Source organism: Microtus pennsylvanicus, chromosome 7 (genome assembly GCF_037038515.1).
Source record: "Microtus pennsylvanicus isolate mMicPen1 chromosome 7, mMicPen1.hap1, whole genome shotgun sequence".
Classification (NCBI taxonomy): Eukaryota; Metazoa; Chordata; class Mammalia; order Rodentia; family Cricetidae; genus Microtus; species Microtus pennsylvanicus.
This window is the reverse complement of record NC_134585.1, coordinates 102,223,496-102,511,853: the sequence shown is the minus strand read 5'-3', so window position 1 is coordinate 102,511,853 and position 288,358 is coordinate 102,223,496. Positions and strand designations below refer to the sequence as shown.

General features: G+C 36.0%; 1 protein-coding gene and 1 pseudogene across 3 annotated transcripts; both read left to right on the top strand.

The window, feature by feature from the left end:
• Positions 1-51,174: 51,174 nt before the first annotated feature.
• Col11a1 (collagen type XI alpha 1 chain) lies at positions 51,175-216,636 on the top strand. Of its 3 annotated transcripts, XM_075981553.1 has the most exons (69): positions 51,203-51,274; positions 51,467-51,655; positions 77,652-77,819; positions 83,524-83,737; positions 88,060-88,222; positions 102,527-102,655; positions 108,812-108,928; positions 109,153-109,305; positions 109,494-109,586; positions 111,237-111,491; positions 112,270-112,332; positions 113,580-113,621; positions 114,297-114,359; positions 115,754-115,828; positions 116,871-116,954; positions 118,632-118,688; positions 121,716-121,769; positions 124,483-124,536; positions 124,648-124,701; positions 124,864-124,917; positions 126,024-126,077; positions 126,192-126,236; positions 127,366-127,419; positions 127,838-127,882; positions 128,079-128,132; positions 128,744-128,788; positions 133,168-133,221; positions 134,666-134,710; positions 135,028-135,081; positions 135,163-135,207; positions 141,734-141,787; positions 143,733-143,840; positions 145,208-145,261; positions 150,670-150,723; positions 150,849-150,893; positions 150,999-151,052; positions 151,166-151,210; positions 154,359-154,412; positions 156,881-156,934; positions 160,992-161,045; positions 162,046-162,153; positions 163,047-163,136; positions 163,456-163,509; positions 168,595-168,702; positions 173,638-173,745; positions 174,573-174,626; positions 175,896-175,949; positions 176,419-176,526; positions 179,633-179,686; positions 181,553-181,606; positions 182,877-182,930; positions 185,524-185,577; positions 186,172-186,279; positions 186,494-186,547; positions 187,432-187,485; positions 188,632-188,685; positions 196,040-196,093; positions 196,217-196,324; positions 196,801-196,854; positions 203,968-204,021; positions 204,886-204,993; positions 205,475-205,528; positions 205,617-205,652; positions 205,745-205,798; positions 207,282-207,531; positions 210,312-210,424; positions 211,461-211,529; positions 213,209-213,442; positions 214,988-216,636. In XM_075981553.1, the coding sequence occupies exons 2-69, from the start codon at positions 51,553-51,555 to the stop codon at positions 215,132-215,134; spliced, it is 5,571 nt and encodes a 1,856-aa protein (XP_075837668.1). In that variant the 5' UTR covers positions 51,203-51,274; positions 51,467-51,552; the 3' UTR covers positions 215,135-216,636. The 3 variants fall into 3 exon arrangements, with proteins under 3 accessions (XP_075837667.1, XP_075837669.1, XP_075837668.1); XM_075981552.1 differs by having other exon boundaries at positions 51,175-51,655; XM_075981554.1 differs by lacking the exon at positions 109,153-109,305 and having other exon boundaries at positions 51,175-51,655.
• A 61,615-nt stretch (positions 216,637-278,251) lies between these two features.
• LOC142853849 (cytochrome b-c1 complex subunit 10 pseudogene) lies at positions 278,252-278,659 on the top strand (annotated as a pseudogene).
• The last annotated feature ends 9,699 nt before the right edge of the window (positions 278,660-288,358 follow it).

Sequence of the window (288,358 nt, the reverse complement as noted above, 5' to 3'; positions counted from 1 at the left end):
TTTCAGGGGGTGAGGTGGCAGCACAGACTTGTCAAAGGCAAGGTAGTTGTAGTTATCATAATAAGCAGTATAGACAAGGCAATGTCTTAACTTGTAATGTGTAGCACAGGCAGAGTAATTTTTATGGTGTCATGATTTGTATGGCGTTTTGGTCCCAGTGAATCAATCATGGTGTTTCCAGGCATAGAATAAGTAGGAAGGCTTTTGAATTTTTGTTTGATCTGTATGAGCAGAGGAATTCTTAACCAAATGAAAGAAAAGCTTCACTGGATCATAGCAAAAGAAACCTAAGCCTGTGAACCAAGTTCCAGAATTGAGCAGGTTTGCAGACCTAGAACCCCTTGAATTAAGGACAGCCAGGATCTTCTGAGAAGTACTTTGATAAAATACCATAGAGTTTTACTGATAACCCATTCTTCAGTCCTTCTCAAGAGGGATATATGGCCTTTTGCAAGGGTAACTCTATACTTGGGGAAGGAAGTAATTCTGGAGATCACTGAATACTGGTTCTGAATTGATGCTCATTTCTGGAGACTCCAAAAATCATTGTGGCCTTCAGCTAAAGTAGGGACTTATGGTCAGGTGATTAATGGAGTTTTGCCTGAAATCTGACCCTATTTCCCGTGTGTCTCTGAACTCATCCTATGTCTATTTCCCTAGTCTCAGAATTTATCACCGGTATAAACACACTTAAAGGTTGGCAGAATTCTCACATTGGTTCCTTGATCTGTGGACTGAGGCCTATTGTGGTTGGAAAAGCCAAATGGAAGCCTTTAGTGTTGTCTCCGCCAAGGAAAACAGTAGCTCAAATGTAGTATCATATTCTGAAGGAACTTGAGAAATTAGTGTCATCATCAAGAACTTGAAAGATGCAAAGGTGGTTGTTCCCACCACATGTTCCTTTAAGTATGGCCAGTAAAGAAGACAGATGGATCAAGGAGAATAATGGATGACTATCAAAAACTCAATGAAGCAGTGGCTGCAATTGAAGGGGCTGTGTCTGACGTGATGCTTACTTGAGCATATCAGCACTCCTCCTGGCACATGGTATGTAGCTCTTGATCTAGCAAATGCCTTTTTCTTGGTTCCTGGCCATGATGACCACCAGAAGCAATTTTCTTTCATTTGACTAGGACAGTAGTATACCTGTAAATAATTTTACCTGGAGAATATTTTTACTGTGCAGCCCTGTATCATAACTTCCATTAGATGGGATCTTGATTGTCTCTTCCACAACGTATCACACTGCTTCACTATGTTGACTGGACAAAGTGAACAAGAGAAATCAAACACTGTGGACTTATTTGATAACAAATATGCACATCAAATGATGGGAAAAAATCCAACTGGAATTCAAAGGCCTTCTACCTCAGGGAAATTCTTAGGAGTCCAGTGGTGTGGTACATGTAGAGATATTCCTTCTAAGGTAAAGGAGAAGTTATTTGCACCTGGCCCCTATCATCACCAAAAAAGAAGCCTTCCAGTATGCAGCACCCCTCCATGGCCTCTGTACTAACTTCTGCCTTCAGGTTCCTGCCCTCTTTGAATTAACTGTACAGGCTTTATTTAGTGATGTGGAACCAAATAAATAAAACCAATAAATAAAATAAAGTGTAAACCAAATAAATCCTTTTCTTTCCAAGTTGCTTTTGATCACAGTATTTTAACACAGAAATTGTAATCCTGAATAGGACATTTATGTCATATTAGATATTTTATAAAATATCAGGAATGGATCAATACATTTACATTTGTCAAAATGACCATGAGAAAAGTTTTTTATGCAGTGCCTTTACAGCTAAGAAAGTTGACAGTTACAGATATGAGTTGGAATATCTGTGCCAAAGACAAATAAATACCAGAAATACAAACTGAATTCATATTTTTCTTTCTTTAAAAACTACATTCTCAAGATCTTATTCAGCATAAATTCAGGAATATGCAATCTTAACTACTCTGTGGAGGAACTTCTTGGCAAGTGGCACCACACCGATTTTTCTATTCTATTTCCCAGACTTCTTCATTATTTATCTTAAAACTTCAAATCATCCTGAGTTCTTGGTTTTATTGTTAAGGAGAAAAATAGAAAAAAACCCACTATTTTAGTAATTTTTATTAACTATTCACTTGAAAACAAAAGAAAGGCCTGGGGAGAATCCAAACAGAAAAATAATATCAACTATGGACTTTTGTCTAGACTTAAGGAATCTTTGTTTTGGGAGTCATTCATTGTATTTTCACATCCTAATTAAATTCATACTATGAGATTTTTGAATAGAAACGTTTCCAGACAAAAGCATTCCTTTCCCCGTCAAACACTGCAGACAGCCATCTTCTTGGATTTAGAAGTATAGTTTTTGAAGACATTCTGCATTTGGAGGGAGATTGTTGGTACCTAGACCTTCAAGCCTTTCTGGAAAACATTAATTATCCCCTTATCTTTATGGCAATGATCTTTGGTGTTACTAAAGCCTCTGAAAGGTCACAAGCCTAGACGATAATATATTATTTTTTTTACATCATTATGCTATGATGGTCCAAAACCTCAAAACTAACAGAAAAGGACCAAGCCAGGAGATCATTTTCCTGGCCACTACATTTTCTCCTCTGTTGTAGAGGGAAGCCAATATTATTTTAGAGAAATACTCATGATTACCTTTAATATCCTCTGGATTTCATCATCAATCTTGCATGAATACGAGCCCTTTAAAATTGAAGACATAATTCTGAGTAGCTCTCCTCTTTTCCATCACCCTGCAGGATGATGGCTGCATCACAGCTGTTGTGTTCCACTCACATTTGTGCAAGCAGAAGAACGTAAGTTATTCACTGCAATGTTTTGTGGGAACTGATACACCTGCTATGTTAAATCAGATGATATTCTGTACTGTGATTGAGGATTCAAACTAAAAATGCAGAAAGGTGGAGATGAAAAGGTTTTCATATGTGAGCATTTCTTAGTTACAAAGGAACTCACCTCCAGGTCTATTAAAGTTTATAAATTTTAGTGTACTTAGTAGTTTTGAAAATTAAACTTCCCATTATGGTGTTAGTGAGAAACTTGGCACTAGGGAAATTTCCAGGAATCCACAAGGATGACCACAGATAAGAATCTAAGCAATAGTGTCTTAACGGCCCTTTCTATGTAATCAGATTGATGACTACCTTCATTGCCATCATAGAACTCCAGGTGGCTCTTCATAGGACTTTCACCCAGTAACTGTTGGAAGCAGATGCAGAGATACACAGCTAAGCAGTGGGCCAAACTCCTAGAGTCCAGTCGTAGTAATAATATGAGCAAAGGGGTCAAGACCCTAATGGTGCATGAATTGGCTCTTTGGAGCCATTCCCTATGGATGAATACCTGGTTCAGCGTAGATACAGGAGAAAAACCTTGGTTGTGCCTCGGACACCCCATGTGAGGTCTCACCCTCTCTGAGGAGTGTATGGAGGTGGGATAGGTGGAAGGTGGGGGTAATGGGAGCAGGGGAAGAAGAGGGAACAGGAATTGGTATATAATGTAAGATTGTTTTAAAACTAAAAAGAATAATTTTAAAAGGAAAATTAAACCTTATTGAGCAAATTCCAAAGATGTGTCAGTGTATAAATTGCTCATTGAAAGGCCATTGCAAACCATTCAAAACAAACCTTCATGGCAAGTGAGTGATTTTATTTATTATTACAATGGAAATACCCATGGTAAATCTATAGAATGCCATACAGGAGGCATCTGTACAAGACTAAAGAAGCCCTGGAGTTAGAGGCAAGAATCTACTCACCGCTTTCTCCAAGATGTGAACGTTAACTCACATTTTCCTGAACACTACAGATATATGCAAACCTGGACAGGATCAGCAATACTTAATTTATGCATAAACCTGTGTGAACTATAAAACAACTGGTGCATACTATGTGCACATTTTCCTGTTATTATAAACAATATTCCTTCAAATGGCATAATAATCTGATATCTATCATTAATTTAAAAATTAATATTCAATTGATTTCCACGTATAATATATTGCAGATCTGACTTCTTTACAAAGGATCAAACCTTTGTCGAAACAGTTAACCACTTTCTTTCGTCTCAGTATGCTGTAAACACGGCGGACATTCACATTATCATCTTAGCTCACCCTCTCCCAACCCTCGCTAGCTAATGCTCTCAGCCTCAACTTCTGCATGTGTGCCGAGGTTATTGTAACTTGTTATGCTGTGTTTGCTTGCTATCCATGGGAGGCCCTGCTCTTTTCTGAAGGGAAACAGAGGAAGAGTGAACCTGTAAGAGAGGGAAATGGAGGGCCACTGGGAGGAGGGGGAATCTTGAAAAAGGGGAGGGAGGGGAAACTGTTGGAGGTATTGGGAATAAAAAATTTTAAAAAGTGGAAAAAAGGGGAAAAACCTTTTTCAAAAATTTACTGGTATATATATTAACAGTAAGAGGTCCCATGTCAATTGAAAAGTTTCGCTCACTTCCTCTGATGGTAGTACCTAGTTTATTTTACATATACAACTAAAATGAGAAGATTATCATTAGTACAATCCCAAGCTTTTATTCTACCTTCACTACTTTTGTTGACTCGCTGTTATTTATTTTGAGTGTGTGGTATATTGTATGTGTTCTGTAGGCACACATGCTAGTGCATTGAGGCCAGAAGACAACCTTAGGTGTCTTGTTCCATGTCTCTGCATTGTTCTTTTGAAAATGGTCTCTGAATGACCCTGGAGCTGGATCGGTAGCATGGCCCAACATCCTGGGTTCTGTCTCTACTCCCCAGTGCTGGGATTACAGACATACACGGCCCTAACTGGCTTCTTACCCAGGTGTCAGGGATTCAAATTCAGCTTCACACGCTTGAATAATAAGCACTCTTACCCATACAACTATCTGTCCAGCCCCAGATTTCACTGCTTTTCTCTTAGTATTTTTAATTCCTTAGAGTAAAATGTAATTACATTTTTTCCTCTCTTTTGTTTCCTCATTCTAAACCTCATTCTAAACAATCCCACTCCTTGCTCTCTCTCAAGTTCAGGGCCTTGATTTCATTAATTGCTGTTACGTGTGTATGTGTGTATACTACTAAATATATAAACGCAACCTGCTTGGTTTATATAATGTTGTCTGTACATATATGATATCAGGGCTGATCAATTAATACTTGAGAACTGACCCAATTGCTCTACATTTCTATTCTTTTAATTTAATGACAAATAGTCCATTTGTATTTCAATCTCAATTTATTAAATGTGTATATTTGTGTAATCAACACAAAAATAAAAAGGATTGAATTGTCACAAAAAGTTGCTTCAAGGTGCCAAGTTGTTATTGCAGTCATCTTCCTCACAAACTTTCTAATCCTCACCAATGATCAACCTAACTTTCATCCCTATTGTGTTATTAGTCTCACGAATAGTGAGATAAGCCAAGTGGAATTAACTTTTGGATATGGACATTTTCACCCAGAATAATTTCTTTGGGTTCCATCAGATTTTTTTATATTAATTATTTATTTGCTTGTAACACTGTGCAGTATTTCATGATGTGGATATACCACAGTTTTAAATATATTTTGATTATTTTCCATGTAAGGTTATTACAAACAAAGATGATGAGATTCTTTGTGCATACCTTGTTGTTCCTGATATTTCGTTGCCTCTGGGTTTAAGATAAGTTACAAAAAAGTGACTAGGTCAGAGTTTTCTGTTAGGATTGGTGTGTCAGAGACTACCTCAGCTCTCATCCTGCTCAACTTTGCCCATCCAGGGTGCCTAGACAAGTTACAGCTTGATTTGTCTTGGTTCTCACAGTATCAGAAGGTGAAGGTGGGCTCCCAATAGAGAACAATCTCTTATCCTGTCGTAAATTCTGTGAATTACAACAGTGACTGGAAGTGCAAGCTATCCACAATGGGGAAACAGCAGCTTTTGGGGGCAACTAGAAAACTTTCTCATCTGACTTAGGGCCAGTAACAGAAGGGACGTCATGCTGGGCACCGTAAAGCTTGTGCCTAGAGAAGCTGTAGACCTTAGAGGAGAACCTATTACTGCCATTTACCTAACCAACAACATCTCTGAATTTATTCTCAACACCTATTCTTATGCTGTCAGACATGTGTAGCTTCCTCCTCCTCAAAGAATCTTTTTGAAGCAAATAGAGATTATTATAGAGATCCACAATTGATCAAAATGCAGGGACTAAGTGGCATTTGGGTTCCCAACCCCAACTTATACATCTGCAATGTAACCCTTACACTTGAGGCTTAGGTACAATCATAGAAAAGAGGTCAGAACAATTGAAAAGGCTAAATGCCCAGGATGCTTCATTGTAGATAGTATCCCTTGAACAAGAATTTTATTTTCTAATACACATTGTAATATTTAGTTCCTGAAAATATCCAACAAATACAAATGGAAAGAAGCAGTGCTTGCTATAGTCATAATCACTGGAGATATGGCACAAAATATTTCCCTTTTTAAGAACTGTACTTAATGCTCTTTGCCTATAGTCTCAGTACTCTGGAGGCTGAGTCAGTATGAATGAGGCCAGCCTGGGTATTTAGAAAGACACGGTCTCAAACAAACAGAGGTGCTAAAATAGAAAATTCACTCTGTAAAAAATAATCTAGAAATATAGTACTTTAGGCATCTGAATATGTTGGAAATTATTTGTCTTTCCTCTGAGAGTGAAGAGAGATGAAATGGGCAGTCCCTAGCTCTAGGAGTAAATAATCATAGGCTGTTGGGCAATAAAATCGATTTTCTAGGTCTAATCTTCAAAACATCTTTTAATTCAATTATTAAAATATATTGCTCAAAATTCTTCATTTAAATTATTAATGAATGCTTTGTTATATAAAGATGCCTTCTATCATATTACCTAAATCTGGAAAATATTCAGGTATTTCAAAGTTGTAGTTCCTTAGATTTTCTGTCTCAATTGCTGAGTCTCATATTGGTTTGTTGTGATGAGTCATGGTGAAGCCACTTAAATTAAAGCTTACATTTTCTGAACTTTTAAAATATGTACACTGAAGAAATGTAACAATGTAAACCATAAATTAGTCATAAACAACTTCAGCTCCTCTGTGTTTCCGTTGCTTGCTAATATGGTGGTTGTATGCCCAAGGGAACTTAAGGAAAATGTTTACCATATGCCCTGAACACTCTGCTAGAGACTTCCTGTATGCTAAGGGAAAATACTTAAGAGCACTGTGGTTGTCGCCATGACACACTAGTTTTTGTAGTGCTTTTCTTCCCAGCCCTGTGGAGGAATGCTTTTTAACACTCCTCCCGTTTGGGTGGAGTTGTATGATGAGTGTTGACTAATGTTTTGCAAATGGAAGCGACACAGGGTGTCTGGGTTTGACTGTTTATTTATGGAAACTCTCTTGGTTTCAACCAATCACACCTTTTAGTACAGTCGTTTCTCTGTCCACCTGTGTCACAGTCAGAAGATGTGATGGAAAATCCAGACAACACAGACGAACATGTAGCCGAAGTAAAAAAGAACTCTTCTGTTTAAAAGCCATGAGGCTTGTCTTCCACTGTAGTATAACCAAGACTAACATTATCTATCTAACTTAAAAGATGAAAATAACTCCCATAGCTGATAGGGGGAAAACAGACATAGGCTCTAGTCTGCTGCCAAATATGAATCTCTTTTACAGACTAGAATGTCGGTATACCTGATATTGCTTTCATCAACTCTCCGACATTCATGGACAAATTACATGAGCCTTTGAAAATACAGAAGAAATGTGTCAAAAAAAATGACTCTGGAGTGATATTCTGCTATGCTCATAAATCATGCTCAATCACCATCAGAGAAGCTTCCTTCTGCTGTAGATGGGAACAAATACAGAGACCCACAACCAGACAAAAGTAGACAATAAGAGACATTGGGTCAATTGACCCTATTAAGGATGTTTTCATCAAATCCTTCTTTTCATGGCTCAGGAAACGATGCAGAAGAGGAAGTGGGAAGAGTGGAACCAGAGGAGATGGAAGACACTTAAGAAGCAAGGCCTTCTAGACACAACAGGAATGACACAATATGAAGTCACAGAGACTACGGCAGCATGCGTAGGACCAGTACATGTCTAACATTGATGAAGTCATAGTGCTGAGAGGGGAAGTGGGCGTAAGTTTCAACCATAACCCAGAAGCTATCTCCATTAGTAGACACTCACAAAGGAAAAATCAGTTTTCTCTAATGAAGTCTCCCTGGTTCCACAAATGATACTTAAAGGCAGGACCTATGCTGAGCAATAGATGGCAAACACCAAACGAACTCAGTGATATTCAGGATTTTTTTTTTGTTCACCTTATGGATTCTTATTTTATGTGCTTATGGGATTTCTGAGTGTGTCTTTACGTAATTCTTGTTTTCAGGTTTTTGCTTGCTTTTTTCTACTCATATATATTTGTTAATTTATTTCTTAGATGACTGTGTGTTTTCTGAAAAAGGGCAAGAAAGGGCATGAATTTGGATTCACCAGGAGGTGGGGAAAAACGAAAAAGGGAAGGGTGAGAAGGTGAGAAGGAAGATGAGGATGTAGGGGGACCTGAGAGGACATGGAGGAAGGGAAACCACAATCAGAAAATAGTACATGAAAAAAACCTATTTTCAATTAACAAAGGAAAACACACGAGTTGTTTGATATTGCTGAAAAATACAAAGGCCAAATGTATTTCTCTGAGGCTTATGCTCTTAACTCCACGTCTGTGAGGTTCTGCATAAGAACTGCATCAGGAATTATGCAGAAGAGCATTTCACGGTTTTGATGTTGCATAAGTCCCAGCTGTGGCCCATATGAAGGAGCCACACAGACAATAGCAAATACAGAACAGTGAACTCTGCAGAAATATGTGGGGTTTGCCACTTGAACAAACTCAAACTTTTTCTTAATATATATAGTAAACCTTACTACCACTATATAATAAACCTTACTGTCAAAATTTAGTTAAAATGCACAATTCCTTCTCTTTTTGCTTAAACTAATGTTTTCTTTAATGGAGAGATACTTCATTGTTCTTTTGATTCGTTTTCTATTAAAATCAGAAGTTAGCGGGAAAGTGGGCATTCTTCATGGGACATTAGTAAACTTTGTTACTACACAGATTTTATTCATTTTATATTAGTGATGCTGCTTTGCATAAATGCATAAATTAAGATCTAGTTTTCACTTTACCTTGCAAAATATGAAAATGAAAATTGGAGGATGTTTTTATACTCTTATGATTCAATAATTGTTCTTGTTTAGCGCTTTAGTATACTCAACTCTATGTGTTTCACTGGTTTTTTTAGTGTGTTTTGGTTGCAAAGATATAGTGATGTTTGCATTCCCTAGTGATTATGGTCCCCAAGAACATCTCAACTGAAAATGCAGAGTCAAGAGCCATGGAAATGGACTGGTAAAAATCACTCAGTGATCAAAGTATTTTCTCCACAAGCCTGAAGGCCTGCATCCACAGAATCCAACTGACATATTGCACATGTCTGTAAATAAATAAATAAATAAAACAAAATAAAATGTTCTGAAAATTAACATGTGCAAAACATACACATAGAAGACTAATAATCAGACCATTTAGGATATCTTTGAACAAAATTGACAAACATGAAGAATTCTTAAGATGAGAAAAATCTAAACATTGATTATAGGAGGAGGAGAGATGCTGTTGAATATAACTGAGATTTCAAAATAAGCCACAATGGGCTTCATTTTATATTTATAAGTAAGAAAATTGGAACATTTGCTAATATTTAATATTCACAAGGTTAAGAAAAATAGTTGATGTGGATGCTTACATGGCTTGTGGAGTTTTCTTAGCAATTCCACATGAAAAAATTGGTATTCCATTATAGTATGGATTTGAACATATAAACATCTTACATCCAATTTCAGTTCCAAATATGTAGTATAGAAGTTTCTAGCAATATATTAAAGAAGACATATAAAATACTGATAGACTTGTTTGTAACACCACAAAACTCACAATAAAAGTATCCAAATATCTGTCACAGAGGGAATGGATAAATACAATGTGCTGTTCACACATTGTCATACAGAATAGCAGTGAAAGTGAGTCAGTCTTATCTGAGTATGTCAACAGAACTGGATCACAACACATTAAATACTGTAGACTACTACTGCACAATATTGTAGAAAATTGCTGTGTAATACATGCTTTTTTACATTATGCAAATGAACTTAAATTCCATGTAAACTGGGTGAGGTATTGTTATGAAATAACCACGTTAACAAGAGAGAAACTCAGGGAAAAAACACCAATGTACTACAGAACACTATACATTGTATGCGACCAGATCTGGGAAATTAGAGTCTGCTCGTGGTATAGATTTCAACACAAGTATTTGTGTATGAAGTCATAAATGATGCACAACAAAGAAAGGAAATGTCATCCTTTATTTCCTTTCATTTATTTTATTTCATTTTTATTCATTTGTTAAGAAAATGCCAAGCATAGTAAGTTCAGTTGCTAGCTAAAACTATACTATTTTTGTGTGTGTCCCTTTTCTAGTGTTGTTGTTACTGAGCACAAACAGAACAGTTTCAGAAACTACACAACTGAAATTATTGGACTTTAGGTGGTAGAGCTATAAACCCACAAATAAAAACTAATCTTATTACAGTTGGGAGAAGAAGTCTAAAAAAATATTGTCTTGGCCAATTTCTAGCAGAGACAAAAGAAGTTTCTGTTCTCATCAAGGCTCACAGAATGCAACAATGTGACACTGATAATTTATTTCATAATTTAACCTAAAATTCTTGGTAATCTGCAATGTCATTTACATCTACAGTTGTGTTTTACAGAATCAGGAAACTTTCAATTTTATAAATTTCCTACATGTATATCACATACATACATGCATATAATCATTCACATATATGAATTGAAGTAAATTTTCCTCCCGGAGGCAACAGGTTACCATATAAAAAGTACAGGGACAGGTTTGGGGTGCCTCCCTTTGGGATATTTGTCAGAAGTGTCCCTGAGGCAGGCCAAACAGTATAGGTTATTGTCATTTGCTCTTGATGATAGGATGATGCTACAGAAGAAATCATATACTTTGGTCACAGAACATGGATAAATCAAGTTAGTTCTGACGAAGAAGTGTCCTCCCTGCTGGCTAGTTTCCGTAGTACCATAAGGTGTTATGTAGGCATCTAGGGGAGAAAAATCATCAACCATTTTACTTAGCTTTGAATCCCAAGAGATCCAGTAATGCTAAACCTGAGAGAATATGTCATTGGATGCAAGAGTGGCCCAAAAGTTATAGGTCTCATCAACTACTCTGCTTGGATTGAAGGCCTACTCCACAAGGGAAAATGGGGAATGCATGTCTGATGCTATAAATCTGGCCAAGAGTTAAGTCCTGAGAGCTCCCAGGTCTCAAAAGTAAACATACTGCTATTATTTTTGCTAAAGATACAGAGTATCCAACTGCCCTCTACATCTGAATTTCTATACCCATAGATCAGTGCAGCTCTCAGATCTCAGAAGAGAATTTCCATTGTGCCTGGGATGATGGTTAACGCAGAAACTCAAACAGAGGTCAGGGAAAAGCAGGCAAAACAAGGTCTCTTGGACACGACAGAATCACTGCACTCATGATCTCACATCAGCAATGTCTGCCTGCATCAGGATCATGACAATCAGCATTGCTACACAGATAGCAGCGGGGTTTCCAAACCAACTCCCAGCTGAGGCGCTGTGGACAGCTGTCAGCTGCAGATGGAGAAAGAGTCAGTTGGCTTTAGGGGTGTGGTTTCTGGTAAGTCAGCAAGACTCCAAAGTCTGTCTTTAGACCCACTGGCGTATGAACAGCACAAGTTGGTCTAAATATATTAAAATAAAATAAAAGAAGATGCAAATTTGGGAATTGGGTAGAAGAAGATCTAAAAGGAGTTGTGGGAAAGAGCATGGAGTGGGAGTGATCAAAACACATTATAGGCATTTATGAATTCCTCAAAGAATTAATAAACATATCATATTTAAAACATAACAGTAAAGACATCTTCATTTAATTCATGCTTCTTTCATAATTTAAGCATGTGTAAGAGTCCCTTTGATTTCAAACATTTCTTCTACAGCTAGATTATTTTCTTCTCATTAAAGTAAAATAATTACTTCACTGAGAGAAAGATATTTGCTATTGTCTCAAGCAGACAAGTGCAAAGTGGGCGGAAGTAAAACCTTTCATGGTTTTAATCACATACCACTTTTGTTTCGTGCAATAAAAATATTTTAATTAAAATCAAACTAAAAAGAGTCATGGAGTTTTTACGTTCCATTGTTGATTACACACGTATGGGTCAAGTAGTATTATTTTCTTAGACACACAGCTGAATGTTCCCTATTTATAATACTTGGAAACTGTTTTGGATTTTTCTTTATGTTTGCAGAATGTGAAACATTTATATATGTGATATATGGACTTTTGGGAATTGACGGCAAGACTGAACACACAATTTATGCTTCCTTTATACTTTGTTTCTCTCGCAGGTAATTTTGATAAATTATCTTCATGTACTCACTTGTACTTTTATTGTTACTCAGCAATGGAGATCAGAAATACAACTTTATGTTGAACAATAAGCAAGTCCTCAAAAAATGCTGGATTTTAGAGAAAATTCGGTATTTTCCGATTAGAGATGCTGGGCCCACAGTTAATTATGTGTAGGTCGTTGCCTCCATGAGAGTAAAGTTCTGCCCTCCTCGCTCACTGGCTCTTTGAGTGAATGCTGTAGGACCATTATCATTCTCTGGAAAATGTATTTAATTTTTGTCCAAGAGGACTGTGGCTCATTTTAAGCAATGCTGAACTCTCTCTGCTAGATTCTGCTGGGCTGTCCTCCTTGGTCCACTTTTGTAAATGAAGAGCTCAGGAATAGCTTACTGAGTAAAGCTATCAGTGCATCTATCTAATGAGTCACATAGTAGGATCACTCACTATTTGTTTTTTGTCAGAGTAAGTCATATGAACAGGTCAGACAACAGAGTGAAGTCAGACAACAGAGTGAAGTCATATTCCCCTATTGCTGCCTTGCTGCATAATCCATCTGGGCAGGAACAATTCTTTCTTAGAGGAAGAATGGGATGTAGCACCATCTACTATGCCAACTTAACCCAAACATTTAGAACAACATTTATCCAGTAAGGTTATACTGAATGAATATTGCTAAAATGGATCTAAACAAGGAAATGCATAAGCTAAATATATAAATATATTTTGAAACAACTCAAATGCTGCTGACCTATCAAAGTCATATCCGAAAGAGGGTTTGCACGCATCATTGCATACTGGAAGCTCTGCAGTGAACTCCAAGAACAGCAGTAGTTTTCAGAGAACCCCACATTCAAATCTCTCATGTATGGGCATTTTTTCCTGATAATGTTCCTGCTGACGAAACATTTCCAGTATAGTTTTTCTAAATTCTGTTTGTCACGTTGCCCTTCCACCATGTTATAAAGGAAGACATCCTTCATACTTACCAAGAATCTTCACAGCCACTAAAGCCAACTTTTCTAGGAAATCCAGCAAAGATGTTGTTGCCAATCATAGCAAGGCCAGGCTTGTTTCATGAGGACAAAAATATCACTCTTTTCTACTTTGATGAAGCTCCCTTTCTGTCTCACTTTCTCCCATAATTATCTATTTTAGGATTAGAGGAGAATTATCACATGAGTGTGAGTGTGTGTGTGTGTGTGTGTGTGTGTTGGTGCATGCATTTTAAGTGAAATAGTATATACTTAAAGTAAAATTAGAATAAATAACCTCTGACATTTCTAGCAGAAATCTAAATTGATTTTGCTCATTGGTTTGGCAATGAAGAATGTCAGACTTTGTGACTTGGATGTTATTGTAGAAGTATGCTATGTATTGTATGAGTAATATTTATTACTCCAGGAACATATGAATATACAAGATGCATAATTTTTGTTGTTCTTTATTGCTGATTAAAAGGGTTTTAAATTAAAACATGACAAATGGGCCATAGGTTTTTCAAAATCCATTGAACAAAAGGCTGCCCTTATATACTGCTAACAAAAGGCTACAGCTTGCAAACAAACCTCTAAGTTCTCTGCACACAAAGGAAAACTGCTTGGTTTTGAGACTGATACCTTCCAAGGTTTTATTTTGATGAGCGGTTACAAGAGCTTCTGATCCAGTTACTTCAAAACAATCACAGGAAATGCAGTGTAATGATAAGGGTGTCACGACCATAATAGCTATACTTTTTCACCTAAATTATGTAGCCACAAGTCCTTCATAAAGTTTTCATTCACACATGCCAAACCACAATCGCAGAGCTGCAGGGGCTTGTGTTCAGCGTGTAAAGTCAATTATTTCAGGCCTGTAGGAACTGAACAGTTGGACTCAGCATCAACTCTTTTCGTTATCAGAACAGGAGATGTGGCAGTATGGTTTAACACAGCTGATTCTATGAAAGTACCTATGCTACTCAAACAATGCCTGCCATACAGGGAAACAGAAACACTGCTTAAATTCATTGATTTCCATCGGACTAACCCTGCTAGGCATTTTAGTGCATATTCTTTTACAAAGCATCGATCAGTTGGATAGCTTTACTCAGATTTTGAGTGCATATAAACTAAGATTGCTTTCCGAATTCTATAAGATTGTTCTTATGGATTCCTGTGAATTTTCCTAGCACCAGGTTTCTCCCTAATCCCATAATGGTGCCCTCTATCAAGATACCTCTCTCATTGCTCTCCCTCTCTGTTCCTCTTCAAACTTGACTTTCCTGTTCCCTCACGTTCTGAACCTCAGCTTGTAGTAATGGTGGAGACGGTGCCTGAACTAGCCTTCCCCAGTAATCGAGTTGGTGACTACCCTATCATCAAAGAACCTTCATACAGAAATTGAAGTACAGCCAAGCTCCAGGCAGAGCTTTGGAAGTCCAGTTTAAGAGAGGGAAGAGGGATCATATGAGCAACAGGGGTGGAGGAGAACAGTCAAGAAGCCACAGAGACAGTTTCCTGGAGCTCTTGGGACTCACAGACTTCAGATTAACCACTGGGGAACCTGCGTAGGACCACACTAGGCCCTCTGAATGTGAGTGACAGTTGTGGGCCTTGATTCCTGGGGCTCTTGGCTGTGGGACCAGGATCTCTCCGTGGTGCATGAATTGACAATTTAGAGACCATTCTCTATGGTGGGGTCTTGCTCTGCCTTCATGCTTGTTGGGAGGGGAGTGGCCCTGCCTCAACTTGACCTACAAGACTTTGTTGACTTCCTCTGCAGGAGGCCTTACCCATTCTGAGGAGTGGATACAGGGTGTGGTGGTGGGAGGTGGGGGGAAAGCAGGAGGAGGTGAGGGAGGAGAAACTGTGGATGGTATGTAAAACAAAAAAAAGATTTTTCTTATGTACATAAAATCTAAGCAAAATGGTATTTTAATCTGTGGTTGCTAGGCTAAATTGTATTTGTAGGTTACTCCTTTTTTTATTATTTTGTCATATTCCTTACAGGAAATTTCTAAAGTAATCAATATTTAATACTTTAACAGTATTTGATTAATATTGCTATCGTCCCTAGCACTGTGCTCAATGTGTGAATGAAATAAAGCAAAATGGATGGCTTTTGAAAACTGTGCAGTACAGAGAAACATTGTGTGAACTGATTATTTTTTTTTCCCCTGATTGGTAGCCAATATCTCTAGCAAAACAGCAAATCAATCAGTGTTTGGAACACAGTATCCAAATCCAGTCTCCATGAAAAACATGGGGTTTGAATGAAAGTTGAAACGATATAAAATAGTAGTAAAAATAGACCATTCATTCTAGCAATTACCCACCTGTGCAATGGAGATTCAAGTGCAGTTGTGTATCATAAGTGGCTCAAGAGAACTCAACAATGCATCATGCTATCATCAAGAAGTTGGACAAGATAACAAGATAATTTTAGATTATGTCTATCAGTAAAGATTGCCTAATATTGTCTAATATTGTCTCAGGTATAGTCTGAGTTGGTCTGGCTGTCAGCTATTAGGATTAATTAAAGTTGTACTTGAAGATAAAACAAATCAATATAATTAGTATTATGTACTGAACTTAATAAGTATTAATAACTTGCTAGGTAACCACCCCTTTTCCAGATGTTGAGACTATACCTGTAAGTAAACTAAATGGATTAATTGAATTATGTATGCATACTAATGGACCCAATTCTTAAATTTATCTTCACAGGACCTTTCTCCCAGAGGTAGGGTATTGTCAGAAATATTATACTAAAGGTTTCTGTTTGACTTTAATTTGTTCATAGATAATTAGTAGCTCTGTCCATATTTTATTTTTATTTATTCAGTTTTTTGAACTTTAGAAAATAAGTGTGGCTGCCCTTGAAAACCCCTAAAGTATGTCAAACTTGGGTTTTGGTGATTTTATTACTATTTGAAAGTTCTTTTTTAACTTCTATTTTCATGAGGTATTTTTCAGTATACTCTCCTATCACACTATGTAAATTAAAATATCATCGAATTGAGCTCAAAGTGGTTCTTTAATGTAGGAGTTCTTGTGAATAGATATTCTGGGAGCCAAACCCAGAAATGTGAGAAGTGAAATTTATAAGCTGAACACAAGCCAAGTGCAGACAGCAGCGGATTGTCTGTGGCTTAGGATTTGTCCTACTTGGGCATGCTTTCAATGAGCTGGCTGCTTCTGATTGACTGACACTCAACTACCTTTTTTATTTGATTGAAACACAGCTCTATGTGAAATATATCCTTATGAATCTTCCCTCTAGCCATAGTTTATCTTCTATATTTCTATCGTCTGTTACCTGTCATATATATCAGTCACCTGTCTATTTTTACATGTATGCTTCTGCTAGATAATGTATGAAACCAGGACACAATTTATTGCATAGAAACTCAAAAAGCAGAGATAATCACTTCTACTTATTTCATCAAACAGTAGGACAAAGAAAAATCAGAGAATGGAAGGAAAAGTTTCATTTTTGATGGTTGAAGTTGTCATCTTAACAACTGCATAATATCTTGGCAGTAAAGGTCAAGAAAATTGAATTGGGAACGGAAATAGTTTCTGAGCAAAAGACATCATGATAATACTAATAAGAGCCTCCAAGAAAAATATGAGAGAGAAACAGTGCCGGATAGAGTTTGTTTCCTACACTTTCAATGTGATAAGCATTTGTTCCCTGCCGGTCCTCGGGACCGGTTGCCTCAGAAAAAAATCCAGGACATATTAAAGCAGAGAGAAAGTCTCCTGAATCTGAGTCTTTTTCAGAACATCCCATTAATTTTGTGGCAAAGATTACCACCCCACGTCCAGGACTTTGTTTGCCTGCAGTCAATTCCTGTGGTTCCCATAGTTGGCAGGCAATCAGAAGAAGTAGAGCACACAGATGCTGGCCAACACTAAACTGTACTCAGCAGCAGCAGCTTCACATGTTTGGAATCATGTTGTGGTTTTTCAGTTTGATTTTTATTGTCTGTTTGGACTACACACTGCCACTCTTGTTGTGAAGCTGTGCTCCTTAATATCACACTGCTTACATACTTTATCGTCCTGGTGATTGCCATCCAGCTGGTTTTCAGACGACGGAGCATTTTAGGGAAGAATCACAGTTCCTGAGGACTTCTCTTCTCCTCTTCTCTTCACAATAGGGAAGAGTCCTAGTTCCTGAGGACTCTTCTCTCCTCTCCTCTCCTCTCCTCTTCTCTCCTCTCCTCTCCCCTCCTCTCTTCCCTTCCCCTCCCCTCTCCTCTCCCCTCCTCTCTTCCCCTCCCCTCCCCTCTCCTCTCCTCTCTTCTCCTCTCCTCTTCTCCCTCCCCTCTCTTCCTCCCTTTCCCTCCCCTCCTCCCCTCCTTTCCCTTTCCATTCTCTCCTCTCCTCTCCTCTTCTCCTCTCTCCCCCTCTCCCCTTTCCTCACCTTCCCATCTCTTCCCTTCCCTTCCTTTCTTTTATCTCTTTTCTTATTGCTTATCTCTTCTTCTGTCCTTTATTCTTGCCTCTTCTTTTCTTGGTTGTGAATCTGAGCCAGGACTTTACTATGTAACCAAGGCATATTATCTACATCTCATTAAGTAGCCCAAACTAGCCTCAAAAGCACAGTGATCCTTTTCCCTTAGCTCCTGTGGTCTAAAGGTTGCAAGTATGTCCCACTAAGACTTGGTTCATCCTGAGCTTTTCATTTGTTTGATGGGAGATAAATGTTGTCTATGGCCTAATATTTCACTTTATCTTCAAGTCAACATATTGCCTTTTCTAATTGCCGTAGATGCTGACCAAAGATATGAAGCTAATATGTCAAAAAAATGAAGTTGGTTTGTCTCAGCAATAACAATAGTTGGAGTTGGAAATCATCATTTTTTTTGTGTGTGCGTGCAGAGGAAAGGGAACCTGAACTGGCCTTGTCCCATAGTCACACTGATGAATATCTTGAATATCACCATAGAACCTTCCTCTGGCAATAGATGGAGATAGAGACAAAGACCCACATCAGAGCACTGGACTGAGCTCCCAAGGTCCAGTTGAAGGGCAGAAAAAAGGAGAAGATGAGCAAGGAAGTCCAGACCATGAGGGGTTGGTCCACCCACTGAGACAGTGTGCCTCTAATGGAAGCTTACCAAATCCAGCTGGACTTGGACTGAACGAGCATGTAATCAAACTGGACTTTCTGAATGTGGCTGACAATGGAGGATGACTGAGAAGCCAATGATAATGGCACTGTGACTTGCTCCTACTACATGTACTGGCTTTTTGGGATTCTAGTCTGTTTGGATGCACACCTTCCTAGGCCTGGATGGAAGGGGGAGGGCCTTGGACTTCCCACAGGGCAGGATACCCTGCACTCTCTTAAGAGAGGAGGGAAGGAAGGAGGGGGAGTGAAGGAGAGGGAGGGAAATGGAAGGAGAGGAGGAAGTGGAAATTTTTGAATGTAAAAATATATAAAAAAAGAAATATTATTTAATACTGAGTGTTCGAAAAACTCTCAGTCTCTGCACATTGTCCAAATAATATTCTGATGTTTTAGGTAAGAACATGGCCTAATGCCCTTTCTTGGTTTTTACTTCTGTCCTTGTGTAAAAAGGTGGTCTTATTCAGGCTTTGTGTGTTCTTTTTCAGAGAAACATTTGTAGAGATGCTTGACTATATTTTCAAATAGGAGAGAGGCTTAGAGAGTCTAAATATGTCTTTTGGGATTGATATTTGTTAACCGCTTTCCCCCAGAGATACCCCATGCCTTAGGATTCTAAGACCTACTGGATTATTTGGTAGAAAAGTCTTACTTCCTGGCTTTCACTCTGTAGAACTGGGTTTTATTTTCTCCCAATCTTCTAAATCATGTGGCACTTTCATATATTTTATGATTTCTAGAATCTTATTGGCTTGACCTGTGCATGGTTCTTCTTGATCCTCTCTTTTAGCCTTTCTTGTCTTCTGTCAATATACTTTTCTGGTTCTCATAGAAATCAATATCCAGGGGAATGCACAGCTTACTGACAAAGATCCTGAGAAGCTTTGTGTTTCTGGATGTTGGAAGTGTCTTATTTTCTGTTTGTTTTGTGTTGCTATTTTTCACGTTAGTACAAGCACAGTTACTAGTTTGTGAATTCAAGATGGAAATAAGTAGTACTAGAACATTTAATCTCCTTATTTAATCTTTTCTTTTCTCCTCTAGCAATCGCAAAGAAGACCCCAAGATACAAATGCATATTCACGAATTCCTTAAAAGAATGGCAATTATACATCTTTGGACTAAATTTAACATCTTATGATGTCATATTAATTCTTATCATGACCCTTTGTCTAATTTGTTCTGCCATTGGTCCTGTTTTCATCATAAGTGAGATCAAAGCTTTTGTGAACATTGACTAGGGCATTACATACATTTAGGTTATCTGAATATATCACCAACTGAAATATGTGATTAATAAAAAGAAAATACTAAATGTACTTACAAGTTTCTTATATGTTTGATTATTAATGGAGCAACAGACATCATTTCATTATAAACTCTTTGAATGGGAAAAGTTCAATTCATCGTAAGCATAGAAAGAAAAAGTGGCAGTTGTTAGATGTGGTGATTTTGTCAGGTTAGTGCTAGCACAGAACAGGGAACACAGAAAATGCTCAATTTTGTAAACACATCCTTATATACACACAAAAATATAAACACAAATATATTTACAAAGCTAAAGGAAGGAATTAAAATATGATTGTTGAGTTGTTCATTTTTTCTATTTCACCATTTCAGCCACCTCTCACTTCCCAGAAAATTATTAAATGGAAGAAATTATTCAGAATAATAAATTATAGGCTTATTAAAACTGGGACCATGGGAGAGAGCAGCTCAAACTTGTTTTTTACTATGGTTTAGTGTTTCCTTTCTAGTTTTTTAAACATAAAGGTACATGCAAATGCATGCAAATGGATGGAAATAGAAAACACTATACTGAGTGTGAGGTAACCCAGACCCAAAGAGATGAACATGGGATGTACTCACTTATAATTGGTTTCTAGCCGTAAATTAGGGTCACGGAGTCTACAATTGGTGAACCTAAAGAAGCTAAGTAAGATGGTGAACCCAAGGAAAAACATATAGTTATCCTCTTGGCTATGGGAAGTAGACAAAATTGCCGGGGAGAAAATTGGGATCTTGGGGGTGGGGTGGGTTGGGGGTAAGGGGAGATGAGGAGAGAAAAGGGAGAAGGGGAGGATGGGGGGAACTTGGGGAAAAAGGATGATTGGGATAAAGGAAGGTTGGATAGGGGAGCACGGAAGCACAATTCTTAGTTAAGGGAGCCAGCCACCTTAGGGTTGGCAAGAGACTTGAACCTAGAGTGGCTTCCAGGAGCCCAAGGCGATGTCCCCAGTTAGTTCCTTGGGCAGCTGAGGATAGGGAACCTGAAATGACCCTATCCTAGAGCAATACTGACGAATATCTTGCATATCACCATAGAACCTTCATCTGGTGATGGATGGAGATAGAGACCGAGACCCACACTGGAGCACTGGACTGAGCTCCCAAGGTCCCAATGAGGAGCAGAAGGAGGGAGAACAGGTGCAAGGAAGTCGGGACCACGAGGGGTGCACGCACCCACTGAGACAGTGGGGCTGATCTATTGGGAGCTCACCAAGGCCAGCTGGACTGTGACTGAAAAAGCATGGGATAAAACCGGACTCTCTGAACATGGCAAACAATGAGGGCTGATGAGAAGCCAAGGACAATGGCACGGGGTTTTGATCCTACGCAATGTGCTGGCTTTGTGGGAGCCTAGCCAGTTTGGATGTTCACCTTCCTAGATATGGACGGAGGGGGGAGGACCTTGGACTTTCCACAGGGAACCCTGACTGCTCTTTGGACTGGAGAGGTAGGGGGAGAGGAGTTTGGGGAAGGGGGAGAAGGGTGGGAGGAGGGGGAGGGAAATGGGAGGCTGGGAGAGGCGGAAACTTGTTTTTTTTCCTTTTCTCAATAAAAAAAATAAAAAAAAAGATACATGAAAACTTATTGTAAGCCTACCACATGTAGTCGCCAGTTAATTCCTTGGGCAGCTGGGGATAGGGAACCTGAAATGACCCTATCCTATAGCAATACTGACGAATATCTTGCATATCATCATAGAACCTTCATCTGGTAATGGATGGAGATAGAGACAGAGACCCACACTGGAGCACTGGACTGAGCTCCCAAGGTCCCAATGAGGAGCAGAAGGAGGAAGAACAAGAGCAAAGAAGTCGGGACCACGAGGGGTGCACCCACCCACTGAGACAGTGGAGCTGATCTATTGGGAGCTCACCAATAGCTAGCTGGACTGTGACTGAAAAAGCATGGGATAAAACTGGACTCTCTGAACATGGTGAACAATGAGAGCTGATGAGACGTCAAGGACAATGGCAAGGGGTTTTGATCCTATGTAATGTGCTGGCTTTGTGGGAGCCTACCCAGTTTGGATGTTCACCTTCCTAGATATGGACGGATGGGGGAGGACCTAGGACTTACCACAGGGCAGGGAACCCTGACTGCTCTTTGGACTGGAGAGGGAGGGGGAAAGGAGTGGGGGGAGGGGGAGAAGGGTGGGAGGAGGGGAAGAAGGGTGGGAGGAGGGGGAGGGAAATGGGAGGCTGGGAGGAGGTGGAAACTTGTTTTTTTTTTTTCTCATTTTCTCAATAAAAAAAAGATTAAAAAAAACAACTCTTTGGTGCTTGTTTTTCAAACCTAAGATGAATATTTGAATATATTATATATATATATGTCACATATATACAAACACACACACATGTATGTGTATGTGTATTTTTATGCTTTATTGTAGATGTAACCTGTGGATGTAGCCCAAGATCTTATGGTTGCTAACTGAGCATTCCTCCATGGAATTATAACCCCAGCCTGTATTATTTGCACATTAATATAAATGAGTTTTCAAATAAACTATTTCAAACACAAAAATTAAGCTTATCAAAATGTAATAAAGTTGCACTTCCTGGAACCATCTCATAATAGTTGTAGAATTTTCTTTGTCCTAAAATACTTCATCACCCCAAAAGCTTTCATCAAATTGATTATTTCTTCAATTTCATTGCCATTACCCAAGTCAGAGAGAAACCATCTCTTCCCTGGGTTTTCATAATGACCTCTGATAATACTCACTGCTGCTATGTTGTCTGGAAGAAAGAGAAAAACCTAGTCTTTGCAAAATAATTTTAAGTATTGTTAAGGCATTTTTTAAAAAAGACTTTTATACCCGAGAGCTTTGATAGTGCAGAGCTTCCAACAAAACCTTCTCATGCTGCTATGAGGAGAAGAGACAGTGATGGAATTCAGTTTCCTTCACAAGGCTGGAGAGCTGATTATTGCAATGATGATGTTGAGTTAGGGGAATTTTTGAGTCTGGACTTTATATAAGAAATTAAGTAACGGGGGCACTGTACTTGGAAGAGATTAATTCTAGTTTCTCAGAGAGAGCTAGCTCTCATGAGTAGTTTACAGAAAAAAATATATTTGCTCCATATGCTTGACCCCTGTGCACAGGACTTGGTCATTTCCTTTTTACCAACTATATTACAATACGGCAAGACTGCATTGATATGTTGTTTGGATATTCCAGTCAGAAGAGTTGAACTAAAATAAGCTTTTTTTTTTCATTACAGGATATCATTGTTAGTATTTTGATACAGCAATAGAAAATTACCAGATATTCTCTTATTCCAGTTTTACACATAGGAGCTGTATCAGGAACTAATTGCTGCTGACTTGCAGAAAGAAAAAAAAACTCAACTCTATCATTCCCTAGTCATCCTGCCTGCCTTAAGGAATTAAAATAAAGACTCAAATTCCCAGTGAAGTTCACAAGCCAGAGGAATTGGTTTACTGGAAGGCTGAAGCCTTATAGCAAGGTTATATAAGTCTGCCTCTTATTCTCTATTTTCCTACCATATCACTAAAATTCTATTCACAAAAACTCATTTTATTCAATACCACATCTGGATTTCAACAAAATGTAACCAGACATACTAACTAAAGATTTTATAGAAACGGAAATGTTTTAGAGCTCTCTCTGAGCTCTAAAAAAGGAGATTAAAAGAGAGAGAAGGTGGCACAGGGTCCCAGAAGCCCCTTCCAAGGGAACGCCACACAGTACCCTTATATCTGAGGACCTGCTTTTGATTCCTAGCGTCTCCCACACATGCTGTCAGTAAGAATTGAGTCATAATACTGAAGATGGTGGAGAGAAAGTGGCTTATTGAAAGGAAGATGCATTTAAGTTGGAGAGCTAAGTCAGCATTTTATCAAGGGACAAAATTCCTCACACATTGATCTTATAATAATGGTTTATGTTGGCTCATAGTATTCATTTTTCATTCTACAATCATTTGATCCTGTCACTAGGGGGCTGTGTTAAAATGAAATACCATTTTGGGGAGTACATTTTATGGCAAATCTTTCATAACATGGTGTCTCTGAAATAGAGATTAAAAGAGAGAGAAGACAGTCCAGGATCCCCATAGACCCACCCAAGGGTGTGCCACACAGTAACCTAAATTCTGCCGAGACCTACTTCTATTTCCCAACAGCTCCTATTCATGCTATTATGCCGGGGATCAACACTTTAATATACAAGCCTCGAAAGACATGTGAGATTGAATGTTTTTGAAGAATGGAATTAAATAATAAGAATAAGAAAAGATTTGGGGAGACAAAATATCTAGGAGGTCAAAGCTCCTGTGACGCTAAGGAGATTGCGATGTCACAGCAAGAAGCTTGATGGCAGAATAGAAAAGAAAAGGTTATTACAGCAAAGTGCGCTTAAATTTAATACTTCTAAAAGCTATCACTTTTGTAGATTAAGAATTATTTAAATTTGTCTTCAGACATGAAGAGGGAAAAGGGTAATACGTGCATTAGTATATCACCATGCCTATGAATTTGTAGTATTATAATATTTAAACTTTATAAAGGTAACATATAATAACAGGTGTTGTGGTTTTTAAGAAAACGGCCCCCGTAGCAAGTGACAGTATTAGGAGGTATAGTCTTATTGGAGTAAGTGTGGTCTTGTTGGAGTTGGTGCGGTCTTGTTGGAGGAAGTGTGTCACTGTGGGGGCAAGCTTTGAGGTCTCCTATGCTCAAGCTATGCCCTGTGTGACACAAAGATATTTCCTGTTTTCTGCAGTACAAGATGTAAAGCTCTCAGCTCCTTCTCAAGCATCGTGTCTGCCTGCATGCTGTCTTGCTTCTTGCCATGATGCTAGAGGATGAAACCTCTGAAACTGTAAGCCAGCCCTAATTAAATACTATCCTTTAAAAGAGTTGCTGTGGTCATGGGAACTCTTCACAGCAAAGGAAACCCTAACTAAATCAGCAGGTGCTATGTTAAATATATTGCTTAGCAATAAATATTATTAGTAGTATTTAAAAAAACAAAAACATAATTTAAAAACAATGTATTACTCATGCGCATTTTACTGTTGTTTAGGAATGTATATGTATACTATGTGTGTGTACGTTCTTCTGTATTCATGTTCATGTGTACATATTTGTGCAAGCACCAGCTGTCAATCTTCAGGTACTCCCCCGCCCCTTTATTTTTGAAACACACTCTCTCATTGGCCTGGAGCTCACCAAGTATGTGAGGTGAGCTGCTGGCCAGCAAGGCCAGTGGTAGAATAGGATAAGTTTGGACCATGATGCTCGTTTTTTTTTTAATTTTGTTTTTGTTGTTATTGTTTTGTTTTGTTTCCCAGGGGGGTTTGACTAGATTGAACTCAGGTTTGCATGCTTGTAAGGCAAGCACTTTACTGACTGAGCCATCTTCTAATTCCCTGTTTCCGTTTAAAGATGAAGACAAAGATATGTGCATATGTGAATCAGAACAAGAAGTTGCTATTGCTCAAGTTTAGGTAATTCCAAGATGAGAATATTTTACATTCCTTTAAGATCAGTCGTTTAAATTTTCATTTTTTTTCTGGTAATTATGTTGTTTTGTAGTGGTTTTTTTTTGTGGATCCATTTTCTTGCTAACTGTTCTGTCCTCAAATATATACAAAAAGGCTCATGCTAGCTTTATAGATATGAGGAATCCATATTATGGGATAAGTCTGGAGGCAATACACCACAGAGAGGCCTTTACAACTAGTGATATGCAATAATAAAACAGTATTAAGTATTCTAAAAAACTGAAATGTTCATTTCTACTTAATAGACATATAATTCAACTACTATAAAAACTTAACTGAGCAGAATATAAAGAAAAAATACATAGCAAAAAGAGTATTTCAAAAATTTATTGCTATTCACACGGACCAACTAATTTGCCAACTATATGGCAAGGTGGTAATAAAGGAATTAAATATTTTTTAGAATTTATTTTTATTGTTTTGTCTATAGGCATTTCTCATTACTTATAGATATGTGTGTCTGCATGTGGTTATGTGCACTTGGAGACAGATACCTGTGGAGGTCAGAGGTATTGGATGCCCTGGAACTGGAGTTGTATTTTGACATGGATTCTAGGAACTCTCTTCAGGTTCTGAAGAACAACAAGTGGTCTAAAACATCATCCCATCTTTCCAGTAACATTAATTAAAAATTTTAAAGATTTCATTACTCATTTTGGTAGAACCTTAAATTGTATTGAATAGAGAAAAATAAGAATAGAGTAAATGTTAGCACAGATGGTGATTGTAGATTTTATAATTTAGAGAAATAAAATGAATTGTTTTGTGAAGATGATTATGTATTCCCAGCCAATTTCATTAAAAAATATTGTTGTCAAGTATAACTTTTTCCATGAAAGAGATAAATGGGGAAAGTAAAATCCTAAATTAGTGTTGAAACATATACCAGTTATGGTGTTACCAGTATTATCAAAATATTAAGGGTAATGGAGAACCACAGAACTCAAAAGCTGAAAGCCTCAATGTTAATGAGTTATTCAGGAAAATACAGGAAGCTCATGATCCCCCTCATTTGTTGAAGGACAAAATTAACTACCTCCCTTTTTTCTTTTAATTGTGTGGAAAACTTGCAACCAAATGTCAGCTGGGCAAAAAGGAGAGCATATTTTGTGAAAATGATGATGAAGAATTATTCCAATGCATGAAAACAGGACTCTGCTCTGGTATCGAGGAATATGTTCCCCAGAGGATCACATATTTGCACACGTGGTCTCTCTTTGGTGGCTTGGATTTGGAGGCTGCAGGATCTTTGATTTGGGGGACCTAGATGAAAGAGGTGGGAACTTCAAGTGAGCTTTGAATAAAAAAGCTTACTATAGTTCTGGGTTAGATTGCTTCTGGTTTGAGGTCATGATATGCTCCAGTGGTTAACACTTCTGCAGAAATGAATTAAACCCTCTACTATGATGCCCTGAAATCCCCTAGAAAAACTATGATCCAGAAAAAACTTATTTTTCTCTTAAGGAATTTCTGTCAAGTATTTTGTCACAGCAAAAGAAATCATGATACAGATTCAGAAGAACACGATGTGAAGGCTTTAGAAAAGAGAAGACATTAGTGATTATGCAAGCAAGTGTCTGAAGCTAGTGCCTCAGTGATAAACATTGGAAAAATGAACAGTTTTAGCACACAAATAGGAAGCACAGGTTGTCAAACTGATGGAGGATTTTAGATGGAACATTGTCAGTATTCCTTTGACATAAGCTGTCAGTGGCATGACATCCAATAATCTAAGAAATGAGTTTTTAAAGCTTTCTTTAATGTAGTGTTTGATCATGTGACCACAAAACAATCTCTCTCTCTCTATTTCTCTCATTTCAAATATTAATGAAGCTTTCATTGACAAAAAGTAACACTTGGTTGACTTCTATACTCAGTTTCTTCAGCCATATTATTTTTCAGAGAGATTATGACTATAATCTCTACTAACCCAATGCCAAGAGTACATATTTCAAAAGTCTTATATTACCTTTAAAAGATATTTTATGCAAGTTTTGCTGTTTCTGTTGATATTTGTAACTTGAAGTTACCAATTCTTTCATAAAACCTTCATGAGTTTTCTCAGGAAGAATGAATTGTTATCCTATATATAATTCCTTTCTTTTCTTAACTATCCTCTAGTAAGCATAAAATATATTATCACGTAGTTATTTATATTACTTCCATAAGAATCCATTCATTCTTTGACAGTAGGGACACCATTATATTCCATCTTTGCCATAGTATGTTGTGTTAGAATAAGGTCAATGAATGGAGTTATGTGGGGAAATATCTGAGTGCCTTCCAGGACACTCCAAGAAAATTGTGACATTGTGACTCCAGTTTCTTTAACACAGGGAATCGTTCCTGGAATGTATTTTCGCGTGCCTCCCGTGTGTAGTGGATAGGAGTGGATTTACTTCACTATTACTCATTTTACTTGCTGTTGTTATTCAATTAAATGTTTAAGCTATCCTTCAGATGCCTCTGTCTAAAGACATGTTTTCGCACATACAACCTGTCCTTGAGCTCTTGAGAACTCATGTGACCTTTCTTAGCCCCAAGAGTATAGCCGAGGTTCTGAATAAGTAGGCTGTTACATAAGACTTTCTTCTGCCTCATTTATTGGCTCCATTCTCCCAGGTCCTACTGTCTCTAGAATGGTGACAACGTTTGAATGAATGATACATTTTAAATAAAGTGGAGAATAAGAGTTCTAAATGCAAGACTCATTTCTAGAAACTGACTGTTTTTCCTGCATAATTACTGCGATGGTCATTCTGCTAACACTGAGGTGGAGCCGCCAGCACAGTCTTAGGACTCAAAGAACTAACTGATGCGAATCTGAAACAGCACATGTTACTGCATTGAGTCTCTGAAAATTTGGAATTCAGAACTTAGGAGACAGTCATCTAATGCCAACTCACTAAGAAATACACCAGTAGAATAACTTGAGAAATTTTGTAGCTAAGGATCAAAATTCACTTCAATTTTTATGTTCCTGCTGTGTGCTTGAACAGTTTATTTTAGGATTATGAAGGGAACTGGTGAACTATTTCAAATACATACCTGTTGGATCTAATGTTGCCACAGGCATTCCAGTTATCCATAGCAAAATAAACTTCAGAATACAAAAAGATATGGGCTGGACATGGAATGATGGACATAATTACAAATATATTTTAGATTTTTGAACACAGTAAGAGCAAGTGAACAAAGTGAGGAAAATCAAGGAAACGAGACACTATAATGATTATATCACGAAATGTTGGATCAGGGGATAAATTTGAAAAGAAAACTTTAGTTTCAGTTGCATATGTAATAAAATTCATAGTATTTTGAGGGATGCAGAAGTTACTCACTACAGCCAGGTCTCAGGTAGACAGCTCAGTCTACAAATGTATAAGTAACTGTTCTCAACCACAAGGATGCCAGAGGTTAAGCCAGAAATAGAACTCAAGAAACTAAGATACAAATCCCCTTCTCTAACCACTAACACCACTCCCTTCCTACAGTACATTTAGTGTGAAATAGTTTTTAGGTTTCTATTCATGTTTGTAGGCAACTGAATTAGGGCGGAAAAATTAAAAACAGACTACGCACTACAAATACATCTTTTCTTCCATTTAAGGACCTTGAATCTAAAAAAGAAGTAATTTCAAAGATTTCATGGAAATTAGACACCCAAAATGTAGTTTTATAATAAAATACCTTTTTTTAAAAAACACACTGCAGCTCCTAAAAATAAGCCGAGAGACGTTTCTTCTGAAAGGGACCATACAACATTTTAATTTTTAGAAGCAACATCTCTTGGAGAGAAAGACTTAAATGGTTTATTTCTTCAGACAAACCTTAACAGCAACAGATTATTTTAAAGATGAAACTACCCTTTCTGTCTAAATTATATTAGACTATTAATTTGCTTCATGTCTTAATTTTTCCAGAGTAAAGGTAAATTAACACATTTCCATGCAGAGAATTCAGAGGTGAAAGGAGCTTGGAGTCTAGAGACTTAGTAATTCATGAAAGGGCCTCTTTTTCCCCCCGACTGTTTCCTGTTTTCCAACTCCTTCCACTGGTACCATTCAAGCTCAGAGCAGCACTGAGCTCCGGTACAAATAGCTGAAAGTGACGTTAATTATTGTATTTATTTACTTTGTGTTTTTGTTTTGTTTTGTTGGGCTACCTGCCTGGAGACAGAAGAGTTTGGCTGACTGCACAGCCTTACAGATTTGTTAAGTTGAATTTTTTTCTCTGAAGCAGATGATAGCTTAATGATACTAATTGAAATTGGACAGGAGAGTTGACTCCTGGACCATTAATTGGAAATATTTCTCCAACCCAATGTCAAACATTCAAAGCAAAATTTTTGTGAACATGTATTTATCACACTGGAAAACATAGATGTAGAGAAGTGATTAAATATAACATCTTTAAATTTCAGTATTGTGCCATTTACTATGCCAATGGAATTCATTTTTTTTTGTTCATAAAGACTGAAATTGCAAAGTATTTTCCATGTGACAGGATGACTATCTTCTTCAATCATGTATCACATTACCTTAAATATGTATATACTAAATAGGGTCAATATTAGTAGTAACTTATTATAAAATTTCTTTTTAAAGCAATGAAGTCTTCTTCAACTAAATACTTTTATTAAAATGATTTTGCAAGGAGTAACGTTGTGGTTAAAATAAGGCATATGAAACTGCAGAGTCATGAATAGAAGTATTCAGAAGATCATGAGTCTGGTCGGGGTTGTTTTAGGGTACCCCTGGCTTTCCCAGAGTTCACACCTAGACTAATTTACTGTGGTTCTCAAACCTCACATTCTTTTCCTTACCTCAGACTTCTAGCTCTCAAGACTTTGAATTCTTCTTTAGTAACTTCAGTTTTTCGTGTCTCTTTGAAACGCAAGTTTTCCAGGAATAGAATATTAGTACAAAGTAGGAAGCTAGTTTGATTTCATCATCAGAATGCCCCCTCATATTTCAGTTTGTCACATAAAAACTGATATTTAAAGCAATGAGATCCAATTTGCAGATGGGATGGAATTTTCCACACCCCTTACCTGCTTGGGCTTTAGTTTTTGGGAAACATTCTACTTTGCTACTTCTAAGGACTATGCAGATGTAAAGAAACATTTATTTCTGATATTAGATACTTTTCAATTGTGATTTGGAAAATTTTTGATATTATTTTTATGACATATTTTGACAAATATTTTCTGAACATAGTCAAAGATACTTGACAAGTGGGATGTGAAGAAAGTATTAACATGTTAGTGGTGGAGCTTTTCTTCCCCTTTAAGAAAATGTTCTTAGAGGTAATTCTAGAGATTTCACTCTGTCAGTTTCCAGTGAACATTTGCTTAATGTGCTAGTGAATAATATATCAGCAAACATCTTTCTGATTTTCTGATAGAGATACTTTGAGAATCTGGCTCCCGAAGCTGTTGGAGAAAGAATTTTCACACAGGATTTTAGAGTTAAAAGGACTATCGCAAATCCAGTTAACTTAATTTTTGAATGAACAAGTATTAGATCAGTTACTGATGTCGAACAAATTCACTTCTACAACAGAAAGTATTGGTGAATTTGAATTATACTTCTTATCTCTTTAAAGTTACATACATATAACTTCTACCATGGGAAAAGGTTTCTCTTCCATATTTTAGATTCTTGGAAAAAAATGTAAATTTTTACCTCCCTCCCCGTAATACTCAAACTTCTGTACACAATTCAGTATGTGAGAAGCTAAAGAAATTACTTCCTTTTGTAAAACTATATTTTTTCAGTGATTCCATGTGAATAAAAACTTTAAAGAAATATAGTTGCTTTAATTATTTCATATTTCCCCATCACTATCAACCAGTGTTTCCTCAATGGTTTCATCCAAGATTCATGTGTAAAGTTGCCAAGGCAAATGTGAAAGATGGAACAGCTTCCTTATTTTTATTAATTAAATTTGATTTTGGACAATTTCTCATAGATATAACTCACCAGCCACGCTTACCCCACACCTCTCTATCACCCTTGTTAGTCTTTGTGCCCCTAGTTCTCTCTCTCAGACATTTGTAACTATTCAACTTGGGTCTGACCCACTAAGATTAGCCACAGCTGTCTGTGTGGTTATGGGCTTGAAGCTCTACTGGAGGCTGGTGGACTCAGCAGCGGGGACATAACCAAAGGCTGTGGTTTCTCCTGTCCCAGAGTCTACTAATAGCTAGAGGTAAAGGATGGGCTCTGTGAGCCCCCTTTATGTTCGGTATGGTAGGTCTTGTTTGTAGGATGAGTCTTATATGTGCCCAGCACGCAATTTTATTACTTAATCATGTAAAAGGTGGATATGACTTTGGAAACCGCAGAAAGAAATGCAGTCTTCATGCAACATCACACCCCATGTCCATCCCCATAAGTTCCTGTCATAAACTACAGCTTTTCCCCTTTTCTATCAAACATGGCAAAATGGGTGACAGACCATCGTGTCATTGTTGGCAAGTTAACTTAAGGTTTTCTGTCAATGTAACTAGTAAGTTTTGTCTTTGGTGGTTAACCTGGGATGTATTCTGACCTCCACGGAAAAAGATGACCTTAATTTATACCATTAAATTACCATCATCTGTTAAGTATATCCATACAACAAATACTAATATGTCCTGGGAAAAATTAAAATCTCATGAAATTTTGTTATATGCCCAATAAAACTGTACTTCTCTTAGCCTGAATATGAAGACAAACTTAGTTTTCAATGAGATTTTTGTGCATTCTGCAAAGATCATTTCATTTATATTTTCTTCTGAGGTTTAGCTGGGACTCAGATATGTGAATTAGTGTTTAATACAAAGTTCATGATTTATACAATAAATAATTGTATATTTTAACATGACTAGCATTTTAAGTGGTGTTTGACATGATTGTCTTATACACAAGATTAAAATTCTTTTATGTATTCTGACTTCCTCTCCACATTTAAGCCCCAAAGTTGTTTAAACAGCTACAATGGAATGTAAGTCTGTAAATATTTCACAGTATATTTTAATCTCATACTATTATGTTTTACCTTATATTTCAACATGGAGAATAAGATACTTTGATAATAGAAAGTTATCACATCTTACTGACTAATACTGATTATATATTTGTAAACATAAACAAACCCTCCCTCTTCCTTGCCTGCATAACGGAAGGATGAGACATTCTGAAGTGTGTGGAGTGGACAGGGTAGAATGTGGCTGTGACACCTATTTTCACGTTTTGCCGACTCTCCAGCTGTCTTTTGAGGTTTTCTGAGTTCTCATCAGTACAACCATGATGTAGTTTTTCCTCTGATGAAGCACACTTTCCCACAACAAATATTCCCTCATTATCTGCCATGATTCACAGCAATAAAGCTATGTAATCCAAGTTACATATTAGATACCGTTATCTTTTCTTGAACTCCTAAGCCACTGTGTTCCAGAGAAATGTTATGTTGCCTGTCATTGCTAAGGACTCCATATTTATCCTCTCAGATATCACTCAAGTTCAATTCCTGTCCAGTGGACCTGCAGGGAGACCCACTGCCATGGACCTGTAAGTTACAAAGATCGAATTAAGCTTCTGTCTTTTCTTTGGTCTGAATTATATCGATACACCTGAGCTATCTGAATTAAACTATACCTACACTGATTCTTCTTTAAGAAAGGGAACTTACCTAAAACAATAAAACTATAAAGTTGCTAACCTGAATATTTCTTATTAGATTATGGATACATCCAGTCAAGTGATGGGTAGACTGTCATGGTAACATTTAACACATTTAGCCACTACTAATATATGTTAATGACAACCCCCTCCAAGTAAACACTGAAAGTAGCTAAATTTATAACATAGTATGTTGAAAGTATTTGCAATTCATTAGTTTGAATTTTTCCACACTGTCAAATTACTATCAAAAATATGCTTTCTAAACTGGTTTTTATTAATCTCTAGAAAATACAAGGTATCTTGTTTATCTGATGCTCCAATACTTTGATATAAAACTATCTCTTTTTGTTTTAATTGTTTGGTTTTTTTTCAAGACAGGGATTATCTTTGCAGCACTGACTGTCCTGGAACTCACACTATAGACCAGGATGGCCTGAAACTCATTTACTCTGCCTCCAGAGTTCTTGGATTAAAGGTGTATACCACCATTGCCCATAAAACTATTTATAAATAAAATTTCCTGGGGTTTTTAGCCTATTAAAAATTGGATAACTGATTATTAACATTGATGAAAATTATTCCACAAACAATTTTATCCTTAAAAGGATTTTTTGTATACAAAAGTATGGAGTCTACTTGAAATCACAGATTTTATTATTTGTAAGAATAAATTAGAGAGGATACAGCATAGCCCATCAATATTATAAGGAATTCAAGACTAATGGATACACAGTATAAAGTTAGACAAAAAGTAATAGATAGTATGATTGACTCCAATCACACTCTAGCAGGAATATTATAGAGAATATTAGTAATAATGACAAGCCAGATAGAATCTCTCTGTAAATATTTAGGAAAAGGGAGGTGCTAATTTTTATTTATGAAGGTTTAGAAGCCAGACATGGCAATGCAACCTAAGGCCCAGGTCTTAGGAAAGTAGATGCAAGGAGAACAGGAGTTCAAGGACATCCTTTGCTTCTCAGTGAATTCTTTGCCAGCTTTGGGATCATGCATAATGAACTTATCCATAAAGAATATAGTGAACCAATATGATGAGTACTTCAGAAAAACAAGCAACTGGGCTGTAGTTGCAAAGAGAAAGCAATTTAACAAATGAAAATTTGCAAAATAAGTATATAAAACATCAATGCTTGTCAGTTTACTACCAAGTAATATTCATAAGTTAAAACAATAGAGAACTACTCTCTCACAGTGATAATAATTTTTTTTGGTGAACAAAATAAACTCAGATTTTGCTTTCATTATTAAAGTAGAACCTACTTTTTTCATGCCTGGGAAGTCTTAGCAAAAGAAATGTTTAATAATCTTATCCTTAGGTCTATGACTTTAAGTTTTACAAGTATTTTTCAGTTACATAAAATTTAAAGGGGAAAGTAACAAACAATAATACTTTGTGAAATCAATTCTGTTACATGAAAATAAAATAATACATAATAATTGAAATATTATTGAAGAAATATCATAGAATAAAAAAAGTTTTGTTGAAAAGACTAATAAAAAGTAGATCTTAATAAATTGCACAGTGTCTTTCAACATTTATTTTAAAATGCTTTAGAGTTCAGTGTAAAACTACATAGGATTCTGATAGCCACATTAAAAATTAACAGCTAATATGGAATTATAGACCATTTCTACATAATCGTTTTGCTCTTGTATATTTTCTATGATAAATAAATATGCTTTAATCACTTTAAATGCTATTTCAGAGAAGCAAAAGGATAAATGAAAGAGCAGCTAAGGTAAAATAGCATCAGGAGTTGTCTGGGATTTGGATAGAGTGTGAAGGAGGCTGTTGGGAAGCAAGTGATTTTCTTGGTCACAGAGCAATGAAGGCTCTGGATGTTTCACACCATAGGAAAAGTTACTTTCTTGTGTGATGTGATCACGGGAGTAACAATTTTTGTTACCTAAGAAATTAACACTATTAGTTGTTTGTTAGAAAAGCCTCAATAGCCTTCCTGTTATTGAATCATACGATTAAAGCTCACGAGAATGAGAAATGCTTTAACTTTAAACACACATTCAGAATTTTCACATTTACTCAAGTAAATTGTGGCATAAAATGAGTCTCATTTTCATTGGCATAGCTATTCCTTTAGTAATAATAACCTGGATTTCCAAGTTCAGCGATGTGTCTGTTTTATAATTCTAAAAAGTAATATCTATGGAAAGTCAGTCATCACTTTCGCAGACAGTGACATTTAGTAACCTATGACCTCGGATTTTGTGTTGGTCCTATAACATTATTAGAGGAAGAACAGAGCAAAGAAATAAATTATAGTAGCATATATTATATATTAAATAAATTAATGTATGTGTAGTAAAGCTATTGTGTGGTTGAATGCCAACAAAAAATTGTAGATAGGAAGAATGGATCTCTCCACCTCATAAAAGAGGGTCTTTAACTGGTTGGGTTTGTCTTTTGAACTTCCAAAGAATCTCCTGAAAAGCTTAAGTTGGTAGCACTAAGGTAGAGTGTAGTTTCATTTAAATTTATTTCTCAAAAGGAAGTGGGGGTTGTTTTTTTAAAACCTGCTACAAAATGCTATAAATGAAAATATTCATGAAAATTCACATATACTTAAAATTATAGAAGTTGCCTTTGTGAAGGCTGAATGAGATGTATAATCTGTAAATATTAGTGTGTTAAAAGATTTTCTGGTCTATTCAGTTTACACTTTGCAGGCTCAAAGCTGTGTGTTAGGTATTCATGTCTGAATATAAGAGGAAAGAGAAGAGAGAAGAATGTTTTCTTCTGATTTCCAGATGGAAATGGTTTGTTTATTCTAAATATGTGGGATAATTATAGCCTCTCTAAATAACAGTTGTTACTTTAAGACATTTAATTTTTGTACTAAACAGATTTCATCTTGACAGACATGACAGATGAAGTAGTAAAACACTGAAAAAATAAAATTTGTAAGTATAAACTAACAATGAAATGCTAAAAGCTTGTTCATGAAGACTTCAAGCTTGTTCACTAGTTTTGTATATTCTATCATTTTTATTTTATTGTTTATTCCTCTTATAATTAGACACTAAGACTAATCATTATCTTTAACACCAGTTTATTATGTACCATACATAGGTTCATTGAAAATTTCCAGAAATACTTATCTACTTATTACTAAGTTTTTTCTTCATGGATTGATTATATAATCTTAGAAATACCTAAATCCATACTTAGACTGGTGATTCTTCTTGCAAAATTTAATCCAGGGAATTACTCAAAGAACTAAAGAGGCTTTGCTTTAAGGAAACTGACTTGGAGTTAATTTCTCAGCACCAGAAACACATCACATACACACTCACCCAATTTTGACAAAATATCAAGAACTAATGAGTATCAAAATATTTCTGATGAATTTCTAAGAGGAAATATTCAGTTCTGTTGAGTCATTTCAAAGCTGTCTTCATTTATTACTTTACTAAAATATCTCACTTGGTTTTTGTTTTACAAATTTGGTAATAATTGAAAATATAAACAGATTCTAGCATGAGAGATATTCAATATAGGTACATTTTTATAATGTGTGTCTCCTATGCATTTCTATAAATCTCAAAGAAGTTTAGTTGACAGAAGTTTCTGTCCTGCCCAGTCCCATAGCTGTTCAATCCCAAAGAAATACACAGAGCTTTACATTAATTATAAACAGGTTTCTTATTAACTCTTATAACTTATATTAATCACTTGGTACCTTTTATCAGTGAGGTGTTCCCATCTTGTTTCTTCTGTCTCTGGCTTCCTCTGTGCCTACTGCAGACTGAACCTTTCCTCTTCCCAGATTTCTCCTATTCTGGTCATCCCATCTATACTTCCTGCCTGGCTACTGGCCAATTGTAGAAGGAGAGAGCCTCTTGTCTGTTTGTTCATTTCCTGGCTGCCCAGACCCCTGAAATAATCACACAGAAACTGTATTACTTAAATTACCTCTTGATCCATTAGCTCTAGCTTCTTATTGGCTAACCCTTACATGTTAATTTAACCCACCTCCATTAATCTGTATATCACCTCATGACAGTGGCTTACCAGCAAAGTTTTGGTATGTCTGACTCTGGAGGAGACTCCATGGCATCTCTCTGACTCCGCCCTTCTTTCTCCCAGCATTCAGACTAGCTTTCCCTACCTATCTAAGTTCTACCTTGCTATAGGTCCAAAGCAGTTTTTTTTTTATTCACTAATGGTAATCACAGAACACAGAGGGGACTCCCACATCAGCCAATCAGTATTTTATTAAACCAGTACAATTTACAAAATTTTACAGGGTATAAGACCATTGTCCCACAACAAGTTTGTATTTATGACTATTGATTAACTCACAAATGGGTTTGGTAGTTTTGCTATCTTCAAAATGAGCAATAATAATCTGTGTTTCACCAACAAGCTCTTCATTTTCTGCTTTTGGAAGGATTTTAATTATTTGTATAACTTGAATAGAAACCTTTAAATTTAATTTTTAAAGCCATACATTTATTATTTTTTAGCTTTTCTGATATCTGTGATTAAAACAGCCTCATTTTGTGTAACAGTTAGTGCATTTTATCAATGACTTGGCAGACATTGCCTATAGAGAAGTGTTTTACTTATAGCCCTGACTATTTTACTAAAGGACTTAAGTCCTTAGTGCAATTCCAAATATGCACGTATTTTACTTAAAACTTTTGGAGATTCCACAAGGGTAGGCCTTCACTTCTCTTTGGACATTAAAGTCAGTACAATTTTAAAATTTTGTTCAAAAGTATGTCATAAAGACATTGGATCCCTCAACTATAAATCAGACAAGATTAAATATAATTCAAAAACTGAATGAATAAAGTTTTGGTCTTTGAAGCACAACAGGCACTCCAGGAATTAGCAGCTACTTCTGGTGTTATCTCAAATGCCAAGAATATACAGACACTGAAGAAAGATAACTGGTTTTTCTCTCTGATATATCCTCTAAGTGAAGCCAAGGCTTACCATTCATAATTTATGCAAGCCAGAATCAAGTTGATTGCTCAGCCTGGGAAAGGGTGCTTGCTGAGGTCATTTACCTGTGCAACTAATTTTAGAATTTCGTTCAACTGAAAGGCTCTTAATATTTCACACTGATCTTATATGTTCTTTCTTCTTACAACCCTTTCTGTGGTTTTGTTTTTCAAAATGACTGTGAAATATCTCTAATAGTTGTGGAAATAGTACAAATATGAATTAAACTTGACTTGTAGAGCATTATATGTGAGTATATTTAGGAAATGTCAGTGGTGAATCTACTCCTTTAGAAAAACACATGATGGGACACAATAAAAAGGTGAGATTTATTCTTTCCCACCTCTGAAAGTGAAGAATCTGCTGTCAGTTCACAGGTCCCAGAAGTGTTAATAACTTTATGCCATGTTTTCAGTTATGGTAACGTCATCCTAGTGTAACAGTAAAACCATACACTCTCATCCATGTTAAAACTTGAAGAATTTATCTCAGTAATGAAAACCTACAGTGGGAAAAAGGCATCTGGCTTGTGTCATTTTTTTCTATCTACTCTACCTAGTAGCTGTTGCTCAGTGCTTTGACTTGCAGAATGGAAATCAAGGGAAGAAAAGACACTGAAAATGTTTTACATAACTTAAAGCCTTCAATTTTGCCTGAGTGGTTAGCAGTTGGCTGATTATAATTGGCATTTGAAGGTAGGATGTTGTATAACACAAACCTAAACTACCTGACACTGACTTTAGTACTTATGCTGAAATGGAGGGTCAGCTAGGCCATTATGAAACTTGGAAAAATAGTAAGGAAATTGCTGTGGGAAGCTAGAGAAAGGACACTTTGTGCTGTGACATGGAAAACAAAGACACCATCATGAAGCATATAGAGACACAATATAGGTAAATCCATCATCGTACAGAATGAGATACAACATAGATAAATCCACAGTGTCTTTTACTCTCATATTTCAATGAACATATATAACATTAGAAGTTTGAATTCCAGGCTTGCACCCCCACTCATACCAACCAAACTGTCAGTAAACATTAAGTAGGTGTCTCACAATTAAACTCACTTCTGGCACAAACTTAAGATAATATCAGTCTCCACGGGCTGAGGGCATGATTCCTCAAAACTCAGCTCTTCCATTTCATAATCAATTACAAACTGAACTTTATAAGTAATTCTTCATACTAATTGACCATTAATCACATGTTCCCTCAACTCCTTTGAGTTCAATAAATTTTTCCGAGTGACCCCTATAACTTAATTTATTTCTACTCATACATGATAAATGGTATTATAATAGGTAATGATGAACAGAAGAGTAGTTGTTCTAGTTGTTGGCTTCCTTCTTTCTTTTGTCTTTTTTTTTTTTGACATCTTAACAAAAGCTGCAGTTTTATGGAAGACACAACCCCAGCTGGAGAACTGCCTCCATCAGATGGGCCTGTGGGCAAATCTATTGGGACATTTTCTAGACTAATGATTGAAGTAGCAGAGTCCAGCCCACTGTGGATGGTACCATATTTTGGCAGGTAGTCTTTGAGTAGACAAAAAATCAAACTGAGGGAGCCATGAGAACAAACCAGTAAGCAACATTCCACCACACCTCTGCTCCAGTTCTTGCCTCCACATTCCTACTTTGAGGTCCTGCTCTGACTTCCCTCAATGGTAGATTTTGATGAGGTAAATGTAAGAAAATCAACACTTTCCTCTTCCAGTTACGTTTTATCTGTGTTTTAACCCAGCTACAGAAAGCAAAGTAGGACATTTGTATACGACACTATATAGGGAAAAGGCTGTGGAGTTCCTGTCTTCTGTCTCAACTTGCATTCCGGAAAAGATGACATGTAAAGTAAATGACATTAGAAAAATAAAAGAAAGAATACAGCCAATATTATGCTCACATCACTTTGGGACAAAAAGCAGTTATCGTTGTACTTAGAAAATCCTTCTGAAAACTAGTGCCGTTTTAAGACATGCTTTATTTTATATAACCTCTGGTGCTGCTTAGTGCATTTTTGTTGTTGTTATTGTTAATTTGAGACAAACTGGGTCACCTGGAGCAGGGAGCCTCAGCTGAGAACACTCCTCTATCAGATTGTCTTGTCTGTAAGCTTCCATTTTCTTGATTAATAATTGATGTGAGAGGGCCAAGTCCACCGTGGGTGGGGCCATCCCTGAGCAGATATAAGATTGGTAGATGAGTGAAAAAAGCAAACCAATAAACAGCATTCCTCTAAAGTTTCTGTTTCAGTTTAGGCCTCCAAGTTCCTGCCCTGACTTCCTTCATCATTGATTGTGACTCACAAGTCAAATAAACCCTTTGCTCCTCTAAATCAGTTTTGGTCCGTGTTTCATCACAGCAACCGAGAAACCTAACAAGAACATTTTTTCAACTAAACAACAGGATTTATAAGCACACCATATTAAAATATAGAACTGATTATTTAGATGAAAGTCTGCATGAAAAAAACGTTACTATGGCTATTGAACTTCTTAAAAGATTCAGGAAAAAAATGGTTTTCCCCTTTGAGACAGTGAGTTGCTAGGGAGCTGTGGTTGGTCGCAAACTTTGGTAGATCCAGATTGAGCCCCCCAATTCTGGGGTCATAGGATCTGTTCCATAACATCCTGCTTTCCACACATTTTGGAAAATATTGTCAATGAATATGCCACTTATTGATCCAATAAACAGAAATGCAGGTGAAAATGAAAAGAGGCCATTAAAATGTCCCAACTGAGCTTCAGATAAACACAGTTTATGGAAGAAGCATATTCAGAGGGCTTATAACCATAATCTAAGAAGCTGTACTCAAAGATATCAACCAAATGCCACTGAATAGAATCACAGGATTAAGAGGAAAACTATTCCTAGCTTCCAGGGGAAAACAGTCAGCACGGTTGAACTTTGTTTACTCCTATGAATTAATAATTTCTTTGTTTGAATGGAAGTGTCTTGGGGAGAGCAGGTAGCTGTTTTTTGAGAACACACATTTCTGAACAAACAGGAGGAGCTCATACATTTCAAACCCATTTGTATATTTTGTTCTCTAATCTTAATAGAATATTTTGAATAGATGACACAGTTGAAGAGGTTTCGAAGGAAGGACTCAGAGCACAAAAGTCTGCATGGGAAGTCAGAGGGATTGCTGAGTTAAATCACTCCCCAAAAGGGCTACTGCCGATTCCTCTCACAATAGCATCCATGCATTGCTCTTCTCCTTCTGGTGATGCATGGCTTATATTATTATTGGTTTTTAGCTGAAGAATGTAACAGATCAAATTGCAACACATGTAAGCCTGCCTCTGAGATGCCTAAAGCTTTCGTATATTCTCTTGTAGCCCTGAAATAACGCTTCAGATGCCTGGCTATGTAGAAGGGTTCCAGTCAGAATTCAACATTTCTACCACCTCAAGTAGGGCACTAGATAGGAATAAATCCATCTTTTATATTTCAGCGCTTGCCTAGTTAGTCCCTGTTTCTGTTGGTGTGTGAGTGGCCCAGGCAGATTTTTCAGTCCCTTCAGGACTGTCTAACAGAACCTAACAGACTTACAGAATCATGAGAATTTTATTTATATTGTTGAAGCCCTTATTTATAAGTTGGCTTGTTTTGTTTTTTAAATAATTGATGCAGGATGTTAATAATGGTTCAATTATACTTGAGGACAATGGAATTCTCTCACCTGTAATTTCTTTATAAAAGGGATCATACTTATCTAGTAGACTGCCAATGGACACCCTACTTGGCTTTTATATTTTATAGTGCATTCTCAGACAACTTCGTCAAATACCCCCTTCCAACAGAAATCCCCCAAGTTCATTTGGAGACAAACTATTCAACAACTAAGTACTTTTCCGTAAAGTGGGGGATGAGTTCTTAGAATATATGCCACCGAGAAGCATTTCCTAAGAGCCTTCCGGGCTTCTCTTCTTTCAGCACTTATTTGCATGTGCTGTTGCCAGTGTCTTATTTCCTGAGCCCACATCTTCTCTTCTCATCTATTTCTTCCACTGTGCCCTAGCATTTTCCCTGGAGAGTTGCAATTTTCTCTTATGCTGATTGCTTTTCTTGAAAAATACCCTTTTATCTTTGTCTTAACCACTAAGATTGTGAGACATACAATCCTCTCCCAATTCGAGACACAGGAGAATGTCTTAGTAATACATCTGGAATGAAAATCAGAGATATCCATATGTTAATACTATATAGAGTAAGGACTTAGAAATATTCCTTGTGTATGTCTCTGAGAACTCAGAGCTCAGGTATAGTAGAAAATGAATCAGGTTTAAAAAAATCTTTTCTATTCGGCAATCAGAAACTAAACACACATTCTATACATTCATCCCAACTCCCAAATTGTCTATTGGCAAATTTTTAAATTATATTTACTTTATATTTGAAATTGCTATTTAACTGTTATAAATATGTATATGTATGTGTGATTGTATTATTAAAATATTTCTGACTACCAGATCATTAAATTGTACTTCTTATATTTCCAAATATAGTTCCATTTAAGACGACGCTAGTAAATAAACATGTATCTTGTAAATTTACTTCCAACTGTGATTTCATACATAAAGTAATTGTTTCCTGGCAGTTAATTAATTCATTATTGAATTTTCCTTCCTTGAATATAAGTAAAAATGCAGGATTTAGGCCAATTTGAAGATTTATTGAGTTGCTCTTTGTGCCTACAACATACTGCTTAGATATTTCATGCCACTTGTTAAACATATTGTATGAACACAGATAAACACCTTTTATTTGTAACTCAAATGTTTGTGATCTTAATAGGAATTCTCTGATATTTTCTTCCTTTTATTCTTAACCATATATTAAAAATTTCACAGACATTCAGTTTTAATATGTTGAATGTGTAGGCAAAGACTGTTCATTTATTTCTCAGCCAACCAGACCCAAAATAATCACACAGAAACTATAATATCTACAACACTGCTTGGCCAATAGTTTAGGCATATTTTTAGCTAACTCCTAGATCTTAAATTAATCCATAATCTTTTTCTGTGTCAGCCATGTGTCTTGGTATCTTTTATAAGTGAGGCATTCTCATCTCACTTCCTATGCATCTGGGTTATGACTGTAGACTGAGCCTTTCCTCTTCCCAGAATTCTCCTATTCTTATCGCCCTGCCTATACTTCCTGCATGGCCAATAAGTGTTTTATTAAACCAAGACAAGTGACAAATTTTTACAGGGTACAAGATCATTGTCCCACAGGACTTCCACTCCCCCCTTTCTTTCCTTTTCAAAACAAGAACTCTAAATCTAATCTCCTTTGGTTAGCTTTTTTCCTGACCATTATCCATAACAACTTGTAACCAATACTCTAAACAAAGACAAACATCCATAATTCATTTTTTGGCAATGTGGGCATAGTTTTCTAGGCTATTTCCTACTGACTGGGGTCACTGATAATCTTATTGGGGACATACAGAAAATTTAAGATTATGGTCAAGTCCTGACTGGAATATTCTTTGAGGCTTGATCATCTCCACCAACAGTCTTTAGGCTGTTCTGCGTGTAGAACTCAAAGAAAACTTCAACAGAGGCCCTCTGAAATGTTGGATCATCTGGGCCACACACTTCTATCCAAGATTTTTCAGGGGTATTCCTTAATTAAACATTATTTTTCTTAACTCCAAATGAATCCATAGCCTCTCATTTCCTGAGAAAACAAAAGCAAAACCTCTTCTCCTAAGTAATATATCTTTTGACCTAAATTTGAGGTGAAGGCATTTTCAAAATACATATGTTGGAGACAGGAGTACTGCAACTAACCATGCACTTTGGGGATCTTTCCAACCTAGAAGAAAGATTACAGCTCAACTACGAAACAGTAATTTTTCAAATGAGGACAATGAAGACAGTTTGACATTACATTGATCAAAGCTTAATGAAGTAAAAATATAACTAACTCAGTACATAAATAACCTGAAAAATCAGTTCTGCTTATAAGGATCCCATCAAATTCCGTTATCCTTCTCATAGTCATGAGAATTCTGTGTTGCTGGGCAGTGGTGGCACACACCTTTAATTCCAGCACTCAAAAGGTAGAGGCAGGTGGATCTTTATGAGTTTGAGGCCAGCCTTGTTTACAAAGAGAGTTCTAAAACAGCCAGGACTGTTTCACAGAGAATCACTGTCTTAGGAAAAAAAGAAAGGAATTCTGTGTAATTTGTGTTTATGTTCACATGAATGCAACCAATACTTACTACTACCTACATTGTCCACATTCCTCTTTGTAACTTGTATTCGTGTGCTATATGGAAGGTCCTTCTGTCTATGTGTTGCTTTTATTGGCTAATGAATAAAGAAACTGCTTTGGACCTATAGCAGGACAGAACTTAGGTAGGTGGGCAAGACAGAAATGAATGCTGGGAGGAAGAAGGCAGAGTCAGAGAAACAACGGAGCCGCTGCCAGCATCAGACATGCTGAAACTTTGCTGGTAGGTCACAACCTCATGGTGAGTCACAGTTTAATGGAGATGGGTTAAATTAAGATGTAAGAGTTAGCCAATACAGTTGGAGAGACAACTGGAATCTGGGGGCATCTCTGGGATAAACTAGAAACACAGAGTAAAAGAAACTTTGAGGCATCTAGAGGATGACCCTAGCTCAGATACCTAGCAATGGGAAGTTACGGAGCCTGAACCAACCATCTCCTCTAACCAGACAAAATGTCCCATGAAGGGATTAGGATGTCAACCCAGCTACAAATTCTTAGATCTAAAATTTATGTGGTCTACAAGATGTGGTAGGGTGAAGATGGAGCAGAAATTGTTGCTGTGACCAGTTAATGACTAGCCCAGCTGGAGACTCATACCCTGAGAGGGAGCTCACCCCTTAGGGTCAAGACTCATGGGCCAGATACCACAGAGACCTACGATAGAAGCAAACACGAATAGAAAAAAAAAAGTCAATGATATTATTCCCGATTCCTAATGATATTAGGCTATTCTTATAGACTGGGGCCTAGCCCAAACATCCTCCGAAAGTCTTCACCCAAAAACTGATAGAAACTGATGAAGAGACCCACAGCCAAACATTGGGCAGAGTTCAGAGAATCCAATGGAATTGTCAGATTATGAACTATAGGAGCCAAAAGGGGTAAGGGAAACCATAAAAAAAATCTACAGAACCAACTAACCTGGGCTCATAGGGGCTTACAGAGTTTGAACCGACAACTGGGAGCCTGCATGGGACTGACCTAGGTAAGCCCTCCTGAGTATATTACAGTTGTGTAGCTCGATTCTCTTGTGGGACTTCAAATGGTGGGAACAGAAACGGTATCTGACTCTGTTGTCTGCTTTTAAAACCCATTCCTCCTACTGAGTTGCCTTATGTAGCCTTAATAGAAGAGGAGGGGCCTAGTTTCACTACAAGTTGATATACATTGACTGGCTGGTATCCATGGAAGGTCTGCCTATTTCTGAAGAGAAACAGTGGAGGAGGAGTGGTTGGAGAATATAGAGGGGAGATGAGAGCAGGATTTGGGAACAGGAAGGAGGGCACTCTTTGGTTGGAATGTAAAAACAACAACAAGATAAACAACAGCAACAACAAGAGAAAATAGTTTTTAAATACGTTATCAAATCTACCTTCAATTTTAGTGTCTTAGCTGAGTTAATACTACTTATAATTTTTAGAATGCCTTCAGTTTCATGAAATAGTACCATATCAGTTTTTCTTAGAAAATATTAAATAAAAGCTAATGTCAGTGTTTTCTTTATTCTATAGGCTCATATGAAATCAGTTTATAATCCTTTATTCTATAGGCTCATATGAAATCAGTTTATAATCCTTTATTCTATAGGCTCATATGAAATCAGTTTATAATCCTTTATTCTATAGGCTCATATGAAATCAGTTTATAATCCTTTATTCTATAGGCTCATATGAAATCAGTTTATAATCCTTTAAAAGAGTGAAAACAGAAGATAGGTTCTCAGAATAAAATTTACTTCTCATTGATTTTTTTTAAAACATGGTGGGATTCTTATTTACTATAAATGTACACAAGATATATTGATTGATTGATTGTGTGTAGATGTTCGTCTGGATGTATATCTAGGCATGTGTCTGCTGTGGTGCATGTTGGGAGATCAAACTTATGGAAAACAATTCTCTCTTGCCAAGAAGGTGCTGAGGATCACATGTAGATTGTCAGACTTGGTACCAGCCATCATCACCTCCTGTTCTGTCTCACTCATACCAAAAGGTAAATGTTCGAGAAGAGTCAGGAATAATATTGAATCTGTCAATGGTTCTGACATTATCTCCACTATCTTATTATAAGATTCATAGTACTAAAATTCTCACTTACTTTAATATGCAATATGTAAGACATAAAATGTATTCTAAAATTGCATCTTTTAAAAAGAAAAAATTAAGAACCAAATTGTGCAAATTCAAATAGGTTTCATATATTCCATCTGTGTCTTTATTTCTAATTTGAACTTTGGATGTTCCAGATCTTATCCTTAAAAATAAAACCACTTAAGTTTCCACATTCTTACCTCATGAGGATGTTATGAAGACAAAGGAAATCATTAAGTATTTTAAATAAAAATAATGTCCTTATAATAACAAATGCATTCCACTTTGATAAAAAAATCTTTCAGAATAAATGTTACTTGCAAAATTTATGTTTATATGTGGTTCCCAGTCTTTGCAGATTAGATCGTAAAAGTTTTGAAATAGTGTCTATTGTTTGGCCATCATTTGGATATTAAATAATTCGACCATACTGGAACTGGCAGAAAATACAATATTGGGAGAACTCTTAAGTACCAAGGAGCTGTAAAACAAATTAACTTGAAGTTATTCAATACAGATGTTTTAAGAATCAGAATGATTTCCATTTTTAACCATATTTACCTATCTTAAATCTATGTGGCACTGGTTGGGAAACATAAAAGAAGGACACATAAAAGTAATAGATTCATTAGATATGATTCACAAACATTCAGATTTCCTGAAGCTGGAGTTACAGGTGGCTGTGACCAGCTCAGAATGGTGTTGAGAACAGAACTTGTGTCCTCTGGAAAAGCATCCATCCCATCAGCCCCACTGAAGGGGCTTAAGTAATAAAAAATATTAAGGAGTGAAACATAAAAGCACATAACCATACTCTTTGTGGTTCTGGAGTTCACTTATCTTTGATTTTTACCTTAGGCCCTTTTAGACAGTGTGAACCTGCATTTTCTCTCAATTGGCTTTTTCAGTGTTCCAAAAGCAGAAAACTGTTTATCTGAAAACTCTGTTAGAAATTGACCTGAATTTGAGCTCCTCTGAAGTTTTGTAAATTATTTCATTGTACAGTTACAAACACAATACTCGGTTGTCATTGCGAGTTCTTGTGGACTTGGTTATGTTATGGAAGCAAACATGTCTGGTCCCTCTCAGTTCCCACTTTGATCAAGACAATCACCCATCTGTGAGGTAAGAGGAACTAACTGAACTTTTAAAAAGACTAATTTCTTCCACTCATGTAATAGGAAAACTGTAAAGTGAATGTCAAACTGCTTTTTCAGTCTTTCCTCAAAATAATTGACCTGACGTCCAGAAAAGAACACGAAAGGCAAACTATGAGGTTTTGTAAAAGAAAGACTCCATTAAATACACTTTTATTAAATATTTCTGGCCAGTTTGAGTCTTCTCTTAGAAATTAGTACATCAAAATACGGTAAAAGCACAATTTGTATTGGTCTGAATATGTGTATCCAGATATATATATATACATACATACATACACACACACACACACACACACACACACACACACACACATCCATTCATCTATTGAAGCTGGAAGTTGAGCGGATGTAGTTCGGGGATAGAGCCCTTTGTACCTTGTGCAAGGTGACTGGTTCTATTTCCAGCACTGCAAGAAGGAAACGGAAAAGATTAAAATATGAACATGAGCAAAGAAGACTGTATATGAACTATTTTAAAAGATGACATAATTTTTATAACAGTTCCTTCTTTCCCTTAATTCTGCCTATAACAATTTAAGGATTATTGAACCGCTGTTTTACTTATGATTCTGTATGCATTAGCGATACCGAGCTTGGATAATGTGTCTGTGGTGTCTGAGTGGTTTTTGAGGTCTCAGTACATGGAACATTGTCTCGGAAACAGGAACTCTGTGAATCCTAAAATTTATGATGATATTAAGGAGGGGCTGTGGGTTTTCCATGGATTCTGAAGATTGTCTAGCACATTCTATTCTTTATCTGCCTTCCCAATCTATAACAAAAATTGCTGTTTTAGTCCTCTTGTATGGCAATATGGAAATGGTTAATTTAAAGTATTGCTACACAGAAAGGGATTAGTCTTCATCTGATTTTACATTGTTTTTATGAGACTTTCACATCAAAACTTACTCTTCAAAGTTGACAACATGCCTTTAACATTGTTTTTCATGTGACAAAATGGAAGTATATTACAAACTATGCTTCAAACCTAAGAACGTGCACCAATGAAACTGTCACATTTTATTACATTTTGAGTCTATGTATAAACAATTAACAATGGCAGGCTGAAAGGTTGCCCAGGAAATAGCTCTACTGGAAGTTCCCCAGCGTGAAGCTGAAGGCCACTTGGATGGATGGCTCTCTTTGGTTTCTGCCCTTTGATGCTTTTATCCTCGTTCATTGAGTTCATCTGAAAGTCCATGGACAGGTTTCTGGGAGACTCAACATCTGGCAGTCAGCTACAGGCTAGAGACGTTAGACATAATTATACCTCATTGTGACTCCAGAATGTTTCCTTCAAGAGACATAAATTCAGACCTAGGTTATGCTTAGTTGGGCAACGGCCAGAGGAATTCAGACCGCAGGGTACAGATGCATAAGACAGCAATAACTCTATTCACTAAAGATATTTTGCCTGAAAGAACCCTTTTACAAGCTGTGAGGTCTGAGATGCGAGCAGAAGGCAGTGGCTGAATCATTCTCACCTAGAACAGCACCAGGCTATGGAATTCTCAGTGTACCAGACAGTGAGGGGAAAACAGTTTAGAGCACTAGACATGTTGCTGGGATCTCTTTAACTGGTCAGCTCACAGGTAAGGATTCCTAAACTCAAATGTACTCATTTCATTGTTTTATGTTTAAGTGAAGACTTAGAAAATGACTTTTACATGCAAAGAGAATTGGGTAGAAAAGACAAGTTTTAAAAGTTTGGAAACCACAAATACACACAAAATTTCCATCTGAGAAGATGAGGTCTAATAAAGTTACTGAATTACTTACCAATGCAAGGTTCTTAATCTGTAGCTAGACATCCCATGCTCAAAAACAGTGTGCTAGGAAATCATGTTAGTAAAATATGTTAACAATTGTTATAATTTCAAGAACTAGTTGGCTCTGTTTCTCTGATAAATGGCATCCCAAAGATTCTTCTGATCTCATTAAAATAAATAAGACTCTGTCTCTATCTCTGTCTCTCTCTTTTTCCCCTCTCTCTTCCAAACTGTGATCTCAAAGACACTTCATGATTAGGGAATGGTTCTTTGGTGCAGAGGCATAGATAATGAAGTATTTTTAGTTGCCTTTAATACAATCTACTCCCGATTTTTATCAATTCTATCTAGTTTACCAATTATCAAAACATATGAAAACATTTGTATCTCCAATTAGGCATATTTTAACGGATCATTTAAAAAAAACCCATAGTTTAAAGATTAGAGGTAAGTAAAGGAATGAACATGCACGTTGATAAACTTAATTGAAGACCCTTGAGCGTTGATATGACTTAAATACAGTAGGCCCTGGCTTCTAGTATCTGTATCAATAGAAAGAAAAAAAGTAAGTAAGTAAATAAGTAAAAAAGAAAGAAAGAAAGTATCCATTCAAAACATCTCTATCGAGTGTCTAATACATGCTGGTACCATCTTCCTACTTCAGTCCACTGTTAGACTTGTCGCTCACTGCTAGAAAGAAATATTTCAGAAACGGATTAAAAACAGAAAGGATCAGTCAAGTTGATGGAATAATTCAGATATGGGAAAAACTGGGCAGGGAATTTAATATTTAGGATTAAGAGGGCTACCCCGAGGAGAGGAGCTTTCTTAGAAACAAGTCCCTTAGGCTTTCTCTGTTTTTGGCCCTAAGATCAGGCTCAGTATAGAAACTGTGGGGTCTGCCAGTTGGAAAATTCTGCCGGTAGCTTTCCTTCTCTACTCCCTCCTTTGCCTCTTTCATCCAAGTTCAGGGCTTAAATCTGCTGGAAAAGCAAATGACTGATATTTTAGCTTGGGCTGCCATGCTTTCTCCCTCTCCCATTTCCTCACAGTTCAACTCTGCTCGTGAAGAGTCTGGCCCCTCTGTGAGTCTTTAGCAGCTGTGGGCATTTGAGAAGCCTTCCACTTTCCAGTTCGCCAACTAGAATTTACCTACAAGATGGAGATTGAGATCTTAGGGTCCATCCACGCCCCCCTTCAGGCCTTCCTTAGTTTTTCTGTAAATAATAATTAAAAAATATCTTTGGGATCAGGCGGAGTAGAGCCCACTGATTCCATGCCTGCCCTAGGAAGGTTTTTGCAGAGGATAAGGTTACAACTGCCTGCCCAGGACTCCAGCCCTGCGGCCAGTGAAACGTGGGCCTTCTCCCGTCCTCCCACTCCCGCCTCCTAGGGACAAGGGGCTCCCAGACCGGTGCAAGTAGAGTATCTTTATTGAATACAGAAGCTCCTCGAACGCCCCGTGTGCTCCGTGGCTTCTCAGCAATTCCTTTCATTCCCAAAGGGCAGTAGCCAAGCACGGGTCCCGCCTAACTCCCTCCCATTTCTTCCTGGGGATTTGGGAAGGGAAGAAGGGGGAGGAGGAGAGCGAAGATGGGATGGGGAGGGGGTGGCCGGTGGGTTGGGCCTGCATAAGTCTGGATCCTCCGGCGAGAGACTGGGCGGGCTTGGGGCTGCGGGGAAGCGTGTGATTGGGTGTGACCTTCAGTCTGCTTGTCAGTTTCGCGGGCACACAGCGGGGAGGGGGAGTGGGCGGAGGAGGGGGCTGCCTGAGCCTCTTGTCCGGCCCACCGACAGCATGAAGCCTTTAGGGGTGCTCAGTGCTTTCAGGTCCTTTCTTGAAACCTCTCATTCGCCCTCAGTCTGAAGGTAGGGCTAGGCGTAGGACAGATCTCAGGGTCTCAGTCTGCGGGGCCACCACAAAGGGAGAGGAGGGGGCGAGAGACAGGAAGGAAGCAAACCATCAAATTGAAAAAAAAAATAGAGCCCTTTGACTTTTTATTTATTTTTTATTTTTTAATTTTTTTTTTTACCCCCTCTCCCTTCCGGATGGCTGTGTAGCAAACGTAGGCAACACCTTGGAAGGGACGAAGTTGGTCTGCAGTGGCAATTTCGTGGGTTCACAGTTGTGAGCACGGGGCTAGGAGATGGAGCCCTGGTCCAGGTGGAAAACGAAACGATGGGTCTGGGATCTCACCATCTCAACCCTCGCCTTGACTTTCCTCTTCCAAGCCAGAGAGGTCAGAGGAGGTAAGGAGAAAAAAAAGAGTTTGGGGAGGTGGGACATTGCCACCCGGCATTCTTCTTGTGCCCTTCCCCCTAGTATTCGCCCCACTTCTTTTAAATAAAATCCAGATTGTAGTTGCTACCAGGTTAGGAGTGGAAACTGGAGAGACTGTTGGATGTAGGCGGGACAGTAATGAGAGAGGAGCTAGGTGGCAGGATTAAAAGATCTGTCAGGCACACAGCAGGCTGAGAAAGCCCTCCGTCCCTTTCCACTTACTTTGCAAAAAAGAAAAAAAAATATTACTTTGAACGGGAAGGCAGTGGTACAAAGCTTTTGTTTCAAAAACAGTCTTTACTCACAGAACTCGGCCCTTTGAAGAACTCTTTGGGTTTCTCCAGGTTCTAATGGAGATATCTTTTGAAGGGTGAACTGAGGAGAAAATATAGAGAAAGGGTATAAAGTGAACTGTGATAAACTTCTTTGTCTGGGAGGAAGTGAGAAACGGGCTGTTTTTACTTTGAGGGATATAAGAGAAAGCAGGGGGATGAATTTAGAAGATTGAGAACACTGTGTGTGTGGCATTTTGAAATGCTTCTGAATGGAACACTTCACAGATGATAAAGTGGAGTTCAGGACAGCGTGTGGGGGGCACTTTCCCCGATGTTTAGCCCCCTCATCTTCTCCATGATACCCCTCACCTTCACTCATTCTCGCCCTCCTACAAACAGCTTCTTCTTGCAGGTTGAACATGCAACTGTCCTGGAGGGCGATGAAAGTCTTCAAACAAATAGGGTGGGGGGCAGACTGGAGGGACTGGGAGGAAGAAGAGTGGGCCTGGGATGGGAGGAGGGAGGTAAGGAAAAGTTCCTACGTGGCACTACCAAATATTGAATGGCCAGACCTGTGTAGCCACTGTAGCCCTGTCAGTACCGGAGGAGGGAGAGCGACTTCACTCCTCCCACCGCCTCCTCCCTCCCTTGCCTCCGCCCTTTCCCTAAAAGGCATCTGGCTGTGGCGGTCCCTTAGGTGCTGTAGACTCGGCTGGCAGGAGAAAGCCTTTGGAGTTGGGCAGCCAGAGCCGTTCAGAGTAGAAAGCAAGCTTTGTCAGGAGTGCAGAGAGAAGCCGGGCTATAGGGAGGAGAGGAGTGGGAAACACAAAAAATGCCAACCGGACTCTCGACGTGCAGGTTTAGAAGAAACCTGAGCCTGGCCATCGGTCTTATTAACCAGACTTGAGAGCTCCCTAAAGAGAGTTAGTGCTTCAGGAGGCCCAGCCCTAACCTTGGCTCTGATGTTTGTGGACTTTACGCTTCCCAGGAGCAGGCAGAGTCTCATTCAGCCCGTGTTGAGCACTGGTGACCCTAGAGTCATAGTGGAACACCGTTCGAATTTTGCAGCAGTGATTTATTTACGTTGATTCATTGCAACTTCTTGGAGGATAAACCTAAGCGTCTTTGAAAGCAGACGACCTCAAAAAGTTTGCATTTTCCCTTTGGTACTTTGTCGCCTGTTGGGTTGGTCAGCAGTTCTGCCCTCTGCTGGTTTCCTTTAGTATTCAAAATTCAAGCATCAGCCACAGCAAAGAAAAGCCTATTTTTAGTGACACTGAAAAATGTCACTTGCCGAAGGAAGAATAGATTGCTGTTTCATCTCAGCTTGTCATATACAAGTGTAGGCACGAATATACCAGTGCCAGTTATGTAAAAGCACAGAATTTGAGACATTGTTCAGCGATTGCCAGTATTATGGGTTACCTGAATGCATTATCTCCCTTTCTTTTCCATACTGGGATTTCCAGTCAGTCAAATTTCTGTGGCTTTTAGGCCATAATTTTCTATTTGCACTCTTAACTATAAATCACAAAAACATCTTTAGAAAATATTTCAGGACCACACCACTACAATTGCAGAAAGTAATGTTTCCATATTTTATAAAGCTAAAGAATTGAGAGAAAGAGTGAAGCATAGGATCAGATGTTCTTTCTCATGAAATATTTTGAAAATAGTGTAAGCCAGTAGATAGTTACATGGAAAGATTTGGGTATTTATTTTTATGAAGTTGGTAAGTTCGTGTTACTCAGTGGAAAGTTACTTATTTGTTAATCCAATCTTGTAGGTGTTCATTCTTTAAACCTATTAAAATTCAAAAAAGAAATGATAGGAAATAAATGCTTAAAAAAGAAACACCGGCTTCAAATTCCCAGTCAGCACAGAAGGGGAGAGTTCTAAAGCCAGCATTTAGAATTGTAGCTTGAAGACTGAGTGGAATTTATTATCATCGCTTTCTAAATGGAGGTATCTTATTCCAGTATCATCCTGATCGAACGAATTTTCCAGAGGTGTGCATGCATGCTTCAGTTGTTAAATCAGAAGATAATTTAAAATGAACTGGGATTCATATAAAACTGGAGCATTAAAGCAATATATATGAGGAAGATTTTGTGGATTTTCTTTGGAAGTGGATGGTTTAATGAAATTGATTTCACGTATTAGTTTGCTTTAAAAATCTAGAGTAATTTGAAAGTCTTCAACATCTGTATTATGATTTCATACAATAAGACTGTTAGTTAATGGATAGCCTTTGATACTAGCTTTTGTTTTATGTTTGGTATATTTGCTATGTTTCACCTTGGGACTTCAGGGATTTTCTATGTGCAAAAATTAGTCAATAAATTACTATAAAAACAGGTTTTTTTGAAATTTATAGTGACTCTGCTATGCCTATATTAAAATCACATCTTATCGTATGTTTTAAATCATAGTCTCAGGAAGATTTGGCTATTACTGATACTGTAACTGTAAATATCTAGATGAACTTAAAAAAGACCATTAATTATAATGGCCTTCTGCCTTTAGCTGTTAAGCCAATTGTGTTCTGTAGACTGCTGGTACTTTCAAAGAGGAATTTTAGTGGCTGCCAGCAGTGGGTAGCGAGGACTGTAGAAGAGCTGTTTTGAGTGCCCGGGATCAGCAGGTGAAACGGTACTGGCTTCCAGAGTGACTGCTAATTCAACCTGTGGGGAGCTCAGGCTTGTCTCTCTAGTTATTTAATTAGAGTAAGTTAAAATATTAGTTATGCTCTTACTGATAAGTGCAGTATTTGGTAGGATAATTAATATCGTGTCTTTTCATAAAATAAAAGGGGTTATATATCAAGGACTAGTTGGAGTGGCACATATTTAGTTAGCAAGGACTCTTTCATCTAATGCTATTTGTTTTATTATTATAATGTGTAATTTGCATCACTTTGGGGCAATTTTATTAAGTAGACAAATGAAAAATATTTAAACAAAGACAGCTTCATTGCTTACTGTTTAAATTTTTGAACTTATGACTAGAATAAATCAATAATAAAAGAATAAAAGGTCAACTTTTTAAAAATTATCTTTAAAATACAGCAAAAAAACCCCACTGATTTTTGTACTAGGTGGGTTGAATTTACTTTCTAATACTTTCTGGAGATAGATTTTTAACTCATGTTAACTTCTTAAGCATTTATTTTGTTTATCATTTAAGAGATTTAATAATTTAAGAGTAGTTTAACAGGCCCATTTATTTAAAGGAGTTAAAAGTGCACTGATAAATTTCTTTCTTGAGAATTCTAAAGTTAGAATCTAATTTTTCACTTTAGTAAAGAGGAAACTGAGGCACAAAATGGTGTTATTTAAATAATTCTTATAAAAGATTACATATAGTACAAGATTGTCTGTGTAAGATGTTCTATAATTAAATACAATTAATATGAACATAAATCTTAGACTTGATGGAATGGGCAAGTTTGTGTGATACACTAGAGTTATTATTAGCAAGAAGGTACTTATATGATAATTTAAAGAAAATCAAATCAAAGAGCAAGCATTTTAAAATTTTAATTTTTTAACTTTGGAGAAATGCGATGTCTCCTCATTTGATCATACGTGTATTACTAATACAACCAGTGAAGTGGATATCAGATCATTTGGATTGGAGTAGGAAGAACAACTCCTAAAAAAGTATGCACATTTATTGCTGGTTGGAAACAGAGTGTTCAACAATAGTAATAGAAGTCATAGCAATATAAAGCACAATTTAAAATTCTAAATAACCCAAGGAAATTACATGTATAGATCTATGTACACGCACACATATTAGATGCATTATGTATGTGAATATATTTCAAATGAGGAAATGCCATTTTGCTCTTGCCATACCAATTCTTATCATATGATATGTATGATATCATATGATATTATAAGGCTTTTATTCATAGGTAGGAATCATTGTGTTTTACTTCATACATGTTAACAACCTTTTTCTAAATACATAGTTGGTTTTCTTAAAAAATGAGAGAATATAGTAGTTCAAATTCAAATTAAAGCTTTATTTCCAAATGCTAAAATACTTGAAACTACAGAAATCGCCTTTAACTTGGGAATACGTGTGCAGCTAATTAAGGAAGTCTGAATGGGTGGCCTTGTTGTCTGTTGTATGTGACCCTAGTGTCACATACGTGAGTGCTAGGAAGTAAGGGAAGAAACTTTCCATTTTATATTGCAATATTCATTTCTAGAAATGCTATCTTCAGGAGCTAATATGTCTATTGAATTAAGACCCATTTTTTTTTCTTCTTCAGGAATCAATGTTGATAGGGACCTGAGGCTGCTTCTGTGGATTTATTATGAGTTCTTGTAATAATGTTCAACAGTGCATACATATATGGGGACTATAAATAATGAGTTCTATCCATCCCTGTAAATAATTTTGAATGATTTATTTTTAGGTGCTTCAAAGGCAGGAGTTTATTATATCCAAGTACGCCCTTCTTTCACCACTCACCTATGGAGACATAATTAAGAGCAATTGGTGCAGTCATTAGGAATGCAAGCTGAGGGATGCTCGGCAGTTCTGCTTGTATTCCTTCATGTCTCTCACTTAATACTGCAGAAATGTGACCTAGGCGCTGAAGCAGTGAGAGGGATCTCTTCCTTCCTTCCTTCCTTCCTTCCTTCCTTCCTTCCTTCCTTCCTTCCTTCCTTCCTTCCTTCCTTCTTCTATCCCTTCTTCTTCCCTTCTTCCCTCCCTCCCTCCCACGCTCCCTCCCTCCCTCCTCCCTCCCTCCTTTCCTCCCTCCTCCCTCCCTCCCTCCCTCCCTTCCTCCCTCCCTCCTTCCTCCCTACTTTCCTCCCTCCTCCCTCCCTCCCTCTCTCCCTCCTTCCTGCCTCCCTCCTTTCCTGTCTCTCCTTATTTTTCAAACCCTAGCAATTTTATTTCCTAGTGAAGAAGGCAGGGGTACAGAGACATTATAAACGTCACCACCTTCCTTAAATTCTCTTACTTCAGTCAATTTAAGTGCAGATTTCAGGGTTACTCTCTGTATACTGTCTAGATGAGACTCTTCTAGTTTTTCTTGCAATTTAATTAAAAACTTCATGGCTTTTAAGTTAATTTTAAACGATGTCTATGCTATTTGAATGTGTCTAGCACATTCATTTCTCCTTTGAGAGCTATGAAACGATTGATGTGCCCAGGTAAGAAGTTTCTTGTTAAAATTCTCCTCTAACTTTCAGTTGTCAGGACATCATGAATAATGCTAGCTCGTAGAAAAGATGAAAAGACAATTTCCAAGTGATTTAGAGAGTAATATCTATCGATCAGTTGCAGTCTCTGGCCTACGACTGACTTGGCTAATGGTTCTTTAGACGTTGGCTGATCACCAGCCCTTCTGTTATCTGGAAAAGCAAACTCTTTGCTTGCTGCGTGTGGAATTAGAGACAGTGCTATTAGTTTAGCAGAAAGAACTCAGAGAAAAGAAAGGTTATCGGATTTCAGAGTAAGAGACCAGCTTAAATACAACGTGACAAATGAGAACTAAAACAAACCTGTGGAAAAGTGCTCCGGCACAATCAACTTTTGCAGTCCTCTCAAACCTCTCTCTCTCTCTCTTTTTCTTCCTAAAAAGCATTTCTTTCTTATTTTAACCAAATTTAATTGCTCTTGAAAGGCCCAGGACTGTTCAGCAAATGAAGGTCCCTATTCACAGAACCTGAGCTCAGAGAATATCAGTAGACACTTCCTTCCTCTGTCTCCCTGGTAAACTGACATCCGGGTTTCTGGGAATGAATCCTGGATGGCACGCACTGGTTGGCTTAGCTTCCTCACTGTGATCTCACATATAACTTCCTGAAAAGATGACTGTCAGAAAGAGTGGCAGTTGCAGTCTTTGACAAGGCTAACAGGGACTCTACTACATTTTCATACTTGGTGGTCTTTCATTCTGTGGGCAAGCAATTGAAGGGGTATTGGCCATTTCTCCTTAGATTGGAGTCTAACAGGTGGACACAACCTAGTGGTTTCTGTCAAAATTCCTTTGAAATGTTGATGGTGCTTTATTTTCATTGAGCACTAAAGTTACTGTCAGAGTGACTTAGTGTGGTATAGAGTACCACTGTATGTTGTCCAGCCTATAATAAATCGTTCCTCATCCTTCCAGCCCACCTTCTTTGACCCCACATTTGTGTCATGGTATGACTCTTGTCTTTATTCTCTCTATTTTGGATCTGTTTCTCTAAATCATTTGTTTTCTTCTTGCTCATCTCAAATTATATTTTATTTCTCAAGTAACTCAAATATAATAGTCCCATAAAATTTCTCCTTGTATTTTCTGGCAAATGTAATAGTTAGGATTAACACTGAATACTTGCTTGTTATATACCAGGCTGTGCTGTGTATACTTTGTGTACAATATTTCTTTATTGTTATCATTTCCCTAGGAACAAACTGACATAAAAGACCCAGTTTATCTGTGAGGGAACTTTAAAAAAGAAAATAATTATCTTGTCTGACATCATGTAGGAAATTGTGGACTCAAGCGTCAGGCAGTCTTGTATCAGAGTCCTAGCTGGATATACTATCTTATGATTACAGTGAACTGAAGTCTAAAATTAATAAGCAAATCTTGCAGTTTACTACAGCGCACAAAATGTCAACTGTGTGAATGCCCTGAATGTCTCTAAAGGGAACTAAACAGGGCTCTTGCTAAAGGACGCTCTTGCAATTTAAGTTGCTTCTCAGCTACATTTAAGTTTAACGAAAACCTACTACTCATATTCTTGGGGGACCTAAGTCACAAAGGTGTTGGGACACCTGAAGAGGTTGTAACTCAAAGCTGTTTAGTATTTTTTGACCTTACTAATTTAATAAATGGTATCTATTAGATTCATGATCTGATTGTTTATTCAACTAACAATGATACTTAGCAATTTTTACTTCTTCAAATAAGAACCTATAGCAATAAGCACCAAGTTCTAAGAGTTGATGGTTGTGTACTGGCTTATTACCTTCAGTGTACAAATGTCTACCAAGATTAGTAACAAGACCCTTTGAATGTAATCAATATGAAAAATGTAGCAAAAGACAGAGGACTAATAAAAACAAATCATTATCATTATTTTGAAGTTCCTCATATGTCAGTTTTCTTCCGGAAGTTCCTGGGTGGATAACATCTGATATAGTTTATTTGCATTCCTGTTTTCTTACCGTGTTCACAGATAGAATGTTTAGTATTAACAATCTGCTTTGTAGTTGTCATCTTCCACCATCCAGAAGACCGGAACAAGATAAAAATTTAGTTAATTTAGATAAATAAAATGGAAGTTTGAAGACCTTGTGCAATGGTGTCAGCAATGATAAGGAAGGAAGGAAGGAAGAAAGGAAGGAAGAAAGGAAGGAAGGAAGGAAGGAAGGAAGGAAGGAAGGAAGGAAAGGAAAACTTATTGCTATAGGTTCTTATTAGAAGAAGTAACAATTGCTAAGTGTCTTTGTTAGTTGAATAAACAATCAGATCATGAATCTAATAGATACCATTTATAATACCTTCTTTCCTTCCTTTCCTTCTTTCTCCTCTCCTTCTATTGGAGAAAGGGTCGTATTATGTATTCCTTACTGACTTGAAGCTCACTATGTAAACCAGACTGTCTTCCAACTCACAGAGCTCTACCTGGCTTTGTTTAACAAGTGCTGCAATTATAGGTATGCACAACAATGTTTAGCTTTCCTTTCTTCTTTTGTGTCTATATGTGCATAGAGGAACATCCTAAACTATTATTCCTAACACTCCATCCACCCCAATCCCTATTTCCCTCCCTAATGTCCCTTTTCAAGTAGCCTAGGCTGACCAGGAACTCCAGGGATCCAACTGTCTCCACCCTCCCTCCCCTGCAGGATTACAAGCACATGTCATCATGTGTTGCTTTATTATGTGTGTTCTAAGGATTGAATTCAGTTCTATGAGCTACACATGTGTACTTTATCATTCACATGGACTCCCTTTTCTTTCCTATACTCATTCTATAATAACAAGTAAGTCAGAGCTTCTTTCTAGTGTTTTGTTTTTAAAAGTATTTCCCACTCTCTCTTCAAAGGTATCTTCAGTTACCAATCAATTCTATTGTCTTGGTGTCTGTAGCTGGTTTGAACACCTTAAGTGATGTTTTTGCTCTGATGGTGTCATAGATCATTTTTCTCCTAGAGTTTAAGAAAAGGAGCTTCAATAAAAAGGACCAGTATATCAAAACATTTGTTGAAAATATTCCCGTTATCTGTTTTATGTATTATTAGGGATTAATTGCTTTTTTTAAACTAGCAATTAGAAACATCGGTTTACCTCTATGCAATCACTTTAATAAAACAAATCTTTCTTTGGTTTATAAAATACTTTATATATTATACTTATTACTCTACTGTGAACTGTCATATTCAAGAAAGACACATCTAAAGATTCAAGCATTAAAGACTGATAGATCGTTAGTTAAATAGTTTTTGGAAGAAACCCATATATATATAATCTTGTATTGCTATCTGTTTTACGTATCAGTTACACTAAAAGCAGTAAGTCCTGAAATAGGGTCAGAAAAATGATATTTGGGGAAGGGTTGTTGAATAAAGTGAAGGTGTTGGTTACAATTCAAAATTCTGAAAATAATCTGAAAACTCAGATGTGGTTTGTATGTTTATGTATGTAAATTGCTATAGATGCTCGACCCTTGTCTCCTTTAGAAAGACCTCACTCAGTGTGAAGAGGAGGGTGGATTAAAGTGCACGACATACAAGAGTGCACGCTACCTAACCCAAGCTTAAATGCTGACTGCGGAATAATTTCATGCTGCACTGCAAGCATGATGCACATTTAAAAATCTATTTTAGAAATGACTGCCACTTGTCCTTATCTGGAATACAATAGTTGTCCAGTGAAACAGTTGTTGAACAGTTGAATAAAGCAACCAGCAAAAATAAAGAAAGGGAGTTTACTAACGTAAAAAGAATAGGTTGATGATTTCCGTTTGGAACCAGTCATTCTCAATCCTAACCTGCAGGCGTGTTTTGAATATATTTCTAATGAAGTTTAAACAATAGTGGTTTACAATGTTCTACACATTGTTTTATGTACAACCCAACCTAAAATTGCTTGTGCTAGAAAAAAAGCGAATTATCTAACAAGAATCTATTCAGTTTGTATAACAAGAAAGTAGAAGTCAGAAGGAATGTAATTATTGCAAGGTGCAAACCATTTCTGTGATATACCATTGGCAGAGCACAGTGGCTCAGAAATTTGAATTGATCTGATTAATTGATAACAACAAGAAAGCACCTCCTAATCCTGTTTTCTAGTGCATAGAATGCATTAAATGTCAATGAATGTTCCTTTTTTTTCAGCACTGAAGTCTTTGGTAAGCTAGGTAATAGTGCATTAGTTTTAAAATCAGCATCTACTGACAATTTTATGACAGTTATTCACTCTCAAGTGGGGATTTCACGTCTTTACCATACATTTCTTTCAATTCATGCAAAATATTATGGTATGAGATGGTTGAGAATTTAGTCTACTACTCAACAGTTTCAAGAATTAAAGGATTTTCCATTTCTATGTATAACCACAAGGTGCAGACAGCTATAGTGGAAGGCAGTATGCCAGGATGTGTTACCATAGGGTACGTGTGTAACTATGAGAGTGATAGTGGAAATCTAAATACACTTTAACAATTTATTCTCTTAACAATCCCATGTGAAATCACCGTTGTCTACTTTGCTAGACTGTGCTCTTTCTGACTCATTTGTTTGTTTGTTTTTTTGTTTTTTCGAGACAGGGTTTCTCTGTGGCTTTGGAGCCTGTCCTGGAACTAGCTCTTGTAGACCAGGCTGGTCTTGAACTCACAGAGATCTGCCTGCCTCTGCCTCCCGAGTGCTGGGAGACTCATTTGATCACAAGTATAGCAAGTGCAGTTTCCTTGCTTGAAATATGCTCAGGCCAGTGACTGAGAAAATGATTCAGTGTGGTCTGTTTTGGAAGGCAGTAATTAACCGATATTCACAGGAGCAAAAGTGTAGCATAGTCACAGTAGATGGTATGAAGTCCATGCCCATAGATGTACGAAATACGACATCGAAACACAGAAAAAAACAAAAAAAGTCACCCGAGAGATAACAATTGAACACTGAATAACCCAGTGAATTTATCCTGAGAAGTGACATGAAAGCCCGAGGCAGAAAAGCTACTGACACTACAAAGAACTTAAAAGAAAGCACAGGAAGAAGGCAGTGTGGGCAGAGAAGATGAAATGGGATATAATGTGAGACAGGGCTGAGAAAGAGTGTAGAGGGCACACAGTCTTACAAATACATTTTTCTGTGCAGCACAGAAGCATGTGTCTAAAAAGAAGCCTTGTATTTTAATTTTGCAGGGCCAGTTTATACTGGGTATCAGCACATGGGAGAGGAGCCCAGTTGGTTGGCACCATGGGTCCTCAGACATTCACAATATGGTGCCACATTGCTTTCTGTAGAGTAGCCAGACTACTAAAAAGCCACCCAGGGTTCTCAACTGTAATAGTCTATCTTGAAATCAAACTTTATGTACAATTGTGCTCACAATGGGCCTGTAAACATATGAATCAATAATCCTATCTTAGAAGTGAATACTTGAAACAAATGTGCCTACCCCTTTATAAAACCCCATTGTAAGACAAGTAAACAACGCAAATTTCTAAATTTTGTATGATTTTCCTTCCAATCATTCAAATTATAGCATCTTCTGGAGAAGAAATAGGCAATGTGATTTTTAAAAGAACTTCTGAGACATTGTACCTTTAAAATAACTTTGACTTAAAGAAAGAAATAATTAGTATAAGCATTTGCTAAGTTTCAGTTATTTTCTGCAGACAAAATTATATTGTTTAAAATAATCATATTATTAACTAATATGACTTTGACTAATATGGTAGACTCCCAACTCCTAAAGTTTTTTCCAGCCTATATTTCTTTCCTTAATTACAGGTTTGTAATCCTGATTGTCTATTCATCTATTTGCAGTGCCTTTAAGCTAGTTCAAAGTTCCTATTCTCTAAACTAAATTTACTCTCTTCCTAACCCTGTTCCTTTACAGTTTTCTCCGTGTCAGGTTGTAGCAATGTAGTGAGTTGCGATGTTCAAGCACAAACAAACTCTCAGAATCTGCTTTGAGTTTGATCCCTTCCTCTCATGGACCACATGAGCCCATCACTTACTGCTGTTCATGTTGTCCTCCCAGATGTTCAGAATCTGACCCAGTGATTCATCTTCCACCACCAGATTTCACCTTCTCACACTTGCAGGCTTGCAAATGGTTCTTTAAGACCATATGGCTAGGCTTCAGTGCACACAAGGATTTTATAAACCAAAGTCGTAGTAGTTTGATAAAATTAGTTGAAAATGAGCAATCTTAATTTCATCTTAGTTTTGTGAAATTTAAACTTCCGGTGGGGAGAAACAATAGTAATAAAAATTTGGAATCCTATCGCTTGTCTCCAGTTAACCTTCCACTAGTCTTTCTGATCATTTGCAATAAAATTAAGTTTCCATGGAGATCTCATAAGACATACACATCATTCCTATATCTTTGACACCCCCCCTCCCCAAGGCTTTCCTATTCTCTCATGAGGAGGCTTTGTTTCTTCTCAGTTTTCCACTGTTCGGAGTTGTTTCTTTCTTTAGGTTCTCTGTACTCATTCCCTTTGCTTCTAATCCAATTAATCAAAAGCAATCAGGACAGGGCACTTTCTCTGACTTTTCAGAATTTGCTCTAATGTCATTTACTCGCTGGATAGTCTTTCTATTTGATGTCACAATTCATGCTACTGCAAGCTTTCATGAAGCCTTTTCTTACTTACTCATTTTCCTACTATGAACCTGAAGCCTGTCACATCTAACAAATGAAGTACTAATGCTTAAAGACAGAAGTTATTTTCTTTTACAGAAAATGTAGCACTGATAATTTTGACCTATAAATGTTGTCATAAATTATTTGTGTTTTCGAGTGTTCACACAATCTAGGTGTCACACAGCCATGAGGTCCCATTGTTGTTAAGAATTAAGCTTTGTGAATTTTCACACAGTTGCTGTAAACAGCCAAATCTCAAATGAAAGTTCAGCTTTTCCGATTTGATGGGTACCATGACATCTATAAATGTATTGATGGATACAATGGGCATCTATGAATGTGTTTGGAGAGCTTGTACTGCATTAAAATTGCAATATTTTATATTTTGATTTTTAGCTGTAATGTCAGCTAACTCCAAATATTCCTAGTCAAAGAATTTGAAAGCAGGTTAAGTACTGTCGAGGATACAAAACACACTGCTTCTGTTCACAGAAAATATTCTTGATCAGGAGTAAACTCAAGAGTTTGAGTTTTATGCACTTTTCTTCACCCTTAGAAGCTATAATGAGAATAATAAATAACGATAAAGAATAAATAATGTATAGATATATTTCATTTTGATGTGATTCCCTTTTATTTTTCTTTTGTCTTTTTTATTATTTTTATTTTTTCAAAAAGAAAACAGACTATCTTTTTTCATTATACATACCAATCCAAGTTCCCACTCCTTCCTCTCCTCCCATTCCTTCCACCTTCTCCTCCATCCTATCCCTCATCCACGCCACAGAAAGGGTAAGGCACACTGTTTTGAGGAAGGTCCAAAGACCTCCCTTCTAAATCTAGGCTGAGCAAGGTATCCATTCAAAGAGAATGGGTCCAAAAGAGGCCAGTACAAGCGTTTTGGATAAATCCCGGTGCCACTGCCAGTGGCCCCCAGTCTGCTCCAGTCATGCAACTGTCAACCACATTCAGAGGGACTAGTTTGGACCTATGCTTGTTCCTTCCCTGTCTAGCTGGAGTTTCTTCCCTGTCTAGTTTCAGTGGGTGTCCTCATCATGGTCTTGACCTCTTTGCTCATATTCTCACTCCTCTCTCTCTTTAAATGGACTTTAATGCTCTGATGCAGGTCTATGCCTCTGTTTCCATCGGTTGCTGGATGGAGGTTCTATGGTGATATTTAAGATATTCATCAGTCTGACTACAGGGCAAGGACAGTTGGACACCCTCTCTATTGCGTAGGGTCTTAGCTGGGGTCATGCTTGTGGATCCCTGGGAATTTCTCTAGAGACAGGTTTCTTGCTAACCCCATAATGGCTCCCACAGGTAAGATATCTCTTTTTTTGCTCTAATTTCTGTCTTTCCTCCATCTAGACTATCCTGTTCCTTCAAGTTCCCCTTCCCCCTCTCCCCTCTTCTCCTTCCACCCTCCGTTCTCCCCCCACTCCCATGCTCCCAATTTTGTCAGGCAATCTTGTCTATTTCGACTTTCCAAGTGTATCTATGTATGTTTTTCTTCGGGTTTACCTTATTCCTTAGCTTCTCTAGGATCATGAACTATAGGCTCAATGTCCTTTGTTTATAGCTAGTATCCACTTATGAGTGAGCACATACCATACTCATCTTTTTGGGTCTGGGTTACCTCACTCAGGTTGGTGTTTCCTAGTTCTATCCATTTGCATGCAGATATCCTTGTTTTTACTGCTGGGTAGCACTCCAACATATAAATGCTCTTGTTTTTTTTTTAAATAATAGTTTTACTTCTGGATATATCATGATGTAATTTTTCTTGGCATTTCAATTATAAAATTTGTTGTGAAATAAATGAAAAACAATTTTTAAAAAATTGCAATATGTCATGTTTATTTGATTATTTGGTTTCTATTTTCCTAAAATTTTGTCAAAACAGGATTATATTTTTAAAATAATGAAATTAATTATAAAATTTAGAAAACTCCAGGTAACTAACCTAATTATTTTTGTGCCTGACATTCTCAACTTGGTGTTCTTTATTGTTTGAATATCATGCACTCGTATTTTTCCAAAATGATTATTAAAATCTTTAGCCTTGAGATCTGACATTTATTTTATTTGTATTAATTGTGTGTGAAAGTAAATATACAAGCATAGTAATATTGATGGCGATATATTTAACTTGATTATAGAACTGTTTGTGGGAACCTGAATTTCAAGTGATATTGTTAACCCATTTCCATGCCTAAGAGTAATTCATAGAAACTGAGAAATTGTGATGGTTTCTAAATGCATATGACAATATACTATTGCTTATAAACTGCCCATTTTAGCTGACACTCAACACACAAACAGATCAGCAAAAGGAATAAATGGTCTTGTCAAGCTCTTCAAGTTGATATTGGAAGTGAGAACAACAGAAACTGTAGTAATAGAATATTGCAAGCATTCATATGGGCACTGGTAGCCAAACCTTGCTCTCCTCAAGAGCACCAGGTGCTCTTAACCTCTGAGCATCTCTCCAGCCCTCTCCTCTTTTGGAGAAAAGATCTCACTCTGTAACCAAGTGACCAGAATTCATTACATAATTTAGACTCTCATCGAATGTGAGTCTTTCTGTCTCAGCTTCTTTGGTGTTGGGATTGCAAGCATGAGCAGCTAGTTAGTGTTATAACACTTAAGTCATGCTTCTGCCAATTTATATGCAATCAAAAGAAGACATGCTAATATTATTAGTATTTTGTAGTGGAATTTCATTTGTATTTTAATAAATAAAGCTTGCCTGAGGATCAGAAAAGTCACAGCCACAGTGGCCGGCCTGGCAAACCAGCCATCAATGACAGACACCTTTAATCCCAGTAGTCACACTGTCTTGCCGTAGAAACCAGGTGGTATGGTGCACACCCTTTATCTATAACTAGAGAGGATTATAAAATGGGAGGAGTCAGCTTTCAATATGAGTATCATTCTGAGGGTTTTTTTTTTTGTTTTTTTTTTTTTTTTTTTTTTTTTTTTTTTGGAGGCAGGTTTAAAATTTTCGGACTCCTCAGGTAAGAGCCAGTGGTTGACTGTTTTACTTTTCTAATCTTCAGGAAAACTTTAAAATACAAATGAAATGTCACTACAGTATTTTACCTTTATTTTGTGTTGTGTGTGGGGGTCAAGATGAATATGAAAGTACAGGTTCCCAAAGGGGTCAGGGACATCATGAGAACACAACCCACAGAATCAACTGACCAGTACTCATAGGGTCTTGTAGAGATTAGGGGGACTGTAGGGCTCTAATGTAGGTCTGACCTAAGTCCTTTGCATATATGTTATGGCTGAGTATCTTGCTGTTCTTACAGGATTCCTTAAAGTGTTAGTGGGGGCTGTCTATGACTCTTATGCTTTCTTGTGGTACCCTTTTCTTCACACTGAGTTGTCTTTTTCATCCTTGATGTGATGGTATGTGCCTGGTCTGATTGCAATGGTCTTGTTTGGTTGGTGGTGCTGAGAGAATTGCTCTTTTTTTAGTGGAGATGTGGGGAATCTAGAGGAGAGGGAAAATTGCAGGGAGAGACTGGGGAGAGGGGCAGAAAGGAAAACTGTAGTTTGTACTTACTATGTGAGAGGGGAGTTACAAAAAATAAAAAAGAAGCAGGGTGATAGTGGCGCACGCCTTTAATCCCAGCACTTGGGAGGCAGAGGCAGGTGGATCTCTGTGAGTTCGAGACCAGCCTGATCTACAAGAGCTAGTTCCAGGACAGGCTCCAAAGCCACAGAGAAACCCTGTCTCGATAAACCAAAAAATAAACAAACAAATAAATAAATAAATAAAAAAGAAAGAAACTGTAGGTCCCATACTTATTACTGTGTTAACTAATCAATTGCAATAAAGCCAAACCTAAAACCAAAAAAAAGCAAGCTAACCCCTCTAAAGAAAAAAGCAAAATAAACAAACAAAAAACGAGTGCTGTATAAATAGCAAGGCATACTTTTGTTCTTCTTTGCCTTTATAATTTAAATTTAATTTTCTGTAGAAAATTTTATACGTGAGTACTATATTTGTGCATTTCCTCCCTCCCTTGTCTCATCCCAACTCCTATATCTGTTTAAGTGCTGCTAATATTCATGACCTCCTTTTGTTTATATGTATAATATATATTTAAAGAGGCATACAAATATTATATAAAAATATAAAATTATTACACACATGTATTAGGGATGGATAGCACATCTAGGGCTTATCTCTGGAAAAGGTTTTCTTCTTCTCTCAGCAGGAATTAATATCTGTAGTTCTACATCTCAGGGTAAGGACTTGTCTAAGCCTCCCCTTGTATAATGTTAACGGTTTTGTTGTGCAGGTTGTATTTAGGTGACTGTATTTTTGAGATTTTGGGTGAGAAGCTTCCTTCTCTGTACAAAAACACAATTCTCGTCCAACAGCCTGGTACTCCAGCTCTGACAATCTCTCTGCCCCCTCTGCTATAATGTTGTTTGAGCTCTAGGTGTGGGAGCTTTGTCCTAGACTCATCCACTCAGGTTGGGAACCCAAGCTGTTTTTGGCATTTTGGTCAGTGGTGGATGTTCCCCCCTTTTAAAGTTTATTAATGTCATTTCAAACAATGTATTTTAATCATATAATTTCCCTTTCCCTCGTTTCTCCTACGTTCTCATCTCCCTACTCATGCAACTTAATATTCCCCCTCTAACTCTGTTTTTTTTTTCTCAAGAAACCTAGGAATGCAGAAATAGCAACAAAGAAACAAACAAGAATCAAAACATAATTTAATAAGTAAAGAATATCAGTAAGACCAAAAATACCAAAATAAATAGTACACACACACACACACACACACACATAGACACACACACACACACACACGCAGTCTGTTTCATGTTAGCCAACTACTCTTGAGAGTGATTGATACACTTAGTGACACTCCATGAAGAAAACTGATTTCCCCCATCCCAGCAGGTATCAATTGCAAATAGCTTCTTGGTTAGTGCTAAGACTTTGTGTTCATTTCCTTTTCTCAGTACTGGCATTTTGTTTGGTTTGAACCTTATGTATGTGGCTGCAATCTCTGAGTTCATATGTATGTTAGTACTGTGTGTCCCAAAGATACTGTTTCCTTGAAGTCATTCATCACCTATGGCTCTTAAATCTTCCCATCTTTTTAGATAACTGAGTCATGAGGAGAGGGATTTGACAAAGTCATTTCATTTTGCGCTAAGTGTGCCAAACTCTTTTGTTCTCTGCACGTATCCAGTTGTGGGTCCCTATGTTTTCACCAAGATGAAAGACCTATCTAATCTCAGGTTCTTGTCCACTTTAGCTGCATTTGATATGGATGGCATCTCATAGAGGGGACATTACATCTTATCAAAAAGTGGTTAGTTACTTTCATAACATTTGTGTTACAAGTGTACCAGTATAACCTGCATGCAGGTTGCTGATATTAATTGCAGAGTTTGTGCCCGGGTGATATTAATCATTACTGGCCTTCTCTGGTAATATTCTTAAAAAGTACCTTCTAGCCCCATTAACTCCTCTCAATAGGAGTGAAGTTTCTAGTCAGGCACCAGCATGACTTTTCCATGTCCTATGACATAAGTGTTTTCTTTAGTAATAGGGCTATAGCATCAGGTTATGGAGAATATCCAGTAGCCTTGGCAATATCCTGTGATGTTTGCGGAGGTGGTTTATGAAACATTTCTGAATAATTATTCAACAAGAGGTAATCCATTCCTGGCACTGGAGGTTTTACTTGGTGCCATAAGACGTGTAGTTGTGACTTTCTATCCTCCATTTTATGGTGACTCCATTTAAATTCTTTTCATATATGCACATTCAACTTAGAAAGCCTCTACAGTAGTAGGTTTCCAAATGGCCCTTACTGCTGTCCCTCCGCATATTCTCTCCATTACTCTGTTCCCCCACCCCACTTCCCATTTTATCCTCCTAGTCCAGTTTCCCCTTTATGTAAAAACTATGTAAAAATTAAAAGATAACATTTATATGCAAAATAAAACATGTAGTATATGCCTTTTTGAGTGTGGGTTACCTCACTCAGGTTTCCTAGTTCGGAAGTTGTAGATTCACATATGTGTTCCATTTCCTGCAAACAGAAGCTTCTTTGATGAGGTGTGAAGTCTACACTCATCTGTGGGTCTACGACCTCCCCAGACATGGATAGCTAGTCAGCTTTAAGATAAGGATCCCCTCTTATGGAGTGGGCATTCAGTCTCATTACTCACCTATTGGTCACCCCCAAGGTAAAATACATACCGCTGTTTCACTAAAGGAAGTTTTGCTGGGCTGCTCATCATTGTGGGCATAGGCTTCACACTTAGGTAATGTTGCTAATTGTTTCTTCCCCAAGCAGCTTGCAGCTTGCCTACCACCCTTGAATACTGTGAGTACAGACCCTCTTGGAGGAGGCTTTCAGGTCAATTCCAGGTTAATTCTTTCAAGTCCTATATCTAGCGTGGTGTCTGCTGCAGTAGAGTTCTACTTCCAAGTTCTGGGAGGCAAACAAAGGCATAAATTTTTGTAGGATGTGTGGTCACTATTTAGAGATAAAAATCCATTTATTATTCTACTGTACTGCAAAAAGTATTTCTTAATGTAATCAGTAAATGTAGATGACAGCAATCAGCTTAATTGTAGCTTAGGGAAACATGGATTGTAGTTAATGTAGTTGTGCTAAACATTCAGAAAGTTTGAAATTTTCAAAAAAATGTTATAGAAGTTATTTTTGATGAGTATTTACATTTCAGCTTCTTTTCTTTGGAAGTAAAATTCATTATCATGTTGCATTCTTAAAAATGAGGTTATCCAAATAAAGCAATTTGGGAAGGCTTTAAGTAGCTTACAGTCATTTAATAGCTGGGATGGTCGAAATTGCTTGGTGAAGAGAGTACTTGTGATACAACATGAAGAACCTTAGTTCAGATCTTCAGCACCCATGTACATGCTGTGTGTTGGCGTGCATTTTAACTTCTGCACTTGGTAATGGTGTGGAAAGAACGGTGGATCCTAGGAGCTCAACTCCCAGGCAGTCCAGCTCTGAATCAGTGAGCTCAGGGTTTAGAGATAGACCTTGTCTGCAGACGTAAAGAGAGTGCTATAAAGAGTCATCCCATGTTAATCTATATAATACTCTCTCTCTCTCTCTCTCTCTCTCTCTCTCTCTCTCTCTCTCTCTCTCTCACACACACACACACACACACACACACAGAGCTGTAAGCACAGGTATGCACATTAACGCACAGATGTGTGCATCCAGAAAGATCATAGCTTCTGAGCTTGAGTAAGAACTTGAAGAGTTTCAGCTGCAGAAATTGAGTTACTAATTACCTATATAATTGTCAGATAACTCTTGTTAAAGAGTCTTATGAGTTTTGAAAACTGTCAGAATCTTGGTAGTCAGTAAATTATAATATATGGCCATGTTCTTTCTTGGTTCAATAATATATCTCATAATCATTAGAATTATAATTTTCTAAAATTCTTTTTACTTATTAAATTTTACTGATTTTGGGTGTGGGGGTCAAGGAAGGAGAGGAAAGATTAGGTGGTGTACATCAGGAAATGATTCTGCAACGTAATCCATGTCTGAATGCATACAATATATAGTTACAATGAGATAAAATACAAATGAGTGTGTTACCCAAGTGAGCATGAGGCACTGCAATAGGCTCACATAACCTACAGGAACGAGTAAGATTTCTGGAATGATTCTGTGTTGTAGGGTTAGATGAAGAAGTTTACTAGATCTGAATTTACCAGATTTCATTACACTGTATATTGGATTCATTAGAGAAAAACAAAATTTATTTTTGGTGTGTCTAAGGTCTAGAAGAATGATGTTTTAGTCTGGCCTGGTGGTTTAGGCCCGTAATACCAGGTATTCAGTAGGCAAAAGCAGGAGTGTAAAATCAAGGGTCATTCTGGAAAATAAAGTGATTTCAAAGGCAGCCTACTCAAATTAGTAAGGTTTTGTTTAGGAAAATAAAACAAGAAATGGGGTTGTAGGTTAGTTGAGTGCTTGGAATATGTGAGACCCTAAATCCAATCCCAAATTGAGGAGAGAGAGAGGAAGAGAGAGAGAGAGAGAGAGAGAGAGAGAGAGAGAGAGAGAGAGAGAGAGAGAGAGAAAGCAAAAAGTTGCAAGTTGCAGATACTTTGATTTTTATGATCTGTATTAACTTCCGTGGAGCCATAGATAACTTAGCATATAAAATGAGCTAAGGGTAACAGATAAATGAATGAGTGTAACTGTTTCCCAGACTTCACAGGTGGATCCTAAGTTTAAGTTGTATACAATTCTCAAGTCTAACAAAGTCTCCTATGATTTAAAAATGTAAAGCAGTATTTATATCAGGCACTATATAAAAGTCCATGTAGGAAGGCAGTGTTGCGTCATTAGAAGTGTTCCAAGCCAGTTCTCCAAGGTGTGGTAAGAAATTCACCTGGCATGAAGGAAGGTCTTTGAGGTCAAGATTTTTATTATTGCCATTTTATTTGTTTTGAAACTCTGCACAGAGAGGGTGGTTTATTTCCGGGTGTACACACTGCATAGATACTAAATGACATAGGTGAAACTCAGAAGCAGTCAGAATTTCCAGCACTGTAACACACAGTATATAGAACATATAGAGAAGCTTGGGGAAGACATACCCAAGAAACAACACAATCAAAATATTGAGAGATGTTAGATAGATGATCCATATGGTGCTGCAGGGAACAGAAAGACAGGGTCAAAAGTCTAGGACCAAACTGCTGAATTGATGGAAATGTCCAAGAAGCTAATGGAATTCAGAAATGCAGAAAACCCATTTTTTTATAGTATTTCTGTTTTGTGTGTCTTTATATGTTGTGTACACACTCATGTATGTGAGCGTATGGGAATGTGAGGCACATCTCTGTGTACTCATCTATTATCTTTTTTTAAATTTTTTTCATCTTTTTTTTCATCTATTATCTTCTAATTAGGGAGTGCAAATCAAAGCATAGGCAAGTGAGTGTGAGTGGTGCCCCATGAGAATGAACACCCCAGACTGCAATTCAGGAGAGAGACAATGCCTTTTACAGTTACCATCTTGGTTTGCTTCTCTTCCTACTCAGGCAAAGTGCTGTTAATTGTTTCAGATAGTCCGTAAGGATTGTCTAAAGCTCAAAAGTAGACAGAAGCTTTGGGTATCTTTTATTTTATAAAGTCTCAGCTAGTATTTCCACAGCACTGACTGTGGTGGTATTTCGGGTCACTGAAACTTCAGAATAGACATGTTCTGTGGTGGGGGTGAGGGTTGGAACTAGGAGGAAAATTGGGTATGAGCAGATCATCAAGATTTCCTATGCAAGGAATGTGGAATGTGGATGCCATCTGGAAGTCAGTGGGGTTCATCGAAAGAATTTAGGCAGCAGAGTTGCTTGAACCATGGAATTTAGGAAGTTCAGTCAAGCAGTGGAGTGCACATAGATGGGAGAAGCATGGAAGCCCTGTAACTGGCCTCTGTAGTGACGACTAGGCTCTTGTATCCCGTGTTCCTGTTTAATAAACCTATGGTATACACTAGAAAAATTTGCTGAATAGAGGATACTGTACTGAGTGAGTTAGATATGACAGAATATGCTTGAAATAGGCAGAATTTCACCATGATTTCATTTACTATTCTGTTCAGTTTCAAAGAAAGAGATAAAAGAAAAAAGTAGACTCTTTAAAAGCTGAATTTCATCCTTAACAAAATTAAAAAAGACATTCCTTTTTAGAAAAGTAGTTTACATTGAAAGTTTTTTTTTTAAGCTGTGAGTCAGGGATCGAATGGTGATATTGCCTCCTGTCCCTGCGGAGAAATTTGTTGTACTTTAACGGTAGAGCCTTCGCGTTGACTCTAGTAACAGGAGGGTGCTCTTAACACATTCATTTCTAATTGGAAAGGCATAAGTTTTGTGTGCTTGTCGATGTCCTGTGGTAGTCATCACTGTGAAAAAAGGGAAGCCATGTCTCATCCGGGGCATTGTTTATTGATGCCCAGTTATCATGGAATTTCAGCCTTCTTCGTTCTGTTCATGTCTTCTCTGAAGATTTGCTCAACTGTGAGCAAGAATATCAAATAAAATAAGCAGATAATATGCTGTGGTTTTCAGTCACATTCTCTTTCAGAGTAATTGATATCCTGAAAGGTAAATTGAGTTTAATTAAAGTAAATATAAACAGCAGGAGTCCATTAGCTGGCCTGCAATAATTTCAGACTCTTTTAAGTACGTTTTAAGTTTTCTTTTGTAGTTTTCATCTGTGGGTTATTACAGCAAGAATGGGGGAGGAAAAACAGGCTTGAGATTTACACAGGTCCTGAGATTACCCTTAACTAAGTCTTTGAGGCTCAGTTCTCTCCTCTGCATAGCAGGAAAAAGACATGTAATTTGTGAAGGTTTGTGCCTTTAAAGTAATCTGGTAACAAGCCACTTATTAGGATCTTTGGACGTGGCTCTCAGTATAAATATTACTTTCTTAGTTTTATCACATGAGAAAATAAGACAGCATGAACTGCTTGAAAACAGCCCTTTGAAGCAAGATTAGTGTAAACGAGGTTTTCAAATACTCTTCAGATTTTGAAACAAATATTCAAAGACTGAATTAAAAGTCTACTATATTTGATCCTTTCAGCTTCTCTTATTTCCACAAAAGTATTTTTCTTTCCAATAATTGCAAACACCGTATGCTATATTGAATACTATAATTTTCACTCGTCATCTATATGTCATAGGAGTGCACAATTTGTTTTCAGAGAAAATTGTACTAGTGGCATCATAGAAGACAGGCTCTGCAAAATTCCACGTGTGTGTGTCTGCAGATATAGAAATCAGTTCTCCTTGAGCTAATAAACTAAGGGAATGATCATGCACTCATTTTTCATAACTCTCATTCAGTTGCTCATTCATACGTTCTGTGACGAATTGAGTGTTATTATAAGGATTATTATAAGTTTACTGAAGTTATAATTCTTGAAGAGACAAGATGCTGGGTAGTCTGTCCTTTGAGAAAAGATGCGCTGATACTAGCTCCCTGATTTTAGAATCAAACCCAGTTTCTTTCCAACCAAGCCCTTTCATAAACAACATGCTAAGAGGTGAAGAGTGGAAGTTGTGCCTATTAATAGCTCACTATTACATTGTTTTGTGTTTGTTAGAACTTTCTGTCATAGATGAACAAGATAACAGTTTTTGTGCACTCCTAATGGTAGACATGACTTCTTACCTAGTTACTGAAACATTTTAGTGCTGGCTCCGTTAGAACCTGAATATTTTCGTTTCTTTTTTTGTTGACTTTTATTGAGCTCTACATTTTTCTCTTCTCCCCTCCCTGCCTTTGCACTCCCCTTCAACCCTTGCCCTTGGCCCCCATGCTCCATATTAACTCAGAAGATCTTGTCTTTTTCTACTTCCTATGTAGATTAGATCTATGTATGTCCTCTTAGGGTCCTCATTGTTGTCTAGGTTCTCTGTGATTGTGATTTGTAGACTGGATTTCTTTGCTTTATGTTTAAAAACCACTTATGAGTGACTACATATGATAATTGTCTTTGGGTTACTTAAATATGATGTTTTCTAGCTCTATCCATTTGGCTGCAAATTTTGAGATGTCGTTTTTTTTTCTGCTACGTAGTACTCCATTGTGTAAATGAACCACATTTTCCTTATCTATTCTTTGGTTGAGGGGCATTTTGGTTGTTTTCAGGTTCTGGCTATGACAAACAATGCTGCTATGAACATAGTTGAGCACATGTCCTTGTGGCACGTTTGAGCATCCTTTGGATATATGCCCAAAAGTTGGTATTGTTGGGTGTTTGGGGAAGATTGTTTCCTAATTTTCTATGAAATCACCATACTGATATAAAAAGGGACTGTACCAGCTTGAACCCCCACCAGTAATGCAGGAGTGTTCCCTTTACTCCACAGTCTCTCCAACATAAGTTGTTATCAGTGTTTTTGATCTTGGCCATTCTTACTGTTGTAAGACGGATTCTCAGAGTTCTTTTGATTTGCATTTCTCTGATGACTAAGGATGTAGAGCATTTTCTTAAGTGTATTTCAGCCATTTTAAATTCTTCTGTTGAGAGTTCTCTGTTTAGTCTGTACTCCATTTTTCTTGGATTATTTATTATTATTTATTTGTTCTTTTGATGACCAATTTTTTGAGTTCTTTGTATATTTTGGAGATCAAACCTATTCTGATATGGGGTTGGTGAAGATCTTTTCCCATTCTGTAGGCTGTCGTTTTGTCTTGTTAATCGTGTTCTTTGCTTTACAGAAGTTTTCAGTTTCAGGAGGTCCCATTTTTAAAAATTGTTTCTCTCAGTGTCTGTGCTACTAGGGTTCTGTTTAGAAAGTGGTCTCCTGTGCCAATGCTTTCAAGTATACTTCCCACTTTCTCTTCTATGAGCTTCAGTATGGCTGGATTTATGTTGCAGTCTTTGATCCATTTGGACTTGAGTTTTGTGCATGGTGATAGATATGGATCCATTTTCATTCTTCTACATGTTGATATCCATTTATGCTGGCACCATGTGTTAATTAAATATGCTTCCTTTTTTCCTTTGATATTTTGTTTGCTTTTTTTTTATGAAAAATCAGGTGTTTGAAGGTGTGTGGATTAATATCTGGGACTTCAATTCAGTTTCATTGGTCCTTCTGTCTGTTTTTATGCAGATACCAGACTGTTTTTAATACTGTAGCTCTGTAGTATCGCTGTGAGTTTCTCTCCATTTAGTTTGATGTTGGTTGTTGGTTTGCTATATATTGCTTTTATTATGTTTAGGTATGTTCCTTGTATCCCTGCTCACTCCAAGACCTTTAACATGAAGGGATGTTGTATTTTCTCAAAAGCTTTTTGGCATCTAATGAGATGATCATGTGAAAAACTAAATATTTTATGGGCTATATATCAGGCATGCTGAATGACAAATTGGTCAGCATATGGACTAATTGGAAAATTTTTATTTATTTTTGAGTACAGAAAGAAACCAATACATCTTAGGTATATTGACATTATTGGCTTTAATGTTCGTTTGCAAACAAGCAGTACCCCATTTGATTCATTCACTGATTCACAGGATTAAAAGCTTTGTTTTGAATCAGGGATTTTAAAAGTTCAAAGCAATCATATATGTCTTTGTCTTTGTGGTTTATTCCTTGTAGTGAATGCCATGCTGTGATGGGGTCAGCATATTCCACACCCCACAGCGCTAGTCAGATGACTTTCTCTATCAGGAGTTCACTGTTTTTAATGACTAATAGAATTCCATTATATGTATCACATGTCAGTCATTCATTTGCCTCTTACAGCGGAACCGCTTTGCTTCAGAATTTTGCTATAATGAATAGTGCCATAGCGAGCATACTTTTAAATTCTTTAGACATGTTAACTATTGGGGTTTGAGAGTTATATATGCTACAATTTTATCTTGAGATAATTCGTAATATTACTATTCTAAAATTCTTAGAATAAGGAACTTCATAAAATTACACTTAAGGTGCATGTTAGGGTGCATTTGATACCAATAGATTCAGAAAGAGGAGAAGGTATCATTTGTGTAACAACCAATTAGTCAACTAGCTCCAGCGGGTAGTTCAACACAAGGGTCATACAGTTGGCTCTGGTTAAACTAAACAGGTCACAAAATCTGAGAAAGGGACTGGTAGAGATGAAGAAGGTTTGATCGAATTAGAGCATAAGAGAAGGTAGTGATAGGGAATAATCTGAATGCATTATGTTATATAAACATAGAGTTGTCAAATAAGAAATTTAATAATTAAATACTGAAACTACAAAAAGTATTTTTATATCAAAGTATTCACTTATTTTCTAAAATTTTCCACTTATCTTTCAGCTGCTCCAGTTGATATACTAAAAGCACTAGATTTTCACAATTCTCCAGTGGGAATATCAAAAACAACAGGATTTTGTACAAACAGAAAGAATTCTAAAGACTCAGACATTGCATACAGAGTTACGGAGGAAGCCCAAATCAGTGCCCCAACGAAACAGCTATTTCCAGGTACGTTCATTTTACTTTGCTCCTCTCGCTGTCATTGTCTCCTCTATTCTTTCTTAGCTTATTAGTCTTTCTATTGTGCTATATAATATTCAGCTATAGTATGAAATATAATTTTTCACATAGCAAAAATTAAAGAAACTGTAATCACCAGTAATGTATCAAAAATAGCTAACTACCAGTTACTAACTTAGCCTGGGAACAGAAATATGCTTAATTTTGAAAATTTAATAATTATGTGTGCAGTACAGTATGGGAAGGCAGTATTTTATGACTATTCCATATTCATGGATGGAGACTGAAGGAAACCTTTACTACTCACACTTGATTATGTTAATGTAACAGTCATATAGATATGTATGAATGGTTATTCCCTAGTATATAGAACTGTTTAAAATGGGTTAGGAGGTGGGGCCTTGTTGGAGGAGATATGGTCTTGATAGAGGAGGTGTATCACTGAGAGTGTGCTTTGTGACTTCCAAAGCCTACAACAGGCCTACTTTCACAGTCTCTGCTGCCAACATGTGGGTCAGATGTAAGCTCTCATGTTTGTCTTACTGCGGCCATGCCACCCTCCATAATAATCATTGACTAACTCTCTAAAATGAAGCATTAATGTTTTTTGTTATAAGTTGCCTTGGTCATTTGTCTCCTCACAGCAGTAAAATAGTAACTGAGACACACAACTAAGTTACTTCTCACAAATACTGAGTATTCAGAGATTAGAGATTTTTATAAAACTTTACCTGGGAGATTTCATGTATTACTGATAAAGTTCTGGAAAAAATCTTTTACTGTTTCTTTGAGAGATGACTTGATCCTATAGTATTAATTATGTTGAAATCATGGTAATGCAGGAAAAGATCCTTGAGTGTAGAAATGTAAATTTCTGACATGATCAAAGCAGGCAGCCCATTATTCTTGAAGTTTATACACACCAGTTTTTTAGCCTTCAGCTTAGTGTTCTCGGTCCTGTTTAGCTGAGGTGTATACTGTGTCTCACAGATGTTATTTAATTTGACCAATTATATTTAATTATGATAATACACGATGATATGAGGTCAATATCTCATATATGATCAGACTTCATTTGATGCTTTAGGATTGTCCTGAAATATTAGCATTAAATTCTTCATAATGTCTATTCTTTCTCTCCCAGAAGAGCTCAGTATTCACTTTATGAATCAGTTTTTAAATCAGCCAGAAAACATGATAAAAGAATTCAATATTACAAATAAATGTAATTTCCTTGAAGGATGTACTCCTTACCCTCTTCCTACTTCTCTTTGTTTGACTCTCTCTCTCTTTCTTTCTTTCTTCTGTGAGGAGTGTGCCACACAGGGCCTCACTCTGAAGTTTAACTTTGCCCTCAAGCTGGTAAACTTTCTCTCTTAGCTTCCTAAGGTACCACCATACCCTGTTCTAAAGTATTTTGAAAACACATCTTAGGCACACATTACAATTTCCATTATATTTTCTGGTTTTCATTAAATTTTGGTGAACAAAAGCAATATATTGAACTCAAAATACTAAAATGAATAATTATACTTAAATGTTAAAGGCTAAAACCTCTTAACATATTAACAACTTATTATATTTTGAAATTCACTTTAATTTTTTAAAACAATAGTAATATTACATTTACTTTTTCATTTAGCTATGTATCTTTTATATATAGTAGGAAAACAATAGTCTTGAAAAGGAAATAAAACAGAAAAGAATGTACTAATGGGACAGTTTTATAAACACTAAATAAGATACAGTTTACAATATTTTTATAATAGGCTCATTATCTCAAGGTCATGGCAGTTAATTTAATTAATTTGGTGTTTGATCACTTCTTCACAGAGAATGACCATTATGTGTGCATGTGGAATCTTCTTCCACTCCAGTTAGCAGAACTGATCTCTATGAATGTTTTATCCCAGTTAGCACTCTTGTGTTCTGGCTTATGGTTTTAGCAATAACTATTTCAGATAAGAAGCTACTGTGATAGGTATCTCATGTACATTCTCTCTTGGAGAGGAGAACTTCCTGCAAATTATACATTAATGATACTTAAAAATAGTAATGATAATGTCACCTTTATAGAAATCAAATTAGTGAGCATCATTTACAAAGACATGCATTTCCTGATTAACGCAGCTGGGAGACCTGCGCACCTCAGCAGTCATTATTAAAAAAGGGGAATTCTGCCAGGGAGAGAGATTAATATATTGTTGCAGAACGAAAATATTGTCCTCCAAAGCTCCAAGACGAGACTTTAAATTGGAAGATCTGAAAATGTATACTTTTAATTTAAATTAAGCTGTTGTTTTAATTTCTCATTGCAATCTTTGGAATATCTGATATAAATATTCTGCAAAAAAAAGCTTGTATGTTGACCTTCAACTTCATAACCATCAAAGGAAGTGGATATTTAAGCTCAATTTATAGATACTGTATTGGATAGAGTATTTTTGTTAGGTAGCAATGCCTACCTATGATATATTTGAATATCATTGTAGTCATTAGTCATAATATATAGAATATCATTGAATCATCATCACCATTCGAACAAAAAATTTTTGAAAGATATATTTTGCTTGGAAAAATATTGAACAAAATTTAAGCTCTTAAAATCATTGCTATTATGCCATTTTATAGAATATTTATTAATGAAGGCAAAATCTGTGAATATAAAAACCCATTTTAAGAGTTGTGACTGAATCTGTGATAATTATGATGGTTAGTATAGACACATATTCTTCCATATAAATACAAATATCAAATATGGAACTGGCACTTTCAATAATTGTCATTTTGCATGTCTTAAATCTGTATTAATATTTCAAAATATAAATTTTTAAAGTTGTTAAACTTCACATTTGATATGTACATTATGTATTGATGAATGTTGCTTCATGTAATTAATATCATGTAGTACTGTTAACAAACTAAAGTTTTCAGAACTTATACTGCACAAACTAAACAATTTCTTTTTAAATTTTTCCCCAAATCCCTTATTCCTATGTGAGTACAATTATGTCTAATGTGATGTCTCATCTTTCCTAAATATACATATTTTTTTTCACTTTTTTTTGGCAAAATGTATAAACATTTTTCTACCCCAGATCATGATGTTTTAATGTCCTTTTTTTCACTATGAGATCCTGGACAATTTGAGTTTATTTACCTTGGGCCTTCTTCAATAATAGACTGAATTACCTAACTATATATTTTAGTAGCCTATTAATTATAAAACATATTGTTAAGTAATGTGCTTTATAGCTTTTCTATCTTAATTCTATGATTATTTCTATCCTAGTGATTTCTATAATACTATTAAAACCAAATAAACTAAATTGTCTTTAACGTTAAATCAAAGTAGAAGATAGAAATATACTTTAGAAGTAAAGTTCTTGACTAGCATATGTGAGATCCTGGGTCCAATCATCAAACTTATTAAAAATTCTAGTTGATCAATATATATCTCTATATATACACATACAATATATTTCAACTGATACAAATAATTTAAAAGATAGGCTGATGGATTTTTATGATAGCTTGAGAAATTGAAAACATTTTTTATTGTGGAATATTGTTTAGTATTAACTTTTAAAATGTGAGAATCAGTCAGCATTAATTGACTCCTCTTTGGTGGTAGGCTCCTTAAATTCTTGAGCCCTTCTTTGGTTCTACATCATTTGCTCAGCTAAGAGAAATTATGTAACTTGCTAAGACCATATGGCAAGAATATTTTGTGGCCAATGGAGCTGATAAGACCCAGGATGCTTTTAGTGACATTTTATTTATTTTTTATTTATGTGCATGTCTACATTAATTTGCACAACATGTGTGTGTGTGCATGTTTGTGTATGTGTGTCTACATATAAGAGAGAGAAAGGACAGTTTACAAGTGTTGGCTTTCTTTTCCCACCATGTAGTCCTGAGTATTGAACATAGGTCATGAGGCTTGGCAACAAGTTCCTTACCTACCAAGTCATCTCACCAGCCCAATACCCAACATTTTAACTGAGATACTGTATTAGTTACCATTTCTGTAGTTTGTGCATATATGTGCAGTGTGAAAATATGCATCCATTCTACCTGTAAGTTCCCCTTTGAATACATTTATAAGATTTCCCACTCGGGAAATGTCTTTCTTTCACTGCTATTTTTAGCAGACTCATAAAGTTCTATTTTGAGTGACATTTACTGAACCAGCTTTAGTCATTTGAATGTATTTGTAAAATACATTTTTTGCCATCATAAATCATGCTTTGATGAGATGCAAACATAATATCTTTACAAATAAGCATCTGCCATCATGAACAGAAATGGGACTCTGTCATCGTTAGAATTGAATCCTATATGAATTCATGATGCCTTTAAAAAATCGTTTTGCACTACAACCTGAAATTGAATTAAGAATGAATGGATTTAATTTGAAAGTTCTTGATATTGGCTCAGATATAATTCACAAAAAAACATCTGTTTTGAAAATGTATAACATTTTAACTGAAGAAACAAATTTCTCCTAAATTATGTTATAGAATATAATATATGATATATAATTATATATATGACATACACATAGATATATATTAATAGTGATTATATTTCATATATATTGTTACTTTGAAAAATCAAACCTACCACTCAGTATGTAATGTGTCCATAATAATAGTACAAGGAGTCCAAGTATAAGAGAGATATATTGTATTCAACGCAATCCTCAAACTGACACATTTAGCAATTTTTTGGGAAGCACCTGTATAGGTAAGGCAGTTAGGTAGGTACTTGAGATAAAATCATGGAAAAACAAAACAAAAATGAGAATATGCCTTAATACCCAATAGTTCTGATTTTCAGTGGCATGTTTTTCATTAATGAAACTGAATTTTGTGATCAGAAATTTCCTAAGTGTTTACATAGATGATGAAAATAATGCTTTATTACCTCATTTCAGTGCCTTTTTACAAAGAGCCTGTCTGGGAACAGTTTGAACAAAACTAAGAAATACAAGGCTTATGTCAAAAGTAGTGGTTAAATAAATGTCGGAGGATTGTTTCGGGGGACTGGAGAGATTCCTCTGCTGTTAATAGAGCCCTTACTGTTCTTGCAGAGGAGGGGACTTTTGTTCCCAACACTCTTGTCAGGGGATCCACGATGAATGACTCTCCAGTTCCAAATAATCTGATGTCTCTGGTCTCCATGAACACCTTCTGTTATAGTTCCACACACAGAGACATACATCAAAAACAGGGACTGGAGAGCGACTCGGTGTCTAGGAGTGCACACTCTTGTAGAGGATGAGGATTCTGTTCCAGTATCTACAACAGGGCAGTTCGCAGCCTGCTGAACTCATGTGCACTTTCCCTCTCCGCTCACATACACGTAGTTTAAACATAAATGTTAAATAAAAAATTTAAATGGGTGCTCTGCTATGTTTGAAATTGTACTGCTGGCACGATCTTGTTGTCTGACTATGGGCTCAGTTTGTAATAATCATTTTTCTTTAAATGAATGGCTTTGAGTTTTAACTTGAATGAATATACAGAGAAAACTTAATAGTCATATGGTCCCCTCTACAACTACACTATTAGTTTAACCGTTTCCTGTTTGAATTTAGTTATCAGGTCCATATAAAATGTTCAGGGAAAATAGTGAGCTGGAAACAATTTGGAAATCTGAGCTTTCTAATTTATTTTTGTCTTTCCAGGTGGAGTTTTTCCTGAAGATTTTTCAATACTATTTACAATAAAACCCAAAAAAGGGACTCAAGCTTTCCTTTTATCAATATATAATGAACACGGGATTCAGCAACTTGGTGTTGAGGTGGGAAGATCACCGGTTTTTCTATTTGAGGATCACACTGGAAAACCCAGCCCCGAAGACTATCCCCTCTTCTCAACAGTTAACATCGCCGATGGGAAGTAAGTCATACAGTGAGAGAGTGTTAGCCATGCTAAAAATTTTCATTAATCACTCAACAGTCTTTATGAAGTGTGTTTTTTAGTGGCTGTTGATGGAAAACACCCAAAATGACTGCCATAAAATCCCCAATTTGGTCTAGACTACAGTCTGCAGGTAAAGGCTGAAAAACAATATTGATAAACAAGAAAACCTGTATGACTGAGAGAAAAACAAGGTAGTGATGACAACAGGAAATTAAACAGTGGTTCAACTTTAAGAACTGAGGTGAGGGAAGACCTCTTTCATATTGGAATCTGAGACCACAGTCATTCTGATAGTTCAGTAGACAAAGGTACTTATAGCCAAGCCTGTTCATTTAAATTCAATCCCTGGGACCAACATAGTGGAAAGAAAGAACATATATCACGAGGCTTGTTCCTGGATAAGACTGACTCTCCCTATCTTAGCAACTCTTAATTGCCTATAGATATTCGTCTAGGACTTGGACCTTGTGAGTATTCTCCCATACACACTGGCATGGCAAAAGTGGTATTGCCACTGTCAAGGTCTTATTTAGGGGACTGTATTTTTAAGATGTCATGCGTATGATATGATTTCTTCTTATATATAGAAGACTCTCTCTTATCACACATTTTCTGGTTCTAACTCTTAACATCTTAACACTCTTCTATGGTATTCCTGAGTTTAGGTATAGGTGTTATGTTGTAGATTTGTCAACTGGGGATGATCATGCATGGCTAGTTGTGTAGAAGATATTCTTATTACATCATATAACTGAAATGTTTTTACTTTATTCTGTCTTTTTCACTGGGTAAAAATATCTTCCTATAATCTTGATCCAACTTGATAGTAATAGATTTAAGCTTGAAAAAGTATTAAAAATAATAGAAAAATCTCAGTAAATAATTTTGAGTGATTATCAAATAGAGAAGAAACTGTATGTATATTCCCTATGATATTAAAGTATGTTTCATAGTATGTTGAGTAAATATAGGTAGCAGTATTCATTCATTTTTCTCTTTTTATTTTTATTTATTTATTTGTTCTTTTCTCAAATAATACATCCCAACTGCAGCCTCTCCTCCATCCCCATTGTACCTCCCCTCTCCCCCAGAACCACTGTTCCTCTGTTTCCCTTCAGATGAGGCATCTGCACCCCCCCCCCCCCCCCCGTGGTATCACCTGAATTCAGCATCACAAGATACACTAAGACTAGGTATATACCCTCATATCAAGGCTGGACTAGGCAACCCAGTAGGAGAAAATAAGGAGCAGGCAAAAGAGTGAGAGGTTCCCCCTCACCCGTTATTAGGCTTTCAACAAAAACCCTAAGATAAAGAAGCACAGCATGTTTGCAGAAGACCAGGTGCAGACCCGTGTAGTCTCCATGGTTGCAGCTCAGTCTCTGTGAACCACTATGAGCCCTGCTTAGTTGATTTTGTGGGCCATGTTTTCCTGGTGTCCTTGATCCCTCTGGGTCGTAAAAATCTTTCCTCCCCCACTGAGGTGGAGTTCCTAGTCCCCCAAGTGTTTGACTGTGTGTCTCTGCATCTGTTCCGTCTGCTGTTGCAGGAGTATTCAGTGATGACTGGGCTGCTAGGCCCCATATTATGAGTATAGCAGCATATCAAGGAATCATTTCATTGACTTTTTGTTTTTTGTCAGTAGTATTTGGTTTTACTCTAGATCTCTGGACCATGACTCATTTTTAGTTCATGAATTTATTAGCAGATATTTACTGTACACAAGTTTCATGGTCTCCTCTTAAGACTATTAAAATGTGGCAGATTTATTCAGGTCAAATGGCATAATAACTATTGGGATGCAAAAATAATTGGTATTTAAATATACTTTAGTTGGTTAAGAACAATCATGGATTGTTCACAACTGACCACTCATTCCATATATATACTGTCTCTCTTTATATATATATACTGTCTATTCTTTCACTATCATTCATCTAGGTACTGGTATTGCAGCCATGAACATTGCAGAAAAAGTCCCCCCACTCTTGTTTATTTGAATATTGTATTCAAATACAAATATTTATGGAACAGAATTATTGAATAGAAATAAACACTTTGTGAATATTAGTTGGGTTTCTTTTCTTTTTATTTTAATTTTCGAGACAGGGTTTCTCTGTAGCTTTTTTTTTTTTTTTTGGTTCCTGTCCTGGAACTAGCTCTTGTAGACCAAGCTGGCCTCGAACTCACAGAGATCCGCCTGCCTCTGCCTCCCGAGTGCTAGGATTAAAGGCATGTGCCACCACCACCCGGCTTAGTTGGGTTTCTTTAGCATGAAGATTTAATTTGATTCTTTTTCATTTCATTTCATTTATTCATGTGTATGTGTGGTGTGTATGTCTGTGCATGTTTGGGGGGAGAGAGAGAGGTGAATCTTTGCATTTTGATGTATGAGAGGGCGCATGTGTGTGTGGCAGTGAGAATGCCACCCAGGACAATCTTGAGGATTTGGTTCCCAGGAACAATCTACCTATTTTCTTTTCTTTTCTTTTCTTGTCTTGTCTTGTCTTGTCTTTTCTTTTCTCTTTTCTGTTCTCTTCTCTTCTTTCTTTCTTTCTTTCTTTCTTTCTTTCTTTCTTTCTTTTTTTTTGAGACAGCATTTCACACTGGTATAAGCTAGAGGTTTAGGCTACACTGGCTAGTCATAAAATAAAGCACCAGATGGCACGTGTCTCTGCCATTGTAGCAGCGGGGCTGGAATTCAAGGCTGCCAGGTCCACTGTTCTCGTGGGTGCAAGGGATTGGATTTGCATATTTATTATGCAGTAGTATCTCCTTCATTAATGTTTTGATGGTTGCTAGTGTCACAAAGGCATGAAAGAGCAGACTAGTTAGCAGTATAAGCTAGAGAGTTGATGACTTCTGTTAAGCTGAAAATCACCAGCTTTTGTTTCATCATAAAAATTAATGGTGTTTTATTGATGGCATGGATATCATGAGAGAAAAGGAGCAATTAAGAATTCAAAATTGAGTTAGTCTAGTATTATTATATTGAATGTTATATCTAATTCTATGATTTTTGTCATGTCATTAGCACAGCTTAAAATAATTAAAAGGCAATTGAGCTTAGAGTTCAGATCAGATTTTAGTCGTTGAAATTATTTTTATTTTCTTCTAATGAAAAGTACATCCCTCAAGACTAGGAATGATTTAAGTTAGCGCACAGGCTTCTTCGCGTAAAGTTTGTGTAAATTTTGCTCTCTGTGAATGAAGTTACTCCAAGGCTCCTTATATAATTCTTTGCTCTACTCAAACCTTCACTGGTTGATTGTGCTAGTGGAAATACCAAAGACTGCGTATGTATGGAAATGTGCTTGCTATGCCAAGCAGCATGAAACAGACATTTAGGAACTCTCTGCAAAGTTTCTGGGTATTTTATTTTATGGATCTACTCCTAGACACTTCTGGAATATTAATCTAGCACTTTTCATTTGGAAGAAAATATAAGCCACAGTGGCTTAAGGAATCCAAGTGAATTTCACTTAGTAGTTTCTGTTAGCACCAGACACTGTTAATAAAACCCTTTCGAGGATGCAGGGAGAGCATGCCTACTTCCAAGGGCTGGCCACATTCCGCCTTCTAAGCCTGTCATCACCGCCCTGAATTAGCTGGGGGCAGTAGCTACGGAGTGAATCGAGCCTCCCACTCCACACATGCGCTGACTCTGCTTTCTTTCAGTGTTTCTTCTTCTTGCCAGCCCTGGAAAGAAGGAGAGATATTGTGTCTCAGTTTTGGATCCTGCCCATGGTGGTGATCTATAACTGTCTTGAAATTAAAGTGGAAAAAGAACACGAAAACACTTGAAATAAATGGAGATCGGGACAGAGTAGCACATTGTGTTTTACAATTAGAACATTCAGTGCTCCAGATGGAGCAGCCATTCAGTCAAGAGACAGACCCTTTCACAGCCAGTCTCAGGGGAGCGCCAGAGCAGACTTTTCTTGTGGAATTCCACTTTGGAAGAAAGCATTCAAGCACAGAGAAACCCAAATGCATCTCAATCTCCGTCAAGTGTGCTCATCAGAAAACACAAAGCGCGGCAGACGATGGCCATGTCCTTATCGGCACCGATGCCTAATCCATCCCCGTATTTTAGGAACCTGTGTCCTTTTGAGTACCTGGTGCTGTCCTCGGTAAGCAGTACACCGTCACTAGCTAAACCACTGAGGCATAAGTGTGCCTCTGTTTTTGAACCATTTCAGCTCACTGTTGACATTTAGAGCTCAGGTTCTAATGAGTCTGTTGATTTGGCAGCCAGAGCCTTTGAAACTTATAACACAATTACTTCCTTTTTACAGGTGGCATCGGGTGGCGATCAGTGTGGAGAAGAAAACTGTGACAATGATTGTTGATTGTAAGAAGAAAATCACAAAACCCCTCGATAGAAGTGAGAGATCAATAGTTGATACCAATGGAATCATGGTGTTCGGAACAAGAATATTAGAAACAGATGTTTTTCAGGTAAACATCAATCAAGTTTCATTAAGATGAGTTCTGTTAGGTCAACTGGCTTAATGATTCTGGTTGTCATGTTGTAAAACAGAGTTCAAGACTCTAAAGGGTGACCTACTTTCTTTCTCTGTGAGTGGAATGGTGATGTTTTGTGTTGTTGGGCCAGAGGACGATTAGACAAAGGTGACCGCAAGGCCAGGGAAGCTTTGTGAAGATTGGTTGATTTGAAAACAAGTGTCCAGTTCTTCTGACAAGGACAGCCCATTTCACCCTTAAATTTTATTCTTAGTCCTTCAGTGTAGAGAGAATTACTTCTCGACTTCCCGTTCAAGAAGACTAATTCTGAGAAATATCCCAGGCATATATTCTGCCTGATTATCTTCTTCTGAAGTGTTTTCTAAAAGAGATTATGCTGATAAAGATGAACTTTAAGTTTTAAAGTCTTTTTTTAAAAAAAGTAAGGCACAAGTCATGATGGAAGCTTTTCCAAATGTATTTTGCTAGTTATTACTATACATATTCTTTTGATCTGTCAGTCATTGTATCTGGTAACTTATGTTTTGTTTTCAGGCTTTTTATTGCATAAATAGAACAGAGACCTGACTCTATTGAAGGGTACACTGGGGATTTGGAATATAACTGAATAAATCTGTATACTATGATTTATGTTTTTTGTTTACACATGCCCATCTATTACTATGCACATATGTATGCAAATATAGATAGTACATCTTTTAAAAAGCATTGTAAACTCAGGGTCTCAGCTAGACCACTGCATACACAGATCTATGAATCATTGGGGGCACAGTATTAAATACAATGAACACTCATGACATTTTCAAATTCTCTATTTGGGATACTATTCACTAATGACTTTTTCAATTACTGTGTACTTAGCCATTTGTCTCTATATAAAATAAACCCCTTATATTATGATGATTTAAGTGATGAATGAATTGTGAAAATACATAATAGACATTACATATTTCTATATTTGCATCCTGATATGATGATTATTTTCTTACAAGTTCAAAGTACACTGGACTGAAAATGATTTAAAGTTTCTCTAAAATTCATGAACATGCAATGGAATATGTTCATTTGCAGTCGAGATGATGTGGTTTTGGCACACCTTTAGAGTAATTATGAAGATTTATTCTGGATTGAGAACATTCTGATCCTTAATCCCAGGGTCTGGCTTCCTATGCGGCTCTCAAAATTTCAGTTCCTCCTTTTCAATTGCTAAGTACAAAAGAACATTTCTCACAGTAACTGAAAAAAATAATAACTGAACAGGTGTAGGTGAACACTTGTATAGTAGAGTATGAACACAGGTATATGTGTATTTGCAATTTGTAAATAATTGTGGTTTTCAGTTTACTATTGAATTAATATACCACAATCTCTTTCATTATGATTTCATGTCTTTTTATTATGTGGAATTTCAAATATTTTTGTATATTTTTGCATTGGAGTAGATAGCCATGACCTATATCTTAATGAAAATTTCTAGTGGGTCTGTTTGTTTGTCCTGTAAAGAGAAATTCTTTTGATCCAGGCGGTGGTGGTGCACGCCTTTAATCCCAGCATTTGAGAGGCAGAGGCAGATGGATCTCTGTGAGTTCGAGACCAGCCTGGTCTACAAGAGCTAGTTCCAGGACAGGCTCCAAAACCACAGAGAAACCCTGTCTCGAAAAAACAAACAAAAAAAAAAAAACAAAAAAAAAAAAGAGGAATTCTTTTCAGGTCTACTGCTCATGTATCACACATCTTAGACAGTTTAAATCTTTTGCTCCCTCTAAAGACAACAGCACCTTAGCACAGGCCTTACTAAGAGGAGGCTGGTGTGGGTGGACATAGACTGTATGTAAGCCCAAAGTGTCCACCTGACGGGTGACCAGGTTTGTCCACCTTGACACTATGCTTCTAAGACTTGAGGAAAGACTAATGAGAAAAAAAATACATCATTAAATAAGCCATGGTTTCTTAAGTTTTCAAAGCACAATCATTTTAACCTTCAGTATCTTTAAACTTTGTCAATCAAAGGCTCTTACATTGGGGTGAGTGTCCCATGAGTGGTAGGTGAATTATGGTGGCAAATTTGCAAAACCACTCAGGAAACATTAGGAAAGATTTATATTTCTTGTTATTACTACTATTGTTATATCATTCACACACGTGTGTGTGTGGGCAGCCATAGAAAGTGGAAGGGAATATCTGGTTTGGAACTCATTCTGTATGTAGGTCATGCTGGTCTCAAATGCAGAGATCCACTTGCCTCTGCCTCCCAAGTTCTAGGATTAAAGGTGTCCATCACTACCACCTGCATAAATTTATTTATTTATTAAATATTTATTTATTATGTATACAATATTCTTCCTGTGTGTATGACTGAAGGCCAGAAGAGGGCACCAGACCTCATTACAGATGGTTTTGAGCCACCATGTGGTTGCTGGGAATTGAACTCAGGACCTTTGGAAGAGAAGGCAATGCTCTTAACCACTGAGCCATCTCTCCAGCCCCCCAATTTATTTTTACTTAATACCCAGTCCTCATTAGCAAGACGGGCAGAAAGAGTGTAACAGCCAGAGAAACAGGTAGTGGCTATGAGATTATATCTCCTGGGAATGTCAGAAGGGCCATCAAGTCTAGCCAACATAACTATCTAGACACAATCTTTTCCATAGTTTTTGACTATTTTGTTGTTTGTGTTACCTCATAGTTACTGTGGTGTGGTGGATCCCACCTTGAGTCTCATGCATGCTACTACACAAGTACCCTACTACTACACCACACTCCTAAGTCTTCTCTTTTTATTCAGTTCCTTTTAATTTTTTTCTCTCTTTGCTTTTTAGTCCTGGTTGTTTCCATTGTCAGTGCTTGAACTGAGATTCTCTCCTCTGCTGTGTCTGAGCAATTGATAATTTTATAAAGCTACACTCTATTTCTGTTAGCTTTATTGATCTATAACACATGTTTTTCTTGTGATTATTTTATACCTGCGTTTCATTAGCCTTATGTGCTTGCATAAGATTTGCTTTGTTCTATTAAAACGTTAAGCATTGGCACCAGAAATATAAAAAGCCCCGTGAATTCTGACCTTGCCATATCGATTCTAGTTATGATGTTATTTATTCTCCATAAATTGCGTGTCCTTACCTAACAATATGTCTTGAAATTTTGCTCTTGAAAGGCATACATGATAGGGTGAGTAAAATAATCTGTGGGTATGTGTCAAGAAGAAAAAACAATTTGTAGTCGCATTCCATGTGAGTCTTGTGGGGAGTCTGAGAACATGAAATGTCAGTTTTGTCAGGGCTTTTCAGTTCTGCTCCCCGAGGTTCGTAGGAAGACTCAGGTGGTCTGGAATTATGCACTTACCTCCTTCTTCATAGAAGGCCAAATTGTGATCGGCAGTTCTGAATATTTCAGTTTATTTAAAAACTATTCTTTTTTCTCTCTTTTCTAGACACCCAACAGAATTACCTGTCTGGTTGTTACTGTGAGATCTTACAGAATCCCTTAACTAAAACTCACAAACCTGTACCCTTTACCACCCATGACTGAGTTTCAGTGTGATGTATAACTCCTGGGGAGGGGACAGTTTCATAAAATTTTGCCTGTTCCACAAAGGAAAGGTGCATGAGGCATGTAAAGACAGTTTTAATTTCAATTTATTCTTCTTTACTATCTCCTAAACTGATTCTAATTTGTGATACATGTTGCAGTTTTGAAGATAGTTTAAAATTCGTGTTATTAAAATATAAATTCAGTGATTCTCTGTAAATGGAGACTGTTCATTTGTTCCTGGCTACCCAGTCATGAATAATCACACAGAAACTATATTAATTACAACAATGCTTTGGCATATCCCTAAGTACCTCGAAGCAGGAAATTTTAAAGACAGTTCTGCCTATATTAGCAGTTTGTCAGTTACTTTCTCTTGTGTCCTGCAGAATGTCTGGCAGACACCCTGAAGGACTGTCTCACCTTCCTTAGGCAACGTCAGCAGTCATCTCTCTGTGGGTCCTGCATGTCCAATTCACACAGCATACCATAAAGCAGTCAAGGCAAGAGCAGTTTCATGCCCAAGTGACTAACCAATGACATAAGGAGGCTCTGCTGTGCCCATCTTCCTCTTGAAGTAGCTTCGTGCTGCCAGTAGCAGATGTGTCTACTGTCATGAAAAGTCCTATGTTCTTAAAACATTTTAAATGCCATATTCTGTAGTCTTTGAAAGGCTTGAAGAATGCCTGTGCTTATCTCAGCAACAGAAAGTAAAATAGGACAGCACTCAAGAGGACTGATTGAACACGCGGGGCTAATGGAAAAGGAACTTATTACTTTAGGTTTCTGGCAATGCTACTCTGAGGAAATATGTGGTGTTTACAAACATGAATTCTTTGGAATATTAGCTAAAGGGAAAGGGCTTTAACTCTCTCTTTATGGTTTATAAACTACATTTACAACCTTTAACAAAATCTTTAAAAGATTAAAAGCTATTGGATTATCCTAGGAAAAATTGTGTTTCATCATCTTTACTATCCTGTGTTTTATGGTGAGCACAGCATTAGTGCGAAAGTAAAGTAGTCCAGCTCAAAGCAGTATACAAGGAAGGTAATTAATTTCTGTATTGTGGAGCTACTTTTAGAACATGGTTTTTTAAAGACATAGGCTACTTCACTTATTTCTATAAATGGCTGTATATTGTTCCTGCATGAGAGGAGAGGGTGCCGTAAAGCCTAGTCCTTTAGTTTCCTCTGATCAGGCTTCTGTGGAGTGGCTCTATGAGTCCTAGTCTTAAGTACTGGTAAGCCGCTCTTCAGTGAAAGATGGAATGAGAGAATAATGACTGATATCACCTTTTTCGTTATAATATCCCAGGGACTTTTGAGTGCAAAATTCTGCAGGTTGCATCTTATTCTCTGCCATCCTTTCCAACTATAGCAGCGATTCCTTCCCTCCTCTATCCTTCCAGTCCAGTGTGTCCCTTCCTTCACACAGTCTACTCACAGCATAGTTCCTGCCTATGCATCAGACAGTTTCTGTGTTTTGAGGGTGCTGCCTGAGTTCCATTCTTTCCCCTCTATGTTCATTCCTGGTGTCCTTTAGTCTGTAACATTTTCCCTTATTGAACTAGCTATGAAACAGTATATCCTTCTGAAATATTACCCTTCTTTCTTGTTCTATGTTTTTTGCAACTGTTTCTGGCATTCTATCATTTGCTTACATATTTTCATCTTCTAGAATACAAACTTTGAGAGGGCAGATGCTTTCTGTAGTATTAAAACAGTTTGTAGTCATGTTTGCCATACATATTATCTAACTGATATAGTTTAAAAGCAAAATACACTCTCCAGAGCTTATTAATTTAAGAAACACAGGCTTCAAAGAAGTAGTGGATAAGGTATGCTACCTTTTAACTAAACATTGTGTTAATTTTACTTTTTCACTGTGTGGAGTGGATCTACATTAGTACTTATGCTCAAATAAGAACTCTTTTACCATTGAGCATATAGATAAGATAGGTGTGTACTTTGGGGGAAGATTTTCTCCAGTGTCAGATGTTTTCTGCAATGTTGGTCAATGTTTATTGAATTGGAAGTACATTTAAATAATGTAGGACACAGCCCCTTTTCATAAAATTGGTTTCTTCAGCTGGTTTTGGTGCCCTGTCAGGGTTGTGTGGGCTGCAGTCAGGACAGTGACGATGTGGTTTCTCTCATTCTTTCCTTTGAATTATGGTTCTGACGCAATATCTGGTGTGTGTTTCACTCACAGTAAAGCTCAGCATATTGGTAGCTTTCCTTCACCCCACAAAATACTTGAGAAAGTATCCCTCACTGTAAGGAATGTTTGAGAACAAAACAATGTTCCTGGTCTTACTGTCTTGGCATATCCAGAATTCTCAGTAGGTCAGAGACACAGTTCAACTGATGTGTCTTTCTTGGTCAGTACTTCAGAGTTTTAACCCCATGTAAGATCCAGTGTGTCCTCCTTCTTTCTGCGTATGCAATTAGAATCTCTCCCAAGACCCATTTGGTTGTTCACAAATTTCAAATGTAATTGGGAATGAAGGGAGCATCTATCAAATGGAGTGTGACATTGTGCTCCACCACCGCCTTCACTGTAGTGACTGCCAGACACTTCAGCTGTAGAGATTTTCTTTTTTTTTCTCTCTTACATTTTTTCTTTCCCTTTTCCTGGCATGCTGGCTTATCACTTTAAGATCAATGAAACTGATTTTCTTGGATCTTATTCATGGAGGAATTACAAGTGAAATCTACAGCCACTTTCCTTGAACTTTATACTGATAATTCAATTACCTCTAAAATTTTGAAAAAAAAATGCCTCTTACCACTTACGATTTCAAGTTTACAAATGGCCTAACTTATACTTATTTCAGTGTTTGGGAGCCACTCTAGGGTCAAGTCTCTTGCCAACCCTAAAGTGACTCCCTTAACTAAGAATTGTGGTTCCGTGCTCCCCTGTCCAACCTTCCTTTATCCCAATCCTCCTGTTTCCCCAAGTCCCCCCTCCTTCCCTTCTAACTTTTCTCTCCCCATCTCCCCTTACCCCCATCCCACCCCATCCCCAAGATCCCAATTTTCTCCCCGGCAATTTTGTCTACTTCCCATAGCCAAGAGGATAACTATATGTTTTTCCTTGGGTTCACCTTCTTATTTAGTTTCTTTAGGTTCACCAGTTGTAGACTCCGTGACCCTTATTTATGGCTAGAAACCAATTATGAGTGAGTACATCCCATGTTCATCTTTTTGGGTCTGGGATACCTCACTCAGGATAGTGTTTTCTATTTCCATCCATTTGCATGCAAAATTTGAGAAGTCATTGTTTTTTACCGCAGTGTAGTACTCTAATGTGTATATATTCCATACTTTCTTTATCCATTCTTCCATTGAAAGGCATCTAGGTTGTTTCCAGGTTCTGGCTATTACAAATAATACTGCTATGAACATAGTTGAACAAATGCTTTTGTCATATGATCTGGCATCTCTTGGGTATATTCCCAAGAGTGGTATTGCTGGGTCCAGGGGTAGGTTGATTCCGAATTTCCTGAGAAACTGAAACACTGATTTCCACAGTGGTTGCACAAGATTGCATTCCCACCAGCAATGGATGAGGGTACCCCTTCCTCCACAGCCTCTCCAGCAAAGGGGGAATACAAAAGAAGTAATGGTATTTTCTAAATATTCATAGTTATAATTTATTATAGAAAAATGAGACAGACTAATATCAGAATCAGGGAGGGAGGAGAGGTGGCTCTGTGTTTAAGAGCATTTGCTGTTCTTGCAGAGGACCCAAGTTCTGCACGTACATAGTTGTTCAAAACTGACTGTAGTTCCAGTTCCAGGGGATCTGATGCCCCTTTGTGATCTGTGGCCTCGCTGTATGCTCACGGTACTCCTACATTTATGAAGACAAAACATTCATCCACGATAAAAACAAACCTTTAAAATCACCATCAGAAGGAGATGTCTGTGTCAAGGTCCAGAAGATGAGGAACTTGTTTGCTTGCTCTTAGTTCACACATGTTGAAATGGCATCTTTTAATGATGAAAACACATTTGCCTGTAGATCCATACATTTGGTGTTTCCTGAAACCCTAGCACATGCTAGCTGAATATGGATACTATAAATATCTCAGAGAACACAACTCTTGCTTTTGTGTAGTTTACAATCCACTGAAACAGATTGTCTTCTAGTATAGGCTCACATCTTTCCTAGAAAATTACACACCTATGCTTTTTATATAAATCTTTAAGGTTTTTGTGTATGTATAATTAAAACATAAAACTATCATCATGGAACTTTTAAATGAATTCTTCAACTTCATTAGGAAACAAAAATCATATTTGCAGAAGTACAAACAGGAAAGCTAAGAATCTACTGAGTACCATTACCTCCTTGGGGGTTAAAGGAGAAAAGGAAGAAAAAGCAGTGAAGAAATGTCTTAATACTATTGACTTTGCGTTACAGCAATGAAACACTCAAGATACCCACACAAAGAGAAAGGGCTTATGCAGCTCATGTTGGGAAGTACAGAGTCCAGGGCAAGAACCATTTGTCTGATCTCTGAGGAGGACAATGGATGATAGTCCATCCTGGCTACAGTGCACATAACAGTTCAAGACTAATGTCTCAAACCAAAGCAGAGGAAAGGAAAATGATCATGGTCTCACCATCCTTCTAGAAGGAATGTTCAGAATGACTCAAGTAATACCACCTGTTCTCTTCAGCAGTACCAGATGAAGTTTTAATCTTAGACCTATTAAAAGAAATTTCAGTACTGAAAGCATAATATCCCATTATTTCTCTCTTTAATTAGCACTTTTTAATAATCAAAACTAATTTATAACCATAAGTCCCAAGTCTCAAAGTCTCTCAACTCTTTCAGCATTGCTCAAAACTCAAATTCAAAGTTATATCTGATATACAGGAAAATTGTCAGCTGTAAGTCACTGTAAAAGTAAAATATCAAGTTACATGCATCTAAGACATGGTGGGACCTGTATGAGATAAATATTGCTCCCTGTTCCAGAAGGGAGAGAGCAAGCAGTAGATGGAAGAAATTGACCAAGGCTAGACGGGGCGTTAGCAGGCTAAATGCTACCTCCTTATGTTGCATCTGTTACATACACATTGGAGACACTGGGTCAAAAGGTGTGTCCTCAAGGGCCTGAGGAGCCCCGCCCCTATTGCTGTGCTGAGTCCAATCACATCATCTTCTGGAGTAGTTTCATGTGGTGGTCACAGCTTTCCTCAGCAGCCACTGCAAGCTGCTAGAGTTTCTGACGCTACTTTAACTTTATGTTTGCTCACAGAGTTTTCCTCTGCACAACTCCATCAGCAATTTCCTCTGGAGGTTCCTTCGTTGCAGAATACTGCTGTATTCTAAGGCTTGAATAAAGGAAACTCTCTGTAGACCCTTCCATTACCCTAACTCTTGCATTTTTTTACTTGAAAACCTCGATTACATGCTATGTACTTGAGGCTTGCCATCCCATAGGCCCAGCTGCAACAGTCTCAGTGTCCTTAACCTGCTCAGTGTGCAGTGGAAGGTTTCTGAAAGAAATTTCTTTTTCTAGGTTCTTACTGTCCTATACCGGGAGTGGGGCATCATTGATGATATTTGAGATTCATTTATTCATTGCTATTGGTTAACATCTTTGTTCTTTTATTCTGTGTAGGCTGCAATATTTCCCAACATGTTTGGCTTGCCTCCTTCTTGTCACTCTAAGTGAGACTTAAACCAGCCAGTTTCCCCCATGTTACAATAATGATGCTTTGCTGTGTTCAATCAACAAGTCTGTTGTTTCGAAATTTAGCCTTCTTAGAGCACACTGACAATGCCCAGAAGAATTCTTATTTTCATATGAAATCTAACCAGGTAGACCTTCACTGTACACATCTAGGTATATACAACACATTTTTGTTATCTATTCATAAACTGAGGAGGACCGATGATTCCACAGTTTGTTGTAATGAGTAGTGACAAGAACTGTGGGTATGTAGGTACCTCTCCTGTGTGCTAAGTATGTTTCTATATGTACCCCAATTTACTCAGGAGATCTTGTCTTTTTCTACTTCCCGTGGAGATTAGATCTATCTATATCTCTCTTAGGGTCTTCATTGTTGTCTGAGTTTTCTGAGATTATGATTTGTGGGCATGTTTTCTTTGCTTTATGTTTAAAACCCACTTATAAGTGAGCACATGTGATACTTGTTTTTCTGGGTCTGGGTTACCTCACTCAGAATGATGTTTTCTAGCTCCATCCATTTGCCTGCAAAATTCAAGATACTGTTATTTTTTTCTACTATGTAGTACTCCATTGTGTAAATGTACCCCATTTTCCTTATCCATTCTTCGGTCGAGGGGCATTTAAGTTCTTTCCAGGTTCTGGGTATGAAAAACAATGCTGCTATGAACATAGCTGAGCACATGTCCTTGTGTCATGATTGAGCATCCTTTGGATATATACCCAAAAGTGGTATTGCTAGGTCTTAGGGAAAGTTGTTTCCTAATTTTCCGCCACACTGACATCCAAAGGGGCTGTATCAGCTATCATTCCAACCAGCAATGCAGGAGTGTTCCCTTTATCCCACAACCTCTCCAGCATAAGTTATCTGCGTTTTTGATCTTGGCCATTCTTACAGGTGTAAGATGGCATCTTAGAGTTGTTTTGATTTGAATTTCTCTGATGACTAAGGATGTTGAACATTTCCTTAAGTGTCTTTCAGCCATTTTAGAATCCTCTGTTAAGAGTTCTCTGTTTAGGTCTGTACTCCATTTTTTTTATTGGATTATGTGTTCTTTTGATGACCAGTTTCTTGAGTTATTTGTATATTTTGAAGTTCAGATCTCTATCTGATGTGGGGTTAGTGAAGATCTTTTCCCATCCTGAAGGCTGTTGTTTTGACTTGTTGACCATGTCCTTTGCTTTTCAGTTTCAGGAGGTCCCATTTATTAATTGTTCCTTTCAGTGTCTGTGCTGCTGTGCTTATATTTAGGAAGTGGTCTCCTGTTCCAATGCATTCAGTCTACTTCCTACTTTCTCTTCTGTAAGGTTCAGTGTGGCTGGCTTTATGTTGAGGTCTTTGATTCATTTAGACTTGAGTTTTGTGTTGGTGATAAGTATTGATCTATTTTCATTCTTCTACATGTTGACATCCAGTTATGCCAGCACCATTTGTTAATTAAATATGCCTTTTTCCATTTGATATTTTTTGCTTCTTTGTGAAAAATTAGGTGTTTGAAGGTGTGTGGATTAATATCCAGCTCTTCAATTCAGTTCCATTGGTCCTCCTGTCTGTTTTTATGCCAATACCAGAATGTTTTCAGTATTGTAGCTCTGTAGTAGAGTTTGAAGTCAGGGATTGTGATGCCTCCAGAAGTTCTTTTATTGTACAGGATTGTTTTGGCTATCCTGGGTTTTTTGCTTTTCCAAATGAGTTGAGTATTGTTCTTTTGAGGTCTGGGAAGAAATTTATTGGGATTTTGATGGCCATTGCATTAAATCTGTAGATTGCTTTTGGTAAGATTTCCATTTTTACTATGTTAATTCTACCTACTCAAGGGCATGGGAGATCTTTCTACTTTCTGGTCTTTTCTTCAATTTCTTTCTTCAAAGATTTAAAGTTTTGTCATACAAGTCTTCTGCTTTTTTGGCCAGAGGTTCTCTGAGATATTTTATGCCATTTGTGGCTATTGTGATGAGTGATGTTTCGTTGATTTGTTTCTTAACCCAGAAAATAGAACTTTTACAACATAAGAAATTCTGGTTTTAATATTGAAACTTAGTTCTAAGACTTTGAGAAAACTGAAAACCTGCAGAAAGTGCAGATACTAATTTCTTGACATTGAAGGTATCATCATATCTCAGTTGTAAGGAAGAACCAGCCCAGCATCCCATGAAGCTACTCAGTTACATATGAATGTCTACTGCCATCCCTGTGGTTCTCTTTCAATCAAATGATCCATCTAAAAATCATATCATTCAGTTACGTCATGTGTTCGTTATAACAACTTATCTGAGCCTGGATTCTCATTGTTTATTCTGTTTGTTTCACTGCTATATGGCACAGTCAGTGGTTGGCCATCTTGGAGTTGAACTCAACAAAACACTTAGTGGTCTTACACCCAGCGACAGTTGGACTTAAAATAATTCTCACATATATTAGATGGATTTTCTATGATATCTTCTTTCAGTAAACATGATTATTTATACAGTGGATCTCAACTAAAATGCTACATAGGGTATTGTGTAAGCACTTTCAGAGCAGAAAATAGAAATAAACCATCATCATGGAAATTTACTAAATGAGGTGTGGTGGTGTGTGGTGGTGGTGGTGGTGGTGGTGGTGGTGGTGGTGTGTGTGTGTGTGTGTGTGTGTGTGTGTGTTTGTGTTTGTGTGACTGAGAGAGAGACAGAGAAGAGATCAAACTGAAAATATTTAATGTGTGCATTCATTTTTGGTATGGAAGAAGCTTACATAATTATGTTTATAATTGACAGTGATAAATATATAAGTGAGAGTCTTCAACAAAGGAAAGTGCCATTCATTTGTTTACAAAGCTTTGATTTTGTTTTCTTACAATTATGTAGCCCTTTTCCAGTAAGTCCTTACAGTCTATATGAAAATTCTCTATTATATAGAACTGGTTGACACAGCTGTAGATCATGAAGTAATTCTATTATCTCTATCTCAATCTTGTCTTTTGGAGAATTATAGAATAAAGATGTGTTTTTCATGCCTCTAATGTTACAGTAGTACAGAGGCCAATTTTATTTCATAATTTAGCCTCTTTCTAGCTCTGGAAAATATTGTAGCATTAAAAATAATATTTACAGCTCATTACACCTGTTATGATACTCAGGTTTATTTATGGACTGTCATACAACACAACATATGATTAATACAAAACACTGTGAAATACTTTCTGGGAAAATAGTGCTATTGGATTTTTACAGAAATTTACAATTTTTTCCAATACTATATTTTATGGCAAACCATTAAATACTGAAATAGAAATTTATAGTGGAAACATTAGCAACACTCCATTAAAGAAGTAAAGACCTATAAATAGAATAGCAAGTGGTTGGAAAAACAATATTCCTTTCAAAATATATTTAAGAAATAGAATTAATATATGAGACACTATATTTTTGTATTTTAGCGATTAAATATGGAACTTAATAATTTGTAACTCTGGAATGGATGTTAGATAGCATTTCTCAATTTGTTCATTTCAGTTAAACTAAAGGGACTGATAATCCCAGGTAATGAGGAAAAACATTAAGAATTAGAATTTCTAATTAGAACCACCAGTGACATTACTCCTTGATGTACTAGTTGTGCCCAGCATTGCCAAATTATTCTTTTATGGGGCAATAGAATAAAGAAGTGTGCATTCAGTGTTCTCATTTTATGGGTGTGTCTTCATCTCTAACAGCCCAGATGTGGCTACTGTGTGCTTCATTGACAGCATTTCACAAGCCAAAACTCATCAATCAAGCAATGAGTTTTGGCTTGGGAAGTGCTGTCAATATAGTTTAGGTACTTATATGCCAAAAATTAGTAGTCAATGGCATAATTCATCCATATATTCAGAAAATATTGAAAAGTCATGCAGAAAAATTGTTTATTTGGTCAACTTCTTACAGTGTTTCATGATATAAGCAAGTAACTATTGGAAACATTAATAACAGTGTGACCATTAGAAGTTCTATAGTATTTTTACCTAGATGTTAACTGCAATTTTTGTATTTCATGTTCAGTGGAAACTAAATTAGTTTTTGCTTCTTATTTGGGGTGCTGCCTCTGCACACAGAGATGCATACATACATCTGTTCATACGTTCATACATACTATCATACATACATACATCTGTTCATACGTTCATGCATATTATCATACATAAATACATCTGTTCATACGTTCATACATTCTATCATACATACATAGATACATATGTGTGTTCAAAGAGTTTTTAGGAGCACAAGCTTATAAGTTAATAACAAAATGAAATTACTTGAAGTTACTTTAATAAATGTAATAGATTCTGAGTTCAGCTTCCCTCTGGTTAGAGAGAAGAGCTGTGTGTAAATCCAGTAAAGACCTAAAAAGGTCCTCGTAGCTCCTGTATTACTAATCCTGAGGCAATGCATCAAGAAAGAAGATTTAAATTAGTAGATGTCCTCTACATACAGTAAAACTTCTGAGACACTTGAAGGTTCTAGCTAGTTAACATGGCAAAAGAAAAATCCCTGTTCATTACCACATAATGGGACAGTTATTTCCATGTCCAAATTAAGAAAAAAAAATACAGCACTGTAAGCAAGCAGTACCAAATCTGTGCTTTATTATCTATATTTTCTACCATATTATGTGTTTATCGTAGTGGGTAAGCATTTTCTTTTTCTGAACATAATTCCAGATTTGTCTAACCATAACATTTTAGTGTAAACTAATCAACATTTTAGCCACTGAAGTCCAGTTTTTTCCATGTATTTCATTTGTATTTTACTATGTATATTTAATTGTGAATTCTGTAAGTCTGAATATTAATAGGTAGATTAATGTACAGTAGATTTTTTATAGCAGAGAGTAAGGTGGAATAGTGTAATTGATTATGATTTTCTCAGTCTTATGAGACTTTTCTTTATAATGATAAGCATTTAAGTAATTTCTCTTCTTTGTACACTGGAATGTAGGCTACTCTGACCTTAAAAACATGTCAAAGGCCTGTGTATTTGCCTATGCTTGACTACCTCCTCGTCTGACTCTTTGTAGGGTGATATTCAGCAGTTCTTGATCACGGATGATCCCAAGGCAGCTTATGATTACTGTGACCATTACAGTCCAGACTGTGACTCAACATCGAAGGCTGCTGCTCAAGCTCAGGAGCCACAGATAGACGAGGTGAGGATGCAGGGCACACTAGGCCCTCAGGTCCAGAGGTGGGGCTGTGACCTCCATTTAAAGCATATTTACCCAGTTTAATTAAACTATATTTTCAATTAAGAGTTCTTGAATATTTTGAGAAGAATATAGTACTTTATTTTTTTTCACAGTTAATTACTTAACACTGTATTTCAGCTCTTTGCTTTAAACAGTTAAAACCTCTTACTATGGGGAGAGCATGTTTTATGGTGTAATGGCTATTTCTCAACTTTTGGTATTTCATACTGAATGAAGAGAAAAAAAACTGATATTGGTCTTGAAGATTTTAGGCCCTATTATATAATCAGAAGCTTATTTATCTTTTAATTTTCAAAAAATATTTCTTTTCTCATAGGCAAGTAGACAAATCAAACCGGAAATAGTTGGTGCTTTAATTTATATTAGAAGTATTGTTTTTGTTTTAACATAATGTAAAACATTTTTGAGATTATATAATTACATTTCCCACCTTCCCTTTCCTCCTCCCTAGCTCTCCCATGTACTCCCCTCAACTCTCTTTCAAATACATATCCAACCTGATTGCTCCTATCCAGGACTACACATTGGTCCTGGATACCAATTGGTGTTTTATTTTCTGAGAAAACTATCTTTTCACATTTATTTTCTGAAAACTAAGGGATTCAAACTGTGAAAGGGGATTTGAATTTTGAGACCAAAAGTCTATTTTAAAAATACCTCAAGTAGTGTATATGTTACTTTTAAAATCTACACGATTTGATGCAATGTTTTGAATTTATACTACTCAGAATAAATGGACAATTTTGTTTTATTGTTATAACTAATACAAAATGTTTTGGTTTTTATAATTCAGAGTTGCAAAATTTTCACAGTATTTTAGCTTGTAATGTATCCTAGTGAATTCTGTTGTCCAAATCTTTCCCACAATTTAACATTAGTACCTTTTTTGAAATCAGGATAGTCTTCAGAGCCAGCAGCAAGACCAATATGAAAGAGTTAAGGAAAATTATTTGAATGTTTTGTTTGAGTATTGTTCAAGTGAATTATTCTTTTATATCCTTATGACTAACTAAATATAGTTTTGGTGGTTTCAATGGAGAAAAACCATTATGTTAGGGTTAGTCTCTATAGCTGATATGTCAAGTGTCTCAGTATTTCTGCATTCAAAAATAATGACATTTATTTGACAGTTGCCACTTTTATAAGTAAAATAAAATGTTATAGCAAATACATGGTTCTACTTAGTAGAAGAAGAGAAGCAGGTGTTCTGTGGAGCCATTATTGCAGCTTATAAAATAGTGTGTCAATAGTGAAAAGTTTTAGTTTAATTTTTTTGAGGAAGAATTACTCTTACTTCCCCTAATTAGCTACACTTATACTTGAATGAATTAAACATTTTATATTAATCCTAAAAAATAAAAATAAGCGATTTTTATTATAATTTTCAATGGTAACCATTAAATGTGTCATTATATACTAAATGTGTATTTTCCTAGTTAATTTTCAGGTAGTCTGCCTAAAAAAATTATCAAAGCAATGTCATCTTTTCAAGTCTAAACATAAAGTATAATGTGGAACATGGGTCAGTACATTGTTTAATATTCCATTAATATATTTGTGAACTTCCCTAGGTAAGGTGACTCAAATATGTTTTTTTTCTACCTCTTTTTCCCTCACGTAACACATCTAATCCATTCTAAACTCATCTGTGTGTGCTAATGCTGCAGTTCCATCCTCATCATGGGATGAGAGATGTACTCTCTAGATTGATTCCCATTCAGAACAAACATCTTCCTTCGGCAGTGGGTTACATTGCCTGATACAGAAGCATAAGTGATGTTAAGATTATGTCTCTTTCGGATATTCTCATCATGTTAAATTTTCTTCCTGACTTACAGACAATTGTAAGAAATTAGATACCAACGTTCTGTAGTTCTATATGGTTTTTTCTTTCTTTTTCTTTTCATATTAGGAAACCTAACTTGCTAACATGGATGTCTCCCACCATCTTTTTGTTAGTGTCTGTTGTCAATGACAGTTCTGATCAAGGCATAGGATTTTATGACTTCACATTTTTTTTTCTCCTAAACAAAACAGTGAGTAAAAAAATTTCAGAAACTTCATCTTCAGTGCAGTTCCAGATTTCCCCTGTAGTATTCATGGAGTAAATTTATCTGTCACAGCACCCTTTTTTTTGTGACTTTTTTGTTATTATTTTTGTTTTTTACTTTTTATTTTTCATTTGTTTTTCTTTTATTTTACTTGATTCTCCTCTCCATACAATACATCCTATTACAGTTTCCCAGCTCTTTACTCTTTCCAGTTCCTTACCACTTTCCTGTCCCTTTGGATCCACTCCAATTCCACCCCTTATTGAAAAAATGGGTCTATAAGAGATAAAACTAAATATGACAAAATAAAATGCAGCAAGATGAAGCAAAAATAATATATTGAAGTTGAACACAGCAACGCAACATGAGGAAAGGAGTCTGAAGAGCAGGCATAACTGTTGGAGATCCGCATGTTCCCACAGCCAAGCAATCCATAAAAATACCCAGCTAAATACCATAATAAATAGACAGAGGACCTAGTGCTGACCCATGTAGGCCATGTTCTTGCTGACTGAGTATCTGTGAGCTCAGATGAATCTCGTTTAGTTGAATCAGATGGCTTTGTTCTCCCATATCACTGTCTTACACCGTTTCTGTCCCCACTGTCCCTCTCACCTCCTCTTATGGGGGAATTACCAAAGCCCTTAGCAAAGAGACCTGATTGAGTCCTCTTATTTAATAGATTATTTCTCTGCATAATATCTGGCTGTGGGTATCTGCATCTGTTCCCATCTGATGTCAGAGGCGGTCTCTCCAGTGATGACTGGATATGGCACAGATCTATGTATATAACAGAATTATCATTGGAGCAATTTCATGATACTTTTTGTTTTGTTTAAGTTTTAGTTTTGTTTTTGAGACTAATTGTGGTTGTTTTTACCGTAAGTCGCTGGGCTATTTAGTCTCCAGCTCTTAGTCACCCAGGCAGTGTTGGATCTGGCTTCCGCCCATGGAGTGGATCTTAAGTCAATCAGACATGGTTGGTCACTCCTACCTCTTCTGTTCCTCCACTGCCTTAGCATATTCTGCAGAGAGGACAGATTGTAGATCAAACGTTTTGTAACTGGGTTAGTATCCATGCCTCTCCTTAGTGTAGCCTGTGCCAGTACCAAAGAAACCAGAACATAAGGATGACGGCTCCGTGTAGGCACCAGCGTGACTTCCCTATGTTCAATGACTTGTGTAGATGTTGTCCTCAGCAATGGAGTACCACTTTTAGTTTTCCAGATATCAACCCTTTGTCCTAGCAACAGCCTGGGTTGTTTGGGGATTTCTATGAAACCCTCCTTAGTCAACAACTCAATTGAATGTAACCCAGTCTCATCCCTAGAAGCCTTGCCTTGATACAAGAGATGGACATCTGAGACTCTCTATATATTCCGCACTACTAGGAGTTCTCATTAGGATCACCTCCATACATTACAGGAGGCTTCAACTGCACTAGGCTTCCACACCACCCACCACTCAAATGTCCCCAATTCCAGCCATGTCTCTACTCCCTCTCTCCCTCTCATCTCACTACACACCTGACCTCTCATGCTTCCATACACACCCACCTCCATTCCTCCTGTAAAATCTATTTTATTTTCCCCTCCCAGGGTTTCAGGACTTTTCATTGATCACCATCAGTACTTCTCTATACCTATTTTCAGGATATTTCAAAATTCCTTAGTGAGAAGTGAAATGTATTCTCCAAAGTATGTTGTACTGCTTCATGTAAACAAAGAATCATTTATGTATGCTAAATAGTGTTGTTGTTTTTTAAAGAAGTGCCTAGGCAGGTAATAAAATAATGAGACTTCAAGGAGCAGTCCTTTTGATTGACTCTTGAGTTGTCCCCTGAGAAAGATATGTTCCACTGCTTGATGAAGCATACTTACCAGTTGCTTTACTTCTCCTGTGAGAATTCTGGCAGTTCTAATTTGCAGAAAGATCCAGGAGTAGAGAGAATTATGAAGATTGAAAGACATTTTTTCTTCAAGCAGAAACTTGACATAAATTAATTACTGTGATAAATATTGACAAACATTTACAAATTCATCTTTATATCCAGAACTTAGCCTAAATGCTCTCTTAATAATCAAACTTAAAACTAACTTTTCATTGTTTCACTGATCGTTCTTTTATTTTTATTGTATAATTTTGTATTTTATTGTATTATTAATTTTTATTGTATAATTTAATTAGATTTAAAACTGTAAACAAAAAAATGACCTGCAAATATTTCTTGGTTTTTATATTTTATTTTAAGCCAGTCATATGTATACTCAATATTTTATATTCCCACATGAGTGATGGTAGCTACAGAAGCATTATTCTTTGGTGCGATGTTCTTACTTAATACTTACATAAATGTCTGACATGGTGGTTACATACTTGTAACCAAGATATTGCAGGGTGGAGGCATAAATATCAAGAGCTCAATGCCGTATTTGGGTACACAGCAAGTTTGAGGCCAGATTGAGGACTCTCTCTCTCTCTCTCTCTCTTTCTCTCTTTCTTTCTCTCTCTCCCCATATATATATACATACATATATATGCATATACATACATGTATGGAAAGTCTCTATGTATAGAAAGGATATACATATGTGATATCTGCATATAATATATATTTATGTATATGAAGTATATATAGACTTTTGTTGTGTATATATAGATCTCTATATTTAGAAACATATACTCTCTATATAAGTATGTTCTATATATATGCTTTATTTATAAACTTTCCATATGTATGTATATGTTTTTATATATACATAGATTTTCCATATATATATTAAATATGGAGAGAGACAGAAATTTTTCTAGTAGTTGTAGATATTTTATTTAACTCATATAGGTACAAAAGGTTTTTAAGTGTGTTTTCTATACACATTCTAAATATTAAAAACAAAAGTTAAAATTTTCATAAAGATAGCTTTGTAGATGAATACACTGTCCTCCTCCTCATCCCATAAATAGGTTGTGGTTGATATTGGGAAACACACTTGGTCCCCAATTAAATTTTTATTACAGAAATATCTAAGGTACAATGTTGTAAATTTAGTTCAAATATTTTAAGATTTGTAAACATTGGCCACTAAATCCAGCAGAAAAATAATAACAATGATGGAAATGATTTGTTAATTGAGGTATACCTATCTTTGAAAGTGTAATACTTGAGTAGTTCTCATGTTCATTTAGATTTTAGCTTAGAGCAACAGGCAGGTAGAAGTAAAATGACCCTTTCACAATGCCTAAGACAATTGGCTATCACTGATATTTACGTTATGACTCACAGAAGTAGCAAAATTACAGTTATGAATTATCAATGAGATAATTTTATGGTTGGGGGTCTCCACAACATGAGGAACTGTATGAAAGGGTCACAGCATTAGGAAAGTGGAGAACCACTGGTTTAAAGAAAATGAGAGAATTGGGAACAAATTTTAAGTCTATATTTTCCAAATACAGTCATATATATTTCACGTATATTTTCCAGTTTCCCATGACAGATGTGGACATCTCATATTTTCATGAGACTGTTCTTTATGTTTTTACTTTTCACCATATTATTTATTGAGAAAGCATACTTATTGAACCTCTGTCTTTTTTAGTCTTATCTTCACCATGCTTGCGTTCAAATCCAGTGCCTGCTGAGTGCTTGTCCAAATAGCTGCAGCCCCAGAGAAATTACTATTTTTATAGGGAGATATTTCACCGCAGATTTTTATGAATCAAAATTAGACTGGATATTTAACAACCATGTCCATAACAATAATCCTATCTTTGAATTAATATTTACTCTTTAATAAAAGTTTGAATCATTATTCAAAACTTTTATTTTTTTTCACAGCCCTAACCACTTGTTCTGTTCTTAAAAAGCTTGCTTGATAACTCCGATGTCATTAGATTCTATGTACAATAGAATAATATGCGTGTTTAATCCCAGATCTCTCTTAACATTTACTTTGAGTAAACGTTAAGCAGATGATCTCCACTCTGTTAATAATATTACTTGCAACTAACCAAATTGCCCAATATTGTTTCCTTTGTGACGTAGTATGCTCCCGAGGATATAATCGAGTATGACTATGAGTATGGAGAATCAGACTATAAAGAGGTTGAGAGTATAACAGAGACACCCACTGTCACTGAAGAAACAATAGCCCAAACAGAGGTAAACCCAACTGTCTGTTGTATGTGATGCTCCACTCTGTCCTTCCTCAGATGCACCCCATACCTGTCTTGGACTTCTGTGAATTAATCATGGATTTGACTCAACAGAGGCTGCCCTGAGGATTGCTGACCATTTTGACATCTGCACTTCTTCCCTTTCGTCCGTGGTCTTTGCTTTCTTTCTCATTACATGTTTTCCATTCCGTCTTTCATGACATTTTACAGAAAAAGAAATCCAATTACACAAAGAAGAAGAGGACTTTGATCACTAGCTCAAAGAAAAAGTCTAAAAAGTTCACATCCCCCAAATCTGAAAAATATGCATCCAAGAAGAAGAAGCGTTACCCAGCAACAACCAATGCCAAACTAGGGGTCCAGGTAGTCAGAAAAAAAGCAATCAAGATCTCTCCTAGATGTGATGGAAGATCTCTGATGAGTCTTAGTCTTAACCCAATTAGACCAATTCCAATTTGGCTAACACTCTAATTCAATTAATTCGTGATTTTCATGTACTTGAGGTTACTTTGCAAATTTCCTAACTCTCTTTCTTCTGAATTTACCATCAGGCAAATATTGTGGATGATTTTCAAGACTACAATTATGGAACAATGGAAACTTACCAGACAGAGTCTCCTAGGCGCTTATCAGGATCTAATGAGGTAATCCACTTAGGCAGCAAAAATCACCCTGTAGCTTTCAAAATATGTAATGTTTGGATGGATTTTTCTTGGAGAAGCATCTCAGTCACTGAGAACTTTGAGTTGTCATTCTTAGAGAAACAGAGTCATTAGTTCGTGAGTACTAAACATTCTGCGTTTACAGTTGATGTCAATTCAGGATTTACATGACACTTTGCGTCATGCAAATTCCATCATCACTAAACTGAATTGGCTACTATCATTTTCTGTATCGCTCCTACAGCTGAGCAAGCTTCTGTAACATCCTATGAAGAGTATTCACAGCATGATCCTTCCAAGAGAAGAATCCTCTGGTGTGAGAATTGTATCAACAGCCGATACAATTAGCTTCTTATTGCATGGGAACACTCACTGTTCATTCTGATGACAGCAAGGATTTTTAGATTTCAATAACTGTTTGAATTTTAAAATATCTTTATAATATTAATGTTAATTATGATTAAAACAATATTATTTATGCATTTGATTGTTTTCCATGAAAGTATTCCAAGATAGGTAGGCCTGATTAGGTCCTCTTAAATTTTATATTACATATATATTTTAATCATAAAATAACAATCAATAAAAATTCAGTTAATTACCATTAAATATTTTCCTCCTATTATTTATATTATTATTCAGTGAATGAGCATTAGGTAAGTGTAAGCAATTTAATTATTTTAAACTTATATTTGTCCCAATGAAATATAATTATAATACAAAAACATTCTTTAGAGTTATAAGTATTTAGGGTGTGAATAGATTTTAAATTTACCCTGTCCTAGTTGTCTTATGAGATGTTACAACAGCTCAACATGTTGACTTTCTTATCTAAATTCATTCCGGGTCTTCTACTTCAGTGCTAAGAACATGATTTCATTATAGGGGAGATGAAACTTCTTTGCAGCAGTATGTGTTCCATATTTAAGAGTACTCTTTTATGATGTTGGACTTTTTTTTACACTTAACACAGTAATGTTACAGTAATGAATTTACATGTCTTTTCATTATCATAATTTTCAATACTACTACTTATTTAGTATATATTACTCTACTATCCATATCCAGTTGGTCTTTGAGAACAAATTTGTGAATGTTCCTTATTTAATTTGAACTTGATTACAATCATAGAGCATGATAATAATGGCACTTTCTAATGGAAGAATATTTTCCATTGGTACTAATGTTTAACTGACAGGACTGAGTATCGAATTACATGGACGCATCTTTGTAACAAAGATATGCTTTACCATATTATCCAATAATATGTGAAAATTAAGCAAATATTTAGCTTTATGCTTGATTTAATTTGTTCAGATCTTACACTCTAAAGTGATCTCACTAAAGAACATATTCCCTTAAGTGAGAGTAAACACACGTGCTGACGCCGTGTGAATGTTTGCCATTGGTGGGGGAAGGTGCTTTGAAAGCAATATTTCTTTGTACATATCAGTGTATGTACAAGTATATTTCTTTCAGCGGTACTCAGCAGACTCTTCCCAGGCTCTGGTCTTGCTTGAGTAGTCAGCGCTCTTCACGTCACAAGCCATTAAGCTGTAGTCACAGATGCTTGCCTTGCTTTGCTAACAGTCAACTTCATGTTCTCCAATTCCCTGCAATTTAACTGAATAGCCAAATCCAGTTGAAGAAGGTTTCACTGAAGAGTATCTAACTGGAGAGGATTATGATGTCCAGAGAAACATTTCTGAGGATGTTCTGTATGGAAACAAAGGAATAGACGGCAGGGACTCTGATCTGCCGGTAGATGGAGATTTAGGCGAATATGATTTTTATGAATACAAGGAATATGAAGAAAGGACAACAACCTCCCCTAATGAAGAATTTGGCCCAGGTGTCCCAGCAGAAACTGATTTTACAGAAACAAGTGTAAGTCAGCATGAGGCTCTGTGCCCTGTCTGTGTCTTGGGGATGTGTCTGTGTTCATTCTGATGTGTTTTCAGGTTTAAAATGGAGTTGAGTTCTTATGTCAGTTGTGGACACTGATCATAGCTACATAGCCATGATGGATTCTTCTAGAGTGGGAGTTGACAGCTATTGTGTCTTGGGCTTTTTGTTTTTTTCGAGACAGGGTTTCTCTGTGGTTTTGGAGCCTGTCCTGGAACTAGCTCTGTAGACCAGGCTGGTCTCGAACTCACAGAGATCCGCCTGCCTCTGCCTCCAGAGTGCTGGGATTAAAGGCGTGCGCCACCACCGCCCGGCTATGTGTCTTGGGCTTTCACTGCAGTCTTCAGTTTAAAATATTATAAATAGAATTGTACCTCAAATCAAATTTCTCATTATTGATACATTTATATAATTTTGTCATTATCTTTCTGAACACTAGCTCTATTTTTTTTAGTTTAAATTACTTTCTACATTTGATTTGGTGACATTTCTAATGTCTTAGAGCATTTTTGAGGATACAAATGCATTTAAGTTTTTGTAACACAAACTGAAAGAAGTAATGATTTGTTCGTACTCAAACAGTGTGCATGTGGATTTGGCAGTATTGATATCTTTAATGCTTCTTTTGTGAAACGAACACATTTTAAAGTGTTGCTTTAAGTGTTGCTAGATGGTTAAATTATTTTTTGTTAAAAATTGAAAAATTCCTTCTTTGATTGAAAGGTATTTTGACCATTTTTTTTTATTTTTCACTTCATAGATAAATGGCCATGGTGCATATGGAGAGAAAGGGCAGAAGGGGGAACCGGCTGTGGTCGAACCTGTAAGTGTGTTTAATATGTTCAGAAATAGCTAGACTGTTTAATTTATGAACTACCATCACCAAAAGTCATTGTGTAATGCCCATGCATTTTCAATGATAATTATAATATTTCTAATTTAACACAAATAGGTGAATGGGAAAATTTTCTGAACAACAAATTTTCAGTAAAATAAAAAATGTAGACATTTATGGAGTATTGCATTTTGAAAGTAGCTGACATTTTTTCTGGTTCAATTCTCTTATTTTGAAATCCGAATTTACATATCTTTTCCTCTAGTTTCAGATGTTTGTTGGTTGAAATATCATGACTTTAGCTCTTTCATGTGTGATTTCTTAGTATGATTTTGCTGTATGATTTATATAATTACTTCATTATAAATTTACTGTTTGATCCAAATACATTATATAATAATAAAATAAACTGAATAGAAATGGACTTGGGAGAGAGATTTGTGGAGAGGCAGGTGGACTGGAATGCTAAGGAGGGGACCAGTGAGTGTGGTCAGTATGTATTATGTTCTTGTGTGAAATTACAAGATGAGAATGTTCTCTAAAACTTCATTATGTTTATTTGCATGATTGTGTGCACTCACGTGTTTATTACCCCAAATTCTTGTTCTTTTTATTTGTATTAATTCTATGAACTCTCAAGATATTGTTTCTAGAAGCAATTTTAATATCCACAATTTTCCTTGACCAGCAACTTGCGAAAAGCAATGCATAAGAAATGGGACTTGTATGCTTAACTGTTTACTTGTTATTCTTTCTGTAAACACAGAGAAATATAGTGTTCTGGAATTAAAGTGTTTAGGGTATCATTCCTTTCATTGATTCATACACCAGTTCATCCATTAACATAGAAAATGTTACTGAGCTCCTGTTTTTGTTGATTTTTCTTGTTTGTTTTATTTTGTTTTGTTAGAAATTATTGAAGTGCTAGGGAAGAGCTTGGTCAGACATTGCTGCTGCTCTCTCCACAGATGCACTTTTATCCTGTCTCTACTACATCCTTCCTCCTCCCTAATGTTAACTGTCTCAATACTTACCTGACTTTCAATTAGTTAGTAGGTTCTCTGATTGTAAGAATTATGTCTTCTATCATTTTAAATGATTCCATTTTTCCCATACAAAATATCTTAAGTGGTTTGTATAATATGAATTCAGGATTTGCTTTAAAAATCATAATGTCTAGTGTGCTCATACAGTCAGTGGAAAGGCTAAAGTTACTTGGTGATTTTTCATTGCAGGGAATGCTTGTTGAAGGACCACCCGGGCCAGCAGGACCAGCGGTATGGAAATGATTTGTAATCTTCATTTTCAAAATTACTGAATGTAACATTTCAGTCATATAGTTGACTTGTTTATATTTTAGACTGATTTGATTTTTAGAGGAAAACTGTCAAGTTCAGGATTTGGTAGACTTGACCTGTTTTTCATTTGTCTATAAAAATGATGATAAACTTTGAATTTTTTTCTTTCTTTATATATTATATTTGTGCACATGTACATGTGTCTGTGTGAGATGTGAAATTTTTGTCAAAAAATATATGACATTGTTGCTTTTAAGTGATGGCAAAAAAATATGTTGAAATGCTATCAAGCTAAATGCTTTTTTTGTTCAGCTTTCCAGCCACATTTTTGAGGTCTAGTCTTATGAACAGCCATTTCTTCAGGCGGAGCTGGGCACCAGGTTCCACAACAGCAACTTTCATTCATTCTCCCTTCCTGTTTCGCTTGGCTTCTGCTTCCACCCTGAGCACAGCCTCATAGAGGAGCAGTTGTGCTGGCTACAGAGCCGTTTCCTTTATGTCACGTTTTTACAAGAAACCAAGTAGGGCAGTTGTTTGGGAGTCAAATGTATATTTATAAAATACAAATGAAGCGCCTTTTGATTTTTAGGGGAATTCCTTTACTTGCATACTAATAAGTCAAGAAGTTGCTTCTGATCCTGTTTTTCTCTGCAGGGTCTAATGGGTCCTCCAGGTCAACAAGGCCCTTCTGGGCCCCCCGGTGACCCTGGTGATAGGGTAAGTGAGGAAGGGATGTCACGTTACTACTGTGGAGCATGTAGACTTTAATTTATCCTTCAGCTTAACATGTTGCCTTTCTTCTGTTGGGGAGAGGGGGTAAGAATTCTGCAAATTTGGTGTTGCTTAGCTTTTCAGACATGTTTAAGTGGCATAAAGAATTTCTATAGAATTCATTCAGAATTCATACAATATCATTAGTAAGCCAATTTTATTGTCAACTCCCTTATGCACACGAACAGTTAGAGTAGACTTGGTTTTTCAAATTTGACTTCAAGACTTTTGTTCTTGATCTTCCTGTAGATAGCCATTATTTTAATCCTCCTCTGTATAATTTCAGATATTTAGCTTGATGGAAATGCTTGTTTACTTATTTATTTAATGTGTGTGTGAGCAATGTGTGCACTCGTGTATCTGTCTTCACATGTTTGGGGGCACATGTGCTTGTTTACGCTGTGTGTGCGCATGAACATGTATGTCAGTGAGTGTGTACAAATAGATGCTGATGTGGTGTTTTCTCAATCTCCTCCATTTATACTTTGAACTAGTTTCTCTCGTTGAACCCAGAGCTTGCTAGCCAGCTTGGCCAAGATATTGTTTTCGTCTGCCACTTCCAATGTTCTAGAATCACAGGCCAGTAACTGACATGTTACTCAGGCATTTGTGTGGGAGCTGGATATTTGAACTCAAATCCTCATGTCTGCTTGGCAAGCACTTTACCCAATGACGTATTTCTCACAGCCCTCAATATGCTATTTATTTAACAAATCACTTTAATTGAGAGTTTGAATTGCATCCTTTACATCTAGTTATTAATTTTTATAATTTGATCCTGCATTTACTAAATAAGATTTGACTATATAAAAGTAAGTTTTCTTTTACTGATAACACAATTTTAAGTTAGTAATAACCAAACTTAATGTTAATGTTATGTTACACTTAATGATTATACTAATAAATTAACTATTGAAAAGAGGATAATTAATGTATCATGAATATAAACATAGGCAACATTTAATATTATATATTGAATAGATATTGCCTAAGTGTCTATTAAATAATACTTATTCAAATTTTGTCTAGTTAATTCTGTTTTCAACTGTAGGAGCCTAAACTATCACTTTTTCATGACACTGATACCCTTCCAGAATATAAAGTTGGTTTAAGATGTAAACCAACTTTGAACATAATTAGCATTTTAGTTTGATTGTTCATTAGTAACCATGCAATATTTGAGTTCTTTGCAACTAGTACAATATGATAAAATACTGTGTATATGTGTGCACATAAAGGATATTATTAGATTCAGAATGGGTGGTGCATACACAGCAATTTCAGATTCTTGGCCATAATGTACTGCACTAATTGCTTGCTTTTCTTTGTTTCCTTATTAGGGCCCTCCAGGACGTCCTGGCTTACCAGGGGCTGATGGTCTACCTGGACCACCTGGAACCATGCTCATGTTACCAGTACGTTTTAGAAAGTGTTTTATTAAGATAATTTGATATCTTCTAATTATGTAACCAAAAAAATACTGTAATTGAATAATTTGAGTAGAAACATTTCTGTAATGTGGGAATACGGGCAATCAAGAGCCCTTGAAAGTAGGGGCATTTTAATGAATAGAACTCTAGTAAATAAATATCTATCTCTACACTAACCCAGTTTTAATTGTCCAATAATTCTTCATTTGGTGAAATTTGCATAATCTTTCTGACATGGTAAATCCTTATTTATGGATTAACAATAGGCTATTTAACACATTAGTGTATGTTTTCCCCTAGTATTGACTACCATTGACGCTTTTTGAAGAAACTTTTAGTGTCATCATTACTCAAAAGTTATTTTATCTTAATATTGAGTCCCTTGTAAATTAATTATTTGCCACACAGCTCTGAAAAATGTTTTTATTAGGTTTAGTATAATAAAATTCAAAGAAATAATTATGTGGAGTGGAAAATTGACTCAAACAGACTATCAAGTTAAAAAATAAGATAGCATTTAAGAATTTTATGTAGTAATAATAGTATTAATAATGTCTGATTATGGGTAGATGAAAAAGACATTTATATTTTCTTTGTCTTCTTGAAAATTTTAAAAGCTTTGGTCACCAGAAGAGAACTACAGGTATAAATTTTACTGAATCTAATATACTTGGAAATCTTATGGATGAATTGATAGAGTGGGTAGCGTTTCCATTGATTAAATAAAGAATGACATTTTTAAAAAGAATATCAAAAATATAATATTTGAAATTGGCAAGTGATTTTTAGTTCTTTGAAAATGACAAAATGTATTATACATAACTGTGTGTGAGTTAGAGGAAGAATTGCACTCTCTTACACACATTTGTGTGTGTGTGTTTGTAAGTTTATATGTGTGTGTCATTATGAAGTGTCTTTGGACTTCTATAAATATTAAACTTTTAATTAACTTTTAGTCTATGGTTAAAGAACCTAATTCCATAAGTTTGTCAAAGGCTAATTTTGAGTTTGCATTATCCTTTCATAGTTCCGCTATGGGGGCGACAGCTCCAAAGGACCAGTCGTCTCTGCACAGGAAGCTCAAGCTCAGGCGATTCTTCAGCAGGCTCGGGTGAGAGATGTTAAATACATGATCTCGTGACTTATCAAAGATGGTTTGTAGATCCATGGAACAGTGTTTCTAAACATCACATGGATTTAAATGAAAAAATACTAAAAGTATATTAATCTTTACAGTAGTGATATTTACTAGTTTAATATTAAACAAATGACCTCTGTATTCCCACAGGTAATTCTGACAGTATTCTTGTTTTAAACAGAATATTAAGAGATCAATATCTATGTTCCTTCTCTTACACATCTTGATTTATTTCTACTAAGGTGTGAGCCAATGATTATGGCAATAACTCTGAGAACAGAGTATGAAAGAAGTATATTTATAAAACAGATAATTATTTTGTTTTTTTTTAGCTTTATACTGTTAGCTTTATAGCTAGTAGGTTGTGCATATGAAAATTCAAACAATAGCAAGGAAAAAATCAGAAGTCATTTTATGCCTTCTCATATGTTGATATTCTTCTGGTTATAATCAAAGAAGAAAGTAAATGTGGGATTTAGGATTGTTACGAATATGTTAACTTATCTGAATCATGTCTAAGGTAACTTTTTATTCACCCTCATATTATACATATGGTTAAATACTGAATATGTAAGTAAAAGTATTAATTCATTTTTAATATTTATGTCTTTAAGACTATTATTCATCTCAAAAGCTTATTATTTGATTATGTGATGTTGAATTATGATAAGAATATGTGTAAATTAGTTAAAGTCATACATGTCTGTTAAAATATTTATAATAACTCGTTATTTCTATATTTTCTTAAAAATTGCATTGTTTTCATTGTTTTGAAAACATAAGGCAATCATTTGAAGTTAAAAACACTTTGAGGCTGTAAACTTTGTTTAGTCCTCTTTTTCTTCTTTTTGCTGATTGATCATTTCTCTGAGGCATAATTGCCTGAACCCCACATTCCCTCCCTTCCAATTTCTCCACTAGCTCTACCATCACTGTCTTGTACTTTCGGGTGTTCATTTTGTAAACCCACTAAGTTCATTTAGTGTTGACAGTCTGATGCCTGTCAGCCCATCTCCTTGAGCATGGGTCACTCGGTTGGGCCATTTCCTTGAAGAAAGCTGTCAGTGAACTCCCTAGTCCACGCTTCAGTTTTGTTTGGCTTGATTTTGTGCAGGTTTTTAGCACACTGTTAATTTAGCTCTCAGTTCGTATGTGCAACTGTCCTGTTGTGCCCAGAAATCTCTGCGCCATCCATGTTTTCTGTCTCCTAATACCCTTCTGCCTCTTCTGCCTTGGTCTCTGAGTGAGGAGAGGTGTGCTATGGATGTCTCCTTTACAGCTGACCGCTCTTCAATCCCTCATTCTCTGCACACTGTCAAGTTGTGTGTCTCTGTGTTAATCGCAAAAAGAAGCTCCTCAAACGAGGGTTGAGAGAGTCACTTATGCTCACTAATACCATCACTATGATATAATAATGTCTTTACAGTCAGTACAACAAACTCGTTCAACATCTATCAAGTATTTTTTCTTTGTGATCTGTGTTTCAGCTTTTCAAGTATCCTAATTTAACATTTCTGTTATCATGTCTAAAGATAATGCATCCCATCTGTCTACTATGTTAGTTATGTACTACATAAGAAAATCACGTCAAATGACTCTTGTGTTACCATATATACTAAGCAAGTGTTTCTGGTGTGCTTTATCTTCTAGATTGCTCTGAGAGGCCCACCTGGCCCAATGGGTCTAACTGGAAGACCAGGTCCTGTGGTAGGTTACATAAAATATATGTTAGAAATTTCCTACTAATATGACTTCCCACATCATCTTCCAAATCCTCTTCATACCTCAGGCTAGCAAACCTATTATACATGACTGATAGTGATTCCTTTTTAAAAAATTCTGAGTTTAATTTTTAATAATTCTAATCAGAAGATTTTATGAAAGCTCTCATCAAATTAGAGAGAATAAAACATATAGTAAAGTCACATATCTGTTAATCAAACCATATTTATAATTTATTTTCATTCTACTTAATTATTAAAATGCAATTTTACATTTAAATTCTTGAAAGTTAATTATATATTAGAGTTTTCACTAAGGTGAATTTGAAATCTTTGATAATTATTGCACATTTTAAATGGTTCATTTTAATTGAAAATAACTTTTTATACAATATATTTTGATTATAGTTTCTCTTCTTCAACTCTTCCCAGATTTTTCTTTTCCTTTTATTTTCATTATTTTAAGACAGTACTTAAATTTAGATATATTTTGTCTGTATTCCTCCTCTTTCCTCAGTTGGGAAGAACAAAATCAAAGTATCTTTTTTTTGCAGATGGTAAGGTAGTATATATAAGTGACACCAGAAACTCCATCAGAAAACTCTGACAAGTGGCAAAAACTTTCAGCAGCGTAACTGGAATGAAAATTAAACTCACACAAAACAGCAGCCCTCTTATATACAAATGAAAAATGGACTGAGAAAGAAATAAGGGAAACATTATCTTCACAGTAAGAAGACAAAAGAAGATAGGAAGATGTCCCATGTTCAGAGATTAGTAGGAATAATAAGCAAACATGGCAATCAAAATAGACAGATTGATTAATGGAATTGAATTAAAGACTCAGATATATATCCATCTATGGACTACCAATTTCTGATAAAGAAGCCAGAAATTCACCCAGAAAAAAAGACAGCATAGCATACTCAGTATATATTCTTCTAATTACAATTGAATTATAATAATCATTGAGAATAATAGTATGGCAGCTAGTTTTATTCATAAATTTTATGCATACCCTTGTTATAATTCAAATTTGCAACCCCAGGTATTCAAGAGGCCGTGGTAAGTAGATTGGATGCTCATTATTTCCTGGGGTTATAGAACAAGATGAGACTAGTTTAGCTATGCAAGAAGATTCTGTCTCAAAATGAAAGAGTTAGGGAGCCTGGAAAGATGGCTCAGTGGCTAAGAGTATTTGCTATTCTTCCAAAATTTCCCAGTCTTGTTCCCAGAGCACATTGGGTTTGATCAACAGCTCAAGTTTCAGGGTATCCAACTATTACTTCTTACCTCCTGGTGTACCTGGTTACATGCGTGCATATGCACACACAGACACATGCATAGCGATGAAAGAAAAGTAAATACTTTAAAAACAAAAGCATTAGCAAGAGCTGGAGATGTTGATCAGAACTACTGCTTGTCCAGCATGTATGAGGCCCTGTACTGTAAAGACTAAATAAACTACTAAATACATCAATATATCAAAATAAAAGTGAAGATGTTATTAATTTTCATGAATTTATAATTCCTTTAACTTTAAATTTATATGCTACATAAATTTTGGAATATACTCCTCTGTGAAATGTTCAGATTACATATTCAAGAGAATTTCAATTATATACATATTGAACAGATTATCAAATTCCATCACTTATTGTTCTGCTTTTCCAAACACAAGAAATAAAAAATTCAGTGAGTCACTTAAGAAGAAATGAATTTTATTTGCATGTTAGTGATACAAATGTACAAACTCATCGGGAAAATGTAACATCTTACCACATTTTGGGATAGAAAGGAGGGTGGAAAGGATATTCCTGTTCATGTTTTTTCCCATCATTTAAGTGAATATTTTGGTTAAGGGCAGGAGAATGTAACTACAATCTTTTGAGCAAGTTATGCATATATACAGAGGATAACACAGTCAACTAATTAAGAATAAACTGACCACTCTGCAATTCTATTCAGTTTAATGATTGATAATATAATTTAATGCAGAATCTTCATTTTTACAGGAAATAAGTTGCAAGAGTTTTTTCTTAGAAGTTTTGAAGTGAACTTTATAAATTAAAAAAGTTAAAAATATGTTTGACTTAACATCTTAGCTTTCCTGTGAGACATATAGGAGTTACTTTGCTCCAAAACCACTAGGGAGTTCTCAAAAGTTGCTTTTCGGTTTAGCAAATTTTCACTGTTTCTTTTATTTTGATGTAACTCAGTTTAATAGATTGTATACTGATTTCAATAAATCAGAATACTTGTGAACATATTAAGTAAACTATGACAGCCATATTAATTTTTAATATTCTAAAGCTTTAGATAGTATGGATGACCTAGTATATATTCTTAAATTACACAACTCCTTTATAAAGCAATTAATTTTCCCTTTCCAGTTAGTCTACCAGGCCTTTATTTTACTATTTAAATTATATCAACATTTGTAAACATTATTTGTTATAATGGTTTATTTTTATGAGGAAAACTCAAAATGATATGAGGAAAATGCATCATCATTATTTCACAATAATTATAATGATAACAGTAGCATCTTTCCGAAGTAGTTTATTACTGTTAAATATAAGGCATGAGAAATATAGGTCTATAAAAGAATCAAGTTTCCAAAATCCTTACTGTGTGAATGAACTCAGAACTCGCCTGACTCTGACTCCGTGAACATGCACTGCCAAAATACTACTTTGCAGTTCACTGGTTACTCATACCTTGTTTATCAGGCAATGTTTGTCATGGTAAAATATTTAAAGAAAATTTCAGTGTGACTTAAAAGAAGGCAGCTGTTCATCTGTGAATGGAAAGTAGTGCTTTATATGCAGTTTAAATGGCATGCACTATATATGCCTTCGAGAGACACACTAGCGCAGGTCTTGAACAGCTCACTGCATTAGTAAGATCAAACTGACTAACAAAACACGTTCATTTGTTTTGAGTGAACGTAGTGAATTAAAGAGTTTAACTGACATAAATTAATGGTTTTCTGTTTTACTTTTCTCATCAGGGGGGTCCTGGTTCAGCTGGAGCCAAAGGTGAGAGTGGAGATCCTGGTCCGCAGGTAAGAAGCGATAATTTGCCTTCTTCTTTTGCTTTTTTTTAATCATCTATGTTTATATAGTAAGACAGTTGAAATGCTAAGAGTAAAGAATGCATTTATGCTACCTTTCAGCCCAAAACATGGCTTTTATTGACTATATTCCAGATAGTTTGTTGGCTTTCTATTAGTTTTCTACTTAAACAACATTTAAATTGTGGACCTAGCAGGTTTGTAAATAGATGGCATTTTCATGAGGCTATTGGATAGAGAGCCAATTGCACCTGTGTTACTCTCCTTCTTCCTGGAGCCTGTAGTTCTGCAGAGAGTAAACTTAGAATGTTGTCTCATGAAGGCTGCCTAACTGGGGCTAGTGTGTAAAATTGAAAGAAAGAAAGAAAGAAAGAAAGAAAGAAAGAAAGGAAGGAAGGAAGGAAGGAAGGAAGGAAGGAAGGAAGAAAGAAAGAAAAAATATCAAGTGAGGTAGTTCAGTCATATTTATTCCCAGCTCCTCTTTCTGTTATGACCCATGCCCACCCCCACCCTCCTACTTCCCCAACCTGATTCTTCTATCTATGTATCTATCTATGTATCTATCTATGTATCTATGTATCTATCTATCTATTTATTACTTTTTATTTTTTAAACACACCATTTACTCCAGTTTGGGCTGTTCATATACTCATGGGCATGGGTCATCTGCTGGAACATGGTTGAGCTAATAGGAGCTATACTTTTGAAGAAAACCGACTCTACTTTCCCACAACGTCCTCAGTTAAGAGTGATGGTCACTTCATCCTAGCATGTTGATTGCTTGATTGTGTACAGGCAACCACATTGGCTACGAGTTCATTCATGAGTGCAACATTATATCATGTCCAAAAGACACCAAACAATTTCCTAATATTGGCCCTTTGCACTTAGAACCTTGTTTAACCCACGGATACCTGGAAACTAGTGGTCTATTCTTTATCATGAAATTTTGTACATTTTCCAGAAAAAAATATATTAAGTAAAATTATACCTTAAAATTATCTTCTATTATTAGCTCTTTTGATACAGGAAAAGGTCTCATGTTCATACTTGAGTACATCAATACTACATTTATTTTCTTGTTGATAAATAGTCCATTTTGTAGACACTACAACTTTTGGGGACATAGCCCAAAGAAAATTGGTAACAATATTTAACTAGCTCACAATATGGTAGCCTTGCTTTGAATGCTTAGTTAGCATTTCTATACAGGCATGCACCACCACTAGCCGTCATCTTTTACTTTGAGACCAGCCTTGTCCTCTGAGTGAATTCCAGAATAGCCAAGTCTACACAGAGAAACCTTGTCTCAATAAACAAAACAAAATCAAAAACGGAAACAAACTAAATGAACAAAACAACAACAACAACAACAATAACAAAACATTACTTTGGAATGGAAGGAAAACACTGACTGATTCACTGGGAACTTTAAGAAAGTATTAAAATACATAGAAATCCTGGAAGTTTATTGTTTCGTGAAGTTTGTAAAGCTATATGTGTACAGCTTTTTCCCGAATTTATGAGTCTGAATGTGTGTGATGACAGGGTTTTAGGTCATACAGTCTCTCTTGATTCTTAAAGTTCAAAGAGGTAGGTGATGTCAAAGGGGATACTTTTCATTAAAGACCGTCCATATTGCACAGCTGGAGAGATGGCTCAGCAGTTAAGCACATTACTTTCAGAAGTCCCAGGTTCGGTTGCCAGCACCACGTGGCTGCTAACAACCACCTGTAACTCCCGTTCTAGAGCCCCAGATGCCTTCTTCTGAAGTCCACAGGCTCATGTGTATGCACGTGGAGGATTGCAGCTCATGCATATGCATGAAAGCGGTTTGTAGACTCATGCATATGCATGTACCCTTACATACACCTGGTCACTTACTCATAGAATAAAATTAGTTAATTAAGGAAACAAAATATAGTAGCAATTGTGTTGGAATACATTTTCTTCCATCCTGGCAAGATTCATGATAGACTCCTCTCCGATGGTTTCTTTAACCTATAATCTTTGACTTCCAGTTATTAAACGGTCTTATCCTTACAGTTCCAGAAAAAACACTTTTACCCGTCATTTTGCAAGTGCATATTTCCAGTTAGAAAATAATCATCCCTGACTGTGCGGATGGCTGAAGAGTCATGCGCCAGGCACTGTGCACGGTTGCACAAGGATATGCTTACTTATAGCGGATTTAGTTGAACACTTTAACGGATAATAATGTTATAGGAGATTTCACTGTGCCTCAGAGGTGATTAAACCCAATGTGTTCAGTGGATTGAGAGTTGAGTCATCTAGGAGGAGACATTTAAATAATGAAAGGAAAGGTGATTGGAAAAGGCTTGGAAAGAGAACAAAATGCCAGTGTTGATGGAGCCCAGTGATTGCTATGTAGAACCATCTCCTGAGAAGGAAATGAGTAATTGATCATAAAGGCTTAAAAGTATATCGTTATATTTCTTTTGTTTGGATGTATTCACATCTTCATAAAACATTATGCAATATAGTCATATAGTTCTTTTTTTTTAATGAAAACCACTTAAGAAATATTGCTTTTATGACCTGCTTTGTCAAAATTTTATATTGGAAAGATTTTATTGTGCTTAAATATTTACAGAAGAACATAGGGTACATCTGTTTCTAAAACCATCTCTTTTGACTTTATGGATCAAGATTTCTGCAATGTGATGTAAATGTTTTCCTATAGGGTCCTCGAGGTGTCCAAGGTCCACCTGGTCCAACAGGAAAGCCTGGAAAGAGGGTATGGCTATTTTTCCTTTTGTATCTTGAGTTGTAACTTCAGCCATCAGTTAATGTTTGTACTTACTGTTATTAGATTGCCTTTGCTTAACTTTGCTTTGGGCATTTTCAGGGCCGTCCAGGTGCGGATGGAGGACGAGGCATGCCAGGAGAACCTGGGTCTAAGGTCAGGACTTTATACCTCCGTATGCACATCGTTTATGCCACTTTATCCTTAGTAGTATCACAGTTTAATATAAAATTTCTTGATATGAAGTGAACTTGACATTAAAGTTAGAGTCCTATTCCAGAATGAGAATCTGATGGTAATACGATTGCAATTTTACAGGGAGACCGAGGATTTGATGGACTTCCGGGTCTGCCGGGTGACAAGGGTCATAGGGTAAGATAAAGTTATGGTTTTACATTTTAGGTATGATAGAAATCTTAGATGCTTAGGTAGTACTGGTATACTTTTGAGAATCAGGAGAAACAATAACACAGACATTGGTGACTCCATTTGGTAAATTTTTACATCTAAAGGATATTGAGAACATGCGGATAAAACTTTGTAGGCAGAACCAACGTTTTTTTCACTGTTTGTAGACATTTCAAATATTCTTTATGTACAAAAAAAATAGAATCTCTATGTTTACAGGTATGATAAAGATCACATTAATAGAAGATTTGGAGAATATTATTTCTTGAGTGTTGCCACATTCTTTGCGTCTTGTCTGTAGAAGTAACTCAGATGAGGATGCCTGCAGGCATCCTGGCAACTATTTCTTTGTGATGTACACTTGCACACTTCAGTGCAACAGCTATTAACTGTAAGGCTAAAGAAATCAGTGTGCTAAATAGTAACAGCTCAATATGTTCTTCGTTTTTTTAAATGGCAAGTTGGGGAGACAGTTTTTTTCCCCTCTTCTTTATATAAGTTTGGTTATTTATATGTTTCTTTACCAAAATGAAGAATAAACCTAGGACTATATTTAGGTAAATTGCAGAGTAAAAAAAAAAAACTTAATCTTATAGTCTCCTAACAAAATAAGTGGTGTATGCCTAACACATGCTAAGATGTACATATAATTGTGCTTTGTGAAAGAAATCCAAAATCCCTTTCAGTCTTTGTGAGTTGTGCTGATTTAATATGGAATATTCCAAAAATTTAGAAATAAATGTTTTGAACAACAAAGTTCACTCATTCTTAAGACAATCATTAACCAAAATACTTTTCTTAATGAATCACTTCAATACTGTCTGAAATTATTTTACCTACATTCACTTTAAATTACTTTTATTAAAACTTGCTAAACATTTTTCTACCATATTATCTTGTAAAGCTGATTAGTTTAAAATTTTACCAATCTGGACGTTACTCTAAGAAATGTAAGGGCAACGTATATTGTCCTGGACAACTGTCCATTTTCACCTGGTTGTGCTGACCGTCGCATGTATTTTAAACAATAACCTTCTTTCTCATTTATCCTGTTTATGTTTACTCCTTAGGGGGAGAGAGGCCCACAAGGTCCTCCAGGCCTTCCTGGTGATGATGGAATGAGGGTATACTAAGATTTTACTTCTTTTAAGCCCTGTTTACAGTTAGAACACAGATGACAACATGCTTCTGAAATGATACCGCTTTAAAAGGAATTCCTCCCCTTTTGTGAATGATAGGGAGAAGATGGCGAGATCGGGCCCCGGGGTCTTCCAGGTGAAGCTGTAAGCAACTGTTTTCTTTATTTTTAAATAGCAGTCTCATCTTTGAGAAACAGGGGTTGGTATTACTTATTTGGGCAATACTAACCTGAGTGAACATAGCCTTTTACACAAGTTAGCCAAATAATTTTCATATTTAAAAGTTAAGTGTATACAGCTGCCCTTCTGTTATAAAGAAAATCTTTGTCAATAAAAATAAATGTGGAATATAACATCTTGTGGGCCACAAACCTTATTACTTAGTTTTTATTGCAGATAAAAATAATTCTTCAAATACTACCCGTAACTTCAAAATTATTTTTTTGTGGGTAAATTAATCTTGTCAGAAGCAAGATACTAAGATATCATGTACTAAACACAAGATTTTATGACTTCTCTCCAGTCAATGTCGATAATAAGGAAACTTAACTGGGGGGATGTAGGCAAAGCCAGACAGGAAAACAAAACAAAACAAAACAGACTTGAAAATCTTTCCTAACCTCAGCTGTCTTTTGCCACTATAAAGCTTGCCAGGTCAACTACAGTCACGTAAGCAGGCAAAGGAATTATCACCCTAACTTTTCTAAAGCTCGAAAAGAATATTCAGCAGAAGGGGAAAGGAAGATGATGTGAATGTAAATGTTCATAGCTTGAAATTCCTCTATCTAGAAAATGGTTCTATGATCTGCTAGGATAGATACCAGCTGTTTGCTAGTAAATGAACGCTCTCCCAAGGTGAAATTTGTATAAAATAAAATGAATGAGATTCTGACCTTTTCTGTTTGTTTAATCTGTGTGATCATAACAACCAAATTGAATGTGCTAATCAAATTAGAAAATGACATAAAATATCTTACTAAAATCATTTAACTATTTTGTCTTTTAAAAACATTACTAGTGATGCATCTGTAGATGTTTTGGATCCAAGAAAGTGTCTCCAGTAACCACTGTTATCTACTTTGCTTTTTGTGTCTGTACAAACATACAATATTTCTATTACATAAGATGGTATGCTGAACATTTATTTCGTTGTTCTGAGAGAAGACGAATAAATATTTTAATACATATTTTATATTAAAATTTTTCAGCAAAAGAGGCTTGTTTTGAAGACCTCTCTTATGCAAGCTTTCTCTTTTTCTTTTATTCCTTCTAGGGTCCACGAGGCTTGCTGGGACCACGAGGAACCCCAGGACCTCCTGGGCAACCTGTATGTATTCCTGGGAGCAATCTGGGTTCTGTAGTAGAAAACTTGCTGCCAAATATTCTATAGGACTTTTGTATAAAATTGAGTACAGAATCTAGTTAACTGTCTTGCTGTACTGTAAGTTCTGTGGATGCTACCTGTCAGGGTAACTGATCATTCTCTCTGTACTTGCTCTTTCCTCTGTTTCAGTAGATCTTTCAGTTTCATGCTGAATCCCTAGCATCCAGTGGAAAATGATGCTAGATTGTTTTCAGGGTGGACATGGATGGGAGAGTACAGACCTTCCATAATTTTTGTTAAATACTAAATTCTATTTCTGTTTATTCTTACAAGAATCATAAATCACTACAGGCTACTGGCTATTCTTTATATTTTCCATTTTAATACCTAAATTTTTAACCTATTTTGTTCTTCATTGAAGGGTATTGCAGGTATAGATGGCCCCCAAGGACCAAAAGGAAACATGGTATGAAGTTAAGATCTTTAAACTCATGTCAGTCGCTTTTTGTTTAAAATTAAAGAAAATCTTACACATTGCTAAATATATTTTCCAAACTTCTTCAGTGAAAACTGATTTGTGGATGATTTTCAATAACTAGAATTAAAAAAGAAAACCCTGTAATGCAAAAGCCTTATTAAATACTTTATTTCTTCCTATACAGGGTCCACAAGGGGAGCCTGGACCACCAGGTCAACAAGGGAATCCAGGACCTCAGGTAACTCTAATCCACTATTTTCTTCCTGGGAGATGATAGGCTGAGATGCTATTGTTTTAAATAAAAGTTGTAGCGTCAGAATGTTTTGTGTTGCACCCATTATGCAACCATGACAGCTTTTACTTTTAAGAAAAAAAAAGGGACTCATAAGCATTTACAGGATGCCATAGTAAAAATCCACAGATGCAGAAGGTTCTGGATAGAATTGCATTAAAAGCTCTTTGCAAAAAAAAGCTTGTACAAAACTCCTCACAGTGCTCTGAAGCTCTCTGTGCAGTGCAAAAGGAGGGGGGCGGGAGACAGAGTGAGAGAGAAAGTGTGTGTGTGTGTGTGTGTGTGTGTGAGAGAGAGAGAGAGAGAGAGAGAGAGAGAGAGAGAGAGAGAGAGAGAGTGAATGAGAGAGAGTGTGTGTGTGTGTATGAGAGCGAGAGCGAGAGCGAGAGCGAGAGCGAGAGCGAGAGAGAGAGAGAGAGAGAGAGAGAGAGAGAGAGAGGGAGAGGGGGTGGGTACTGGTGAACCAGTCCATGTGCTTTAGATTTTATCCTCTGGTGTGAAGATGTGTGTGTCCTTATGAAATGATTCCTAACCTGAAATAAATTCTTTTATACTAGGGTCTTCCTGGTCCGCAAGGCCCTATTGGTCCTCCGGGGGAAAAAGTAAGTTGTATTATTTTTAAAATCTCTGGTAATCTAGTATGTACCCGCAACGCTCAGCGGGTGTTAGTTCTGCTCCTCTGGATATCTCCTTACATAGTATTTTATCAAAGCAGTACAGTAACCTGAAGTATAGCATAAATGTTGGACTCTCTGAACATGGCGAACAATGAGGGCTGATGAGACGCCAAAGACAATGGCACGTGGTTTTGATCCTACGCAATCTGCTGGCTTGGTGGGAGCCTAGCCAGTTTGGATGTTCACCTTCCTAGATATGGACGGAGGGGGGAGGACCTAGGACTTACCACAGGACAGGGAACCCTGACTGCTCTTTGGACTGGAGAGGGAGGGGGAGAGGAGTGGGGGGAAGGGGAGAGGGGTGGGAGGAGGGGGAGAAGAGTGGGAGGAGGGGGAGAAGAGTGGGAGGAGGGGGAGGGAAATGGGAGCCTGGGAGGAGGTGGAAATTTGTTTTTTTTTTTCTTTCTTTACTGTCCTTTTATCAATAAAAAAAAATTCCTTTACACACTTTAAGATGTAAATTAAAAGAATGTAGGGTTACTAGATTTTACCAGATTGCAATATTATTAAAAAATGGTGATTTCAGACACTGAGATGAGTGTGTGTTTTCGCTTTTTTTTGGTTCATCTTTACTTTATCATTATTGAAAAACGATAGTTTGACTCAAAGTATGCAGACTGTGAGCTTCCATACTGATAGAACTAGGCATTCTGAATGGATGCTGTGGAACCTCACTTTAATTTTACATTTTCAGTATCCAACGTATGTAATGTGCTTCTCTATCTCCAAAACAAAACATAACTAGAAAAACAGTTAATATAATCTTCATGTCTGGTTAATTATGGTATGTGATACTTTCATTTACTTCCAATATATTTTAATAAAATAATTTGAACCACTTATTTTTATTTCCTCGAGTGACACATGGACATGCTAGTTTTCGCACATCCTCATTAACACATGTCTCTCTTGTTTCTTGTTATTGACCATTCCTCTCGAGGTTCATCATGCTCATACTTAGTGTTTCCTGTTCTTGGCTGCTTTTGTTTTGACAGCTTATTGGTAATTTTCACAAATCTCTTTCCTTTTCCTTTGTTTTTTCAAGACAAGGTTTCTCTGTGTAGCCCTGGATGTCCTGGAACCCACTTTTTGAGATTAAAGGCATGAGACACCACCACCATTATTTTTTCCTTTTTTCTTTGTGACAGGACCTCACCATGTCACTCTGTCTGACCTGAAACTCTGTATAGTCCTGGTTGGCTTCTAACTCACTGTTACCTGCCTGCTTCTGCCTCCTGAGTGCTGAGAGTAAAGGGGTGCACCACCACACTTGTGCAATTTGTACCCTCCTTTCTTAAGGGATTATTGAATTGCTCTATTTATGTGGATACCTTGCAGTATAGTAGTGGTGCTGAAAATACAGCATGAGATTTAGATACATCCCGAAGATTATCTTAAGCCATTTATTTAGCCAAGCAGTATATCATTGAGCAGCACTCTCCTTCTTGGGTCTTTATTTTAGATCAGTGACTTTTAAAATTTATTACTTTTATCTTTTATCTAGCACTTCATAAACATCCCTTGTTCATTATAAATTACATTGAAATATGTTCCTATTACATTTTCAACAGAACTTTATTATGTGTTCCTTGGACTGTTAAGAGAAGTTTTCTCCTTGGGAGAATGGGTGTGTTTGAATTCCTGTTGCTGAGCCCCAACTAAGATATATGGTTTGGCTCATTGCAGCTATTGTTCACATGTAATCCAGGATTTTCTCTGTTCTGAGCATATCTTCTTGGAAAATTCTAAGACAGTCAGGCTTTTCCCATCAGAATAATAATAAATTCAAATGACAAATATATAAAAATTATATATGGCATGTACTTAATATTTTGTCTCTATCTGGCAGTATTTTATTTACTTCTCTTCTGTTATTCTGTCTAAAACACTTCTTACTTTAAACTTGGTGAATAAGAACTCTCATGTATAATTTAACATTCAGATGTGATTTATTCGCATTAGATGTTTTAATCTCTAGGAACTTTCATATAAAGTTATTATAGCTTATGTTTTATTCTATTTCTAATAAAGGTTACTACTGGTTTGCAGTGATAAACTACCTCTGCTATTTATTCTGACATTTTTGACAAGTAGAACATTTACTGTGATTTAATATGTGAGTTCAGAGTTCATATTACTCACATGTTAATTGATTTACAGAAAACAAACGATGTGTCTGCATGAGCTCAGTGAGAAATACCAAGACACAAAGTAAATGTCTGTTAAAGTCAGTGACTTTGAAGACTTCAATGTGTATCTAGATGCATTCAGACTCTGATTCTGTCATGGAATAGCAGATGTTGGTATTTCCCAGGACTCACTGAGACAAAGTGGATAATGCATATAAATTGCTTCACATCGTACACAGAAGCACTTCATAAATTTTAACTTTTATTAAAATATGAAACATATGACATTCATTCATCTTTATTTCCACCTCACCAGGGACAACACAGGGAGTTAAGGATGCAGATAAAACATTCTGTTGTCAGGAAACCTCCATTCAAAAGGAGATGGATTGAATTCAGTTTCATTAAAAAATCATCTTATTTTGCCAGAGTTTTAACATTTCTGGTATTTTCTCAAATATATATCAATGGCAAAGGTTCATGCAGCATTGCTTGCCAAGTCATTGGCACCTCTGCTGGTAATAGTAATGAATCGATTTATTCTTTGCTGGTTTGTTTTGAAGAAACAAGACTAATGTCTTGAAAATAAAGAATAATTTAAGTGACGTGCAAAATATTTCAAATAAATATTTAGTATTTTCTGGTAATAGCTGTAGAATATGGTAGGAATGCAGATTGGTGAAAGAAATTGAAATTTTAAGGCTTTCCAAAAGGTAATTTAGGGTATAAAAACGTTTCTAAAAAGGCTATTTTTTTCTGCTTTTTGGTCCACATGATTTAATTGGTGCTTTCCTATGAAGTTCTGTAGGTCAAGTCAACATGAGTGCAATGCTTATGGTCAGTAGCCTCTAATAATATAAATACTGGAAGCTGTGTTGGAGACTGGGATGCACTGATGACGTTCCTCTGTTAACTATTTTCCTGTCCTGGCTAGTTAAATGAACTGCAAGCAGTACTGCCTTGCCATTGATATATTTAATGTTCCCATTAGAATGCCTAATTTTCTCCTAAGAATGAATATAATTGTAATGTTTGTCTTTACAGTGTTTTAAATTTATCAATGATGGAGTGACATGAAATTAGACACTCTCAGGACAGAAAAAACTAGAGTGACCCATTGGGCAGCTCCAAGTTAGTTTTATGTTAGATGTGTATTAATTTATGCACCTCGCTCATAAACGTAGACGTATATAACTCCAGGACTTAATAACCGACACAGAAACCTCACACATTTACAAGAACTGTTTCAGAATCTGATACTCCACCACTAGAACTCCAAACTGTATCCATGACTATTAATGATAGTACGATCTAAGAAACTCCTTAGGCAGACGGCTACATCATGATGTGACCAGTACAAACAGCACATATACCCATCTAGTTGACATAGGCCAGTGACCTGATGCAGCAGCCTCTTGTCTGATGGAAGAGATGTATATGGGGCTGGCAATATGAGAATAATGTTTTATAGTAAACTTATTCTTCAGTAAGTAGAAGAGTTGGACTCTAAAATAAAACACTTAGTATAGTAAACATGGTAGTTATTATTGTACTCATTCATAGCCATAATCAAGTCACATAGTATATATAGTTATGTATGTACTACCCTTATAAAACCAATCGCACAATGCATTTGTGTGTATCACTACAAATACCCTGGAAATAAGTTTTTGCCTCTGATTTTACAAGGACAGCATCAGGAATTTTTCATCTTTATTTTAATCCTATGGGGCTACAATTGTATATTCAGTCCATTATTTACCAAGCGTTCCATAGAGCTTATGGCTGCACCTTACTTAGGTGTCAATATAGTGTTGTCAATGGAGTATCCAAAGCTTTGCGTTTCTCATCTTCGTTATTTGCATTTTTGCTCTGTTAACACCAGTTTATTGTACCAGTTAAAAACTAATGCGTCAACTTGAACAAGGAAAAATTTAGAATGGCTAAGCTGACTAAACGTAGCATATTTTATGTCTTTTGACATCTGTTGACTTTGCTTTTCATTTGTTTTAATAGAATGTTATCAAGTATTTAGAACACCTTCTGCATGTCTTACATACAGAAGCCACCGTCTCAAGTTCACACTGTGCTTGCTGTGCTGTGCTGATATACACAATGTAGAGCCTTTCATAATTAACTTTCTTTTAAACCGAATTCTCTCCTCTTTTTGATTAGGGTCCACAAGGAAAGCCAGGGCTTGCGGGGCTTCCCGGTGCTGATGGGCCTCCCGTAAGTCAATGCTGTCTCTCTCCCCATTGACATTTCCATATGCAGTCTTAGCAAATAAATTTTACCAGATTCTTGGAAATGATTACATGTAGGCAGTAAAAAGAAGGAATTGATCCAGTAATTATGCATTGGTTTTTTTTATAATGCAATATCATTTCTTTATGTCAGTTTTGTTGAGAACTCTTCAATAAAATCACCGTAGCCTCTAAAGTCATCCACACTCTGAACACCAGTACCTGCACAAATCGCTCGTTCCTAATTCCACATGCTCCTCTCTGCCAACTAATTCAGACTGCTTTTATTTCCAGTGATTGCGATGTTTAATAAACAGACACTAAGTGCAGTGAATGAGCTCATCCACTTTTTAACTTACCCCTCGGAGTCTGACAGTTAGGATTTTTATTGCTGTGATCAAACAGCATGATCAAAAGTAACCTGGGGAGTAATGGGATTACTTACTTCCAGGTAACATCACTTAGGAAAATCAGGACAAGAACTCAAGCAGGGCAGGGACATAGGAAAGAAATTATGCAGAGGGCCTGGAGGAGTTCTGAGCATGTCTTGCCTCGCCTGCTTTCCAGGCTTGGCACCACACACAATGGGCTGGGCTCTTCCAATCACCAATCCAGAAAATGCCACACAGGATTATTTATAGCCTTGTCTGGTTGGACCATTTTTTCAGCTGAGATGTCCTCTTCACAAAGGAGTCTAGCTTGTGTAAGTCGACCTAAAACCAGACAGCAGAGAGGCCAGGTCACATACACGGCATTTGTTAATTTCTTCACCTAATATCCACAAACATTCTTTAGACATTAGATATCCCTCAGCCTCTAGAAATGTAGAAAAATCTGTTTTCAACCTTCATTTTAAAATTATTATTGATATTTTCTCTTGAAATTTATTTAAATTTGTGATGAGCAAGAAAAAAATTATTGTGCTATTTCTATATTCAGCTATAGAATATATTTGTAATAAAACTATACATTTTTATTTATGGAATCTCAATTGTATAATAATGTGATTAGTGTCTTTGATCCTTCTATGTATTTCCAACACGTGCTACCTGCTACCATTTGAAGATTCATGTATACATCATCCCTTTATTTACATACAGAATATAAATCATATGTAACTTGCTGTGTGTGAGAATTTGAAGCTGAATTGCTAATAGCAGGATATAATACTTTGTGTGCTTTCCCCAAATTCTTTGAAAATGATTCCATATTTAATGAAGCATGTACCCGTCAAATCTAATCTTATGTTTTTCTCTAACAGGCAGTTTCCAATATTCCTGAAAGTCATGAAACTTGTACAATTCTCCAATAATTAAAAAAATAAAGCAGGCGATCTCAGACGTTTTTAGAAAAATGGGGAAGAATTTAACAAGATTAACAGACACAATCAATACTACATCTTCACCAGTGTGTTTGTTTGCTCCATGTAGGGTCACCCTGGAAAAGAAGGCCAGTCAGGAGAAAAGGGGGCCCTGGTAGGTACCAAGCATCTGTCTGAAGAGCCTGTCAATTATAAGGTCTTGTCAATATAAGTATTTTGTTATAACCAACAGGTATACCCAGGAAATAGAATTTATCATCATTTTTGTATAAATAATTCTCATGGCGGTAGATCTGCATGCTTTATATTTAGTGTAGATATATTAATTATGATGATAAATTACTTAATATTTATACATTATTTATGTAAATATTAAATTTTTGCCTACTACCTAAAATCATTATTTTCAGTATGTGAATGAGTAATATTGTCACTGTACCACATAGTTAAGTCACAATGGATCTTTTTCAGGGTCCTCCTGGTCCACAGGGACCTATTGGCTATCCTGGTCCCCGGGGCGTAAAGGTAAACCCTAAATTATTTGCACATTATTTCATTTCAAGGTGCAGTATCATTGTCTTTTAATGTTTTTATTTTATTCCATAGGGTGCAGATGGTGTCAGAGGTCTCAAGGGATCTAAAGGAGAAAAGGTAAAATATGATTTTTAGGTGATTTTGATATCCTAGCATCCAGCATATCAAATTAAAGTGCATTCAACACTTATTTTTCTACTTGAAATACACAGATCAATTACTTACTAGCCAGACATTGCAAGTATAAGTTTGTCACCAAGGCCCTAAAAATAGATGCAAAAGAATGTCAAGTTAGCCACAAATACCCCTTTAATTATATGTGTCTAACTTGATCAAATCACAGGTTCATCTGTCTGCATGGTTGGCTATGGCGTGGGGACAACTTCTAGTTATAACAGGGTTCAGTCACTTTTTTCTGTACTAAAATCCTTGAGATGCTGAACTGAAGTTAATAGAAAATATAACTTTTATTTGTTACTGTGAAAAAGAAGTTGTATGTGATGCTGCATGGTAGCAATGCTATTATTGGGAGGAAATAAAATTAAAGCCAAACAGAGGTAGAGAAATGCAGGCAACTCAGTCTGTGGAAGGCTCTGGCTCCTTAATAAGTCTTTTGGAGACTGCCTGTCTTTTTCCTAAAGAACAATGCTTTTTTAATTTATTTGGACATTCCTAAATCCTTCAAAGATAAACTTTCAGTGCTAAGAAGCTACTTCTGATGATCAGGATTAGACTAATTCATACTATAATTGCATAACTTTTCAAACACAAAGTGTAAACACAGGCGTTTTATTAGCAGTTTGGTTGAGGTAAGTGTGGTTCTTTATTTTAATAGTAACACTGCATTGGTTTAAAGGGAATGATTTATTTTTCAATCATAATATTATGAGTGATCATTGAATGCATTTGGTATTAGGTAAGGTTAGATAACTAAACATAAATTATTATTCCTACTAAAATCTATTTGGTAGAGAAAATAGTCCTGGGAGATACTAAAGGCGTGCAAGATATTAATTGTATGCTTGAAAATAATGTGTTGCACTTTCAATTAAATTAGCTACTTTGAAGATAACCCTAATTCATCTTGATCATCATTGGATGAACATGGCTCAAAATCTTTCTGTTGTGACAGGGTGGCAGTGGAGGCCTGACAGTGCTGAACTTAAATTTCTGTATTGTATGTTATCTATGCTTTGACATATGTACACGTTCATGTTAAACATTTATTTACCAATTCAATTTTCCTACTGGATTATTACGTGGACAATATTTAAAAGAAAGGTGTTTAGTTGAGGTGCCATGTGGTAAGTTTCTGGAGGGAGAATTCATTTCAAAGTGACAGACAGATAATTCTGAATGAGGAGACGCAAATGAGAAAACATTTCTGCAAATAAATGTAGCGCAGTTCTGCATTGAAACACCAAGCGATTATTGGTTACTTTGAGTTGTGTTTAGTCTAAGAAGAAGCAATAGATACAATGAAAAATCATTAGAAGTTTGAATCAGAGTGCAAATTCTGTATGCCGACAACTAAGGTAATTGAGTCAAAGGGAAACTTACAGTTTTAAGCTTCACTTTTAAATCTAAATCGTTAAATGCTCTGCCTTTGTTTCTAATTAATAGAAAATAAACCTTAATTTTGAGAATTATTGGTAAATGAATGAGAGTTTTTAAATAGAATTATTCTCCTTTACACCATGTTGCCATGAAATTGAGTATACATTCCTTTTTTTCAAAAATATAAAATTAGGTTATACAGCCCGTGATATATCAAAAGGAGACAGGTTGTTAAAGATCAGTATAGCTCAGCAGTAGATGCTTTCTGAGAATGCACAAGTAAGTGAGTGAAATCCATAACCTCAAACACCTGAAAGTAAATAAAACACCCTTCTTACTCTGTAATGGTGTTTATGCTTATGAAATGGCGAAAGAGGAAGTTAGCACGCTGACATTAAGGCTCTCTGCTTTTAATTTCATGGCTGCCCCTCCATCTTCCACTATGAAAACCAAATAAACAAAGCCGTGTAACTTTTGTTCTGCAGCTCTAAACAAATTCGACACCATCTTTTTGTTTTCCTAAAATACATTAATTCGGCACCAGAAATCTCATGATTTGACATGTTATTTGCTTAGCAATGGTCACCAACGTTGTTGGATTTTCTTTTACTTTACCTCCATGTTGGAATGCTAAAATGTAGTTTGTTTTTACTTTTAACTCCCTTGGCTCTTTGCAGGATTCTATCACCGAGCTTCCAAATAAACCGCACACAGGGAGGTTTATTATGCCTTGTTAATGCACAGTCTTAGCTTGGCTTATTTCTAATCAACTTGTCTTAATTTATCCCCTCTACCTTTTCCTTCTGGGCTTTTTCCTTTTCTTACTTCTGTACATCTTACGGTTTCCCTCTTACTCCGTGGCTTGCTGTGTAGCTGGGTGGCTGACCCCTGATGCTCTTCTCTCCTTATTTTCTCGTTCCTTCTCTCCTCCCAGATTTCTCCTCCTATTTATTCGCTCCATCTACCAACCCTGTCTATCTTTTCTTTTTTCTTGCTATAAGCTATTCTGCTCTTTATTATACCGTCAGGTGTTTTAGATAGGCAAAGAATCACAGTTTTAGAGAATTAAACAAATATAGCATAAACAACAGCAGCACATCTTTCACTTGTTAAAAAAAGTCTGAGAACATAAACAAATGTGACACACCTTAAAATAATATTCTAAAATATATTCATTACATACCTAAAGAATAATTTTTTATTTTATATTTTTAATTAATTAGGAATATTTTGAGGGCAGACAAAAGCAGCCTTCTATGTATTGATTTCAAAGAATTAAATAAATGCCGGGCGATGGTGACGCACGCCTTTAATCCCAGCACTCGGGAGGCAGAGGCAGGCGGATCTCTTTGAGTTCGAGACCAGCCTGGTCTACAGAGCTAGTTCCAGGACAGGCTCCAAAGCCACAGAGAAACCCTGTCTCGAAAAACCAAAAATAAATAAATAAATAAATAATAAATAAATGGGTAAATAATTAAACCCAAACAAAACAATAAAACTCACCAACTCACTAGGATTGTTCAAACCAGTCCTCAATACTTTTACTGAGTCTTAGACACAGTCCACAGCTTTCTTTAAACTAAAGCTGGCAACTGTGTAATTTCCTCTGTCTGAGGGGAGAAAGTCCTGACAGTAATGAATAGGCAGCCAACGGCCATCTCCGCTCTTCAGCCTCTCCCTTTGCTCTGGTGGCGCTCGGTACACAGAGCAGCTTGCTCTTTCAAAGGCCACTTCGCCACTAGAGTCTTGAAAACAGTATGGTTTACTCCCTAGGAATAGAGTCTGCAAACCCTTAATTTAGACCTGTCCCAGCTTTGTGTCGCTGCTTCCAGGAGTAGGTCTTTGTGTTTCCCTTTTATTGTAACAATTCACAGTTCTAATTTTTTTTAATAAAAGCTAAGTATTTCTTCTTTAAAAGCTACATAACATTTCATCACATGTACCAGCTGTTTTCACCTGTTCTAATGAACATCAATGAATACTTTGGTTGCTGCTATATTTTTTGCTATTTTTCTCACAACCGTAAGTGTATACATACATTTAAGATTCTGCATCCAATTGTCATGTACATACTCAGAACTGAAATTTCACTTTAGTTTGTAATTTAGTGCTCCATCCACTTTGCATTCTCACTGACAGCACACGGAACTCACCGTTTCTGTGCACTCTCAACACGCATATCCCCTCTTTGTGTTTAACAGCATTCATCCCAGGAGCCTGCATTTTCATAGTGATTAGTGATGTTGAACATTGATGCCGAACATTCTTTAATGTCTTTATGGGTCTTTCACATTTGCTTTCTCATGTTTTGTGAATTGCCTCTTTATTCCACCCTCAATGTCTTTTGATGAACGTGAAAGTAAAACAAACAAACAAAAATCTAAATAAAAATTCAAGGACGCAAAGGTTTATTGCAAGCAAGGTTTTAGCAGTTACAGTCAATCATGGTGGGGAAACTATGGCAGATAGATCTGTGCAGTGGGGCACAGCAAGAACTTGAGGCTGATTACGATCCCTCAAATGCTGCCTTAGTGAACTCCTTCTACAGGAGTGGCCACAGCTTCTGATCTCCCACAGCCTTCACGATGGTGTTAGCAGAAAAGAACAAGCATCCAACACATGAACCTGGGGTTCACTTTTCATGTAACCATAACAGACATTTTCTGGACTTTACAAATCGCCAACTGAAACTTGAATATGTTTCCATTTGTTCACTTAGTGCTTATTGAGCATCATGGATTTTAGGGTGTCAGATAGATTAATCACCAGGGATTCAATGACTAATTAGGAAAGATTATTGGTTCTACCATTTATTGGAAGCAATGTCCTATTGTGATTAACTGCAAACAGGCTTATTTTTGTCATAATAAATATATATTTGGGAGCACACAGGAAATGCAAGGAAGAAATCATGTAATTATAGTATAATTTCAAAAACTGAGTAGGAATTTATGTCTATTCATTGATTAATGACTCTGTTTTTTAAATTTAGTTCCATGCTGTTTTAGAAATTTTATCAAGAAATCTTTAATATAGTTTTATATCTAAGATGGTGATCCCTTTGGCTGTTTATTGATCTTCAGGATTGCTTTGGCTATCTTGGATATTTTATATCTCTACATGAAATTTAATATTTTCTTCAATCTCTGTGGAGAATTTCAATGGAATCACTCTTTTGAAAATATAACATAATTACAATATTCCTCCATTCCTTTTCTCTTCCCAGGTGCTCCCAGGTACCTCCCCTTTTCTCTTTAAAACCATGGCCTCTTGTTTCATTGCATGCCATTACATATACACAGCAATTGGGACTTTGGTGGGACTTTAATTGAATGCATTTTTTTTGAGACACTGGGCAGCTTCATAAATTAAACTTGCCAATTCATGAATACTTACTAAAATCTTTGCTATTAATACTGCATTTCACTGGCAATATTGTCTAAATTCTGCTGTCCCTTCTCCTCTAAATCTAGCCACTATTTCTTAATATTTATCTTTAATAGATCTTTCTTCAGTACTTGATTTGTGACAAAGTGATTTCACCAGTACCTTTGCCGAATGTAAAATAAATAATTCCACTTAAATTCAGTGATTCTTTTGTAGGAATACAGAGTATTGTTATTATAAGACAGTCATTTCCCCCAAATATTTAGGAACTATACAACACCTTGAAAAAAACCTCACTTTGAAATAAAATTTCATATATAAGCAGTGTACTTATACCATATTGACCTCCCCCATTCTTTCCCTCCTTAAATTCTTGGCCTCTTCTATTATTAGTTTTATATGCACAAATACATATACAAAAAACACCCTTACACATACAAACACAAAAGCACCATTATGTATATTTAAACATAACCTGTTGACTCCATTTAATTTTACTAAAATATATGTGTGTAGGGCAACAGCTTAGGATCATATAACTTATGAGAGGCCCTTTTCCAGGAGAAGACTGATCCTTTCTTTCTTAGCACCCATTAAAAGGCTATAACTGTAGTAGTAGTATGCTTTTTACTTTTTTGGGGGGGCGCCACCCAGCTCCCAAATAAACCACATGGAGGCTTATACTTAGCTGTAAATGTCCAACCTTGGCTTGGCTTTTTTCTTGCAGGTTTTCTTAACTTATATTATCCTGTCGACCTTTTGCCTCTGGACTTTTCATGTTCTCTTACTTCTGTAAATATTACTGTTACTCAGAGGATTGTCATGTAGCTGGGTGTCTGTCCCCTGATGTCCTTCTCCCTCTCTGGCTACTTCTTCCTCGATTTCCTCTTCTATATATTCTCTCTGTCTGCCAATCCTGCCTATTCTTTCTCCTGCCTTGCTACTGGCCATTCAGATCTTTATTAGACCATGAGGTGTTCTAAACAAGCAAAGTATCACAGCTTCAAGAGTCAAACAAATGCAACATAGCATAAACAGCACACCTCAATACAATATTTACAAAATATAACTCTTCATTTCAGAGTGAAGCCTTGTGAAAATCCCCTAACCATGTTGGCTTGACAACTAGTGTTGTCTCTGCATAGATCATGTTTATGCTACTGTAACTAATAAAAGCACACAAAAGTCATGGAGTCCTTTATATGTTAGTCAACTACTTCTGAATATGAGGATTGAGGATGATCGAGGACTGCCCTGCAGTGGTGGATAAGCTCACTGTCATTCCATTGGAGAAAACAGCAAATCATGGAAATTCCAATGTAAAACGAGTCACTTTGGATAAAAATATTTTGTCAAGTTCTTTAATTTATGCTAATGATAAGTATTTAAGTACTTACTTTTTCTTTGTTAGAATGTTTAAAAGAAATGCTATTATTTAAAAAAACGATTATTTTCTCCATGAGATAAAGAGGTAGTCATGAATATATTTGTGAAAGATTCTCTAATTTAAGCCAGTCACTGTAGAAAGATGATAAAACTCCAGGATAAGGGAATATGTCTGGAACAGAACAGAAAGTTTGTGGTTTCATGACTGGAATTTTTCTTTCTCGGGAGATTTTTCCTAATTATTAATATGAGTTTTACAACTTATTTTTAGTCATTCAAAATAATTGATCAAAATCTTTTTTATTCATAATAGGGTGAAGATGGCTTTCCAGGGTTCAAAGGTGACATGGGACTTAAAGGTGACAGAGTGAGTAAAAAGTATATAAATTTAAATGCACTTTATGTTTAGCTCAGCTTTCTACTGCTGTGATAAACACCACAAACAGAAGCAACACAAGGAGAAAAGAGTTTATTTCTGTTACCCTTCCAGGTAACAGTACATCACTGAGAAAAGTTGAAGAGGAACCTGCAGGCAGGAGCTGCTACAGAGGCCATTAAGAAATATTGCTTACCAGCTTGCTCCTAGTTAAGCTCAGTTTGCTTCCTTTCATTACTGGGACTATCATCCCAGGGTGCCCCAAACATGTCAACTCCATCTTCAATTAGAAAATGCACCACAGGCTTGCCTCCAGGCCACTCTTGTGGGGGCATTTTCTCAATTGAGGTTCCTTTCTCCAAAATGAAATGCTTGTTTCAAGTCACATAAACATTAGCTTACACCCTTTACAAATATGTTTCCCTTTGCATTAAATACAGCAAGCAAAGGTGAAGTGAAATATTATCAAAGATATCTTACTTCAATTGTTGTATAAATATTGGAAATCATAATGATAGTAGGGATAGTATAGTACCAGAGTTTTTCTAAATGTTGGGTTAAATGTTGGGTTATATTAAGAGACACAAATGTCCAAGATACCTATTATGCTAAAGGCATAGATTCAATGGAGAATGAATTTAATTCATCCTGTTTCCAGAAATAGTAGCTTTATGTTAGACACTACATGCTTTTAGTCTACTATACATTAAGGAAGTATTCTGTATAGTTTTCTTTTCACAGGGACTCCCTGTGTACTTACAGATAGCCTTGCAGTCACTACGTAGCCCAACCCACCCTAGCTCAAAACTCACAAAGGCTGCTTGCCCTGCCTTCCAGGTGCTGAGATTAAAGGCTTGCATCAACCAGCACACCTGGCGTATTTGCACTTTTAAGATAAGCTATGTTTAATAGAGATTTCAGGAGGACGTATGCACTATCTGTATTTTTTGTAGTGTTGAGGATGTAACTATGGACTTTGACAATTCTGGATAAGCATTCTGCTTATACATCCAAATACCATTTTGATAGTCTCACCTCAACAATGGGTTTATTAAGATATAACCTCAACGAAATTTCCATATAACTTACTACTGTTGTTTTTGAAAATTTCAGCATAGTATGGTCAGATTACTAGAAGAAAGAAATATGGTTTTATTTTAAATTCTGAATATATGTTGTGAACTATAGTGTTTGAAAGTCATATTATGGAACTTACGTGCATTTTAATTTTTATAGTTTCCTGAACTGCAGAGTGTAAAGATGGTATATTTGCATCTGATAGTAATATATTTTAAAGTGGATGAACTCACCTAGAGTACATTGAATACTTTATTTTATAACTCATATAAATACCCCATCTATCTAATCAAAGAGGCAGACCTCAGAGTAGCTGTGCTTCCCTAAAGTTCATGAAGGCTCTCAGGACTGGAAGCAATTCACTTGATTTTCAGCTGCCAATTTTCTCAAGATGTAAAAAATATTCCAAAATGAAGACTTTTGTGCTTCAGATGATAGTTTCCAAAACTTCTTTCTAATCTTTATTCTCCATTCTCTCCCATAAAAATCCTCATTCTGTCTCTGTCTTTGTCACTCTCTGTGTCTCTGCCTTTCTCAATTTCTGCGTGTTTCTGTCTGTGTCTCTCTCTGCCTCTGACTCTTTCTGTCCCAGATATTATCTGAGCAATATGGTAGTACATAAGGTACCATCAAGCTCCCCAAACTTTTTAATTATTTGGCATATTCAGGTATTTATTCAATAATGAAATGCTTCTTGACATCAAACTATTTTAACCCTTTCCTCATAAGAAAGCAAGCAAACCAAATACGAGACAAGAAACCAAGAGTCACAAAAGCCTGGTTCTTTAATAGACTGGAATCTCCACCTCCAAATATGGAAGTGTTTTAAATGAACAAACCATATTACTTTGCATTTCAGGGCGAGGTGGGTCAAGTTGGCCCAAGAGGAGAAGATGGCCCCGAGGGGCCCAAAGGCCGTGCAGGCCCAACTGGAGACCCAGGACCCTCTGGCCAAGCAGGAGAGAAGGTTGGTTTGCTTCCATCTCACAGTATGTGCAGTGCAGCGTGCTTCTGTGTCATTGTGAACAGCACAGTTCTTGTGTTGAGACAGAACTCAGTCCTAAGTCAGCTACATTTCTCCTTCTGCTATGGGCTAAATCAGGAGCAGCCATCCCTAAAGCTTGCCCACAGCTGATACTGAGTCTGTATGTCCTGAGCGTGAAGGAAGCCGTGAATGATGGCACACATACTGCATCAGATCAAATCAAACCATATTTGTCACCAAACAAAGTAGATTTTTTTAAATATATGAATATATTTTCAGAGGATACTATTTAAAGTATATACCATCTGTTCAAAAGATTTGAATTTAACCTGATATTAAGAAAGAATTTCCAGATAAATGCAATAGTCATTGTTTTGAAAAAAACCTGGGTCATATTGCTGTGTCAAAATGTTTCTACTATCTTTATTTTAATGTAGTAAAGAGCTTTACTGCTGATTAATGCATAATTTATTTATTTAAGAAACTTTTTACTATATTATAAACTTAAATTATTATTGTTTTGGGGTTAAATTATTATCTATTGGGGATTAAAACCATAGCCTTAACCATGCCATGCAGGAGATTGCACACTAAGCTTAAACACAGTCTTTGAATTTAATTGATGGGGAGGAAATGAAATTTTTTAAACTGATTATAATTTAACATTTTTTTAAAAAAAAAACTAACATTGAGAGATAATGCCATTGAACTGGAGCAGAATAGTTAAACATTCATGTCCCCAATTCCAAGTATAACACTCCATGTAAATTATCATCATTTGCTATTGTTCTCAGTATATTTTAAATTTATTAACTCAGATTTAACCAATATTGGTACAAATGAATTAGGAGTATCCAAATAAAGTTATTTAAATTTTAATTAATGAGAAATTGTTACATAACCTAATAATTTGATTTACAGTTAGAATATGACAAATGAGTTAATTTATCATAAAGATTTTTTTTAGTTAGAGTGGTAAGTTCTGAATATATTTCCAACTCTGTTAACTAACTTGTGTTCGTGTTTAGTTAGAAAGCTGTTTTCTATATTTATGCCTTATAATTCACAGTGGGTAAGAATTGTCTTCTTCTAAATTAAATGTCTCCAAAGAGGATACTGTCATTCACACAATGATTATTATCAGGTATCAGGAAAATATTTAAAATGTGTATGTTGTAAAATTTCATTTTCTCATAAAAATCAAAAATCTATGATGAAAATAAAGTGTGGTAAACATTTGCATTATATCAAGTATATAAATACTTTGCTCAAATAATTCAGAAAATTCTCACTGAAGCAATAATATATAGGCTGTTTATATTTACTTTTGTGTTTTTCATAATTTTTAGGGGAAACTTGGGGTTCCAGGATTGCCAGGATATCCAGGAAGACAAGGTCCTAAGGTAAAATAATTTGAATTTGAACTTTATGGACTTATCTGTGTTACACACAGGTTAACTAATTGCCTATCCTTAGAGACTTAGTTGTAGAGATGGAGAAAAGAGAGAATAAAGTCCAATTTTATTTTGTTTAATACTTATCACCAAATAAAAAACACACTTACATGTATAATGATACACACACACACGCACATTCGCTCGCTCACTCACCTGAAGTTCACGTGTTTCAGAGAGCCTGTTATGTCCTTGAGAATTTCTGGGTACAGGGTCATTATGAAAGAAAGGTTTAATTAACTCATTTGACATAATTAGAATAAATATATTTGAGAGAAAAAAATAAAATATTTTCAGTTACATTAGCTATCATGTGGAAGATAATAGCTTTTTATTTTATTTCTTTTACCCTTGTTGTCTGAACTGTTTCTCTTTTCTATTCATGTATTTACTCAAATGTGTGTGCACATGTGTGCTTAAACCTACACATCTGTGCTCACATCCCAGGTCACATATATGAAGGACAAGGAACAATTTTCTGGGATCAGTTATTTCCTTCCACCATGTGGGTCTCAGGGATCAAACTCTGGGTCACTGTTTTGGTGGAATGTGCTGGCAGCCAATGAGCCATTCCACTGGCTCTGTTCCATTATTTTTAAAAATTCTGGCTCTCATTTGCAGTAGCATTCATTTCCCCAGAGTTCCATAACAAATATCTAAAACTTGGGTAACGTAGAACAATTGGAAGTTTCACTGTTGCCTTTCTCAAGGCCAGGGGTCTGTGATCAATGTGCTGTTAGGACCACATCTCCTCCAAAACCTCTAGGAGCCAATCTGTCCTGGACTCTTGCAACTTAGGCTGCCTCCAGGAATCGTTGACCGGGGCCTGCGCCCTTCCACCCCTTTTATTTTCACCTGGGCTCTTTTTGTTCATCCTTTCCCATCTGTGTCTTAAGAATATTTAAATGATTCAGGGCTAAACAAGTGTTTACGTCTTATTACTTTTCAGTCAACGAAAGTTACATTACAAGTTTCAGAGATTTTTTTTTTTTTGATTTTTCGAGACAGGGTTTCTCTGTAGTTTGGTGCCTGTCCTGGAACTAGCTCTTGTAGACCAGGCTGGTCTCGAACTCACAGAGATACGCCTGCCTCTGCCTCCCAAGTGCTGGGATTAAAGTCGTGTGCCACCACCGCCAGGCTAGTTTCAGAGATTTTTGACATAGTTTTATCTTTTGGATACACAGAGTAATCAACTATGCTGCTCAAATTTCAGTCTCTGATATTTGAAATAATTACAAATACTTTATGAGTTTTTTTTGTGATTGCTGTTTATTTTGGAACATGAATTTTGCTTTTGCTTGTAAAAACTATCATTGGCTAGACTTGATGTACTTACTAATTATATTGATAGCTATATGAAATTAATATGTAAATGTTAATTAATAATTTGGGTAGTTATTCCTTTTTCTTTTAAAGACAGGGATTTGCTATACTGTTCATGCTGGTCACCTGCTTCAAACCCAATGTGCTTGAATTACAGGAATGCACAATTATACGTAGCTCACTTTTTAAAATATTGTACAGATACATTTTATATTGGTCAGTTTTCTTGTCTTTTCTATTTTAAACAGTAAACATAACAAGAATAACGGATATAGGAAATTTTAGTTATGTTAATATCACAAGCATGTGTTAATACGTTTCATAGATAACCTGTGGGTGACAAAACTGTCCTTCCCCAAAGTGGGGACGATAGTTTCCACTCATTTTCCTACACTGTGTATATTAATCTTGCCATGTGACATTTTTATCTTTTCAAACAGACCATTTATTTCCTTATGTAATAAGATGCATTTTTAAAATGGTACAAGTGTTATTTAAATGCTTTTCAGATCGAAAATGCTGCTCAGTTGTCTTTTACATTTTCCATCTTATATGTAATATATTGTTCTGTCTTCCATTTACATTCTTTTCAAATGTTGGAAATTAACAACAGTTATTTCTGTAGAGATCCATTTACTGTACAATCCTAAACTGTAAACTATCTCAGCTTTATGTTGTGAACCCTTAATCTGTTCACTAAGATGCACAAGAAATCATGGTGTGCGTTTATTTTGATTTAAAAATGATAGGAAACTGTCATAATGTTATTTGAATGAGCACTATCGTATCTTGCAAGTTTATATGAAATTATGATATATTCCATTTTGCTGGCATCAATTTTCTGATCAGTATTCTCTAAACTCTTATTATGAAAATCCTAGAGTTGGCAAAATGAAAGTGTTTCTTCTCACAATGAGATGATGCATTTCTTTATCCTTTAATTGCAATGTCTAGACTTGAGACATCCATATTTAATATTCCTTTTCTTCATAACTTCAATTTTTTTCCTGTAATTGAAACAATAGGTCTGTTTTAAATAAAAAAAAACAGTGATGTTCACATCATACATCAAAGGAAGCCTTAAGCCTTTTTCCTATATAGAAGACAATATTTAAAGAAAATTTAACTTTGGCTGCTAATTCTAAGTAGTTGAAGACCTGTAGTTAAACAGTCATTTGCCAATGTCATAGAAGCAAAATAATCTGGGAAGGAAAACCACCAAGTATTATAAAAGATGACAGTTGTTTTAGAACCTAAGATCTAACATGAAGTAGAATACTTTCATAATTGAACATTATACAAGATAGTTGTGTAAGTTTTTATTTGTTGACAGAATAATTTCAGCACGAATTTTCCCCTTGTCATCTTTTATTTGTTTTTTTTTTCCATTTTAGAGATAGTGTTCAGTTTGACTATGCATTGCATACTTTGTTTAGAAAACTTTACATGAAAAACTGGCAGGCTGAGAAAATTTCTAGCTTTCATATATACTACATAAAGATTTAAAGCAGTACAATTAATATTAAGCATTTCTTTAATAGTGAATTTTAAATATGGCAGTTATCTATTCTGATCAGAGCAGGCATATTCATTTGTGTATAAAATTTAGGTTACATTTGTCATTTAGATGCCAGATTCTATTTATATGTTAAATTCTCAGTCATATAGCAACTAACAGATAGGACTTCCTCTGATGCTGAAGACAAAGAAGGCAAATTGTTTTTAAAATTAAAATATTAAAATCCCTTAAAATTTTAATATACAGAGTGTTCTTCTCCATTTTAAACTTTTTATCATTTGTTCTAAAGTGATAGTCCACACAAAATATATTGAAAATCACATCACACATTCAATATTGTGTATTCTTTGGATCATTGTTTGTCCCCGTGATGAAATGGGACAACACATGCAGTTTTCTGGACTAGCTTGACTGCTAAATAGGAAAGCTTTGCTACATTCAAATGGCAATGAGCTTGTCACATTCTGAATGTGGGTGTGCAGGTGGCTGTTCTAATTGTCCATTCATAACCTCCAGCTTCCACCTGTTCTCCATCATTAAGTATATGTCACCTGGAGAGGGCTATGATTCACATATGTCCGGGGCAATGATTCCTAAGTCCCTATCTGAGAGTTTTTCAGTTTAAGTATGTCTGGAGTGCTACTCACAATTTGTATTTTTCAAAAGCATTACAGTTTATTTTGATATATATGGGCCATTTGTCACTTGGGGGACTTTGTTCTAGGGAGCAATTAGATGCCAAGAAGTTGATTTAAAAACACAAAGATAAAAAGTCAAAGAATGTGACTATATCCCCCTTAATACATAGAGATGTGTATAAAATCAAGTCTGCTCCTCTCTCAGCAGATTGTTTTATACATTATTAAATTTCATCCATGCAATGGTTTAAAATAGATTTTTTTATGAAACTCCCTCCACTTTCATGTTTGGGAGAACATTTAGAAAATTCAGAGAAAAAAATTCAAAGTTCAATTTTCTCTATTTCTTTATTTAATAAAGACTAGAACTGTTTGGATAGTGGTCAATAAAGTGTCTGAGAAGATGAGAGTCTGGGCATATGCCCAAGGTAAAATGTGGAACTTTTGTTATTGGGATTTAAGTTGTATTTCACTAGTAAAATATGCCCATTCATAGTAAGTGCACTATGGGCTTTTTACATTTTTAAACAATCGTTTATTATCCAGTATTATCACTTTATACTCCACATTTCTTTATGGATGAGACCTGAATTTTTTCCATATTATCCAGTATTATTACTTTATACTCCACATTTGTTAATTGATGAACCCTGATTTTTTTCCATATTATCCAGTATTATCACTTCATACTCCATATTTCTTTATTGATGAATCCTGATTTTTTTCCAATGTCTCCTAAACTTTAAAGTATTATGATATATTAATAATAGCCCATTGCCCTCTTTAGCGACAGAAAAATAGGTTCAAAGTGGACAATATATGCCTTTGCTTTATTTGGATGGTACTTGGGAGGCATAAGATGTGAATTAAGATCACTGGAATTCGAAACACAGAGCTTTATGTCTGTTTCTAAAACAGTAGGAAATGGAAAGGAAGCTTTTCAGGGTATATAATAAAATGCAGTTTAAAAATAAAAGTTGCTGGAGAGCCACAGCCAAACATTAGGCTGAGTTTGGGGAATCCTGAAGAAGAGGGAGAGGATGAATTGTAGGAGTCAGAGAGGTTGAGGAGACTTCCAAAATATGGACCACACAATCAGCTAAGCAGAAGCCATAGGAGCTCATAGAAACTGACTCAACAATCAGGGAGCCTGTATGGGTCTGAGCTAGGTCCTCTGCATATATGTTATGGTTTGTAACTTGGTGTTCTTAGGGGACTCCTAACAGTGGGGATGGTGATTGTCTCTGACTCTTTTGCCTGCTTTTGAGACTCTTTTTCTCCTACTGGGTTTCCTCATCCCAGTGTTGATATGAGGGTATGTGCCTAGTCTTGTTGTAACTTCTACTGTTTTGGGTTGATATTCCTGGGAGACCTGCTCTTTTCTGAAGAGAAACTGAGAAGGAGTAGATCTTGGAAAGAGGGGATGTGTAATATTAATTAATGACAATGTTTTATATTATAACTGCCATTTATGAAATGTGATTTTTCTTCAGATTTGGAGCAAATGTACTGGCTATCACATTAAAAACTATTTTCATAAAATATCCATTATCTTCTGTTTAATAATAATAGATATGGTGAATACTTTCTTATTTTACTTTTAAATTTAAATATTAAAATAGTTTTTTTTTTATCAATTCATGCTTCCAGGATTTCAGATGTCATTGTAAGTTCCCTTCAAATACAAAAAGAGATCTCGTGTAATGGCTTAACAATTATATTTAAAGATTGTATATTATGAGCGTCCAAAGCAAGGACATACTTTTTAATTAAATGCTACTATCTCTAAACACATCAATTTTTCCAAAGTAATTGGAACCTGTGGCATACAAATTGAAAACAATCTAATTCATTGTTACTTATTTGTATTATTTCAGGGCTCCACTGGATTTCCTGGATTTCCAGGTGCCAACGGGGAGAAAGGTGCCCGGGTATGGTGCATAAGTATATTGTCCAGAGATGGCTAGTGACCGTGCCCCTATATGAGTCCCTGTTTCTCACCCCCATTTACTGTGACATTATTACACACTGAAACTCTTTGAACTGTCTTTTTCAGGGAGTCGCTGGCAAACCAGGGCCCCGGGGTCAACGTGGTCCAACGGTAGGTACTTTGTTTCACTATAGTGAATGCCATTTTGCCATTAGTTTTCCACATTTGTTTTTGGATTTGCTTTGCACTGGGTAAGTTTTCTTGTCTCTTACGCAGGGTCCTCGTGGTTCCAGAGGTGCCAGAGGTCCTACAGGGAAACCTGGGCCGAAGGTATCATCCAAACTTACTGTGATTTTTGTTGCAAATTCCCGTTGATGATATAGCAATGTTGTGAGGAAGAGTCAGATTTGATTTCCTTTTCACTCTTTTTTTTTTGTTGCCAGGGGACTTCAGGCGGTGATGGCCCTCCCGGTCCTCCAGGTGAAAGAGTACGTATTACACAGCTGCATCATACACAATGAAAATTAACACTTCCATAGGCATTTCAATTCTACAGAAGGGTGTCAAAAGACACATGCACACATTTACGTACAGCTCCCAGTCTGAGTTAAGAAATACCTTTTACAGTTCCACTCCTCTGCTCTTTACGAGTTTACTAGGTAAGGTACAAGCAATATTATAGAAATGAGGGAAATAATGTGTATCTTCAGTCTGTGTTATAATACTTATTCCAACCAAAATACAGTCGTTAAATGAAATATGCTTTGATTCCTACACTTCCTTGTTTTCCATATTGGTACTCAGCTTGTAGATGGAACTGACGGTCACATTGTATTGGCAAAATACAAGTACCAGTAGCCATTAAGTCACAATCAATATGCATTCAAGGCAAGATAAAACATCTATTCCAGTAAATAAAAGAACTGGTTAGTAAATTGATTTTCAATTGGTATAACTTAAAGACAGATACAGATGAGCAACCAAGACCTTTGTTTGGCTGTTTTGGCATGAGGCAACAAGCATTATTTGAAAGCAATGGTCTTGAAATAATTTTAAATCTAAAGTTTGTATCACACCCAATGGAGTATAATCAGTCTTAATTTTGTACGACGACTCAATGTATTATTAAATTATGCTTATGCCATTCTGTAGATATTTTGTGTATGATGTGTAGTGTGTGTGCGTGTGTGTGTGTGTGTATGTGCTTGGGCATCACTGTGTGTGAATGAGGTACATGTGTGGAGGTCAGAAGACAACCTCTGATGTGGTTCTTGCTTTCTACTTTTTTCTGAGTTGTTCCCTCTTTGTTGTATTTCTGCTCTCTGTGCCAGTCTACTTGGCCTAGATGATTCCAGGGATTCATCTGTCTGTGCCATCTCTCTCCTGCTGGGAGTGGTGAGATTACAGATGCAGACTACAGCATCAGGCTTTTTTAGAAGGGAATCTGAGTTTCGAGGGTGGGTCTTGTACTTGTGGAGTCTCTTTAGCAAATTTCTTTTTTGTATATTTTTATTGAGACTTTAAAGTTGAAGTTGCTAAATTGTTTCATGAAGGAAAAACAGAAATACCTATGATACAGAACTTGACACTGAGCATGAGAATTTGAATTTCTGAATAACAAGTGGATTGAAATTTAGCTTCTGTTTGTGATAAAATAGGAATAGATTAGAAGAAAATAAGCATTTAATTAAAGTTTCTTTATGGCCTGATTCATATTTAATTAAATTACTACATCGTTTTTCTCTAGATGAACTAGTCACAAATTAAGTCCATTCATCTTGTACATTTTGACCTTATAAATAATGTACATATTTGATATATTTTATGCCTCAAGTAATGATCATAAAAAGATATAGTAGATTTAAATGGTCAAATCATTAAATTAATAGGACAATTTAGCAAATCATTGAACAACTGACTTTTATTATGCTTTAAAGCACCAATGAAAGTACATATTAATTTGAAAAATACCATGATTAAACAACCTTAGTATCTAGAAAAAGACTTTGAGAGTCAGACTGTATGTTTTGAATATCAGAACGAAGGGTTTTTGCTTTTCTTTGTTTTTTACCCCATTTGTAACCTAGAATGACTAATTTCCAATAAAGTTATCTAATTATTAATTTTCTACCTAGGGGAAAATATTTCTGCTCTTGTATGTGATAAATTGCATACATATCCATATTAACTCCCCACTTACTGGCAGCAATTTTAAATATTATTTATTCTTTTAGTATATATATATAATATTATCTTATTTTTAAATTAGAATGGAAAGTATTAGATTGTTTATGACAACTCAGAACTTGGTTTATTTTTGTTAAGCTAAACTTTTGTATTCATACCTCCCTCTTCCTTTTGAGTTTAAGATAGATGCTGTCACTTGGAAAAAGCTGTATTTATTTGTGACAAATCATTGGATTCAAAGAGTAGTGAATTATCCTGGTGAAGCAAAAACAGATAACATAAAAAGTAAAGTATCTTACAGACCGACTTCAACAATCTATTTTTTTAGCTTTGGAAACAGTAAACTTAATATTTGTTTTATTACACAAGAGATAACATATATATTATGTCCCATTTTATATGTCTTCATTTTATAGATATAATTATGTGCTTGTCAAGTACAGGCTTAACTCTTACTGATCTATTTTCCTTTTGATACCAAAACAACTCCTCTGACTCGATGTGCTTTATGCATTTTAAAGATATGTAAATAAGAACCTGAATAATAAGTATGAATAATAATATAACTAATTATCTATCAAGTTAGGAATGGTATTATAAATACATCTTGGAGTAGATTGCTAATAAGAATAATTAGAGTAAAGTTCATCTTTTCTTGTATACAAAAGAGTCTAATGCAGGGAGCAGAAACGACAAATGACAGATATGGCCACTGCATAATCGGTAAGGATAAGGGTATGCAATGCTTTCGGGACAGTTGCGTTTGCTCCTGTTGGCTCTGTATTGCTAGAAACTGTCTTCGAGTCCATTGCAGTTTCTGTTTTGCAGGGTATCTAGGTGACTTGGTTTGGAGCTGCTATTATGCTCCTGTTAGCTATGCATTGCTAGAGACTGACCTGTCTTGAAGTGCATTGCCGTTTTCATTTTGCAGGGCATCTATATGACTTGGTTTGGAGCTGTCTGTTTGAGCCTGGTGGACTCAGCAGGGAGTACCATGTAAAGAGCAGCCCATCCCAATCTCCCAGATTCTATCAATAGTCAATAGTTCAGTGGTAAAGGACAAAGCCACCCTTTCATGACTGACTATTGAGAAGGCCAGTAATGTGTGTGTGTTAATAATTGCTGTGCTTGTGAAACGTCTACTTCCTGTCCACTCTTCTTCAATATTCCTTGAGTCCTTGTTTAGGGAAATTAGCATTTTATATGAACTCTAAACATTCATAGTGCTCGTGGCATAAGAACATTGGTGTGATGTGCAGTTTCACACAGTTAAAAATTATTTGGCTTCTCAATCAGGGCTGTACACACTATTATATTGCCATGCTTTCATGACTAAAATGAGAGAAATTTGTTCCTCTAGTGTTTTGTCTGAAGAAATGAACTGCAAAATATGAAGATACCTTCTTGAAAGTTTATCATTAAATTTTCTCTACTGCTTTTTATTCTCAGGGCCCTCAAGGACCTCAGGGTCCAGTTGGATTCCCTGGACCAAAAGGACCGCCTGTAAGTGTGACAAATTCTCTTTTGCCTTATTCAATAATATTTTAATGCTTGAGAGGCATAGCTTACAATATTAGCACTTTCTGTTTATAAAACATTAAGTTTTTAATTTGTTTTACATCCTGACAGTTCCTCTCCTTGCTCTCCTTCTGTTTTCTCCCTCCTCCTACCCTCGATCCTTCATTGATTCCTCCTCTCTTTTTGTTCAGAAAGGCACAGGCATCCCGTGGGTATCAACAAAGCATGGCATGCCAATTTGCAGTAGGACTAAGCTCCGTTCTTTGTATTAAGGCCAGACAAGGCAATCCAGTATGATGAATGGGTTTCCCAAAGCCAACCAAAGCATCAGGGGCATTCCATGCTCCCACAGTTAGGAGTCCCACTAGTAGACCAGGTTTCACAACTGCCACATACAGGTAGCGGACTTAGGTCAGTCCCATGTAGGTTCCTTGGTTTTCAGTTCAGATTCTGTGAGCTCTTATGAGCCAAGTAAGTTTCTATGGAATTTCTTGTGATGTCCTTGCTTTAAAAATGTAAGTATTGTAACAAAAATCCTTATAAAATAAAATTGGAATTTAAATATTACAGAATACATTTTTAATATATTAATTTCTTATGTGTTTTTGCAACATAATTTAAATGTCTCTTGCTAAGCAATATCTTAAATAAAAACTAGGATAATATAAGTGTTAGTTGTATGATTCTGGAATTCATATTTAAATCAAGAAAAGCCTCATACCACTGCTCTTTGGCCCATTATCTCTATTCCTCAGAGCATCAAGAAACTCCAGTAAAAGTCATGGTATTTTCATTTAGATCTAGGATCACCATTTCAAAGATGATCATTTTAGAATCTTAACTATAATTTGTTCTAGTAAAGAGCAGGATGCTTACTGCTCACACTCAGAGGTTACTAGAAACATGTATAGGTCTTACACTGATCGCTATGCACATATCTGATGGAATTTTAGTGTCTTTGGGGAGGAAGCCAGGGTCATGTGTTATACTTCACCTAACATCCTATTAGTCTGAAAACTTTATAATGACCCCAGATTATAACACATTTACTCCATCTATATTAAAACAGTGGTAATTTTGCAAGTATTTTAGTTTGCTGTTTTGCAAAGCTGCATCTTGTCCAATCAACCAGTAATTAACTATGCATTTCTGTTTCTCTCTAAGCTTTGGGTAAAGCTGCATACGTTATTACTGTCTAATGGCAACTGCAGAGATAGTGGATATATGGTTTTAATCACCACATTCAGCAATCACTAATGTTAAATAAAACCTGGTAATACACATAGCAGCCTGTGTGTTGAAATGGAGTGGAAAAGGTAGAAGACATAGTCAGGGCATTGACAGGAGCAGCCCTGAAGCATGCCAACCACTCTAGGAGTCTCATCAAAGTGAAAGAAAGTTACCCACGGACGTCTTCATTTTAAATCATAGTTGTTTCGGTTTTTTGTTTGTTTGTTTTGTTTTTTGTTTTTGCTCCCAAACTGGCTCCATAAAAGCATATATAAAAATAGACTGTAGAAAACAACATTATTTAAATAATTAGTAAGGAGTGATGGGCCTGTCATAAAAATACCTTAATTAAAATGTCTATTTATCTGCATTTATTTAGAATAGAGAGAATGTATATACCTATTAAATTTGTTTTGAGAAACGAACGGATGTTGAATAGCTTATAGGAGTATAATCTCTAAGACTGTTGAGAGAACAGTCAATATCTGTTAAGTATTTAGAATGTCGAAACCTCACAAGGTTGTGTTTTTTAAGTATTTAGCTAATTGTGTCATTTCTCTCTTCAGACATGGTAAAGGGACATAGCCCCTTTGTAGAAAGCAGTAATGTGGAAAAAATTTCCCTAGTATTTCCTTCTTGGAGGATATTTCAGGAAATTGAAGGAACAATTATTCTTGATTACATCTAAAAATGAACTGTTTCCTTTACTTGAAGCAGTTTGAAAAGTAAAATGACAATTGTTTGACAGATTAGCATTTTTTCTCATTTTTGTCAGAAATTCGATGGCCACTAGAGGGCACCCGCTTTCTCTTTTATCCACTTTCTTTACCTGGAATGGAGCTGTGGAGGCTCTCTAAAATAGGACACAGGGAAAGTACAGTTTATATTCAAGCACTGGAAAACTAATGTTTTGCTACAGTAAAACTGAACTTATGCATGTATAATTTTAAAGTACAGAGGCATATGAAAGAATTAATTGAAATACAATGTGCTCTGAATGCAGTTCTATGGATTTCCCATTCATTGTCTCTGTTTTTCTTTAAGAAGGCAGTTCACAAACGAGTTTATATCAAATCAACCTCTATATAAAATCAAACAATCAAAATGAAATTTTTTGTAAAATGCAAGATAGTTTTTTTCCATATTACCCTTGAGCTTCAACATCATGGGAAGAGTTTTTATGAAGAATTTATGACTTGGGTCTTTAATGTTTGTTATTCCAGGGCCCTGCTGGGAAGGATGGACTACCAGGACACCCTGGACAGCGTGGAGAGACCGTAAGTGACTCGGTTTTTGTTTTTATTTTTTAATTTTTATGTTTTTGGAATAAAATTTGCTCCCAGACAACACGATTTCATAGAAACCTGTGTTATTATTAATAATTAAGTTACTAGTTGAAAACTAATGGAGCATGTTTCTTTTCTTTCTGTACTGATTAGTTTTATTTGATTTCTAATATCTCACTCAGTTTAATTATACTCTATCCACTGTAGTTAGCTTTTTTTTCTTTTTGCTTTCTTTCTTCCCCTTTTATAGAAGATGAATTATTTTCTCATACAACGTATCTTATAGTTTCCCTTCCCTCCCGGTTGCCTCCCACCTCTCTCTCCTCCAGATTCCTTCCTGTTTCTTATTAGAAAAGAACAGGCTTCTGAGAGATAACAGCCAAACACTACAAAATAAAATATAAAAAGATAAAGCAGTAACTACCACATTAATTTTTGACCCATCAGAAGGAAAAGAGTCCCAACAGCAGGCACACGAGTCAGAGAGCCATTCATTTTCACAATTGGAGTTCCATAGAAATACTAGGCTAATAGGTATAGTACCTACTCAGAGGGCCTGGTGCAGAGCCATGTAGGCCCTGTGCTTGCTGTAAGCTCATATGCTCATATGTGTCTTGTCTTGCTTAGCTGAGTCAGAGGGCCTTGCTCTCCTGGCTTCCTCCAGCCCTTCTCACTCTTAGCATCTGTGGAGGATTCCCTGAGTATCGAGAGGAGGGGTTTGATGTAGATATCCCATATAGATTCTTTCTTCCCATAATGTCTGGCTGTGGGTCTCTGCTCTGTTCCTATTATGCTGCCAATGAGACTGTTATTAAAATATTTTAGCAAATGCATACATAGGTGCAAGTGTTAGCCTTATCAAGTTCACTTGAATAGAGAGGATGCTCATTATTTTGAATCTTATTGTTGCTACAGCATTTTTAGAATGATCTGATAGAGATGATCTCATATTCTGGTACCTCCACAAGATGCCACCTGGATCCATATTTCTAATGTATCTTTCAAGAATCAATAACTTGAGAATTAATAATTAAGACTCCCCTCATTTCTAAATTAAATCAAAAGGGGGAGGTTGAATATGATGAAAATATATTATATGAAATTCTCAAAAGAGAATTTTAAAAGTACTTGCTTTTTACAAAGAAACCATATTATATAAACATTAAAATGTAAATCAAGAAAAAATAATTTGTTAGCTGGAGAGTTAGGAATGTTTCTATCTAGTAATTTCCACAGACAGATTAGGTTTTGGTACTTGTATTATAATTTTTACTTGAGAACAGTGAACAGCCCTATAGTTAGAACATAAGTGTTGTCTTTCACATTTTTTCCCCCGTGTTGACTAGAATTTAAAGATTTCCTGCAGAAGATTCCAAAACCAGAGTGGATATAGTTTGTAGTATATGAGTTTCCTTGTTTCAAAGAAGAAGTTATTTTGCTATATTTGAAATTCATCTCCAATAAAAATCCTTTAAAATAAATTTTGATGTCTTATATTTTGAAGCCTTTTTGTTTTTGTTGGGGTGGTTTCCCAATAAAAAGGTATTAATAGTTTTTTTATGTCTTGAAAACACACAATTCATGTGAGGGCCACTGTAGAATCTAGTATTGACCCTAAAAATAATTAAATTCCTTTTGATATTATCAGGATATAAACTATATTTTCTTGGGTATTGTAACAGAGTCTCCAATCACTCATTAATCATTGGAATTAATTAATGGAATTAATTTCTGTTCGCAGAGACGTTGGAAAACATTAATTTAACTTAAAATATTCTAAAAATTAAAACAAATGCAGTTTATAGTATGGCATTATAAAGTAAGAAAATTCATTCCGAATTATAATAATTTTCCTAATTTTATTTTATTTATATGATTCTAATGTGGAATTCATTAGATACGCATATGCTCTGAATGTTTTGTATAGTCAGGCATATGGATATATCTTCCAGCTCTCTCCAAAACCATCATTTATATTATTGAGCTAGCAGCCATGTGGTTCTTTGTATGTAAATTTTCATTTCTCCACTATTTCTTCAGTGGAGCATTGACTTTAATCAATTCATGTAATAAGCTGTTACTCTATTAATTTTGTGTACTATTGATGTTCCTGCGGTTACTAAGACCTTAATAAAATGTTATGCTTTTTAAAGGTCATACTTGCATTTTTTTCCTCTTAAATCAAACTTAATTGATCAGTAGTTTGGAGAAAGCAATACAGACCTAAGCAATAGGTAAATTCAAATAGGAAGCATATGGCTGTTTAAGAGAGAGAGGCAAGATCAATGTGTTATAAACCTACAACTATTTCCAAAGCAAAACCACACTCTAGTAGCTGCCTGAGCTGATACGGTGTGGAGATTTTTCAGTGACGTGGGTTGATATATGTATGTAATCTAGTTGATTAGATTAGCTGGTTTGAGAAGATAGTTCTGCGTAACGTAGACAAGTGTGTGAACCTGATATAAGTCTGAAGTTATCAAGGAAAGAATTGGATATAGCTTGACTCGACTGTCTACTAGGGCAGTCGGGAAATACTTTCCCACATGATGCAGTAGGTTTTAGGTGAAGATTAAAGGAAGCTTGAGAACTGAAGGTGCTTTGTTAATAAATGTTATCTATAGCATCCATGTGTTATCCAGGAGGAAAATTGCTAGGGAATCACAACAGGGAATCTATCTCCATGCTGAGGTGGAGATGGCACCAGACACTATTGGTCATGTCCTGTTGAAAACTACTGAGAAAGAACAGAGTTCAGCAATTTATTGTCTCCTATTTATAAAGATGAGAGTTTACTAATATGGAGATATAATTGCAGTTCTGGAGGTTGTTGACATAATCTGGGAAGTATTAAGTAAATGTGAATTCATGCATACAATTGTATATACACATATACTTTATGTATATTCAAGCATATGGTGTACATATGTAAATGTGCATTTATAAGTGAGTATACATAGAATGTAGTCTGACCAAAGATTTTCAAACTCATTAGTTTATTTGATACTAAATAACTTCTCTGATAATTTTCTTTAGAACAACTGTCTTGCCATTGAAGAGTATTGCAAAAGTAGAAGTCTTAAAATCAAATTTTAAAAAATAGGAGAAATACACTTCATTTCATGTAATATGAACTGCAATAATAAATACTCAGATTTTTTTATTTTCCTGCAATTTATAAATAATACTCTCTCTTAAGTTGTGATACAAGCATAGAATGATCCCTTTCTATTTTTTCCTGCTTTTCTTGTTTTTAGTGTTTCCATATTTTCTTGATTAAAAATAGTGTAGGCACTATTTGCTTTCATTGCTTTTTTTGAATACTTTTCTCTTCAGGTTTTTGTATTTATTTCTATAATTTTTATGTATATTATAAGACTTGAGAAATAAAGTTATCAAAATAAAATCACATGGAAAAGGATACCAGAATATATTCCCAAAGCCTGATTCATTGGGCACTCAGCCATCTTATATTTATTGATCAGATTATTTGCAAATATATTTTAACTGTCATTTTGGGTTCTCGAGAATAACATTTATAAAGTGGATATTATTACTAATAATGAAAAGTATTAACTTTATAAGTATATTTTATATTCTGTTTTATGATACTGTTAGAAATTTATATAGAGAAAATTAGTTAACGATCATAAAGAATATAAAGTCCTTCATACATCATCTATAAATCTTGCTTGTTTAAAATTCTTTATATTGCTGGATGAGGTAAAACAGTAAAAAGAAAACAGTTTCATTCCATATCTGTCATAACCCAGTCTCTTATTTTATTGAAAATAATATATATATATATATATATATATATATATATATATATATATATATATATATATACTGTAAAATGAAAAATGAAAATAGAATATTTTGGACATTTATAAAGAATCAATACAATAATAACACATTATATCTGAAAAGAATAATATTTAGTCAATATTAAACTTCCATTTTAAATGTTTTTCAGTTATCTTGCAGAATTTTAATTTTTTGCTTTATTCTGCCTACAACTTTTATAGATTGTACTTTACTTTCTTAGGGATTTCAAGGAAAGACTGGTCCCCCTGGGCCAGGAGGTGTGGTTGGACCTCAGGTATGTTTCTTTATTCTTTTATCCATTAATAATAAAAATAGCAAAAGTCTCATGACATTCAGAATGGCTGGGAACTCAGTATGTAACTATGAATGCCTTTGTGAAAAGAAGTGTTTGTGCACTAACGATGAGTTCAAGAATTTCAGTAATTACAGACAATGGAACTTAAAATTAGAAATGTATGTAAAAGGGGGGGCACGTGGTCTTTATCCATGGCCAGAACATGGTCATGATTTCCTCTTTATACCAAAAACAGCACCCATAGGGAGACAGGGGTACACATAGAGAGCCTCGTATTTCCCCTCAGCATTTGCTGTACCTTCCAGCAATTAGCTTTTGAGTACAGCTTCAAGTGTAAACTCAAGGACTAGATTCCAGGACCCCTTAGCTTTATTCCTTAGTCTTTGTCAGTTGAATATGAATTAACTATTTGTATGGGGATTTCCGGGGCAGGGAAATTTCTCTCCCATCAACACACACACACACACACACACACACACACACACACACACACACACACACACACACACCACTACCATCAAAAGGAAAACTGCTTCATTTGTTATGTTCCAAGTAACTTTGATTTATTATGACTCATTGAGTACCCATCAGAGTGGCATCCGTGTCTCCATATTGTAAAGCTGATTATATAAAAAGAAGAATAAGGTGAAACTGTCATTCGTAATGCAGGAATTTTAAGAGAAGTTGGACTAGCTTCCTTCTCAAGTAGTTCTAGTATTGGACAAAGAAACTATTCTTGCATACTTCATAGAGGTCCCTAGCCCATCTGGCTATTCTCACCAAGACTACAGCAAGCTTTTCAAATACTTGCTAGGTACACCACTTTCATTTTTTTATTAAGTTCTAGGAAGTATATTGTTGGGCATCATAAACATAAAGGAAAATAATCTCATGAAAGGGAGTAATCTTTGCGTTTGCTTTCTATTTATCTGGCAAAAATGAAAGGACACTCCAATACAGCTTTGCTTGTCTTATTCAGGGACCGACTGGTGAGACTGGTCCAATAGGTGAACGTGGGCATCCTGGGCCTCCTGGGCCTCCTGGTGAGCAAGGACTTCCTGGTGCTGCAGGGAAGGAAGGTGCAAAGGTAAAAGATCAAGAACAATCGCTTTCTCATGTTGTGCCCAGGTTGCGACCCCCAGAGAGACCACCAGGATCTAGTCAAGTCCAGAATGCAAAAGCAAGGTTTATTCAGAGCTCTATACAGCCAGGCTATTCGCAGCGCAGTAGGGAGGAGAGCCCCCTCATCATTTGGGTTTGACATTATATAGGCAAAAACCGCAAGCCAGGTTTACTCAGGGTCAAGGGAGTTGGCTTTGCTAGATACAGGGGGTAGCCTCTTTCCGCACAGCCTCTTTTCCCTGTAAGCAGCTACTTTTGTGCATGCTCTCCCGCCCTTCCCCCACCCCCAGCAGTTACTCCTGCTTCTGTCTAGACCACAAATCTGGGTGTTAGCAGGTGGCTAGCTGCAATGAACATTTCATGGTTTATACTTTTGCAAAGGTTCCTGTTTTCGACTAGCTCTTGGTGCTGCAAAGGTTCTCGAACCCAGTGCCTTAACTAGCTCCTGACCAAGCAAAGTTTCTTAAAAATTTCCATGTCTTTACACTCAAAACTTCCATATACTCCTCTTCAGCTACAAATGTGTTCTCTGCATTTCCTTATTACCATTCAATGTCAGAACAATTATCCAGGAAGATATTTAGTGTGAGGTTATTGTATTTCAAGACAATTACTGAGAAATAAGGCAAGAATCATTTCATTGACCATAACAACATCAGTTTGCATATGTCCTTTCATCTAGGTAGCATTATTTTATTTTAATATGAATGGCACTCCTAATGACAACCCTTTAATTAAACGAGGTTCACATTCTCCTTCCATATTTTCTTTAATAAGGATGAGCGAGACTCGCGGTTTTGCTCATAAAAGCTGCGTAGAAATTTGGTTTTGCTAATGATATGCATTTTAATCTCTCAGGGTGACCCAGGTCCTCAAGGTATCTCAGGGAAAGATGGACCGGCAGGAATACGTGGTTTCCCAGGTGAAAGAGGCCTTCCTGGAGCCCAGGTATAACCAACATATATGTAAAGCCTGTGGATGATATTTTTGCTTGGAGTCATGAGCAATAGAGGAGCTATACTTAAATCTAGGCATTTCATTCTCTCTCTCTCTCTCTCTCTCTCTCTCTCTCTCTCTCTCTCTATATATATATATATATATATATATATATATATATACACACACACACACATATATATGTATATATATACCTGCATTTGTTGATTTCAGAATATACTACCTGTCATCTCCATTTTGTCAAGCGCACATTGTCTATTTATAGTTAATTTATTTGTATTCAATCTCTTTGTTTTTTCACTTTTATCAGGGTGCACCTGGTCTGAAAGGAGGAGAAGGTCCCCAGGGCCCCCAGGGTCCAGTGGTAAGTATGATGATAATAGATGGCCATGCAAGCCATCGTTGCAAATTACAGCTCTTCTATCATTATTCTCATGCTGAGACCCCATGGTGTGCAGAAGAGAAAATAAACATGTGTCAATCAAAGCTCTCAATGCCTGGTTTCTGCTAATTGCAGGCACTAATGAGAGCAGAAGCACAAGGGTTTAGGAGGTTGGAAGGATTTGCTCTGACAGGAGGTAAAGAACTGTCTTACCACTAATAAATCAGAATTAAAAGCAAGATAATGTCATGAATAGGAAAAGCCTGGAAAGACTTTAGTTTGAATTTATTTTCTTCTTTAGTCTCTCATTCAATAATTAGTCATAAAGTATGCTTCAATTTCATGTACATCATATTCTGTCTGAATTAAGTACCTGGTGAGACTTGAATTTTTCAGTGATATAAAAATATCAAATAAAAATGAAAAATAATATCATTTCCTGTGCTAATAGTGAGAGTCACAAAACTATGTAACATCATGAAATAATCGGCACTGAGCAAGTATCAGATTTGGTCTCATGTTTATTCCTGAAGATATAAGTAACCGTGCAGAGAAACACAATACAGCCCTCATGATTTTTAAGCCATCTTCATTCTCAGCAATGCTCTTGGGTATCACTACCACACACAAGATGCCATATTTAGAAGCCTTTCTCATTTGATCTTCTTACCCTATCTGCTTGTATAACTGAATGTTTTCTTAAATCTCTTTCCAACTTCTACCCAGTGCAAATTGGAGCCATGCTAATCACTTCAAAATACTTTGCTTGTGACTTCATCACCATTTCTGCCATCATTTCCTTGGTTTGATCCTTCTGTTTTCTTCCTATAAATGTTATCTCTCCTCCTTGACTCCATTTAATTTTCTACCTGTGCTCTCACAGTTCTTTGCCATTGCTACTCCTATATCCATTTAATATACCTCCCCAACTATGCCATCATCTGATAGAACTATTCTTGTGTGTCCATACTGCCTTCAAAATCAACTTATTACTCATGGATGGCAAATCAACTTCATTGTGTGATCCTAATAACAATGGCCTACTCATATCATTACCCTTACTGACCCTTAATTTCTGCCATATAATGCTTTGACACTCTCATGTTATTCAAATCACTATGATTTTTGACAGTATTATACAATTATGATTTACCAATCATTAACTCAGCTCCAGCAGATCCACTACCTTTTTGTGGACTCTGAAGTCATTGCTGAACTCATGTGTACAAACCCAAACCACACACATAGGAAAAAAATTAGGATTTAAAGAAATAAAGCACGAAGGATTGTTGAGAGCTTTCCCACTATGATTTTCATTAATATAAAAATTATATATTATTCTATTTATTGACTCGTGGATCTTGTGGCTGTTGTTTTGTCTCTGATGGTACTTACTTTATATGGAGAAAGCATATTAGTGGAGGGAGACACAAAGTTCCCAAAATGTGTTTAACATTTTACAAACTTGTCATGTTTTCTTTACCCCATCACCATTCATTATTCTTTTGTTATTAAGCCTTACCTTAATGTGTTGGATTCTATGCCCTACTTTGTGAGTCATTTCTTCTTGTCATTTTTTCAATAGCTTACATCGTTTTTTGTCATATTCGTTTTTTTTCTCCTTTCTGCCTCTCTATTCCTAAGAGGATTGCATTGTATTTCCTCATTTTTCACATGAGAGAATAAGGATTTTGGAATATCTGCACTGATGACTCTTGAGTCTTGTGTTCCACTTAAGAACAAAGCTGTTACACCCAAGGATGGTTGATCTGTATTCAGAGATGGTGGCAAGGATTAATGACAAAATATTGTAGTACTAATACAAAACGTTCAGATGATCAATCAGAGTTTGTATTTTGAATTCTTGTAATGTTGGATGCTTCATCTGAACTTTTATTTTGTTGGATTCAAAGTTTATCACTGGGATGGTGTAATGACTTCACTTCATAGTATTCTAATGGTGGTCATTTTGGCCTTAAAAAATATGGAAATATGCACTTGTACTTTCTACCTAGATAGTTTTGCAAAACAAGAACTTGCTTGTCTTTCTGTTATTCCTCAGTGAGCTCCATTTACACTGAATGCTGATGAGATGATTTGTCTGTTTTCTGTTTTCATATACTTTACAAAACCTCCCTAGAATATGAAATAAACAATGAAAGAAGCTGATAATATATGTTCTCTACTGTCTGCTTCTGAGCAACAGTTAGAGAAACAGCCTCCATTCTCACTGGTCAAGAATCCACACCAATGTCACTGTTTCTTGTTTTGTTACCATTAATAGATTATAGGGAGATGTCACAACATTTTAGGGGATAGGTTACAGAAGGGGGGGAAATAGCATTAAAGAAAGAAATTGAATAGAAGGTTTTTTATCTTCACAATGCAAAAAGCATATTCTCTTTTAAATTTGGAAGCATAAGAAATATGTTTTCTGTAGTGTTTAATATTTAGTATCATATATATTCATAGGAATAAAGAAAGATAAACAATTTTTGTGACCTTTTACTTTCTAATCCAAAAATTACAAAAATGATAGTTCTGTGTTTCTAAGATGTTTTGGCATGTTCTTCCATGTTCAGTAGTATGATGTACCTCTATGTTTAGGAGATTCTATTGTGCCACTAAAGTACATTATACTACTGAACATTTCAAGAAACCAATCACAAGCTATTTCTCTACATATTTTATTGATGATAAAATAAGTCATAGAGAAAATGCTCCAGATCAAAAAACTGTTGGTTCCAGGACTAGAAAGAGAAGGCTCACCCTAGCAACTGACACAATTGTTTATGAAATGCTTTGTGCCAGTATCTACAAGTGTTTTGTCATCGAAAAAAATAAGAGGAAATCCCAGCCTTTGTGAGCACTATCAAGTTATCATTTTTAATGTATATATCTGTTTTAATCATAGCTGTTAATACAATAATTTTATTTACTCTGCAAAAGTAATTATATATTACTATACACGAATTCATATTTTTGCAGTTTAGATACCTAAGCTTTACAAAGAATATTCAGTGTGAGAATAAATTTCTCAAAGCTAGGACCTACTGTATTCCATCCTGGTTTCCTAGATTCTGCCACATGAGCACGGAATCCCAGTGTACAGATGCTGAATGTATAATCAGGACTTTCTTCTAAAATTTAGCTGAAACTCAAGGAAATGAGAGAGAGTGCCTTACCAGTGCTCATTGTGACTCAAGGATTAGAAAATTTTATTTGTTCCAAGCTGGTCTGAGAGTATTTACAATTCTCAGCTTTACTATACATCACTGGTTTAATCAATGGGTTCCATCAGGGATTTTCACTTTACATTTATTTGTGGATAAAATAAATTCAGTGCTGAGCATTCCATTATTACAGATATCCAGGCTTATGGAATTTCTGTAATAGCAAGTAAAAACGGGGGCTTGCCATTGTATTTTAGGGCATAGGGATGCACTGGTAAGCCTCTTTGTCTTCCCATCATTTGTTTTAATGCTGATGAAATCTGACAAGATCATGAGAAATATTTTAACTACAGAAAAGCAATATATTTTGTTATTAATTTTAATGTAGCCTCCAAAAGCAAGATGATAATCTGAAATTTAATCTTAGGAATGCTTTAAGGCAGAAAGTAAGATACTTCGCTCTTTAATAATAACATATAATATCTACACACTCTGCACACTTCCTTAGATTCAGAACTGTATTCTATCTCTGCTTAAGACACATGAAAATGGTTACATAAAATAGTTTCATTTTAAATATTAAAAATACTTTATTTTCAACAAGCACATTGTTTCCAAAATAAAAGCCATGAGTCATATGTCAATCACAATACATCAATTAGTGTGACACATATGTCTTTTAGCACAATTCTTAGAGAAAATCACAATGTTTGTCACGCTGTATAATAACCAAGAAAGACCTGTGTAAATATTACCTGTCTACTAATCAAGTGTTATAAATCATAAATATGAGAACATAAATGTGAGAAAAATTGCACTTAGTATTTTCTAAAATATATGTATGTATGCATGCATGAGTATTGTGCATCCTTACGTCTCTGTTTCTCCCTCCATTAATGCACTTACAAATCCTTACATATATTTATATGTACAAATAATATAATGGGTATATAATAAAAACATAATTTATTAATGATGTGCATGTCTCTATATACATTATGTGGATAATTGGTCTTGGTTAAAACCCGAGTTACTCAAGTACAGTCAACAGAAATTTTCAAAACATGGACTGTAAATATAATAAATGAATGAGAAGTACTCTGTCACAGAAGAATTTTAGGAAACTACTACCAAAAAATTTAAGAATATTTAAGTCTGCCAGTAGTCAGTAGAGGAAAAAAGTAAATTTACAAGTTCTGAACAAAAATTCCAAAGTCTGCGCTAATGGCGTACTTTACTGTATAATGTACACTTGAAGCCTTGTGAGCTCAACTTTTGGATTTAGAAAAAAAAATATATTTAGTGAATTTGAAGTGAAGTCCAGAAAGCACTTCAGACAGTAAACAGTGTAGGGAAATAATATGTTAACCCTTTAAGATACAAGAAGAAACTATGCAGGGTTCAATACTGGGTAGATATTTATGCAGCATTGTGTTCAGTAGTGAACACAGATTTTCAAAGCTACCAGCTCAAACACTAGAACTTTAGGGTATCTTTCATTTCATTGAAATTTCTTTAGTTTGGATTTTTTGGTTTTTTGAGATAGGGTTTCTCTGTAGCTTTGGAGCCTGTCTTGGAACTAGCTCTTGTAGAACAAGCTGGCCTTGAACTCACAGAGATCACCTGCCTCTGCCTCCTGAGTGCTGGGTTTAAACGCGTGCATCACACCTCCCGGCTTATCAAAATTCCTTAATGTCACCATCCGCACTCAATACTGGAATCAACATTTCATCCCTCAAGTGATGGGTATACTATTTCTTGAATTATTAAAATTTTCTCAGATTTCGCTTGACAGCTTTTGAGTAGATGATGTTTTTATGGTTAAATAGGTGATTTGTATAACAGTATATGTTCTCCCCACTAATGACAAAATATCCTCATTCCCCTGTTCTAGGGTTCTCCAGGAGAGCGAGGCTCTGCAGGTTCAGCAGGCCCAATTGGTTTGCCAGGCCGTCCAGGCCCCCAGGGCCCTCCCGGTCCGGCTGGAGAAAAAGGTGCTCCTGTAAGTAGTGTTGAGGGATAAATAAATGACACTGGCAACCCACACACAAGATTACATTTTATTCAGGAATATCAGCTCTTCATGCTCCCTGCATATGTGCCCGGCATGTGAAGACAAGCTCCTTGTATTCTTACAATAGAGGAACTTAAAATTCAATTAAACTGGATGGCGTTTTCCCACAAGTTATGAAGCCCTGATATCTGTGAGGGAGTGGAATGCTATTAATGGTAAAGGCTTCTAATTTTTTCATTAAAGCAGTAAAATGGGAGTTTTGATCAAACTTTATATACCTAACTGCTCTATAGTAGAAAGATGTTGAATGTTTTACCACGTTCAGAACACAACTTCCATCTCAGGTGAGTCCATGATTCACACAGGACACACTTGAGATTCTCATGTAATTTGAGTTTTGCTCTTTGGTGAGTGAAATAAGAAACATGTGATTATTTCAAGCCATATTCATCAAAGCAAACTTTTTGTATCTCAATTAGTGTGGACTTTATTATGCTTATTAGGTTTGTCTCTTTTGGTTCTGTTTTTGATTCAATCATATTGAATTTTGTAAAGCATCTTCTAAGATGAATCACAAACTAATTAAATCAATATAGATTAAAATGTGCTATGATTCCCATAACATATAACTTAATACTTTTTCCTTTAAGGTGTGAAATAATCAGTTGAGTTTGAACTAGTAATTCAAATATCTCTGTCATTTATTTACTGTCTTCAGATTCAGGACTGTAATTATTCTCATTGTCCATACTTTTTCTTACATTATATTCATGTCCTGTGACATACTGCAGTGGATAGTTCATAGTGAACAACAATATTCTTATCCATAGTGTGGATGCTGCGAAATTCAAAATGAAGGGTCTTCATCTTGGGAAGCCCTCATGTTATTCTATTCTAAGACAATGAAAGTCTAAAAGTGGGCAAAACCCTTTTATAGCCATTTACTTCTGTAACAATTCACCCAACCCATTTCTAAGGCCATCGTTTCTCTTTGCCCTGTGGAATAATATCTCTTATTAGGCCCAGCATTCTAATTATTGTATAGACAGTGATCTTTATGCTATGCATTTGGGGAACATGTTCAGACCCTGGTAATCCTATTGATGTTTTTGTAATTCAAACAGAATGTTAGAATTTGATCTTGACACTGTTGTGTACACGTTTTGCTTTCCAGCAAAGGCATATTGCATATTTTTTACTGAGAATTTTTCTGAGGCCGTATGTTTTATACTATACTCTTAAAGAAAAAGATGCTCAATGTCTTTGATTCCAGTTAATTAAAAAAATTTTAGGGCATACATAACTTGTGGAATAAAGGATGAATACAGATGAAAGGAACTTTGTTGCTTTTCATGCAAATTGAAAATGTAAGTTCTATGATGATAATGTATTCAATCCTATGATTTCAAGTGAATATATATTTTGGTTTATAAAGTAAATACTTAACCAAATACCAAAGTCAAAAAGTACTGCCAGTCATTTTACAATTTAATTTACAGAGACTTATGAAAAATTATTTAAGAAGCAGACTGAGGCCCTACAAGTTTTGAAAGTGGGTCATATCATGGCTAGTGGGACCATGAAATCCTTGCTCAACTAGGCTTTCATTTTTTTCATACCTAATACTATAAATATATTCATATTTTGTACTTTTCATTTTTCAAATAGTTAATGAAAAAACCTAACTGGTAGATACAGAACTAAGTAGTATTTTAAGGAAGATATCAGCTTGTATCTATTAGCAGAAGTTAGTTCTGGCATTGTTGGGTCACACTACCCAAAGATATTCATGAAAAAGTCTTTTGAAACTTCACGGAAATGTTGGCCAACATATTCTGTTTGCCCAAACAGGACAAATTTATAAATTTATAAATTTATATTTATCAGGACAAATATAAATTTTGTCCTGAGTTGAAATATAAAATAATTATAAAAGATATAGGTTTAGATGAAGTAAAAGAGGCATGTTAGACCATGTGGAAGTCAAGCTCATAGTACACTTTCATTAAAAACCCAGCATCTTGAAAGGAAAGCAAAATGGAAAACAAAATCCAAAACTGTACAGAATACCCACTCACAATGATAATTATGGCCCAAATATGATCTCGAAATTTTCAGTCTGTTAGAAACTCTTGGAGGTGGGATTGGGAAGGGAAGATAAACCTTTTTCAACTTATCATTTGAGGATAAATATTTTGATTATATAACTGATTCCTAAAGAAAACTATGATTTGTAAAATGCCTGCCACATCCTCAGATTATAGATAAGTTCTATTAGTTTAATATTTTTGGCAGTGCAGGTGTAGTAAGTGAGATGTGGAAACATCAGTATGAAACAAAGCAAGGTCAACACTTTAACTAAATGTGAATTGGACAGCAGGAGCCATTAATTTCTAGTAAAACCAGTTTTAGATAGTTTTTTTCTGTAATATAAGCATGTGTTTGCAGTGATTTTAGAATGGTGAGGGTCAGACTGTCAACCTGCCATGCCATTTGGAATAATAGGTTTAGAACCAACATATTCTATTTTCATGTGAGGTAGAGTAGAGATAGAGAGCAGAGATCTATAATCAAACTATAGAGGAGCATTATGGATATGCATTGTGGAAGACTCCATCAGAAGCAGAGAAAATAGACACTTGGTGGTAATGTTTCCGTATGGGTGGTCAGCTCTATGAGCACACACAGAGAAAGAGGGTAAGTGATCGTGAATGGAGCTCAAGGAAGAGTGCAGTAGTTAAAAGTACTCATGGGATTGGATGCAATCCCTCTCTTGATTAGTCAACCATGAAGACATGTGTTTATTTCCCAATAAAAATGAGATAAATGAGAAGTAAAAATTTTAAAGAAAACAAAGAATGAGAACTAAAAATATTGAAGTTGAAGAAGACTGTTGGCTTCAACTCAGAACTGAGTTGAGAGCTCTGTTCTCTTATAAATAATAAATAACTAAATAAATTTTAGTTCATAATTACATTTATGTTCTTAACTTCAGAGCCGATTTCCCATGTCTGAAAATAAGACAGTCAAAGGAGTTTGAGTGTAATGTGCAGTTACAGTTCTAAACATCATATAGAGTTGGGTTGTTTTCAGTAAATAGCCATCAGCATCACAATAATCATCACTGTGTGAACCAGAACAGTGATAAAATGGATGAAACAAAGACCAGAAAATAACATATGGGAGCTTTTGAGTGAGGAAGGATGCAGTCTAGGGGTTATGATAAAGGTTGAGTTGCATAAATTTAGCAAAACAAAAGCAGTAACAAAATTTCCATTTGTAAAATTTTACATTTGTAGCAGAGCTATGTGATTCCTCTGGCCGTTAGATGTCATCAGGTGCCAGTAAGAACTAGATCAAGGTAGTGTCTTAGTTTCTTTTCCTCTTTATGTGATAAAATACTCTGAGATAAGCAACTTCTCAGAGAAAGGATTTATTTAACTCATTGTTCAAGGAACCAACAATCATCATGGGGGAAATGAAGGCAGCAACAGCTTGAAATAGCTGATCACTTTGTACCTCAAAAAAGCAGAGAGCCAAGGGTGAAAGTGTGCGTATTGCTTAGTTAGGCATTCTCCACTCACAGTATCTACGGAAGCAGCCCAGAAATGGCGTCAACCACAGTGATAAGATTTTTTAATCCCAATTAATGTAATCAAGACAATCCCCCACAGACATGGCCAAAGCCTTCACCTACATAATTCTAACTTGTGTCAAGCAGGCAGTTAACACAAAGCATCACAGTGAGGCCACTACTCACTTCAAGGAATGATAAGCAAATACGTTCACCTCATGCTATAGGTTATATAACCTGACTGGCTCTTTGAATGTCGTGGAAAGATGATGTGAGAGGAAGAAAAAGACACGCGTGTGTGATAGCAGCAAGTTACTTTAGTAGCTTAGAGAAAGGCGATATATATTTGACAAGAACATTTATGTAGACTAATGGTCAGGATGTAGACTAATGGTAAATGGATTTTCTAGCAGTCGTGTGACCCTGAATTTGATATCTAGCTCTAATAAAATATTGTTTTAAAAAGGTAACTAGAGGCAGAACACATAAACATGCATCAGCATAAAGGGTTAGGATACTGTGAGGTAAGTGGGTGACAGAAAGGCAGGACAATTGATCACTTGCGTCTTCTCAGTTAATGAAATGAGAGAACAATCATTGCATACAATCTAGAACATTGTCGCCAAATATTATAGTATGGAAAAATACTATATATATTTTAAAGCCTGAAAGCATATTTTTTATAGCAGTAGAAGTTTTTTTTCATCAACAAGGTTCTATCTTTGTACATAAATTTACAAATAGAAAAACAATGGTACTGCCAGAGAGGAAGAAACAAAACCATAGAGAAAGAGAAAGTCAACACACATGCTGTTTGGCATCAGGAAAAGGAGACACAAAATCAAACATCCATACTCATAGAATTCACAAAATACCTGTAAAAAGTGGTAACCCATTGCATATTAAAGCACATCATAAAATTTTATGTTTGTTTAAGTCTAACATCTGCTGAAATCTCATTAGTTTGGGAAAGGCAAGGTATATGTCCAGAAAGATGGTACCTGTCTGATTTGCCAGGATTTGTTAGGAAAAAAAATATTTTTAAAATATTTTTTCAACTGTTCTAATAAATTTTATAGAGTATAGATACAGACCTATAAATTATTAAAAGTGATGCAAGTCTTCCTAGTATTATTAATTACCTGCAGAGTGCAACTCATTGTTTCTGGTTGTTCTTTACAATTTCCAATTTGTTTTCCAGAAAGATTAAACTATTTCTTTTCCAAATATAAGAACTAAAATGTGTAGAGCTATGTTTGTGTTATTTTATGTATGTATTGTTTCTAAACCGTATAGAACCTTTATGGGTTTCTTACAGCAATTAATGACATATTGTCTTTTCACCGCAGGGAGAGAAGGGTCCTCAAGGCCCTGCTGGTAGAGATGGAATCCAAGGCCCTGTGGGTCTTCCAGGGCCTGCTGGTCCTGCTGGCTCTCCTGGTGAGGATGGAGACAAGGTTGGTGTTATCCTTTGTGATAGTCTATCATACCAAAGCACAATAAGTGATTTCTCAGGCACTCCATAATTAATCAAAAATTAAATCTAACGTGGAAGATTTGTGGTTTTATCTTTTTCAGTTTTTGATACCTTTGTGTAACCAAAAATATTATATGCCTTACAAAGTTAAGAAATGTGCTTTCTATAAAACAACATACAGAACTGAAGCATAAATATGTTAAAAGAACAATAATTTCTCTTTTAAAAAACTATCTTCCTTGAAGTAGTGTAAATTGAATACAATTATCTATACATGTTTAGTCCTGAGAACTTGTACCATAAGATTTATGAATAAGCTTTAGTAGAATGGTAACCCCTTTTTATCATCATATGAATAATAAATCTCAGATTTTTATGCAAAAATGTAGGATTTTATTGTTTCAAGTTAATTTCTAATTTTACTGTAATATGTAGAAATTTTGTGAAATAGTGTTCGTATATTCTTACTATTTGGAAAACTGGGGGAAAAGGAAAAATAAATTTTGATTACCATGTGCTTATATATATTATGTATGTAAGTCAATATGCTTCCACTTATGGTGGTGATATTCAGGACAAAATCAGTTTTTAAGATGTATTTCTAGTTGTAGTCCTGACAGTTATGCTGACCTCCTCTTCCTAAATATTGGTCATTTATAGAAATCTGAGGCATCTACATTGAGAGCACAGTTTTAAGTACTAGCATGTAACTACATTGACAGTAAAATGTTAACATTGGATGATAATGATGAGATTTCAGATATGATGACTTGGAAATCAGCTTTAACACGCATCTTTCAAACCTAGGGTGAAATCGGAGAACCAGGCCAAAAGGGCAGCAAAGGGGACAAAGGCGAAAATGTGAGTTCCTTGCGACTTGGTGAGAGAACATCGTCCTTTTAATCCCTTTACATGGGTCTTTTCCATAGTAACATTTAACTCTAGCAGACTTTTGTCAAGGTTGTTATTGTTCTGTGAATTTAAGTTAAAAAAATAAATTTAAATAAGTGTGTGTTGATTTATATAAAAAGTAATCAAAAGAACTTTTACCTTAATAAAAATGTATAGTATATGGGTTTGGGGAGATGCTCCTGCTAAGGCAGGGAAAGGGAACCTATGCTGCCGAGGCTATGGAGAAATGCTGCTTACTGGCTTTCTTCTTACACCTGCTCAGCCTACTTTTTATACCATTCAGGACCAGAGGCTGAGGGGTAGCAAAACCCCTCTCATGGGCTTCACTCTCTCACATCAGTCATCAAATAAGAAAATGTCCTACCATCTTTCACAAAGTTCAGTCTTGTGGGGGCATTTGCTCAACTGAGTTTTCCTCTTTGTAAATAGCTCTCGCTTGTATGAAGTTGACAAAAGACTAAAACCAACAGACTCCATTTATCCAGAGCGTTATTAGTTAATACAAGAGCAAAAGGATGTGTCTATGCATGGATAATCCATTACCTGTTTAAATATATTGTTCAAAGTAGTTTTAGGCACTTGAATGTGTAACACATGTGTATGCACAGGAATTTTTCATGTAATAATATATTCGATGTACAGCATCTTAGAACCCTGTTGATAATTAGAAAATGGTATAGTATATTTTTATGTGCTCCTTCTGACACACACACACACACACACACACACACACACACACACACACATATATATATATATATATATATATGTATATATATACACACATACACACATCTTTCATACACACATCTTTAAATTGGTTTAGGCTAGTGGGAAGATCTCTTTTTAGATATGTACAATTTCAGAGGGGAACATTTTCATGTTTTTAGTAAATATCAATTTTATCTTGATTATACATATGAAACTATAAGTCTTCAGGTAATATAATAATTGATAACTGCTGTAGCAATTACAGCTCTCAGGAGGTAGAGGTAGGAGGATTTCTTTGAGGCTGAGGCCAGTCCAATCAACAAAGTGAGTTCCAGGACAATCAAAAAAAAAAGCCATATCTCTGAATTTCCGAAAGAGTACAGAGGTGCTTAGTAGATCTCAGTTAACCACTGTTTACTTTGGTCAGCCATTGTATTTTGTTTGTTTAATTTTACTGATCCCTTACAAGCTTTAATGTGAAGATATCTGATTTGTTTGTTACTTCAGGGCCCTCCTGGTCCCCCAGGTCTTCAAGGACCTGTTGGTGCCCCTGGAATTGCTGTAAGTATTCATACCTCTTTGATCCACAATTTAGGGACTTGTAACTCTATGATTAAATTTATGATTTAATTATGTCACTCCTATATCCAGGTAACACTGTGAAGTAATAAATTTATTCATATGCTAAACACTGAGCCACACATAAGTGATCTAATATATGTAGCCACATTTAAAAAAAATGTGGCATAGTTTAGATAAGAGTATAACATCCTTTATTATCTAATAAATTTGAGCATTATATTTTCTACTGGATCACTTTTACTGTATTTGGTGACATGATCAAATCAAAATCAACTAAACCACAGAAACAGAAAATGCTTGTGAACCAAACAATGGCTTAGTTGGAGCAAACCATGAGATTTGAGTCTCCTTTGCGATTCTTTAGTAGATTATAAATCTGGCTGCCGTTTTTATAATCACGTATCATTATGTATTCTTCAATGCTGATATGTACCTTGCTGTTCTCAAGGGAGGAGATGGTGAAGCAGGTCCCAGAGGACAACAGGGAATGTTTGGACAGAAAGGTGATGAGGGTGCACGAGGCTTCCCAGGGCCTCCTGGACCCATAGGTCTTCAGGTAAGAAACCTCTGCATGGTTTTCACTGCCTGCTCTCTCCCAGTTTCCAGGGGCAGGGAAACAAAACAGTGTCCCTGGTTTCTAAGTGAAATTAAATGCTGTGCACACTTCATGTGGGGATGGTGTGTGTGTGAGTTCACATGTATGTGAAATTGCATATACAGGAGTCTGTGTGTGCTTATATTTGTGTGTGTGTGTGTGTGTGTGTGTGTGTGTGTACCAAAGCTTTACTTCTTTTTCATTAGGAATTATTAATTTTGAGCATACATACAAATATGCATCTGCTTGATTTTTGTTTCTGACACATCAAGCTATACCTCGATTGCCCTTTTGTTTTAAACATGAAGCACAGACTTGTAGCTCTAGTAGATAAAAGAAGTCACTTGAAATAGTTCTCTAGAAGAATCAGTATTTTATATGAAGGACAAATATTTCAAAGAATATGAAGTAGCAGACTGACTGCAGCAGCGAGTGTTAAGTAATGGACAAAATAAGCTGGTATATCAAGAAAAATAGCTTAAATGATAATTCTATAGTTTATGAAATGCATTTGAAGAAAGAAATATTAAATTGTAAAATGCTATGTTGAAATAGGAGTGGCGGGGCTGCGTCCCTGGCACCCGGCCACCACCACGGCTAGCTTTACCCGAAATAATTACACGAAAACTGTATTCTTTTAAACACCGCTTGGCCCATTTCTATCTAGCCTCTTCTAGGCTAGCTCTCACACCTGGACTAGCCCATTTCTAATAATCTGCTGTAGCCCACGAGCTGGCTTACCAGGAATGATCTTAACTTGCATCTGCCTGGAATGGGAAAATCATGGCGACTCTCTGACTCAGATTCTTTCTCCCAGCCTTCTGTTCTGTTTACTCCTCCCACCTATGTTTTAACCTATTAGGACCAAGCAGTTTCTTTATTGCTTAACCATTGAAATCAACAGATTGATATATGACACTCCCACATCAATGCTAAATGATCCAGAACTTCTATTCCAATTTATCATAAAGTTCTCATGAAGAATATTGCATCATTGTATCCAGTTTCTCCTCCCAATTGTTTTTCCCTTTCAAGGTGATATTGTTGGTTCCTGCAAACCTTTGGAGCACCTGTTTATCTTATTCCACCTGCTTGTTATGTACACATCTGTTCCAATGTTGATCAATGATATCTTGATTTTAAGTGACATTCAGATACTATATAATATTTTCCTCACACTAGTTATTTTGCAAAAGGAAAACAATTTAAATCACAATACCTACGATTTTATGAAGTTATAGTATGTTAGATGAAACTGGGATAAATATATATATGTGTGTAATTTTTATATTTGTAAATATATATATTTACAAATAAAATCACAGAAGTATTGATTTTTAATATTAAATATTTTATTATATAATTTTGCTAGTTACATTTTGATGCAGTATTATAAATTATAATATATATATACACCTTTGTAAAAAAGTCAGTGAATACTTACTATGTTTCATAAAAAGTCATTATTTTCTTGTTTTTTTCTGTTTAAATATTAATGTTCTCAGATAATTATAATAAAATCCTGAGTAATGCTTATCTTTTTTCATATGTGAAAAGTAACACATTTTAAAAAATAACAAGTAGAAAATAAAGTCAGGTTGCCATAAATATGTAACTATTTTAACTTCTGAATTCTCTATTAGTTTAGCTGATTATTCTCAATCATGTAAAATTAACCTTTAAACCATAAATCTCATGGTTGAAGGTGTGACTTTATAGTTTATATTTATAGAATCAACAGAATAATCAAAATTTATAGAAAATATCTAGTTAGAAATTACCTTCCATGATGAGGATATGAAGAAACAATTTATATAAAATTTTGAAAAAATGCTTCATTATTTCAAATCAGATATAAGAACTGCTAATATAATTAGAAATTTCAAAATTACATTTATATTGTTTAATTGAATCTTCATGGATGATGAAATGTTAGCAATTTCAATAAGCATAAATAATGAAATCTTATCTAACATAAATGACTTTATACTTGAAATTTATTATTTATCTGTATATTCATATGGTTGTGAATATATGACATATTCAATATGCTTCATTATAATTTTTAAAATGTAGCAATTGTAGATTCTTGACCTAATTTATTTTTTGTTTCTCACTTATGTGTCAAATCACCTTAAAATGAAAATATTAAAACAGATCTGCTTCATCCATGAATCAGGACTAAACTAGGACCTATGAAGACTGAGGAATGGTGGGGTATCATTAGCTTAATTGTTCCATGCAACCAGATGATTTCACTCAGTATGTCTCCATAATCTCTAATAATGAGAACACCCTGCTTTAATTGGTCCAAAATACAGTCAAACATAACATAAAATACTTCTTCTTTTGGCCAACTTTATTGAACTGGTGGAAGTCACATGCATAAGTTTTTTTAAAAAGACATTTACAATCATGCTTGCAGTGAGTATAAATGAAAAGTATGTTCCAATATTGATGTATGCTTCACCTAGATATGCATAATAGAAATAGAAAAGAGCTAGCTATTTGTAAGATCAAATTTATTATTCAAAAACTTGGACTTTACTTGTAAATATAGTCAGATTTTATAATATGTAGGAAACAGTTGACTATAAGTGTTTTAATATATCTTTTTTCTAAAAATTAATTTTAAAATTCTTAATTAATTTGGTATTTACTTATTGGTATATAAATTTATTGAGAGTATTTTTTCTTGCCTTTGCAATCAGTGTATGTATGTTTGAGCACAAATGAGTATTTTTCGTTGTGTGTAGGTTTAGGTTATGGGTAACTTCAGGTTTTGTTCTGCCTTCTACTGTTTGAGACATTTCTTTTAATATTTGCTGATGTGTTGCTGCTGCCTAATAGACCAACAAAGCCATCTCCTGTCTAACCCTTCTCTCTCTAAACTGGGGTTACATATCAGTGCTAGTATGTCTGATATTACTTAGGTTCGGAGGATCCCAACACAAGCCGTCATGTCTGTGCAGAAAGCATTTTATTCTCCTAGCCATTTCTAAATCCTTCAAATGTATGTTTCTTTTAAAGTACATGAACAAGATCCTTTTACCTTGTATTTTCTCAGGGTTTGCCAGGACCGCCAGGTGAAAAGGGTGAAAATGGAGATGTTGGACCCATGGTAAGTTGAGTTTTTCAGATTCAATGGTATTGTGCATGCCAACACTACTCATAGTTTCATTACAATTCATCAATGTTGACAAAACTATTGTGAGATTGTGCTGTTCTCCTGCTAAATTCTATTTCCTATTCAGATCATCGGTAATAATCAACTGCTGATATATTTCAAAAATATTGATCTTTTATCTTCATCCACTTCAGAATAATGTCATGTGCTTGATATAACATTTGGTGGTTTCCATATTTAATGAATCTAAACCATTTGTATGAACCAATTCCATACTAGTGTCTTGTGAATCTCTTGGTTTGGAATTTTGGTGTGGAACAGGTAAAAAATACATAGCATTCAGATAGGAAGTCTATAATTACTCACTATGCAAGGAGCATCAATTTTTACCATCCTGTGAAACAACTTCCGAGTTTAATGAGGAATTTATTATTAGTTTGAGTATTGTAACAAATGTTTTTTCATAATCAACTAGGACATTTTTACTTTAAGAACTCAACCTAAACTTTCAAATATATGTAATAAGGAATAATTGCTCAAAGTATTTGAAACTTATATATGATGAGGTCCTATATATGATGAAGTCTTAATTGCTTTCCTTCCATCATTTCTGACAATTTTGCTTTACTTCAAAATATATGTTTAATATTTTTATGTTAATAAACATTTTATTCTATATAGTGTGATCATATTTGCCCCTCCCCAACCCCTTCCCACCTACCTACTCCATGCCCTCTCTCTTAAAACAAACAATGACAATAACAAAAAAAAAACAAGAAACATAAAATCCCAAGAAAGTAGAAACCAAAACATACAAGAAAAATATCATTAGGACAAAAACATGTACAAAAATACCATTGAGTTTGCTTTGTGTTGACCACCTGCACCCGGGCATAGGATCTACTCATATTTTGAAGTTTTACAGTTGGAAGTTACATTTCTTTCTCTTTACGAGCAACACCCAGATTTATTATATACTTTGAAATTATTTCTATAATCAGCAACTCAACTGGAGGAATAAATAGGATACATGGCTGAGTAGGTCATACTCTGAAGCAGCGAGAGAAACATTACAGTTCATTTTTCTAGATCGAGTGCTGCGGTTCCATGAGTTACTGATATATTCTCTTTGAGCATACTATTGGTCAGAATAGGAAAAGCTTCCATTGTGGCATTGAATTTGACTGAGATTTTAAAAAAATACTAATGACTAGGGATTCACTACAGTCTATTCTCTTTATTTCATATTTTATCATCTTATTTTACTTATTTCTTTACTTTGAACTATCTTAATTTCAACCTAGAAGTAGGGATGTTGCCAGAAGTGTTTTAAGAAATGTTCTGTGATAATTTTACTGTATATCCAGGACATAGAAACTTTATTGTAGAAATACAACTAAATATTTCCAATTCTATAATGTCAAACCTGAGAATTCATACACCCCACCATGCTACACAAATAAAAAACAAATATTCTTTTATTTGACTCCCTAGTCCTAAAACTAGTCCATCGTTGGTTTTCTTTTTGTTATTGCTGTGGTTTCAATGTTATAATTACTTTATGCTTGGGTATATTCTTTTATAACGTCACTGCCTATACTGTCAATATTATATACCAACAGTAGACTTCCTGTGCTGTGTTTCTATTCTTTTAGTTTTTTTCTGAAGTGTTAATTTCCTAGCATTTAGTAAAGGGTCATTTGTTGGTGTGATGTGATATTGTCTTCATCGAGCATGTTGGTAACCCTGGTGTTCTTTTCTGCCTGTGATTTCATAGCCTATCTTATTTATCTTAAAAGATAAAAATGTTAACCACATTTGCATGTGATCTTGGCAAACGTTGTTTCTTTGCCTTTGTAGGGTCCACCAGGTCCTCCTGGCCCACGAGGACCCCAAGGTCCCAATGGAGGTGATGTAAGTAATTGAAGTGTATGCTAGTTAATTCTGAAGGCTATTCTGTGCCAGTATTACATTCTGGCAGATGGTTTATGATATATAATGGAGATAATTACATCATGGTTTATACACAGAAGTGGAAGAGAACCCAATGATCATCTACTCATGCCATTTCAATAGAAAGTAAGAAATGGCCTTTCTCCTGAAAAATTTACCACTAATATAAAACAGACACCCAGATCACGCTTAATATATATTTATTGGTGAAAAATACCATTTGTATTATTATAAATCATATGGCTCAGAATAGTGTACTTATACTGTTGCTGATATATGATAAATGTTCTATAAATGGTTGTTGAATTCTTAAGTTTAAGATTTCTCATTGGCAATGGTGTGAGGGGGTTGTAATTGTCTTTGAATATACTGGCCTAGGTGTGTGCTCTAAACACCTGTTACATATGTATCCACATAAAAGTTTTTACCTAAATGTTTTACCTCCTGCATTTTGAGTCTATAAATCAATCAGAGAAATATGTGCATTTGTGCACTCTTTCTCATCGAGAGAAAACAGTCTCTTCTTGGTTATTTAAGGAGGACACTCCCCTTAGAAACGGATCCAGTATTCTGATGGAATATTACAGAATTTGGAAAAGTAATAATGCTTCTCTGCTACCATGACCTTCAAAGATTTCTAGTCTATATGATCTGCTTCTGACTTCATGTTTGGCAAATGAAGCCACCTGTTTTCCACATTCTTTTGGATGAGATTTATTTTCTCTCCTACGTGCCTTTAATTTTATCAGATCAGAACTGATAAAAGATATCAGTCGCTGCTCAACTAGAAAAGATATTCAGCTGTCATTAGATTCCCTGGAGGGAATCTCATGCCTAGCAGTGTATAAAGGGTTTGTTTTTCCTATGCAGTAAGTTCTTTTTAAATACAGCGATGACTCTGATTCAATAGAAAATCATATTGTAAAACTGTCCCAATTTTTCCACGGGCATAGACATTGGAATTTTGTTTCAACTAACAAATACATGGCAAAGTTTGGAAAATCTCTTTGCCTTATGCTCCAAATCCTGGGGAAGCTAAAACCTGATGTAATATATTAAATTATTTGCTGTTAACAAATGTGGCAACTGAAAAAGTCATTACTTTTTGTTTCACCCCCTCAATTTACTCAGTATTCCTGTACATAATACTCACTTTGAACACTCTAGTTATATGTGTGTGAACAGAACATTTTATTAGAAGTATAACTCCGTTTCTTTTTCTACTTCTCAGGGACCACAAGGACCCCCAGGCTCTATTGGTTCTGTTGGTGGGGTGGGACAAAAGGTAAGGGCATGCTGGCTAAAACAGCCAGAAATCAAGAGCTTTGAGCATTGCTGGGCATATTTTACATATTGCTACCGTAGGTTTGGTGCTAAGTGGTCTACATGTATTCCCAAATTCAGTATTATTTATTCTAGAACCTACACACATTGAAATTAAACGCTGATGTTTTGTAGCGACACCTGTGGCGATGAATGCTGCGCTCAGATTATTTCCTGTTTCGCGGCTGTGTTGGAGTCATTGTGCTCTCCTTCCGTGAAAGGAAAGCTGAGGCTTAGTTAATTGCAGTGATTTGGTGAATGTTTCTTCATTAGAAAGTGACAATGCCAAGCTCCACTTCAGCCTCTGAAAGTCTGACGAGACTACAGTGCCTTTCATTAGTGACACTTGGTACTTAAAAGCAAAGGAAACACTTCTACAATGGATCCACAGACGAAAGGAGTCTTTCACATCAGAAAACAATTAATCACTGATTTTTGTCACCTTCTCATTGCTACCCCTCAGCCCATCTCTGGCATTTTTCAAAGCTCTTGGCATATGCCATAACATCTGTGCACAGAACAGCCCCTTTTCCTGGTAAACATTATTTCATCTTAAAAATCCATTCTTCCTTTTTTGAAAATGTCAAAATGATTCTTTGATTTTTTTATTTATGTATTCAACTTCACATCTTAATAGAATTCTTAAGAAAATTGTCATTGACATTTACTTGAGAAAATGATTCACCAGTTTGGAAGAACAAAAAATTTATTTATACCATAAAATATTATACCGGGAAGGTATGTAAAATGGGATAGCTGTAGTGTTCTTAGTCCAACATTGAAACATGATTCTCTTCTTTGCTTTGAATTCTTTTTAACACATTTTATTTTATAATTAACTTCATTTATGTTCATTAAAAGAGTTAACCCTCTAAAAACAGTGTAATGGAATTAGACTGATAAACATCATATTGGTGTTTCCTCTTGCTTTTCACCCCAACTCTTGTATTTATAATTAACTTCAGATGATTCACTATTCAAATATCTAATAATTACTAAATTAGAAACAAATTATACTTTCTAGTTCTTAGTGGATAAAGAATGCAGTTTCTTTGACAATTGCTTTTAAGAAATTTGTTTATAATCTTATGGAGAAAGATATATGTTGAGACAGTCAGAGTTATTCCAAGAAAAATTCTTAGTGCGATTAATAGTCCTAGCATAAAAAGCATAAGACAAGACCACCAACCGAGACACCACTGTCTTGAAAAATACTACCAATTTTTCCCCTTCACCTTCTTTCTTGGAAACATATCTTCTGGGTTCTAAAGACAATTAGATTTATAATATTTTGCCATTTATTTGAATGACAAAGTACTTTGTTTCATTTCATTTATGTGAACAGCATCACCCAAAATTACTGGCATATTATTTAATCATATTAAGATAGTTTAATAAGTACTTTCTTCATATATAATGTAAATGCAATATTTTACTTGTAATATTTGTCCAAAGTACAGTATATTTGCCGCTTATGTTGGGGAAGACAAAATTTTCAGGCAATCCCATAACTGAGAAATTCCTGGAAAGTACTTGATGCCATCACAGCTATACAAATGCCTTAAGAAATCAAAATGTGGTGTATCTAAGAAGACTAAGAAATTTTGTTTGTACTTACTAAGGAAAATTTCAAGCCGATCTAGAATTACTAGTATGTGCAGGAAGACCTGTGATACCAGTGATTAAATAATAACTAGAAGAATCCCATCCGTTTCAGAATCCTGACACTGATGTTGGAACTAAGACTGTTGAATGGAACACTGTGTGTGTCTGTGTGTGTGTGTGCGTGTTCGTATGTGTATGTGTGTGCTGCGTCCCTTCACTTGAGTAATCACTGGAATAAGACACTATATTCTGTGCATCTCTAAGAAAAGCACACTAGCAGTAGACTTTGTAGCTAAATCGCAGGGAAATATTCTTTGTACATAAACCTTACAAATTGGATAGTCTTCATGTTACCTTCATTGAAATATGGATTTATGGTTCCTAAGACATTTTCTCCACTGGTCAGATGATATGGCATATATCTAGTTGGATTAGAATGAGATCATAAAGACAATTAGATTTATAATATTTAAAAATTCAAATATAGGACTTTTGATTAAGTAATTCTTTATTTTACACTAATCTTCCTAAATTCATTCTATAGTATTATCAATATAGCTGCAAGTTTTTACTGATGTATTTCAATAGCAAGAGATTTATAATTTAGTAAAAAAGAACAACTTGCATTTTAAAATTAATAATCCTGATTATAATTTGAATTTTGATTTTGCACGAATGCAAACTGTTAGAAAATGTCTGATTGTTGCTATAGCTTGGTGATAACCTGAGCTCATGTGCTAGATTTCATCTTTCCAAAACAAAGCCGGTTTTATTCAATTTCTTCTCTTGAATTATTGTGATTAATCCAAGTTCTCCTTCTTATTAGACTTTTGATGTGTTTTAAACACTAAAGGTAGAGGCTGGTCTAAATTAGGATGCCTATCCTAAGGGCATTATTACAGATAGAACGATTGCTGTGTTCTTACCATTATCTGATGCTTTCTTTGTAGGGTGAACCTGGAGAAGCAGGGAACCCCGGACCCCCTGGTGAAGCCGGCACAGGTGTAAGTTCTGTAGTCTTAAAGTCCCTTATGAGGCTTCATTAGATATTTAGGAATTCTTTTAGAGTGTTTGAACATTGAACTTGAATCCTAACAGTATTCGTTTTTACTCTTCCTTTCCAACTTACTTATTGTGCCCACAACTACAAAAACTTATTGTTTAATAACTGACAATCCTCTGCATATTTTGATTAGTATCTAAGATTTAAACAGTCACATTTGCATGAGTTTAGACTTTTAAACCTAAGGTGTTCATTATGCAACATTGTGTTTAGTGAACTGTTCATAATAGAAACAAAGCAACAATTTCCTTCCCGCATTAACTAAATATTTGTTAATTAAAATGGATTATTCTAAAATAAATTAAACTGATCTTAAAACTATTACATTCCCATGACAATCTAGAAATATTTTGAAAATCTAGCAGCAGGGTTCATGACTACTGGCATCTAATTAATTCAGTTTGGATTCTGTTAGAAATTTTGCATTGTAGTATACAGACTATAAAAGCAGAGAATTATACAACCCACAGTATTGAGGTTAAGATCTTGAAACAGTGCTTATAAAGTAATTGTTGCTTTTGGTTGTATCCTTTAGGGTCCCAAAGGAGAGAGAGGAGAGAAAGGAGAAGCTGGGCCTCCTGGTGCTGCAGGTCCTGCTGGTGCTAAGGGGCCACCTGGTGATGATGGTCCCAAGGGGAACCCAGTGAGTTTGTTATCTTTATGATGAAATTTGTGTTTGATCCTCTCCTAGCTTTTCATAGAAAATATTTGCATGCATTCTTTGCTCTTTTCAATTTTTTTTCCCTGTCTGGAGAATATATCTAACCAGCCAATACCATGACTCTAATCTCTTGAAGCACTAAAAAAATAGCATTATGAAACTTTTGTTTTATTCTATTTATTTATTTTCTCTCTAGGGGCCTGTTGGTTTTCCTGGAGATCCTGGTCCACCTGGGGAACCTGGCCCTGCAGTAAGTCTGGTAGAGAAATAAAAGGATGATTTAGTGTTGGTGTTCCCTCAGTCTACAGTAACAACTTAAAAAATTATCTTATAAATGAACTTTAAAGACAGAAAGACAAATGAAACAAACAGAAATGACACCGACCACAACATTTATATAACCGGTGATTCTTGCTCTCTGTTATGTGACTGCCTGCTTCATTTAAACAATTCTTGAAACTTTTTTGGATTACCCAAGCAAAAGTAGCAGCTATACTTTTATTATAAAGTTCAAGACCTTCCTTCCTTCCTTCCTTCCTTCCTTCCTTCCTTCCTTCCTTCCTTCCTTCCTTCCTTCCTTCCTTCCTTCCTTCCTTCCCTCCCTCCCGCCCTCCCTCCCTCCCTCCCTCCTTCCTTCTTTTCTTTTATTTTCTTTTTTATGGTCTTTCAAGACAGGGTTTCTCTGCGTAGCTTTGATGCCTATCCTAGAACTAGCTCTTGTAGACCAGGCTGTCCTTGCACTCCCAGAGATCCACCTGCCTCTAGCTCCAGAGTGCTGGGATTAAAGACATGTGCCACCACCGCCTGGTTAAGCCTTTATTTCTTAGTTCCATTTATTATGCAAATCCTACTTTGAATTGTATTATGTCTGTTCCTTGTGAACTGAAGCACTAGTCTTATATATCAAGTGAGTCTTCCTCATTTATGATTTCCCAAGTATTTAATAATTTCCCAAGTATTTATGGAAAGAGGAAGAGGTGCCATTATCTAAAAAATAAGTGTTATAATTTTATTTATCCATCTGATCACAGTTTATTTGAACACTATACCAAAGTAGTCTGTGTAAGTTTTGTATCTTTATAATAATAAGATTCAATAAGAAATATTTGGGTTAATTTTCACTGTCAATTACAGGGGCAAGATGGTGTCGGAGGTGACAAGGGCGAAGATGGAGATCCAGGGCAACCGGTAGGCAAGAAACCTTACTATTTTTCATCATCTTCTATAGCTCCGTGCATTTTAAAAAGGCATTTCAACATGGTTACTCTTCTACAATGAAAGTTTATTGTGTATTTTGTGTATGCCCTCCTCAGAGTATGCCATCATCTGTTTATGGGCTTGTCCCACTGTTAATTATTTATTTTTCTTAATTTGTCAGGTCTCCTCACATTCAATACATCTCACCAGTAACTTCCCCACCTTCCACTCGTAGTCCTCTCTAGCTCCCCTTTCCCCAAGACAAAACCCCCCTTTTTCTGCAGAAAAGAGCAGGCCTTTCAGGGCCACGATCCTAATACAGCAAAAGATAGAATAAGACAGTGCACGGACCCTGAAGTCAAGGCTGGTTGAGGTAACCCAGCAGGAGAAAAAAGATCCCCAAATCGGGCAAAACAGTCAAAGATTCCCACACTTCCACTTGTTTATGAAAAGATAATACATTGTAAACACAAATAATGAATATAAAAGTAAGAATATCAGACTGGTAGCTTGTTGTAGTTCATATGCTATTTCAGCCAAGTGGCTAAATGAAACCTAGTATAGACATTTTAATAATTTTTGTATAGACACAGAAATGTTTCGGCCACATGGGCTACTTAGGAAAGGAGAAAATATTAAAGGTGTTAAATTAAGTAGTTCTGAAGAAATGTGAGTTTCTTACAAGGTTCTGTTCCTTAGGTGTTGGAAATCTAAGGTATACTTATGACATACATCCTCACATAGTTATTTACACAGTGGAACAAAAATTACTAGTGCTGTGTGAGAAGTTTATAGGTAGTAAATCAAGATGTTAAAAGTTTGTAGTCTATTATCAAACTTATAAATGTATATGTCAAGTGTTTGCTGAATTTCTATTGCTGCTTTTTAAATGGTATAAGGTTCCATAGAGAAAATCCAAAGAACTTTCCTATATTCATGAAGAGTTTGCCAAATAAGTTTACCAGCTCACTATCTAGAAGCTATTCATGTCTCTGAATGGGGGCTGAGGGTTTTAATGTATCAATGAGATGCAAGTCAGTTTCAGCTTATACTGGGAGAAATTATGTTGGTTATGAAAAATACCCAGCCTATTAAATAGTAAATTTTATATTTATATCTAACTATATTCATTTTTAGGGTCCCCCTGGTCCATCTGGTGAGGCTGGCCCACCAGGTCCTCCTGGAAAGAGAGTAAGTTTTTCTCATTCTTCATTTGAATTGTTCCCTGTGCATTTAGATCGGTATTACCCATGCAAGCTGCCGGAAGCATCTGAGGCTGACATATAATCACTTTCTTCAGAATGTCAAAATCTTCACTTACTCAGAGTACATTTTAACCATGTTACTGTCACAGTTTGAATAAGTCAAACAACTCCTCTGTTGAGAGTTACCTGCTCCTCCAAACAAATGTTGAGGGCTGTTGAACAGTTCCTGTTCCAGCCCCTGGCATTCTCCACGAGAGTGAAATGCCCAGAGTCGAGTGTACACATACATCGTGAAAGCATGAATCCATTTCAGTAGATTCACTGCAAGCACCCAACTATATTGTAGACGGCCTTATGTTGTCAAATTTTAAGGACTTGGAACCATGATTTTTAATGAAGCAGAGTTTGCATAAAGATGATAGCAGCAAAGAGGCAGCTATGGTCACAATAACTGGTTCTGTGCAGGTGAAATATCTCAACGGGTAAAAGTCCTTATCAACAAGCCCAGAATACTGTGTTCTGTCCCCAGTTCCATGTGACCAAAGGAGATAACTGACCCCTGCAAAGCTGTGTTTTAGTCTGACCGTGTGCACATTCTTTTGTGCACATGAAGACAAACATAATGTAAATAAACACATGTAAATTATTGAAAAAAGAGCAGGATATTGACTATATACCATCTTAAAAGAGATTTAAAGATTTTGGTTTAATTAGAAATAATAATTTAAGGTATTAATGGATAAAAATCTGATATTTTAATGCATATTTACAATATACATGAACAAAACAGGTCTATGATCTTCCCTGTACTTCTTATATTTGAAGCTTCTGCCTTTGAGATGTATGTAGACTCTGTGTTAGGTTCTTGTGAACGATAGTCATCCCACAACAATTGAGGTCAATTAAAAACTAAAATTGTTATCTCTATATCTGTTTTTGTACCTGTTAACTAGTAATGTTTTATCCTGTTCCCTCCCCATTCTTCTTAGCAAAACTACCCTGTGTTCACTTTAACTGTTATATATAAGTGAAGACAAGAGCCATTTGTCTTCGGGCGTCCATGTCTACCTTATGTCACATGACATAATGCTCTCCAATTCCATTCAATTTCCCACAAATGACAGGATCTCACCTTTCTGTCTGGCTGACTTGTACCCCATTAGATATAATTGTCACATTTTCTGTAGACATTCATCTGTCTGTTGGATTCGCTATCTTAGCAGTCATGACTGGTGCTGCATGGGGTATAAAAGTGCAGGGAGCATTTGGTAGGTGGATTTAATTCCCTTTGGAAATATAATCAGTAAAGGGAGTACCAGACCGTATTTTAAATCTACTTTTACTCTTTTACATCCATTGACAATATCACATGGCTTTCATTCTTCACTGTTGTGTGCAATATATTTAGTCATTTCATATTAGAGCTGTCTTTTAAATGTTTAAATACATCTCACTTGACCTTAATGAGTAATTTTATTTGATCTTTGATTTCATTTATTGTTAATTTGTAATCCTGAATTGTGATCATCAGTGATAATATATACTTCAACTGCTTCTTTAGTGTCCTTGTCTGGTTTTATTACAAGGGCAATGTTTGCCTTGTAGAATGAATTAGGTTGTCTCCCTGTTAATCTAGGGATGGTTTTTGGATAATTGTTCTTAGTTCTTTAAATTTTTGAAAAAAAATCCAGCAAGAATGAATTGCTTGTCTACATAGGCTACTCTCACTGGAGGACATTTTATTCGTCATTAAACCTTATTACTTGAATATTTTTCTATCCAAACATCCTATATTTTTACTGCAAAGTACTTAATGCTTTACAGTTCTCATAGTGAATGTTCTATAGTTGTGTCTTTCACCCATATCTTCTTCAATGTTTTCTATACAGACTTCTCTTTTTGTCTAATCTATATGTTTATAAACTGTGTGGTTAACATCAAAATTATTTTCTCAAATGACTTGCTCTTCAGTGACCCAAAATCACAGATTAATTAAAAATACTACTTATTTCTAGAGTTATCTTACTCTTATAAACATTTTCTCTCAATGAACCTTTGTATCTCAGCAGTACAACCCGAACTGATTTTTATAAACTTTCCATTTTAAAATTTTAGATATTTTAAAATAAATTAAATTTCAGTTGTATTATTTCAGATCCCTTGGATGAATCATGATATAAAGTTACTTTGAAAATGGGTTGATTTTTTGGTGAATTACTTGAAGATAATCCTTATCAAAATTGCAGTTTATCTGCCTATTTATTTTAAATACCAATTAAAAATATGAAGGATTGTTTTTAAGCTACAATACTCACTTTGTAAGCACAATAGAAAGACTTTGAATAGATGTATTACATGTTGTATGGTATCTGTGGGGACTGCACTAAGCTTACAATACTATTCATATTCATTTTGATGTAGTGGATCAAACTGAGTGAGCACTATTGAGCAGTACGCATGCAGGCCTTCCTCCTTTGGCATGTGAAGTCATTAAATCTAACCTGAGTTCTCCTCAGCTCAATGTGCTTAATTGCTTTTTACATTAAGTTAAATTAACCAACATACTAAACTGACTTTATCTGATTGACAAGTAATCCACTTTCCTCCATCAATATAAGATCTATTTAATGGTGTGAAAAGCTACTCCATTGTCCAACGCTTTAATAATGAGATATAGTTCACCTTAACATTAAGAATTAAATATTGAGCTGTCTCTCTCTGTGTGTCTGTCTCTCTCTCTGTCTGTCTCTCTCTCTGTGTCTCTCTCTCTCTTTCTCTCGACAGGGTTTGTCTGTAGTTTTGCCTATACTGAAACTAGCTCTTGTAGACCAGCTTAACCTCGAACTTACAGAGATCTGCTGTCTCTGCCTCCCGAGTGCTGGGATTAATGGCTTACACCACCAGCACATGGCTGCTTGAACTTGTAAAGTAGAAGAAAGATGGCAAAATGATTCGGAGTGGAGAGGAACCATAGGGCAAAGCCTGCATTAAAATTCCATAAATTAAATGATTATTATTCAAATATTTCTAGAACTGACTCTTGCTAGAATAATTTCACCAAGGAGATGTAAGTAGCATGTTTAGAGCTCCAACAGCAAGTCAAACATTTGATTTTTGGTCATGTAAAGAGTGGCGGGAAGTTTCACACTATGTTATTGTAGTCTGAGATGTCCTATGTGTCAAGAATGAGCAAAGGATCTGAGTATTAAGATCTGTAAACCACAGGGGTAACTTCTTAATTCTCTGTCCCAGAGATAAATAGCCGCTGGAGGTGTGTGTTAATGACCAGCATTTTCAGAGACATGACCAATGATTTAACAACCCTCCTACACAATAACTGTAATCATTCTTCAGCAGGCTGATGAGATAGTTCAATACATTACAAACAACTCTCTTTAACCCACCCAAAATGTACAGTCTTCAGTATGCATCATATAGATATTATCTAAAGAAACATATCTTTTATCTTTAATTTGCCTGCTTTGGAGGCAAAAGGAAAGTAAACCAATAACTGATTTGCTATAATGTTTTATAATGGAAGTTGAAATTACTAGTAACTGATGTTGCCATTTTTTCTGCATGAATCTCACAAATGGCTAAGACTAATAGAGTATTGATTAGAACATTGTGTGTGACAATTATACTTAGAAACATCATTCTAATAGTTATTGAACAAGTAGGAAAATTAAGTTATAATATTGTATCACGTGTACCTTGGGTCATAACTGTAATAATTCATAACAAAAGTATACTTTCTTAAAGCACTTATCAATGACCTTTGGAATTTCAGCACACAATTTATCTATATAGTGAGTGTTCAATCCCTAGCCTTCAATTCAAATATTTCTAAAATTGATTCTAAAATTGATTCTTTGAAGAAAAGTAAACAGAATCTATAGATCCAAAAAAATAAGCCAAAATATGGTTCCACCAAGGTTCAATTAGGGGGACTATTGAGTTTAAATATTTTCTTAAAGTATTAATATAAATATACATGTATAATATTATAATATGAATATTACCCATATCAGGTACTCTACAAGTACAGTATGTGCACTTCACTGCTGAGGTATTTTTTTCAGCCCAAACTAATGGGTTTTTGGTTGGGGGGCATACAGTGTGTGGGCTACCCAGTGCAGCCACATTGGAAAGTCTTCAGGTTAGATGATGGATTGTTCCTAACTATGCATATGGGATTATCATCACCCCCTATGCACCCGTATATACTCAAGTACCCTATTACTACTGATGTTGCAGGAAAGTTAGGCGAGAGTGGCTTACAAATGGCTCTGAGCAACTAGACTCAAAAAAGGATTAAGTGATTCTTCTTTCTTACTGTTTTCTCTGATGTTAATAGTTGACAGTCCCACTCGTGATGGTTTCTTATAAGCAGACATAACCTATCTGATGAAGTTAGAGGCTGTTTTCTCTACAGTGCTATATTCTACAACACTGAGTAAAATATATTTCACTTTCTTTCTTCCTTCTTTCCTTCTTTCCTTCCTTCCTTCCTTCCTTCCTTCCTTCCTTCCTTCCTTCCTTCCTTCCTTCCTTCCTTCCTTCCTTCCTTCCTTCCTTTCCTTCTCCTTTCCTCCCTCCTAACCTCTCTCCCTCTCATCTTTTCTCCTTCCTTCCTCCCTCTCTCTCTCTCTCTCCCTCCCTCTCTCTCTCTTTTTCTCTCTCTCTTTCTTTCTTAATTCTTTTTGTATGTATTACATCCCAAATACAGCTTGTGCACCCTTTTCCCTTCCCAGTTGTTTCCCTCCACTTCCCCCTCTCATCCACTCCTCCTTTATTTTCTTCCCTTCATTCCCCTAGAGTTATCAATCAAACATGACATGTCCAGTTACACTAAGAGTAGGCACAAACCCTCCTGTTATGGCTGGATAAGGCAATCCAGTAGAAGGAAAAGGGTTACCAAAATAGGAAAAAGATCAGAGATAACCCCTACTCCCGCTGTTAGCAGTCCCACAAGAACACAAGATACTTGACTATAATATATATGTAGAGGACCTAGGTCAGACCCTTACATACGACTTGACTGCTTGTCAGTTAAGTCTCTATGAGTCCCTATGATCCCATTTGGTGGGCGATTTTCTAGTCTTTCTTCCCCCTGAAGTGAATCAAATACACATTTTATACATTGACCTCATCTTCATACATTTTATGTTTGTCTTTGTAAGAAATTTTTGTATATTCCTTATGGTTTGATTTTACTTTGTAGTTCTTTTCATCATGCATAGCACAATTTGTAGCATAAGTAATATGTACATATTTGAGAACTGAATGGCAGAATGAACAAAATATAAGACCATATTGTAAACTACTAATAGTGGAAAAAATTATATGATGTCATTTCTCATGAGTTAAAAATAGAATAATAGCATCTTTTAGGGATAAATTTAACTAGTTTATTTTATGCAAACTTATGAGAAACAACTAAAAACAGGATTCCCATGGGTCTTGAATTTATCTGTTTGTGTATCCATTGCCAAAGAGGAAGACTGAGTGACTTATAAGGAACAAAATGCATTTGGTTGCTAGCTGTGCAGGCTGGACAGTTCAACATAAGCAGTTTAGAATAAGGAAAGGCCTTCTTCCCACATCACCTATGGCCTTTACAAGCAAACCACAATCGAGGGAGGTAGCATGAGAAAAAGATGGTAGTAGAACAGCAAAGGGTGAGCTCCAGAAAGAGGGAGAGAGAAAGGAGTGGCGGGGGGGAGAAAGAACTGCTGCTCAGGTGAATTTGATTATTGCTTTTCTCTAAATACTTGTTATTGTGATGTTTTTAAAATATATATTCTACTGACTAGGGTAACAATACAGTTTCTGCCTCAACGTTGTAATGGTAGGAAAAAAACAAAGATTGTGCTCGATGCAAATACTGCCGAATAAACAGATCCACTGGAGGAGGTCCCTCAGGATCTGTTTCTCCCTGTCGAAAAGAAAACCACATGAGCACACCAAAAGCCTGTAGTTAAAGTATCTCTTACAACTCAGCATATTGCTACCACCTTAAGGAACAGTTCACAGAATTTATACAATTATTTTGAGGCACCACGAATTTTATTACTAAGTGTGGTTGCAGTCATGCTATTGGAAAAATAAGTGATTTAAAAATCTTCCTTGGCTATCACATTTAAAATGAGTTCCTGGAACTAGAGTTTGAAGAAGTGAATGATATTTATTTAATTTGGTAAATATAATATTGAGAAATAACATGGAAGATGAGCCTGCATTCACAGTAAAATACTGAAATACCATCTAAAGCAAAACAAAATATTATCTTCATGTCTCGCAAAATGTCACCATTGTATCTACGCTGTCCAACCTCCATATCTAATCTCTGTCAATAATGTTAAATGTGATCACTGGAAAAATTACTTAGAGATCATTAGTTCCTTACTAAATCTTTCTTTACATATGCCTTTCTATGATATTTTGAGTATAATCTTTTTATCTCTAGGCTAGAGTTTTAAAAATCAAATTATTTTTAATCTTACATGTTTGTGAATTAAATCTTCCCATAAGAATGAAACTCCTCAGATTTTTGAGCTTCATTATTGTACATGTTAGTCTTCTTTAGCTGGGGCATGATCCTAGAAAGCTTGAGTATTTAGGTGTTCTTAGATTGAGCCACCTCTGAAACATCCTTAAATATAAAAATGCAAATAACTTCAATATATTCAAGGAACTCTGAAAATTCAAAATAGCAAATAATCTCTAGCATTTTCATTCAATGTCAGTATTTTTTATTGGCATTTTTTTTTCTGAGACTTGATGTCACTGTGTAGCCCTGGATAACCTGGAACTCATTCTGTAGCCCAGACTTGCCTAAAACTCACAGCAATCCACCTGCCTCTGCTTTCATGCACTGCTACACCCCACTCTTCATCAGCATTGTGGAAAAGTTGGGTTTGTACAGTCTTTGTTGATGTTATGTAACGATCTGGACTTTATTAGTTGATTTATCTTAAATGATCTAAACAGGCCGGGCGATGGTGGCGCATGCGCACGCCTTTAATCCCAGCACTCGGGAGGCAGAGGCAGGCGGATCTCTGTGAGTTCGAGACCAGCCTGGTCTACAGAGCTAGTTCCAGGACAGGCTCCAAAGCCACAGAGAAACCCTGTCTCGAAAAACAACAACAACAAAAAAAAGATCTAAACAGCAATTTTTACATGAAATTAGTGTTAAATTTCAGAATCATGTTTTAAATAGAGAAGTAAGATGTAACTATACCTTAATAGTCTATCAGCAGTTCCTGCATTTTCATATAGTTGCTCAGCATTATTTCTTTTAAGATACTACATCTCTAAATACAATTTTCTATTTACAGGGTCCTCCAGGGGCTCCGGGTTCAGAAGGAAGGCAAGGAGAAAAAGGTGCTAAGGTAAGACGTGAAGAAGAGATAAGTTAGGCTGTTTATGCACCAAAAGGCATCTATTTCCACACAGTAAACGGTATCATGTGCTTTAACGTTATTAATGTGCCCACATGTTTCATTTCCAAACAGGGAGAAGCTGGTGCTGAAGGACCTCCTGGGAAAACTGGCCCTGTTGGACCTCAGGGTCCTTCTGGAAAGCCTGGTGCAGAAGGCCTTCGAGGCATCCCTGGTCCTGTGGTGAGCATCTGTCCTAAGAGGGATTGCTATAAAAATAACTTTAAATTTCAATATCTTTGAATCAAAATGCTTTTAATGTTTCTGCTTTATAACTTAGTGTGCTTTAAAGAAATCCAGTATTTCTATAGAAGTTATTAAATGGCAATTTGAATAACTTAAGAATCCATCTAAAATATTTAAGTATTTCATTTGTTTTAATAAAGCAGAAGAGAACTAAATTCTAATGTCATAGTGATGAAATATTTTGTACATATATCTCTGCATATGTTTATGTGTTTATATAAGTATGTATACATGTATGCATGAGTGTATATACACGTACAGGTAAAGAGAATATAAACAACCTTACAGTATTTGTTTGTGTTTGAAGTGGTACAATTTACGGATGCCAATTCTTTTCTTTCTGTTTGTCCAACATTTAAAAATAATAGATATTGTCTTGTTTAGCAAACAAAATTTCATTTTCTTTTATGTAGGGAGAACAAGGACTCCCTGGTGCTGCTGGCCAAGATGGACCCCCTGGTCCTCTGGTGAGTGTCATTTTTCTTTATTTATAGAGAATTCCCAAAATAAAGTTTTTGTAGGCTAGAATTTGTGAGTGGTGTTTTATAAAGAGGTTTGTACTTTTTAAGAAGGAATATTGCACATTCAAGGAGAAAAACAATACTGCTAACAGCATGCAAAGTATGCCAGTGGCCCAGAGAATATTCCTTCCTCATACCTGTTAGAAGAAGAAATGTCTTTTCTACTCAGAAGAAAATATTACTAATGTTCCAACCAGGGATTTTTTCTCAGTGCAGACAGTTCCTCAAAGTGTATGTGATTAAACTTCTTTTCTGGATCTTCACTTATGAAGAAATGTCCGCACAAGAAGTTGGTAGCTGCCCAAATAGATGGTTTTCTTTTTGAGATAAATAGGTTCAGAAACAGGACATTATGCTGAGCTCTAAAAAGCCATGTGATTATTTTTATAATGTAATTGGACCATGAATTTCATGTGCAAGCAGCATGCTTAATAAATGCAGCAAAGCATGCAGGACTCAGACAGTGTCTTAGGGTCCAAAGTTATCCTTGATACAATATGGGCATGACACGAGAACGAAAACATGTCCTTCAGAATCATTGTTTGCCTGGTCACGTTCATTTATAAATTGCTTCAATTGGCAAAGGTTTTTAAACATTGATTTTTACATAACTATGAAGTATTAATCAAAAAAGTAAATAATACTGATAGCAATAAGGGAGTGTGATACATTTTACTTTAAATAACCAAATCCTTTCTTAAAGTAACTTGAATTTTATTTACATCCCCCTTGTCCTAAACATAGTCTTTACTTAGAATATATACATAGTCAGCAAGCATCAAAAGTGGAACCATATTCTAATCATTCAGGACATATTCGACTATTCCTTTCATTAAGAAAATCACAAGTTCCAACATAGTCTCAATAAAAATCATGTGTTAAGATCTTTTGAAAATTGCACTTCAGAAGTTAGATTACTTATTTAGTAACTAGATAAATGTTGTCGAATCTTTAATTGATTTGATGCAGGAGATTACTAGTTATGTACTCCATACATAATCTGATTATCATAGAAATTGAGCCCTGGGCAAAGCTGGGTCAGCTCCAGATCTGCATAGCTATTTAGGAAATATTCTCCTTTAATGTGGTAAAGTCCTCACTGCAGATTCAGATTCTGGTAGCACAATGCTTTGCCTAAATATCACCTAAAATTTACCTGTTTTTTTTTTCTTGTAATGTTAGATTTTCCAATAAGCATTCTGACCTTTCAGCAGATGAAATAAAAGCACCTTGCTGGAGATTTCCTTTAGCTAATGTTAAAAATAAAACCATCAGACACACCAGCTGATTAAAGTCTACAAAATTTGTGTTTCTAATGCTTAAGTAAATGTGAGTTTACAGTATAAGAAGGATGAACATCTCAAATCATTTTTGGAAAATGCAATGGTAAGCATTAGGATGGCCCAACACACTCATACTCATTCCCTGGCTGCTGGTTTCGTTTGGGAATATTATGATGTATATATGTGTATATATATATATATATATATATATATATATATATATATATATATTCATAGTTTTAATCAATCTGCAGAACATTTCTACTCAGCTAAGCAAGATTCATTTTAGAAGTAGCATGTTTTAATTTGAGTGAGGTATTATTTTGTTTTTTTTTTGTTTTTTTTTATAAATTTATTTATTTATTAAAGATTTCTGTCTCTTCCCCGCCACCGCCTCCCATTTCCCTCCCCCTCCCCCAATTAAGTCCCGCCCCCAGCCCGAAAAGCAATCAGGGTTCCCTGTCCTGTGGGAGGTCCAAGGAACCCCCACCTCCATCCAGGTCTAGTAAGTTGAGCATCCAAACTGCCTAGGCTCCCACAAAGCCAGTGCATGCAGTAGGATCAGAAACCCATTGCCATTGTATTATTTTGGATACAGGTTAAATTCACCCACTTTCAAATCAAGCACATTGCTTAAAGAAATTAGCAGTCCTATGTGCTTGTGGGATGTCATTAGGATCCATGCTCCTTCTCCAACCTCGGCAGTTTCAAAGGGAGAATAATAAGGGCATCTGATCCTATCCCATAAAATCATATTAAGTTTAATTAAAGTTAATAGAGGTGATATTTCCCACCTAATAGGTTCTTATGTTTTTAAAATGAGCTCTTTGTGAAGCACTTACATAACTAATGGGTAGTAATATCACTGAGTAAAGAATTATCATATGAAGGAAATAATTGTACATATTTCTAAATATTGTAGTTTTGCAGTGTTGTGTTTGGAGTGAGTGTGGCTAAATGGTCCCTAAATTCACATTTATATGTATCCTATAATCTGGATTAGACGTTGCTGACCAGGCAAATGAGATTATTTTTAGAGCAGCTAGAACGTAGCTTGGTGAGTTCTGTGACAGAGGCCAGCAGAGGATGTCATTCCCAGGTCACCTGTGTGTTTGCTTCCAGTTGCTAAGAAAGTAGAGAGGCTTGTGTAAGGATAAATGTGGGAGGTGAGACCAAAATATTTGAAAGTTCAGACAGGCTTACAATAAATTTAAAAATTAATGTACTTGAAATTTTTATAGGTAATTCTTTATTCCTCCTAGTTTTCCTCCTAGTTACAAATACATTCACGTTCACATCCAAGACTGTGTAGATAGATCTCTGCAACTTCCTCCATATAAAGTCTTTTTTTCTGCTTCTTGAAAGTGCCTATAATTTCTTATATTCGATTATAGATCTTATTAGAGAGCATTCTCATTTTGTTCTCTTAAAATAAAAACCAGAAACAAACCTGTTTATTTACCTTCATTTTGAAAAGGAGTAATCTCGTTATATAGACTAGGTTGGCCTTTGTGTCACTGTGTAACTCAGGCTAGCTTTGATTTGCGTCCTTGCCTCAGACCTCAGGTACTATATTTCAGAAGTGACTCATGCCCAGCTAGTAAAGTTAGTTTTTGTGATCATATGTAACTTAAATCTCTATATATCCTATCTATCTATCTATCTATCTATCTATCTATCTATCTATCTATCTATCATCTATCTATCTATCTATCTATCTATCTATCTATCTATCTATCTATCTATAAATATAGATATCAACACACCAACACAGAGTTTCTCCAAAGAATTCAAAATAAATACATAGCACATATGAATTTAACATTAAACTGAAAAGTCAATGATGAGCCTGCGTTGTTTTGTAAGTAGAATTACTTTTTGAGCAATCAAGAAACCTTAAATGGGCATGTCTTAGAAGACAGAGAATGCTGAATAATTTCAGATGTCCTCTATAAGATCATAGTTAACATTGTTGAGTAATTTAAAAAGCATGTATTTGATGTTTGCAAGCATAATTAAGGTTGTAGTAATTTTAAAATATTTGTTCCATATTCTTTTATATTAAGTACCTACTACTTTCCATGGAAAACTACTCAATTTTAAATTTTTTATTAATTTTAATATCATTAATATCTTCTTTTTGAAAAATGATGAATACCTGACAGTGCCAATTTTTAAACATACCAACCTAAATAAAATTTAGGGTTATTAAATTATAGTTTAAATTTTTCTTTAATGTTCCACATAAACTATGCAACGGGGGTTGTAATACATATCATTCTATCATATTAAATGTGTTTAAATGTTAAGATATTTGATTTTTTGCATATTTAAGTACTACTTCTTACTATTATCCTCTTAGTCAAGTTTGGGGTGTAGAGTTTTCTTAAAACCCAGTGCTCTATAGTTGTGAGTTGTAGTTCAAGACAGATGCTTCACAGGGCATAATTCAGGGGGGAGTGTTCCTGTGTGTATTTCGGACATTTATGAATGCATGGTTGCTGTTTTCCTTTACTCTTTATAGCTTATGAATTATATATCTCCCCAAGGGCTCTCCATTTATAATATTCTGAAGAGTAAATACCAACATAAAAATTTAAAACATATTTTTTATATGAAGAGTTGAAGTTTTTGGTCTCTTCTATACAAAGAGAGAGACCTTGAACTGTCTTCACTGTCATGACATCACTAATTTTGTTTGTAGTCACTGAAAACATAAGACTGGTTTAGATTAACAGCATCATATTCAACATGGTTTGTAAATTTTTATGATCTTACTTAGAATAACATCCTTTACATCTAAACACCTTTATGAGCAGTATCTATTTTTTTAAAAAAAAAAGAGCCTAAAAATAGAGTTAACACGCAAACCATGTTTAGTATATTTCTTCTCAGTAATGAACAATTAGAATTCCTAGCATTTCCCCTTACGGTTATGATGGAGTAAGAAAGTTGTGATAATGTTTGCATTGTGTTTTGATATTTATTCAGGCAGTTTTAAAGCTAGAGTCCTCTTTCATCATGTTAACATTGATATATAGTTATTTTTAAACATTGTGAATAAACTTGGAGATGTAAGACTCGTGTGTCTGTAACAGTGGCTGAGCTGTGGCTGCCCCGTGAGTGTGCAACTCAGCTTTCCCTCTGATACAAGAATTTCTATAAACTATCTCATGTGCCTGATAAATTGAGTATATAATAAGGAAGCAAGAAATATGGTCCCTGTTCATATTTTCAATATGTAGATAATATGCTGATTTTCAATTGGCATATATCATGTTCAACCAGGATTCTCAGTGGTTTCTGTTACTTATACGAATGTGTGGTTCTTAACTGCAATTATTTTTTGTTAGAACTGCTTATTCATGCTTTCATACATTTTTGTTCTAACACTGAGAGTGTCACTTATGCCTATGATGCCATAAGATAAATATATTAGTATTTGATTATTCTCTTACCCATGTATATTATTTCTTTAAATATTGCTACTGGAAAGTCATGTAAAGTCATTTTAAAATGGTGCTATATTATTTTGGGAGTCACTTGTACTTCTCTGACAAACCATTTGAAAAGTGGGGTGGGAGCAGGGCGGTGGTGGTGTACACCTTTAATCCCAGCATTCGGGAGGCAGAGGCAGGCGGATCTCTGGGAGTTCGAGGCCAGCCTGGTCTACAAGAACTAGTTCCGGGAAAGGCACCAAAGCTACAGAGAAACCCTGTCTCGGAAAAAAAAAAGAAAAAGAAAGAAAGAAAAGTGGGGTGGGTTCCAATAATTGACTAGAAATGAACTCTATTCACTTAACTTACTGATAAAGAAAACCTTACCTTTTGTGTGTGTTCTTTGCTCTGTATTTGAAGAAGAATACAATGTTGGATCAAGTCTATAGACTTTAGGGCAATTTCTTGTATTTTCCTGTCAAGTTTGTAAGGTCATGTCTGCTTCTTTGTTAATAAAAGGAATTGTGTTACAGTGATCATTTCCAAAACTCTGGCAGTTTGTAAATCTTAGAATAATCTATAGCTAAACTGAAGCATGCTGATCCTCTTGAGGTAGTCATTGAGAATCCTAATTGATATGTTGGTCTTGTGACCTTCCAACCCAATGCATTCACTCATCTTCCTAGAGTCTTTAGTTTGCAAGAATTTTAATCACAATAAACTTCGGAGGCAAAGAAAATAGTCAAGTATCATATATTATAAAATATAGCTGCAGTCAAAACACTATATTACAATTTACTAAAACCATTTCTGGCTCACAAGTAAAGATTTTCAATTAAGATTTGAGAAGTTTAAGCATTTCTTTTGATTCCTTAATTCTATTCAGTAAATTCTTATAGTGAATGTTGTCACTCATTCTCCTGTCTGCTATGCAGAAGCCATTTCTGCCTTTAAATTTTTGGAATCTAATTTAGTTCACTTCCTTTGAGACTCACCTTCAATGGTTTGCTAAATTGCCTTGCCTTTCTTGAATCTATATTGCATTCCCTGGCTGAGTGACGCCATCTTTTCCTCGGTTTTTGTCACCACTCTGAGAAGAAGTACTATGAGATAGGCTAAAAGAACGTTTTGGGCTTTCAGATTCCTGAATTTAAAATGCATGTGTATTCTAATAAATTAAGTTAAAATTACTTTGGTAATATTCCTGTGAATATTGAAGATGTAGGATTAAATTATATTGGAATCGTTGAGTATCTAATATATCTTTTTCTCCAGAGATCACAATTAAATCAGTTTATATTTAAAGAGTATAAACAGAACTTGAAATAAGAATTTAGAGACTTACCTATAGCCTCTTATGATTTCAAGTTAGTATCCTAGAAGTCATCTTTTAATTCTCTACAGGATTAGTTAACATTCCAAGTCATCCCAATATACTTGTTATGGAAACACCACAATATAATGTTTTTCCTGACTTTTCTGTGTCTTCAAATATCATTTGATTATTAAAATCTTGAAATTATTTTTAAATTTTACTGAAAATATTGTAATCTTTGAAATTAGGGTTTATTATCAAAATATTTATGAATCGCACGTATAATATAAATCCATTTTGCTTCAGTTATTATAACTAATAATTTATGCTTTCTTCTCAGGTGAGCAACTATATAGTTGTATCTTATTTCAAATTTCATGTTCATTTAACGAAAATTATCAGTATTATGATTATTCATTAACTTCATGATATTTTAAGACCACAAATTTCTCTATAATCCTGAGAAATGCAATAACACTGGTTATTATTAACTTTTACTGAATTCTGTAAAATACAGAGTTCATACAACTCAAAATTTTTAATCCATAGGCTTTTTTCTGACATTGAGACACAATTCTTGGCAGAATTAGATATTAGAAAAGAATGATTTTTTTATTTTGTTTTGTTGTTTCCTTCCTTCCTTCCTTCCTTCCTTCCTTCCTTCCTTCCTTCCTTCCTTCCTTCCTTCCTTCCTTTCTTTCTTTTTTTGCTCTAAGGTGCAGGGAAGTAAAGACATAGTGCTGAGACCAGCTACTGTCCCTAATGCAGGAGCCAGAGACAGTATGCTCACATAAGAAAGGCTGAACAGGAAGCAGAGAGGAGGTCTTATTCTGGAAGCCTATAGCCCTGTTGAGATCCCTACAGTTCTATGCCAGCCACTAGGCCTGGAGGCCAGATTTCTATAGCCTTCCAGAAGCACACCACCAAGGGAAAGAGAACCAAACACAAGGTCTTGTTGGGGACATTTCCCATTCAAACCATAGTACTCATTCTCAATACACTTATTTATTTATTTTTTATTCAGGGACCTCCTGGTTTACCTGGTCTCAAAGGTGACCCTGGCTCCAAAGGAGAAAAGGTAAGAGTAAAAAGAAAAAAAGTGTCATTAGGGTTTTATAATAGTAATAGCAGATATGATAACATTCTCAAAGGCACTTAAAAGGCCTTTCCAAACTCTACCACTGTCATTCTGATTATGCGTAAAGATAACAATTCTCAGACTCTCAAGTGTATTTAGAGAAGGGAAATCTGCAGATAGTAGTGGGAAATGCTGCAGCATGAGTGCTGTGTCTTTGTAATGAGCCCTTTTAGACACTGTTTGGGGAGAGCATATGGTTATGCTAAGTAACTCCCCCCAAAAATAGACTGAATAGCTGTGGCCATTTTTAGGATTGTAAGCATGAAAGTAAAGTTTTAGGCCAGAAATGTTTTTTTTTTCAAGCAATAATATGTTCTCCCAGACTTTATATTGTGTTTTGCCACATAAGAAAAATGAGTCATTTGTATAATGGAATTAGTATAGTTAGGATGTTTTCTATATCTCTAGGACTCTTTTGAAGACAAACCAGTCCCCGAAGAATAGGAAACATTTCATATTAAATGAGATGCTTACTAAAATAATGAGTTCTCTGGTTTTTATGATACCAACACCCCATTTGGACTTTTGAAAATTTTTTTTGTAAATGAAGCTCTAATGGTTATTATTATTTTTTCAGAAAGTTCTTTTATCAGCAATAAATCTGCTCTTCCTGTAAGCAGTAAATGGTCCTTAGATGGAGGTTTTACACTTTAAATTTCATACAGAAGTGTTATCCAAACTCCCTCCATTCCTTTAATATTATGTTTTATGGATCTAATAATCAAATATTTTATGACAAAAATTTAATCATGGGTCTAACTTTCTTATTATATTACTGAACTTTATTGTCTTTCTTCTCCATAGGGACATCCTGGTTTAATTGGATTGATTGGTCCTCCGGGAGAACAAGGGGAAAAAGGTGACAGAGGTCTCCCTGGGACTCAAGGTTCTCCAGGAGCCAAAGGGGATGGGGTGAGTACAGACGGCTCTCCCACTTCATTTACCAGCACAAATATAGATACACAATTACACAGTTTTCATCATAATTATCAGCATGCTTTACGGCACTCTTAACTCTATTCTGCTTTAGCCCATGCTGTTTCTTAAACATTTTAATAAATTAAAAATAAAATTTCAGTTTAAAAAATATACAATGTCATAGATCTTTGTACAAACTGTTCTGGGATCCATGTCACATGTTGACTTTTTTTTTTTTTGAAAGCTACAGGGATGCCTAAATGTATGTATGTCCACATAGTTTAGACATAATGGAAAAGCCCTGCATTACAATGAATGGCAACAAGTATGGATTGTCACTCAAAGAATCTCACTTATTCATAATAAAACATTATTACATGTTTTTAAATGTTTAGACTTTTGCAATCAATGTGGCAAACATGAAGATGAAATGAAACGAGAAACTAATTAAATTTGGTGCTGTTTGTCCGTCTAGGGCATCCCAGGTCCTGCTGGTCCCATTGGCCCTCCTGGTCCCCCAGGATTACCAGTAAGTTCAAGAGAAAGGAAACATGAGGTAAAATGACAAGCATGTCAGTCCACACTTTTACCTGTGGCCTTGTCTTTGTGTTTTCTAGGGTCCTGCTGGCCCGAAGGGTAACAAAGGATCTTCTGTAAGTGCTTTTTGATTTTCATATTAGTATTTCAATGAAGCCTGTTGAATTTTCCTCTCACTTCATAGACTTTCCTGTTTTCTTTCTAACAGGGACCTACTGGACAGAAGGGCGACAGTGGTCTGCCAGGACCTCCTGGGCCTCCAGTAAGTATAAATTAGCAAAAAATATACTATATTAATAGAAATATGGATGCAGGCTATTGTTTCTCTGGACTTACATGACAAAGAAAAAAGCAAATTCTATCAAAATATTGATTTTTGTAGGAAAATGCAACTAGGCCACTTAGGTAATCAATCTGTGTGTCAAGATTCATGTTTTAATTGATATCACTCCTTAAATATAAAGATTTTTTAAATTGTATATTATAGTAAACATCCATTTGTCAAGATAACCATGAGCGCTTTGGTCACCTGTAATGAGACTTACAGAGTAGATGTCCACAGAAATAGATTTACAACTGACTCCAGACATCAAGATGAAAGCTCGGATCCCAGGGTGGTTTTTTTTTTCCTATTGCAATAGGAAATAGTGATAGCAAAGCATGAAACCATAATAGCTAAGTAAGTGTCATTTATTAACAGTGACATTTTCCAAAGCCTTAGAACTAACGTGTAGAAATCATATTCTGTTTTATGGGATTTTGTTTGTTTGCTTTTAGTTGAAGTTCCTCCAACTGTATGTGTAATGGTTTAATCAGACCTCTAGGCTGAAGACCAGCAGAGTGTCACTGTGGAGGCTGGGAATCCTTAAAGTGTCACAGGCTTGGCTTTCTCTAAAAACTGTAGGGGTAGAAACTATTTTGAACTTCTAAGCGCATACATGACATCTTTTTCCTAGTCTCTCAGCCTTGTCTACATCTATGTTTCCGTGACCATATTTTCTTTTTTTTTTATCAGAACATCAGTCATAACACACGAGGCCTCCCCAGTGACTTCATTGTATTTAATCATATCTTCAGTCATCCCAGTTATAAGAAAGATTTCATTCTGAATTTTTGTTCTGGGGGTCATAAATGTTATATGTTTAGATACATAGGGCACGATATAACCAGTAATGATACAGATTAACTCTCTGGTGCGGTTCTGCTCCTACAAGTGGGTAAATTTAAGTTGATGGTATTTACTTCCAAAGTAGTACATATATTCATATTTGAAAATGATAATGGGGCAAATTTTTTAATCCTTCAGAAGCAGTTTTTATTGAATAAAATAGACAAATTTGGATACCCAAAAAGCTGAGTAACAGTGTTAAAAATTCCCAGAAATTCTAATACATAGTTCTGGATATGCTATATACATCAAGACTAATTTAATAAATAACAGAGTAACCTATGTAACATGCTAACACAATTCCAAACTGTGTTAGTTTACAGATAGTGTACCAGCAATGATCCAATTTGTGTATCTACCTCAGTATCTCTACTATATTCTTTTTAAAAATTCTTATAAAAAGTTCTTATTAAAGAACATATATATATAATATTTTCATATGGTATATATGATCAGTTTAGCTACAGATAGCTAACCCAAATAACTTCTAAAAAGAATATAATAAGTAGTAAAGTATTGAAATTCACAGAATAATTTCCTCTCTGAAATACTGATGTTCATATGAATTCCCTTCCAGGGTCCTCCTGGGGAAGTCATTCAGCCATTACCTATTTTGTCACCCAAAAAAACAAGAAGACATACGGAAAGCATTCAGGCCGATGCAGGCAGTAATATTCTCGACTATGCAGATGGAATGGAGGAAATCTTTGGTTCCCTCAATTCTCTGAAACAAGACATTGAACATATGAAGTTTCCCTTGGGCACACAGACGAATCCAGCACGAACGTGCAAAGACCTGCAGCTTAGCCATCCCGACTTCCCAGATGGTATGTCAATAACAACTCAGCGAATGCCCTGGGCTGCTCAGCCACTCCAGTGCCTTGCTAGCATATTCATTTTTATTAATAGAATAAATATAGTCTCTAAATAACACTAAAGCAAATAGCTATCACTTTTAGCCTTGTAGATGGGGGAGGGGGCAGCTTATTTACACCATGCAGTCCAAGAACTGCTCTGGATAATTCTCCACAATATCATGTTTCATTAAGTTTTGCCAAGATTACTTTTGAATCCTCATCATTAGCACAAATATATTTGGCCATGTAAATGACTCACAGCATAATATTATATGTGCACAAATATTCAGGCCACTCTATTTATTTCTAACTTACAGGCTTGTCAATGACTAATCTTATGTTAAAATGATTACATTAATATTAACTAATACAGATATGCTAATATGGTTTAGTACATTAATCAGAATAATATGTATAAGATTAAGTAGCTTAACAGCTGAATATTTGATCCAAGAGATTTGTCAATGCAATATTTAAATGCTGGCGGACATTAAGAACACTGACTTCTCCTGCAGAAGTTTTGGGCTTAGTTCTCAGCACCCACATGGTAGGTCCCAACCGTTTGTCAGTACAGTTCCAGATGATTCTAGGAAATTGAGGCCTCCACAAGCATCAGCATGCACGGATTATATATACATAAATTTGGACAAAATGATCATAGACATAAAATAAAACTCTTTTCAAAATCATTTTCCTTTGATGCACACATAAACAGAAGAACTACAACCAACTTACTTAATACTAATAATATTTTACTGTGCCTACAGCCTGAAATGACTCATATCTTTACTTTCTGAGGAATGAACAATTTGGGGGTTAATGAAAAGTTGGTAAAGTCATCTAATTAGCAAACTGTTGAGTACTAAATATTTCTCCAATTTTTGGTCTTCTACTTTATTCTGATATATTTCCATATCTCTTTTACTCCCAGGAAAGTACTGTTTTGCATGATTGATTTTAAATTAATATTAAAATTCATGTGTTCATAACTCAGTACTTCCCAGAAAAGTCAAATATAAGTCATAAGTGGCACACTACTAAAAAAAGTCACAAAATTGTATTATCTAAAGTATAGTCCATTAACACAAAAACACACTAATTGGATCCTACATAAATAAATATCCATTGTTCTTAAATTGGTATTTATTTCAAAAGATGACATTTAGTGCGGTGACTTATAAAGAGATTTCTACTTTGAAATGGCATCATTTCTGCAAAGAGATGGTGTGCTTTTCTAGCAAACATGCTAGAGAACAACTCTTGCTACTCTGTTGAAAATTATTGGCGATCAACAGGTAACTGCCAAAATCATTGGGTTCTGAAATGAATGTAAATGAATATGACTCTGTCATGCAAGCTATACATGTCAAAGCTCAATGAATGCTTTAATCATGTGAAACTAATCACTGAGTGTAAGCATGAGAACCTGTATTATGAACCACATATGATGTGGAAGCAGAAATAAATGAGAAATACTGTAAAGTCCAGAAATGTTGATCTGCCTGTGTGCTATGCTTTCCAGTAATCTCTATAGAGCACCCTACTTCGTTAGTACTTTTAGTACTTTAGCATTCTAATTAAATGAGATTGTCTTTACTTGTTATATATATATATATATATATATATATATATATATATATATATATATATATAAAGCAGTGATTCTACCTACAGGAACTTAAATCTAAATTATAAAATATAAATATAAAGCTAGAGAAGCTGGGCGGTGGTAGCACATGCCTTTAATCCCAGCACTAGGAAGGGAGAAGCAGGTGAATCTTTGTGAGTTCGAGGCCAGATGTGTACCTGATGCTACAGTTGTGTACCTGATGCTACAGAGGCCAGAAGAGTGTAGTGGATGCCCTGGTACTGGAGCTATGGAAGGTTGTGCACCTCCATTTAGATGCTGGGAAATAAATTGAGATCATCTGGAAGAGCGGCCAGTGTTTATATATGTGCAAATGTACATATATTATAAGCACATACATTCAATTTATACACAGAAACTTAACTTCATAACCAGTGGACTGCTGTAATTCAAATCTTATTTGCTCTCAAGTAGAAGTCTAAGTATTGCAGGAAGAGAGGAAAGAAATCACCACATATCTAATTTACCTTCATATAATCCTGAGTAAAAATGTATTGTTTAGTAAAAGAATAATGTTATATTACTCTCGTTATTTACCATCTGCATTCGCAGAACACCAAATAATAGTCATTAACATAATTGTTTTCTCTACAACATTTCAATAATGGCTTTAATAGCAGAAAGAAGTTTGTTATAGGATGCTGTTCAAAGAGAAATTGTATTGACTATAAGAAATTTGGCTATAAAATAATGTTACAATTCTCAGTGCAATGAAGATCAATCAACTTCTTTTGTTAGACATGAAAACATGTTGATTACAAACCTGAGATTACTAAAATATGATGCTACATGTGTGATGTGGGCTCAAGTGCACCTGATTCCAATTTGAATGAAGATTTAATATGAATGGATAAGCATAATGTTGAAAGGGTTACATGTAAACTGAATCCTAAACAGATAGTGATGCTAATAATTAAAATGATTATTCCAGAATGATTGTTTAGGCTCTTTACAAATAATTGAAGCAAAAGTGACATGAAATTACTCTACCCAAGTATACGCTGATATATAGCAAAATCGATGCATGAAATTTCATATCTAATGCATTTTCATTTTGATACTGTTGGCTTTATATATGAGATGTTATTGCTTTAACTTCTAGGTGAATATTGGATTGATCCTAACCAAGGCTGTTCGGGAGATTCCTTCAAAGTTTACTGTAATTTCACAGCTGGCGGTGAGACATGCATCTATCCTGACAAAAAATCTGAGGGAGTAAGTACCAATCTGTTTGGTGGTGGATGTTGACAGTTCCTGCCATGTTTTTGCAATATTGAAATAAACAGGAAAATTATACTGTAGTATTTTCATTTATCTGCTTTTCTTTCAGGGTAATTAGAACATTTCATTTGCATAAATATGAATAAGGCACCAAACTGATGCACACGATTTACAGACCCTTCTTTCCTTTATTTTCTACCCAGATGTATTCTTTAAGCACCTGCTTGCTCTCAAAGAATTCTCTGGCTTTCCATGACACAGCACAGCTGAATCTCAGTTCTTAGAGTGTGCATGGTATTCTCTGCCCAATTATTACATGATAGAACTTGCAGCTGCATATTATGCTCAAAGTGCAATATTTTGTAAAATATTAATCTCTTCTTTAAGTGAACAAATGCCAACTTTATGTCTATTTTGAAAATACTTAGTCTCACCAAAGAAATTTCTTGACTTTACCTCACAGTTATGGACACTTGAGGTGTATCTCTTAAGATACAGGCAGATATTCATTATGAAGAAGTGTACTCAACTTACATAATTATATTTCTCTGATACTGTTTAAGTAGGACAATAAATCTCATTTTCTTAGTAAGCACTGTGGGCAGTCAGATGGTTGAAAACTACTTCAGATAAGTTGTCTAACTTTATGTGTGGGAAGTCTTTTGAGAAGAAAAGTCTATGATTTGAGGTTGTTTGATGGGACAGGATCTTCCCTAGGAGAAGACATAAGAAGTCTTGTTTACACAATACATAAGATATCGCTTACATAATTTCTGTTCCCTGATATCCTGTAACATTCTTTTTGAGTTAGTCTTTCCCTTTATTTTTTGGCAGAAAATATATCAGGAAGCAAATGACCCAGTCTTCATTCTATTTCTTTCATCTAGTTTGAAGTTTGCTCAGATCCCATTTTGTATAATATAAGGCCTATAGGATTTGGAACATGTTTTAGCCTCCTAATCTTAGTACAATAATCTGATCCATATGTACACAAAGCTTTTCATCAATTTTTCTCATTCTTTCACAACAGGTAAGAATCTCATCATGGCCAAAGGAGAAACCAGGAAGCTGGTACAGTGAATTTAAGAGGGGAAAACTGGTAGGTTGTTCCTCCACATGCAACAAAAGCTCAAACTCCTTAGGTGAAACTCCAATTATTCCTCCTCAGAAGTTCAATGCCAAAGCACAAATGATGCTTGCAGTTCGGTTCCTCATTTGCCAGTCTGGGCGGTCTTAGTCATCAGTAGTATCTTAAAGCCTAAAGATTTGAATCAAAATAACCCAAAATATTTCCGCACAAAAAGGATGATCAAATGAAAAAATCAGTTTAACATCTTAGACTATTTTTTCTAAAAATAGCAAGAGTCAAAACCCAGCACCTACTTACTATCACTGACTTTACCCATTTTAATTTATGTCTGCTTGAAAGCCAGTTATTCTTTGTTCCTCATTTCCCTAAGAACTTATGGAAACTGGGATTTTTCCCCTTATTGATAGTTTCAGGTATGTTGTAAACCAAATGACCGTTCATTTGTATCAAGTTCATTTTTACTTAAATATTGCTATATGATTAAAAATTCGACTTAATAATTGTTAGAGATAATGTAAGATTAAGGCCCTAACTAAAATTATATTAAAAGCTGTTAAAATATAAATTTTTAATTTATTAGGAATTTCTCAATTTCTCACTAATCTTGGTAATTAATTACTTATTAATGTAATATTTTAAATGGTATTACTTGCCACTGGTAATGATTTATACATTTAATTTCCTTAACTTGTACACACACCCATCCATATTAAGTAATGACTTGTGTAGTCTTGCACCTGTCTTAAAATTTCCTTGTAAGCCATCAAGCTACATGCTAAATACTCATGGTGCATTTTCATCTGTATGAGGTGCAATGCACATATCTAGAATTGTGTGTGTTAATTTTATTTTAATTTATTTTACTATATATAAAGCACATCTCAAATCCATTTTCAACCTCATAAGAATATCATCTTGTTTTTTAATTAGTAGGGTTAAGTAACCGAATTTTAAGGGGGGAGACTACAGACTTGCATGGTCTCAGTCTATAATCTGAATGGGTTTAAATATTAGACTATATGCATTTTGAGAACACAGATATTTCAATGATGCCAAATAAAATAATTTATAAAGATGTTACACCATAATAATTTGTAGCTAAGAATATCTTCCTTTTTAAAAATGAAATTATTGATGCAATATTGCCTAAAATTTTCTGGGTCATTATGCTTGACAATGTTGATAAAATAAAGCTATAAATTATCTGAAGATGGATAAATTCACATTGATTCTAAAAAACAAAAGCTTCATAGAAGACCAGGGCATGGTTAAAGATACAGTTAAGTAGATATATTATAAAATTTCTGAAAATAAAATAGTTTAAAAACCAACCTTTATTTCACAGCAAAATTTCTCAATTTTTGTTTTACTACTGTCTTACAGTTAAAGGATGCATATCTCTTGGAGATAAAACATTTATTTTCTTACAGTACTGACTGATCAGAAAACAAAAACAGACAAAGTGAATCTGTTATAAAGCTAAACAGTATTGTAGTAACTGAGGTATTGGGATGGTAACAGGGCTTTTAGCAAAGACTCTCACTCTGGGGCAAGTCATATTGCTTCATAAAATAATATTCCACTTAGTATCACCAAGCTCTGCCAGTAACATTCATGGCCAGTGTTGAATTCTTTATGTCAAGAAAGAAGAAAAGTCCACATGTGCCCTTTTATTCTTTTCTTCCCAGCTCTCATATTTAGATGTGGAAGGCAATTCCATTAATATGGTGCAAATGACATTCCTGAGACTCCTGACTGCCTCTGCCCGACAAAATTTCACCTACAACTGCCATCAGTCAATTGCGTGGTATGACATGTCATCGGCAAGTTATGATAAGGCACTTCGGTTTCTGGGATCCAATGATGAGGAGATGTCCTATGAGAACAACCCACACATCAAAGCATTGTATGATGGCTGTGCGGTGAGTTCAGTCTCAGTCTGCGTCTGCCTTTGCTCCTGGGTGGATATAAGAGGCAGTGTGGACAGCCTTGCTATGGCTCAAAACCAGATGTCTCTCTTAAAATGGATACCAATTGTTATTAAGGTTTTGTGTTTATCAGTGGCATATCAAGATAAATCATATTAGAAACCATGAAGGAACATGAATGATCACACATGTGCACAGACGCTGTACACACACACTATACACACATACACACCAATACTCTGGAATATACACCTAAACATCTCATTTTGAAGATATAATAGAAGATAATATTAGTTCATGTGTTATTTTTTCTACATCCAGTATCTGAAAAATATTGCCAGCAGTCACTCAAACAAAAAAATAAAACAACATAGTTACTCTCAAAGTCCATGATTTTAAAATGACAGAGGGCACAAATGCCATTGTGTCATTTATAAAACCGATGATTTTTCTTGCCTGTCATTTGGAAAGATCAATATACTAGCTTTAGAGCTGCTAATTTTCACTCCTCTCTGATGAAACACTATTTTAGCACATGGAAATTCCATATTCAAGCTAATGCTTCAGCTTAGTGTTAATGACTAGAGATGTCTCAACTGCAAGCAACAAAGTTCATGATTTTAGCCAAGTGAGTCTGGTCCAAGAGGAACAAAAAAGAGAAAATAAGTGCATGAGCAAAGCTATAAAACTCCCCAGGGTATTTCACTGCTAGGTTTATAAAATTAAAATACAGTAGTAAAAATGTTTTGACTGTTATCTTACTGATTTGTGAACACTCTAATTGGTGGTATTATCCTGGGAGAACGGAGCCTAAAAATGGGGCAAACTAAGGTCTCAAGCAGCACCCAATTTTATTTAGAGCATCAGATAATTTATATTCTGAAGGTTAAGCAACATCAAATGATCAAGTTCACATGAGTTCAGTCTGCAAAGAAACTCAAGGACAGGATATGCTTGGAAACATTTTTGAATAACCAAAGCAATGTATAATTTAAAGCACACTCACTCCGATGTCCTAAAGCTGGGAAGGCACATGAATGCACATTCTAAGAGCAAACCCACATATAGGAGGAACAGAGGTCACAAGACTCTTGTCTGATTTTCTTGGAGTTTTTTTCCCCACAAACTCTCAGAATCACCCTCACACAGCTCCATTCTTGCGTCATGTTCTGACACACTTCATTCTGATTTCTCATAAAATAATTATGTTTCTGCCTCTGTATACCTAATTTTGTAAGGATTTTCTTATTCATGTAAGATTGAGTATAAACATTTCATATTGAATTATATGTTCTAATCCAGACCCTTTTAACCATGAATAATCAAGTAGTTGAAATAAAATAGCAAGTATAATTGTCAACAAAATTGAAAACATCAATGTGACATCAGTGATAACGAATGAACTCTTACATAGTTATCGGGGCTCTCCCTTCTCTCATTGTCTTGGCTCAGATTAGATAGTCAACAAAGAAAATATACCGTGGGTCTTAATAATAAGAAGTGATGACATAACTTTTATTTTCTGCTTATTTTTTACAGTCCAGAAAAGGCTATGAAAAGACTGTGATTGAGATCAATACTCCAAAAATTGATCAGGTACCCATCATTGATGTCATGATCAATGATTTTGGTGATCAGAATCAGAAGTTTGGATTTGAAGTCGGTCCAGTTTGCTTCCTTGGCTAAGATTTGGATGAAGACTATATGAAACCAACAGAGAAAGTACCTTGGTACCTGCCACCAAGCCATTTCATGCCACATGCAAGTTTGCAATAAGGACAGTAGAGAACACGTGTTTAGGAATCACCGACACCTGTTGGAGGCAAAGTCAGAGGGCAGAAGTTCTGGTAGTCATACAGTATAAGATAGTGTGGCTGAGATGGCAACAGGCCTGATTCTTGGTATCAACCATCATCTCTCCTTTACCTATTTGGATTTCTTTGGTGCTGTAGAAAAAAAAGAGAGAGAGAAAATATATATTCGTAAAAACACATGGTGCTCATTCCCATCCATCAAAGATATAGTGAAAGTGTGTTTAATAAACTGTAATTATTTTATGTACAGTTCTATGCTGTCATTCATGTGTCCATTTCCAAGACTTGCGCATGACTCTCAATCCCACCTAGTGCTAATGACAATTGTGGAACTGTGGTAACAATAAAATATAGTGTTATAAAGACGACACTTGTAATTTCTGATGACCCCATTCCCTTTCTCTGATTAATAATAAAATGCCTTTGTGTATGTTGGTGTTGCAGAGTTCAGTTATTTGATGGCACTAACAAATTACACATGGCGCCAAACCCAGGCTTTTCAGGAGCGCATGCCAATCAGCTCTTCTCTGCTGAAACGAACTTGTTGAATTTCAGCCTAAAGGATCATGCATTTTAATACTTAATTCAGTGCTATACCTCAGATATTTTCTTTTTGGAGCCCAGATTTCACAGAATAATTGTATATATGGAAAACAAGAAAGTTTATATTTTTGAACAGGAACGTATATATGGAAAACTATTTTAACATCCACCCAGTAAATAACTTTATGTACAATTATTTCTCTGCTTTATCTTCTCTCATTGTCTTCAGTATGCTTCAGCAATTCCAACAAACATTAAAGATGGAAACTAAGCAAATGTTTATGAATTTGTGCAATGTTAGATATGTAAACAATGAACTCTTTGAGTCTTATCTAAGTAGTATAATAATAACAGTCTCAAATATTATTTTATTTGCCCAACAAATACAATTGCTTTCCTTTTAAGATAATTATATTCAACATTTGACCAACCGAGTAGCTAAATACATATGGGTAGGCTGCTTTAAAAGTCATATTTATTCAGAACAGTCAGCCACCCTCCTTTTTCCACTAAGGTATTTTGTTTCACATAGCCTGAATTAACTAGCATTAAAATTAAAAAATTACCAACTCAACTTTGTATCTATTTTAAATAATATATGTAAAACTTGAAAAATAAATGTTTTATTATAATTTCTTATATGAAGTGTTAAATTAATTGATACCCGATTCCACTGGAACATTTATTAACTGATAATTTATCAAAAAACATAATCTGTAATTTTGACATTTAAAAGTGAACCTTTGTAATTCATAATTTCTTTATTTCTGAAACCAAGTTTGTGAATGTCATTTGGAGGAGGGAGATATGAACTTTATCAATAAATCAAGTCTTGTCTACCTGGATTGGTCATTTTCTTTCCTAAACTGGCTGTAAATCACTTTTTCCTACAGAAAGGCTTTGACTGTCATCCTTGACCATCCAGATGAAAATACTATAATGCTTGCATGTTGGTCCTCAAAGAGAAGCTCTAAAACATATAATGCAGTCAGCAATGAATGGCAATACTCTACTTTCAAAATAATGATAAGATATATTTAGTGTTACAAAAATATTTTCACGAGCACATGTTTTTCAAAGACTCAATGTGTTCATGATTTCAAAACTGAAAATATTTTCCAAGCATTTTATTTAAAAGTATTAAAATCACAATAAAATAATATTTGCTCATCTAGAAAGCTTTCCTATATCAGATAATTTACATGAGTCATTTTATGTCAATGAGAGATTTGTTGCATATCAATGCATATCAAAGTTGTCTTTTTAAATGAAATAAATTTGATCTCCAAGAGAATGAATACAGAGATAACTATTCTTTCCTTATATGGATATCATTTTCTACATGGTATCCAAATTTTTTTCTCTTCCCTATGATTGATTTCATCTGTAAAATAAATAACATTTCAGTGTATAAAGCTCGTCTATTAGACGGGACTTGAATAAATATAAGTTACTGGAATAAAAATACAGATGATCATTTTGATCTTGTAGAAAGAATTGGCCACACCTTGGTACAAAGGACTTTTGCATTAATTCTTTTCAAAGAAGTTAAATTATAAGCCCAAAATAAAGTGACAAGGGATTATTCTGAATGAATCAACATATTTCATTATAAATTGTTTTAAAAGAATCTGTTAAAAAAAACATCAAAATATGAAGGCTGGTGAGAAGCCAAGGACAATGGCACTAAGTTTCGATCCTACTGCATGAACTGGCTTTGTGCGAGCCTAGCCTGTTTGGATGCTCACCTTCCTGGACGTGGATGGAGGGGGAAGGACCTTGGACTTTCCACAGGGCAGGGAATCAGGACTGCTCTTCAGACTAGAGAGGGAGGGGGAATGGAGTGGGAGGAGAGGGAGAGGAGTGGGGAGAGGGGGAGAGAAGTGGGGAGAGGGGGAGGGAAATGGGAGGCAGGGAGGAGGCAGAAATTTCTTTTATTTTTTTTAATTTATTTATTTATTAGAGATTACTGTCTCTTCCCAGCCACCTCCTCCCATTTCCCTCCCCCTCCCCCAATCAAGTCCCCCTTCCTCATCAGCCCAAAGAGCAATCAGGTTTCCCTGAATTTTTTCAACAAAAAAATAAATTAAAAAAAAAATAAAAAAATTTGGAAAGATGATTATTAACTCTCAGGTATACTTCAGTAATACCTTAGTCATTTGTACACCATACATTTACACACACACACACACACACACACACACACACACACACACACACAGTTTATAAAAGACTACATATCTCCAATATATACAAGAAAAAATGTATTCAATAAGCTATAGCTTAGAAATGTTTCCATTTCTTATCTTATTTTAGTATTACAATCTGTTAGTATATTTTTAAAATTTGAGAATACTCTCTTAAGTTTTCTCATATGTGTATAATAGATTTTCCAAAATTTTTAATACAAGAGTTTCTGCTTCTATACATTTTAAATATTCTTTCTCTACAGCTGAGGATATTTTTCATGCTCAGGACATAGCTGGCATGAGGAATCACAAACCCACTATAATAAATCTTTGTCACTCTTACCTTCTATTCATCATTACATGGTTGGTAATAATATTATTTAGAAAGCTATACTAGGATTAAAGCATCAATATATGTATAATTTACTAAATGCATTATAATTATATATATATATATATATATATATACACACACACACACACACCTCTCTTTGAAATAGATATACAAATGCCAAAATGTATAACTCCTAACTGAGCATCTTCCCTCCTTGCACCAAATGCAGGGAGGCCAAAAAGACATAAGGGTACAAAGCTAGTTTTTAAAACTGAGATCACATGTCTTATAAACATACATTTTTTTCAGAAACCTTATACATTTTAAAATAAAACAATTCAGGAGAATGGTCCCAAAGCTTATGGTATTTTAAATCAAAACTTTGTTGTATGTAATTTTACTAATGTTAAAACTAAACCTTCCTTTTAATTTAAACAGAAAAGGGGAGGTGATGTGGAATTCCCCTTTGTATGCTGTGAATACCACTGGTTAATAAAGAAATTGTCTTGAGCCCATGAGAGGGTAGAATAGAGCTAGGCAGGGAAAACTTAAGTGAATGCTGGGAAAAAGGAGATGGAGTCAGAGAGAAGCCACGAGCCACGGCTGGAGACAGACGTAGTGGAACCTTGCCAGCAGGCCACGATCCTCATGATAAAATATAAAATAATGGAAATGGGTTAAATTAATATGCAAAGTTAGCCAATATGAAGTCAGAGCTAATAGGCCAAGCAGTGGTTTAATTAATACAGTTTCTGTGTGGTTATTTCGGGAGTCTGGGCAGCTGGGAAATGAACAAGTGGCCTCCTACAAAACCAATCTTTTTTGTTTTACATGCCAATCTCAGTTCCTACTCCATCTCCCACTCCCACTTAACCTACCTTATCTCCACCCCACACGCCACCTCATCCCCACCTCAGGGAGGGTAAGGCCTCCCATAGGTAATCAACAAAGTGTCACATCATTTTGAGGCAGGTTCAAGGCCCTTCTTCTTCTATATCTAGGCTGAGCAAGGTATAGGGAATGGGCTCCAAACAGCCAGTTCAAGCACTAGGGATAAATCCTGGTCCCACTATCAGTGGTCCCACACAATGCCTGAGTGTCACCCACATTCAGAGGGCCAAGTTTGGTCCTATGAAGGTTCCCCAGCTGTTAGTCCAGAGTCAATGAGCTCGTTTTCCTTTGCTTTACATCTAATATCCACTTATGAGTAAGTACATACCATGTTTGTCTTTCTGGGTCTGGGTTACCACACTCAGCATGGCTTTTTCTAGTCCTATTCATTTGCCTGAAAATTTCAAAGTGTCATTGTTTTTTTTTTTTTGTTGTTACTTCTGACTAGTACTCCATTGTATAAATGTATCACATTTCTTTATATGTTCTTCGGTTGAAGGGCATCTACGTTGTTTCCATTCTGGCTATTACAAATAATACTGCTATGAACATAGTTGAAAAAATATCCTTGTGGTAAGAGTGTATACCCCTTGGATATATGCCCAAGAATGGTATTGCTGGATCTTGAGGTATATTGATTACCAATTTTATGTGAAATTGACATATTGATTTCCAAAGTGGCTGTACAAGTTTGCACTCCTACCAGCAATGGAGGAGTGTTCCCGTCATTCCACATCCTCTCAATCTTCTGCCTGCAGCAAAATTGCACCATATAAACTAAACATCTAGCCCATTTCTGCTGTATTAAGAGCGGCCGCCTACATGGCTAGCTTATGCCCAAAATAACAACACACAAACTGTATTCATTAAGGAAAAACATATAGTTATCCTCTTGGCTATGGGAAGTAGATAAAATTGCCGGAGAGAAAATTGGGATCTTGGGGGTGGGGTGGGATGGGGGTAAGGGGAGATGGGGAGAGAAAAGTTAGAAGGGAAGGAGGGGGGGACTTGGGGAAACAGGAGGATTGGGATAAAGGAAGGTTGGACAGGGGAGCACGGAACCACAATTCTTAGTTAAGGGAGCCACCTTAGGGTTGGCAAGAGACTTGACCCTAGAGGGGCTCCCAGGAGCCCATGGTGATGTCCCCAGTTTGTTCCTTGGGCAGCTGAGGACAAGCAACCTGAAATGACCCTATCCTATAGCAATACTAACGAATATCTTGCATACCACCATAGAACCTTCATCTGGTGATGGATGGAGATGGGGAAAGGGACCACACTGGAGCACTGGACTGAGCTCCCAAGGTCCCAATGAGGAGCAGAAGGAGGGAGAAGATGAGCAAGGAAGTCAGGACCATGAGGGGCGCATCCACCCACTGAGACAAGGGGGCTGATCTAGTGGGAGCTCACCAAGGCCAGCTGGACTGTGACTGAAAAAGCACGGGATGAAACTGGACTCTCTGAACATGGCGAACAATGAGGGCTGATGAGAAGCCAAGGACATTGGCACGGGGTTTTGACCCTACTTCATAGTCTGGCTTTGTGGGAGCCTAGCCAGTCTGGTTGTTCACCTTCCTAGACATGGACGGAGTGGGGCGGACCTTGGACTTTCCACAGGGCAGGGAAACCTGACTGCTCTATGGACTGGAGAGGGAAGGGGAGAGGAGTTTGGGGGAGGGAAAGAGGGGTGGGAGGAGGGGGAGGGAAAGGGGAGGCTGGGAGGAAGCAGATACTTTTTTTCCTTTTCTCAATAAAAAAAAAGAAAAAAAGAAACACTGCTTGGCCCATTTCTATCTAGCCTCTTCTAGGCTAACTCTCGCACCTGGACTAGCCCATTTCTAATATTCTATGTAGCACAGCTAGGTGTGCTTACCAGGAAGATTCTAGCCTATGTCCATCCTGGGTCGGAGCTTCATCGCATGTGTCTGCCCAGGAGCTGGGAGCATGGCGTCTGTGCTCCAGAGAGCAGAGCTGTCGAGTCTCTCTGAGGCTTCTTACCTCAGTTCCTCTTCCTCCCAGCATTCTGTTCTGTTTACTCCTCCCACCTATGTTTTAACCTATGAGGGCCAAGCAGTTTCTTTATTGCTTAACCAATGAAATCAACAGATTGATATATGACACTCTCATATCACATTTCATCTAAATAGTAATAGCTGCAACCATAGATTTCCTGCCATTACTATAATCCCCGCAGTATTAGTTCCTGACATGTAACCTAGAACACTCACACATGACATGCACAGTCCAGAGCTTCTATAAATATCTAGTTGTTCAGCAATAAATCCCTACACCAACCCATCATTACAGAGACCCAAACAAGCAGAGTTTTACTTGTCTGGTTAGAAAAAAAACTACAACAATAGCAAACCACATCACAAGCCTTGTTAATAAGCAGCAAGTCCAAGCTCATCCGAAAAATGATCATGGTCAAACTCATCATGTCTCCCTTTCTTGTACCAGGATGTTTTCCTTTCCAGGAGGGTGAATTTAATAGGCTCAGAGCTCTCTCAAGTTCTATACTTGGCTCATCCCATCTTTTGGCTGTAAGATTAGACACAGTTTGATGCACTTGCAGCCTAGAGAGCCATGAAGATTGCAAGGTGATTTACCGTGAAGTAACTGACAAAAAATAAAAATGTCTTGCATACAACATTGCAAGTCCAGTAATTACTACCTATCAACCCATGTAGAACCCTCAGTTACTGTCTCTCTAAATCCAGCAGTCAATAATTATGAGGAAATTTGATCAGGACAAAACAAACAGTGGCAGAAAAGAGTTACAGAAACATAGTTAGCTTTTGTCTTCAAAAACCACAAATTGCAGTAGTCTCTGCAATGCTTGTTCATTGTAACTAGGATTTACATAATAGTATCCTTGCAATGGCAGGTCTACCTGCAAGACGACTGAAAAGAGAACAGTTAAAATTGCACAGCCCTGTTTTAAAGTTACCTTTCTATCTATTTAAATAAAGAGGTAGACAGTATTTCTGTCCATAACACAAAGGTTTATATTTTATAAAATGATGAGTAAAATGTATATCTTATATCTCTTCTATCCAGTGGCATTTTAACACACACTGTGAAAGAGACTAATCATGAAATCACTAGTATTTAAAGCCTCTATTCTAAACAAAATATTTACATGCCCTCCCAGAAGGGAATACTTCTAGAGCACAGAAGAAAATATATCTGCAATTAAAGAGAGTTCTTTGATCAGACCTATGTGGGTCTAACTTTAAATTTAGTGGACAAAGACATACAGAGGAAAAATTAATTGTAGAACTCACTAACCAGCCTTGTGCAAAAGTGTAAAGCTAAACCTTTAATGACACAAGCTTGGGTACCTCATCTATTTCAGGAAAATACAAAAAAAAATGTGTTTTAAGTCATTAAATAAGATTAAATCTCATATATTCATGTGTATATAAAGATTTTATCTGGATGCATACTTAGCTCAAAAGCATATCAATATAAATTTAAAAATAAATAAATTGAAATTAGACAGAGGCTCAGTAACTAAGGGAGAGTTTTGTTCATAAAGAAGGTGTGAGTTCAGTTGCTAATATTCACCTCAGGTAGCCTCACAATAACCTGTAACTCCAGATCCATAAAATCCTATATACTCCTCTGGCCTCCTTGGGCACCTACACACACAGGCATACACAAACACACATTAATAAAAATAGAAATAAATAGGTGACAGTTTTAATGCTGACCATGAAAGAATTGTTCTTTTAAAATATGTTTTATCTTTCATTTGATAAAGTGGTAGAAATAAAATTTGTAAGAGTAATAATGAAATTCCAGACATATTCATAAGTGAAAAACTTTCTAAACTGCAAAACGTACTGTTTCATAGATGATTTTCAAATGCTGGAGATAAATGCTGCTTTTCATGCTCAGTGGTAGCTTGGTATCCCAATAATGACTCGTCTTTGAGAACAAGCCAAAACAATATCCTAGTCAGTCTTGTCTTCAAATTAGTTCTTTTTATATAAAATATGTATCTGTAAGGCACAAGAAGAGATGAATCATCAAATAAACATAAAAAAGCTATGAGCAAATCTTCAAGCTAATTCTAAGTAACTTCATTCAAGCAGGGCATCTGGAAGCAAAGCTCAGTTGCAGCCATTGCGAATCCTCGCCAGCTAGTATGCAAGCTTCTCAGCAGAATCGTCAGTGATGTGAATATTGCAGAGACAAACACATTGTTTCCAGAAGCATTAGCATTTCTGAAGTCTCTGATTTGTCTTTGAGTAACACATCTGTTCAGCAAAAAGAACCCAAGACCCCGTCTACTGAAGGAGAAAGAAAAAAGACAGCGTTTATACTTTAACCGTGGCTCTGGACTCAATCATTTATACATAAAATTTTTGTTTTATTGAATGCTTGGTCTAAGAGGAGCCATATGTAATAATCTCAGGAATTTGGGGAAAAGGAAAACATTAAATTATCTAATTAGCAATGAAGGACTTTTAATGACCCATGGCCATTTTTTTTCTAATCTTAATGAACATATCGTTTTTACTGTTAACCTTCATATATCTAAAACCTGACATAATGCTTGATATCCACTAAGATAAAATACTTGAATTTTTTTCCTATATTTTCATTGTTTGCTGTATACAGCTGTGTTCCTTCTGATTATTTTCTTGGAACATGGTATATCCTGCAGAGCAGCTGATAGAGGACTAGATAGATTTTGAGAAACTAATTTAAAAATGACTTCATGACTATGAATTCACTTCTTTTACTTCAGGAGGGTACTCGTGGGAACCACACAAGAGATACCATCACATTCTCTTTACAGAGCAAAATGTTAGGTAGTGAGGGAGAAATAGCCCAGGTACATCTTCTACAAGGCTGACAACACGTCCTTGATTGTTCCCACCCCTTCATTCCTCATAAACATACCTTGTGTTTTTATTTAAACATTTTTTATGACGCCAAACATAGCTCCCACATTAACTATCTTTTCCCCTGCTCACTCAAATTTCATTTTCAATATGTTCAGCTTTACTTTTTAGTAATCTTCTACTACTCTTAAAGTCTTCAATATTTTAAGATCATTCAAATGTATACGATTGAGTTCATTTTTGAAGCACAGTAAGAACGAAGCTTCTTCACAGCTTCAGCCCTGGGTTACACAGCTGTTTCACGTTGTCTACACTACATGTTACTTTGCCCTAAACAACCAGAGTAAAAATGTGTAACATTCATTGTCAAAATGATTTCTAATTATATAATAAACATAGCTTAAATTCCATCATCTGTGCTTCAACAGCTTTACAGAAGTAATTAACTTTAATATAATAGAATCTGATCCGTTATGTATACCTTGCTCAGCCTAGATGTAGTAGGGAGGGCCTTGGACTTGCAACAGGGCAGGGGGCCTTGTCCTCTCTTAGGATTGGAGGGGGAAGGGTAAGAGAGTGTAGGGAGGGAGTAAGAGGAGGGAAGGGAGTGGGAATTTGAATTGGTATTTTTTTAAAATAATAAAATAATAAAAATAAAAAACAGGAAACAGTAAAAAAAAAAAAGAGCCCAAACTATACTTTCCATAAACAGTGCTATTATTCATCAGCACTTCTGAAGACGTGGAATTCACAAGTAATACAAGAACTCAGTGCAAAGGACAGTAAACTTGGAGTTAGGAGACCTTGGTTTAATCAGCCCTGCTAGAAGTCCTAGTCCTCGCTGAGAAAATATGGCTACACTTATATGATGCTTTAGGGAGCTTTGTTCTATATGTACCATAATGAAAAGGCCTTAGATTGTTGTGACCAGAGATCAGAGAGAAGAGAACAGTGAAGGCTAAAATGGTTTGTCCGTGTCCCTGAGAACACTAAATGTAATCTTGAAGGCTGAATAAATTTTGTATAGGAAACAAATAAAAAAAAAGAATCAGATCCATTATGAAAAATTCCTCAAAGAAAGAAGAAATTTGTACTAGAGACAGATAGATATACAGGGAAGGCACCAAAGCAGGAACTTACCCTTTTCCTATTGCTCACAGAAGATACAATCTCATCCCCAGAAACACCTGACCTGAGCTAGTGGGAGCTCGCTGATTCCAGACTGACAACTGGGGAACCTACATAGGATCAAACTAGACTCTTTGAATGTGGGTGACAGTTGTATGGCTGAAACAATTTGAGGGGCCACTGGCAGTGGGGCCAGAATTTTTTCCTAGTGCTTGAAATGGCATTTTGGAGCCCATTCTTTTTGGAAGGATGCTATACGCAGCCTAGATATAGTGGGTGGCACCTTGGTCCTGTCTCAAAGTGGTGTGCTAGACTCTGAGGAGTGGATGGGGATGGGGTTGGTGGAAGGAGGGAGAAGTAGGAGAAAGAGGAAACTGGGATTGGTATGTAAAATGGGAAAAGATTGTTTTAAAAAATAAATAATAATAGAAAAAGGGGGGTGGAAGACAGGATCTCTCAACTCCTAATCTCTAGAAGAATGACCCAATTACAGCCACTTAGTATGTGGGTTGTTGTCTGTACAGCCCTGGCAACCTAATAAGAGGTATTAAATAAATGTCTCTTATTATTTATATTATTACAGACACATGATACATGCATGAGTGTTCCCTAGTGCTATCATATCCCTTAGAAATTGTTGAGTGAGTAGTTAGCAGTTTAAATTTAGAGATCTCATATTCCCAGTACAAAAAACAGGAAACTTTGCTTACAGATCTACTCATTCAAGAGTAAACTGTATATATCTTTAGGCCAATTATATTCTCGACATATACTCAGATATGAAAAGAATAAAAAACACCTGCAAGCGGGAACATAAAATTTGTCAATAAATATTGACTGTTCAGGGGACAGTAGTGTTTTTTGATCTGTGCAGCCATCAGATAGTCTTTGGCAGAAGGATTCTAAATATAAATGGAGGGTGTGAAATTAAAGTTTGAGTGTTCATAATAAACGGCAATAGGTTGAGATAAAAACATATATTTTTCTATTCCTTCTGAGAAAATAATGGCTCCTGAGGCAGGTATAAATTCTTACCTTTCAGATTTAAAGTTAAACAAGGCACTAACAAAAATAATTGTATTAGTTAAGGTTTATTAGTATAATTAATTGAGGGTATCACATTAGTATTGAATACTAGTACTTGGCAAATACTATTTGGGCAGTCCTCACTTGCTGATTCACAGAGCAGAGACTAAACATTACAGTGTACCCTCTCAGTATCTTTGGTCCAATCAGATGTTCCAGGCTAGGAGAATTCCTGGAGAGCCACTTGTCTTCAATCCATATTGGAATGCTGAAGAAATTGGGTTCTGATGTCAGCAATGGACCGCAAGGGCAGAATTAGTAGCACAGTAAGTGAACACAAAATAGCACAAAGGCAAGCAGGAATAATAAGTCAAAGCTTTTCCCTTGCGCTTCCTTATATGAGAGCCACTACAAGATGCCACCCACCTTTAGAATGGGTCTATGAACTTCTGATCGTATAACTGAGGAAAAAAACCCTTGAAAAGTCAACCAGAAATCAATCTAATCTAAAATAATCCCTCAGGTGTGCCCAGAGGCTTGCCTTTGGGGAATCTAAATCATTTCAAGTTGAAATCAAGATTAACCATTAGAAACATTATTAAAAATAATAACAGTAACTGTGCTACTAAGAGTAATAAATCTTAAATTATGTCTGTACCCTTAATTAGTGATCCAAGAAAGTATGAGTATTAGAATAAATGACTATAAATATGGGGCACTTTTCAATTTCAGTGACAGTGAGAGAGAAAATGTAAGTGTATTAAAAATTATTTCATTATGATTTTAGTAGAGAAAAATCTGATAAGACATAAAGCATAAGGGAAACTTGCCCAAATTTCTTTTAATATTAACAAAATATTTCCTCCATTTCCTTCCTTCATAAGACTAGACCATTCTTCAAGACGACGCTGAAAAGTCTTGTGAAAAGGTCTATGGTTTCCACAGGTGTGGACTATCTAGTTCTGACACATGAGAAACAAGGAATAAATAGGAAGCCATGCCTCAGAGACTTGTTTAAACTTCCACAGTGAAGAGGAACACAGGGCTGACCACTGAAATTGAAAATCCAAAACGGTACTTCAGAGAAAAAAAAAACACAGCAGAAATAGAAGCAAGCAATCATCTGGAGGACAATTTCAAACACCTGCTCATGATTTACTCTCACTGTCCAACTCAGGCAGAAGAAAATTCAATACTGCTCAATGAAGTAAATAAAGGATTGCGGAAAATAAAATCCCAGCACCTAAGATAACAATTGTATTGATGTCTGCAGAGCCTGCGTGACAGATGCACTCAGCTGCCACTGCAGAAGCAGCGGCACAGCTATATACCAGCTTGTGGCATCATAAACTTTTCAGTGCAGACAGGCCCATCCCCAGGACAGAGTGATTTGGACTGATACCTGTGTTGTGTTCTTTGGGGGAGCCCAGCTCAATTGCCAGCAGTCAGCTAGATGATGGTTCTTTGAGTCAGAGGGGAACTGTTTGCCAGATGGAGTTGAAAAAGTACAGGAGACGTGATTCCTCCATAGGTAGACCTTAAATTGCTCTGATCCCCCTTGCCTCCTAAGGAATATTATTATGAGTCACAGGAGTCGTATTTGGTGGATATCTTTGTAACACTAGAGGAGAAATTATTAAAGAGATCATAGAAGTCCTAAATTGGGCACTGAAGAGGCAGATTTGTCCTTCAGAACTATGTTAGTTGTTCTGAATAATACTGGCTCACAGACACTTTGTTTTAAATTTTTAATTAGTTGCTAATCTTTAGAAACACAAATTTCAGGCTTCTCTTTTAAATTCGTAGAGCCTGATGCAATAGAAATGAGTGTCCGGTGTATTTTTTGGACAGGATCATAATTCTCTAATTGGCTGTGTCTTCGAGCACTCCCCACTATTTGTGTGCAGTTGGCTTACATCATTTCGGTTTGCCTTTCTAGATATTTTATTCCCGAGTACAGAGCTAATATCTTGAGAAGGAAAAAATAGAATAAGAAGAATGAGGATTAGAAATTATTGATCAAAGAAATAACTTGTTCAGAAAAATAAACAAAATTTTATGTTTTTAAAAATATAATGAAAACTGGATGATCAGCCAGGAACTGGGAAAAGTGTATTAAATCACAAACAGGATAAAATATAGCAATTAAATAGGCTCTGTGACCGGAAGGTTTTCCTTTATTATCAGAACAGTGAAATCAACCAAAAACTGGGAAGGTCCTATCAAAATGAATGCCTGCCACCAGAAGTCTGCTGCCTTGCCATCTGTGAGATGTGAGGGAAACAATGAAATATGACAAATGTACTGATCACTGATTGGAATTCTGTTGTCCTAGGTTAGTTAGTTTCACTTTAACTGCCAGGGAAAGGACATGGGAAGAGAAGGGTTTTGATACAGTGATACAGTGGATGACATTACAAAGGTAGAGACATACAAAGGTAGAGATATAAGTAATAACCTGAACCAATGGATTATTACTGATGAATGGCTTACTCCACAGGTTATTGAAAAGTCAAGAGCAATGAAAGCATCACTGGTGTTTTCAAAGAAACGTCATGAATCTGGAATTCAAACTTAAAGTAAATGGAAAGCAACCACCTCCTGGGTTCCTGATTCAATCTAGAGAAAAAACTCTACCTGGTCTATAGCAGCAATTACTGAAATGTTAGAGAAACAAAGAAAACAGAGAAAGCCACAGTGCACAGCATCACCTATATTAGAGTCTGAGAAGATGAACTAGATTGACTGTTGGTGAAGATTATGACTCTGGACAAGAACCATGATCTACATTAAAGAAGTGGAAAGAACACTGTATGTGCATTAAATATTATTATTATTTTCTTAATATATATATATATTCCTTAATCCACTTCTTAAATTTGGTAACTTTCAAGATTTCTTGAGGATGTGATGTGGGAGTATCATATTTCAATCTGTTGATTTCATTGGTTAAGCAATAAAGAAACTGCTTGGCCCTGATAGGTTAAAACATAGGTGGGAGGAATAAACAGAACAGAATGCTGGGAGGAAGAGGAAGTGAGCTCAGAGAGACGCCATGCTCCCCTCTCCCAGGTAGATGCAATAGCTCTGCTCTGTGAAGCAGACACGATGGAGCAAGTCTCCAGGTCAGACATGCTGAATACTTCCCAGTAAGACCGGTGCTACACAAGTTTATTAGAGATGGATTGATCGGGATATCAGAATTAGCCAGTAAGGGCTAGAGCTAATGGGCCAAGCAGTGTTTAAATGAATACAATTTGTGTGTTGTTATTTAGGGACATAAGCTAGCCAGGGGGCTGGAGTGCTGGGGACGCAGCCCTGCAGCTCCAATTACAACAGAATGGCGCCCAGACGTGTGGACAAATGAATCCACTGAAAGCCTGAGAAAGCTTGGGAAAGAGTAAAACATGTTTTCTTGGTAGCTGCAATTTCTCGGTTCTACTCTGCTTGCTAGAGGCAAGCAAGCGCTCTCATCTAAGAGAGGCTTCCTGACTCAGCTTCAGCTGCAAAATCCTGCAGCTCTTAAGAGGTCCTGCCACGAAACACTTAAAAGGTGTTGACGAAAAGCTGAACGCATGCTTTTCGGTTCTCAGCCGTAGCAGGAAAAAAGCTGCGCCATTTAAAAATGCCGGCTTTCTGGGCCGTCCTGCCAGGGCAAACTCTGACTGTTTGAAGCAGGAGGGCCAGCTACAGAGAGAGGACTTGAGTGTTGTCTGTTGCAGCTTGTTTGATGGCAAGGACCTTGAAACACTGTAGACTTGTGGCACTGAATGTGGCTCTGGCCGGTACCTCAGCCACAAGGTTGGAATGGCAGAAAGCTAAGGAATGGGCTACATCTAGCCGGCAAAGCCACGCCTTTAGTCGTACTGATATTGCTTGGTACATTAAAGACTCATGTGGTCAGAAAAAGAGAGATAGACAGTAAAGAGAGATTCAAAGACAAAGAAAATTTCTAAATGTTTTACAGTGTGTTGAAAATATATACAAACTAAAAGTTAAAGTTCTTAAAGTAAAAAACAAAAATAAGGAAGAAAGAGAGTAGTTGGGTATGGTAGTACACACCTTTAATCCCAACACTTGGGAGGCAGAGGGAGATTAACCTCTGTGACTTCAAGGTGTGGTAGCACACGCCTTTAATCCCAGTGCCTAGAAGGCAGAGACAAACAGATCTCTGTGAGTTCAATGTGTAGTAGAGTACACCTTTAATCCCAATGCCTGGGAGGCAGAGACAGGTGGATCTCTGAGAGTTCAAGGACAGCCTGGTCTACAGAGTTATTCCAGGTCAAAGATATACAGAGAACCTGACTCAAAGCAAAAAGTTAAAAGTAAAAATAAACAAAATAGAGTCAAAATAAAGCCGCACAAAGATGAAAATACACAGAGAATTTTGATACTGTATGCTATTATGCTCTCTTTGAATTGTTTGAATACTGAGGAAGGAGCAACAGCTGCTAAAAGATATTTGTTTATAAATTCTGCTGAACTAATCCAACATAGATATTTTGAAAATGCCTTGACTTTGAAATTTGGATCTAAGGACATGATGCTTTGGAAAGGAGTTTCTTATTTTGTTTTTACAGAGGGTGAGAGTCTGTGGATTGCTTCTTGCCCAATGTGGTATGATAGACCATGCCCTCCTGAAAGTCATTAAAAATAAATTTAGGGTAATTTTCAGTAACTATAATAAGATGAAGCAACTGTATATGTACCCACCTCTTGAACTAAGTTTAAGCAAAATTCCTGTAAGTTTTTAAAAAAAAAAATTTGAAAAGAGTCTGAAATACCAATCAGAGAAAAGCAGAGCACCCTGGTTGTGAAAATAGTAACAGATTTCTCCCTCTATTCGAAGTCTTCACTGGTATCAGTGTGGATGACTTTACTAATGCTGAACAAGTGTGAAAGTCATGACTTTTCTACTCTGCCTCTGACATCACTCCAGTGGAGAGAGGAACATATAGATTAGTCACTAAATGAACAGTGACACAATATATAATCCAATTAGAAAGTGGGCCAAAATGCAGAAATGGATATTCCATCAGAAGATATGCAAATGGAAATAAGCACTAGAAGAAGTGTTTGGTATCATAAACTCTTAGTGAAATAAAAATTAAAGCCACAATGAGTTATTGTGACTCAGTTTCTAAAATGAATAAAAAATTAAGTAACAGTATACTACATATCAACACAAAATCAAACTGATTTCATTTATTGTTAATATGAATGCAAAATTTCAGAGCAACTCTGTAAAACACTAGACAGTTTTAAACAAAAAACGTGGAACTTCAACAACATAAGGAAACAAATAACTGATATGAATAAAGACATGAATGAAGCTTCAGAGAACCAAGTTCCATGATGAGGAATCAGAGGATACCATGTAGTATCTGTTTCAATTTGTATAACAGAATTGAATAACAAAAAGATATAGAAATGGAGGGCAGATAAGTGATTGCAAAGAATCGAGGGAAAATATAAATGGTAAAATGGACACTAAGGGCAAAGTTAGAGAACCATGAAGTGACAGAAAGACTCTGAAGATAGATTATTATAGTAACACCCTGGTGTGAAATTGGAAAATAATACCAGGTATCTTATAATATTTTACTACTAGAAACACTATACAAAGGTAGGCAATTTCTCATTGTAATTTTTTCATTTTCGTGACTACATATGTATCTACTACATTTATAGCAGAATTAAAACTTTTATATTAAAATATGTCATAATAGGAATAATGTAAGAGAGATATGTGTGTATCCCAGATTAAACATATAAACACAATAATAAGAAATATAAAGTTATAGAAATCAAAAGAAGACAGACAGCGATGGTGCACATCTTTAATCAGGAGGCAAAGGCAGGTCAATCTCTTTGAATTTGAGGCCAGAACAAGAGTGAGTTCCAGGATAGCCAAGGACACACAAAGAAGCCTGTCTGGAAAAAGAAAGAAATAAAGGTAATGCATGCCTACGCAACGCTTCCATTTTTCTCCCTTTTTTAAAATAGTTTCTCACATGTATGGATAGTTACTTACAAATATTTGACATCATATTGTACATGATATTATTTATTCAATGAATTTTGTACTGATGACTATACAAAGAGCAACACTAATTCAATATAAATTTTAAGTTTGAAAACTATAACAAGAAAGTCCATGTAGCCACTATCCTGGTCAGGTTATGAAATATGTCTATTGTGCTTTTAGCCCATTTTCATTCTGTTTCCTCAAACTGTAATTTTATTAAATACATGTATTTTTTATTGTTTGGGGTGCTCTGTAAAGAATAATCTCACAAATCTGGAGTTTCACCTATCCTTTGCCACTTAGCACACTCCAGATGGTCTGCTCTGCTTTTCAGGTCATAAGCTATTTAAGCTCTCTCCTCTCTTTCCTGCACTTTGTAAACTGATTTAGGACTTTCAGAAGCCCTCACTCTCCTACTGCTGTGGAGAAATTTATCTTATTTTCATTTAGCAATTTTAATGATTAAACATAAAATTAGACATAAATATATTTATTTCCAGAAAAAAAAGTGCAAATCTCTCACAGACTGGGATATTAAGACAACAGATTTTTTGTTTGTTTTTGTTTGACGTTTTCAAGACAGGGTTTCTTTCTGTAGCCCCAGCTGTTCTGGAACTTACTTTGTAGACCTGGGTGAATGTGAGAGAAAAAGTTACACTTTAAGTTTTAATTACTATGCCTTAGAGATCCATGAAATAAAATATCTCTGAACTGCAAGCCCCTTGCCAAAGAACAGATAGTTCCTGAAATGCTGATACTATTATTTATGGGAAATAACAAGCCACATGTTTTTCACTGCTCTAAATAAATTTGTTTGTCTCATCTACACCAGGTGTGCTTTTTCTCTTGCAGGAGGGAGGTTCACAGGCATGAAATGTGTCAGGATTTATGTATGCTTTCCCCTGATTGATTGTAGGCTGTATATTTCAGCATGTGTGTTTGCCCCTTCTCAGTTCTGACAGAAAAAATACTTAAGCTGTTGTAATCCATGACTCAGGGCCATATTTTGGAAACCCAGAAATGGACCTGGCCAGAGCTCATCCACCTGGCCAGTATTTAATTAAAGCTTGCTTCAAATTTAGCTTTAAACTGTGGTAATGGTCTTATTCTTGATTGGTGGGATTAACGTTTTCTGGCAGCCCAGCGAGATTCAGAACACCCACTCAATTTGGAAAGCTGGACCTTCACTCCAGAACTCCAGGACTGAGGGACCACTTCAAGAGGTACATATTTTCAGATTTTCCAAGGCTCTGAGGCTGCCTTCAGTTTGCAGATTGTTAGAGCTACCTGTCCTGCTGAGAAATACAGCTCGCATCTCTGGAGAGTTCCTGGAGACTCTAGTTCTGGGATTCCTACCTGGGATATAGAGGGATTTTAATGGAAGCCCAATATTATCCCCTCCGGGGAAGATAGTGAATGTTGCCCTTCCCTCTGATTCTGGTTCTTGTTGGAAAGTTTTGTTTGTTTCCCTCAGAAATCTTTGTTTGTCTTGTTGGAAAGTTTTGTTTGGTGCTTCAAAAAGTCACATCTCCCTGGTTTGCTGGAAAGTTCTGTCTGTGTTGACTGGTGTGTTTGTCAGTTTTGTTGCACGCATGAAGCTGAGACAGAAACGGTTCAGATATTTTTGCTGTCTCTGTGCCAGCTCCAAGTCACCACATGACTGCATCTACGGCAAGGTCTTAGAATCAATCTCTGAGCTCTCTGGTCACTATATTTGGATTAGTAGGAGTTCAGATTTCTTTTGGGTGTAGATAACATTAAAGTTGATTTATGCTGTTTGTTCTATTTTGTTGGAAAATTGGCTCTAGAGTTGGGTCATGGCTCTTGCTTCTCCAGACCCAAGCATATTTGAATGTTTCATGTATGTCCTGTGTTAGTAAAGCCCAACACTATGATGAGAAAAAGAGATAAAAGCATGACAGCCAAAAATATTAGTTTAGTTATTATTAGTTATATTAGAAAGTTTATGTGAACTTTCTGTATCTCAAGAATTGTAAATTTATTTGGTATGGTTAAAAACTCTAAAATTTATGGAAAAAGTTAACTTAAAACTAGTAACATTAGGAGTTGATAATTAAAAATATATGCATAGATAATCTTTAAGGGACCATGTGGCATCATTCGATTTTGCAATATAAGAAACACGTACATGGCTGATTGCCATCTCTGCTAGGGTTGGGAGGATGGAAGTCATGTGACTTCACCACCATCTTCAGGCAGTCACATGACTGATAGCCATTTTTGCTAGGGTTGGCAAGGTCATATGACATCATCATATTTAGGTAGCCACATAGCTGGTAATCAACTTTGCTAGAGCTGGAGAAGAAGGATGTCATCATGTGACTTCAAAACTGTTTCAATTAAAAGGGACCACATGGAGTGGGCCTACCAAGGTTTCAAAAACAGGTCTTCAAGGTATTTTTGAATTAGGATGGAATTTTGTATATTTACTGCTGTGTCCTGAAAACAGGTTTATGAAAGATAGGATTTAAAAACAATGCTTGTTTGATGGCTGTAATCCCATCGAACCTTGTGCCCCTCAAACCTTGACCCCTCCTCAGGAAAGGTAAAGATCACTCCCACAGGCTATTTAAACTGCTCCCAGAAAATAAACACGTGGTTTTCCCTTTTTCTCTCGAGTGGTTGCATTGGCAGCTTCCCGTTCCCCTTGGGGTCACCTGGGAGTGCAGGTGTCTAATTAAGCCTGGATATCTTTTAATTTGGTCTGATTTGGTTAATTGGAATTATTTTACATTGGCAGAGTGGCTTGGTTAGGAAAACATTCCTAACAATGTCTTATTAAAAATGCACATCCATGCATTCATATAGAAAAAATGTACCTTCTGCTAGCAGCCAAACTCTGTAATTTGAGTCATCCAGGCAGTATTGTGATGTGGGATTCCCCTCTGTATGCTGTGAATATCATTGGTTAATAAAGAAGCTGCTTTGGGCCTATAGCAGAGTTATAGGAGAACAGAGCCAGGTTGGAAAAACTAAACCAAATGCTGGGAGGAAGAAGAGTCAGAGAGAAGCCATGGAGCCCCATTGGAGACAGACTCCAGAACTTTACCCAGTAAGCTACAGCCACATGGTAAGACACAGATTAATGGAGGTGGGTTAAATTAAGATGTAAGAGTTAGCCAATAAGAAGCTAGAGCGAATAGGGCAAGCAGTGATTTAATTAATACAGTTTCTGTGTGGCTATTTTGGGTAGGAGCTGCTGAGCAGCTGGATCAACCAAGCAGCCTTCTTACAATAGTATTGGTTTTGAAGGGTTTTGGAGACCAGCTGAGACTTGCCAAGGTATGTCAGGGCAAGAGTTACTAAAGAGAACCCAGTTGCAATGGGGGACCTTAGCAGTTTTGGAAGTGCTAGTACCTTACAATATTCACCAGAAGTGCCAGTCACAGTGAAATTGAGCAGGCTGCCACTTAGTAGGCAGGCTATGTTATATACTGATGAGGGTGGGGCCAAAGAGGTGATCCAAGCTTCTCAAGAAAACCCAAAGGATTGTGCCTGAATCCCAGATACTGAGTTTTGAATTCTTGGTGCTGTTGGTACTTGGTTTTGCCTTATACAGATTGTGGTTGTGCACTGTATCTTCCTTCTTGAATTAAAAAAAAAGTACTTTATTTTTGATATTGTAGGAAGCACAAGTTGAAAGATTTTAAACTCTTTTTAAGAAGAAACTTTGGAGGTTTACAGAAAATTTAAATAAAAACTGAATATTTTTTAAGGTAAAACTTTTAAAATATTTAAATTTATATGGATATGGGGCATTTAAAGTTTATAAAATGTTTTATATTTTTAATATTTGAACTTAAATAACTGTAAAGGTTAAAAATTAAGGTCACAGCTATTAACACCAAAAACTGAAAACTAGAAACTGAGATGTTTATATCTTACAATGTATCAGGACAATGATCTAAGCACTCTGGCCAAACTCTTGGAGAAACTTCTCAGCCTATGGGTCTCCACCTTTTGGAGGTCAAAAGATTCTTCTACAGGGGTAGCCTAGGACCACCTGAATGCTGGATGTTTGCATTGTGATTTATAACAGTTGCAAAATTTCAGGTGTGAACTATCAATGATTTTATGGTTAGGGGTCACCAGCATATGGGGGAGGATAGTTCTGAAGGGTTGAAGCATTGAGAAGGTTGGGAACCACTGGGCTTAGAGAATGTCTTTCCATACCTTAGGTTTATTCATACTTGAGAAGGAATGTCTAACCTACTTGTCTTTGCTAATTTTGTTAAGCTTAATCTATGTTGATAAATTGAGTCATATAAGAAATTGTTATATTCTGCAGTGGTGTGCTATGAAAGGATCAGAATATTTCCCAGTCTCTCTGTGGGCTGTGTTTATGAGTTAAAAGGTTTATTTTGATACTAAAGAAGATTCAATTCAGAAGTTGTTTTTTAAGGCTCAAACTTAACAGAGGTAAAGCTATAAAGACCTTTCCCAAGGTCAGGTATTTAGAAAAAAGCTCCCATTTCCTCAGGGCCTTGAAGAAAGGCCCTGCTTGGTAAAAAGGTAGTATTATTCTTATCTCTAGCAAAAGGGACACAGGGCCCTTCCCTTAACTCACTGCTGTGGTGCCTTTTACCTAGTCAAAGGCAATGCTAGCCTCCAGGCTCCCCAAGTCCCTACTAATGGGCCCTACCTCTGCAAGTCTTTCTCTTATAAAAACTAGTAAGCTGTTAAGGATAATTAAGAAATACAAGTAAATGGTCAGTCACCCTATACATAATCAAATACTTTAATGTATTCAGAACTGTACTTGTAGTCATGCTAAGTATTAGTGGGATTAATTATAGATAAAAGCTTTTTTTAGCTTATATGTGTTTTCAAGGTGAAGCATAGGTTTGTTTAGCTCTGATACACTTAGTTGATAGTGGTCCTCAAACTTATCAGAGATCCGATAAATATGTTATTTGAAATGTTTAATGAAAAAAGATTACTATGACAGAGATCCCCAGTTCCTATTAGTGACCCCAATTCTCCAAAGAAGATGATAGGGCACTACAATGCCCCCTGCTGGATGGTAGTAATGTTAACCATTGGGCTAACCTGCTGGAATGCTACCAGGTCCCAGCCCAAACTGCATAAGCAGTACACTGGAGAGTTGAATGCTCCACTTTGCCTAGAAAAAGAAAGCTAAGTTCCCCCATATTCCTCCTCCATGGGAAGCATTTTACCTGAAATGACTGGCATCTTAAAGATTGATGCTGTCCTGGTACCTCTGCCCCCAACACTATGGAGTTCACTGAATCCTTGGATGGCTATCTAGGTAGTAGACTAGCATCTGTTATTTTAATTGATACTCGGGCAATTTCTTCTATTTTCTGCTATAATTTATCCTTCTCAGATCTCAGATGGCATTGATGGCTAGGTTAACTATAGCTTTGTCAGTTTTGCAGCAGCAGACAGCCAGGTTCCTCCCCAAGGCTGCAGCTACCTTGTTAGCTCATTTCACAAGTAAAGATCAAGCTTTACTTTTCCTAGTACTACTAGATACACTGATGAGAGGAAATAGACAGGTTTGCCTTGCTAACAGACTTTATATTAAAAGATACACATGGCTCAGATGTAACTTTCCACTTAAGGACATGATTTGTAATGACTGTCCTCAGTAATAGCTACTTGTGTCTCTGGTAAATGATTAGATGGAAACAATCACCGTCTTGAAAGCCAGAGGTGGACCTGGCCATGGTGTTGTAGGAGGCCTCTTGTTTATTCCCAGCTACTCAGCCATCCAAAAAACACACAGAAACTATATTGTTTAAATTATTGCTTGGCCCATTAACTCTAGCTTCTTTTTGGCTAATTCTTACATCTTAATTAACCCATTTCTATTAATCCATGTATCACCACATGACTGTGGCTTACCAGGTAAAATTCTACTTCGGAGATCAGACATCTGTCTGATGTGGGGTTAGTGAAGAAATTTTCCCATTCTGTAGGCTGTTGTTTTGTCTTATTGACCATATCTTTTGCTTTACAGAAGCTTTTAAGTTTCAGGAGGTCCCATTTATTAATTGTTTCTCGCAGTATTTGTGCTGCTGGAGTTATATTTAGGAAGTGGTCTCCTGTGCCAATGCCTTCAAGTATATTTCCCACTTTCTCTTCTGTAAGGTTCAGTATGGCTGGCTTTATGTTGAGGTCTTTGATCCATTTGCACTTGAATTTTGTTCATGGTGATAGATATGGATCTATTTTCATTCTTCTACATGTGGATATCCAGTTATGCCAGCACCACTTGTTAAATATGCTTTCTTTTTTCCATTTTATATTTTTTTGGTTCTTTGTCAAAAATCAGGTGTTTAAAGATGTGTGGATTGATATCCGGCTCTTCTATTTGATTCTATTGGTCATCCTGTCTGTTCCTGTGTCAATAGCAGGATGTTTTCAGTATTGTAGGTCTGTAGTAGAGTTTGAAGTCAGGGGTTGTGATGCCTCCAGAAGTTCTTTTATTGTACAGGATTGTTTTGGCTATCCTGGGTTTTTGCTTTTCCATATGAAGTTGAGTACCATTCTTTTGAGGTCTGTGAAAAATTTTGCTGGGATTTTGATGGGCATTTCTTGAATCTGTAGATTGCTTCTGGTAAGATTACCACTTTTACTATGTTAATTCTGCCTACCCAAGAGCATGGGAGATCTTTCCACTTTCTAATGTCTTCTTCAGTTTCTTTCTTCAAAGATTTTAAATTCTTGTCATACAAGTCTTCCACTTGTTTGATTACAGTTACTCTGAGATATTTTATGCTATTTGTGGCTATTGTGAAGGATGTTGATTCCCTGATTTCAGTAATACCACTTTTGGGTATATATCCAAAGGATGCTTAATCATGACACAAGGACGTGTGCTCAACTATGTTCATAGCAACTTTGTTTGTCATAGCCAGAACCTGGAAACAACCTAAATGCCACTCGACTGAAGAATGGATAAGGAAAATGTGGTACATTTACACAATGCAGTACTACAGAGAAAAAAAAAAACATGACATCTTGAATTTTGTAGGAAAATGGATCAAGCCAGAAAACATTATTTTGAGTTAGGTAACTCAGACACAGAAAGACAATTATCACATTATCAATTAAAACATGGGTGGTTTTTAAACATAAAGCAAAGAAAACCAGCCTAAAAACCACCATCCCAGGGAACTTAAATAACAATGAGGACACTAAGAGAATCTTACTTTGATCTAATCTACATGGGAAGTAGAAAAAAAACTAGATCTTCTGAGTAAATTGGCAGCATGGGGACTTCGGGGGAGGGTTGAAGGGGAGAGGGAAGAGGCATGGAGGGGAGCAGAGAGAAATGTAGAGCTCATTAAAAATCAATAAAAAAGATAAAATGGGTAAATAAGAAAAAGTGGCATGACTGCAAACAGCTATGCCATTCAGAATGGAAAAAAAATCACCAGAAAATTTTACCTTTCTATGACCTGAAAGCAAAGACAATTATAAAACTGCAAACATCTTTAGTGTAAGCAGATAAAAGATTAAAAAAGTTCTGTATAGCTTGCACTCTGTTGAGCTTTTAAGTCACTTGCCTGTCTAATATTGCCTTGGCTGGATGCTTTAGTCTTGCTGGGAGGCTCCAGCATTTAGCCTTTATTAATTGTGGATCTATCCAAAAAATTAAAAAAAAAAACCTTTTTATTTTTAATTGAAAGGATTCAGAATTTAGTTCAAGTGGGCGTCTATGCTTTTACTGCTACAAGTATAATGAAATACATTTTAAAAGTTCATCTTCAATGACTCAGTCTAATGGTGTATGTTTCCAACACCAGCACTTAGGTTGGGGAAGCACAGAACTGCAGCAAAGCCAGCACAGGTTACATAGCAATATCCTGTTTCTAAGAATGAATCAAGAAGAGATAGGAAGAGGGAGACACACACACACACACACATACACACACACACACACACACACACACAGAGAGAGAGAGAGAGAGAGAGAGAGAGACAGAGAGAGAGAGAGAGAGAGACAGAGAGAGAAAGAGAGAGAGAATGAGAGACAGAGAGACTTAATGAAATAATTTCATCTTTAAATAGCTGTATGTGTCTCACCTACATACGGGAAATTGATGGACTGTTTGAGAGGAATGGCAATGTAAATTCTTAGTTGTTTGACAATTGCAAACATACTTATAAAGCCTTGAAAAGGCCCTCAACACTGATTATGGGTGGGATATCTATCTTACTTATAAAGGTTTCAATATGATGAAAGTATTAGTATTACTGCACTTATAAGGACATTTTTGTATCAAGAAGATAGTAAGGTAAGTCTTCCATAATAATGTATGATTTTGTGCTTTAGCCTACTGGAAGTAGGAACTGTGTGCTTGAGGATGCAATTCAAGTACATCGTGTATCCCAGTACCACAGCTTGTGAGTTTTCCCCCACTGTCCCCAAAATAAATATATTCTGTTTGTATAATTAAAACTGCTAACATTAATGGTTGTTAAGTGCTTATGGGGATGTCCAAGCTTCAGAAAAGTTTAACAATAGTCTTCTATTCCTGAGTGCCAATGCATAGAGACATACAATGTAAAGAAACTGATTTTAATGAACCGAATAAACTTGTAAATGTATTTTCCCCCATATTTTCAAATCAGAATGCAGTCTAGTCACCATCTTGGCATTGGCACGATGTGAGCTGAGGATTCCACAGGCTATGCTTAGATTATTGAATCATTGAAATACAGGTGTATTATTTTAGTTAGGTCATCCTGCTATATGTAAAGGTATTAAATTATGTCTCTAGGATTAGTTGTACTTGTTGAGAATTCACAATCCCTGATAAAACTATGCATTTATAGTAACATAAAGCTTATATGACCATTTTAACTATGTCTTGATAAAACTGAATCACAGAATTATAGAATGGATTAAATCACTGATTTCCTTTTAAGCATAAATTCAATAGTGTAAAATGAATTTTTTTGAAAAAGTAGAGCTCTGTTAAAGAGGAGTGTAGAATATTGATATGTCAATGAAATGCCAGCAGTGGCTATTGGATTGTTCTTACCTATTCCTATGGTACAGTAATTTGTTTGTGTGTATGTTTCTTTTTTTTCCGTACTGAGGTCACAACACCACAGGCAAATGTTTTCTACCACTGAGATGTACCTACAGTGCCAGGAAGAGTTTTTTCATTAAATGCTGTATTGAGGCTTCCAGTTTATTGTCAGGTTCTGACAGAATACTTTGTACTTTTTTTTTTAACATAAAAAGCTTTTTGATAAATTTACAATGTAATCAGCTATGGTTTTGCTTGCAAAAGTGTTTATGTTAAATTTTTTTTTTTGTTTTGTTTTGTTGTTTTTTTCAAGACAGGGTTTCTCTGTAACTTTGGAGCCTGTCCTGGAACTAGATCTTGTAGACCAGGCTGGCCTCTGCCTCCCGAATGCTGGGATTAAAGGTGTGTGCCATCAACACCTATCATGTTAAAATATTTTAATGAAAGACAATTGAAATCTATTTCATAACCAGAATTATAGTATTTAAACATATTTTGAAATGCAATAGGAAATACAGTCTTTTATCTCTCTGATGATTGGTGTGACACAAAGATTTCTAAAACAAAGTGTCATTCCTTTCAAATATTTGAAAATTTGCACAATTATCAATCATGTTCAGAATTTTAGCACATGTTTTGTTCATGTCTAAGCTTTTATATTTATACAGTTGTGTTGCTATAAGTCAAGGTTCATGAATAATATTAGTCACACAAAGATTGCTATATAGGTGAATTTTCTGACTTAGTGTAAAGTTGCCATACTTGTAATAATATTGATCATTTTAAATTTTAATATTTTAGTTTTCCAGATAATTTTCAGTAAACTCAGGGAATTGAAGTCAAGCAACTAAGTTATATAGTGCAGAGCATTAAGAAACGACTCAAGTTCCCCAGAAAAATATTAAATGTAGAAAATAGAATTAAATTAAAATAAGACAGAGCAATTTATTAAGTACTTTAGCACTCTGGTACCACAAAGAAACAATACTCTTGTGTGGGGAGTCACATTTAACTTGTCTTTCATTGCTAATGTATCAGAATATTATTTTGCTCTGAAAACTCTGTGACTAATTATAGGACAGATAAGATACAGTCTATTAAATATACAGTTTCACAATTGTAGGTTTCAAAACTTTAGGGATGAAATAATAATTTATTGACCAAACTGTGGTTTGTAAATGTGTATGTAAAAGCAAATTTAAAAAAATAGTTTGATACAAGGCAATATATTAATTAGTAGGAATTCATAATGTATATAAATGGATCTTTTATTTTTCCTATCAAAGAAATATAAAAAATGAGAAATATTGTATTTGTATTGAAAAATGGTAGAATTTAATACTAGAAAAATAGTGTTGCAAGACAGCCATCAAAAAATCAGACCAGCCCAGAAAAAGAGCTAAAAATACCTAGAGTATAAATCATGACATTGAAAATAAATCTGCATCACAAAATGCTTTCAAATCTGGAGTGGAAAAAGGAAAGACTTAGTAGAGTAGAGGAGACACTCTAGATGGCCTGGAAGTGGTGTGTCCACTAAGATTCAATGAAAAAATACTTTGGTGTGCCTTAAACTGCTCCCACCTCCCTAGGAAAGCATGTTTGGCCATGTTTGCTCCTGGTCAACAAGTGGCCAGAAGGTGAAAATGGAGTTCTAATGAAGAAGAGACTTCAAAACACTCACACTATAAAGTTCTACTTGTGGGCTATTCCTGAAAACAAGATAGGAAGAGACCAAACTTCTGACCTGCATTTTATATGTCTTGACTTGCTTTCTCTTGGTGAGCATGTAATTTTACCCTCACAACACTGTCTTTTTAGAGCAAAGCCATTCAAGCAACATCATCTCTGACCACTTAGAATTTGGCAATATTCAAACTATTAGGCCTGAAATATTTGTAGAAATTTCCTATTTCTTTGTACCAGAGATTCAACTTCTCCAGAGAGAAGTGTTACCTGCAATTTGGCACCAAAGTCATGAGATGTGTAATGGACCTTGGAGATGGCATAGGCACAGTCCGTAAGGTCAGGATGGCTTTTGTCGCCTTGTACATGCTCTGCCAGCAAGTACTGACTAGATGTTGCCCTCATCGTGAAGATTATCTATTCTAAAAGTTCATTCTTAGTTGCTTAGTCCAAATGTTTCTGAATTAGCTTCCATCTTCCGTTTCAATAACATTTATTCCCAAAGCTCTATAATATATTTAATTTATATAATTGTTTTCTAAATGGGTTATTTGTTTCTGAAGTCATTGATTGTAACTTATCAATGTTTGTCCTGTAGACCATATGATGAATATAAATCCTGGTGTAGAGAAGTTATCAGCAGTCTGCAAAATAGTTTTAAATTAAGTGGACTATAAAAATTCCAAGATATATTCTCATTAAGATATTAGACAGGGAAACTATATCTGTACTTCTCATCCAAGGCTTAGGAAACATCAAGGAAAAGGAGATTAAATGTAAGAGCCAGAGGCTGGAGCAGAGTGCTGTAAAATGTTTTATTCTAGGCAAGGCATGTTGAACACATTCATGAACAGGCAGTAGCTCTTGCTGCCTGCATAATATCAAGCCAGCCAAATTCCATCATGGACTACAGATATGATCTTCAAACTGTACTCTTAACCAAAGGATTGTTGGCAGTCAATTGTTACTGGGAATGGAAAGTCATTGTTTTTAGTGGATGTGGGCATTGGTAGGTTTTCCTTGCTCTACAAGATGGTCACAACCACATGAACATATGGGGAGCAAAAACTTCATTTGAAGGTGTTATAATACATTTTTCTAGGAAAAGCATGAAATTGGAATCAGACAACTTTAACAGCCGAAATTTTTTCCCTGTAGTTTTAATAACTCCATATATGAAAGCAGTATGTCAAGAGTTTTTGTATTTGCTGAGGCTATGTTCCCAGGTTTCTATTGTAAAGAAGACATCCTAAATGGAGCAATGCACACTTACATGGCCTCCTTTTAAGTGAATCACTCCTTTAAAGAACCTATCTTTACGTGCATTCACATTTTGAGGTTCTAAGTATTTTACTTTTGTATCTAACATATAAATTTTGGAGGACTACAATTAAGTTCTTAACAGTGATTTTTATATGCACCTTTCTCTTAGCAGTTAAAGCAATGGTGGTCATGGAAGTTCAACTGTAAGACAGAATTTGTTTCATAATGCAACCTAGGTTGTTGAGATGGTAAGTACTTAATTTCCTATTTTCAATGTGATAGAAATGAAGCAAATATATTGAGAAACTTTGACTTGCACCTGCATGATAAGAGTACATGGGAAGAAATAACTCATATTGTTTCCTAAATGTTAGGTTTTTCTCAAGTGGAAGTTCTAATTGGAAGTATCTATCCCTGGGTGTTTTAATTTCACTGATTTTTTTTTTTTTGCAACAGATACTTCCTAGTTTTAGAAAAACGTTTAAGTGCTGTTCTTCAAATTAAGGACATAATAAGTTTTTCATGTGCTCATTTGTTATGTTTGGTATAATCTGTAATTACTGTGTACACAAGTAGACTATCTAGAAGCAGCTGAGATCTGGTGCAATTGCAAATTAACTGTAATAATTATGACAAAATTAGCTAAAGTAGTCATGCAGGCATACATATTTTTCTTATAACCATTAACTGAAAATTCAAGCATATGTTTTATGTTATTCTTTAAATATAGCTTACATGCTTAAGCAGCATTTAAGGGCCATGGAGAAAAAGTTGTTTTCTTTAGGTAAAGAGAATAGAATAAAGGCCAGGTGTAGACCTAACTTTCCAAGCTTTCCAAAACATGAGTTAAGCCACTAGGTCCTGTCAAACACCTGGCTAAAGGCCATCAACTCAAAAAGGGGAGCAATTTCTCTACCCTCTGGGCCTCCTTGAGATTATAAACAGCATGCAACAAGTTACCATTATGAGGTATTTACATATAGCCTATTTAGTCTCCATCAAGGTTGTGAACTTTATTATTGTAATGAGTCATAGGTCACACTATGACATTCTGAAGTTTCCTTAGACTATTGCCAGTGGTACTTCAGCTTCTAAACTTCTTCTTTGCCAACCATTTTTTTTCATGATAATTTTGCAAGCCTTTGTTCAAGGTATGCCTGACCTTCCTCTTTCCCTGCTTCCTTGCATGTGTACCATTCTGTACACTAACATGAAACCATGTGATGCTTCTATTTAGTCTATGTGAGGCCGGGATTAACTCTTCTTCAAGAATATCCATGCTATGTCTACTAGTGGCATACAAGTCATTTAATAGCCACCTACATTCTTAGATTGACAGCTACAAAATTGTAATGCTTTGCAAAATAGTCTTGCCTAGTAGCCTAATGCTACAGAACAAAGCCTGCGTTATCCACCCCACTTGATGTCTTCCTGTAGGGCTCCATCGTTTGTTGTCTTCACAGGAAAAGTAAGTACAATACAATTAAATCTTGAGAGAAATTTTATTAATTTTACATTTTGCTTAATTTACAAATTAAACTTAATTTAAAGTATGCACAGATAAGGACAAAAACCTAGTACATGTAGGAAACAGTATTACAATGTCTCAGTTTTCTACCTGAGCTGTTTAGGTAAAATTTTCTCTTTGTAAATAATATAATTTCATTTTTTATTCCCTAAACATAGTAGAACTTTTGAGATTTTGGTCATCTTAAATGAGTTTCTGGGAAATATTTATAAAAAAAACATCCATTTGCTTCATTTTATTTCTAAATGTTTTAGCATGAACTTGTTCAGAATATCTTGTTAGAATTATTTATGCTTTAGTTTGAAGAATCTTACAGGACAATGTTAACATTTATATTCATGGATATAGAATTCTTTTTTTTTTTAATTTAAAAATTTCTGCCTCCTCCCTGCCTCCCTTTTCCCTTCCCCTCCCCCACTCCCTTCCCCCTCCCTCTAATTCTTAAGAAAACAGATTCATTATTTGAAAATATGTTTGCAGATTAAGTCTAATGATGTTTAAAATTGACACTGCATCACTATGAAGAGTAAATTTTTTCTAGGTTTTCATTATTGGAGGGAAACTTATAGTTTTAAATACCAGGGCTAGAAATGATAAACAATTAGTGATCTAATACAGAGATGATGAAGAGCTAACAACACTTTCAAATAAGCAGAAAGGAAGAAGCTGTAAAACATTGATTCATATCCTGACCAGCATGATCGCTCAGTGGCGCAATCACCTACCACCATGCCTCATGACCTGAGTTGATCTTGGAACCCACATTGGGAAGGAGGGAACAGACTCCCACAGTTACCATTTTGTCCATTATTCCTACATGTCCACCGTGGCTAGCACAAATATGTATGTGTATACACATACTCTCTCACACACATACACACAAATGTTAAAAATGAAATAAAACATAAAATATAATTTAAAGTCAAGAGGTAAGTTTTGAAATGTCAATAAGTTCTGAGAAATGAGAAGAAATGCAACCTATAGATGAGTAAGAATGGAGGCTATTGAGACACTACAGTTATCTTTTTCTTACTGTGGATGACAGTTGAAGAATTACTGCTTCATGAAAATATTTATAAGAAATAAGTTAATTTATGCTTTTTTTATATTGAGAAAAGGAGGAAAAAAAACAAGTTTCCACCTCCTCCCAGCCTCCCATTTCCCTCCCTCTCCTCCCACCCTTTTCCCCTTCCCCCCACTCCTCTCCCCCTCCCTCTCCAGTCCAAAGAGCAGTCAGGGTTCCCTGCCCTGTGGAAAGTCCTAGGTCCTCCCCCCTCTGTCCATATCTAGGAAGGTGAACATCCAAACTGGCTAGGCTCCCACAAAGCCAGCACATTAAGTAGGATCAAAACCCCATGCCATTGTCCTTAACTTCTCATCAGCCCTCATTGTTAGCCATGTTCAGAGAGTCCAGTTAATCCCATGCTTTTTCAGTCACAGTCCAGCTGGCCTTGGTGAGCTCCCAATAGATCAGCTAATTTATGCTTTTTACACATATTATCTTTCTAAAAAATAGGCCAGGTGGTGGTGGCAGTGCAGGCCTTTAATCCCAGCAGTCTGGAGACAGAGGCAGGTAGATATTCGTGAAGTTTGAAGCCAATCTGGTCTACAGAGCTAAGACTGTTACATAATGTAACAAACAAAAATAGTTTAGTTGTGAGGATGTGTACACATTCTTAAGGCTGCATTTTGTCTAAGATTTAGTGGGGGTTTTTGTCACATGACACAGAAGTAAACTAATGAGATAGAAGAGAAAGGGAAATGAAAATAATTATAAGCAAAACTAAATGATAATATATGATTCCATTAGAAACAGTGACATTTGAAAAAAATTAAAAATAAATTTCAAGTTCTGGAGACTAAATAAGGGCAATGGCTATGGTAGCTCTCTATTATTGAAGATGCTAGAGAACATGGGATTATCTAGTTGGTCCTCACCTGGAAGCTTCTGGGAGGCTTTCATAGTGCTGGATAATGCTCTGCATACTATTGGATGAGAAAAGTAATAATCAATAGCATGCATATGTGAACCATAATAAGTACAATAATGAGTGTCCTGCAAGGTATGTCCATTGATGCAAGTGTTATGAATACCATGGGACAACCAATCACTTTCTGAATTGGTTTAGGTTCCGATCCACAAGATTAAACTCCTACTTGGAACTGTTACTGGGATAAAAACCTGTGACTAGACCTGCCACAGGCTTTGGAAAATGCTAGAAGGATTTGTTGACTAGTTGAGGTTGCAGTCTCTCGTGGCCTGGCATTTTATCTCAATAGTTAGTCAACTTGGAAACTCCCTTCCTCCCCTGTCTCTACCTACTCTTATCTGGAGAATGCCAAGGGCCTGGAGAAATGACCTTATCTGAAAGCCATCTCCAGGTTGACTTATCTTTAGCTTGAACACTGGCACAGATTCCTGCTAGAAATTTTCCTTTCTGTATATACTAACAGCCTTATGATAGAAGCATACCTCTTAATGCAAATTAGAAATCCACTGTCCCCAGCCTTTGTATTCTCTTTTATTCCTGGAATAAAGTGGAATTTTTGTAGTAATATGGAGCAGCGGCGGGGCTACATCCCCAAAACCCCAGCCGCCTGCCCGGCTAGCTTATGCCCCGAAATAATTACACGGACACTGTATTCTTTTAAACACTGCTTGGCCCATTCTCTTCTAGGCTAATTCTCACACCTGGACTAGCCCATTTCTTATCATCTGTATAGCACCGGTCTTACCAGGAAGATTCTAGCCAAAGTCCATCCTGGGTCGGAGCTTCATAGCGTGCATCTTCCCTGGAGCGGGTAGCATGGCGTCTCTCTGAGGCGTCTGCTCCAGAGAGCAGAGCTGTCGAGTCTGACCTCACTTCCTCTTCCTCCCGGCATTCTGTTCTGTTTACTCCTCCCACCTATCTCCTAACAAATGAGAGCCAAGCAGCTCTTTTATTTTAACCAATGACCTTCCTCCATCATTTCCCCTTTTTCGGTTTAAACAAAAAAAGGCTTTAACTTTAACATAGCAAAATTACATATAACAAAACAGTTATCAAGTAAAAGTTACATCAGAAACATTTATACATATAACAAAATTGACCTTAAATCTCTATCAATGCAAATTATTCATACCTATATCAATTTTTTTTAATTTATTTATTTATTAAGGATTTCTGCCTCCTCCCCGCAACCGCTTCCCATTTCCCTCCCCCTCCCCCGATCAAGTCCCCCTCCCTCATCTGCTCGAAGAGCAATCAGGGTTCCCTGACCTGTGGGAAGTCCAAGGACTGCCCACCTCTATCCAGGTCTCCTAAGGTGAGCATCCAAACTGCCTAGGCTCCCACAAAGCCAGTACGTGCAGTAGGATCAAAAAACCCACTGCGATTGTTCTTGAGATCTCAGTATTCCTCATTGTCCGCTATGTTCAGCTAGTCCGGGTTTATCCCATGCTTTTTCAGACCTAGGCCAGCTGGCCTTGGTGAGTTCCTGATAGAACATCATGAATAAAGGACATTGAGCTTATAATTCATGTTCATAAAGTGGAATTTTTAACACTTAACTGTCTTCCCAGAGAGCCATCTCTGCCAGTTTACAAACCACAAAGTCCTGCTTACTGATTTTGGCTTCTTCCCTGCAACACCCTGCCCTACTCACCCCCAAATGGAAGAAGTCTAATAATCCAGAGGAAGAAGCACAGAGTTGCAGGGGAGAAACTTTTACCATGCTGACACAGTATTAACTTGAATCCTAATGACTTACTATTATAATCATTTAATAAAGTATCTCACAACCCTCATCTGAGAAACTTCTATTTGTGGTAGATGGGGATTAACAGTGATCTACAACTGGTCAAAATACAGAAAGAGACTGCAGAATGCTCAATCATAAAGGTAGATATACCACATTCATCTACCCAAGGCTTGGGAATCATTTAGCAAAAGGGGCATAGAAGGAATATAATAGCCATAGGAAGTGAATGACTACAAAGAAATATTAAATTCCAGACATTAGAACAGCTAAGCATATAAAACCACAGAGACTGGTGCAGCATTGAGAAACTCTGCGTAATTTCAAGCCAGAGCAAATCCCAACATGGAAACAGAAGCTGGCTACACAATCTCACTTCACCCCCCAGAGCTACTGGCAATTTTTAGTTACTGGGGGAGGTGGAAGCAGGTTTCTCTAAGAGTGTAGACCTTGGTAAGTTTGTCCTTCTTCAATGGAAGTCCCCATATCCAAGGATATTTAGACAACATAAATTGGTCTTAATGGAGTAAAGAAAAAAAATGAGAGGGACGGGATGGGAGGGTGAATCTGGGAATAGTTCAGGGAAAGAATGAATAAGATTAACACATGCTGTGTGAAACATAACTAATAAAAATGCAAACCTCAAATGTAAATCAGTTTGGAAATCTCTGGACACTTGATTGTCTTCAAAAATACAAATCAAGATGCTCAAATAACATTTGTATTAATATTATAAGGCACCAAAGGAAATATAATACAAAATTGAAGTGGAAAACTATAAAATTGTTTTTTCAATACATGAAATGTATGCATATTGTATTAAACTATCAAAGAACTTTGCTTTTAAAACAGAAAAACAAATGTAATAACCATAGCTGACTCATGAATACATTCACATCTCAACAAATACTTGACTATTCTCAAAGACTTAATTTTAATTATTTTATTTACATCTACTTGTGTGTCTGAGTGCATTCCTCCAGTGTGTGGGTATAGCCAGAAACCAGAAGAGGGCATCAGATTCCCTGTACATGGAGTTATAAGAGGTTCTGGTGGATCTTTTGGAAGCACTCTTAATGCCCAGTGATCTCTGCAGCTCCCATACACAATTTTTCAAGTAGGACATGCTGGAGATGATCTACTGGTAAAGCTTAGAGTTGATTGATAGAATAAGAAATCAAAACTAGAAAACACACAAAAATCTAAAATTAGTTTCAATTATACATTATATAAATTACAGTATGACTGTTTCAAAATTATTTCTTAAAAAATTAGTTATATATACCACAAATTACAAAAAAACAAATACTTGATAGAATTTCAAGAAATATACAACTTCACTGGAGTTTAATTCATCCTAAAATGTAATCTCTCAAATCTTCTTTCAGGAACTTTTAATAACTAACATATTGAAAGTCAGCTAAATAGATCAACTCTTATTTATCTTTCTTATTTCCTCATAGGAGTGACTAAGCCTACAATTCTATTGCAGATTTGGTGTATTGCATAACACCCTAGTTCTTTTTATTTTATAAGATTTATGCTGTAAATAATACATAATGCATAATTTGGCAAAGTGGTCAGCAAATGCAAATGATCACTTTTTTGAGACAGGTTTCCATGTATTCTTAGAGTTGAGCTCACTATTTAGTCCAGGAAGACTTTGAATTCCTGATTCTCCTTCTGAATCTCCCATGGATTGAAATTAAAGGTATCTGTTACTATAATTGTCATACGTGATGATGGAAATCAACTCCAGTCTCTGTGGATGCTGGTCATGCTTTCTATCAACTGAGTTGCACCCCAACCTGAAATCACACATTTGTTTCTGTACTTGATGATTATCTTTCCTTGAAGCTGATAATAACAATTGTATACTAATAGTAAAACTAATGATACTGTAAAAAATAAGGGGACAAGGAAAAAATTATGCTAATACAATTTTAATACTTCTAATCCTGCTTACAGAAACTAAGCAAGTCAAATGTGTTAAAGGTAAACTTAAAATTAGCATTCCTAGCTGCTCCTCTTAACTCCTAACTTCTCAGCAGCATCTTCTTATTTTAATGCTTGCATTTGTAGAGCCTTCTGTACTGAGACAGGCAGTAACCACAGTAAATCAGAAGAATGATACTCTCTTATTTTCCAACCTCAGGCTCTGTGCAATCAAAGAAACTATGAACATCTGCCTGGATTCTGATTGCCATTTTCGCTGATTCAGTGCACCCAAATAAGCAACAATTAGTCTGTTCAGCATGTGTCAGAAGACCCGTCAAGTTAATTCAAATTAAGACAGAATAAATTGAATCCAGTTGGCATTGTGCGTATTTGTATGCAAAGTTTAAGCAAGCATCAACTGTGCTATGTTATCTCATGTTTACAAGAAAAACAAGAACATATTGTCACACAATTCCAGAAATAACAATTCTCCATCCTAATCTTACTTGTATCATTGCCTGGATATAGTTTTGGTGGGTTTAGAATTTTCTTAAGAGCATTTATCTTCTACCAATTAGCTTTTAGACACATAAATTAATTCATACCTTGATTTATAAGGGGATTATAGTTTACATTTTTCAAAAGAGAGCCTTTTTTTGGGACAGTGATTATCAATTAGTTTTCAAATTTTCAGAAAGTGGAAATGCCTTGAGCATCAACAGCTAGATTCTCATCATTACAATTGGATGTAGTCTTTCAGTGTCAAAAACCTTTCTGTTAAAGAAATAGTGATGCTATGTTAAAGAAATAGTGATGCTATGCTATATTAAACCTTTCTATTAAAGAAATAGTGATGCTAAAAGGACCCTATCATATTCTTAGAGAGGATTGCGTGATTAGAGTCAAATTGATTATTATATGTTTGTTATTCCAATTGTTACAAGTAACAAGTTACATATCCGTTACATATCTGTTGATGTTTGCTTTGAATCATGTGGACAGACAAGGACACAAATGTACTAAATGCAGCTAGATTCCTATGAAAATGTCCCCCAGTGCTCCTCTATTGCTAAGTGACACACCAGGTGAAACACCACCTCAGGAAAACATAAGACCACCACTTTGTCAACCTTAGATGTTTCTTTTTAATGAGTGATTGATTATCTTGCTCACTTTCCCTTTGTTGTTAAAAATATCCTGACCAAAGTCACTAAAGTAAGAAAGGGTTCATAATGGTTCTTGGTGGAAGGGATAACATATCCTGGTACGGAGTTCTGAGGTCAGGAGCTTAAGGCAACTGGTCACATTGTATTCACAGTCAGGAAACAAAGAGACAAGTGAATGCTTAGACTGGACTCACATTTTACTTTTATATAAAGTACAGAATCTCAATCTAGGGAATGATGGCACCAACAGTAGGTGATCTTACTACTTCAGTTTACATAATCAAGTTGATACCCACTTTTGTGCCAAGACATGTTTCTCTTAGATGGTTCTAGATCTTTCTTTAGATGATTCTAGATTCACCTTCACAGAGACAGCATCCCCCTTTCCCCACTTCATCAGTGAGAGAAATAATAGTCTTAATAATAATAGAATCTTTGATTCTGAATGAATTTTAGAACTGAAAAACTAAGAGGGAAAAGAGCATTGTAATATCAGAAATACAAAATAAATTGGCTTTTACTTTTGAAGATAGTATGCCTTAAATGACAACTTAGAAACGTCTGCTAGGATTCCTGTCCATTTGGAGATTGATAAGTGAATGTTGGAATAGAATAGGCTTGAATAGGTCTCTAGTGTTACTACAGTATGGTTCCATGTAGGGTGGAGAAACTGCTGCCTTTCCTTATAACTGGAACATCCATCCAACGTGTAGTTGGTAGGAATTAAACATTTCCAAATAGTCACATACGCAATCCATATAAACCATTTATAATGCATAATTTTATTATAGATTTCATTTATAAAATCTGTCATCTCAGTAGGGGCAAGAAAACCTGTAAGAAACAATAAGTAATAAAATGTTCAAATGGTTAAATAAGCACAGAGAGAAAGTCTGCTGATTGCTGATTTGGGATTATTTGCAGTAGATATAACCTGAATTCTGGTTTTAGGGTCTTGGTGCAGAAGGAGGAATATCGAGTTGTGTTGGAGAGAGCTCTAAATTCCTTTGCAGAGTGCTCCCCAGAACTTTGTTTCTGTATGTGCCTCTGTGTGTGCACATGCTCAAGTTCTCATTGAATGCATCTATAACACCCTTAAAAGCAATGAAACTCAGCTATTGTGAAATCCATCAAACACTCAATTTCAAAAAAAAATTTCTGTAGCCACTGCCAATATTCAAGTCATAGAATCTCTTTTATGCCACATCTTCTACTTTACAAAAATTGTCCAAAGTCATATTTGGGCTGAACTCTCTGATGAAGAAGTTATATCTTCAATTCTAAAACCATGCAACACACTCATTTGCATAAAATCACATGACTTTCAGCAGCTTCAGAGGTTGGCAGTAATTAAGATCCACACATAGCTTTAATTAATGTTCACTTTGCTTAGGTACAATCCTGATGTTAAAGGGTAAATTCCCATAACCAGATGGATCTGCAAATAAGCTCCTGAATATAGTTATTTATCAGTCTTCTTTGAGGATGCCCTTTGTAAACATCTTTCACTCTGGGAGAGAATATATGCAGAACAGATAGTCAGCTCAATGTGATGTGCAAAGTGACAGGGATTGTTTGCTCTTTGGTCATCCCAGTGTTCTGGATGACAGCTGACTATGTTCATTATTTCCCAAACTAATACCTAACAGACACTTACTGGATTATTTCTTCACTTTCACCCTTGATGTCTCAGAAATATTAATGACTTTTGCAGATGCTGTGTGAAGATCACGGAATGAGTTGAGAGGAGAGAAAAATATATAAATTATTTCTTATCTTTTATGTTAAATCCAAATGTATAGACCCTTGCCTTGACATCCTGTTTTTTATTTTATTTATTAAATTCAAATGTATAATTCTGTGCTTTGATATTTATAGAGTGATAGTTCTTCAATGCCCAATCCTATGGTAGGTGAAGGGAAAGTTTAAGGAGAAGGGCAAAAATTGGCCTTTGTAAATTCAAGGGCAATGGGCAATACTCTGAAATGCCTGGTTTCTATGACGCAGTATGCTAAGATGAATAGAGTCCCCTCTCATCTATAAACCAGATTGACCTTCATCTTTCCTTTAGCTATTCGTACAATTCAGGAGGCCATAACTGTGCTGGATAAGTTAAGGGGCATATACTTTGTCTTTGTTGACATTTTAAAGATTTGTTTTTAACTCTTTTTTGTGTGTGTAATTATGGGTATAGGTATGTGTCTAGAGTTAGGGATTTGTACATATGAGCACATATGCCTGCTGAATCCAGGAAAGTGTGTCTGGTTCCTAGAAGCTAGAGGCGGAGGTGGTAGTAAGCTCCCTGACTTCGGTGACGTAAGCAGAACTTGGGTGCTCTAGAAGGACAGCATGGACTATTTATTGTTCATTTATTTATTGTTCAGGGTAATGCTCTAGTTCCATACTTGAGCATTCTAAAATAAATTGTGAAAGTAGTTATCTTCTTCCAAGCTTCCTTTTTCCATTTGAATCCTTATTTGTAAATATATGAATCCTTATTTCCTTATTCACTTAGTTTTTAACATTAAAAACAATAATCTTATCTAGGCAACCATAACTCTTGATTTTTCCAGATAAATTGCATGACCTGCTATAGAATAATCATCTCGTACACAGAAAAGATTTATCACTTGAATTGGTTTAATAAAATGCTGATAGGCCAGTAGATACCAGGAAGTATAGGTGGGAAACCAAGCAAAGGATGATGGGAAGGAGAAGGGCAGAGTCAGAGAAGTTGCCACCCAGATGCATAGGGAGCAGAAGATGAACAAGCCATTCAAATAAAGGTGCTACCACATGGCAAAGCATAAATAGTAAATAGGTTCATTTAAGTGTAAGACATAGTAAAAAAAAAAAAGTTTGAGCTACCTGCCTATCATTTATAATTAATATAAGCCTCAGAGTGATAATTTGAAAACTGGCAGTTTTGAGAGAAACAACTGTCTACATCTACAATGATCTTTTAAAATGTATGTCATCATAGATATTTGGTACCATAAGCAATATTTTGTCAATAGCAGATGTGATAGGCATGCTGTCATTCCTGAAAGAAAAATTATTTTGAAAAATTATAGGTAGATCTGCACTGAATTTAGGTTTTCTATCTCAGCCCAAGAATCTTTCTTTAGATGTAGACAAAACTCTCCAATCAATACTGCTTGCATCTTACCACCTATTTGTTGGGGGGGGTCACATGTCCATCAGAAGACAAACTTTCTAGAGTGGGTCTTCTTTCTTGATGTGGGACCAAGAATCAAAGAGCTTATTTGCCTTGGAAGAAAGTGCCCTACCCATTTACTGTTTTGCTGACTCTGTATTTGTATGTTTTTTAAAATTAGAGCTAACCACTTATTTATTGTTGACAAATAGATGTCTTCATCTCTCTTTCATGAATCTATGAAACCCTTGTTGGGAAAAACATATATCTGTAGGGATATTTGAAGCTGAGACCAAACTCTCAGCACAGACAAGATTTATTTGCCTCAGAGGGATGGCAGGGATAAGGGACAAAGACAGACAATAGATGAAGAGGAAGAAGGGGAATGGAACAAGAGAGAGAGAGGATTCTCTCTGATGAGTCTTATAGGAAGTTTCAAATGGTATTTTATAGGGGTAAAGGGGAAAATCCTATGTTCAGATGAGGTGTTTAATTTTAGTTGGCCATGTTAATTAAGTGAACCAAATGGGTTTTCTGATTCTTAGCCTTCAGTGTTTCAAAAGCTGGACCTTGGTAGTCAGCCTCAAGAAGATGAAATGGCAAAATAATGAAATGGATCTTGGGAGATAACTTCAGAAATAAAACCTAATGGTTTATAGTAAGGCAGAGGGAATGTGAGAGAAAAGTAAAGCTTCTCAGAACCATGTTTGTCATGCTCCAACTTGTTGAGTCCCTCAGTTTCTGCATTTTTTTTTTGCCCTGATAATTACTAAATGGTCTAATCATAGGTGGTAGCTGTTTTTCCCAAAAATGTCTACCTTTTCATTCATCAGTATTTCCTCAACCAATTCCTAACTTTAAACATAGTGCATAGTCCAAGATATATTGATTCCATTTTCACCAGATAGTGATTTATTTAAATCTTTAATCTAATTTTAATTCATGACAATAGCAAAAGAATTCTGGAAATTTTTCCTCAGGTCTATTAAAGAAACTAGATTTGTTTTATTTTCCATACTCTCTCTCTCACTCTCACTTTTTTTTTTTTTGACTTTTGAGACAGGATCTCATTGTTTAACTCTATTTGTCCTGGATCTCACTATGTAAACCAGGCTGGCATTAAATTCAGAGATTTGCCTTTTGTCTCTGCCGCTGCTTCTTCCTCTACCCGAGTGCTGGGATTAAACGCATGTGCCAGCATATTTATCCTTTATCATTAATTCTCTCTTTATATAGATATAATTTAAGAGTAAGGTTCAAGGAAAGATAGAGAGACGGTTCAACATGTTCTGAGGACGGAAGTTCAATTCACATCATTCACATGGTTGCAGTGCTTTAAAACACCTGGAACTTTGGTTCCACTGAATCTGATGCTCTATTTTGAGATTTCAGGGATGCAGGGGATGGTTTAATATATGAAAATCAGTCAATGTAATCCAACATACAAACAAACGGAAAGAAAAAGAATCATATGCCATTTCATTAGATGTTAAGAAAGCTTTGGAGAAAGTCCAACACCCCTTCATGATATAGGTCTAAAAGGAATCAGTCATACAAGGAACATGCATATCTAAAGATAATAAAGACAATATAAAACAAACCGAAAGCCAACATCAAATTAAATGTAGAGAACTCAAAGTGATTCCACTGAAAGCAGGAAGAAGACAAGGCTGTCTGTTCTCTCCATGTCTATTCATTATAGTTCTCAAAGTTCTAGCTGGAGTAATAAGACAACAAAAGGTGATCAAAGGGATGCAAACTGGAAAGGAAGAAGTCAAACATTCACTATTTGCAAATGATAGGAAATTATGCATGAGTGACACCAAAAATTCTGCCAGTGAACACGTACAGCTGATAAATACCGTTAGAAATATGAATGATTAACAAGATTAACTCAAAAAATAAGTAGGCCTCCTATATATAAATGAAAAAATTGGCTGAGACGTGTAGAGAATGGATTAGGATTTTAAGAAGAGAAAGTCGATGTTTGTAGGTATCACTCTATATATATACACGGTTTCATACTTTTCCTATCCTTCTCTGCAGACATGGCCTAGGCCTACTAGCCAACACTCTTGGGGCAGTGAGGTAGCTGCTCTTTTAGAAGCTTGTTCATCTGCACTGTTTACCATTGCCAAAAGCATGACTAGAGCGAAATTCTTGGAGGATACAGGACAGTTGGGGTTCCAGGGAGTTCAAGTAGGGGCTGCAGTTAAAAAACACATACAGGCACTGCACTCACAACTTTCTCTAATTTATTTTTATGTTTCTATCATTGATTGTACAAGAAATTTTTTCATTTCCATGATTTTCATGGTAAAAAATGTCAGACACAGTTATTTTGTCCTGCAGAGTATAAGGAATCACTATAATCAAGTCTGATTCCATTTCCCTAGAAGTTGCGCCCACTGGTTTTTCATCACTTGCCCACAATTTTCAGAGTTCCTTACATCATGCCACCACAATTATACTATAGGATTCTCCTGGGTTTATATCCATTGATTTTTAAACCATCCATTCCTTTCCTTATATAGTAATATGCTTGATGTTTAAACATAGGTTCCATCTGAATCTTGTGAAATTGGACAATGCTTATTCTAACTTTCTGTCTTTCTCTTCAATATTTGTAATTCTGTCTTATAATGTCAGGAATACTTTTATATTCTAATGTATTTATTTACTTTATTATGGGGTGTCCAAAGGTAGCTTAATGATTTTTATAGAACTTTCCTTAATTAAGGCTAGATAAAATTAATGTTTTTTATAAACTGAGTTAAAATAATTTACCAAGTGTTTATATGAAATTCAGAATTGCTCATTATTTTCAATCAGTTACCAATTTTATATAATCCCAATGATAATAGTTATAGTAATAATTTTCTATAAACTTTTTTTCTGACTTTTACTTTTAACTTTATGAATTCAGTCTTATTAATATAAATTTGTCCAACAGCATAATAAACTGTTGATTGATTAGTTTCTCTATGTTGTGAAACTCATCATTCCCAGAATGCCCTCCATGAGTACACACATGCACGTGCGCACACACACACATACACACACTCACACACACTCCACAGGGCAGATCCTTCCCCTGTTGGGTCAGGCCATTCTAATCTCTCTCTTGTGTAAACTATAATTTTATCTTGCTTTGCTAAATAAACATCTGCTTGAAGTGTTTGTGTCTCATCTGAAAAATCAAGGACAAGATCAAAGGAGAAATCTTTGATAAACAGAAAGGACACTAATAAAAATGTGCTAATATTTTTAATTCTGTGTTTTCCTTTTCTGTTCAGAGTCATGCTACATTTTAAAACTTTCGTAAAGAAATGTATGGCCTTTCTAGCAAATTCCTAGCCCATCTTAGATACTAGCTAACCCATAGCTGAATGAATATATTACTTTGAATTTCCTGTCCTGCTGATAGAAAACCGAAAACACTTTCTAGGCCATGAATTTTCCTGTAGATAGGATAAATTTCTCAATACCAAATGAAAACATTTAACCTATGCAAAATCATGCTGAATGTGTATATACCTTTGCATTTATGGTTTGGTTTTTATATTTAGCAAATTTAATAAATGCTAAATGACTTGATTTCATTTTGATTTTATCATCAAACTAATTGAGGGAATTTTCCACTCTATTGTTTATATGTTAAAAATTGAGAATTTATACTTATAATCCAAATGAAGAATACTGTATTTCTTCCCCTCGTCGTATAAGAAATAAGTTAAACTTAGGTAACATACTGAGATAAAACTATGCCACAGGGCCATGAGTTCCATTTATAGATAATGGATTCAGTGAATGTTTAAGCATGCCACCTTAACTAAAATAGTATTAATATAGTTCTTATAAAAACATAGGTGTATTACTAAGAGACAAACTCTTAGCAAATTTGTTGATCTCATAAAGTCTCACAAATGTAACTGACAAAATGTTAGCTGAACAAGGACAAAACTGATGGATATGACAGGGGAAAAGGGAAAAGCTCATGGAGGCCTCAGTCCTATACAAAGAACTATATGCAATTATGAAAAGCTAAGAGTTGGAGAAGTGGTCCTCTTGACAGAAGAGCACAGCAATTGGTGCTCAATGAAGGTCAGCCCAGAAAACATACAAACAAGTAACATTGTGTGGATTGAACAGGTTAAATATAGGTATCTGTGTATATATAGATGCATATATAAATATACACATATATGCATTTCATAACAATTAGAAAAAAAAGAGGCCATGAATTTGAAGAAGAGCAGGAAAATATATCTGCGAGTGGCTCGGGGAGGAAAGGGAAGGGAGAAATGCCGTGAATGTATTATAATTTTAAAGATAAATACAAACAAACAAATAAGCCAAAACATAAGGGTGAGTTAGCTGGCCTTTGTCACCTACTTTGCATTGCAAAGACAGTATCTGTTTTTCTCTGTGTTCAATTTGAGGAGCCAGAAAAGCCTTTTCTTTTGCACAGCCTGTAGACATTGCATTTGTAGCAGGTGATCTATCTTCATTGAAAGCTTCACTCAAGTGCCTTTAGCACTTCTAGCTGTTAACAAGAATAGGGGCTGTCTTAATCCACTGTCAAGAGATATCCAGGGGAAATGGCAAAGACGAGGAGAAAATGCATAAGCATAGAAGAGGCTCTAGTAGAGATTAAAAATGCAAGCAAAAGACACAACCTGACAAATGTACTTTGAAAAGAGAAACAAATGCACAATTTGATACAGAAATTTCATGGACTTAGCCATACAAGAATTACCATAAAAGGGTAGATAAGTTTTTTAAATCTTCCATTTCCTTATTTGTGACAAGGACTATTGACTATGTGTTCTGAGCTATCAGAAGGAAGGATGACCTTGTCCCCAATATTTAGGGTGAAATAAATGGAACATATTTGCTAAGGAAGATTGGGCTTTATTGACTATTTATGAGAGACTGGTTTGTTATCAGGTTGTTTTTAATACAGAGAGAGAGGAAAAATTGGCAAGAAAAATATCCTTGGTCATATTAGCTCATTTTAGCATCCCCTGTGAGTTACTCATTAATTCTGGGTTTGACCTTAAGCCTAAAAATGTATGAGTTTGTGAATCCTGATCTTTAAAATCTGAAAACAAGCAGACCTCGTTCTCCATCCTTTATGAAAAATATTACTGGACTATTGTGTAGAAGCATATTTTTATATTGAAATTCTGATGATATTCTTGATATTAATACATTGCAAATTTTATGGCAGGGGTATCTGTGAAAGGGTTTCAGGGAAAGTTCTCAGCAAATATTGATTTTAATGAGGACCTGACTTCAAATCTCCGAAACTTATATTAAAAGAAACAAACAACAAGAGAAATGAATGCTAGGGTTAAAGTTTTCTATCCTAGTGTTTTCCTGGGAAGATGAGAGGTGGAGCCAAGAGATGCTCAGGAAATTTAATTAATAGTAAACCTGCCATAAGCAAGGGAAGAATAGCAAAGAGACCCAGCTTTCAACAAAGGAAAAGGTAGGACCCACACTTGAAAATGTCTTCTGGCTTCCATACATGTGTTGTGACTTGCATGTACTCACATTCATACACAAGAATACATTTGCATGAATTCACTCAATGCACATATATATATATACACAAAGAGACACACAATGCTTTATTTCATTTAAATCAATAATTACACCATTTTTCACCTTCCCCCCTTCTTCCTAACAGTCCCATGTCCTCCTCTTCCTTGACTGGTGTTTTTAGATGTATTTGCCAATGAATAAACATATAAACAATACTGCTGTGTATGTTCTGTGTTGCCTGCTTGTTTATGTTCCCAGGGATGGCCATTTGACATTAGGAAGAAATCAGAGTGCTCATCTCTGGAGAAGGCTCAATCTCTCTGTTGGCAGTTGTTAATTACATATTATTCTTCAATCAGAGTTAGGGTGCTATGGAATTTTCTCCATTCATTTTGATATGGCAACATTTATTTTATTCCACATTCTCATCTGTTGTTCGTTATTCTTAACCATGTAACTGATATTTACAAAGTTTTAAAACTTGAGTTTCATTTTCATGTTGTCTTTCTTATGTGTACATTCAACCAAAGAGGGATTATTATGAATTTAGCCTTATATTAGGTATAACTGACATCAAAATGTTTGCCATTATGCAAACATATAGCCTGCTTTTCTTGAGTTGACCACAGTTGACATTTGCTTTCCACACCCTGTGCTAGATGAATAGACAAAGAAGAATGTTACATATATACAATAAAATATTATTCAGTCATGCAAAGGAAAGCTATTCTGACAGATATTAAAATATGAGGGAATCTTGATGACATTTTCATTAGAAACTGTGGTTAAATGACACCATAGGCCCATATATTTTAATGCTTGGTCCCCACCTGGAGGAAATTTTTTGGTCAGGATGAGAACATGTGGCTTTTTTGGAAGCATGCTGCAGCCCCGCCACTCTTATTGCTACAGCATGCCATTGAGACAAACTTTGATGTTTCAAAATTCCACACTGTTCCCAGTGTGTCTTCCTTCTGCCAGAAGATCCACATGTAAGCTCTTAGTTATTACATCAATTCTATGCCTGCTAGGTAGTTGCCATTCTCCTTGAAATGATGGTCATGAACTCTAGCCCTCTGGAACCATGAGATGCAAATTAAACACTTTCTTTCATGAGTTACCTTGTTTATGGTATTTTCTCACAGCAATAAAAAAAGTAACTAAGACAGAAACCAAATGGAAAATATTGGGTACTGTCAAATAAAACCAAGCAAAAGTTTAGAGAAGCGTCAAAATGTAAAATACACACAGATACTCTTTCTTTGTCTTCATCTCAAAAATTAAAAGAGAATATTGGGTCATGACTAAATGCAATAATAATTTTAACGAATGCCTTTAAGATTAGTTATTTAAAACCTTAATCACTAAAAATTTAAAAGTGCTTAATCCAATGGTAGTAATGATGTTTCACGACTTTCTAAAGAACTTTCCACCTTAAAAAGTTGCAGCTCTCCATACCCTTAAAATTAAAACTCCATATGTTCTCAGTAAGCACCATTCATTTGGTTCCCTAGAGATTTGTCTCTTCAACTAATTCAATTGAATGGAATCAACAGTTTTTGGTGCTAGTTGTTTTACATCCCTTAATATTGCAAAATTAACCCATATATTAATACAGCAGAATATCTTTACATTGATAGGCTGTTTGATATTTAGGCAAAGCTATTGCATTGTTCCTACCTCTTATCTTAGTCTATGTATAAATTTTATGTATATATTTTAGTAAATTATTCATGACTTAATTAGAGATGATGACTGACATTGTGAAGGAATTATCCCCTTGCTTCTTTTTAGAGGTTATTGATGCCTTGTTATTAAGTTAGTCTTAAAACTCTTTTATACCTCAAGGTCCAAAGGCTCAACTTTCTAAGTTGGAGGAGTTTCTTGCCAGACTTTCATCTTTGTTGAACATTTCCCAGTGGTTTCTGAAATGAGTCTCTCTGAGAATAATGTTAAAATGTTGTTGCACTGCTGTTCACTGAAGCCAAGAAATGATGCACAGCTGCTCACGTGAGCTGTCCTAATTGTTCGTGGAGTGGCAACTAAGGAATTCTTGCAGATGGGTTTATCATAACACTTTGTTAGCTTTTTTTTTTTCGTACAACTGTCTTTTCATCTTAAGGAAACTCTGGGGGAAAGCACAGCATTTAAGAACAGGGCTTGAATGTTAATTAATAGATGCCTAAAATTTTAAGTTTCCTTCTTAACTGATAAATGTGCATAGTGAAATTTGTTTATATTATCAACATTGTAAAGACTGAGCACATTGTATTTGTGTATTTATGAACACACATACATAAACACAAACTACATATATATGTAAAATTATTTAAAGAAAAAGATGTCATGAATTTGCAAAAGAGCAAGGAGGATGATACATAGAATGGATTCAATGGAAGAAAGGGGAGGTGAAAATCATGTAATCATGCTGTGTCCCAAAAGATTAAAAAGCATTTAAAATAAAAGGTAAAAAACAACAAAAATTTCTACTAGTTGTACACAGTCTTAGTATCTGAGTTCTCTATGAATCATTTTTTATTCAAAATTCTGTTTTCAGACCTTTTATTTTTGTGCTTGCTAACAATATGAACATTTAGGAGTTGTATCGGCATAAATAAATGCAATGCAGATATTAAAGAATATTTACCATTTTAATGATAAACTTACAGAACTGAAGTTCCAGCTTAGTACAGGAGGTAGGAAGGAAAAGGGCCGAGCCGCCTCCCCGTGCGCCCATTTATTGGCAGGCATTCACCCGAGGCAAACCCCGCCCCCTAAAGGGGCTGTCTTAACCCTACATCTCCCCCTTTTGTCTAAATAAGACAGAACTATACCAAATATAACTATAAACAATAATAACAAATGATAAATATAACAAACAATATTGAGAACAAAAGTTTTGCTAGAGAGTAACTACAATTAAATAATCTTCAACTCCATCAAAGATCTGAGAAGGGAGTAAATATTACTTAACAAATGAGAGATATCCAAAATGTGCAACAAATGACACAGACAACTGACTACCTGGGCAATCACCCAAAGTCTCGTTTGCAATGTTGAGTCAACCAACTTTGGCTAAGGCCTAACATAACTCACATACCATTATCAAATGCAAGGAACTTTCTTAGAATTATCCTACCCTGTTTTGGCAAGATAAGACAATCCTGTTTCATATCTTAGTCAGTAGTTGAGGTATGGGCTTTTCTTAACCCAAAGGCCAGTTCTGCCAAGAAGACAAGCTCCCAGTGGAGTGTCTTTGGTGCTCAACATTCTCTCGGGAGTAGAGTGGTGTTGCCAGGAGTAATTGTGTCTTGTTGGCACAGAATTCTAGGTTAGAATAAAGGCCATTTTCTACAGCTCTTCAAAGAGGCTGAAGATTATACTATCTATACTAAAAAGAATCTCTATGTATCTAAAAGACCTGATTAACCTAAAAATAAATATGACAAACATATAATTCTCAATACCTATCTAATTTGAAACTAAGAGAATAAACAACTGTGCAAAATATGAAGACAATGATCTTCACCTGTAAACAAGGTCATTACTTATCAAATGTAAACAATGTTATTACATAAATAGTACCAGAGGTAGAAATGTACATTGTGATATGATAGATGTATCCATACAATATAAGCATACTCTTATACAAAAATAGAGGTAGGAATACTCACATTCAATATATCAATATAAAAGAAACAGTACCAATATAATTTTCTAAAAACAGTAAGTCACAAATACCAATCATCCCATCAAACCAGTTAATCCCCCCCTTTTTTTAATATACCCCTAATTCCATACAATATCTCCCCATCCCCTCAACCCTAAACCAACCACTAAAAGATGTCCCTAACCCTGTGGGCAAACTCTGTTGGGAGAAGGGACATCGTCCTCTTAGATTGCTTCTAGCTGACATGGGGGTGACATTCTTCTTAGGGGCCCCTGTGAAAGCAAATGATGGTAAAATTCCCAAATTAACCTTTGACTTAAGAAAATTATAACTAGTCTCTGAGTGTTTTGAGAAGGTCCGGCCAGAGTGTTGTCAAAAATGTGCATCATACGAAATTGTCTCTTGCAGTTGGTACCAAAAAACAGGTCTAAAATTAGCACTTAAAAAAAAAATTCATGACATCATAAAAACCAGATTGAGTTGATGTTGTGGGGCCCCATCTTCATCCTGGAAACTTCAAAGATTACTGTAGGAAAATATGTTGCTTGTTATGGGAAATTTAAACATTAACAACAAGGACATATACTGACATATTAAGAAAGACACAGATATGAGGGAAGGCAAAGAAAGTTTATCAAGTATAAAATTATTCTTATTCTGTCCCATTTCATGGCTCCTGACCTGAGACAGAAACTCTGAAATATCTCTTATCAACAGGCTTGGAATTGAAGAGGGACTGAGCCATAGTCCAACTCCAAAACCAGCTCTACACATTTATAAGGAAGTGCTCAATAAAACATATAAATATATATAAAAAATCAATACTTACAGTATGCATAGATACTTAGTGGGTTGTAACTATTTTCCATCCATCAGTAATTAAATATTCAGGGTGTCTTAAATTCTTTGAAGATGAGTATTTTCCTGTGGAGATAAGAAAAGAACCCTGCCCCCAACCTATCTGTAATCCTTACCATCAGAATGCCCGTCATCCTTGTGAATGAATTGTTATTTATCTTTTCCAAGTGACTTCTCTTCTTCAAACCAAACCTTTATTAATATTGATAGTATCCATAATTTTTCCTCACCTGTGGAGATAAGAGCAAAACCCCCTCCTCAACGCAGTACATCTCCTAGCTTCCATTGTGAGGTCAGCACATCCTTGAAATAAACTGGTTGATTTAGTTCAGTAGACTTTTCCATTATCCAATGTCTTTCTGCAGCCGTTGTTCCCTTCTCATTAGCGTTGAGAAAATTCAAGGTTAACAAAGCATTATGTAACCTATTTCTGGGGGTGTTTTCCACCCCTTTCTGTTTGTTCAACATATCCTTTATAGTTCGATTTGATCTTTCTATGACTGCTTGACCTGTAGGATTGTATGGTATACCTGTAACATGCTTGATATTGTAATAATCAAAAAAACGTTTCATTTTCCTAGAGACATAAGCAGGACCATTGTCCGTCTTTATTTGTGTAGGTATACCCATGATAGCCATGACTTCTAATAAATGAGTGATTACTGAATCAGCTTTTTCTGAACTTAAAGCAGTTGCCCACTGAAAGCCTGAATAAGTGTCGATGGTGTGATGAACATACTTCAATTTGCCAAATTCTGCAAAGTGGAACACATCCATCTGCCAGATTTCATTTCTATGGGTGCCCTTTGGATTAGCCCCTGCTGGCAGTGGCGTTTGGTTATAGAAAGAGCAGGTAGGGCATTTCTTCACAATCTCCTTAGCTTGTTGCCATGTAATTGAAAACTCTTTATTCAAACCTTTGCTATTAACATGATGTTTTTTATGAAACTCAGAGGCTTGTAGCACACTACCAATCAATAATTGATCAATTTCTGCATTACCTTGTGCTAGAGGACCTGGCAGACCCGTATGGGATCAGATGTGTGTTATGTACATAGCGCAAAGCCTGTTCCTGATCAAATCTTGAACCTGGAGAAACAATGAGGTTAGTTCTGTAACATCAGGTATAAATTCAGCAGTTTCAATATGTAAAATAACTCTTTTTGTGTATTGTGAATCAGTAACTATATTAATAGGTTCGTTAAAATCTCTTAGTACCATAAGAATGGCATATAATTCTGCCTTCTGGACAGAATCATAAGGACTTTGTTCCACCTTACCCAAGTCTTCTGATTTGTAACCTGCCTTCCCTGATTTATCGGCATCAGTATAGAATGTACGGGCTCCAGTTATTGGAGCATCACAGACGATTCGAGGAAGGATCCAAGAAGTTCTCTTTATGAAGTTAAGCCGCTTGCTTTTTGGATAGTTGTTATTAATGTCTCCCAAAAAATTAGCACAAGCTCTTTGCCATGGTTCATTATCTTCCCATAATTTCTTTAGTTCATCAGCAGTGAAAGGCACTATAATCTCAGCTTGCCTTTTATAATTAACTCAGAGACTTTTTCCACATAAGTTTTCAGTTTCTTACTTGTTTTATGTGGTAAAAAGATCCATTCCAAGATAATATCTCTCTGCATTAAAATTCCTGTAGGAGAAATTTTTGATGGTAGTATGACGAGAATACAATCGAGCTCTGGATTCACCCTGTCCACATGTGCCTGTTGTAATTTCTCCTCAATCATTGTCAGTTCCTTTTCTGCTTCAGCTGTTAATTCTCTGGGACTGTTTAAATTTTTATCACCATCCAAGGTCTTGTTCAAATGAATGATTAGATCAGGTGTTATCCCAATAGCTGGTCGTAGACTGGAAATATCTCCTAACAGTCTTTGAAAGTCATTAAGAGTCCGTAGGCGATCTCTCCGAATTTGTGCCTTCTGTGTCTTAATTTTTTGCAAACCTATTCTATAACCTAAATAATTAACAGAATCTCCCTTCTGAATCTTTTCAGGAGCAATTTGCAATCCCCATTTAGGTAACAGTATCTGTATTTCTTCAAACAGTCTGTTCAAGGTATCCATGTTTGAATCGGATAAGAAAATGTCGTCCATGTAATGGTATACTATAGATTTAGGAAATTTCTTGCCTATTATTTGCAATGGTTGGTTCACAAAATATTGGCACAGGGAGGGCTATTTAACATACCCTGGGGGAGGACCGTCCAGTGGTACCTCCTCGAAGGTTGAGAATTGTTATAAGTAGGCACTGTGAAGGCAAATTTTTCTCTATCTTCTTTTTGCAAAGGTATAGTGAAAAAACAATCCTTTAAATCAATAACTATGAGAGGCCATCCTTTTGGTAATAAAGAGGGCAAAGGAATTCCAGATTGCAGAGGGTCCATAGGTTGAATAACCTTGTTGATGGCCCTGAGATCTGTCACCATTCTCCATTTACCTGATTTTTTCTTAACCACAAATACAGGAGAATTCCAAGGGCTGGTAGATTCTTCTATATGTCCAGCATCTAGTTGTTCTTGTACCAGCTGTTCTAAAGCCTGTAACTTTTCCTCAGCTAAAGGCCATTGCTTTGTCCATATTGGTTTCTCAGTCAACCATTTTAGAGGCAAGGCTGTTGGTATCTCTGAAGGGACATCAATTGCTTGTTCTTGCACAGCCCTAATGGCCGGTTTTCTCCGTTTGTAATAACTTTTAATATTATTTTCAGAACTATAGGCTCTAGAAGTAGCAGGAATGTTAATTTGGGTATTCCATTGTTGTAATAGGTCACGACCCCATAAATTCATTGCAATATTGGTTACATATGGCCTTAATTTTCCTATTTTTCCCTCAGGCCCTATACATTCAACCCATCTTGTGCTCTGCCTTATTTGAGATAGTGTTCCAATTCCCAGGAGCTGAACATTTACATTCTGAAGAGGCCAATATGGATGCCAAGATTCTGGGGTAATGATACTTACATCAGCACCTGTGTCCAGCAGGCCAGTAATAAAAATGCCATTTACACACTCTTAGCTTAGGTATTTGATCATTTATAGAAGTTTGCCAAAACATAAGTAACTCATCTTTCTGGTTACTATTGCTTGTAACAGTAGGCATGTGGCTTCCTAATTGTCCTGACGAGGCATGTTCTCTGCAGAAACTGGAAATGACTGAACCATGTTTGCCATGGGGGCCTGTGAGGCCCCCCCTCACGTTTCCCTTCTGTATCAGATTGCCTTGTCTATCCCTTGTAGACCTGCATTCATTCGTCCAATGCCTGCTTTTTCCACATCTTCTACATTAACCTGAAGGCTGAGTCCTTCTATTTCTGTTATTTCTAGAAGATGCATTATTATTATTTCTGAAAATCCATTGTTTACAATTCCTTTTCATAGGACCCATTTTGCCACAATTAAAACATTTGGTATTCTGGTGTCTCCTTTTACCATTGGAAATTGCTTCTTCTACCCATGTTTCAGTGCCATAGTCAAACGTGTCAACATTTAGTGTATGCAAGACCCATTCTTCCAAGGACGCTGATCTGAACTTTAAAGGCCCCAAGATCTTTTTGCATTCCACATTTGCATTTTCGTAAGCCAAAGACTCAATTATTATACGTCTTGCTTCTGGGTCAGATATCCCTATTTGTACAGCCTTAGTTAATCTTTGTAAAAAGTCACTAAAGGGTTCTCTCTGACCCTGTTTAACTCTGACAAATGATTCCATTCTCTGTTCTGGGTCTTGTACTCTGTCCCAAGCCCTTAAGGCTGCTGTAGTACATATGGAGAGTATGTTTTTATCCAAATTAGCTTGTTCCTCAGAGTCGGGAAAGAGCCCTTCACCTAGAATTTTATCTAGGGGAATGTCAATTTCCTTCACCTTTTCCTGCTGTTCTAAAAGTCTAGCCTCTTGCCTGAATAAGCATTTCCATTTTAAGTGCGGTCCACTCTCAAGGACCATGGAGCTCAGCTGGAGGCAGTCCAAGGGGGTTGCTCTGCTTGTTGTGGCCCAAGATTTTAGCATCTCTTTAACAAAAGAGGCGTGCATCCCAAAAGTCATGACAGCCTGTTTAATTTCTTTGAGATCATTCATACGGACAGGCTCCCGTGTATCTTCCTTGATGACCCTAGGGTTTCTGGAACCAATCACCTTTTCTGTTGTTATTACTGGAAAGGCAGGTAGAGCTGTAGGTAGAGCTTTGTGGAAATTGTCCCGGAGGGATTTATCCGCAGATGTAGTTAAAATTTGCCTTTCTACCCTTTGCTCTTCTTCATCAGAATTTAGAAATTCCTCAATCTTTTCAATTTTATTCACCATTGCTTTTTGTAATGTCTGAATCTCCTGCCCAGAATTATGTTCCAAAGCCTTCATTGAGGATTCTCAAGTATGAAATTTGTCCATTAGAGATAACTTGTCATCTTTGGACATAATTTTTATGGCATAAACCGTGCCTTCTTGTATTGATAATCTTTCTGCCAATCTGCCATAAGCTTTAGACAAAATTTGATTGTTACATTCAGCAGTTTTGATTCTCTCAGTTAATGTTTCAGTTCCTACAGAAAGGGACTGCTGGAACTTATGATCTAATTCAGCTGTTCCTTCTTCCATAGTAGTGAATTTCTCCTTAACATCAGCCTGTATCTTTTCTAGATTTTGCTCAGTTAACCGAGTCATGTTAAACAAAGATCTGTTTTCTTCCTGGAGAACTTCAAACTGATTCTTGAGAAGATTGTTGTCATTCTCAATAGTTTTAAATGTTCAACCTCTGCCTTAAGAGATTTGATCATTTCCTTATTATCAAACCAAATAGTGCCAAGGAAAATTAAGAATCCCAGAAATATCCACAGATGTGGGGTGATAGACACCTCTTGTAAGATCTCCCAAATGGTACACTCAAAAAAGCTGTTGAAATCTGAAATTGTCACGTTCTCAGACATTTTATTTATAAAAGAAAAATTCTTTTACCTGCAATGACCGGTTCCTGCCAGTGGTGGTGAAAGAGTCCAGTTGAGTCCATGTGGCCTAAATCTGAAATAAATGACTCAAAAACAAAATTGAAGCAGACACCAGACTGATAAGTAGCAATTGGGCCAGAAAGGGAACAGAGAAAATCCAGCAAAGTGAACAAATCAAAGGGATGCCGGCGTTTTTGTGCCGGGGCTCGCAGGGCCGCTGTCACGTGACCTGAGCGCTGGCAGAGTTGGGAGGGGAACAGAGAGTGATCATGCTGTTACAGAGGCGCTGCCAATTTCAAACCCAGGGATTGCTAGCTCTCCCGTCCCACTTGATTCTCTAGCAAGCAGCAGGGAAAATCGAGTCGCTCAGAATCTCAGCTGCTTCCAAACGCCCAGGGAGACAGCCGCAGTGGCCCGGGGTGGGGTGGGGGGGCTCAAGAGACTCCAATTTGGGCCGGGTCTTGGCAAAGCCCCACGGGGAAGGCGCCAAGTATATCGGCGTAAATAAATGCAATGCAGATATTAAAGAATATTTACCACTTTAATGATAAACTTACAGAACCGAAGTTCCAGCGTAGTACAGGAGGTAGGAAGGAAAAGGGCCGAGCAGCCTCCCTCTTCACAGCCATTGAAATTTGAATTAGTTAATCATCCTTATAGAAGAACTATTGTATGGTGTGGCTTCTTTTTAGGACTTGCCTTCAGAGGGAAGTTTCAAATTTCAAGACAACTTTTGATGTTCTTGAAATAGTGGTCCATGTTCAATTGCTGTCATTTATAGAATTCCTATTTTTAAATTTATCCAAATTTTGAGATAATAGTTAGAAAAATTTTTGTTTATACTTGAATGGATCTCATCTTCATTCTTTGTTTTGTGAGATGTATTACAGCTATCTTTCTTTTGTATTTTCTGCCTTTGGTATATTAATAAATGGGTTACTTTAATGTGGAATTGACAAAATAGTTCTCTGTTATCATCTTCTTCCTTATTGGAAAAATGATTCATTCATGAACACATTTTCAGATAGTTTTATATTTACCTGTATTATATTAAAATTTTCATAACTAATTTATTTTTATTAGTGGTTTACTTTATTTTATTAGAAGTGTTTTTATATTCAATGTCATGAAAAGGGCAACAGGTGACTGCCATGAGCTTGGGACCAATTTGGGATATATAGTGACTTTCAAACAATACTAGACAACAGAGAGCCTGTCTGAACAAATAAAACAAGAAGCAGACAGGCAGAAAAATAAACCAATCAAAAATGTAAAAAATAAAAAGTCATCATATACTAATCATAAATAATAAAGCAACTATGTATATATATAATATATAACATATACTACATAACACATACACACACACTATCTTGAACCATTTTCTCCTAAATCCTTTCTAATGGCCATCCTTTCAACACAACCTATTCCATTACTTAAATACCAGTGAATTCCTACTGGTTACATTTTTTTTGGACTATCCTGATATGTTTAACACTTCCAAAATATCCTTTCAAAGGTGCTGTTTTCTATCCTTGGGTACCCCCAATTTTGTATTCTTTCCTGCCCATTCTGATTCCGCAGACTTCCCATCTTCCCATCTCTGTTATGCCAATCTTGTCTTGTGGCTCTTGTAGCTTAGATGCATTTATATATCTTCATCCAGTCTCATCTATATGCTAATGACTCTCTTAAAACCTCTGTCAATCTCTGTCATCAATCCTGGCTTCAGCCTTTTTTAGCCAGTTGCAATTTTATTGCTTTCAATATCAACCAGTCATCTCAAATTCAGAATATGTAAAATTAAACTTACCATTCTTCTTTCTTAAACCTATTATTCCTACATGAAAAATTAATAATTGAAATATAAATTATGAGATAAATTAGGTAACTTAAGTATGCATACTCCAATGTATTCATTACTTTTTTAACATGGAAAATGAAATTAAATATTCAATCTCTATTTGTATACATTTGAAAGGCTGCACTCATCACTTATATGAAACATTAAATTAATATATAACCTCCTCTGACTTTGGGATCAAATAAGACACACCATAATCTGACTAATTTATTAATTTTGATTGTCAGTACCTAGTCAATTTTGTATTGGATGTAAACAAAGAAGATCCTTCGGCCTTTACTCTTATTTATATGCTGCATATAGAATAACTGTAATCTCAGATGACTTCCATATCTTTGCAAACTTCTTCATTCTCTTTTTAATTCAATTTAATATTTGTTAGTAATTTTTCCTCTATACATGCATGCATTGTTTGCACCTTTGCTGTTGTAGACCGGAATAGGGTGTTGGATCCCCAATAAAAAAGCATCTCAGATGGTTTTGAGCAGTCATGTGGGTGCTGGGAACCAAACCTGCATCCTCTGAAAGGCTAGGAAGTGCTTTGTAACTTCTGATTCCTCTCTCTGACCCCTGACTATACATTCTTGCATATATAATTAAAAACATCAGGGTAAGTGTTGGTTGGGAGTGGTTCTAAAAATACAATCGTTTTCCTTCTACGGAATATTGAGAAGTTGAGAAGTACTGAAGGCAACTGACTTCACATTCATAAATGGAAATTTCAAAATAATATTAATGGTAGTTTCCACATCTGCTGTTTCTCAACAACTTATGCAAGCATGATTCTCTTATCCTAAAATTTTTTTGACTATATTCTCAAGCTGATATGGCTACTGAAAGAAATTATCACACCCTTTGGTTCCTACTATCCTTGAGAAAAATTGACTTTCTTATAACACTTCCCAGAACACTTCATTAGTCAGTTTTCCTGAAGACTGATGTGATACTTCAATTACATCTCCCAACTAAAACTTATTGATGTTAAAGGTGAAATTAAATTCAATTTTAAAGACTTTCACGGGCACTGAAATTCACAAAAATTTATTTTTGAATTAATTTTTCTCTCATACCTGTAGAATAAATAAGATTTTTTTCCTTTTTATTTCAATAAAGTCTATTGTGAAATAAGAGTACCATAAGCAATATTTCTATGACAGAGTGATTCTTTAAATGTTAATTTTTCTCTCTAGGCTTTTTGATTTTTTTAAATTCTTAGTTCTTATTTTATTATATTTTACAAAAAACATTTCAAAATATTTCATCCAGTTGACTGTAGGTGTTCTTGAAGTTCAACTTTGAAGTAAACTCTCTTGGAATTTTAAGCAGTGAAAAACAGCAACAAACAAGGAGAATGAAGGTTAACAAACAAGTCCCATTGATGTGTCTGGCCACATTTTTAGGAGGTGACTCACTTTCTTGCCTTGCATTCATGATATGACCTGTGAAAAAAGCAATCAAAAATGTACCACATGAAAGTTATAGGAATATTGCATCAACACTTAATGAAAAGTTTTATATTTTTTCTTTGAAAAAGAAGTCTTAACAATAAAAGCTATCAATAATCTATACAAGAGTAAATATAATAAGAAGCAAACATTTATAATAATAATTAAAATAGTTTTCAATAATGAGTATAAACAAAATGAAATAACAAAACTGAAGGGAAAGAATGAGGGAAAACTTTCAGAGCTAAAATTTTCTCACTCATGTTTGTTTACTTCTTTGACAAGGCATGAAACATTTTAGGTTTGGGGAGTAAGTAAGATCAGAAGCCTGACCTCCTGCCACTGTGAAAACGAGATTCTTCCCTTGAATGCCACAGCCATAGGCAGTTCCTTCAAATTCACCTAAGGAGGAGTAACCCTGTCCAAGACTGACTTCATTGCTTTTATGTTTCTTGAATTTTTGGAACATGAATTTCTGGCTGGTAATCTTTGCTGGCTGCCTTGGGATCCATTGAAGCATCATCTCATAACCTTGAAGAACACTGAGAAATATCAACCTTGAAGAATGATCCAAAAGTAACTTGAAAAAATTGAATGAACAAAGAATTTGAACGTTATTGCTAAATCTATCTCCTCTTCTCATGAGCATGCTCTGTGCTGTTTTTTCTTTATTAAATAGGTGCACACCCCTCTTTCTGACCCCCCCTGTTTGCAAGCCATACATAAAGTAGTAGAACTGATAGCTTCCATATAGTTTTGAGCTTTGTTTTTAGTTAATTACTTAGAAGAGCTAACGTCACCTTGAGAATCAGTTTTATGAAGGTTTCCATCTCACACACACACATACACAGGCATTCACATGCACACCTAATATACATATAATTTAACATATATACGATTTATTACTATATGTGCATATACACATAAAAGCATATATTAAGAGTGTTAGAATAGAGTCAGCCTTACGAGGAGATGATAACGACCCTACTAGACATCAAACAGTAAAAAGCCAAAGGCCTAGTACAAACAAAGGGCTAATGCTTTTTCAATTGTTGTCCAGGGAGGTCCCATAGATCCCTAAATATTATAGACTATTGTCAATTCTCTTTGTCACTTCCCTAGAACTTGAGAGCAGGAATCTATTACTGAGCATAATGCATGCTTGAGTTGTCGAACATGGGAAAACCAAGCTTGTACTGACTATGGAGCTTCATCTCTCTTGGATAGCTTTTCTAGTTTTCAAAGCTGCTATGCATACATAGCAGGGAAGAAAAGCAACCATCACTCTTACCAACATGTGAATTCTGTGAGCTACAATAATAATTGGCACCCTTACAGGGGACCTTGAGGCCTGCCCAGTAGGCAGGCACTCACCGCTCTGGGTGGGTAGCCTCTGAACATGACGAACAATGAGGGCTGATGAGAAGCCAAGGACAATGGCACGGGGTTTTGATCCTACTTCATGTTCTGGCTTTGTGGGAGCCTAGTCAGTTTGGATGTTCACCTTCCTAGATATGGACGGAGGGGGGAGGACCTTGGACTTTCCACAGGGCAGGGAACCCTGACTGCTCTTTGGACTGGAGAGGGAGGGGGAGAGGAGTAGGGGGAGGGGAAGAAGGGTGGGAGGAGGGGAGGGAAAAGGGAGGCTGGGAGGAGGCGGAAACTTTTTTTTCCTTTTCTCAATAAAAAAATAAATAAATAATTGGCACCGCAAGACATGTCCATTGGTCCTAGGTGATATGAAAATAATGAGAGCAATAAACCACTTTCTAATTGGATCTAAGTCATCTTCTACAAGATGACACCCACAACTCGTACCATTCACTATCAAGTCGAGAATCTCTGATTAGTCAAGCCCTAAGGAGAACCTACTATTATCTTGTTAAATAACATAGTATTAAATCTGCTCTAATGATTTACTATTTATTTATTAACATTATGGGCTAATGTTCACTGAGCCATTTTCCAGCCCTGTTCTTTCATCTTACCTTAAATCACACTGACATTTATGAGAAACTATGATTAGTGGTTTTTGTGTTATCAAAACATTCATTACAACATATAAGATTTTTCAAAATTGTCAGTTTTGTGAAGTTATATTGTCCAACAAAATTTGAAAAAAAGTAAGGAGGCTTATGTTTGAGGGTTTGGAAGGAGGAAGCAGAAGCGGGAGTAGTGTACTTTATGATAATCTCAGTAAAAGGACTAATTTCAAAATACATTTCATAGAGTAAATATTAGTCCTAACCAAATAAAGGTTTTGCTTATTTATTCTATTATACGCTAGAAAAACAAAACTATGAAGTCATTACTCTGATTTCCCTAGGTGGCTATTCCTTATTGAAAATTCACTTTTCTTCCAACAATTTACGAAGGTATAAAGAGAGATAGTGACCCATATGTACTTTTTGTGCAATTCTCTTTTGCCATCTTTCATTTTCCTTTTTTATTTCATATTGAAGCTGTTCTTGTGAGCATTGTACTACTTCCTGATGGCATTCAATGTTTACTTTATCATTCTGACTATTAAATTGAATATTTCACACTGCAAGTTGAATTTTCAGTTTGTGTGCACTAAATATGTTTACTTTGTAGTTAAGATAATTTGTATTTCATTGTCTGCCACAGATCACTGTTCATTGATTCTCTGAGATTGCCTATTATGACTGAGCATTTTCCTCAGCTCACATTTTTCTACTACATGATCCTATTTAACACTTATTTTGTGGTTCCAGTCTTCAGAATTGAATTTCTAGACTGAAACAAATTAAAGTATTCTATTGATTCATGAACTAAATGGCAACTAAACAACTTTTGAAACTTACATAATTTCATAACTCTCGATTTCTTAAGGTGAGGTAAGGTTTCATTGCATATGAGGAAGATGGCAATCACCTGTATGTAGATGCTCCTTAGAAAAAGAAATCTGCATTCTGTTTTTCTTGAGTTCACAGGACTTCACAGTGTGGCAGGTTGTATCCAAGCACCAGTTAAGAGAACTTTGGTGGTCTTTGACTAATCATTACTATTATTAGGAAGAATTATCTTAATCTTTTGTATTTCCTGTGTGCCTAGTTTGTGTGTTTCATTAGGCTTACAAAAAATATCCCCCTAATTGCTATCTCAAAGACACACATAGTTTCTTTTCCAGGGTTGAAATCATGAATTGTATTGTTTTATTTAGATTTTTAATTAAGCTCTAAGAAGAAAATAGAGAAATCACATCACCAGTGATTTTCTATGTAGTTTGTTAGTTTGAAATTAGTTTTGATGATAGGAAATATCTTTTATAACCGTCATGCTCTGCAGTTTTTCAAAGCCATTATTGAACATTTCTCTTGATAGCATTAGAATGCAAAGAAGCACCAGGTTCACTCCGACCTATGGAAAAGGATGAATTATCAAAGTTAGGGCGATATTGTACTCTGATGTTTCACTCCATCTTCTTTTCAAGATGAGCATCTGAATTTGTTGCATTTTGTAAGTCTCAGGATTGATGGAGGTGAAAGCACACCTCTCTGGTCTTGTTTACGATAATGCCTAGAAAAGCACTATGCGTTGACAGCACTGAGTAGCAATGCTTTTAAGTTGATGATAAGAAGTGGTTTGAGTGATTGTCATGATGATGGGGCTGAAGATAACAGCAAAGATAAAGTCTTTTCCTTAGGAGCCTTTCTTTTCTTTTCTTTTTTTTTTTTTTGCCAAAAAGCATATCAATAGTTAATGGTGGCTTATTGTGAAAATATGACAACCACCTTCCATACAGTCTTTTATCTTGTATTTGTAAAAAGACTTGAAAATCTGTTGCTCAGTATTGATAATCAATTGTTCATAATAAGTGCATAAAGTTTATTGCTTTTGTTTGGGGAGTGGTGAGGGTGGGAGTGATTTCCTGAAACACAAGACTGATAAGAATAATACCATTGGTTTAAAAAATATACAAGAGTAGACATATTACTGACTGACACATCTTTTGCACTTAAGACCTTGGCAGCTACTTATGACTGGGTCTAATGGCCATACTGGAATTTTAAAGAAGATTAATTTTTATCTTTAAAGGCTTTAAGTGTCAGATGCAACTTCAATTTCTGAGATAATTCAATCATCACCTATTTAAATTGAAAGCAAGAACATAAAGCAAGGCACATGCGCAGCGCTCCAGGACAGCTGGAACAGGGTGACCCTGAGTGCTGAGACCCTGCAGCGATGCTGAGCAAGTTTCTGGGCCCATGCTATCGGGAACTGGCCAAGAACTGGATCCCCACTGCCAGCATGTGGGGTGCCATGGGTGCTGTGGGGCTGGTGTGGGCCACAGACTGGCGTTTGATCCTGGACTGGGTACCTTACATCAATGGCAAGTTTAAGAAGGATGATTAGGAAAACCCCATCACACTCAGGATCTCCCTGGCTCACACCTGCTGTCTCAGGAACAGTTCAGCCTCATGAAGGATGCTGAGGAAGCTGGACATGGCCAAGTCCCGCAGCTCCCGGGGAGCCTCTGCGCAGATGGACACTTGGGCTGCTTTGATGGGTGTACATTAATCCTTGTTCTCACACCTCTGAAAAAAAAAGAACATAAAGCAATCTTTCCAATATTTACATTCATAGTCAACTAATCATTCTAGTGAACATCTACATTTGGCCTAAGAAACTGTGTCTCTTCTATTTATCTGTCCATGAATAGTTACATCCGACCTCTGCAGGTGTACAGAATCTGTCCTGGTTTCCAGGGCTGCCCGCTTTGGTAATCTTTTTTCCCTTCAAGCTCTACAGTTCAGTTTATCAAAGGACTTTCTTTTAAGCCTTCTATGAATGTTTATTTTTATTGTTTCTCTCACTCCTATAATGGATAAATTCTGGATTAACTTTCATGAAATAAGGCCTCCTTCCATGACCACACCAGTCACTCCTTATCACATTTTTCATTTGTATTTCAAAGCTTAATTGCAGGACAATGAGATTTTTCAAGAAGAAACTATGGTTACTTTAATTAAAAGCCCCTTTCTTTGACAACTAAAACAACTTCAGCCTAACAGCCTTGTTTCTTTAAACACATCGAGTCATCGAGCAAAAACTCAATAGTAGCTAAGAGTGTTCATCACAAATTGCATATTTAATGTGCCTTTATTCCTTCACAATGGATTCAAAGATGAACTAATATTGCTAAATACTGGTCATTGCCTATGCAATATCATTAACAAAATGAAAAAATTTATTTATGTTTTATTGGTACATCAAATGTTACCAAATATCTTCCAATCAACCTTCATCTAAAATTAAAACTTGTTAGTTTGGTCAAGGAAATAGAAGAATATTCAGATTTGAAGAAATTAAATTTAAAAGACTTTAACGTAAAATAGTTTTGTTAGTTAGCATGATAACTCAGTAGCTAAGAACTCATTACCTTTCCAGGGCACACAGGTTAAATACCCAGCACCAATATGCTGGCTAACAGCAGTCTGCAAGTCCAGTTCCATGGGATTTGATGTTGCCTTTAGGCCTTCACAGGTACTATGCACATGGTTCCCAGACTTACCTGCAGGCAAAACATTCATACAAATGAATTAATAAAATAGATGTATGTAATAAATATTAATTTTCATAACAGGTGCTGATTCCTTTTTTCTTGTTTAATACTAAGGATAATCAATTGGCAGGCATTTGCACTCTCTTTTGATCTGACCTGATTTTATTACTTTTGTACAGCCCATGTACTTTGATGACAACATAAGCCAGTGTCTGTTAACAATGCTTACAACTAACTAATTGCTGAAATGAATGCAGAAAAATCCAATTTAGTTTCTTTCCCTTGTGGTCTTTTGCTTTCCAACTGCATAAAAAGAATTTTATTTTCCTCCTTGGGTAAGTCCCTGAATGAACTCTCAATGTAAGCAAGAATATTTTCATGCTCCAAGAATTTCTTTACCAGCTACTTCCGGGACATCCTATAACCCGTTTCAGTTCTGAAGTATTCTGATTTAATTCTATATTGAGTGTCAAGTAACATAGGTTAAGATCTCAGTCCTACAAGACCTTCGCATGCTCAGATGTCCATCACAACACTAGGAGTCCCGAATTCTTTGTACTCACAAACTGTAAATGAGGACTCTCATAGCCCTTCTCCATGGGCTCATTTCATACCATAGGATAGCTCACAATACTATGGAAGACACACACATGATATTTCTCAGCTTGTTACACGGAGAGAATATGATGACAAACGCAGATTCACCATTTCATAAAGAGTCTCGCAGGAAGGTCACATTCATCAGAGCCCCTCCTCAGACTACTGATTTCATGGCAGTGGTTGCTGCCCTTCTTTGTATAAGAACGTGTCAACCAGTGTGCAGTTCTGAGAAAATTTTATGGACTCTTCATTTTTCATAGCTGGACTGATCTATGCTCCTATCCCTGTGGACCTGATATATAGAGAAGGAACAGTGTTCCTTTCCAAAACCAGGTACATTCTTTGTAGAGGCAGTTTATAGCCTTGAGCCAGAGCCATAAGAGTTTTTTTCTAAGACCCAGATGTATGGACAAAGAAAATTGTTTCATCTCTAAAACCAGGGACATGCTAGGCAGAGCCAAATATGGCCTGGGACCAGGACTTGCAGGACTGTGGCTTCAGAGGTTGGGAGCTTAATTCTTCTGAGCTCAAGGCGCTATGCTCGTCTGTGTCAGTTTTGCAATGCACTTCATGAGTGACACTCTTCCTGTATTCTTCTTGTGCAACTTTGTCTGATTAGGCCTACCACTGACTTTGTCATATTGTATGATGATGTTTTTCCAAAATTGTCCCATTTCTCTTTTCAGGAAAACCATATAAAAGACAGTGTACTTCTTACTAAACTTAAAAATGAAAAATTATTGGGTTTCAAGGTCTAAGTTGATGAGGACAACTGACCAGGTCTCTCTATATACTGGTTCCCCTGCTGTCAAGCCAGAGTTGGTGAGCCCCCATTTGCTCAGGTCTCTTCCTCAAGAGAGCACCAGATCTCATTTCAGAGGGTTGTGAGCCACAATGTGGTTGCTGGGAATTGAACTCAGGACTTTGGAAGAACAGGCAGTGCTCTTAACTGCTGAGCTATCTCCCCAGCCCTCTTACTAAACATGCTTGGCATAAAATGTGACTTATACTTTTAGCTCCTTTATCGAAAATCAGGTGTTCATAGGATTGAGGGTTAAAATCCGGGTCTTCTATTCAATTCCATTGGTTGACTTCTCTGTTTTTATGCCAATACCAAGCTGTTTTTAATACTCTAGCTCTGTAATAGATTTTGAAGTCAGGGATGGTAATGCCTCCAGAAGTTCCTTTATTGTATAAGATTGTTTTGACTATCCTGGGTTTTTTGTTTTTCCATATAAAGTTGATTATTGTTCTCTCAAGATCTGTGAAGAATTTAGGTGGGATTTTAATGGGGATTGCATTGAATCTATAAATTGCCTTTGGTAGAATTGCCATTTTTACTATGTTGGTCCTCCCAATCCAAGAGCAAGGGAGATCCTTCCATTTTCTGGTATCCTCTTCACTTTCTTTCTTCAAAGACTTAAAGTTCTTGTCAAATAGATCTTTCACTTCCTTGGTTAGAGTTACCCCAAGATATTTTTATGCTATTTGTGGCTATCATGAAAGGTGATGCTTCTCTGATTTCCCTCTCTGCTTCCTTATCCTTTGTGTACAGGAAAAAAATAAAAATGTGACTTATACAAGACCTCTCAAACCCGATATTTACCTTCTCTATCTCCTTTTTTGTTTATTTTTCATTTTTAAAATGTATTTATTAAAAAACTCTCTTTTCTCATTTTATATACCAATCCCAGTTCCCACTTCCTCCCCTCCTCCCACTCCCTCCACCTTCCTTGCCATGCCACCCCCACCCACTCCTCAGAGAGGGTAAGGCTTCCCATGGGAAGTCACTGAAGTCTAGCACATTGCTTTGAGGCAGGGCCAAGGCTCTCTTCACTATATGTAGGCTAAGCAAAGTATCCCTCCAAAGAGAATGGGTTACAAAAAGCCCAGTACAGGCAATAGGTATAAATCCTAGTCCTACCGCCAGTGGCCCCTCAGTCTGCCCCAGCCATAAAACAGTCACCATATTCAGAGGACTTATATTGGTCCTATACTGGTTCCCTGCTGTCAAGCCAGAGTTGGTGAGCCCCCATTCGCTCAGGTAATCTGTTTCAGTGAATAATCCCATGATGGTCTTAACCCCTTTGGTCATATTATCACTCCTCTCTCTTCTACTGGACTTTGGTATCTCAACCCAGTGCTCTGTTGTAGATTTCTGCATCTACTTCCATCAGTTTCTGGATGAAGGTTCTATGATGACATTTAAGATAGTCATAAACCCGATAAAGGGCAAGACCAGTTCAAGCACACTTGCCACAATTGCTTAGGGTCTTAGCTGGGGTCATCCTTGTGGATTCCTGGGAATTTCTCTAGTGGCAGGTTTCTTGATACTTCCACAACCAAGATACATCTTTCCTTGCTCTCCTCAATCAAGATCTCTCTCTTTCTCTCTTTTTTTTGCTCTCCCTTGCTGTCCTTTCCTTATCTTATCCACCCCATTCCCTCAAGCTGCCTTCCCCCTCCCTTTCCCCCTCCTTCTCCCCTTCTGCTTTCCCTTCTCCCACCCACCCCCATGCTTCCAATTTTTCTCAGGAGATCTGTCTATTGCTCCTTTCCAGGGTGATCCATGTATGTTTTCCTTAAGGTTCTCCTATTACCTAGCTTCTCTGGGGTTGTAGACTATAGCTATGCTCATCGTTTGCTTTATGTCTAATATCCACTTATGAGTGAGTGCCTACTCTGCTTGTCTTTATGGGTCTGGTTTACCTCATGCATGTTGTTTCTTTCTAGTTCCATCATTTGCATGCAAATTTCAAGATGTCATTGTTTTTAACCACTGAGTAGGACTCCACTGTGAAAATGTATCACATTTTCTTTATCCCTTCTTTGATTGAGGAGCATCTATGCTGTTTACAGGTTCTGGCTATTACGAATAATGCTGCTATGAACATAGTTGACTAAATGTCTTTGTAGTACGATTGAGCATCCTTTGGGTATATACCCAAGAGTCATATTGGTTGTTCTTGAAGTAGGTTGAGAAACCACCATATTGATTTTTAAAGTGCCTGCCAATTTTGCACTCCTTCCAGAAGTGAAGGAGTGTTCCCTTTACTCTGCATCCTTTCTAACATAAGCTATCATTGGTGTTTTTAATCTTAGCCATTCTAACTGGTGTAAGATGGTATCTCTGAAGAAGATATCAGAAAATGGAAAGATTTCCCAAGTTCTTGGATAGGCAGTATCAACATAAAAATGGCAATCCAACCAAAAGCAGTTCTACATATTTGATTCAATTCTCATCAAAACTCCGACACAATTCTTCACAGACCTTGAAAGAACAATACTAACATCATATGGAAAAACAAAAAGCCCAGGATAGTCAAAACTTCTGGAGGAATCACCATTCTTGACATCAAGCTCTATTATAGAATTACAGTAATGAAAACAGCTTGTTATTAGTATACAAACAGATAGGTATACCAATGGAATTGATTCAAAGAACTGGATATTAAATGAAATACAGCTATGAACACCTGATATTTTACAAAGGAGCTAAAATTATGCAATGAAAAAAGAAAGCATTTCAACAACAAATGGTGCTGACAAAACTGCTTGTCACATGTAGAAGAATGCACATAGAGCCGTATCTACCGCTATGCACAAAACTCAGGGTCAGTGGATCAAAGACCTCAATATAAATCCAGCCACATTGAACCTCATAGAAGTGGGAAGTAGCCTTCAACACATGGGCACAGGAGACCACTTCCTAAATATAACCCCAGTAGCAAAGACACTGAGAGCAAGAATAAGTAAATGGGACCACTTGAAACTGAAAAGCTTCTGTAAAGCAAAGGACGTAGTCAATAAGACAAAACTACAGTCTACTGAATGGAAAAAGATCTTCACCAACCCCACATCTGACAGAGGACTGAGCTCCAAAATATAATAAACTTTTATAACAATAAAAGAGAATGGGACATTACAAATTACTCCAGACATATCAGAAAACATGGATAGAGATCTCTGAAAAAAATGCTAAAATTAAAACAGTACTTAGCCATGCCATTTCTGGATGCAGACCAAAACAGATAAAATCAGCATTCCAAATATCTCCACTTTATTATTTCTTAGAGAATAGACTGTATTACCCGAACTTTATAACCTACGCACACACCCACAGGTGAATAAACTTTTAAAATATGTGACATACACACAATGGAATGCTTGCTAGTCCAACATCTTTCAAAAAAAAAAAACCAGGGAAATGTTGTCATTTTTTATAGTCACAAATCTAGAGAATATTGTGAATGGATTAATCCAAGAACATAAACAATAACATTATGATCTTGCTCATATGTGAGATCTGCAGAAATTATCAAACTTGAGCTGGAAGGCTCAATGGGTAAAAGTGGTGGTAAATCCCGAGCTCTTGACCACACAAAACTTAGAGTTGGTTTGCCATTCTAGAGTATTCTACTTAAAGTCCTGATTGCTAAAGGCCTATTGCTCCAGAGTGAGGAGTGATTTATTCATGGTTCTCCTACATGGATTGGATGCCTGTGGCTCTGGGCTTCAGACGCCAGTGACCAAACATTTAGTAGGTAATACAAGCTTTAGCTTTCAGTATTAGTGAGCACCTGCTAGAATCACAACCACTTCCAAAAGATCCTTCTGTACTGGGATCCTCAGCTCCATAGTGAATAGTGCTAATATCTAAGGCACCTGTTATAGCACTTAAGTCTAAAGTGTTGGGATGGCATCTTAAGCCTAAAATGTCAGGATTGGCCCTTAGCATCCTCTGGTATTATAATTTGTAGATGTAGGGTTTCTGAGTCCCTTGACTCTGAGACTTGGCAGCAGTCTGGAGTCTTCCAGTTTTCAGCACTCACAGCTTTTCTCTCTGGTTCATTATAGCCTGTTGCACTTCATCCTCAACTCTGCCCTCTCTTCTGCCTTCCTATTACATCCACTGCTGCCTCCACGGGCACTGCATTTGTTCTCTGATCTTTCTGCCACCATCAGTGTCTGCAACTCTTCCACTCTCTTGTTGCTAGGCTACTGCCATTACACCACTACAGCTTCTACCATCTCTTCTTTACGACAGACCTCTCACAGCTTATCTAAAGTAAAAGTAAACAGAAAGAGGCTGCTTGCAATAGAAACCTATTATTAACATCAGTGGTGCTTAACAAGGTTCTAATTACGATTGAATCCTGACCTAGATCCCCATAAAGAACTGGTCACTTAAGTTCAACAAAGCAACTAAACAACATTTGAAAGTTCAGGGGAAAAATGATGCAATTTTATATCGTCATTTAATAAATACTTCTCGTCAACTAGATAGTCATTGGAGAAAGATAAGTAATATTCTTTGAGTAGGAGGAAAAATGAACTAAAGAGGCTTGACATCTGCTTATTTTTTATATAGATTTTACTTAATAATTTGCAAATTTCTGTTGGCTTGATTTCTATGTGTTACTGTATTACAACTCAGTAGCTTTAAAAATAACAAAATTGTGTGGTGTATGTGTATTTATAAGTTTATGCCATCATGCATGTGTAAAGATCAAAGCTCATCTTTCAGCATTAATTCTCTCCTTCTACCTTGTGAGTTCTGGGCATCTAACTCAAGCTATTAGATTGTATGACAAGCACTTTTACTCTCTGAAATATTTCATAGTCCTTAAAAACAAGGCTACCTTTTGTTTCTCTCATGGTCTGAATGTGGAGGAGGAAAACTAATGGCCAATTTATATTTATTATATACTTCATGAAGAGAGTTTGCTTTGAATATAAAGTATGAATTATCAGTTCACTGCAAGTTGTGAAGATTTTTTTTTTCCTGTGCAAGTTACTAATTAAAATCTGGGTCTGCTAGGCTTTGGTTCAAAGGACTACCCCAACTAGCTATGTGACAAAGAACAAGTGAACTTCATGTTGAAGACATCAGCTTCCAACTTATAAAATACAAATATTCAGTTTGATGATTCCCTATGCGTATTCAAAATTTTATAACTATTTCTCCCGAGCAAAAGTTGTTATACAAAAAGAGAAGACTCCACAAAATATGCAAAAGGAGAATATTGATGCAGAGGGAATTAAAGTTTATTATGAAGCATCATGATTAATGTTACAATGAAGCACCTTTAAACATTTACATTTAAACCTCATTAGCATACCCTAATGAGACTTGTGGTTGCACTTACATATGAGGAAAGGAATCAGAAGAAAACATATTTTTCTTTAACTCTCTCCTCTAACAAGTAGACCCAAGATTTTTCATCACTGGTCTATGTTTCAACTGATTCTACTGGATAAAAGAGAACAAATTCATATAGGGACACAGTGTAGGAGGAAGCCAGGTAAGTCCTTCAGAGTTGAGAGAGAGGACTATAGGGCAGGAGAGCCTCAATACCCTGTTTTAGTAATGACATTAAGAATCAAGCAATCAAAATCATACACTTCGAACATATTTGTCTTTTGTTGGTATGAAAGAAAATTTTGTTAGCATTATTTCTATTTAAAAAAACTGTTTTTATGCCGGGCGGTGGTGGCGCACGCCTTTAATCCCAGCACTCGGGATGCAGAGACAGGTGGATCTCTGTGAGTTCAAGGCCAGCCTGGTCTACAAGAGCTGGTTCCAGGACAGGAACCAAAAGCTATGGAGAAACCCTGTCTCGAAAATCCAAAACAAAAAACAAAAACAAAAAAAAAAAAACCAACCCCCCCCGTTTTTATTTAGAAAAGATGGATGAGTAAAGACAAAAGTTGGTTTAAATATTATCCCAAATAATTTCAACTTTTTTTTTTTTGGTCTTTTGAGACAGGTATTCTCTGTATGTCTCAGGCTGTCCTGGAACTCACTCTGTAAATCAGGCTGGCCTGGAACTCACGGAGATCTGCCTGCCTCTGCCTCCCAAGTGCTGACATTAAAGGCAAGCACCACCACCACTCGCCTTGAACCTAAATTTTCTTAACAAAATAGTAAGGATGTATAGTATATTTTAAATATGGCAACTATAAAATTTATCATTTAATTTCACCTGAGTACCTTTAGGATAAGGAAGTAATGGGAATGGCATTAAATTATCTTGAGAAACTATCCGTCAGAGAATGTTATACAAACTCAAATAATATCCAAGATCATAAAGGCTATTGTTATTTTAAAAAAAATAAGGAAGGGAGTTTTCAAATAAGACTCAGATGTATGGTTAACCCAAAAAGATTTCATTATTGGATAGTAGCTCTGTTAATTATCCTATTCAATATCTACGTGGGCTAGGACATTTCTAAAATTTATGCAACTACACAAACCCTCCACATTTTTGAAAACCCTTAAAATATTGGTTTTCCTTTAAGAAAGGATGACACGGCAAGATTGCTAGTAGCTTTAGAGAGAATAACACAAAACTTAGTATAAAAATAATTCCAAAATTCTACATTCAAATGAATAGAAGAATAAAATTAATAAGATAAAATCATGTGCTTGATTGGATAGGCCAAAAATAAAGAATGATAAATTCATTTTTGTTGAAGAATCGAAGTGAGTTCTCATTTTAGGAACACACATTTTATTCCTTGCTGTTTATTAACCAGCTACTGTATCTTCCTGATAGAGTCTTCCTTCTGTTGGGCACCTGATTAAGCTATTGCTTTTAGTTCTTTCTGATTCCTTCTGCATTTAATGAAAAGAATGCTTACCTTGCTGAAAAGTTTGAAAGACAGTTTGGAGGAACCAGAATACATCCATAGCCAATGAAGAACCTCTGTTCCCATGGAAAAAACTTTGGCTCTCATTGCTATTCTTGAAGTGGAAGGAAGAGAGCTCCTTGAAGCTGAGTGCTATGTTTAAAGTGTGGTATGAAACATGTCATCTCTCCAAATAAGATTATTAATAGGATACTAGATCATAGTTTGAACTTCATGTTTCTTTCTCAACTGGGTTAAGTTTGAGAATGGTTTATTTCTCCCCTGACAGTTACTATTGAGACTGTTGGCTAATTTAACATGTATGTTTTACAAGTTGTTGATTTCCTTAAGAAAAGTATATTCTGAAGTGCAAGGCTATAACTCAGTATTGATGCAGACCTGACATATGTACGGTTTTGGCCTCAACTCTCAAAACTGAAGAAAAAATGTCTTCCTCTGCATATTTTCAAATTAGATTTTGTAATAAATATTCCTT

Coding starts and splice junctions, on each gene's coding strand:
- Col11a1 (XM_075981552.1), top strand. CDS start 51,553: ATGGAGCCCTGGTCCAGGTGGAAAACGAAACGATGGGTCTGGGATCTC. Junction 127,883..128,078: donor AAGGACCAAAAGGAAACATG/GTATGAAGTTAA, acceptor CTTCCTATACAG/GGTCCACAAGGGGAGCCTGG. Junction 156,935..160,991: donor CTGGACAGCGTGGAGAGACC/GTAAGTGACTCG, acceptor TTACTTTCTTAG/GGATTTCAAGGAAAGACTGG.